The sequence below is a fragment of the Macaca nemestrina genome, chromosome 14, assembly GCF_043159975.1.
Source record: "Macaca nemestrina isolate mMacNem1 chromosome 14, mMacNem.hap1, whole genome shotgun sequence".
In the NCBI taxonomy this organism is placed as follows: Eukaryota; Metazoa; Chordata; class Mammalia; order Primates; family Cercopithecidae; genus Macaca; species Macaca nemestrina.
Genome location: NC_092138.1, coordinates 44,875,097 through 45,163,454, shown reverse-complemented (window position 1 = coordinate 45,163,454; position 288,358 = coordinate 44,875,097). Strand labels below are relative to the sequence as shown.

Sequence of the window (288,358 nt, the reverse complement as noted above, 5' to 3'; positions counted from 1 at the left end):
GCCACTGCGGCCGGCCTCATTTGTTTTTTTCTAAAAAATTGTCTCCAAATGCATTTTTGAAAAGTAGTTTTATTTAAAAATATGAAAACAATACATATTCAAGTAGATAGTATAAACACAGTATAGATAATATAAAGTGCAAATTAAGTCTTCTAACTGATTTACAACTCTATTATTCAATCTCATCCCAGTCAGCAGAATGAATTGTGGGGTGTGTGTGTATGTGTGTGTGTGTGTGTGTGTGTGTATTCTTCTGGTGTTTCTGAATTGTAATATAGTGTTAGAATTTTATACAAATTAATTCAAGCATAATATAGTATTTTTGACGCAAATGATCTTTAGAAATATAAATTCTTTTTTTTTTTTTTTTTTTTTTTTGAGACAGAGTCTCGCTCTGTCGCCCAGGCTGGAGTGCAGTGGCACGATCTCGGCTCACTGCAAGCTCCGCCTCCCAGGTTCACACCATTCTTCTGCCTCAGCCTCCTGAGTAGCTGGGACTACAGGCGCCCGCCACCGCGCCCGGCTAATTTTTTGTATTTTTAGTAGAGACGGGGTTTCACTGTGGTCTCGATCTCCTGACCTTGTGATCCGCCTGCCTCGGCCTCCCAAAGTGCTGGGATTACAGGCGTGAGCCACCACGCCCGGCCTAGAAATATAAATTCTTAATATCCTGTCATTTCAAGAACTAACATATTTAATAATATAATTTTTTGTTATATCTTTTTTTTTTTTTTTAAATTTTTGAGACAGAGTCTTGCTGTGTCGCCCAGGCTGGAGTACAGAGGCCTGATCTCAGCTTACTGCAATCTCCATCTCCCAGGTTCAGGCGATTCTCCTGCCTCAGCCTCCCAAGTAGCTGATATTTCAGGCATGCACCACCACGCCCAGCTACTTTTTGTATTTTTAGTAGAGACAGGGTTTCATCATGTTGGTCAGGATGGTCTTGAGCTCCAGACCTCGTGATCCGCCCGCGTGGGCCTCCCAAAGTGCTGGGATTATAGGCATGAGCCACTGCGCCGAGCCTTCTTCTTCTTCTTTTTCTTTTAGATGGAGTTTCGCTTTTGTTGCCCAGGCTAGAGTGCAATGGCACGATCTCGGCTCACCGCAACCTCTGCCTCCCGGGTTCAAGTGATTCTCCTGCCTCAGCCTCCCAAGTAGCTGAGATTACAGGCATGCGACACCACACCCGGCTAATTTTGTATTTTTAGTAGAGACAGGGTTTCTCCATGTTGGTCAGGCTGGTCTCGAACTCCCGACCTCAGATGATTCGCCCACCTCGGCCTCCCAAAGTGCTGGGATTGCAGGCGTGAGCCGCCCCACCTAGCCTGTTATATCTTTTAAATTTTGTTTTATGTATTTTGAAGAAAGGCAAATAAAGTGAGAACATTTTCCAAGAGTGCTCTATAGTTTTTTCATTAATAAACTAATAATATGTGTTCATCTTACAAATTAAAGAAGGCTGGGTGTGGTGACACATGCCTGTTGTCCCAGCAACTGTAATAATCCAACTGGGTTCTTCTTGCCCACTGCCTAGAAAAGCCAAGACACTGAGAAAAGTAGAGTTGCAGTGGAGAAAGGGTTTAATAATTGCAAGGCTAGCCAAGCTAGGAGAACAGGAGATATTTTTCTTTTTTTTTTTTTTTTTTTTTTTTTTTTTTTTTTTTTTTGAGACGGAGTCTCGCTCTGTCGCCCAGGCTGGAGTGCAGTGGCGCTATCTCGGCTCACTGCAAGCTCCGCCTCCCAGGTTTACGCCATTCTCCTGCCTCAGCCTCCCGAGTAGCTGGGACTACAGGCGCCCGCCACCTCGCCCGGCTAATTTTTTTGTATTTTTTTTAGTAGAGACGGGGTTTCATTGTGTTAGCCAGGATGGTCTCGATCTCCTGACCTCGTGATCCGCCCGTCTCGGCCTCCCAAAGTGCTGGGATTACAGGCTTGAGCCACCGCGCCTGGCCAGGAGATATTTTTCAAGTCTGCCTCCCTAAGAGTTCGGAGGCTAAGGTTTTTCAAGGATAGTTTGGTAGACAGGGGACTAGGGAATGGAGAATGCTGACTGACTGTTTGGGTTAGGGATGAAATCACAGGGGTTCGAAACTGTCTTCATGCCCTGAGTCAGTTTCTGAGTGGGGAGCCAGTTAAGTCATTTCCTTTGTGTGGGTCATGAGTCCAGGTGTGTTAGCCCACCAGAATGCAAAGTCTGAAAAATATTGCAAACACCAGTCTGAGGTTTAACAACAGTGATGTTATCTATAGGGGAAATTAGAGAAGTTGCAAATCTTGTGACCTCTGGCTACATGACTTCTAGCTACATAAGTTAGGAGACAATGACTAGTAATTATTTTACCATGCCTAGGGTTTAGCAGAATTTAGCAGGCCTCTACCATAATTCTAACCTTATAGCCTTTCATTAGCTTTACAAAGGGCAATTTCAGTCTCTGAACAAGGAGCAGGGTAGTTTTAGGAAGGGCTATCATCATCCTTGCTCTAAGGTTAAGCTATAAATTAAATTCTTCCCATAATTAGCTTGGCCCATGCTCGGGAATGAGCAAACACAGTTAGCTTGTGAAGTTAGAAGCAAGATGGAGTCAGTTATGTTAGATTTCTCTCACTGCTATCATCTTTGCAAGAGTGGCTTCCATTCTTGGGAGGCTGGGGTGGGAGGATCACTTAATCCCAGAAGTTCCAGACCAGCCTGGGCAACATAGTGAGAACTTGGCTCAAAAAAAAAAAAAAAAGAAAGAAAGAAAAAAATATATATATGTGTATATATTTATATATAGAGAGAGAAATAAAAAGAAGGAAATAAAAATTATTTTGAATCCTACCATCTAGAGATGACTTTGAGCACTGTAGCTACTTAGTAATTCTTTTACCAATTAAATTAGCAGAAAACATCCTTACCCCTAATAAAATTATATGACATAGTGCATAGGATTGTTTCACGTGTATGTAATAGTACCTAGTAAGCATTTGTTCTCTCTTTTTCTCTCTTGCTCTCTTGTGCCCCCTTGTTTTCACTCTCCTTAGTTATTGTTCTCCTGATGATATGATTTGGATCTGTGTGTCTTTGCCAAATCTCATGTCGAAATATAATCTCAGGGCCGGGCGCGGTGGCTCATGCCTGTAATCCCAGCACTTTGGGAGGCCGAGGCGGGCGGATCACAAGGTCAGGAGATCGAGACCACGGTGAAACCCCGTCTCTACTAAAAATACAAAAAATTAGCCGGGCGCGGTTGTGGGCGCCTGTAGTCCCAGCTACTCGGGAGGCTGAGGCAGGAGAATGGCGTGAACCCGGGAGGCGGAGCTTGCAGTGAGCCGAGATCGCGCCACTGCACTCCAGCCTGGGCGACAGAGCCAGACTCCGTCTCAAAAAAAAAAAAAAAAAAAAAAAAAAAGAAATATAATCTCAGGCTGGTCACAGTGATTCATGCCTGTAATCCCAGCACTTTGGGAGGCCGAGGTGGGTGGGATCACCTGAGGTCAGGAGTTCGAGACCATCCTGTGGCTGGGTTTAGTAGAGATGGAGAAACCCCATCTCTACTAAAAATACAAAAAATTAGTCTGGTGCGGTGGCAGGCGCCTGTAATCCCAGCTACTCAGGAGACTGAGGAGAATTGCTTGAACCCAGGAAGAAGAGGTTGTGGTGAGCCGAGATGACGCCATTGCACTCCAGCCTGGGCAAAAAGAGCTAAACTCCTTCGCAAAAAAAAAAAGGAAGGTCTGTTGTTGGAGGTGGGGCCTGGTGGAGATGTTTGTTTCATGAGGTTGTGTCCTTCATGAATGGCTTACTGCCATCCACTTGGTGTTGAGTGAGTTCACGTGAGATCTGGTTGTTTAAAAGTGTGTGGCACCTCTCACTTGCCCTCTCTTCCTCCTACTCTGACTGTGTGATGTGCCTGCTCCCTCTTTGCCTTCCACCATGATTGGCAGCTCCCTGGGGCCTCCCCAGAAGCTAAGCAGATGCTAGCACTATGCTTCCGGTAAAGCCTGCAGAACTGTGAGCCAATTAAAACTTTTGTCTTTATAACTTACCCAGTCTCAGGTATTCCTTTGGTTTTTTTGTTTTCTTTTTTGTTTTGCGACAGAGTCTCACTCCGTTGCCCAGGCTGGAGTGTAGTGGTGTGATCATGGCTCACTGTAGCTTCAAACTCTCCAGCTTAAGCAATCCTCCCACCTCAGTCTCCTGAGTAGCTGGGACTACAGACATGTGCCACCAAGTCCAGTTAATTTGTAAATGTTTTATAGAGACAGAGTCTCACTATGGCTGGTCTCAAACTTCCGGGCTCAAGTGATTCTCCTGCCTTGGTCTCCCAAAGTGTTGAGATTACAGGCCTGAGCCACCACACCTGTCTAGAATGGCCTAATATACTTGATAAGGTATATATAATGGTCAGTAAACACATATTGATGAACTAATTAAGTAGGACAGTTGATTCCATTTGTTGGGCAAAACAAATTCAAATACATTTGTTGGGCAAAACAGATACAGTCCCTGCACTGATGAAGCTTTTACAGTCTCAGGAGAAACTACTACTAATCAAATAACCATACAAATAAGCATAACCCACAAGCTATGCTAAATACTATGAAGCTATGCTAAATATTATGAAACTATGATAAATACTTGGACCTGACCAAGCTAGAAGGGCCAGGAGCATTTTCCTGGAAAAGCAATTTGTCAGTTGAAAGAGTCATCCTGACGAAGGAGCAGGGCAAGAGTGTGTGGGCATCGCACACACAAAGGCTCCAAGGTGGATTTCAGGTGATGCTGAGGGAATCAAGAAAGTGCACGTGCAGATGCACAGAGTGGGGCTTAGCAGGCTTAAGACGCAGAGCGGGGCCACATCACACTGAGGCTTGTAGGCCACATTAAAGATGTGAGCCTTTAACCTAGGAGTGGCATGAAGACATTGAAGGATTTTAAGAAAAGAAGCATCAAAATTGGATTTGTGTTTTGAAAATACCCTTGACTGTGTGGAGAATGGCTAGAGGCAAGCAAAACTTAATGCAGGGGGAACAGTTAGGAGGCTGTTGAAGTAGAACAGGTGAATGGTGGTAGAGGCTTTGACTAGAAGGGTAATGGGGGTAAAAGTCATGGCAATGGCAATGTTTGGGAGAGGGAGAAGGAGAGGGAAATGTTCAGGATGACACATAAGTTTCTCAATTTTAAAGGTACGTGGACCAACAGTGTATAAGAAGAATTGTTCACCACAACCAAGTAGGATTTAGTCCAGTCATATAAGCCCAGCTCAACGTTAGAAATCAATTAATGTAATTAATCTACCATTATCAACAAGCTAAAGATGAAAAGTCACATAACGATATCACAAAGAAAGCATTTCACAGAATCTAATATCTATTCATGATTTTTAAAAAGGTGTCAGCAAGTTAGAAATGCAGAGATTTATCTCAAATTGATCAGGAGCATCTACAAAAACCTACAGCAAGGCTGGGCAACAAAGTAAGACCCTGTTTCTACAAAACATAAACAAAATTGTACAGGTGTGGTGATACACACCTGTAGTACCAGCTTTTTGGGAGGCTGAGGTAGCAGTGAGCCATGATTACGGCACTGTACTCCAACCTCAGCAACAGAGCATGACCCTGTCTCAAAAAAAACAAAAAAAATCCTACAGCTAGGATCGCATTTCATCGTGAAAGACTGAATGCTTTTGCTCAAAGATTAGGAAGAAGGCAATGATGTCAGCTCTCATCACTCTCATTCAACATAGTACTGGAAGTTCTAGCCACTGCAATAAGCGGGAAAAAAAAGAGGGAGAGAGAGAGAAAGAAAGAAAGAAAGAAGAAACAGAGAGAGAGAAAGAAGAAAGAAAGAAAGAAAGAAAAAAAGAAAGAAAGAAGAAAGAAAGAAAGGAAAGAAAGAAAGAAAGAGAGAGAGAAAGAAAGAAAGAAAGAAGAAAGAAAGAAAGAAAGAGAAAGGGCATACATATTGGAACGGAAGAAGAGGCCGGGCGCGGTGGCTCACGCCTGTAATCCCAGCACTTTGGGAGGCTAGGGCTGGCGAATCATGAGGTCAGGAGATGGAGACCATCCTGGCTAACATGGTGAAACTCGTCTCTACTAAAACATACAAAAAAAAAATTAGCTGGGCGTGGTGGCGGGCACCTGTGATCCCAACTACTCGGAAGGCTGAGGCAGGAGAATGGAGTGAACCCGCGAGGTGGAGCTTGCAGTGAGCTGAGATCGCATCACCGCACTCCAGCCTGGGCGACAGCGTGAGACTCCATCTAAAAAAGAAAAAAAGAAAGAAACTGAGTTTTAAAATGCAATACCTTCTTAGGCTGGCATTGCTGTAATAAAAATAAAATAAAATGCAATACCATTTGATTGCTCTAAAGAAAACAAAATACTTAGGTATACACTCAACAAAACATGCACAAGATCTGTGTGCTGAAAACTACAAAATACTGGTTAAAAAAATAAAAGACAACCTAAATAAACGGAAAGACGTACTATATTATATTTTGAAAGAGTCAACATAACAGAAATGTTGATTCTTCCCAAATTGATCTATGGGTTTAATGCAATTTCTGTCAAAATCCTGGGAAACTTTCTGAAGATGGAGAGAAGGTTATTCCAAAATTTATATGGAAAGGCATGGGCCTCCCAAATACCTAAAACAATATTGACAAAGAAGAATAGAGTGGAGGAATTGCTCTGCCTGATGCTAAGACTTGATAACTGAAGTAATCAGGATAGCGTGGTATATTGATGAGGAGTTAGACACACAGATCAATGGAACAAGATAGAGAACCCAGAAACAGATCCATAAGAATCCACTCAATTGGTTTTTGACAAAGGTACAAAAGCAATTCAATGCAGGAAGGATAGCCTTTCCAACAAATGGGCTGGAACAATGAGACATTCATGATCAGACAATAAAACTTGACTTAAACAAAACTCAACTTAATACAAAAATTAACACAAAATGAGCCATGAACTTGCATGAAAAATGTAAAAAGGAAACTCTTGGCTGGGTGTGGTGGTTCATACCTGTAATCTCAGCACTTTGGGAGGCTGAGGTGGGTGGATCATCTGAGGTCAGGAGTTCGACACTAGCGCCAAAACCCTGTCTCTACTAAAAAATACAAAAATTAGCTGGGCATGGTGGCTCGCACCTGTAATCCCAGCTACTTGGGAGGCTGAGGTACAGAATCGCTTGAATCCGGGAGGTGGAAGTTGCAGTGAGCCGAGATTGCACCATGGCACTCTAGCCTGGGCAACAGAGTGAGAACCTGTCTCAAAAATAAATAAAATAAAATAAACAATTGAGAAAAAATTATAGGAAAAAATATCTTTGGTATCTAGATCTAGGCAATAATTTCATACATGATCCATGAAAGCACTATTCATGGAAACAAAATTTGATCAATTTGAGATCATCAAAATTAAAAACTGTGTTTGGTAAAAGCCCATGAGAAGAGGGTGAAAATGCAAAGTACAGAGTGGAAAAGAATATTTGTAAAGGACATATACAACAAAGGACAAGTATCTAGAATACTCTCAAAGCCCAAAAGTAAAAATACAAACAAACCAATTAGAAAGGGGCAAAGACATGAACAGATGTTTCATCAAATAGGATCTATGGAGGCAAATAAGCACATGGAAAGCTGTCCAGCAGCATTACCCACAGAGGAAGGCAAATTAAAAGTATAGTGAATTATGACTACACACCTCTCAAAATGGCTAAAGTAAAAAATGGTGAAAATGGTAAATGCTGGTGAGGATTTTAAAACAGTACAGATACTTGGGCGAACAGTTTGGCTCTTTCTTATAAATTGACATGCAATGACTATGTGACCCAGCAATGACACTCTTGGGCATTTAACCCAGAGAAATTATAACTTACACAAAAACCTGTATACAGGTTTATTTGCAATTGTCAAAAATTGAAAATAACTCAGATATCCTTCTCCTTTTTTCTTATTTTGGGGTAATTGATAAAGCAGACATCTTTCAACAGGTAAATGGTTAAACAACCAAGGTAGATATATTCCCCCTAATACTACTTAGCAACAATGGAACGATCTATTGATACATGCAAGAATTTGGATGAATCACAAGGAAGTTGTTCTGAATGAAAACAGTCAATACCCTAAAATAACGTATGTATAATTCTTATATAACATTTTTGAAATGATAAAACTTTTTAAATTTGCAGCCCCTTCCCAACTCCTTGCCATTCCTCCAAATGCTTAGTATATTCCATTGTGACATAGGAGGGTATATGTCCCCAAATCTAGCTACGCATGAGCCCCTTTCTTGTATTACCCAGTACAGTGCAGGGATCATGGCTTTGCTTAGGCCCATGTTCATGAATTTAAAGTTCTCACCCTAAATTCTAGTAGCTCACCAAAATATTTTTCCAAACAAAGAATGTCCTCTCCTATTCTGGTACTAGTGATTAAGCTGAAAATGTCACCTTTTTGTTTTCTTTTACTACTGGTTCCTCTGCCTGGCACTTCCTGCCCCCAGCTCTGCCCATCCCTCCCTTACCTCTGTTAAAGCTACCTCCTTGTTAAAGATTGCTTATCCATTCAGCTGTAATCACTTTCTTCTTTGAAATCCGAAAACTCTTTGCCCGTGCTTCAAGTATCAGTTCATATTCTCCATCTTATATTATGGTCACTCCTATGCCAGTTTAATACTTCTACTAGACTATGAACAACCTGGGGCAGAGTCCATCACTTCTTTGTCCCTCATAGTACTGGGGGCTATGGAGACAGATGTCAAAAAGACACATGCTAAGTCCTTGAAGAGCTCAAAACCTTGAGTGGGCAGATGGTTTTATCCATAAATTCCTTCATCTTGCACAAGTTGTGGACAAGCCAAAGAGTAGTGTCCCATTTCAATTTCTCCTGATGTTCGTTTCTCCGCTTAAGACCCAACTCCCTGAAAGAGGCAGATTAACTCGACAGAGAGTGATTCTCTTCATATACAACTTTGTGCCTGTTACTGCATCAGCTGAGCTGCTGAAGCCAGAAACTCTCAAGAGGAACACCCGCTTGGGAGAGAGATGTAGAGGCTGGAATGGCTGATGTGGGAGTTTCACCCATGAGGCCAAAAACAAAACAAAAGAAAATGCAAACATGCACAACAACAGAAAAGAAAACCAGATGTATTGCTGCACTTCTTTCCTTTCAAGTTTCACTCACATTTGAGAACATAAGTAATGTAAAAGTGATCTAAAATCACAATAGCTTCGACTAAGAAGTCTATTCTATGCCATGATCCTTAAAATTATTTTCCAGTACAATTTTTTTTTTTTTTTTGAGACGGAGTCTTGCTCTGTCGCCCAGGCTGGGGTGCAGTGGCCAGATCTCAGCTCACTGCAAGCTCCACCTCCTGGGTTTATGCCATTCTCCTGCCTCAGCCTCCCGAGTAGCTGGGACTACAGGCGCCCGCCACCTCACCCGGCTAGTTTTTTGTATTTTTTAGTAGAGATGGGGTTTCACCGTGTTAGCCAGGATGGTCTCGATCTCCTGACCTCGTGATCCACCCGTCTCGGCCTCCCAAAGTGCTGGGATTACAGGCTTGAGCCACCGCGCCTGGCCTCCAGTACAATTTTAGACATCTACTAAGGTGGGGATGGGGGTAATGAGAGTGGTATATAGCTGAAAGCATGCTATTTTTCTTCCCTTCCTTCTCTCTCTCTCTTTCTTTCTCCCTAGGGTCTGGCTCAGTCGCCCAGACTGGTGTGCAGTGGCACAATCTTGGCTCATTGCAACCTCCGGCTCTTGGGCTTAAGCGATCCTCCCACATCAGCCTCCCAAGTAGCTGAGACCATAGTCACCCGCCACCAGACCCAGCAAATTTTTTTTTTTTTTTTTGGTATTTTTTGTAGAGATGGGGGTTTTACCATGTTGTTCATACTGGTCTCAAACTCCTGAGCTCAAGTGATCTGCCAGCCTCAGACTCCCAAAGTGCTGGGATTACAGGCGTGAGCCACTGTGACCAGCCAGTAGAGTATTTTGAACCTTACAATGTATTTCTTTGGTGCAAAAACGCATTAACTTTTGCGTCAACCTAATACTTGGAAGGAAGATGGTCCTTTGAAGGTCAGACAGGAATGGTAGGTTTTAAGCTTATAATCAGGACTTCATAAAATTTCTTAATTGATTACATAGTTCACCAACATCACCAGGTGCATTGTATTAATGTCTGTAGTGAACATGTATCATTTTACCTACCCTGTGTCAATTCTGTCTTCTTTGGTAGTAGTTCCTTGATTTTCCTGGGGAACCTCCAATCCTCTGTTTCAGTCCACATGGCTTCACTGTGAATTGCCCTACCCTGTGAGTCAGGGCTAGACACATGGTGTAGAGTGGCCAGTCAGAATATCTTATTTCTCTGGTCATATTTACTGGTTTTGCACTGGGTATATGACTGACTTTGGTCCAATTAGATTGTGTCCCAGGACTTTTTACCAGGATGGTTGGGAGAAAGAATCACTCTTTGTGCTGTAGTTAGAAAACTTGTAAGAGCTAATAGAAAACAATGTAATCTTGGAACTGCTGGCAATCATCTTTCCAATAAAAGAGAAGACTTGGTCTGCAAATGTGGCTATCACAGAAGAAAAGAGACCTGAGCTATGAAAAGGGCAAGACTGAATCCTTGATATCTACCTTAAGCCCCTGGATCCAGCATGCCCAATACTTGTCTGCTCTTGGACTTCTAATTTACGTAGGTTAATCAATTTCCTATTTTGCTTATGCCAGCCTCATTTGGTTTTTAAAATCACTTACAAGTAAATATATACAGATGTAATAACTTTGAAAAATAAATGAGAACTGCTGACATTACTTTGTCCCCAAATAACTAGGACTTTCGGTGTCTGCTAGTTCATTTGTTTTAGGAAATCTTACACGTGTTAGGGCCTATCCCCAGGATTGAGCAGTAGGAAATGAGATGTTCTGTATTAGTTGGGATACCACCTGCTAAGCTTCGCTGTGATAATAACAGCTTCCCAGTCTGAGTTGCTCATACTTAGTGTCTATTGCAACTTGAGACCCAAGCTGAGGAGCCTCCACCATCTCATAGAAGTGCCACCTGGAACACATGGCCTTCTTGGTCATCAAATGAGAGAAAAAAACTCATCAAAATCTCATACCCAATCTACATTTTGGCTCATTTGCTAGAATTAGTCACATGGTCCCACTTAACTGGAAGGTGGTTAGGAAGTGAAGTATTCCATGTGCCCCAAAGGCGAGAAGCCCTAGTGTGCACCAGTGATGTCTAGCGCATGGTGAAGCTTGTATTTATATAAACTTATATAAATACAGGCTTCATGATGTGTTAGACATTAATAGTTATGCTATAACAGGTAAAATAAAGCCAGGCACGGTGGCTCATGGCTGTAATCCCAGCACTTTGGGAGGTTGAGGTGAGCAGATCACAAGGTAAGGAGTTCGAGACCAGCCTGGCCAGCATGGTGAAACCCCGTGTCTACTAAATAGACAAAAAATTAGCTGGGTGTGATGGCACATGCCTATAGTCCCAGCTACTTGGGAGGCTGAGGTAGGAGAATTGCTTGAACCTGGGAGTCAGAGGTTGCAGTGAGCCGAGATTGTGTCATTGCACTCCAGTCTGGGCAACAGAGCAAGCCTCCATCTGAAAAAAAAAAAAACAACAGGTAAAATACATTAACTACTTGTATGTACTAGACATTTTGCATAGATTATTTTATGTACTCCTTACCACATCTTTATGAGTTATTGCCCCATTTTCTACATAAAGCAGTTGTGTTTTAGCTGAATGAGATGACTTGCTAGGAGGCACAAAGCAGGGGAGCGGAGATTCTATTTGACCCAGGTTGGAACCTGGCCACTTTGTGCCATCTTGCCTCCCTAATGAGAAGCATCCATTGGTGAGGCAAGGAATTGGAGTTGGCAAGATCCCTGAAAAGTCAGGTGAGAAGTGATTGGGGCTTGCTTGCCCATATTCTGGGCAGATGAAGAGAATAGACACTGCAAAGATGAAATGATAGAACTCAGTGACTGATCAAATATGGGGGTGAGGAAGAGGAGTGAGTCAACAATGACTGAGTTTTCTCACAGTCTACTGGGAGAGGTTTGATACACCAGGAGAAGTGTGAGAGGAGATGTCAGGGTGGCTGATGGAAATAATAGACTTGGAGCTGGGATGGAGGTCTGGCTGGAGCAGTTGACTTAAAAATTCTGTACTTAAAGATAACAGTTTACAAGGGTAGTGGATAAGATTATCCAGAGAGATAACACATGGAATGAGAAAAGGGTCAAGTTAGAAAAACTTTAGGAGTTAGGTCAGAGGAGACGTATATGGAATCTTGTAGTGTAGAGAAGAAAAGAGAATGAAGAGTAAAGAATCAGAATCAAAAGGAACGAGAACATCTATCAGAGGAGGCCTTACCTCTGTCTCCATGACAATATGGACCTCAGCAATGACAAATTCCCTTTTTTTTTTTTTTTTTGAGATGGAGTCTTGCTGTGTCACACCCAGGCTGGAATGCAGTGGCACGGTCTCTGCTCACTGCAACCTCCGCCTCCTGGGTTCAAGCAATTCTCCTGCCTCAGCCTCCCAAGTAGCTGGGATTCCAGGCGCCTGCCACTACACCTGGCTACTTCTTTGTATTTTTAGTAGAGACAGGGTTTCGCCATGTTGGTCAGGCTGGTCTCAAACTCCTGACCTCAGGTGATCCGCCTACCTTGGCCTCCTAACAAATTCCCTTTTATGAGTGTTTGTGTCTATAGGTAAGAGCATGAGGTAACTAGGACTTTACCTTTAGAAATGCACATATTAATATATATTTTTGACCTGGATGCTAATGAACACTGGTGTTCAATTTTAATCTCTTGGTCTTTAAGAATGGGCATTATACTGAAAAGATTAAAAAACAGATGGAAAAAGTGAATCTAAAACATAAAATAAAGAAACTATTTTGACAATTAAATGAAAGAAAAGAAAAAAAAGAAAATGTGTCCTCTTTATCATCATAGAGAAGACTTCTGTCTTTCCAGGAGGAAGATGATAATTGAGTAAGTGTTTCAATGGTGTTTTGTAAATGCCAAAATTCCCAATTGGGCAGAAATCCTAGTTCCTCTTCCGTTTTTCACCCATTTCTTTGTTGGTTTCTGTTAAGCATTAACTTTTCTAGGAAATCTTCCCTGACTGAAGCAAAGCCATGTCCTCCTCAAGTGCCCTTGGTACTTTGAACCTTTTTCTGAGAATATTTACAAGGTGTGTCTGCTCAGAGGCAGATTAACATTAACTGCACGATGGACTTTACTGAGGTTTATACTTCCTGGTCTTTCACTTGCCCAGGTTGTGTGGGTGCTGGGACTTACAGAGAGTTAAAGGGTGACCTAAGCGGAAGGGGAAACCAGGTTGTAACTAGGATGCGTCCATATAAAAGCATTTATGATAAATAGCCAAAAGAGATGCCACAAGAAAGGGACCTGAATCTCCAAGCCTCTGGTAGTTGGTAGTTTGTAGTGATTTATTTTCTCACTGCAAATGATCTTTTAATAACTACTCTATTTCTGAAGCTTCTTGCTGGTACTGGTGCCTCTGCCTGTCCTGGCATCCAGGTCATGTTTGTGGATCCTTTTACCTGTCTCTAGATCCAGCAGGCAGTTGGCATCTGGTATCCATGACATGGTACAGTGCAGCAAAAAGAGCTCTGTACACATTTATACAGCACTTGTTGCAATGCAAATTGACATAATCTTTCTGCAGGCAATTTAGCCAGATATATTATAAGTCTTGTAAAATTTATACTTGTGCAGGAGATAGGATTGGGTTCAGCTTCAAATAACTGAAACCCCAAATAACAATGGTTTAAAAAAGATGGTTATATCACTGTCAGGCAAAATTCCAAGAGTGGTCCAGAGTTGTGATGTGTGTGAACTCCAAAAAGGACTTGAGTTTCTTCCAGTTCAATCATGAACCAAGATGAAAGAACTAATTTCCAGGGAGCAGGATGGTGTGTATTCAATGAAGGATGTGTACAATGGAGAAACAAAGGCCACATAATACCTCTCTGTAAGGAAGGGACCTGGAAGCTGCCACATAATAGTTTTACTCATATCTCAATGAGGAGACTTCAATCACATAGCCACTCTTAGCTGCAAGGGACACTAGAAAATGCAGTCTGGCCCGGTGCGGTGGCTCAAGCCTGTAATCCCAGCACTTTGGGAGGCTGAGGCGGGCGGATCACGAGGTCAGGAGATGGAGACCATCCTGGCTAACACAGTGAAACCCCGTCTCTACTAAAAATACAAAAAAATTAGCCGGGCGTTGTGGCGGGCGCCTGTAGTCCCAGCTACTCGGGAGACTGAGGGTAGAGAATGGCGTGAACCCGGGAGGCGGAGCTTGCAGTGAGCTGAGATCGCGCCACGCGCCACTGTACTCCAGCCTGGGGGACAGAGCAAGACTCCGTCTCAAAAAAAAAAAAAAAAAAAAAAAAAAAGGAAATGCAGTCTACTCCTGATGGTCATATGTCTAGCTAAAACTTTTGGGAGAAGGGAGAAAGAGTAACAGGGAACAGTTAATACTCTTCTGTGCCTTGCCTATTTTACTTTATATATCTTGGCGATGATTCAATGTTAGTACTTAAAGAGAATCTTTATTTTTATTTTTTTAAATTTATTTTTTTTTTTTTTGAGATGGAGTCTTGCTCTGTCCCCCAGGCTGCAGTGCACTGGTGCCAACTCAGCTCTCTGCAGTGTCCACTGCCTAGGTTCAAGCGATTCTCATGCCTCAGCCTCCCAAGTAGCTGGGACTGCAGGCATGTGCCACCATACCTGGCTAATTTTTTTTGTATTTTTTTGTAGAGACGTTGGTCTCACTATGTTGCTCAGGCTGTCTCAAACTCCAGAGCTCAAGAGATTTGCCCACCTTAGCCTCCCAAAGTGCTGGTATTACAGACACAAGCTACTACATCTGGCCACCAATCCTTCATTGATGGATGGTTTCAGTAGTTCCCAAATTTGCATTGTTACAAATATGACTGCAATGAGTAACCTTGCACATAGGTAGTTTCACATATATGTCAGTATATCCGTAGGATAAGTTCCTAGATCTGGAATTGCAGGAAATTTGTAATTCTGGTTGATTATTCCTAAACTGCCCTCATTAGAGTTGTTGCAATGAAAAGCTCAGTATCGGTCAGGCAGAGTGGCTCACACCTGTAATCCCAGCACTTGGGGAGGCTGAGGTGAGAGGATTGCTTGAGTCTAGGGGTTCAACACTGGTGTGGGCAAGACGGCATCTCTAGAAAAAATTTAAAAAGTTAGCCAGGTGTGACAGCGCATGTCTGTTGTCCAGCTACATGGGAGGCTGAGGTGGAATGATCACTTGAGCCCAGGAGGTTGAGGCTGCACTGAGCTGTGTTCGTGCTACTGCACTCCAGTCTGGTTGACAGAGTGAGACCATGTTTCAAAAACAACAACAACAACAACAACAAACAGACAACTCAATATCAACAATAAGCCTTTCCAATATGGCATTTTATGAAACTTTTAAATCTTTCCCTATCTCATAGGTAATATGCAATTTTACACATTAAAAACAGTGCTATGATAAAAAATTTGAAGAGTAGCAGAATATGCAACGCCAAAATATGCCACTTTGACTTGAAGATTATTTCGAGCTGAAAGCAATTGAGAGGAAGCAGATACAAAAAAAGTTCTCTGCCCTTCCTTTATTTACCCAAATGCAAGACGTAAATTTGTAAAGGTGTCCCTTTGTCCCAGGAAGGATAAAAGTTAATCACTGGAGGCTGAGTGAGGAGGATGACCCATGCCTGTAATCCCAGCACTTTGGAAGGCTGAGGTGGGAGCATCACTCGGGCCCAGGAGTTCGAGGGTGCAGTGCATTGAGCTACAATTGTGCCACTGCGCTCCAAACTGGGTGAAAGAGCAAGATCCTGTCTCTAAAAAAGAATTAAAAAGTTAATCACTGTAGGCTCTAATCAGCCCAGAGGTGGCATCGAGGAATCATAACAACTTTTACTAACTACCCTTTAACTTCCATTATTTTCCCCATGTATTTACCTTTCCACAGTTTCTCACCCCTAGAAGTCCAAAGTCCTTTTCTTTTGTCTGGTCACTTATATAAAAATCTTTTGCTGTTTTGTTAAGATATAAGCCCAAGTTCTAACCACCCATTGGTTAGAATTTATCACTGAATGCTCACATATATATGTTCCAATGCACATGTTGATAAACTCGTTTTTCTCTTGTTCATTTGTCTTTTGTCAGTCTAATTTTATATGGCCCCAGCCAATTTTTTTACATTCTTGCCAATACTTATTTTCCATTTTTATTTTTTTGAGATGGAGCCTCACTCTGTCACTGGAGTGCAGTGGCACGATCTCGGCTCACTGCAACCTCCACCTCACAGGTTCAAGCAATTCTCCTGCCTCAGTCTCCCGAATAACTTGGATTACAGGCGTGCACCAACATGCCTGACTAATTTTTGTATTTTGTATTTTTAGTAGAGACGTGGTTTCACCATGTTGGCCAGGCTGTTCTCAAACTCCTGGCCTCAAGTGATCCTTCTGCCTTGACCTCCCAAAATGCTGGAATTATAGGCATGAGGACCCATGCCCGGTCTCATTTTCCATTTTTAAAAATCATTGCCATTCTCATGGTTGTGAAATGCTGTTTCATTATGGCAGAACCTAGGATATGTAGAAAGGAAAAGGAAAATATTCCCACTCTACATTTTTTACATTTCTCTTCCCATACTTGTCTGCTTATCTCTCAAAGATAAGATCCTAGAGAGGAATTATAAGATCAAAAGGTACAATGTTAAACTCTTACTACTTTTTGCTAGAGTGTTTTCCAGAAAGATGTGCTAATTTTCTCATTCCCACCTAACAAAGCTTAAAAAGAGATTACTTAAATAGATTGTAAAGAGGTAAGTTGCAGTAGGTAGGAAGATAGCTTTTTTTTTCTTTTTTTGAGATGGAGTCTTGCTCTGTTGCCCAGGCTGGAGTTCAGTGGCGTGATCTCGGCTCACTGTAAGCTCCGCCTCCTGTGTTCACGCCATTCTCCTGCCTCAGCCTCCTGGCTAGCTGGGACTACAGGCGCCCACCACCACGGCTGGATAATTTTTTGTATTTTTGGTAGAGACAGGGTTTCACCCTATTAGCCAGGATGGCCTTAATCTCCTGACCTCGTGATCTGCCCGCCTTGGCCTCCCAAAGTGCTGAGATTACAGGTGTGAGCCACCACTCCCGGCCTAGGAAGACAGCTTTTAACACACCAGAGTTTAAGTTGGATTCCTTTTTTTTTTTTTTTTTTTTTTTTAGACGGAGTCTCGCTCTGTCACCCAGGGTGGAGGATCTCAGCTCACTGCAAGCTCCGCCTCCTGGGTTCACGCCATTCTCCTGCCTCAGCCTCCCAAGGAGCTGGGACTACAGGCGCCCGCCACCTCGCCCGGCTAATTTTTTGTATTTTTTTAGGAGAGACGGGGTTTCACCGTGTTAGCCAGCATGGTCTCAATCTCCTGACCTCGTGATCCGCCCGTCTCGGTCTCCCAAAGTGCTGGGATTACAGGCTTGAGCCACCGCGCCCGGCCTTGAGTTGGATTCTTTTAGATCCTCTGAATAGTATTGTTTTTTATTTTTATTTTTTAAGTCAGTTGGTTGCCTTGGCTGAACACAACAGTAAACACTGTTTTCCTTGCAGTGAGTGGCGGAATTTTAGTTCAGCTATTTTAATTTAGCTGGGCAGCTTGGAGTTGGCATATGTGCCTGGTTCAGACGTCAGCCAGGTTCAGTGAAGGGCTAATACCCAGAGAAGTTGGAACTTCTCCCTACCTCTCCCTTTTCCTGGATTTCTCTTCTCACTTTCCAGCTGCTATGGTTTCTCTGAACTCTCTCCTTGGATTCTTTGAACTAATAAACTGCACCTGGTCTATGCCTTGGTGCAAACCTGGGGCTGCCCTCAGGCTAAAGCTCTCAAACCCCTCAGAATCTGCCTTTTTTGGTCTCTCTCCAGTCAGGTTGCTTTTGGTTTTTTGTTTGTTTGTTTGTTTGTTTGTTTGATACGGAGTCTCGCTCTGTCGCCTGGGCTGGAGCGCCGTGGCCGGATCTCAGTTCACTGCAAGCTCCGCCTCCCGGGTTCACGCCATTCTCCTGCCTCAGCCTCCCGAGTAGCTGGGACTACAGGCGCCCGCCACCTCGCCCGGCTAGTTTTTTGTATTTTTTTTAGTAGAGACGGGGTTTCACCGTGTTAGCCAGGATGGTCTCGATCTCTTGACCTCGTGATCTGCCCATCTCAGCCTCCCAAAGTGCTGGGATTACAGGCTTGAGCCACTGCGCCCGGCCTGTTTTGTTTTTGGTCCAGAGTTTACAGTTGTTACCAGCAGCAGGATTGGTCTCATAGGCGCTCCTCTGCCATGACTGGGAACATCATTTCTAACAGTTCTTATCCCCTTTTCTATTTTGTTTTTCTCCTTAGAACTTATCTATAGCTAACATGCTGCAATTACTTTTTCATTGTTTCTTTTCTCTCATCCCCCACTGGCATGTAAACTTCAGGAGGGCTGGAAGTTTTGTCTGATTTGTTCATTAGGGTAACCTCAGTGCTCAGAGCAGAGCCTGCCACAGAGTGACCAGGCTGATGTCAAGTATTTAACCCCAGTATAGCACAGGCATCAAAAAAATGCTCAGTCAGTCAGAAATATCCCTGCATTTCAGCACCAGTGTAATCCATAATAGTGGTTTGAGCTGAATATCAGTTCCACAGAGTGGTTGCTAAATGAATGAAGTTATTTTTTATATATGTAGGGAAGTGTTTTTTTTCGAGATGGAGTTTCGCTCTTGTTGCCCAGGTTGGGGTGCAGTGGCACCATCTCGGCTCATTGCAAGCTCCACCTCCCGGGTTCAAGCGATTCTCCTATCTGAGCCTCTCCAGTAGCTGGGATTACAGGCATGTGCCACCATGCTGGGCTAATTTTGTGTTTTTAGTAGAGACGGGGTTTCTCCATGTTGGTCAGGCTGGTCGCGAACTCCCGACCTCAGGTGATGCGCCTGCCTCAGCCTCCCAAAGTGCTGAGATTACAGGTGTGAGCCATCGTGCCCAGCCGCAGGTGTGTTTTGAAAGCACGGAGGTTCCATGTAGGCTTGTATCTTGTTACTGGATCTGGGAAGAGAAGACAGTTGCCTTTCTGAAAATATAGAAGCAAGTCCAGTTTGTCTTTTTTTTTAATTTAGGGGAAATTAATGTAACATAAAATTAACCATTTAAAATTATATAGTTCTGAGGCATTTAGTACATTTACAATGTTGTGTAACCATTGCTTTTTATCTATTAAAAGTTCTAAAACATTTTCATCACCCTCAAAAGAGACTCTATACTAATTAAATAGTCACTCCTCATTCGCACTCTCCCCCAGCCCAAGCAACCGCTAATCTTCTTTCTGCCTTTATGAATTTACCTATTCTGGATATTTCATATAAATGAAATCATGCAAGATGTGATCTTTTGCTTTACATAATGTTTTTGAAGTTCATTCAAAACATGTTTGTAGCATGTTATCAGTTTTATTTTATGGCTGAATAAGATTCCATTGTATGAATATGCCACGTTTGTTTATCCAATCATCTGTTGAAGAATATTTGTTTTTTTCCCCCTTTTGGCTTTTGTGAATAGTGCTGCTATTAACATTCCTGTATGAGTATTTGTTTGAATATCTGATTTCAATTCTTTTGGATATATACCTAGGAGCAGAATTGCTGAGTCATATCGTAATTCTATGTTTAAGTAACTGAAGAACCACCAGAGTATTATCCACAGTGGCCACACCATCTACATTCCCAGCAGCAACATATGATGAATCCAATTTCTCTACATTATTGCCAACACTTATTTTTCATTAAAAAGAAAAAATTATAGCCATTCTCATGGGTATGAAATGCTATCTTATTGTGGCTTTAGTTTGCATTTCTCTAAAGACTATAATCTAGAACATCTTTTCTTTTTTTTTTTTTCTCTTTTTCCTACCAACTTTTATTTAGCAGCCAGGAGGAGGGCTGTACCCTGCGAACCCACAGGACGGAGGTGTCCGAGACCATGGGAACCTACTTCTTGCATCAGCGTGATCTGGATGTGAGACATGGAGTGAAAGGAGATCATTTTGGAGCTTTAAGATTTGAGTGTCCCGCTAAGTCTCAGACTTGCATGGGGCTTGTAGCCCCTTTGTTTTGGCCAATTCCTCCCATTTGGAATGGCTGTGTTTACCCAATGCCTGTACCCCATTGTATCTCGAAAGTAACTAACTTGCTTTTGATTTTTTTTTTTTTTTTTTTTTTTGAGACGGAGTTTTGCTCTTGTTGCCCAGGCTGGAGTGCAATGGCATGATCTTGGCTCACTGCAACCTCCGCCTCCTGGGTTCAAGTGATTCTCTGGCCTCAGCCTCCCCAGTAGCTGGGATTACAGGCTTGCACCACCACACCCAGCTAATTTTGTAGTTTTAGTAGGGATGGGGTTTCTCCATGTTGGTCAGGCTGCTCTCAAACTCCTGACCTCAGGTGATCCGCCTGCCTTGGCCTCCCAAAGTGCTGGGATTACAGACATAAGCCACCACACGTGGCCCCTTCCTTTTGATTTCACAGGCTCATACGAGGAAGGGACTTGCCTTGTCTCGGATGAGACACTGTACTGTGGACTTTTGAGTTAATCCTGAAATGAGTTAAGACTTTGGGGGACTGTTGTGAAGCCACGATTGATTTTGGAATGTGAGAACATGAGATTTGGGAGGGGCCAGGGGCAGAATAATATCATTTGGCTATGTCCCCACCCAAATCTCATCTTGAATTGTAACTCTCACAATTCCAACGTGTTATGGGAGGAACCCAGTGGGAGGTGATTGAATAATGGGGGCAGGTCTTTCCTACACTGTTTTCGTGACAGTGAATGAGTCTTATGAGATCTGATGGTTTTAAAAATGGGAGTTTCTCTGCACAAGCTCTCTGTTTGCCTGCTGCCATCCACGTAAGACATGACTTGCTCCTCCTTGCCTTGTGCCATGAATGTGAGGCCTCCCCAGCCACATGGAAGTGTGAGTCCAGTTAAACCTCTTTCTTTTGGAAATTGCCCAGTCTCTGGTATGTCTTTATTAGCTGCATGAAAAGGACTAATACAATGGGTAAATTTTGTGTCATGGGTGTTTTGTATACGGATTAGTCATCCAGGTAATAAGCATAGTAGCTGATAGGTAGATTTTCAATCCTTACCATCCTCCCACCCTCCACCCCCAAGTAGGCCCTGGTGTCTATTTTTCTTGTCTTTGTGTCCATGTATACTGAATGTTTAGCTTACATTTATAAGTGAGAACATGCAGTTTTGGTTTTCTATTCCTGCATTAATTTGTGTAGGACCACAGCCTCCAGTGCCACCCATGTTGTGAGGGACATAACTTCATAGAACACTTTTTCATGTGCTTGTTAGCCATGTATAGCTTCTTTGGAGAAATGTCTATTCATGTTCTATCTTGTTTTTGAATTGAGTTGTCTATTTGTTGTCCAGTTGTAAAAGCTAAAAAAAAAAAAGTCAGATATTAGACCTTTATCAGATGTATGGTTTGTAAATAGCTTAAACAAATTTTTATGTTATCATATTTATTTTAGAGCCAGGAATCTCACTATATTGCCCAGGCTGGACTCAAACTTTGGGGCTCAAGCAATTCTCTCAACTTAGCCTCATGAGTAGCTGGGACTATTGGTGTGAGCCACTGCACTGGCTTGGAAGTTATTTTTGCCATTTGATAGTCTTTCTGTTCACTTTCTAGGTAGTGTTCTTTGATGTACTAAAGTTTTAAAACTTTAATTTCTTTTTCTTTTTTGAGACAGGGTCTTGTTCTGTCACCTATCCTGTAGTGCAGTGGCACAATCATAGCTCACCGTAACCTTGAAAACCTGGGCTCATATGTTCCTCCCAAGTAGCTGGGACTATAGGCACTTACCACCATGAATGATTACTTTTTATTTTGTTTTTGAGATGGAGTCTCTCTCTGTCACCCAGGCTGGAGTGCAGTGGCGCGATCTTGGCTCACTGCAAGCTCCATCTCCTAGGTTCACGCCATTCTCCTGCCTCAGCCTACTGAGTAGCTGGGACTACAGGCACCCGCCACCATGCCTGGCTAATTTTTTGTATTTTTTTTAGTAGAGACGGGATTTCACCATGTTAGCCAGGGTGGTCTCCACACCTGACCTGACCTCGTGATCCACCCACCTCGGCCTCCCAAAGTGTTGGGATTACAGATGTGAGCCACTGTGCCATGAATAATTAATTTTTAAAACTTTTTTGTAGAGACAGTATCTTGCTATATTGTTCAGACTGGTCTGAAACTCTTCTGCTCAGTCATCCTGCCTCAGCCTCCCAAAGTGTTGGGATTATAGGTGTCAGCCATTATGTCCAGTTTTAAATTTTGATTAGGTCCAATTTTTTGTTTTTGTTGCTTGTGCTTTTGGTTTCATACCTAAGAAGTTGTTGTGAAATCCAAGGTCCTGAAGATATACCCCTGTGTTTTCTTCTTAGCGTATTATAATTTAAGCTTTTACTTTTAGATCTTTGATCCATTTTGAGTTAATTTTTATGTATGTTGTTGTTAGTGGTCCAGCTTCATTCTTTTGATGTAAATGTCCAATTATCCCTGTACGATTTGTTCAAAAGACTATTCTTTCTCCATTAAATGGTGTTGGCATGCTTGTCAAAAATCAATTGGACCCTCAATTCTATGTCATTGGTCTGTATGTCAATCTCTATGCGAACACCACAGTGTTTTGATGACTACAGCTTTGTAGTATGTTTTGAAATCAGAAAATATGAGTCTTCCAACTTTGTTTTTCTTTTTCATGATTATTGTATTTGTCCATTCTCACACTGCTATAAGGACATACCTGAGACTGGGTAATTTATAAAGGAAAGAGGTTTAATTGACTTACACTTTTGCAGGGCTGGGGAGACCTCAGGAAACTTACAATCATGGTGGAAGGGGAAGCAAACACATCCATCTTCACATGGTGGCAGCAAAGAGAAGAAGAATGAGTGCCCAGTGAAAGGGGAGGCCCCTTATAAAGTCATCAGATCTTGTGAGAACTCACTATCATGAGAACAGGATGGGGGAAATTGCCCCAGCATTCAATTTTCTCCACCTAGTCCCACTCCTGACACATGGGGATTATGGGAATTATAATTCAATATAAGATTTGAGTGGGGACACAGCCAAATCATATCATTCCATCCCTGGCCCCTTCCAAATCTCATGTCCTCACATTTCAAAACACAATAGTGCCTTTCCAACAGTCCCCTAAAATCTTAAGTCATTCCAGCATTAACTCAAAAGTTCAAGCCAAAAGTCTCATCTGAGACAAGGAAAGTCCCTTCTGCCTATGAGCTTGTAATATCAAAAACAAATTAATCACTTCCCAGATACAATGGGAGTACAGGCATTGGGTAAATACACCTATTTCAAATGGGAGAAAATGGCCAAAACAAAGGGGCTACAAGCCCCATGCAAGTCCAAAATTCAATAGGGCAGTCATTAAATCTTACAGTTCCAAAATGATCTCCTTTTACTCCATGTCTTACATCCAGGGCAGACTGATGCCAGAGGTAGGCGCTCATGGCCTTGGGCAACTCTGCCCCTATAACTTTGCAGGGTACAGTCTCCCTCCTGGCTGCTTTCACAGGCTGCCATTGAATGTCTGTGGCTTTTTCAGGCTCATGGCGCAAGCTGTCAGTGGATCTACCATTCTAGATTCTGGAGGATGGTGCCCCTCTTCTCACAGCTCTACTAGCCAGTGCCCCAGTGGGGACTCTGTGTGAGGGTTCTGACCCCACATTTCCCTTGTGGACTACTCAGCAGAGGCTCTCCATGAGGGCTCCAGCCTTGCAGCAAACTTCTGTCTTGACATTCAGGCATTTTCATACATCCTCTGAAATCTAGGCAGAAGCTTCCAAACCTCAGTTCTTGTCTTCTGTGCACCTGCAGGCCCAACATCATGTGGAAGCTGCCAAGGCTTGGGGCTTGCACCCTCTGAAGCCATGGCCTGAGCTGTACCTTGGCTCCTTGTAGCCATGACTGGAATGGCTGGAAGTGCACCAAGTTAGGCACACAGCAGTGGGGCCCTGGATCTGACCCAGGAGACCATTTTTCCCTCCTTGGTCTCTGGGCCTGTGATGAGAAGGGCTGCTGCGAAGGGCTCTGACATGCCCTGGAGACATTTTTCCCATTGCCTTGGTGATTAGCATTTGGCTCCTCATTGCTTATGCAAATTTCTGTGGCTGGATTGAATTTCTCCCCAGAAAATGGGTTTTTCTTTTCTGCTGTATTGTCAGGCTTCAACTTTTTCAAATTTTTATGCTCTGCTTCCTCTTGGACTCTGCTGCTTAAAAATTTCTTCTGCCACATATTCTAAATTATCTCTCCCAAGTTCAAAGTTGCACAGATCTCTAGGGTAGGGGCAAAATGCCACCTGTCTCTTTGCATAGCAAGAGTGATCTTTACTCCAGTTCCCAAGAAGTTCCCTATCTCCATCTGAGACCACCTCTACGTGGACTTTATTATCTGTATCACTATCAGCATTTCAGTCAAAGCCATTCAACAAAGCTCTAGGAAGTTCCAAACTTTTCCACATTTTCCTGTCTTCTGAGCCATCCAAACTGTTCCAACCTCTGCCTGTTACCCAATTCCAAAGTTGCTTCCACATTTTCAGATATCTTTACAGCAGCACCCCACTACCTGGTACAAATTTACTGTATTAGTCTGTTCTCATGCTGCTATAAGGACATACCCAAGTCTGGGTAATTTATAAAGGAAAGAGGTTTAATTGACTCACAGTTTTGCAGGGCCAGGGAGGCCTCAGCAAACGTACAATCATGGTAGAAGGGAAAATAAACATGTCCTTCTTCACATGGCGGCAGCAAGAAGAATGATGCGCAGCAAAGGGGGAAGCCCCTCATAAAACAATCAGGTTGACCAGGAGCGGTGGCTCACACCTGTAATCCCAGCACTTTGGGAGGCCAAGGCAGGCGGATCACAAGGTCAGGAGTTCGAGACTAGCCTGGCCAACATAGTGAAACCCTGTCTCTACTAAACATAAAAAAAAAAAAACTAGCCAGGCGTGGTGGCGGGTGCCTATAATCCCATAATCCTAGCTACTTGGGAGGCTGAGGCAGGAGAATCACTTGAACCCAGAAGGCGGAGGTTGCAGTGAGCTGAGATTGCACCACTGCACACCAGCCCAGATGACAGTGTGAGATTCCGTGTCAAAACAAACTAACAGTCAGCTCTTGTGAGAACTAACTCACTATCATGAGAACAGGATGGGGAAAACTACACCCACGATTCAATTATCTCTACCTGGTCCCTCCCACAACATGTGGGGATTATGTGAACTACAGTTCAAGATGAGATTTGGGTGGGGACATAGGCAAACCATATCATTTGTTTTGGCTATTCAAGGCCCTTTGCAATTCCATCAAGGCCCTTTGCAATTCCATATGAATTTTGTTATTAGCTTAATATTAAGTCTTCCAGTTCATGAACATAGGATGTCTTTCCATTTGTTTAGGTCTTCTTTCATTTTTTTCAGCAATGTTTTATAGCTTTCTTTCTTTTTTTTTTTTTTTTGAGACGGAGTCTGGCTCTATTGCCCAGGCTGGAGTGCAGTGGCCGGATCTCAGCTCACTGCAAGCCCCGCCTCCCGGGTTCACGCCATTCTCCTGCCTCAGCCTCCCGAGTAGCTGGGAGTACAGGCGCCCGCCACCTTGCCCGGCTAATTTTTTTTGTATTTTAGTAGAGACGGGGTTTCACCGTGTTAGCCAGGATGGTCTTGATCTCCTGAACTCGTGATCCGCCCGTCTCGGCCTCCCAAAGTGCTGGGATTACAGGCTTGAGCCACCGCGCCCGGCCGTTTTATAGCTTTCTATGTACAAAACACTGACCTAGATTTTCTAATTTGTTGATATGCCATTGTTCATAGTATCCTTTTATAATTGTATTTCTGTGGGGTCATTAGTAATGTTCCCACTTTCATTTCTGATTTTAATAATTTGAGTTGTTTCTCTTTTTCATCTTAGACTAGAGATTTGTCACTTTTGTTGATCTTTTCAAATAACCAACTCTTGGTTTGATTGATTTTCTTTATATTTTATTCATGATTTTATTTCTCTCTACACTTATCTTTATCATTTCCTTCCTTCTGCTAGCTTTGGTTTAGTTCAGTCTTCTTTTTATAGCTCCTTAAGGCAGAATGTTAAGTTATTTATTTAAGATCTTTCTTCTCTTTAATATAGGTTTTCTATCCTTTTTGCACAGACTAAACACTTTTTATCTTTTCTTCCAAAGAACGCTTTGGTATTTGATGAACTTTTCTGGAATTATTTCAAGTTTCTTCACGGTGCAAAATCCATGACTTTTATAGATTCTCTGTGTGTGAGCAGTGCCAAAAAAAGACATTTTCAGTTCACAAAAAGTTTATGGCTTCAAAGATCTTAGAACTGCCTTGGCCGGGCGTGGTGGCTCATGCCTATAGTCCCAGCACTTTGGGAGGCCAGGTGGGAGGATCACCTGAGGTCAGGGATTTGAGACCAGCCTGGCCAACATGGCGAAACCCTGTCTCTACTAAAAATACAAAATTAGCCGAGTGTGGTGGGGCATGCCTGTAATCCCAGCTACTTGGGAGGCTGAGGCAGGAGAATCGCTTGAACCTGGGAGGCAGAGGTTGCAGGGAGCTGAGATCGTGCCATTGCACTCCAGCCTGGGCAGCAAGAGTGAAACTGTCTCAAAAAAAAAAAGAACTGCCTCATAATGACAAAACAAACTATGTTACGGTGGGAGGTGAGTGGTAGAGAAGTTCACAAGCTTCTGGGATATATCTGTTGTACTAGACAGCTTTGGGGGCATCTATATTTTTCCTAGTCTCTCCAAAAAAAAAAAAAAATCTCCAGTCTGGACATAATGACTGACGTCTGTAATACCAGCACTTTGGGAAGCCGAGGAGGGAGGATCACTTGAGCACAGGCGTTTGAGACCAGCCTGGGCAACATAGTGAGACCCTTTATCTGAAAAGAAAAAAAAAAAAAAGGCTGGGTGTAGTGGCTCACGCCTGTGATCCCAGCATTTTGGGAGGCTGAAGCAGGTGGAACACAAGGTCAGGAATTCAAGACCAGCCTGGCCAGTATGGTGAAACTGTGTCTCTACTAAAAATACAAAAAAATTAGCCAAGTGCTGTGGTGGGTGCCTGTAGTCCCAGCTGCTTGGGAGGCTGAGGAAGGAGAATCGCTTGAGCTCAGGAGGCAAATGTTTTATGAGCCGAGTTTGCACCCCTGCACTCCAGCCTGGGCGACAGAGCGAGACTCTGTCTAAAAAAAAAAAAAAAAAGGAAAAAAAAAATAGCTGAGTGTGGTCATGCATGCCTGTAGTCCCAGTTACTCAGGAGGCTGAGGCAGGAGGGTCATTTGAGCCTGGAGTTCTAGGTTAGAGTGAGCTAGAGTTGTGCCAGTGCACTCTAGCCTAGGCAACAAAGCAAGACCCTATCTTTAAAATAAAATAAAATAAAATAAAATAAAATAAAATAAAAATGATATCCAGATCAAGGTTATATCCTTTATAAAATATCCTTCATAGAAGGGGCTTAACACATTTATTCTCATCAGTAATGACTTTGGGCAGTCACGTAACATCTTGCGTCCTCAGTTTCCTCTTCTGTGAGATGTAAACCCTGCCTATGTCACAGGATTGTTGTAAAAGTGCTAAGAAAATAATAAAACAGATCATCCATTCAGAAATGACACTGTGCTTTTTCTGGGCCCAGCAGTGACTGCTGTGCCAGATCACAGACTCTCAGGCTACATGTGAGGCCCATCAACCTGGTGTCTACTTTCCAAGTTTTAAATGTGTTTCCAGATATATCTCTTTCTGGGAAACTAATAGGGAAATTCGAGTTAGCCAGAAACTTAAAAAAGACATTAATGTATGTACATGGTATAAAGTATATAGAATATCATAAATTGTTCCACTTTAACTGGGCACAGTGGCTCATGCCTGTAATCCCAGCACTATGGGAGGCCGTGGTGGGCAGATCACTTGAGGTCAGGAGTTCGAGATCAGCCTGGCCAACATGGTGAAACCCCATCTCAAGTATATATACAAAAAATAGCCAGGTATCGTGGCACATGCCTGTAATCCCAGCTACTGGGGAGGCTGAGGCAGGAGAATTGCTTGAACTGCAGTGAGCTGAGATTGCGCCACTGTACTCCAGCCTGGGTGACAGAGCAAGACTCTATCTAAAAATAAATAAATAAATAAGTTTCACCTTAAGTCTTCCCAATCAAGTGCATGGCTCATGCCTGTAATCCCAGCGCTTTGGGAGGCTGAGGCAGGTGGATTGCTTGAGCCCGTTGAAACCGCCTTTGCAAAATTATGACTGAGACAGTGAAAGAGATCTAACTTAGCTGACTCTATATCTTGCTTCTAACCTCCAAGCTGTCCTTGTTCATTTCCGGGAGTAGGTTGAACTAACTTTGGGAGAAACTTAATTTATAATTTGAAACAAAGATGACAACAGCCCTTTCCCAAAGCTGACCTCCTTCTTGCCTGGGGACTAGGTTGCCTTTGTAGGACTAACATTAGCCACAAGATTAGAAATTATGGTTTAGGAGTCATACAGCTGGAGGCTACGAGATTCTGACCCTCCCTAAACTGCTCCTAAGATCAGTGCTTGAGATATTTTGCAGACCTTGCACTTGATGAATCAGCTCGTACCACCCAGATCGATAAACTGGCTCATCTGATCTTGTGGCCCCACCCAGAAACTGACTCAGTGCAGGAAGACAGCTATGATTACATGTGATTATGGGCCTCTGTGTAGCCTGAAGACTCCCTACGATTTCATTTCTGACCAATCAGCACTCCCAGCTTACTGGCTTACCCCCACCTACCAAGTTGTCCTTAAAAACTCTGCTCCCTGAACGCTCTGGGAGACTGATTTGAGGAATAATAAAACTCTGGCCTCCCACACAGCTGGCTCTGTGTGGATAACTCTTTCTCAATCTCAGTTCCCTTGTCTTTTTTTTTTTTTTTTTTTTTTTTTTTTGAGACGGAGTCTTGCTCTGTCTCCCAGGCTGGAGTGCAGTGGCCGGATCTCAGCTCACTGCAAGCTCCGCCTCCCGGGTTCACGCCATTCTCCTTCCTCAGCCTCCCGAGTAGCTGGGACTACAGGCGCCCGTCACCTCGCCCGGCTAGTTTTTTGTATTTTTTAGTAGAGATGGGGTTTCACCATGTTAGCCAGAATGGTCTCGATCTCCTGACCTTGTGATCCACCCGTCTCAGCCTCCCAAAGTGCTGGGATTACAGGTTTGAGCCACCGCGCCCGGCCCCCCTTGTCTTGATAAATTGGCTCTGTCCAGGCAGTGGGCAAGGTGAACCCCTTGGCACTTACATCAGGAGTTTGAGACCAGCCTGATCAACATGCCACGATCTCATCTTTACAAAAAATACAAAAATTAGCAGGCTGTGGTGGCACATGCCTATGTAGTGGTACAGCCTCCCAGCTGCTTGGGAGTCTGAGGTGGGAGGATCACTTGAGCCCGGGAGGTGGAGCCTGTAGTGAGCAGAGGTTGTGCCACTGCACTCCAACCTGGGCGACAGAGTGAGACTCTGTCTCAAAAAAAAAAAAAAAAAAAAAAAAAAAAGTCTTCCTTTCCCAACACATTAGCTAGCATGACATTTTGGGGAAATTACTTAAGGTATCTGGCATTTTGGGAACATGTTAAATCATCTTCTTGGCTACTTCCAGTCACCACATCCCAGTTTCCATCATAACTGTGGATCAAGAAGATCTTCCTTCAGTTTAATCTCTAGAATCCGAGAACCATAGTTTTTAAGATATGGAAGGTTACATATGTTAACTCCTCATTCTATATTTCACACACACACACACACACACACACACACACACACACACACGACATGAAAAGAATTGAAGTAAACTGTTCAAGGTCAGAAACCTGGTCTCAAGGACTAGGAGATGTGGCTTTATTACTGATGGTCTGTTACCTGTGTGGAGTTAGGCTGTGGCTTGGGGCAGTCAGAACCAAGCTTTATATATATAAATATATATATATATATATATCAGTCAATCAGACAAAATAAAATTTTATGAAAATAAAGTGGTTTTATTGAGTCACATTAAAAAAAAAGTCATATAAATTGTTTTACTTTAACTGGGCATAGTGGCCTATGCCTGTAATCCCAGCACTTTGGAATTTAGGTTGAACTAACTTTGGGAGAAACTTAATTTATAGTTTAAAACAAAGATGACAACAGCCCTTTCCCAAAGCTGACCTTCTTCTTGTCTGGGGACTAGGTTGCCTTTGTAGGATTAACATTAGCCACAAAATTAGAAATTACGGTTTAGGAGTCATGTAGCTTGAGGCTACAAGATTCTGACCCTCCCTAAACTGCTCCTAAAATCAGTGCTTAGATTGTTTTCCTTATTGCTGGAAAAATACCAAGGGAAAAATTGTCACAGCTTTTCATTTAGGTTAGACCATATGTTGTAAGTAGCAACATGTCTCAGTCTGTGAAGGCTGCTATAACAAAATACCATAGAGTAGGTAATTTATAAATAATAGAAATTATTTCTCACAGTTCTGGAAGCTGGGAAGGCCAAGGTCAAAGAGCTAACAGATTCAGTGTCTGGTAAAGGCCCACCATTTGCTTTAGAGATGGCTTCTTTTGTGTCCTCAGATGGTAGAAGGGGCAAGGCAGCTCCCTTCAACCTTTTATTTTTAATTTATTTTTATTTTTTATTTTTGAGATGGAGTTTCACTCTTGTTGCCCAGGCTGGAGTGCAATGGCGTGATCTTGTTATGCCCAGACTGTTTGTTCCCCAAAGAAGACCACCAGAGTCCAGAGTCAAAGCCAAGCGGCAAGGATCTTTACTACAAGTTCGAACTTGGTCCCTCCTTTACACAGTATACAAGAGGGCCCTGAACAATGCGAGCATTTGCTTTTTATAGCCCGAAAGTTGTAGGGGAACAAAGAAATTCTTTTGGCTCCTGCGCTTTCAGTAACCTTGAACGGCTGTCCCCTTATCGGAGACTTTCCAGGTGGTGTTTATACTGGGCTCAGGGAGTTTGAGAGATATATGGTGGTGGGATGGGAGGATGGGATGTGTTTGTGCTAGGCTCAGGGAGTTTTGAGCCCAGGGCTGAGGAATGTGCCCAGCTCCTTTCATTCCCCCTTTCTCTTCAGGTATCTTTAGAGCCAATCTTGGGTCTTATAAGTCTGATTCTGTTTCAGCGTTTACAGGTTGGTATTGGGCTCTGAGGACCATGAGTTGTACAGTGTCAAATCTTTCCTTAACAAATTGTAAAATTCTGTTAACAACACAAGGTCCTACGGTAAGCAGAAATAGTAGACTTAGCAGGGGTCCAAGGAAGGGGGCTAACAGAGAAAACATAGAGGAATTCCACCATTGGTCTGCAGCTGAAGCAAACTGCCGTGTTTTTACTTCAGTGCTTAACTTGCATAACTGTTGGACCCGGTCCTCTACAAGTCCTGATTCATTTATGTAGAAACAACAGTCTTCTTTTAGAAATATACATGTACTACCTTTTTCTGCAGTGAGTAGGTCTAGGGCTCTCCGGTTCTGCAAGGTTACCTGAGCTAGGGACGTGAGCTGCCGCTGAAGGGAGGCAAGGGACTCAGCCGACTCCTCCATAGCAACGGCAAATTGTTGGTACAACTTGTTACTTTCTATGAGGGTGTGACCTAGGGCTCCCCCCGCCAGTCCGGCCGCAATGAAGGATGTGGTGAGGGAGATTCCTGCAATGAGGGGGAGAAATATGGCTCGTGCAGGTCTTGGTCTAGGGTCTCTTGTCGGTGTCGCTTGACCAGGACCCAGTCTCCCGGCTGGTACGGATGGGGTGTCGGCGGGGGACCGGTCTCATATAGTTCCTTGAGCTTGGGCCAGATTTCTTGATGAATTTTCTGCAACGCTTGTAGGGAAAATAAGAGTTCAGAGACATTTTCTGTTTCGGACTTGAGCAGATCATTTTTTAGGCCGGGAACTAAGGGTGGGGGTTTGCCATACAAAATTTTATAAGGAGTAAGGCCCAGTCTGTAAGGGGTATTACGGGCCCGGAACAGAGCGTAGGGGAGAAGGACCACCCAATTAGTGCCAGTCTCTATAGTCAATTTAGTTAAGGTGTCTTTTAAGGTCCGATTCATTTTCTTTACCTGTCCTGAACTCTGGGGCCTGTAAGCGCAATGTAGTTTCCAATTTGCCCCAAGGATGGAAGCCAAATCCTGACTTACCTTAGCGACGAAGGCCAGCCTATTATCTGACCTTATCTGGACGGGGAAGCCATACCTGGGGAGGATATCTTCCAGGATTTTCTTTGCTACAACTTGAGCAGTTTCTTTCTTGGTGGGGAATGCTTCAGTCCACTCTGAAAAAGTATCTACAAAGACAAGTAAGTACCGATACCCGTATTTTCCTGGCTTTATCTCAGTAAAATCTACTTCCCAGTAGATACCGGGCCTGGTTCCCCTGAGCCTTGTTCCCGTTGCAGCCTGGGATTGGGGATAGGCGTTGTTAAGCTGGCAGACTTTGCAACTTGTCATGATGTTGCTGGCCATCTCGGCTGTATGTCTGAATTTGAGCTTAGAGCGTTTGATCAGGTCTATCATCCGCCGAGCACCCAGGTGGGTGGTTCGGTGGATGTGTTCTAACACTTGTTGTTTTAATTTTTCTGGTAGGATGGTTTGGTCATTAGTATCAGTCCACCACCCATTCTGGATCTGTTTCAGGGGAAGCTTGTCAATCCACTGGAGATCTTGTTCTGAATAATCAGGGAAATATGGCAAGTCCCGGGGGCCTGGGTCAGGGAGCTGGAGTGCAAGGAGTTGGCTGGGAGCCTTCGCCACCTTTCTTGCAGTTTGGTCCGCCAGAAAGTTGCCTTGAGCAGTTGGAGTAGTTAGTTTTTGATGCCCTGGGCAATGCACAATGGTTAACTTTTCTGGCCTCCATAGGGCTGTTAGCAGGGCTAGGATTTCTTGCTTGTTTTTTATCTCTTTTCCTTCAGCTGTCAGCAACCCCTGCTCCCTGTAAATGGCCCCATGTATATGCGCTGTTGCAAAAGCATATCGGCTGTCTGTATATACCGTCAGCTTTTTCCCCGCCCCTAAGGTAAGAGCTTGGGTGAGCGCTATCAATTCGGCCTTCTGGGCCGATGTCCCTGGGGGCAGGGGTTCCGCCCAGATTACCTCAGTCTCTGAAGTCACTGCCGCTCCAGCGTACCTCTGGCCCTGATGCATGAAGCTGCTCCTATCAGTGAACCAGACGAGGTCGGCGTCAGGAAGTGGGCGATTCTGCAGGTCTTCTTGAACTCCGTGCACCTGAGCTAGTATCTCGGTGTAGTCGTGGAGTGGGCGTCTAGGTCCGGGTTGGGCAGCAGCGAGGCAGGGTTTAAGGTCGTTGGGGGCAGGAAAGTTATCCTAGGTCTTCATGGAGGGCTTCATCGAACAGGGTAGGAGAGTTTTTGAATCCTTGCGGCAGTCTGGTCCATGTCAGTTGGCCACTTATGCCCTTATCAGGGTCATTCCACTCGAAGGCGAAGAGCTTTTGGCTCTGAGGGGCTAAAGGCAAACTGAAGAAAGCATCTTTTAAATCTAAAACAGTGTACCATGATGTTTAGGGTTTAGGGTACTTAGGCACAGTTGGATGTATGTCCACAACCCTTTTATTGATTTTTTTAAGTCTTGTACAGGTCTGTATTTTCCACTATTAGGTTTTCGTACTGGCAACAATGGAGTATTCCAGGGTGAGTGACATGAGCGGAGGACCCCTTGGTCAAGGAGCCGGCGGATATGCGGGGCAATTCCTTTCTTGGCCTCTAGGGGCATCGGGTATTGGCGTACCCGCACGGGGTCTGCCCCAGGTTTAAGTTCAACAAATAAAGCAGGACGGTGTTTTGCTAGTCCTAAGCCCCCCGTTTCCGCCCAAGCTTCTGGATATTGCTGGAGCCAGGTTGCTATGTCCTGGTCAGGGGCCGTTTGCTCCTGGTGGAGCCGGTACTCATCTTCTAGGGTTATAGTTAGAACGGACACGGGTTGATTGTGGGAGTTGGTCACGATGGGCCCCTCAGGGAGGAAATGGATCTGTGCTCCCATTTTAGTTAGCAGGTCTCTCCCTAATAGGGGACAGGGGCTTTCAGGGATAACCAGGAAAGAATGGGTTACATTCTTGGCTCCGAGGTTTACTGTTCTTTGTGTTGTCCATGGGTATTTCTTAACTCCTGTGGCCCCTTGTACCCATGAGGACTTGGAGGATAATTTTCCATTAGTTTTAACTAAGACTGAGTGCTGTGCTCCCGTATCGACCAAGTACTGGACCGGGGACCCCTCCACTTGCAAAGTTACCCTAGGTTCGGGGAGGGGATCCGAACCCCATCTTCCCTAGTCTTCATCTTGAGTGACTAGTACGGGTGTAGACCTAGGGGGTCCCTGTCCTCGTTGTTTCTTTTTGGGGCAGTCTCTTACCCAGTGGCCAGCCTCCTTGCAGTAGGCACATTGGTCTTTTTTCAGATTATCATGCCTGGGGGGCCACCTGGGTTGGGTGTACTCTGGCTGTAAATGCTCTTTCTGTACTACTGCTGCCAGGACCTTGGTCATTTTTTCAGTGGCCTTAAATTGCCTTTCTTGTGGAGTATCTCTGTTATTGTAAACCCGCTGGGCTATCTGAAGGAGGTCCTGAATCCGCTTTCCTTCCAAGTCTTCTAATTTCTGGAGTTTTCTTTTAATATCTGGGGCTGCCTGATTTACAAATGACATTACAACAGCTGCCTGACTTCCTGGAGCCTCTGGATCTATGGGGGTGTACTGTCTAAAAGCTTCCATTAATCTTTCTAAGTAGGTGGCTGGGCTCTCTGTCTTTTCTTGCAGAATAGAATATACTTTAGCCAAATTAGTGGGCTTGTGAGCAGCTGCCCGGAGACCTGCCATTAGAGTCTGGCGATAAAGGCGTAGCCGTCCCCTACCTTCTGCCGTGTTGTAGTCCCATGCCGGCCTGGTCAGAGGAAAGGTCGCGTTTATGAGGTCGGGGTTGGCAGTCGGTTGACCGTCATCCCCCGGGACCAGCTTTCTAGCTTCTACCTGTATTTTCTCTCGCTCCTCCGTGGTAAACAAGATTCGGAGGAGCTGCTGACAATCGTCCCAAGTGGGCTGGTGGGTGAACATGACACTATCCAGTAAAGCCAGTAGATCTTTGGGGTTGTCTGAAAACCGAGCACTCTGAGTTTTCCAGTTATACAGATTACTGGTGGAGAATGGCCAGTACTGGAGCCTGGGGATTCCTGTGTCATCTGGGGGTCCTATTTCCCGGAGGGGTAAAGCCACCGTGGAGTCAGGCGGCTGGGGGGGGGGGCTAGTCTGCAAAGTACGCCTTTGCGTCCGCCCCGCCGGCCCCTCAAAGTTACTTTCCCTTTCAGCAGGCCCGTGAGTGCCGGCTGCCTCCCCTCTGCCTGCTCTCTCCTGCTCTTTCATTCGCGCGCGCTCTCTTTCTCTCTGTCATCCCGTGTCCTTTCTCCTTCACACTCAGTCCTTTTTTCTTTTTGTCTCTCCCTCTGACTCTCCACGTCTGCCGTTTCCTCCCCTTTCTCTTTCCGATTTCCCTTCTCACTTTTTCCCTCTCCCGTCTCTTATGGTCTTTCTCTCACTCATTCTCTCCCTCTCCCCAGTCTCACTTTCTGTGTCTCTTTTTGTAAAGGAATGTGGGTTAGAATCCCTGTAAAGGAAATCTGCGCCGGAAGCCGGGAACCCGGGGACCGGGGCCGCAGGTGCGGCGCCGGAAGCCGGGAGCCCGGGGACCGGGGCGGGAATGCGGCGCCGGAAGCCGGGAGCCCGGGGACCGGGGCCGGGAGTGCGGCGCCGGAAGCCGGGAGCCCCGGGACCGGGGCCGCGAGGGCGGCGCCGGAAGCCGGGAGCCCGGGGACGGGGCAATTCAGACCGCGAGCGCGCACCCGGGGACCGGGGCAATTCAGACCGCGAGCGCGCACCCGGGGACCGGGGCAATTCAGACCGCGAGCGCGCACCCGGGGACCGGGGCAATTCAGACCGCGAGCGCGCACCCGGGGACCGGGGCAATTCAGTCCGTGAGCGCGCACCCGGGGACCGGGGCAATTCAGACAGCGAGCGCGCACCCGGGGACCGGGGTCAGATTCAGCTGTTGCCCGGATCGCGAACACGCTCCGGCAACTCAGATCGCAATTTAAATCAGAAGAGAGCCAGGGGACGTCTCCCACCGGTCTCCACTGGCTGTCCTATAGCGCGTCCGCCAGGACTGTGCCAGCTTCAGTTTCAGACCTCGCGAGTCACAGATTCAGATTCAGAACAGACACTCAGACACAGACAGACAAACGGAGACGAGCCAGCTCACCTATCAGTAGATCGATCTTAGCAGATCCGTTGACCAGGGGTCTGGTGGGCTTGGGGAATCCCGGACGGGCCCCCAGATGTTATGCCCAGACTGTTTGTTCCCCAAAGAAGACCACCAGAGTCCAGAGTCAAAGCCAAGCGGCAAGGATCTTTACTACAAGTTCGAACTTGGTCCCTCCTTTACACAGTATACAAGAGGGCCCTGAACAATGCGAGCGTTTGCTTTTTATAGCCCGAAAGTTGTAGGGGAACAAAGAAATTCTTTTGGCTCCTGCGCTTTCAGTAACCTTGAACGGCTGTCCCCTTATCGGAGACTTTCCAGGTGGTGTTTATACTGGGCTCAGGGAGTTTGAGAGATATATGGTGGTGGGATGGGAGGATGGGATGTGTTTGTGCTAGGCTCAGGGAGTTTTGAGCCCGGGGCTGAGGAATGTGCCCAGCTCCTTTCAATCTCGGTTCACTGCAACCTCTGCCTCCCAGGTTCAAGCAGTTCTCCTGCCTCAACCTCCAGAGTAGCTGGGATTACATGCATGCACCACCACGCCCAGCTAATTTTGTATTTTTAGTACTGACAGGGTTACTCCATGTTGATACTGGGCTCGAACTCCTGACCTCAGGTGATCTGCCCACCTCGGCCTCCCAAAGTGCTGGGATTACAGGCGTGAGCCACCGCGCCCGGTTCAACCTCTTTTATAAGGGCACTACTCTCATTCATAAGAATGGAGCCTTCATAATTTATGACTTAATCATTTCCCCAAAGGCCCCACTTCTTTTTTTTTTTTTTTTTTTTTTTTTTTTTTTTTTTTTTGAGACGTAGTCTTGCTCTGTAGCCCGGGCTGGAGTGCAGTGGCCGGATCTCAGCTTATTGCAAGCTCCGCCTCCCGGGTTTAGGCCATTCTCCTGCCTCAGCCTCCCAAGTAGCTGGGACTACAGGCGCCCGCCACCTCGCCCGGCTAGTTTTTTGTGTTTTTAGTAGAGACGGGGTTTCACGGTGTTAGCCAGGATGGTCTCGATCTCCTGACCTCGTGATCCGCCCGTCTCGGCCTCCCAAAGTGCTGGGATTACAGGCTTGAGCCACCGCGCCCGGCCAGGCCCCACTTCTTAATCCTTTCACATCAAGCATTAGGTTCCAACGTGTGAATTTAAGGGGACACAAACATTCAAACCATAGCACAACACAGAAGTACTTTTCTAGTCTTTCCTCCTGAACTTGTAGTTGGTGGGTACATCTGGAAGCCAGGTAGGCTGCTTATGCTTGAAAGGGTGCAAACTGCTTGCCATGATTTAGAGCAGTGGTTCTCAAAGCGTGGTTGTTGAAGCAGCAGTGGCAGCAGACGCAGTGGCAGCAGCAGCAGCAGCAGCAGCAACTGGGGCCTATCTCAGACTGACCTAATTGGAGACCCTGGGGATTGGAGCCAAAAATCTGTGTTTTAATGAGTTCCAGGTGTATGCTCAAGCTTGCAAACCATTTTTTTAGAGACACTTAGAACTAATCATTGTAGTGCTGAGTCATAACTGATTTTCTTTTTCTTTCTTTCTTTTCTTCTTTTTTTTGAGACAGGGTCTCACTCTGTCACCCAGGCTGGAGGGCAGTCATGTGACCACAGCTCACTGCAGCCCTTCAAATCCTAGGCTCAAGCAAGCCTCATGCCTCAGCCCCCAAGGTGGCTAGGACTACAGGCATGTGCCATCACACCCAGCTAATGATTTTAGAATATAAACATTACTATGTGTAACTCTTACAAAGGTTTGTATCTGTGACTCTTTCTATGGGTAGGTGAATTTAGGAGCTGCCTAATATAAACCCAAAGTGCCCAATCAGAAGTGTTATAAATGCTAGGCCTGAAAGAGGCAATGAGAGTAGAATTGCTGAAGATGGTCAGAATAATTATTGGTTTATTAAACTATGCAGGAAATACAATGAGAATATCATTTTTATTTTTATTTTTTTAATTTTTTTTTTATTTTTGAGACGGAGTCTCGCTCTGTCACCCAGGCTGGAGTGCAGTGGCCGGATCTCAGCTCACTGCAAGCTCTGCCTCCCGGGTTTACGCCATTCTCCTGCCTCAGCCTCCCAAGTAGCTGGGACTACAGGCGCCTGCCACCTCGCCCAGCTAAGTTTTTGTATTTTTAGTAGAGACGGGCTTTCACTGTGTTAGCCAGGATGGTCTCGATCTCCTGACCTCGTGATCCGCCCGTCTCGGCCTCCCAAAGTGCTGGGATTACAGGCTTGAGCCACCACGCCCGGCCATACTAGCATCTTTTGAAAATGATATTCTCAGGCCGGGCGCGGTGGCTCAAGCCTGTAATCCCAGCACTTTGGGAAGCTGAGACGGGCGGATCACGAGGTCAAGAGATCGAGACGATCCTGGCTGACACGGTGAAACCCTGTCTCTACTAAAAAAAAATACAAAAAACTAGCCGGGCGAGGTGGTGGGCGCCTGTAGTCCCAGTTACTTGGGAGGCTGAGGCAGGAGAATGGTATAAACCCGGGAGGCGGAGCTTGCAGTGAGCTGAGATCCGGCCACTGCACTCCAGCCTGGGCGACAGAGGGAGAGTCTCAAAAAAAAAAAAAAAAAAAGATGCTAGTATCCTCCAACATGTAGAGAATATTTGGATTTGTGGGACAATAAAAGATCCTAGCAATGTGAGAAGACAGATGCCAGAATAAAAGGCACAGCAGAATCAGAGACCTGGGGAGGTCTCCTCAGGATAGAGGCGGTACATACAGGCATGTCTTGGAGATAACGCAGGTTTGGTTCCAGACCACTGTAATAAAGTACATATTTCAATAAAACAAGTAGCAGAAAGTTGTTGATTGACCAGCGCATATAGAAGATAATTTTATACTACATTGTAGTCTACTAAATATGCAATAGCATTATGTCTTAAAAATGTATGTACCTTCATTGAAAAATACTTTATTGTTAAACAGTGCTAACAATCATCTGAGCCTTCAGTGACTTGTAATCTTTTTGCTTGTGGAAGAACTTTCCCTGTTGTTGATGGCTGTTGACTAGTCAGGATGGTCATTGCTGAAGGCTGGGGAGGCTACAGCAACTTAGTAAAATAAGACAACAATGAAATCTGCTATACCAGTTAACTTTTTTTTTTATTTTGAGATGGAGTTTTGCTCTTGTTGCCCAGGCTGGAGTGCAATGGTGCAATCTTGGCTCATTGCAACCTCCGCCTGCTGAGTTCAAGTGATTTTCCTGCCTCAGCCTCCCAAGTAGCTGGGATTGGGATTACAGGCACGCATCATCACGCCTGGCTAATTTTTTTGTATTTTTAGTAGAGACAGGGTTTCATCATGTTGGCCAGGCTGGTCTTGAACTCCTGACCTCATGTGATCTGCTCACCTCAGCCTCCCAAATTGCTGGGATTACAGGTGTGAGCCACCAAGCCTGGCATCAGTTAACTCTTTCAGAAAGATTTCTCTGTAGCATACCATGCTGTTTGATAGCATTTTACCCACAGAACTTCTTTCAAAATGGCAGGCAATCCTCCTAAACCCTGTTGCCTTATCAACTAAGTTGATGTAATATTCTAAATTCTTTGATGTCATTTCAAAGTATACTGAGTATATTCATCTCAAGAAAACACTGTCTTTGCTCATCCATAAGAAACAATTCCAGGTTAGGCATGGTGGCTCACACCTGTAATCCCAGTGCTTTGGGTGGCTGACAAAGGATGATATGGTTTGGCTCTGTGTCCCTACCCAAATCTCATCTCAAATTGTAATCCCCATAATCCCCACATGTTGAGGGAGGGACCTGGTGGGACATGACTGGATCATGAGGGAGGTTTCCTCATGCTGTTCTTGTGACAGTGAGTGAGTTCTCACAAGATCTGATGGTTTTATAAGTGTTTGACTGTTCCTCTTCCTACACACACTCACTGTCTTGCCTGCTGCCGTGTAAGATGTGCTTACTTCCCCTTCTGCCATGATTGTAAGTTTCCTGAGGCCTTCCCAACCACGCAGAACTGTGAGTCAAACCTCTTTCCTTCATAAATTACCTAGTCTCTGGCGTGTCATTACAGCAGTGTGAAAGTGGACTAAAACAAAGGAGAACTGCTTAAAGTCAGGAGTTTAAGATTGGTCTGGGCAACATAGTGAGATCTCACCTCTACAGGAAAAAATTACTTGGGTGTGATGGTGGTGCTTGCTGGTTGTCCTAGCTACCTTGGGAAGGGAGGATTGTTAGAGCCCAGGAATTTGAGCCTGTAGTGAGCTATGATTATGCTGCTGTACTCCAGCCTAGGTGACTGAGACCCTATCTCTAAAACAAAACAACACAATCAACCAAAAAAAAAAAAAAAAACAAAACACCTCCTCATCCATTCAATTTTCATCATGAAAGTGTAGAAATTTACTCACATCTTCAGGTTCTACCTCTGATTCTACTTCTCTTGCCTCTCCCACATCTGCAGTGACTTCCTCCACTGAAATCTTGAACCCCTCAAAGTCATCTATGAGGACTGGAGTCAACTTCTTCTAAACTCCTGTTAATGTTGATATTTTGACCTCCTCCCATGAATCACAAATGTTCTTAATGGCATCTAGGATAGTGAATCCTTTATGGGTTTTCAATATACCTTTACCAGATCCATCAGAGGAATTACTATATATGGCACCTATAGCCTTATGAAATGTATTTCTTAAATACTAAGTGTTGAAAGTCAAAATTACACCTTGATTCATGGACCGCAGAATGGATTTTTTTTGTTAGTGGGCATGAAAACAACATTAATTTCCTTGTACATCTCCATCAGAATTCTTGGGTAACTAGGTGCATTGTCAATGAGCAATGTTTTGAAATGAATCTTTTTTTTTTTTTTTCTGAGCAGTAGGTCTCAACAGTGATCTTTTTTTTTTTTTTTTTTTTTTTTTTGAGACGGAGTCTGGCTCTGTCACCCAGGCTGGAGTGCAGTGGCGCGATCTCGGCTCACTGCAAGCTCCGCCTCCCGGGTTTACGCCATTCTCCTGCCTCAGCCTCCGGAGTAGCTGGGACTACAGGCGCCCGCCACCTCGCCCGGCTAGTTTTTTGTATTTTTTAGTAGAGACGGGGTTTCACGGTGTTAGCCAGGATGGTCTCGATCTCCTGACCTCGTGATCCGCCCGTCTCGGCCTCCCAAAGTGCTGGGATTACAGGCTTGAGCCACCGCGCCCGGCCAACAGTGATCTTAAAATATTCAGTAAACAATTCTGTAAACATATGTGCCATCATCCAAGTTTTGTTGTTTCATTTATAGAGCACTAGAAGAATAGATTTAACATAATTCTTAAGGGCCCTGGGTTTTTTTTTTTTTTGTTGTTGTTGTTGTTGTTGTTTTTGAGATGGAGTCTCACTCTGTCTGTCGCCAGGGTGGAGTGCAGTGGCATGATCTCGGCTCACTGTAACTGCCACCTCCTGGGTTCAAGCAATTCTCCTGTCTCAGCCTCCTGAGTAGCTGGGACTATGGGCACGTGCCACCACCCTCAGCTAATTTTTGTATTTTTAGTAGAAACAGGAATTCACCATGTTGGCTAGGATGGTCTCAATCTCTTGACCTCATGATCCACCTGCCTTGGCCTCCCGAAGTGCTGGGATTACAGGCATGAGCCACTGTGCCCGGCCGGGACTTGGTATTTTTTGAATGGTAAATGAGCATTGGCTTCAATTTAAAGTCATCAGTTGCATTAGCCTCTAATGAGAGAGTCAACCTGTTCTTTGAAGCTTTGAAACCAGGCATTGACTTCTCTCTAGCCATGAAAATTCTATATGGCATCTTCTTCCAATAGAAGGCTGTTTTGTCTACACTGAAAATCTTTTGTTTAGTGTAGCCACCTTCATCAATGATCTGAGCTAGATCTTTTGTATAACTTGCTGCAGCTTCCTCATCAGTACTCACTGCCTCACCTTGTACTTTTATGTTTGAGAGATGGCTTCTTTCCTTAAACATCATGAACCAACTTCTGCTAGCTTGCAACTTTTCTGCTACAGCCTTCTCACCTCTCTCAGCCTTTATAGAATTGAAGAGTTAAGGCTTTGCTCTGGATTAGGCTTTGGGTTAAGAGAATGTTGTGGCTGGTTAGATCAGAGCACTGCAACTTTCTTAATGTCAGCAATAAAGCTGTTTTGCTTTCTTATTATTCATATATTCACTGGAATAATGGCAAAATGGCACATGCCCTAGTTGAGTCATTTTCCTTCAAATGCCTTCCTGGATGTCAAATGAATTTCATTGGCCAGAATTTAGTTACACTGGCCATTCCTAATTGCAAAGAAGTCCTTAGAAATGTGGTCTTTTAGCTAGGCAGGTGCTCCTATGGATGGAGCTATGGGAGAATGAGCAGCAGGTGGCAACAAGCTGCCAATTACCTGTTTATTCTTATTGATGTTGCTTTTCTTTTGTCTCTCTCTCTTTCTCTCTTCTTTCTTTTCTCTATCTCCTCTTTCTGTCTCTTTCTTCCTCCCCTTCTCTCTGTCTTTTTTTCTTTCAATTTTTCATTCTTCCTTTCAGATGAGTGTCTTGATATGTTGCCCAGGCTGGACTCAAACTCTTGGACTCAAGTTATCCTCCTCATGCCTTAGCCTCCAGAGTAGCTGGGACTACTGGTGTACCTCCATACCTGCTTGGTCTTGTTTTTAAAATCTTTGACACTCTGCCCTGAGATTGCATATTGTCAAAGTTACTCTTCATGTTGTTGCTGTCTTCTTTGGGTTTTACTTTCTTTGTCTGAAGAAATGATATTAATCAAATTTAAAGATGATATGAAAATCAACAGGAAGGCAATTGGAAAGATTATATATATAAAATATATATTTTGATGTGTGTGTGTGTGTTTATATATATGTGTGTGTGTGTGTATATATATCTCTCTCTCTCTCTCTCAAAAAAGTTAACAAACAACTAACAAGTGGGTCAAAATAAATGTTTACCCAGCCTCAAGTGCCTGGGAAAAGGATATTCTGAAGGGAAGATTTCAGCTTCCACTAAATTATGAGGTTTTTCTCCTTAGCATTGAAACCTCTCCCAGGGAGGTGAATTATTCCTCTTTAGGTCACTGAGGGACCTCTAAGTGCTTAGCTCTTATGTAATTTTGAAAAACCAAGGAGGCTTTAAAGATAATCCTCATGCCTGGTACATTACTCTAGGAAACAATTTACATTTTAAACTACACATGATTTGCATTCTTTAAATCTTCCTCATTATTACTGGATTATGCTAAAACATAGACTGTTAGGTCTAAACAATAATGCTTAATGTACTATGAACTTTTTCTACTTTCATTCATTCACTCAATAGCCATTTATTAAGTAGTCATTATGTGTTGGGCATTGGGGTTTTTGCTGTAGACACAAAACACAAGGTTCCTTCCCTCATGGAGCTTATATTATAGTGTGTGTGGGGTGCTGTTGTTGAGGGACATACACATAAACCAGTAAACAAACGAACAAGAGAGTTCCAAGTAGTGAACAGTGCTATACATACAGCAGGAGGATGTGGTAGAGTGTGACTGAGAGAGAGGGGCTGTTTTAGAAGGGGAAGTTTTCCTTGAAGAGCTAAGACATGAATGTGAGACAAAGCCATTGACAAACACATGATTTACAATGAGCACTTATTTCATGGATTTGAGCTTCTCCTACCATGCAAATCATGAAGATTCAATTTTCATTTAAATCAAGTACCAGCAAAAAACTATTAGCTAAAGGTAATAATCTAATACTAAAGATTAGATTGTTTACAATATTAGATTTATTTTGAAACCCAAACAGCTCCCGGTAGGTGTGGCTTCAAAATGAAATGATTCAGATACCCTCTTGCTTGATCTTTATGCTAATTACTTTTGTGATATGGAATATCTGAGTAATCTCACCTGACTGCTAGAGTATAACATTATCAGCAAACTCGCAAGGGGAATTCTGTGTAAAAACAAATCCATTCTAATTGTTCTTTAAAGAAAAAGTGTTTTATATTTGTGATTCATAATAAAATCACACATGTATGGGCAAAGAAAGTTGACAGCTGCCCTGAGCAAAGCAAATTTGATTAGACATTCCAGTGGCCAGAACACATTTATTCATTCAGTGTTTGAATTGAAACATGAACGTTGCTCATCTCCTGCCATGAATTTAAAACATACAGGACTTCAGATTTGATCCCTGATATCTAAAAAATTCAACAACAAAAACACCAGTCAAGCTTCAATTATAAGTATAGATTTTTGAAAAATTACACTTGATTCTCATTATAACATAATTCTGTCACTAATTCGAGCCAAGTTTGTTTGGATCTCTTCAGAATTTGAAGAGTTGAAATTCCAAAGGTAGAATAACAGCATATGGGAGAATAAACTACCAACGAGATGGCTTCATGTCAAAAAGATGTGCTATCAATTTAGGAACAAATGAACTTTGAAAAACAGAACCATGCATGAGTAATACAGAGTAGAATCTGGACCTGGATAGGAATTCTAACCTCAGAAAGTGAAACATAGGAGGAGGTAGGAGTGGGTTGGGGGGTCTGGGAAGGACTGGAAACTTTCAAGGGTATTGGAATTAAACTCTTATGTCTCTTCTAGCTCATCTGATTCTAAGTGTTCAGAGCATGTGTTCTAAATGATAAAAGTATTATTATTATTTTAGACGTAGTTTCACTCTTTTCGCCAGGTTGGAGTGCAATGGTGCGATCTCGGCTCACTGCAACCTCCGCCTTCCGGGTTCAAGCAATTCTCTTGCCTCAGTCTCCTCAGTAGCTAGGATTACAGGAACATACCACCATGCCCAGCTAATTTTTGTATTTTTAGTAGAGACGGGGATTCACCATGTTGGTAAAGCTGGTCTCGATCTCCTGACCTCGTGATCCGCTTGCCTCGGCCTCCCAAAGTGTTGGGATTACAGGCATAAGTCACTGCGCCCGGAGCTTTTTTACTGAGTATCTGCACTGATGAATAAGATAGTGCCTACTTCTAAGCAATTTACAGATTCGTAGGAACCAGGGAGTCGGAGGTTGCAGTGAGCCAAGATCGAGCCATTGCACTCCAGCCTGGGCGATGAAAGTGAAACTCTGTCTCTCAAAAAAAAAAAAAAAAAGTATTATTATTTAGAAATGGGGTCTTGCTATGTTGCTGTGTTGCTCAGACTAGTCTTGAACTCCTAAATTCAAGCTAGCCTCCTTCCTCAGTCTCCCAGTACTGTAATCCCATACAGGTGTGAGCCACCACACATAGCCTGTGTCAACTAGTTTTTTAAAAACAGTTTTACTAAGATATAATTTACATAATCACAAGTTTCACCCATTGTAAGTATACAATTGGAGGATTTTTAGACAATTCAGAGAGTTGAGCAACCACCACATGATCTAACCCATTTTTTCAATGTTTCTGGTGTAGAAACCATTTTATTATTCTAGTATAAAAGTACATGCCAAGCCATTAAAATTGTACAGCAAGTATTAGGATGCAAAGTGACTCACTGAAAATGTATGTAATGGACTTGTACAGGCAACTGCTTTACTGACACAGAAAGAAAGAGAAGGAGGGTGACTAGAGCCAGTACAGTACAAAGCAATGGTTATCAGTTAGGCCCTAGAGTCAGACTGCTGGGGTTCAGATTCTGGCATCCCTACTTACTTAACTGCTGTCTGGCCCCAGGCATATTACTTGAACTCTCTGAGCCTCAGTTTACTCATCTGAAAGAGAACAGCAGCCTACTTTATGGGGTTATGAAGAATAAATGAAATACTATATGCAAGAGGTTCAGTAGAGTCCTGGCACATAGTAAGGACTCAATAACTATTAGCTGTTTTTACAGTTATCACTGGATGACTATTAAATAGCCTTTCATGAGCCAGACATGAAAGACCACATGCTCTAATTAAATTTATATGAAATTCTAGAAAAGGCAAATCAATGTTGATAGCAGATCAGTGACTGACAGAGGCTAGGGAGTGGAGGTAGGAAGTTGACAGCAAAGGGTCACAGAAAACTTTTCAGGATGTTCTATATTATGATTGGGATGTTTTGTAAACACTTGTCATTGAATTACACATTTAACTTGGTGCATTTTTCCGTATGTAAAGTAAATCTGACCTCTCTCTTCCAAATTCTTAAAGATCTAGCTTTTAATTTTCCAGTTATTTTACATGTCAGAAGCAAGGTTCAATTTTTAAACTCAGCCAACAAATATGTTGAGCACCTACTATGTGCAAGACACTGTTCTAGGTGTTGGGGATACAGTCTTGAAGAGCACAGATAGCATCCTACCTTCATGGATTTTATAGTTCAAGCACGAATTACACAACTATGTTTGGAGTTACAAACTACAGGATGCTATGGAGAGAATACACGGTCCGGGTAGGGGGAGGTAGAGGAGTTCCAAGATGTATAAATCTCTGTCCCGCGTTTTTTAAATTTTTTGAACACAGAAGCAAACAGAGTCCTTCCACCTACTGTACAGGCGGGTGGTGTGTCAGAAGTCTCTCAGGGACCAGTGACCGTGACCCAAGGCTGCCCTCAGGCCACACCATCTGCGAGATGCGGTGGCCACCTGGAGAGGAAAAAGGACTGGAACCGGACCAAGGGCCAGGTGGATGCTTCCACGGACCCCGGGTGGGGCGCTGCTTTGACCTTGGCTTCGTCATCCCCGCGCTCTCTAGCTTCTTTCCAGGTGTGCCCAGCCACCTCAGAGCACAAGCGGCAGGTAACCCTTGGGAAACCCTCCCGGAGGGCGTGCCAGACCGGGAAACTTTATCTGGGAGGTGACTCCGCCCACGTGGGCGGGCGGGGCGAGCCTGCGGGGGGCCGGGCAAGTGGCCCGGCCAGCGGCGCGGCGTCCAGGGAGGAAATGGATGCGGTGTGGGCCTGCCGGCTCCGGGGGCGGGGAAATCGAGTAGCTGCACTCAGGCCCCGCCCGAGACGGGGAGGGAGCGCCGGGCAGTCCCCTTTCTCCCTCCCTTGCGCTGGGCTGAGCCCAGAGACGAGAGCAGGAGTCGGCTCTGAGTTCCCTGCTTGGTTTTTGGGTGGCAGCAGCCGGAGGAGGAACATGGCGCTCGTAGGCAGCCGAGCGGAGCTGGAAGCGGACGAGGTACGAGCCGATGGGGATTGCGGGCCCGGCCCCTGAAACCCTGGACAGGAGTCCAGGAGAGAAGAGTGAGCCCGGCTGGGACGGCCGAGGCCCCGCCCCCTTGGTCCCCTTTCTGGGGCGGGCGGGCTCCGGGTGGGGGCGCCCGGCCTTGGAGGTCTGTCCCGGCTGGAGCTAGGAGGGTCCCTGCGGCGCGCCGAGCGGACGCACTGCCGAGGTTCGGGGCGCCGGCCGGTGGGTCGTGGGGATGGAGGACCCACCTCCTGCCGGCACTTGGATGGGCGTGAGGGCGCGGGAGCGTAGGACCCGCAGCTCTGAGTTGTTCCGAGCCGGCTCAGCGACGCCTGTGCTTTACTTAGTCTGACCCTGAAGTCCCGGCACTAGACCTCTGGCTGTTCGTGGAATCATCCCTCGACCTGGGAATCTCACCTTCTATGGAAGTTTCCTGGTGGCAGAACCGAAAGGCTTACGATTGATGGAAAGAGCGGGCAGCCGGAGGAAGAATGAGTAGAGGGGTACCTGCCGCGACAGCAGGGCAGGGCTGCCAGGGGCTGGGGCTGGCGGGCCGAAGCCGCAGCCCAGGCTGTGGTGCTGCTTCTGTCTCGCTCCACTGGGCCCGGACATTTCCCGTAGCAGGTTCTCAGAGGGAAACCGCTTTGAGAACCGGCTCCGGCCTCCTTTGGTTTCAACTGTGAGTAATTAGCCACTTCCTCCAGTCGTGGCGCATCCGGGCCTGAGCACCCCGGGGCCAGCGCACCGGACCTGTTGATTTATTATTGACTGTTCCTTTCAGCACCTGGCAACTCCAGAGACAGCGCTCTCCCTGCTCTTGAAGTTGAGACCGAGGCTCCAGCAGCAGCCAGCACTCACAGCTGCTGTTGCTGCCATCTTACCTGACTTGAATTGTACAAGTCGCTGCCTTTAGAAGGCTTTGGTTTCAAATGATGCAATAGTGGATGATCTGGAGGAGGCGGTTAAGATTCCCGTCCATCTCTTTAATGCCAGGAATCTCCTGACAAGGAATACTATACTTTAAATGTGGGCCTTAAAATAAACAAAACAAAAACTGAACTACAGCTCCTTTACATGACAGAGAGACAAGAGAGCAAGCTGGGCTGTCCAAACCCTTGCTTACAGCCTGTCCCTTGCATTGAGGGTCCCAAGACTGTAGAGTGAAATATTTGAATCCTCATCTGTTTGTGGGAGAAGATTTGCTGTGCTTAGGGCCATGTAATTCTGTAGATCAGGGCATTGTTGAGCAGTGCTATTATTAATTAACACTGGGATAATAGGTGTAAACTGGGACTGTTTCGGACATACTTTGACAAATGGTCACCCCAGCTATGCGGACTGCCTACTAGATGAACGGTTGCGTTGAGATGCATTAGCTGGTGCGGAGGGAAGTTAGGTTTCTGTGAGTGAAACTCTGTGGAAGTTTCAGAGTAGCAGAGAACCTAGCACACAGATACTTGGTAAATAAATATTTGTTGAATGAATGAAAGACTTCAGAAAAGATGTTGCTTAATAACATCTCAGTTTTTGCCATATCATTCATTTATTTTTCTTCATTCATTATTAGGCTTCTGTTACATGCTAGGTACTATACTAGTCCTAGTTGATGAGCAAAATACAAATAGAATTCTTTGTTCATGCCAAATGTACTTTTGTCCCTCACAGTGTACCACTTCCATTGCTATAAACTGAGCAAGCATTTATTGAGCCTTTACTTTGTGCTCAAACTTGGTAGGTGCCTTAAAGAAGACATAGTTTTGCCTCTTTACGGTTCTCAGTCTGATTAGGAAGATACGACCTGTGTACAAGAACTCTAAAAAGGAGCTCTAATAAGTGTAAGCAAGTAGGAAGTAGTGTGTTGTAGACTGGATACCCTTGACTTATTTGTAGAATGTCCCTTACTGTAAATGGGCTTGAAGAACTCTAACCTCGAGTTCATAAGACCCTGTTCTTCAATTTTACTGGGTGTGCAAATAGCTTATTTCAGCTAGGAAGCTTTTCACGTATTTAAGAAGAGTTTGATAGTCTCTGTGGCCATATTTGATATTGATAGTTTTTATGGCCATTATTTGATATTCTGGGGAAGTTAAGAGGGACAAAGTACTTTGGAAGACTGAGGCGGGCGGATCATGAGGTCAGGAGATCGAGACCATCCTGGCTAACACGATAAAACCCCGTCTCTACTAAAAATACAAAAAAATTAGCCAGGCATGGTGGCGGGCACCTGTAGTCCCAGCTACTGGGGAGGCTGAGGCAGGAGAATGGCGTGAACCCGGGAGGCGGAGCTTGCAGTGAGCTGAGATTGTGCCACTGCACTCTAGCCTGGGTGACAGAGCAAGACTATGTCGCAAAAAAAAAAAAAAAAGGGACAAAGTGATATAGTTGGAAAAGTACCAGGCTAGGTTTTAGGTAACCTGGTTCTTCCCTTTGTTCATCACTTACATGTGTAAACAGCTGACTAGGTGCCAAGCCCTATAATAGCCTGGAGGTACAACAGTGAACAAGACAGACAAGGTCCTTCCCATGACTGTTGACCTTGATTGATCAAGTCTGTCAACTTCAGAGGGCTCTTTCAGTTCCCTTATCTCCTAATCTGAAGAAGGAGGGGCTGGATTAGCCCTAAGTGTTCTTCTAGCTCTAAAGATCTAGGCTTTTCTTGAGATGGGGGGGAGGGGGATGAGGGGGAGGTTGGGGGAGAGGAAGTTTCTTTTGGGGGAAGGGCTAATTATATGGAAATCTTTTTCTTTAAAAGTACCCAGTGAATGAATGATGATGGTAGAGAAGCTCTCATGGTAGCTGTAGGATGGAGGTGTTCTTGGGTAAACTGATTTTTAAATTTGTGTTTTTTTAGGTGCTAGTATGATAAATTTGGGAGCATAAAAGTTAGGACTTGCTTCCTCGTTGGAGGCAAAAACTGGTTACTGGGGAGCACAAGCATCTTAGATATTATGATGGTGTGTGGCCCTTTAAAGCTCAATCAGCAAAAGCTTATTTCTTAATATTTGAATTTCTCTCATTGGGTTTTCTTGCGTATTGCACTAGCAACATTGATAATGAGTTCATGGAAGATGTACAAAATATATTCAAGGTCAATCCAACAAATTTATTACATAGAGATGGCTGTGATTGGAGGACTTTCTGTCTTGTCAGTTGCTTGATCTTGAAGTCATCTTGGTTGGTTACTTTCACATACTTATGGGCTACTATTGGGTGCCTTGTGGCTTGCTTATATTTGGCCCTCAAATATAAGGATTTAAGAATTGAATGAAAATCATTTATGTTTTATTATTTAATTCAATTAAGGTTATTCAACTCACCAATAATGAATATCTAGCAGCTAATTAAGTTAAAAATTTTCTCATATGAGGCCTGGCGCAGTGGCTCATGCCTGTAATCCCAGCACTTTGGGAGGCCAAGGCGGGTGTATCTCCTGAGGTCAGGAGTTCGAGACCAGCCTGGCCAACATGGTGAAACCCCGTCTCTACTAAAAATAACGAAATATTAGCTGGGTGTAGTGGCGGGCGCCTGTAATCTCAGCTACTTGGGAGGCTGAGGAAGGAGAATCGCTTGAACCCAAGAGGCAGAGGTTGCATGAGCTGAGATCGCGCCATCGTACTCCAGCCGGGGCAAGAAGAGTGAAACTCCGTCTGAGAAAAAAGAAAATGTTTTTTCTCATATGAAATAAAGGTTTACTAAAAATCACTTTTCAGCCCGTGAGACCTTGTCTCTACAAAAATAAAAATATGAATAGTTAGCTGGGCATGGTGGTGCCTGCCTGTAGTCCCAAGTTATTCTGGAGGCTGAGGTGGGAGGATCACTTGAGCCCAGGAGGTTGAGGCTTCAGTGAGCTCTGATCATGCCACTGCACTCCAGCCTGGGTGACAGACCCTGTTTCCAAAGAAAACAAGAAAAATCACTTTTCAGAAAATAATTTTTTCAATAGTTTTACTTTTGCTGGAAAATAACAGTTTTGAATGTTTTTTGAAAAGTTGATTACATTGCTATTATGTAGTTATAGAAATTGGTAACTTGCATATATAATTTGATGCATTATATTTAACGTTATATTAAAAGTCACTCAGCAAATACAGTTATAAGGTTAAATGTTCATAGCTTTTTTTTTTTTTTTGAGATGGAGTCTCACTCTGTTGCCCAGGCTGGAGTGCAGCGGTGCGATCTTGGCTCACTGCAACCTCTGCCTCCCAGGTTGAAGCAATTCTCCTGTCTCAGCCTCCCGAGTAGCTGGGATTACAGGCGCATGCCACCATGTCCAGCTAATTTTTGTATTTTTAGCAGAGATGGAGTTTCCCCATGTTGGCCAGGATGGTCTCGATCTCTTGACTTCTTGATCTGGCCGCCTTGGCCTCCCAAAGTGCTGGGATTACAGGCATGAGCCACTGCACCCAGCCAAATGTTCATAACTTTTTAAACTTTTTTTTTTTTTTTTTTTAATAGGGGGGGATGGAGTTTTGCTCTTGTCATCTAGGCTGGAGTGCAATGATGTGATCTCGGCTTACTGCAGTTTCTGCCTCCTGGATTCCAGCAATTTTCCTGCCTCCGCCTCCCGAGTAGCTGGGATTACAGGCATGTACCACCACGCCCATCCAATTTTTTTTATTTTTCGTAGAGATGGGGTTTCTCCATGTTGGTCAGGCTGGTCTCAAACTCCTGACCTCAGGTGATCCCTCCTCTTGGGCCTTCCAGAGTGCTGGGATTATACGCGTGCGCCACTGTTCCCAGCTGAGATTTATTCTTTCTTTCCACCAATGTTCATTGAACCCCTGTCAGGTGCTAACAGTCTTTAAATGCTGGATATACACACTAAAGACAGTTATTACCCTTGAGGAGCACAACGTCAAGCAAAACACTGAACACAAGTCACTGTACTATTTCTGTCTTTGGGTCAGGGTAGGTTTTAGGTCGGAAGGTCATATAATTTATCATTGAAAGCAGGGCACTCTGAGTAAATGTGTGCTTTCAGTAATTGCACCAAGACAACAGGTACAAACAGGGATGATTGGCTTCCCGTGTTTAGGGGCCAGCAAAGACTTGAAAGGAGAGATGGTATTTGAACTAGGTTTCAAAGGGCAAGCGGGATTGTGTTGGGCCCCCCAGTGGGAAGGCCTTGGGGGAAGTTGAGATGGGCGGGAATAGAGAGCACTTGGTCCAGTGGGAAGGAGAGTGTCGAAGGGCAGAAACCAAAAAGGCTAGGTTGGATCGTGAATCATTGTATCCTGAGTGTCACGCTAAGGAGTTTGGGTTGTATCTCCTAAAAAATGGGAACCTGGAAGGGTTTTTTTTTCTTTTTTTTTCTTTTCTTGAGACGGAGTTTTACTCTTTCGCCCAGGCTGGAGTGAAGTGGTGGGATCTCAGCTCACTGCAAACCTCTGCCCCCATGGCCCAGGTTCAACCGATTCTCCCACCTCAGCCTCCTGAGTAGCTGGGATTACAGGCGCCTGCTACCATGCCCAGCTAATTTTTGTATTTTTAGTAGCGACGGGGTTTCGCCATGTTGGCCAGGCTGCCCTCAAACTCCTGACCTCAGCGTGATCCACCTGCCTTGGCCTCCCAAAGTGCTGGGATTACAGGCGTGAGCCACTGCAAACGGCCACATGGAAGGTTTTTGACGAGGCAATTGTGGTAAGATTGCTCATTTTAGGAAGATAAATCTGGTGAAGTGGATGCAGCCAGGATGTGGAGGTAGCAGGAGGACAAAAGGCTGTTGCAACAGTGAGTGTGGAAGATGATGAGTAAGGAAGTAGAGTAGACGCTGTGGCACTGGACAGAAGAGGCCAGAGTTGACGGATTTCTCAAAACATGAAAGAGGAATTGACTTGGTGGCCTGTCCCCCAGTTTGATGGTCAGTGGTGCAGTGAGGGAGGAGCCATTGAGTAATAATTCTGGGTTCCTTGTGTGGCTGGGTGGGGGTGCTGTCGCCTAAGGAGGAGGAGTAGAGTTCATTCCTGTCTCCTTTCAGGTGGGTAGAAGATGGGGAAGGACAACAAGCAGATGAAACTAATCCCTATGGCTCACTGAATTTTCTGATTGCGGAGCGTGGGCCATTTGTTAATGAGGGTAAGCATTTGGGCAGAGTTAAGAAAGGGTGTTTGTAAATTAGTTATGCTGGTTAGTGGAAGGAAGCAGCATCACTTTTCCGTCAGTCCCAACTCCAGCTCAGGTTAACAGACAGACATTTTCCTGAAATGTTTCCTGAAATGTTCAATCTTGAGTCTCTTTTGAAACCCTATCTGATTTTTGACAGCTGTTTTTCTTTTTTTTTTTTTTTTTTTTTTTTTTTTTTTGAGACGGAGTCTCGCTCTGCCGCCCAGGTTGGAGTACAGTGGCCCGATCTCAGCTCACTGCAAGCTCCGCCTCCCGGGTTCACGCCATTCTCCTGCCTCAGTCTCCCGAGTAGCTGGGACTACAGGCGCCCGCCACCTCGCCCGGCTAGTTTTTTGTATTTTTAGTAGAGACGGAGTTTCACCGTGTTAGCCAGGATGGTCTCGATCTCCTGACCTCGTGATCCACCCGTCTCGGCCTCCCAAAGTGCTGGGATTACAGGCTTGAGCCACCGCGCCTGGCCATGACAGCTGTTTTTCTAGTGAAACTTTTCCTCATTTTCTCCTGTCCCCCCTCTTTACCTGGATACCCACTTCCTTCCCTTCAAGTCTGGGTAACACGTATGCTTCTGCAGGCTAGTATCAGTTCTTCCTGTGCTAGCTGCTTGCCTTCTTATCTCAGTTCCCTGCCCATGGGTGCTGTTTCTAATCATCCAGTGTGAATCTGATACTGTGAGTTCAGTGAGGCTCAGAGTTTCCATCTAGCCATCTGTTGACAGCCCACCAATCTCCAGTCTTGGGTGCCCCAGTAGCATCTCAGGCAGAGTCTCCTGAAGTTACTTTGTATTCACCTCCCAAAGATAAGTACCTGGGGACTCCTGTGGGTGCTTTTGAGGCTTCCTGGGGGGAGGGATTTTCCTTTTTCCAGCCTCCTGTTGGCCACCACCTTAGTCAGCACTCTCCTCTTCTCCCCCTGTACTTCGTGGATCTGTGCTCCCTCCTGATGCACCAAGTCCGTGTATACCCAGAGCCACCATGGCCAGCTGCCATATTGTTGATGTCATCACACCTCTCTAACGGGACTCCTGAAGTGGGGAGTGCCTGGCAGTTCCTAATGCCATCATGCATCTTAAGCTCTTTATTTAAAGACTAGGTGTGTAGTAAAGCTTTTCACTGTGATCTGTGGACGTGTCCCCTTGGTATTGCTGATATTATGCCGTCATATTCATAGGGTCTACATATTTTAAAATATTTTGGTGAAATGATACACTGTATGTTTGTTGGATCTGAAGGTAACTAGTGAGTGACAATTTTTCAGTCTGACTTAATGTGTTGAGTATTGTGTTAGGTGCTGGAGAAGCAAATGCAGCTCCTGCCTCAGGCTATGGTCTAGTGGAGAGTGGGGCATGTGTGTGCTGAGAACCGCCTGGTGGAGGAGGGATGCCGGGGTACTTTGGGAGCACAGAGGAGGGCACCTCACCTGGGAGAGAGGGTAGTCAGGAATGGTTTCCTGGAGGAGGTCATTTCTTAGACATTCTGAGTCATGAAGAATGTGTAGGGGTTAGCCATGGAGAAGTGATGTGGGGAAAGGGAGCTCTTGAAGTGTCTTCCTGGAGAGGGAATAGTGGGATCAGTTGCAGAGGTGAGGGAGAGCCTGTGGTGCTCTGGACAGGTGGAGTGTCAGGAAACAAGGCTGGAGGGGTACTTGGTTAGAGTTCTCCAGAGAAATGGAGATAAACTACCCAGACTTGGGTATTTCTTCATACAGCAGTATGAAAATGCACTTATAGAATTATGGAGCCTGAGAAGCCCTACCATATGCTGTCTGCAAGCTGGAGAGCTGCGGAGGCTGGTAGTGTGGCTCAGTCCAAGCCCAGAGGCCTCAAAACCATGGAAGCTGATGGTATAACTCAGTCTGAGGATGGTAGCTTGAGAACATGGGGGACTGCAGGTGCAAGTTCTGGAGACCGAATGCTGGAGAACCTTGAGTTCTAATGTCCAAGAGAAGGAGAAAAAGGACTTCGCAGCTCCAGAAGAGGGAACAAGCAAATTTGACTTTCCTTTGTTTTCTTGTTCTATCTGGGTCCTCAGCTGAGTGGATGGTGCCCAACACTTTGGGTATGGGTAGGTCTTCCTTACTCTGTTCATGGATTCAAATGCCAGTCTCTTCTGGAAACACTCTCCCAGACATACCCAGAAATAAAAACTACCTGTTCTCTCTATCTGGTTATCCCTTCATCCAGTCAACTTGACACCTAAAATTAACTATCACAGGTAAGAAGGGCCGTTCAGAGACTTTCGTGTCAGATTGTGGAGATCATGGTGTGTGTCTGTGGGTTTCAGTGAGGAGTGGTGGGGAGTGAGCAGTACTTTAGGTGGCTCCCTGGCAAGGCGTGGAGGCTTATTGGAGGTAGACAAGCCCAGAGTGGTGGAGGCTGGTGTTTTGTCTGTTGAATGACTATTGGGACTCACTGAAGGCCCAAGGGTACCTAAGTATTAAGGTAACATGATGGGTAAGATATGGTTTGGACCTCTCTGAAAAAGACAGTCAGAAATGTGGACACAGACAGCTGTAACCTGGAATGCAGGGTAGAGTCTGGAGAGGGTTCAAGTGGCCTGTGCGAAGAGGAGAAGAGGGCTCTCACAGGGCGGTCAACCTGGACATTCTCCTGCCTGCTGCCCACCCCACCTGCTGACTTCTTTCCAGACCAAGTCTTTACTGACTAGCTGTGTGACTTAGAGCAAGTCCCTTAACGTTCTTGCGCCTTGTTTTCCTCAGAGGCAACATGAAGGAGTTGAAACTGATGATCTGTCTGTAAAAGTTCCTTTGAGTTTTTGACGTGTGTCTTCTAGAAGGTGACATTCGACCTGGGCTTCATGAGGTGGAGTTTCAGCAGGCAGCAAGGGAGCAGATCACCCCTCATTCCTTCAGGCAGAGGGAACAGCAGGGGACCTGCGCTCCTCAGGCGTGGTGAAGCAGGATGGAGGCCATGTGGTTGGAGCACAGTTTATGCCCACTTGAAGTGATTAAGGCAGGAGAGCTGCTGTGAGTGTGTTCCAGCCATATTGATCAGAATCTGGCCTTGAATGCTTAGCTACGGAGTTTGGCTTTTCTTTTTTCTTTTCTTTTTTTCCTTAAAGAGACAGGGTCTCGCTCTGTCAAACGCAGGCTAGATTAGAGTGGTGTGATCATGGTTTACTGCAGACTTGACCCCCTGGGCTCAAGAGATCTCTTGCCTTAACGCCCCGCCCCCCTCACCTACTCCCTCCTCCCCCAGGAGCTGGGGGGACTACAGCACATGACACCATGCCCAACCAGTGTTTTTCCATAGAGATGGGATCTCGCTGTGTTCCCCAAGCTGATCTAAAGCCCGTGGGCTCACGTGATCCCCCAGCCTTGGCCTCCCAAAGTGCTGAGACTACAGGTATGAGCCACCATGCCTGGCCCTGCCTTTTAAAAAAATTAGCTTTTGGCCAGGCGCAGTGGCTCATGCCTGCAATCCCAGTACTTTGGGAGGCCGACGCGGTGGTGGTATCACCTGAGATCAGAAGTTTGAGACCAGCATGGTGAAACCTAGTCTCTACTAAAAATACAAAAATGTTCTGGGCATGGTGGCACATGCCTGTAATCCCAGCTACTCAGGAGGCTGAGGTAGGAGAATTGCTTGAACCTGGGAGGCAGAGATTGCAGTGAGTTGAGGTTGAGCCATTGCACTCCAGCCTAGACAAAAAGAGTGAAATTTCTTCTCAAAAAAAAAAAAAAAAAAAATTTGCTTTTGACAGTGGAGACACACATGCACCCTTCTGTATTTGGGGAATATTTTTGCTTTTCTTCTTTTTTTGGGGTAAAGGAAGCAACGATAATGATTTCCATTTGTTTGGTTTCACTTTCCCTTTCCCAACCCCATTTCTAAGGTACAGTTTTAAACGGATGCCTATAAACTGAATTGCAGTGGGTGGTTAAAGAGACAGACAAGGTCAGAGGCACTTGGGTCATTTCACAGGTTTATGTTTCATCACATAGACTTTTACCTTAGGACTAAGTTCTGAGATACGAAACCAACTTGACCCACAGTGCTGGTGTGGGCAGCAGGACCAGTCACAGCTTCTTTGAGAAAGTGCTTGGTCCTCCTTTTCTCCCTCCCTGCTTTCTCAGACCACTTTGACCTGGCATTCTGGACAACCATGAGTCACAGTCCTTCCACTCAGAACCAAAGGAAACAAACCTCAGATTCTCACATTGTTTTTCAGACCAAACGGAGTATGATCTTTTTGAGAGGAGGTGGACAAGACAGATGAGGACAGAGAGGGAGAGTCCTTCAGAGGGGGAAGTGAGGCCTGACTCCAAAATCCTCCCCAAAAAGTACTCGTATGTCACCCGTTTGCAGAATCATCAGTCGAGGGCTCATTGACCTAGACCAGGTCCTCGATGTGCAGAGCAGCACTGAGCTTCTGAGGGAGTGGCCAGCTGGGCTTAGATTCTGGTTTCCCATTTGCTCTCTGACTTTGAACCTGTGATTTCACTTCTGACATTCTTCATTTATGAAGGATGCAGTCAGATTGTATTTTATAAAGCACCTGACACATAGAAGGTACTACTAAAATGCAAATTCACTTTCTGTTTATGCTTTTAAAGTATTGCTGCCACTGGTTCATTATCTATGGATTTAATGTAGAATCTGCAGCTAACATTTTGGTGTGTTAAAATATATTTTAACCTTTATTTTTGCAGTCAATTGAAAAGAGAATTCTACAGAAGAAACAGAAGGGAAGTGATTGGCCCAAAGTCACTCAGCTGGCTTAGGCAAGAATCAGGATTAGAAACTAGGTTCCCTAACTCTAAACTCATTGCCCTTTCCACTAGGTCAGGCGGCCCCAAACTTCTCTACAGTGGTACACATGTGTGGCTTACACAGCCTAAATATTTAAATGCCTTTTATGGAGGAAGTTTGCTGCAGACTCCTGTACTAGGTGGTCAGCAAACTTCTGACCTTCTAGGGGTGTTGTAAGTTTGTTTGTAATGTGTTGTAAGCCTTATGAATTAAATGTGCTTATTTCCTTCAGGTGCATGAAAGCGTCAAAAAAATAGGAAAAATAGAAATTTACTTGACACATCCCATTAATTAGTTTGGTTGTAAGTTCTGGAGTCAGTTGGATGTGGGTTTGAATCCCTGCTCCTCCATGTATAACCTGGGATAAGTTACTCAATCTATCTATTCCATATTCACCAGATAAATGGCAATAATATAACCTGTTGTGAGGGTTAAAGGAGACCTATGCAACGCTTAGCATGGCGGACCCAAAAGTTGGCTTGTGGCATTGTCAAGGCTGCAGTCTGTGGCTGCTCACAGGCATTGTATACATAAGGATTGGCCCAGCCAGGGTCTTGCAGAAAAACCTTCCTCTGTGATGGAGTCCTGTAGGATAAATAAATCACCTTTCAGGCTAATACCCAGGACTCCAGCTGGGTAAATTCTTTGAGTTTACATCCTCCCACCTTTCCTTTCCTGAGTGGGAGGGGAATCACTTCACAAGAAAGAGAGTAGTAAACAGGGGCTCAAAGGGCCATCTGTTCCAGCTCTATCTAAAACTGAAAAGTGTTAATATTTGTCAGCAAGGGAGGTGATAGTGCCAGTAATATTTTGGAAACAGCATTTGGTTGCTGACACATAAATGGTGTTGTTACCTTTGTTTTTTCCAAACATTTTGGTGAATGTCATAAAGTTCTTACAGGGTTTTCATGTAGTACCCAGATGTTGGTAGGAGACTATGACCTGTAAAAGGTATGTTTGTGTTCAGTTGCTGAATATAAGAGGCTAAAAGGTAAAGGAAGTAAGAGTGTGTAAGCATTCCTGAGTCCTGAAGGGACTCTAGGGTTCTTGCTGTGCCCTAAAGCAGTGTACTGTGCTAGACTGCTTTTTTTTTTCCAGCCGCTAGCAGCTGACAATAGACTGCTCTTTCTAAAATGCAAGTCCATTTTCACCTTGCCTCTTAAAATCTGTCCACAGCTTCTCATTGCCTTTAAAGTAACATGCAAACACCTTAGCATGACATATGATAAAACAAAAACTTCAGCAGAATTAAATTTAAAGGAGTTTAACTGAGCAATGAAAAGATTCGTGAATCAGTCTCTGGAGCCAGAGCAGGCTCGGAGACTGCAGCGCAGCCATGTGGTGGAAGAAGATTTATGGACAGAGAAAGGAAAGTGACGTGCAGAAAACGGAAGTGACGTGCAGATACAGCTGGATTGGTTACAGCCCAGAGTTTGCTTTATTTGAACACGGTTCCAACCGTTATCTACATTCGATGGGCCCAAACTCGGTGATTGGCACAAGAGTAGGTAAGGTCTGTTTACACCTCCACTTGTAGCTCATGATGTACCGAGAAACCTTTAGGCCAAACTTAAAATACGTAAGGAGGCAGCTTTAGGCTAAACTTGATGTAACACATGTAAGGCCTTTCTTACTCTCTTGGTAAGTGGTTCTCATATTTTAGTGTGTGTAGAAATCACCTGGCTGGGGTACAGGCGGCCTGTTACAATGCATATCCCTGTGTCTCACTGCCAGTGATTCTTGCTCAGTAGGTCTGGGGTGGGTCCTAGGATCTCGCATTCCTAACCTGGACTTTTAACCTCGGCCATTCTGATGTGCTTGTGGTTTCTTTTCTCATGCCCAGCTTCCCAAAAAGTGGTCACTTCTTCCCAACTTTTCCATACACTGTTCCCTCACCTGGACAATTCTTTTTAATCATTCAGTCCTCCTCAGGTACCACTCCACCTCCAGGTGCTCAGTAACTAGTCATGCGTCATTACATGAGGAGATGCTCTCTGAGAAATGTGTTGTGAGTCAATGTCGTCATTGTGCCAGCATCATAGTGTATTTACACAATCCTAGATGGTACAGCCTACTACACACCTAGGCTCTCAGGCATAGCCTATTGCTCCCAGGTTACAAGCCTGTACAACATGTTACTGTACTGAATACTGTAGGCCAGTATAACACAATGATATTTGTGTATCTAAACATAGAAAAAGTACAGTAAAATGTGGTATACAATATAAAAAGCAGTACACCTGCATAGGGCACTTACCATGAATGGAGCTTGCAGGACTGGAAGTTGCTCTGGGTGTCAGTGAGTGAGTGGTGAGTGAATGTGAAGTCCTAGGACATTATTACACGCTAGACTTTATGAACACTGTACACTTAGGCGGCAGCACATTTATATTTTTTAATAATAAACCTTTGATTAATGGAACTTTTTTGCTTTATAAACTTTTAAAATTTTTAAAACTTTTTGGCACTTTCCTTTTTTTTTTTTTTTTTTTTGAGACGGAGTCTCGCTCTGTCACCCAGGCTGGAGTGCAGTGGCGCGATCTCGGCTCACTGCAAGCTCCACCTCCCGGGTTCACGCCATTCTCCTGCCTCATCCTCCCGAGTAGCTGGGACTACAGGCACCCGCCACCACGCCCAGCTAATTTTTTTTGTATTTTAGTAGAGACGGGGTTTCACCGTGTTAGCCAGGATGGTCTCGATCTCCTGACCTCGTGATCCGCCCGTCTCGGCCTCCCAAAGTGCTGGGATTACAGGCATGAGCCACCGCGCCCGGCCGATTTTTAAAACTTTTTGGCACTTTCACAATAACACTTAGCTTAAAACACACACTGTACAGCTATACAAAATATTTTCTTTATATCCTTATTCAAACTTTTTTCTATTTTAAAAGTTTTTTACTTTTACTTTGTAAACTTTTTTAAAGAACTAAGATATAAACACACACATTAGCCTAGGCCTACACAGGGTAAGGATCACCAATGTCACTGTCTTCAGGGGCAGTAAGATGCCTGGAGTTGTCATCTCCTATGACAATGCTTTCTTCTGATATACCTCCTGAAGGACCTGCCTGAGGCTGTTTTAGAGTTAACTCTTCTTTTTTTAATAGCTAGAAGGAGAACTGTACACTCTAAAATCACGATTAAAAATACAGTATAATACATAAACGAGTAACAGTTGTTTTTATTATTCTGTACTATACATAATCGTATGTGCTATACTTTTATATAACCGGCAGTGCAGTAGGTTTGTTTATACTAGCATCACCACAAACATGTAGGTAACTCATTGCACTATGTGTTATAATGGCTATGACTAGGCGATAGGAACTTTTCAGCTCCACTCCAATCTTATGGGACCACCGTGGTGTATGTGGTCCCTCACTGACCGTGTTGTAGTTGCACAGCTTTTGTCTGTATTTAGCATTCCTGGCTGCCTTGAGAAGAACTATTCCTTCTTTGGCATACATGCTGCGGCATCCAACAGGAATGGGATGTAGGCGTTAACTATGATTCTTTCCTGCTCTGTAAAATTCTAGCCTTATGAATGTACTTACAAAAAGTAAACTTTATACATAACTGCTAATTAAGTTAATAGCTACAAATAAGGATTTAAAGTGTGCCAGGCACTGAGGCATCAGGCTGCACTCAGCAACTGTGAAGCAGGCATTAGAATCCCCATTTGATTGATTAGGAGACTGAAGCTCACAGAGAGGTTAAGTTACTTGATGAATGGCACATTGCCAGCAAGTGGAAGGACTCCACTGTGTCTGGTGCCTTGCAAGCTTGCCCATGTTCTTTTCTCTTTCCTACATGCCTTGCTAGGAACAGATACCACAAATCTGAAATTCAGGTGTGTCAGAAAAGAGGCTGATTTTTTTTTTTTTTGAGGCGGAGTCTCGCTCTGTTGCCCAGGCTGGAGTGCAGTGGCGCGATCTCGGCTCACTGCAAGCTCCGCCTCCCGGGTTCCCGCCATTCTCCTGCCTCAGCCTCCCGAGTAGCTGGGACTATAGGCGCCGCCACCACGCCCGGATAATTTTTTTGTATTTTTAGTGGAGACGGGGTTTCATTGTGTTAGCCAGGATGGTCTCGATCTCCTGACCTCGTGATCCGCCCGTCTCGGCCTCCCAAAGTGCTGGGATTACAGGCTTGAGCCACCGCGCCCGGCCTTTTTTTTTTTTTTTTTTAAATTCTTTGTCCTACTTGAGACTTTGGATCCAGTGACAATCCCTTTTGTTCAGTTGTTAATGGCTTAAAAGTGCAACCGTTTGTGCATCCTTCTAACAGGAACCTAAACATATTGGATAAATAGCAACTGTCTTAAGGAATGAATAGAAAATCAGGAAAAGTCATCATCCATATGAACTCTACATATCATCTGCTTTCTTGCAAATTGTACTAATCCGTTCTCATGCTGCTGATAAAGATATACCTGAGACTGGGCAATTTACAAAAGGAAGAGGTTTAATGGACTTACAGTTCCCCATGGCTAGGGAGGCCTCACAATCATGGTAGAAGGCAAGGAGGAGCAAGTCACGTCTTACGTGTATGGCAGCAGGCAAAGAGAGAGCTTGTGCAGGGAAACTCCCATTTTTAAAACCATCAGATCTCTTGAGACTTATCCACCATCACGAGAATGCACAGGAAAGACTTTCCCTGGTGATTCAATTACCTTCCACTGGGTCCCTCCCACAATGCATGGGAATTGTGGGAGATACAATTCAAGTTGAGATTTGGGTGGGGACACAGCCAAACCATGTCACAAATGGAACAAATTATTCATGTGGGCAATGTGTTTCCACAAAAGATGGTGGCCCTTCTTCACCACAGAAAGCAGCAAAGGAATTCCTTTAATGCTGTCTAACAATGTGAGAGTTTTATCCTCTCAGTCAGGAGGGAGACTTTACCTCCGTAATCCATTAGCATTATCTCAGTACACTTAAACACTCCCAGCTTTATTGAGGTGTGCTTTGCATTACTCCTTTTAAGTATAACCCAAAAAATGTCCAAGACAGATCTCAATTTAGTGGCTTATTTTGCCAAGGTTGAGGATGTGCCTGGGAAGGAGACACAGTTACAGTAGGATCTGTGCCCTGTGCATTTTCCAAAGACGATTTTGAGAAGTTCAACATTTAAAGGGGAGAGTGGCAGAAGGGGAATGGAGGAAGGGAAAGAAAGAGGTAAATAAGTAGTGAGGTAAGGGGTCACATTCTTGTGAGGCTTTGATTAGCGTTCACTGAATCCACATGTTACATGCTAAAGGAGGGAGTAGAGGAACAGTCAGTTATGCATTCTGCATTTTAAATCTGCATTTTTTGTAAGACAAAGTAAACGTATGCATTTGTCTCTGGGTGGGTGGTAGGACGATTTCTAGTCTTGTCTTTGCCCCATACCTGTGAAGATAAGCTGTTAAGTTATATTTTCAGGGTGAGATTCAACAGAACTCTGTTTTATGGTAAAGGTTCTGGGGCCCACAAGGCATTTTCTTGTGAGCAATTTGTGAAGGATCCCACCTGGGGAGATAGGTGGCCTTCTATCATTGCAGCTATCTGTTTAGGAACAGAAAGGAGGCAGTTTTTTTTTTTTTTTTTTTTTTTTTTTTTGAGACGGAGTCTCGCTCTGTCGCCCAGGCTGGAGTGCAGTGGCCGGATCTCAGCTCACTGCAAGCTCCGCCTCCCAGGTTTATGCCATTCTCCTGCCTCAGCCTCCCGAGTAGCTGGGACTACAGGCGCCCGCCACCTCGCCCGGCTAGTTTTTTGTATTTTTTAGTAGAGATGGGGTTTCACCGTGCTAGCCAGGATGGTCTCGATCTCCTGACCTCGTGATCTGCCCATCTCGGCCTCCCAAAGTGCTGGGATTACAGGCTTGAGCCACCGCGCCCGGCCAGGAGGCAGTTTTTGCGTGACTCAGTTGCGAAGCTTAAATTTTCCCTTTGTCATGATTAGTTTAGGTCCCGAGATTTTATTTTCCTTTAACGTAAGTGTTTAAGTCAGTTAATTTTTAGTAAATTTACAGAGTTGTATAGTTGTCACCACGATCCAATTTAAGAACATTTCTATCACACTGTAAGGGTTTCTGTAACCATTTTTTTCTCACTTTAGTACACTTGTAATTCTTAAAATAATTAAAAAATTAAAAATCACCAGGAGAAAGTAAAATTTCCCAGACAGAAATAAAAATGAGCAGTCATTATATATGATGAGGATAAAGCACAAGTGTTAGGCGTCACACATCAAGACGGGGAGAGCACGGGTGCTTTTGGGTCAGTGTTTGGCTTTGACTGTCACACTGGACATCATCGGGGGGTCAAGGGCTGTGTGAATTTCTCCTGCCCACATGAATAGTTTGTTCCATTTGCAAGAAAGCAGATGATACGTAGTTCATATGGATGATGACTTTTCCTGATTTTCTATTCATTCCTTAAGGCGGCTGCTATTTATCCAACATGTTTAGGTTCCTGCTGGAAGGATGCACAAACAGTTGCATTTCTAAGCCATTACCAGTTGAACAAAAGGGAATATCACTGGATCCAAAGTCTCAAGTAGGACAAAGAATAAAAAAAAATCAGCCTCTTTCCTGACACACCTGAATTTCAGATTTGTGGTATCTGTTCCTAGCAAGACGTGGGAGAGAGAAAAGAATATAGGTAGGCTTCCAAGGTAGCAGAAATGTGGAGTTCTGCCACTTGCTGACATTGTGCCTTTGAGCAAGTAACTTAACCTCTCTGTAAGCTTCAGTCTCCTGATCAATCAAATGGGGATTCTAATGTCTGCCTCACATAGTGGTTGTGTGCAGCTCTTTTACCTCAGTGTCTGGCACACTTTAAATACTTATTTGCATCCATTAATTTAATTAGCATTTGTGTATAAAGTTTACTTTTTGTGAGTACATTCATATGACTAAGTTTTAGAGAGCAGGAAAGAACCATAATAAGATTATTTAAAATACTGCAACTAGCCATAATGAACATTTTGGTATTAAATATTCATTTACCTTTACTGATAGTAATTTTATTTTTGTGAGGAAAGGTTTTGTTTTTATTTAAAAATACCAACACTGGTAAATGTCCTTTTGGAGGACTGGCTCAAGCCAGGTAACCAAGGGCAAAGCACTTCAAGCCACAGTTTCCTCACTTATACAGTGGGGCTAAATGATATAATATATGCAACTTGCTACCTGGGGTAGATAAGGAACATTCACAAAAATAAGGATAATTATAGTTTAAAAGCAGGTAATTAAGTGCTCCTAGAGGTCTGGGGTGTTCACATTTCTAACAACTTGCTTATTTAGTAATAATAGCCTATGAGAGTTCCCTGACTCCCCTCACAGGATGTGTGATTGGGTGTGGCTTATATTTATGGGAGGGGGAGTACACAGATTGGCAGGTGCAAATGCTGGGGTAAGCGCCCCTGGGCTCCGGCCCCATGGCGGCGTCCAGGGGTGGGTGTCTGTGACTCCCAAAGCCCAAGTAGCATGAGTTACAGTGCGCTTTTTTAACCTTGCTGTCCATGAATGGCTTAAGTGTTAACCAGCTCAGTGTCCTCTCCAGCATCCAGGAAGAATCAGGTCACACATGGACTTGAAGGATGAATGTGGGGGCTTTATTGAGTGGTGGAGGTGGCTCTCAGTGGGATGAATGGGGAAGTGGAAGGGGGATGGAATGGGAAGATGATCTTCCCCTGGAGTTTGGTTGTCCAGCAGCCGATTTCCTCTTCGACCATCCCCAACTGAACTCCTCTGGACGTTCAGACACTCCTCCAGACGTTCAGACACTCCTCCTCTTCTCTTTGCCATGCCTTTCTGCCATTCTTCTGCTCTTCTGTTCATTTCCTTGTGGAGTTGGGGTTTTGGTGTTTATATGGGTACAGGATAGGGGATGTGGTGGGCAAAAAGGCAAATTTTGGGTGCAAAAACAGGAATGCCTATTCTCGTTTAGGGCCGTGGGTTTCCAGGCCTGAGAATGGGGCCTTTGCCGGGGAGCCACTCTCTTCTATCCAGTGGTTCCCTGTCTCCTGTCCATATCATATGGATATATTGGTATTTCTCACAGCTTTGATAGAAAACATTGAGATTCTTGGTATCCTTTTTCATCTGGCAATCTATCAAAATGTAGTTTGATTTCACAAATGGTAGAAATGACTTTATTAAGGTATGGGGTTTCACAAGCTTAATCGTATAGCTAATTATATTTGAAATTTAAAAAGTAAAGCTACTAGCTTAGAATCTTTTTTTTATGTTTTTATTATTATTATTATTTTTTGAGATGGAGTCTCGCTGTCTCCCAGGCTGGAGTGCAGTGGCGCCATCTCAGGTCACTGCAAGCTCCGCCTCCGGGGTTCACACCATTCTCCTGCCTCAGCCTCCCGAGTAGCTGGGACTACAGGCACCCGCTACCACACCCGGCTAATTTTTTGTATTTTTTAGTAGAGACGGGGTTTCACCGTGTTAGTCAGGATGATCTCGATCTCCTGACCTCGTGATCCACCCGCCTTGGCCTCCCAAAGTGCTGGGTTTACAGGCATGAGTGACCGCACCCGGCCAGAAAGAATCATTTTGTTTCCCTAAAGGTTTTCTTGTCTTTACCTCCCTTTATAGTTTATGGCAGAGCAGCTTACATTTTAACTTAAATGAAGGTGCCTCTGTTTGATATATGCAAACCCAGTCCAAGAGGGTACTTTAGGTCTGTAAGCTTCGGGAAGCGGGTACCACATGGCAATAGATTAGGCTCTGACATTTTAAGACAGAGGGACATGTGACATGCCTAATGAACTCTTGTCTCTTTGTTAAAGACCACAAAGCATTCCATTTCAACTGTGGCAATTGGGGACAATTACCTCTTCCGTATTATTACGATTGACCTGTTCTGTTTTCTCTAGCCATTTCTCAGCTTTCTTAATTTTGGCAGTTCTTTATTTTCAGATTGACCATGCAGCTTTGTCAGATGTCACTATAGATTTCTCTCCCTCTCCCTTAATGAGAAATGATCTTAAGAGATTGTGTTTTAGCCATCTACACTATTATTCTCATACAAATGCTGATGGCCTTTCGGGCTCCCCTCCAAGCATTTAGAGCAAAAAGTAAACAGATCAGTTAAGATTTAGTAATGAAACTCAACTTCAGACAATGGCAAATCAAGCAGACCCCAATATCCTCATTTTAATAAAGTCTATTTTGGAATGAACAAGAATTAGAAAAACAATTTAGTCTTATTGCTGAAGTTTAGCTATGCCTTAGCCTTGTAAGATTCCTTGACAAAACAATTCTCATAATAAGCTAGTTCTAGGTATTAGAGTTTTCTGAGAGGGGATAAATTGTGAGAAATTTAAAGTTCCCCAGGCCAAATTTGGGACAATTTGAGCAACAAAATAATTAAGAACAGTAGAGTATTATAGGCCATAGAAAGTAATACGAAATTTTTTTTTTTTTTTTTTTTTTTTTTGAGACAAAGTCTCGCTTTGTCACCCAGGCTTGAATTCAGTGGCACAATCTTGGGTCACTGCAACCTCTGCCTCCCGGGTTCACACGATTCTCCTGCCTCAGCCTCCTGAGTAGCTGGGATTGCAGGCACCCGCCACCATGCCCGACTAATTTTTTGTATGTTTAGTAGAGACAGGGTTTCACCATGTTAGCCAGGATGGTGGCGATCTCCTGACTTTGTGATCCGCCTGCCTCGGCCTTCCAAAGTGCTGGGATTACAGGCATGAGCCACCACGCCCGACCAAAAGTAATAGGAATTCTTGAGTGCATATGGATGATAAAGAAGTAACTAGATAGCTAAATGAGGGAGATGGAAGACTCTTGCTTTGGTAGAATGCCAGAGACAGATTGGCAGAAATGGAAGGAGTGCTGACATTGGAAGCTCAGTTTCGGCGGCGTTGTAAAGATTAAGTTAGGCAACATCACCCTAGGTGCTAAATTTAGGGGTACTTTGGGTAAGGAGCATGATGTTTACCTGATCTTGCGCCATCTCACTGGAGACTCTTATTAATTGCAAGACAAGTATAGTAACTATGCAGTGGAGAAATAGGACAACACCTTGACCAGGTGACCAAAATTAACATCACAGGTAGAAGCAGATGAACATCTGTGCCTCTGGATATAAATGCCCTTAGCAGGAAACTGTCTATTCCAAAGTAGTAGTCGTCATCTAACTTGACTCTAATCACAAGGAAACAACAGAGAAACTTTAAATGAGGAACAGGAAGATACTACTTTTAAAAGAGAGAAAGGCTATAGTCTCCAAGACTGTTGATATCATACAACATAAGGGCTGTGAAAACGTTTCAGATTAAAGGAGGCTAAAGAGTTGTGACCGCCAGGTGCAAAAGCTGAGCCTAGACTGATTCCTGTTCTGTAGGGGAGAAAATACTGTGAAGGACATTGCTGGGTCAGTTGACAAAATTGGACTGTGGGCAATAGTGTAAAGTAGTTTAATTTATGGAAGTAGAGAACTCCACTGTGGCGATGTAAGAGGATATTCTTATTTTTAGGAAACATGCACTGAAGTATTTAGAGGTAGAGGATCACAGAGTTTACAATTCACTCTCAAATGGTTCAGGAAAAAAAATACTGTTTGGTTAGATTTGTTTTGTTGTTGTTTTTTTTTTTTTAGACGGAGTTTCGCTCTTGTTGCCCAGGCTGGAGTGCAATGGCATGATCTTGGCTCACCGCAACCTCCACCTCCTGGGTTCAAGCGATTCTCCTGCCTCAGTCTCTCAAGTAGCTGGGACTACAGGCGTGTGCCGCCATGCCTGGCTAATTTTTGTATTTTTAGTAGGGTTTCACCATCTTAGCCAGGCTGGTCTTGAACTCCTGACCTCATGATCTGCCCGCCTTGGCCTCCCAAAGTGCTGGGATTACAGGCGTGAGCCACCGCGCCCAGCCCTGTTTGGCTAGATTGATTGATTGATAGGAAGGAAAAGGTAGGTGGAGAGGGTGACAGCAGATTATAAGCAGATGGGGCAAAACGTTCACAGTAGATGAATTTGGTAAATGGCATACAGGTGTCCTTTGTATATTCTTTTAAAAATTAAAACATTTCTTAATTATGGGTACATAATAGGCGTATATATTTATATGGAACATGTGATATTTTGCTACAGGCATACAATGTGTAGTAATCATATCAGGGTAATTGGGGTGTCTATTACTTCAAGCATTTATCATTTTGTGTCTATATTCTTATTCTGGCAAGTTTTCGGTAAGTTTGAACTGACTTCTAAATAAAAAGTTTTTAAAAAGTTGTCTAGAGATGGAAAGTAAATAAATCCACCGAGCATGAAAGGAGTTTTGTTTTTTTTTTTTTTTTGGAGTCTCGCTCTGTCGTCCAGGCTGGAGTGCAGTGGCCCAGTCTCGGCTCACTGCAAGCTCTGCCTCCCGGGTTCACGCCATTCTCCTGCCTCACCTCCCGAGTAGCTGGGACTACAGGCGCCTGCCACCACGCCCGGCTAATTTTGTTTTTGTATTTTTAGTGGAGACGGGGTTTCACCGTGTTAGCCAGGATGGTCTCCATCTCCTGACCTCATGATCCGCCTGCCTCTGCCTCCCGAAGTGCTGGGATTACAGACGCAAGCCAGCACGCCCCACGGAGAGGATCTTAGTTATAAAACAAATTTAGCGGAAATGTTGTTTTACCTTAATGGGCTTGAACTTTTCTCTAGGTACGTCCGATTAGCTTATCTCGAAGTAATACTTTAACCTTTTTAATATTATTTGAATTGTTCATTTTTTTACATATATAGTAATACATAAAATTATTCTCACTGTAAGATATTTAAATCCTTCAGAAGCCAAACATGATTTTTCCCTTTACTATATTCTCTCCCTTCCTCTCCTCAGAAGAAACTAGCATTAAGTAAGAATCTGGTTGTGACTTTCTAGTCATAGAAATCTGCAAATCTGGCTTTTATTAAATAAATGCAAATCCGACTTTTATTAACATAAATGGGATTTTGTACCATACACCTTTACCAGGATTACGTTTTTCACTTAATGTATCTTAGAGATATATTTTCACTGTTTACTTTATTCTTTATATAATGTCTGAACAGAGTTGGATAATTGTACCATAATTTATTTAATTACTTGTCTATTGAAGATCATTTGGGTCTAATTCTAGTTTCTTTCACAACAGAGTGTGTATCATAATCTTGGTACATGAAGCCGTGGTACATGAAAATTTTACTAATGCATCCTGGAAGTAGTATTGCTGTGTCAGTGTCTGTGTGTTTAAATTTTTTAATAGGTCCTGCAAAACTGACTTCTACACAGGCTGTAACAATAGTATATGCTCATTTTCCAGCATCTCTGCCAACTGTGGATATTATCAACCTTGTAAATTTTTGCCAATCACAGGGACAAAAATAATATGACTTTTTAAGTGCACATTTCCCCATTTATTGGCTAGTGGATTTCTTCTTCAGTGCACCGTGAAGAGTGCATGTCACACCCTTTATCTGTTGTCCTTTTTGGTTGTCTCTTTCTTATGACCTGTAGGAGTGTTCTTTATTTATTCTAAATAGTAAGTTTTTACCTGTTAAAGTGCCTTAATTATTTTATCCTAGCCAGTTGCTTGTCTTAAAAGTTTTAAATTTTTATGTAGCCAAATCTTTCACTCTTTTCTTTAAGGCTTCTGGTCTTTGTGTTTTGCTTAGAAAGACTGTCCCTGTTTTAAGATTATTTAAAAAAATACCCGTACATTCTATATATTTTTAATTTTTATATTTATCTCTTTATATGGAAACTTGTATATGGGTTTAATTTCATTTTTGTCTTAGTAGATAACCAATATCCTTCGCATCAATTATTAAATATTTTCTCTCTAATATAAAATCTTAACCGAATAATAAAATTCTGATATGCACAGGAATCCCTGTCTGTATTCTTTGTTATGTTCTATTGATTTCTATATATGTTCCTGTGCCGATTCCATAGTTTCAATTTGTCAGGGTAAATCCCACAAATTTTCTTCCTTCTTGATAACTAGAACTACTTGTCAGGTTCCACTGAGAGTTCTGCTGCGAATTTTATTGACTGAGTTCCCTGTATGTAAAAAGTTCTCCTGGCATGAAAAGGAACTCAGGCTGTGGAGTCAAATAGGCCTGTGTATAAAACCACTTGTTAGCTGTGGGATGATAATTGCCCTTATTTTAGAGAAATGCCAGGTTTAAATGAGACAACGCATAAAAGTGCAAAAGTTAATGCTTCTTGTATAGATGTGCTTAAAAAATGTTATGTATATCCCCATAGTGACAGAGAAATGATATGTTCTGTGACAGTGTAATAGCTTATTAATCAGAATAGCCTTGCATTCATTTAAGAAATAGCATACTCCTATCCACATGTGAATAAAATTTGTCTTTAGTGATATTACACTTGATCTATAAATAAACACATTAGTGTATTCCTGTACCCATTCGTTTATTTCTTTATTGATTCCTTCCAGTAGTATCTTGGTGCTGTTGCTGTGGATAGGCACTGTGCTTGGTGCTTGTGGACAGAACTTATAGATATGCCTTATGGTAAATGCCGCCTGGAGGGAGGGCATACATGAAACAAATAATTGTACCTGATTTTGTAATTATGATTGAGAAATACGGTGTGAAGATAAGTTACAGTGTCTGTACGGCTCTGGCTCAGTTTGATGAAGTTCACTTTGCCGAATAGCTCAGTTTGCTGAATTTACAAAATTTTAAAAGCTTTAATGAGAATGAGTGGGCCGGGCGCGGTGGCTCAAGCCTGTAATCCCAGCACTTTGGGAGGCCAAGACGGGCGGAACACGAGGTCAGGAGATCCAGACTATCCTGGCTAACACGGTGAAACCCCGTCTTTAGTAAAAAAAATACAAAAAAAAAACTAGCCGGGCGAGGTGGTGGGCGCATGTAGTCCCAGCTACTCAGGAGGGTGAGGCAGGAGAATGGCGTAAACCCGGGAGGCGGAGCTTGCAGTGAGCTGAGATCCGGCCACTGTGCTCCAGCCTGGGCGGCAGAGCGAGACTCCGTCCCCAAAAAAAAAAAAAAAAAAAAAAAAAAAAAAAAAAAAAAAAAGAGAGAATGAGTGTAGATCAGATTCTCAAGCTGGACTCCGTGGGTTTAAATCCTGATTCTGCCACTTAGATGCTTTGTGACCTTGGGCGAGTTACTTAACCTCTCTGTGCTCCAGTTTCATCTACTTAGTAAACTGAGTAGAATATGAAGCCACTTCCGAGGGTTTTTATGAAGAGCAAATCAGTTGTTATATGTAAAAGTGTGTGGAGCAGTGCCTGGCTCATAAAGAGTGTTATAGAGGGTGTGTTAGCCATTATTGTGACTTCATTAGCATCCAAATTTTTAATACCTTATATGGAATTTTAGAATTATTTATTTTTCCCAAGTTCTTTTAAAAACCAGCTTTCTCATGGTATAACTTATATGCATTAAAACTCATGTTAAGAGTATGTGCTAAGAGTAGCACCATGTTAAGTTTTATAAATGTATGCAACCATTTAATCGCTAGTACAACTAAAAGCAGAACATTTCCATGAGCCCCCAAGATTCCCTGGTATCTATCCCTCTGCAGTCATTTCCGATTCCTTTTACTGCATTTGTTTTACCAGAGTGTTAGTCTTTGTCTTTTAGCATATTTAGGATTTTTAATTCATTTTTTGATGGATAATGTATATGAAATTTGAGATACTAGTTACATGGTCTGTTATACTAATGATCACTTCTAGCAGTCTCTATTTTTTGTGAGTTTTGAGTAAGTTTCTATGTTTAATTGCTTTTTGTTAGAAAACAAAATGTCAGCATTTTACTTATAATAGTATTGGTTCACTAAGCAATTTGGTGAACAAATAAACTTATAGTTAAATTTCTTCTAACTGTAAAACAAGTTAATTGGTTTTACAGTATAATTCAAAGTTTGTTTTTCTACAAAATAAAATGTGTAGGTAAGTCTGGGTGTAGTGGCTCATGCCTGTAATCCCAACACTTTGGGAGGCTGAGGCGAGTGGATCACTTGAGGTCAGAAGTTTGAGACCCGCCCGGCCAACATAGTGAAACCCCACCTCTACCAAAAAATACAAAAACTAACCGGGCTAGATGGCGTGTGCCTGTAGTCTCAGCTGCTCAGGGAATCTGAAGTGGGAGAATTGCTTGAACCTGGGTGCGGAGATTGCAGTGAGCCAAGATTGTGCCACTGCACTCCAGCGTGAGTGACAGTGAGACCCTGTCTCAAAAAGGAAAAAAAAAAAAATGCGGAAGAGGCATTTAGCTTCTTGCCTTTTTTTTTTTTTTGCTGTTGCAGGGGGAATGTTGGTAGGAGTGGAGGAGAATTTAGTCTTAGCAGAAATGAATGTGTGGAAGTCTTAAGCTTTTCTCCTTTAAATTGCCCCAAAAGAACAGATTTAACTTCTCAGCATCTCTGCTTTGCTAATACCAAAATTACCTGAGGATAGATACCAAGAGAGGGAGGGAACTGTATGAATGGTGGAGTATTTGGACACACAACTTTTCCCTGCAGTAATCATAATGAAAGTAATAACTTGATGGGAGCTGACATTGTTTTGTACTTACTGTGGATAGGCATCATGTTAAACCCTACTTACATTTCATTTAATTCTTCAACCCCGTGAGTTTGATGGCACTGTTATTCCCATTTTACAGATGATGAATAAGAATCTTAGAGAAGTTAAGTACCTTGCCCAAGACCATACACTTGGGTGTTTTGTTTTTTGTTTTTGTTTTTTAGTTTTTTGTTCCTTTTAGTTCAGAAAGAGAAAAGGAAGGAAATTTAAAAAGTTTGTTAAAATAACTATTGCATAAAAGGACATCTGGGCTAGATGCTGGGATGTACCTCTTCCAGAATGGGGACTAATGATTTAAACAAAACAAAATATGAAAAAAAAGAAATAAATTATTCTACTCAATACTGTTTGGGATAATTGCGTTGTTTTTCATCTTTTCAACACACAAAACAGTCTCTTTGGGAAGCACTGTGATGAGACTGGCAAAAATGGCTGGTGCGTCGACGCTCTAAAATGGTAGGGGAGCCCTGAGAGAGGCATTCTACTAAATCCCACCGCAAGCTCTGTCGCCCAAGCTGGAGTGCAGTGGCGCGATCCTGGCTCACTGAAAGCTCCGCCTCCTGGGTTCACGCCATTCTCCTGCCTCAGCCTCCCGAGTAGCTGGGACTACAGGCGCCCGCCACCGCGCCCGGCTCATTTTTTGTATTTTTAGTAGAGACGGGGTTTCACCGTGGTCTTGATCTCCTGACCTTGTGATCCGCCCGCCTCGGCCTCCCAAAGTGCTGGGATTACAGGCTTGAGCCACCGCGCCCAGCCGCATTCTCATTCTCTGCTCCTCCTACTTTTGGAATTGGGAAGGACCAGACTCAAGCTAAGTTCTCAATATGTTAACTTTTAGGAATGCCCACTGCCCGTCCTGACCCTCTTCTAGCAAACTCCCCTGCTGGCCACTGTTCCGCCAGCTAGCTGCAGCAACCATACCAAGGGCCAGGAGGCTGCTTGGTGGTGTCAGCTAAGCAAAAGCGGGGTATCATCACTGTTGGGGCCACACATAGTTGGTAAGTGATGGAGCTGATAGCGAGACTCTGTAGTCTTTGTTCTTAGTGTTATTTTTCCCTTGAATCTAAATCTTGAAGTCAGTGAGTTTTTTGGGCTAAATAATTTCTCATATTTGCCAATGCTTTAAACTTTATAGATTTTTGACATTTGTTTCTCACTGTGTCCTCAAAGCATCCAGTGCGGTAGGGAAGGAAACCTGATGTTTCATCCATTGTGCAGAGGTAGGCAAACTTTTTCTGTAAAGGGACAGAGTAAATATTTTCAGCTTTGAGGACCCTATGATCTCAGTTGCAGCTATGCAGTTTGTGATTGTTACAGGAAAGCAACCTTAGACAGTACGTCAATTGATAGAGTTGTGGCTGTGTTTCAGTAGCACTTTATTTACAGGTCAGGCACGGTGGCTCACACCTGTAATCCCAGCACTTTGGGAGGCCAAGGCAGGCTGATTACTCGAGGCCAAGAGTTCGAGATCAGCCTGGCCAACACGGCAAAACCCTGTCTCTATTAAAAACACAAAAAAATTAGCCAGGTGTGGTGGCATGTACCTGTAGTCCCAGCTATTCGGGAGGCTGAGGCAGGAGAATCGCTTGAACCCAGGAGGTAGAGGTTGCAGTGAGCCAAGATCATGGCACTGTACCCTAGCCTGGGCGACAGAGTGAGACTCCATCTCAAAAAAAAAAAAAAAAGAAAAAAGAACTTCATTTACAAAAAAAAGAAAAGGCAGCAGGTGGAATTTGGCCCTGTTTGTGGTTTCCTGACACCAATAGTAATAGACTGATCTATTTGGGGACATCAGGACATGTCAGCCACAGAGAAGGTGACTGAGGATTCTTAGTGCCAAGCATTGTGCCTGGTCTACTTCCCAACCTTTCCCAGGTTGCAGCACATAGTGCCACTCACCAGTACCTTTAGGAGATTCAAGGCACAACAATAATAGTGATAATAAGTCATCTTTCTACTGGATGTATTGCTCTAAGTGCTTTTCACATCTGACATTAATCTATGGACAGCTGAGTGACATGGGAAATTGAGGTCCTAAGGAAAATAGCTTGCTCAAGGTCACAGAGCTAGTGGGTGGTGAAACTGGGATTTGAACCCAGGTAGAGTGGTGCTAAGCTTGTGAGCACAAGTCCCTTTACCTTTTCTCTCCCATATTACAGGATTTCTCAGTTTGAGATCATCTTTGAAGCCTTACTCTTTGGGAATTGCCTCTTTATATTGAGTGATAAGGTTCTGTGTTCTCTTTTTGAGACATTTACTTTGGAGCAGAACTGCAAGTGAGAGATTGCTAACTCTGCCAATTTTCTGTTATAGCTGGATAGTTCAAGGGTGGAGCAAGATCATGCAAGAGGTTTCTTTTTGCTATCCCTGGGCTACACAGGAGACTTTCAACTGCAGAAGCACTTTAATAACAGAAGAGATGATTTATTAAGTGTCTGTTTTGTCGATACTGTGCTGAGTGCATTAAATATATTATATTGGTTAAAATCTCACAGTGCTGTAAGTTAAGTGGTATTATTCCCATTGCACAGATGGAAAAATTGAGGCTCAGTTATGGATAAGTTAATTAAATATCTGAGCCTTAGTTTCCTCATTTGGACATTATGATCGTCCTATCTTTTAGGGTCAATATGAAGATTAAATGAGTTAACACATGTTATGGATTTAGAGCAATGTTTGGCACTCAATAGTGTTACCTGTTACTGTTGCTGTTATTATTAGAACATAGTAATTGTAGACGTGAAATGCTCACTTTTTATGAGTATTTGTGAATTAGAAATAAGCATGTGAATATTCAACATAGTGCCTAGGTGTTAATAGATGGAATTTATGATTATTTATAGGAAGAAAGTGTGTAAAGCCCTGTTCCTTTTAATTTAAAAATACCTCCACTGATGATGGTTTCAAAATTAAACATTAAAATGTTAAAACTCAGTCTCTTCGTTTTGTTTGTTGTTGTTTGTTTTGCATAAATTTGCTCCCCGCAAAAACAGCCCCAGATATTCCTGTTTACTGTAAATTGGGTAGATTGGATAGGGTTGGCACTAGAGGATAGGTATGCTTGACATAGTAAATGATTTACATGGTGCATTTTACAGCCATAAAAGCAGTAACTTAGAAATATGTACAGGGGAGTAAAATAATTTGCTCATTTATGTTAGATTTCACTGATAACCTAATTGTAAAAAAGCTGTATTTTACATATGCACTCTATTATATACCCTACATCACTATGCATATTTTTTGTACATACTTATTTCTCTGTGGGGTTATGTCCAGAACTGTGAGTATTCTGTGATAATGGCAATTTAAGGTATTTGTTCAGTGTTAAGATTGACTATATATACATGATTTTTCTTTTACGTACTGACCTTAGGACTTAACCCCTGCCTTAAGCTGGAACTCAACTCTATAATGAAATGCAGAAAATGAACATTTTTCCCCTCCATAAATTAAATAACTGATAATTAGCCTTTTCATTTCTTTTTTAGCTTGCTAATCTCTGTGTTAGTAGAAACTAAAGCAATGCTATACAATTCAAATTTTTTTTGTGACAGTGACATCTGGTGGTTCCTTTTTAATTCTCATGATTTCTCTGTGCTTGGCTGGTTGTTGGAAATTCCAAAGAATCGTTGTGTGAACTGCTTTGCTTGGAATTTAACACTAGCTAGCTATTGAGAATCAAGTTAGTCCCATGGATGTGGTTTAAACTTTGAAAACCTCAGTGCTCCATTTGGATGCAGCCCTTCTGTGAAGGGAATACCACCCTTCCATGGATGAATGAACATTTTAGCATTTGTGATGGGCAAACACAGTCTTGGGAAGGATTTCTCTTTAATTCAGAGAACTTAGGATTTTGAATAAGGGATGGTATCTGTGCCAACCTTTTTGCTTTACTCATGAGGAAGCTGGAGCCCTGAGAAGTGGAGTGTGTTGGCCAAGGTCTCACTGTGTCGACCAAGGTCTTACTGTGTCGCCCAATGTCTCACCGTGTTGGCCAGTGTCTCACTGTGTTGGCCAAGGTCACTTGCTCCTTGGTGAGCAGAGGTTCCATAACTTATGGGTTTTGTGCTACCAGGGAGCAGTGTGGCATTGGGCTCTGTGCTCAGAAATTACGTTGTTGTTGTTGTTGTTGTTGTTTTTGGATGGAGTTTTGCCCTTGTTGCCCAGGCTAGAGTGCAATGGCGCTATCTTGGCTCACTACAACCACCGCCTCCTGGGTTCAAGCGATTCTCCTGCCTCAGCCTCCCAAGTAGCTGGGATTACAGACTTGCACCACCACACCCAACTAATTTTGTATTTTTAGTAGAGATGGGGTTTCTCCATGTTGGTCAGGCTGGTCTTGAACTCCCGACCTCAAGTGATCCACCTGCCTCTGCCTCCCAGAGTGCTGGGATTACGGGCATGAGCCACTGCACCCAGTCCATAAATTATGTTTTTTATGCTGGGCAACCGACTAGTAAGAAAGGTCTGGGAGTGAAAGGCTAGAGGGCAAAGGCAGTTAACATTTTTCACTACCTATTTGCTATAAATATTCCCACGCTCGGCTTTTCTTCATCCAAAAGAGGCTCAGCATCTTTGATGTGAAAAAGAGTTGTTGAGGAAGTATAGTTAGGGATCCCAGCCCCGTCTCCTGAGTGTACTGGTTGGTCCCATATCTGAGAATTTAGTATCCTGTGAAGTTGTATTTATTGAGCCTGTTTTAAGTCGGACCTGTTCTATGCATTGTCTCACATCCTTACAATCCCAGTGGGCAGTTGGAATCTTTATGGTACACAACAGGAAGTAGAGGATTGAAAGGGCTAGAGTCACCTAGGGTCAGAGGTGGAGCCAGGATTCAGTCCCAGACAGGTCTAACCTGCAAGCCTAAATTTATGCTTTCCGCTCTACTACACAGGCTGTGTAATTAAAATCACACGTGTATTTATTTATAGTGGGTAGTACTTGGGGAGTAGAGGCAAATTTGCTTCCTAGACACTTGAGCACATGACATGGACTTTGTATTGTGACTATGTGGACACATCCAGGAGTATTTTGTGCTTGGAGCGGAAGGAGGGCTCATGCCATCAAGTCATGACTACATTGATGGGCACTGGCTCTGTGCCAGGCACTTACCCCTCTGATCTCCTTTGATCCTCGCAACAGCTTCCTAGGGTAGATACTATGGGCATCTCCAATTTACAGAAGAGAACACCAGAGTGGAAGGGGGAAAGGGTTTTCTATAGGGATACTAGGGAAGAAAAAGGAGGGGAGAATGGGTGAACAGCAGGCCTGAAGCACGCTCATGTTGTATCTGGCCCTCCCATGCTGAACTTGATAAACCAAATGGTGAGCCAGGCAGGTGCACTTAACCCACTCCTTTCTTCAAGTTCATTATAACCCTGCTGCCAAATCCAAAGGACCTTCATAGACTAAGTAAGATGTCCTACTAATAACCTCTTACATTTCTTAAATTTTTCCACATAGTAGCAGTTGAAATCAAGGCATAGGGCCCTTTATACCAGCAAACTACTACCTACTCCCAGAGGGGACTTTAGTTAGTCAGTCATGATTCCATGGTATTTATATATCAGCATTTGTTTCTTACAAATGTGACATTGAAAACGCTCCTGTATTCCTGAGGTCTTGTTGAATTTTTTCAAAAAACGATCTTAAAGGCATTGCATGTAGATCACTTTTAGGCTGCTGTATTACTAGCACAGAACTGGCTACGTGCAGTGGCTCATGCCTGTAATCCCAGCACTTTGGGAGGCCGAGGCCGGTAGATCACCTGAGGTCAGGAGTTCAAGACCAGCCTAACCAACCTGGAGAAACCCCATCTCTACTAAAAATACAAAATTAGCCAGGTGTAGTGGTGCATGCCTGTAATCCCAGTTACTTGGGAGGCTGAGGCAGGAGAATTGCTTGAACCCGGGAGGCGGAGCTTGCAGTAAGCTGAGATCCGGCCACTGCACTCCAGCCTGGGCGATAGAGTGAGACTCTGTTTCAAAAAAAAAAAAAAGAACACAGAATTTACGTGGGATTATATGAGAGCACTTACCTGGCACAAGAGCAACTAGGGAACAATATTAATCTTACACCTGGAGAATGTGGAAAATTATTATTATTATTATTATTATTTTTTGAGACGGAGTCTCGCTCTGTCGCCCAGGCTGTAGTGCAGTGGCGCAATCTCGGCTCACTGCAAGCTCCTCCTTCCGCTTCACGCCATTCTCCTGCCTCAGCCTCCCGAGTAGCTGGGACTACAGGCGCCCGCCACCACGCCCGGCTAATTTTTTGTATTTTTTTTTCTTTTTTTAAAAAAATTATTATTATAGTTTAAGTTCTAGGGTACATGTGCATAACGTGCAGGTTTGTTACATATGTATACTTGTGCCATGTTGGTGTGCTGTACCCATCAACTCGTCAACACCCATCAACTCGTCATTTACATCAGGTATAACTACCAATGCAGTCCCTCCCATTTTTTGTATTTTTAGTAGAGACGGGGTTTCACCGTGTTAGCCATGATGATCTCGATCTCCTGACCTCGTGATCCACCCGCCTTGGCCTCCTAAAGTGCTGGGATTACAGGCGTGAGCCACTGCGCCCGGCCGGAAAATTATTTTTAATCTCAAGTGATGAATGTTTAAAAATTTCTAAAGCATGAGCTTTATGTTTTGGCAGATGATTTGACTGTTTTTTTTTTTTTTTTTAAATCCCTATTTCTGAAAAAATGTTTGAAAACCTCCAGTTTTTTCTAAGTCTATAAAAGAAAATCTAAACAAATTATTGCCTGAAATTTAACAAACCTGGACAAATTAAGAAGATAAACTTAGTGTTAGTTGTTTTTTTTTTTTCTTCTTCATGTTTTGGTCTGCCATATTTGAGAATTATTGTCATAGTGTGGTATTTGAAATTTGAGAACGTCATGCTTTGTTCCCTGCAAGTACCAATAACAGTCGTTACAGGTGGGGACTTTGAACGTGAGTGCGTCTAATGTGCGGGGGCCCCTATTGCTTTCTTTCCCTTTGATAAGAGTTCTGTAGGTCAGTTAAGGTTTCACAAAGGACTTGCTTTGATGCTAATTCTTTAAGGAGGGTATGAGGGGTGCTTGTCCCCTGCAAACCCAGTTATAGGGGAGCTGAAGCTGATGATTACATTTGCCATCAAAGAACACTGATGCTCTTTCATGCAATATGAAACTTAAAAATTGTGGCACTGCAGATTAGATGCAACTGGTTGGTAGCCCTTGGGATTTAGTTGGAGATTTTAAATGCTGTAGAAGGCCATGGGCTACTTTTTGAGCTTGACAAATAGATTACAGAGAATTGGATGATAAATGTGAGCAGAATGAAAAATTATTCGTGACAGATCAGCTCAGGGTACATATATATTTTTTAAATGAGTTTTGCACAATAATAAAGGTGTATTTTAAATTAATTCTGACTTAGAAAAATCAATACTTTATTCAAGTTTTAATAGGGAGTGATGTGACTTAAGTTTATGTGTTTGTCATGTGATTCCTTTAACTAGCAATGTGCTGTTTCTCTTTATGAGAGAAATTCAGTATTTGAGGACTTCTCCAGGTGTGTCAGTCACTATGATAATGCTTCTCATGTCAGTCTGGTTTCCCATTTTGGATATCTTGATTTACAGGAGTGAATGCCATGCAGACACGTGTTTGTATTCCTTAGAACCTAATACCCATGGCCCTTAATCCCTGCCTCAGTCCTGGGGGGAAATTGGGGCATCCTCTTCATGTCTCTTCTCCATGGGAAAGGTCCAGATGTGGCCCCAAAAGAATTCATGACTGGCCAGAGTTCTCAACAGTTATAGCGTTCTTTGAGTCTGTGATACCAAACACACAGCTTCATTGGTCAGTGGAATGGAATGTTGGGTGGGAAAGCTCCAGTGAGGAGGGGCCTGGTTGTGTGGGGGTGGGCAGGTGGTCTTCATTGAGGAGGAAGGTATCTGCAAGCCCTCTCAAACCTTGTCATCTTTGCTAAAGTGCAGTGGTTAAATGAGAGCATGGTAGCATCTGTTCTTAGGCCTGTGAAGTCATCCCTATGAGAAAGAGGGTAAAATAGAGGACAGGGCTGAGGCTGAGGAGGAGGAACGTGGAGGAGGAGGGAGGAATAGGGAGTTCTAGAGAAGCAGTTCAGTTTTGTGGATTTACAGTACCTGGCGTTATTTTTTGTCATGTTACTTCCTACTTCCTTTTCCTTCTTGCAGTGATATTTGTCACATATTCTTTTGCAAACCACAAAGTGAATTAAAAATCAGATAGGGAGGCCTGAAAAATTTGTAAATCTATTTGGTCTCTTTGGCAATTAATGCAGAGTATTGAAATTACTACTGTTAATAGCATATTTGTCATCTTTACTCTTTGTCTCTAGAGATAAAAATAATGTAAACACTTTTGTCATTAATATCTTCATTAGGATTCTTAAATGAACATTAAGAACCTGCCCTTTCACTCATATGTACTTGCTTACATTTTTACTACTCAGAATATGACAAAGTTAGCAAATTAAGATGGAAATTGTTTGGAAAAGCCTTAGTAGGTGATGCAGCACCCATCAGCTTTCCTCACTCTGTGTCAGTTCTATGATCAGGATGGCAGTTTCTATGATCTGGAGGCAGAGGTAGGTTTCAGGCTGATCTCCTAGGAGGGAGCAGACCCTGGGCGCTGGCTTTACATCTGTCAGCTTACCTAGGGAATCCTTCAACTCACAGGTGAGCCCGTTTTTTAATGTGCAAAGTGAGACAGCTCAAGATGAGGACCTTCCACCTCAAGACATGGGTCCTCAGCCAGCCAGTTAGTGAACCATGATTTGCTAAGAGTCTACGAAGTACAGAGGACTGTGCTGGGCTAGAAAGTAGATTCACAAAGAGTAGAATGGCCCTTGACTCCAACTAGAGAGTCAAGATAGGCTCTTGGAAAAGTTAGATACCGTTTGGAGGCGGTGTATGATTAGGAGCCAGGCGTAGTTCAATGAAAGCATCTGTTACACCAGGCCCTACAGTAGCAGCACTTCAAGGTTGGCCGTGGCATAGGAGTGGGGCAGGCAAATGCAGCTGCCTTTAAAGACGGAACTAAACACCGAGGCTTTCCTGTGAACACATGGTATTTGTCGGCAGTGTGAGCTCTCCTGTCTTACTTTACTTACATTGGAAGGAGTCTGGATGCTTCTCTGTGCGTGTTGTAACTGGAGGGCACACGGTGAGCCTACCAGTACTGGGGCGCTAAGGGAAACCAACACTGGAGGAGCACTAGGAAATTGATGGTGAGTATGGAAAAGCAAAGAGACTTTGGTGGAAACATCTAGTTCTGCTACATGAAGAACACATGCATGTCTACCGAGGGCCAGGTGGGAGACTGTGGAATAGCAGTCAGTGCCAAACCTAAGGGCCCTTATGGGAATCTCACACAAGGAAAAGCAGCTTCCTTAGGCAGCAGCAGAAAAGGGATAGAATTGGAGCTACGCATGGGGACCTAGAGAGACAGGAGAAAAAGGAAGCACTGGTCCATAGGGATATGGAACGGAGGAATGAGCAGTCTCTGCCTTTTAGTGTTTCATCTTCCACGTGGACCCCACATCCGTTTCCCAAGGATGCAGGAAACTGTATTTGCAGGTGCCCAGGGAGAGAGTGGTTGGCGATCTCCGTGTCCAAGTATAATTTTCCAGAATTGGAAATAAGATTCTCATAAAGATATAAAATGAACATGTCAAAATTGTATTTCATCCACCAGTTAGGAAACCAGTGAAATAGTAAATTGATCCAAACAGTATTTGAGGAACTAGTATTTATAGGCTTAAGGAAGAATGTTAGATTAAGATTGCTAGGTTATACATAAAACTGGGTAATACCTTAAAGCAGGGGTCCCCAGTGCCTGGGCCATGGACTGGTACTGGTCAGTGGCCTGTTAGGAACCAGGCTGCACAGCAGGAGGTGAGTGGTGGGCGGGCGAGCATGACCACCTGAGCTCCACCCGCTGTCAGATCAGCGGTGGCATGAGATTCTCAGGAGTGTGAACCCTATTGTGAAATGTGCATGCGAGGAATCTAGGTCGCACACTCCTTATGAGAATCTAATGTCTGATGATCTGAGGTGGAACAGTTTCATCCTGAAACCATCTCCTCACTGTCCCCCACCATCTGTGGAAAAATTGTCTGCCACGAAACCAGTCCCTGGTGCCAAAAAGGTTGGTAACTGCTGTCTCACAGAGCAGCAAAATCATACATAATCTTTGAGGTAATGTTTTTCACCCCTAAAAAACCTGTAAGTTAACATGTAACTTCACAGTGTGCGGACTCCAATCAGACAGCAGATGGCAAAATTAAACACAAGTACACTCTTCTAGAGAGTTAAAAAATCCTTGCGAGGCTTGTAAAGCAATACTATCATATTACATTGAGAGGATATGGCACCCCTTCATCTCCCACCCCTTCCCCATCCTGCCCAACTATCTAATTTCCAAGTTTTAGATAGTTTGTATTAATATTAATAAAATGCTTTGGAGTTAAACCTGAGATTGAACCCCAGTTTCTTCACTTACCAGCTGTGTAATGTTGGGCAAGTAATTAAACTACAACTGGATTAACTTGCTGTATGTTGGGAGGAACACATGAGATAGCTTTTGTAAGATTGTAAGGTGCCTGGCACATGGTAGGTACTCGGTAAATCTTAGTTCTTCTCTTCACCTTTCCTCTTTTTAAAATTAAGACACTTCCACCTTTTGTCTGGCCTTTATAGACCATATATGCTTTATTTAGAGAACTCTCTGCATGTGATTACTGTTTCAACAAAATGGAGAGTTTTCATATTCTTAAAAAATTTTTAAAAATAAGTTATTAGATACAGGGTCTTGCTATATTGTCCAGGCTGAACTCAAGCCATTCTTTTACCTCAGCCTCCCGAGTAGCTGGGACTACAAGTGTGCACCACCTGACTTGATATTCTTTCTTTCTTTCTTTCTTTCTTTTTTTTTTTTATGGAGGGGTGGGAATACTTCTTGTTTAGATGAAAATATTAGTCTTGTCTTCTTTACACGGAGGATTGGCTTCCCAAGTGATCCTTTGTGGCGCTCACTCAGTGAGTATTTTAGTGTCCATGTTGAGGTTTGTGAGGAGGAGGAGAAGGCACAGAAGCCCTCTAGGAGTGGGCTGTCCATGTACCCTATCATTGTTAAAGGTAAGTGCAGAGGGAGTCACCAGAGCTGCCAGAGGGACTGTGAGCTGGGCTTATAGTGAGATCTGGGTTCCTGGAGAATACGTTTTCCTCCCTTCTCTGTAACTGCTCACATGATAACCTGTGTGCTGGCCCTTGATTTTATCTCCCTTATGGAGTATGATATTAATGTAGATTAATAGGTCAGGTCCCAAATTCAAACTCATTTCTGCCACTGTTTACAACTTTTTTTTTTCCCCTTGAGACGGAGTCTCGCTCTGTTGCCCAGGCTGGAGTGCAGTGGTGCAGTCTTGACTCACTGCAACCTCTGCCTCCTGAGTTCAAGTGATTCTTGTGCCTCAGCCTCCCGAGTAGCTGGGATTACAGGCATGCACCACCACGCCTGGCTAATTTTTGTATTTTTAGTAGGAATGGGGTTTCACCATGTTGGCCAGGCTGGTCTCAAACTCCTGACCTCAGGAGATCCACTGGCCTTGGCCTCCGAAAATGTTGGGATTACAGGCGTGAGCCACCAGGCCCAGTCGGTTCTTCTTTTTAGTATCGATACTTGTGTTTTTTCTGCCTCACTGCAGAATCCAGTATGGTCTAAACCTTGTTCAGTATTAATGGCCACGCAAGGGAAAAGATCCCTAGCCCCCTTTCCTCATTTCTGTGCGTAACTCTAAATGAGGTGTGATATGGTAAGTCCCTTGGCAGTCCAGGTTCCAGTCATTCATTCATTCATTCATTCATTAGGCAACAAGTATTTATTGAGCAAACCCTGGTGCGAAGCCCTGGTGTTTTTTTTTTTTTTTTTTTTTGTTTTTTTTTTTTGAGACGGAGTCTCGCTGTGTCGCCCAGGCTGGAGTGCAGTGGCCGGATCTCAGCTCACTGCAAGCTCTGCCTCCCGGGTTTTTACGCCATTCTCCTGCCTCAGCCTCCCGAGTAGCCGGGACTACAGGCGCCCGCCACCTCGCCCGGCTAGTTTTTTGTATTTTTTAGTAGAGACGGGGTTTCACCGTGTTAGCCAGGATGGTCTCGAACTCCTGACCTCGTGATCCGCCCGTCTCGGCCTCCCAAAGTGCTGGGATTACAGGCTTGAGCCACCGCGCCCGGCCAGCCCTGGTGTTTTTTCTGTGTATGTAAGAGCCTGCTCTGATGGAGACAGAGGGTAATCAAGTCAACAAGGAAGATCAGTAGAGATTATGATAAGTGCTGTGAATGGAACAAATGAGATGAAGAGGAACTGTAAGTAAGCTGCTATTCCTAGTAATTTTAATTAGGGTGATCAGAGATGTTCTTCTTGAGGAGGTGGCTTTCTAAGCTGCAAATCAAAGGATGAGAATGAGTCAGCCATGGGAATAATTGAGCAAAGGACATTATAAAAAAGGGGACAGTGCAGAGAGCTGTGGGATGTTTGGCTTGTCCAAAGAACTGAAAGAAAGACCTGTGGCTAGAGTCGAGTGAGTAAGGGGATGTGGTCAGAGGCTGGCGGGGCTGTTTTAGGGCTCTGTAGATAGGGAGAATGAGTTTGGGATTTTTCTAAGTGCAATGGAAAGCTCTCGAAGAGGTCTAGAAAACTGGAATGGTGTATGCTTATTCAAAAACATGAAGTAAAAGAATGATATGGTTGTCATGTGAAGAATTGAATGGAGGGTGTCAAGCACAGGAGCGGGGAGACCAGTAAGGCAGCCCTTCTGGAGGTCTCATGGCTTGGGCTATGCTGAGAGTGGTGGGGATGTCAGAGAAGGATCTTGGAAGATTAGGCTGGGTTGTGGTGGACCCCAGATACCTGGATGAGGAGCTTAGGTTTGGTTTTTGCAGCTGTGAGGGAGCTGTTGTGTATGTGTGAGTTTTTGAGTGAGGGCATGTGTGTTTGTGTATGTGACTGTGAGATTGTGTGTGAGTCACTGTGTCTGAGTGCAGAGTGCGTGTGTGGACTTCTGAGTGCATATGAGTGTGTGCGTTTCTCATCCTGTTGCACTGTGATCAGGCCAGTGGCATGAAGCAAAGGGCTATCCTGTGTGGCACAGAGTAAACTGGGGGAAAGGCTGGTGGCAGGGAGACGAGCTGAGAGGGTGGTGCAATGAGATGTGAAATGAAGGCCCAGAGGATGCTCACTTAGCTAGCCACGGAGAAAGAAAAGACTACATGGAGCAAGTCCTGTTATTTATTTTACTCTACAATTGGGATGATTGAGATTTAGGAGTGAAAGGCAACTTCCTAAAAGATGTCATAGTCTCTTTAAGTTAGACCAGTTTGATCACTTGCTGAGTATTTTAACAGCCTTATTTAAAAAAAATAAATAAATCTCACTGAAATTCATGTGCTTGATTTCTGTGAACAGAGTTCCGTGAGCGTTAAGTTGATTGATTTTACTACCTGCTATATCTTCCTGCCAGGACCACTCTCCCCAATGCATGTATTCATTTTCTCTTTTAGAATTCTTGAGAAACTAATTTAGAATTCTTGAGAAACTCATTGTATTTTTTATTTCCCCCAGGACATTTTTGAAGATGCCTTGGAAACCATCTCAATGTAAGTAATAACATAATAAAAAGTATGTAGTCAAGAAAAATTGATGGTTGTCTTACATAAAAAGTAAATGTTTCATTCTCATATTTTTGGAGAGTACTGCAGTGGCTATTTTCAGAAAAAAGTCACTTTTCTATAATTAAAGAAGTTGTGATTATATTTAAGAAAGGACCTATCTAATAATACTCTCAGATACATTTCTGAGTATTATTTTGTGTAACAAAATAAAATATTTCTCAACAAATTATTTGTTTATAACTAACTCTTTTAATAGTTGTTCATATTTATTTATATCATTAGTCTCATTTTGTAGATTTTTGTGTTTGGTTTGCACTTAATTTTATTAAAAGCATTCACTCTGGCCGGGCGCGGTGGCTCAAGCCTGTAATCCCAGCACTTTGGGAGGCCGAGACGGGCGGATCATGAGGTCAGGAGATCGAGACCATCCTGGCTAACACAATGAAACCCCGTCTCCACTAAAAATACAAAAAAATTAGCCGGGTGTGGTGGCGGCGCCTGTAGTCCCAGCTACTCGGGAGGCTGAGGCAGGAGAATGGCGGGAACCCGGGAGGCGGAGCTTGCAGTGAGCCGAGATCGTGCCACTGCACTCCAGCCTGGGCGACAGAGCGAGACTCCGCCTCAAAAAAAAAAAAAAAAAAAAATAAATAAATAAATAAAAGCATTCACTGTAAGCCTATATAGTTTTTGTAATAATTCTAAATGACTAAATCATATTAGATCAAGTGGAATATTACAACTTACTTAACTGCTTCTCCATTGTTAGACATTTAGGTTATCACTGGCTTAAAAATGTAAAACTAAGTTTTACATGTGTATAGCTTTGTCATATTTTGAATTGCTTCTAAAGGTTAACATTACAAATGTAGAATTGCTGAATTAAAAGGGATGAATATGTTCAGTGTTCTTTGTATATCTCTAATTGCCTTTCTGTATTAATTAACTTCAGCTGCTATAACAAAACACAATAGCCTGGGTGACTTAACCAACAATAATTTATTTTCTCACAATTTTGGAGGCTAGAGGTCTGAGTTAAGGGTGCTAGCATGGTTGGGGTTCTGGTGGGGGCTCTCCTCTTGGCTTGCAGACTGCCTCCTTCTTGTTGTGTTCTTACATGGCCAAGAGAGTGACAGCAAAAGCTCTCTGATGTCCTTTCTTATAAGGGTGTTAATCCTATCCTGAGGACCCCACTCTCCTGACCTCATTTAAATCTGATTGTCTCCCAAAGGCCCCATATTTAAATTCCATCATGTTGAGGGTTTGGGCTTTAACATGCACATGTTTAGGTGGGGGTAGAGGGGCATAGTGTGTTTTACAGTACTTCCACAAGAGTATTATCAATTTAGTTGGCTACCAATACTATATAAGTAAAGTGGTTTAAATTGTCACATTATCATCACTGGGTATTATTTGAAAAACAGTTTTGCAACTTAAATGATACCTACTTTAGTATTTTTTTTTTTTTTTTTTTTGAGACGGAGTCTCGCTCTGTCGCCCAGGCTGGAGTGCAGTGGCGCAATCTCGGCTCACTGCAAGCTCCGCCTCCCGGGTTCACGCTATTCTCCGGCCTCAGCCTCCCGAGTAGCTGGGACTACAGGCGCCCGCCACTGCGCCCGGCTAATTTTTTCTATTTTTAGTAGAGACGGGGTTTCACCATGGTCTCGATTTCCTGACCTTGTGATCCGCCCGCCTCGGCCTCCCAAAGTGCTGGGATTACAGGCGTGAGCCACCGCGCCCGGCCTACTTTAGTATTTTTAAAAATTATTTAAAAAATACATTGTGTCTTTTGTATGACTTCTAGTTTTCTTTTGTCTCTTAGCTTTTGGACTTTAAATTATATATACCCTAATCTTTTGTCATATTTGCTATAGATATTTGCTCCAGATTGCAATTTTTCTTTATTTTAGAACGACACATTTTTATTTTGTCCAAAAGTTTAATGTTTGTATTTTTTTTGTTTGTTTGTTTGTTTGAGACGAGTCTTGCTCTGTCACCCAGGCTGGAGTGCCGTGGCGCTATCTCGGCTCACTGCAAGCTCTGTCTCTCGGGTTCACGCCATTCTCCTGCCTCAGTCTCCCGAGTAGCTGGGACTACAGACAGCCACCACCACACCCGGCTAATTTTTTTGTATTTTTAGTAGAGACTGGGTTTCACTGTGTCAGCCAGGATGGTCTTGATCTCCTGACCTCGTGATCCGCCTGCCTTGGACTCACTTAAGTGTTGGGATTATAGGCGTGAGCCACCAACGCCTGGCTTATAGTTTTGTTTTGTTTTGTTTTTTTAAACTTAATTGTGATTGGAATTAACCTATTAATTAGGAGCAGTTTCAGATTTACAGTATTATTGAGGAGGTAGTACAGAGTGTTCCTGTGTAACCAGCCCTGGTTTTCTCTATTATTAATTTCTTAAGTTAGCGTGGTACATTTGTCACAATTAATGATCAATATGGATATATTATTGTTAACTAAAGTTCATACGTTATCCAGATACAGTTTTTACCTAGTGTCCTTTTTCTCTCAGGATTCCACCCATGATACCACTTTACATTTAGTCGTCATGTCCCCTTAGGCTCCTCTTGGCTGTGACAGTCTCTCAAACTCTCGTTGTTTTTGGTGACCTTGACAGTTTTGAGGAGTACTGTCAGTTATTTTGTAGAACGTCCCTCAATTGAGATTGGTCTGTTTTTTTTTCCCCTCATGATTTGACTGTGGTCATGTGTTTTTGGGAGGAAGACCCCAGATGGAAAGGGCCATTCTTGTCACATCGTAGCAAAGGTCCATGATATCAATGTGACTTAGCACTACCGATGTTGAACTTGGTCACATGGCACGGGTAGTGTTTGTCACGTTTTTCCACTGTAAAGTTACCCTTTTACCCCTCCTCCCTTTTTGTACAGTACTCTTTGGAAGATAATCTGTTTATGTGATTTTTAAGAAATCACTTCTATGGTGGGCAAGTGATCACCAGTCAGAAATCTTACAATTATTCAACCCTGCTCCTCCCTGGGTGTTGGCGGGAACTGAGCTTGGGCTGTAGTAGGCGATCGCAGTCCAGGGGATGGAAAAGGATGAGGCCGTGGGGCTGCTGATTGGAGTTTACCGGAGGAGACACTGCTTTTTCCAGCAGGAGCTAGCATGCCACACACACCAGAGAGGGGTGCAGGCCTCACAGAGGAGGACGGGTCTCACTGACCAATGGGACCGCTGTGACCTGTGAGCAGTGCACATTGATGCTTGTGCTTCTCTGAGCTCCTACTGGCTTCAGTAGGCTGGTAGTGGCTTTACCTTTGGGACGTCAGGAAGGCATTGCAAGTAGTTTTTAACATCTATCAGTTTTTAAAAAAATCAAACCATAGAAATAAACAAAAGTCCTGAATTCAACCCAGCTGAAGTTAATTCCTATCTCATACCAGCCCTAAAATTGCTAGTCCACTACTACTCTTCCAACACCGTTTGTCAGGTCCGTGAGGGAAATAATTGATATTTGATATCTCCTTTATCAAATAAGTTCATTAAAATAACAACACACTGTTTTGGGGCTTTCCATTCAGTTCCTTTGATCTAGATGCCTCTGTTTGCACAAAAACAACTCTTTTGTTCAACCGCGTTAGATGGTTTAATATTAGCATTGTCTGGTTCTCAGAACATCATCCAAAATGACTCCTGTGGTGGAGATGCTTTCGATTTGTGACTATCAGAAACCCCTTTGTGTACTTTTTGTTTTTGCTTTGAAATAAATTTTATTGTGTATATGAGGTATATAACATGATGTTATAAGATACATATTTAGTACAATTTTACTATAGAAGAACAAATGAAGATATCTATCGTCTCACATAGTTACCCTTTTTTTTTTTTTTGAGACAGAGTCTCGCTCTGTCACCCAGGCTGGAGTGTAATGGTGTGATCTCAGCTCACTGCAACCTCTGCCTCCTGGGTTCAAGCAATTCTCCTGCCTCAACCTCCCAAGTAGCTGGGATTACAGGCGCCTGCCACAACATCCAGCTAATTTTTGTATTTTTAGTAGAGACAAGGTTTCAACATGTTGGCCAGGCTGGTCTTGAACTCCTGACCTCAGGCGATCCACCTGCTTTGGCCTCCCCCATAGTGCTGGGATTACAGGTGTGAGCCACTGCGCCTGGCCTAGTTACCCATTTTTTTTTCCTCCTGTGGCAAGGAGGAAAAATTTAATTTAATTTAGCAAAAATCCTGAATACAGTGTTCTATTTATTATTAACTATAGTCCTCATGTTATACATTAGATTTTTTAGCTTGTTCATCCTTCATATTTGCTAGAGAAACCCCTTCATGTACTTTTAAAGTGGGGAATTCGAGAAGCATTGTGTGTCTTGGTGTCTTTTATTCTACAGTCATTTCTCATCCTGAAGACTGTAGCTTCTTAACACTGCCTCAGTTTCTAATGACCACACATTTTCCCTTCATTGCCTCCGGAACTTCTCTGTGACTGTATTTATCTGCCAGCAGTTTCTTTCTCTTGTCTAATTTTAACTTCCCTGTCCTGCTCAGTTTAACAAATCCAAAGGTTTCCCCATTTTAGAATTTACCTTGCCCTTTTAGGTTTCTGGTGTGCATTGTTTCTCGTGTCCTTTAGACTGTCGCTTAAACGTTTGTGTGTCCTTTTCAGTGTTGCTGAATTGTTCCATTCCTCTCACCTTGGTTATAGCAACACATTATAGGAACCCTTCTCCTAATGGAGAGAAATAGAGCCCAAAGCCAGAAGATGTAGCCAGATTAGATGCTGGAGTCCATACTCGAAGAATCTTGTAGCAGAGGCCTCCATTCAGAGTCTGTAATTGATTTCAATCTGATTTTAATAAACTTTGCCTTTTGGTCTTGTGCATACTTTTGCCTTACAGCGTTCTGAGAGGTATTGTAAGGGGGTAGTTTCCAAAGCAGAGCTTGTTGGTAATGACAAAAAATGGCAGTGAGAGAACAAAGGAAATATTACACACAGCCATAAAACTCCAAAGCACAGCAGTGTGGTTTCATTTTGCCTTCGTGCACACAACTACATGTACCTTCCTGGGGAGATGGGACTGACCACAGACTTGACAGTCAGACTTGAACTCTAGTCCCAGTTTGCCATTTACTAGCTGGGAGGCCTGGGACCAGTTTCTCTGAGCTTGTTTTCTCCTTTCATAGATTTATTGAGAGGATTACATGAAATTTAAGTTAAATGTGATAACGGGAGTAAAACACATAGTTGGTGCTCAGTGAATATCGGTACTTTTCTGCTTTCCCTGGTAGGAGTGTGGGTTCTCCAGAAACATAGAACCAATAGGAGACATAAAATGTCTATATATGAAGAGATTTGCTGTAAGGAATTGACTCATGTGATTATGGAGGCTGAGAAGTCCCTAGTTCTGCAGTTGGCAAGCTGGAGACACCGGAGAAGTGATGGACTTCCAGTCCAAGTCAGAGGCCTCTGATTATAAATACATGTTAATTGTAAAAATTTTCTTCACTTGTTTTTATGTGAACTTTTTGTTTGTCCTCATTTCAGGGTTTGTCAATATTTCGCACATTTCCTCTTAAATTGGTGATACTATAACATTCCCTTTGTGAATTCTGCAAAACTGAGTAGAGTTCTTTTTCCTTACACTTACTGAAGCATACATTTTGATCTTATGTTTCTAGTGCAGAGAGCAAATGCTTCAATCTCTCTGTATCAAGATGCAGTGCTCTTGCCAACCTGATGATTAATTTCTTCCAGTGAATATTTTCTTTTTTTTTTTTTTTGAGACGGAGTCTTGCTCTGTCACCCAGGCTGGAGTGCAGTGGCCGTATCTCAGCTCACTGCAAGCTCCGCCTCCCGGGTTCACGCCATTCTCCTGCCTCAGCCTCCCGAGTAGCTGGGACTACAGGCACCCGCCACTTCGCCTGGCTAGTTTTTTGTATTTTTTAGTAGAGACGGGGTTTCACAGTGCTAGCCAGGATGGTCTCGATCTCCTGACCTCGTGATCCGCCCGTCTCGGCCTCCCAAAGTGCTGGGATTACAGGCTTGAGCCACCGCGCCCGGCGAATATTTTCTCTTGAATGCCTAATGAAAGGATTCACGCTAACAGATGAAGGAGGCCTTAAATTGTTTCCACAAAGGAAGTCATTTCTTATTTTTCTTTTTCTGCCTAATGAATTTACCACTCTCAACATAGATTTTTCCTACCTCTGGATCTTTGTGGTAATGATTGTGTTATTTTAACTATTTTGAGAAATTGCTAGTTTTGTTAACTGGTAGATCATACAAAAATCTCCACCATTTAGAACTGGAGGAAAAATTAGAGATGTAAAAAAATGTTAGTGGTACATTGACCATGTTCTTTTTAAAAATTAAAATAGGCCAAGTGCGATGGCTCACGCCTGTAATTCCAGCAGCCTGAGGTGGGTGGGTCACCTGATGTGGGTGGATCACCTGAGGTTAGGAGTTCAAGACCAGCCTGGCCAACATAGCAAAAACACATTTCTGCTAAAAATACAAAAATTAGCTGGGCTTTATGGTGCATGCCTGTAATCCCAGCTACTCGGGAGGCTGAGGCGGGAGAATCGCTTGAACCTGGGAGGCGGAGGTTGCAGTGAGCTGAGATTGTGCCACTGCACTCCAACCTGGGCGGCAGAGCAAGACTCTATCTCAAAAAAAAAAAAAAATTAAAATTAAAATTAAAATAGTTTGTGAACTTTATGACCTGTTTGGCATAAGGAGGTGACCTCTTAAGGAGCAATTGTAAATTAGACCCATCGCGTGATATATAGAAATTTGTCACAATAATATGCAGTTCTATATTAGCTATAGTCTCTTGCTTCCTGATTTAACAGTTCCATGCTGGTTTGCACTTCCAGTGCTCTGATGATGGAGTGTCCTCTTTTCTCAGTGTTAGTACCCGGTTGCCATCTCTGACAATGTAGTGGTGGATGTAATAAATCTCTTGATAAATTAACTGTGACATGGCATGTGAAGAGTAAATATAGTGTTTTGGGAATTCCAAAAGAAAGCTATCTTTTGGTTGGGAGATGGGGGTGCTGGCATTTGCTTTGGGTTTTGAGGGGTGGGTGGCATTTCAGTTGGTGGAGCCAGTGCAGAGGGTCAGAGGTGGCGACATGCTGGGTGAACAGCTTTGAGGACAGTGGCCAGAGCACAGAGCAGTGAGTTTGAAACACCAGTGGGGCCCTGGACACAAACGAAGTTGGGTCATGGAGGATTCCTGGTCTTGTCTAGTGGGGAGAATGGACTAACCATTTATAGTCATCGTGATTTGGTGTTTTGTTTTTGTTTTGTTTTTTTGACAGGATCTCACTCTGTCTCCCAGGCTAGAGTGCAGTAGCGTGTTCTTAACTCACTGCAGCCCCAAACTCCTGGGTTCAAGCACTCCTCCCACTTCAGCCTCCTAAGTGGCTGGGACTACAGGCAGGTGCCATCACGCCTGGCTAATTTTATTTTTTGTGGAGACACAGTTACCCTATCTTGCCCAGGCTGGTCTTGAACTCCTGGACTCAGGTGATCCTCCCACCTTTGCCTCCCAGAGTGTTGGGATTACAGGCATGAGCCACTGTACCTGGCTGGTGGTATTTTTGATTAACCTCTTTCTCATAAAAACCACTGTGGGCAGTGGGACAGAAATCTAACTGGAAGGCCTGGTTGGGCACTGATTAATTTTTTCTTTTCATGGTAGGTTAGAGAAGTCAGGGGAGACAGATCAAACTTATGTTCAAAGACTGTTAGAGCAGATACAGGTTTAATATATTCTCAGCGGTGGTCTTTCATATTCCAGAGCATCTTATGAGAATTTTGAATTTATCCTCACACAGAAATCCATATGTGTTCACGAGAGTCCTGAGGTGGTATGAATACAGTGGAGATGAATGTGTCTGTTTGCAAGAACTGCTTTGAATTTGTACTTATCTGTAGAAGGTGAAATTGGCAGATATTTTTAGTCAGGTAATTAGAAGCTTACAATGGAAATAAAAATATTTTGATTCCTTCTTGGCCTTTTGTCTAAGATCAACTGTAGTATAAAAATACTTTGTATGATAACATTTCTCACAAACTTTTTCCTTCTCCACACCTTCTCTTTTGAACCATAAGTTGTAGATTAGAGTGAGGTAAGGCCTTTAGGGCCATTTTCTTTTCCTCATTAGGTTAGATCAATTGGTGTTGATCAACTACAATAGTTCTGTCTGTTTTAATTAAGGGTGAATATTGGTGAATGATAGTTGGAAAACATCTGTTATTTTTCTTCAGAGTGGTTAAGTTATAAATAGTGACTCCAGGCAGAGTTAGATTTGTTTTCATTTTTCTCTGCTGTTTTTTTTGGCTCCAGTTTTTCCCTGCAGGTAATATAAATGTTACTCAAGTCTGGAAAGGGAGTTTTGTCCTCTCTTAATTTGATTTTCTTAACCAAGTCGATAGTTATTTTATTAGATCTAAGATGCCATTGATATTGTTATCTTATATATTCTTAAGGAAGGAAAAAAACACAATGAGGAATTTTAAGGAGACCTTGCATAAAGGAAAGGAAAAATAAAATCATCATGCAGGAAGGCACAGCAAGGAAATGTGTATATTTCAACCTTGTTATTAGGTAGGGAGGGGAAAAAAAACCCTCTAATGAGATTCTCCACCCAGATAATTTTTTTAAACAGCTCTATTGGAATATTAATTTATATCTCATATAGATTCCTATTTTAAGTATACAATTTAATGCATTTTAATGTATTTACAGAATTATAGAACCATCACGACAATCTAACTTCAAAACATTTTTATCATCTGAAAAAGAAAGCTGTGCCTTTTTATAGTCATTCTCTATTCCCACCCTTAGCTGGGGCATTAACTAATCTAATTTCTGTCACCCTTAGCTGGGGCAACCACTAATTTAATTTTTGTATATATTTTATATAAATAGAATAATCTAATTTGTATTATTTTGTGTCTACACATGTCATAGAATGTGTTAGTACAGATAGATGCTCCTTGACTCATGATGGGGTTACATCCTGATAACTTCATCATAATAAAAAATATAGTAAGTGAAAATGCATTGGATGCCCTGACAAACCCATTATAATGCTGAAAAATTGTAAGTTGAACCATACCAAGTTGGGGACCGTCTGCACTTCATTGCTTTTTATGGCTGAATAATTTTCATTGTTATGAATATATCATATTTTATTTATCCATTCATCAGTTGATGGGCATTTGAGTCATTTCCAGTTTTTGGCTATTGTGAATAATGCTGCTGTAAACAATTGTGTACAGTCTTTGTATGAACATGTTTTAAATTATCTGTCATACAGACACAGAAGTGGAATTGGTGAGTTGTATGGTGAACCTATGTTTGACTTTTTAACGCTCTTTAGAATTTGAATTGTAAGCTGGTTTGGAGTCTGAGTACATATAAATGGTGTCACCCCCCCCAACAACTTCAGGCAGGTTATTTAACTTTAAGTGGATCAGGTTAGTGGTGTCTTCAGGTAATTGGCAGAAGCAAATGCAGATCCTCTCCCTAAGAACATAACTGATTTAGGGCAGTCAAAGTTGCTGTCAATTTTAAGATGTATCTTGGGGTTAGGGATATTCCATGATGAAAATTTGTATGTCATGGAGTCAATGATATAGTAAATGGAAATAAAAGTTCTTTAAAAAGCTCAAGGGAAACAGCATTCCTGGTGTTTTTTCCTTGTTTTTGTTACCACTTGGCTTGCTTCTCTTTGTGTTTTCTTTTGTCCTATTAGATCTACTCTAATGGTCTGCTATTGTATTTAGACCTGCCACTGTGAAGTTCTTCATATAAGTTCATAGGGGGAATGAGAATGTGTGTTGTACATGTTTTAAGATATAGATCCTATAAATGCTTCTTTTCACTACAAGAAGTGACAAGATTTCATAACTTGAAGGAAAGCCTCTGAAGGAAAGCTCCTTAGCAACACTTTGGTCCAATGATCTCATCTTACCAAGGAGGTCCCAGCAGAGACGGAAGACTGAGTCGTGGTTGGGGTGGTGTTGGTGCAAAGTAAATGACCAGTGAACTCCTATGAGCAGGACCTTTGTGATTGTGGTTGCCTTGCTGCAGGCTCAGTATCCTCTCTGACCCTCTCACCCTGGTAGCAATGCTTAGCTTGTGTCTGAAAGCCAGGACTTTGCTCTTACACTGAGTTCCTTGCCTCCTCCATAAGTAACCTTCTTGATATGGCTGCTGCTCCCTGCTGCTGTCTTTGGCTGTTTTGATAGTTGTAATGGGAAAGAGGTCCAATCATTGCTTCTTTGATCACTCACTAGGATGTTTCACAAACACATTAATTTTTATGTCCCAAACTGAACTCTTGGTATCCACCTCCTTTGTTTATCTGAAAACTTTGCCTTTTCTGTAAGTGTCTCCACCCACCATCCACCCATTTGTTCAAGTCAGAAGCTTGGGAGAGACATCTTTGATTGCTTTCTTTTCTTTTAATTTCCACATTACCAAGTCTGATGATTTCTACCTCCAAAATATATTTCCCATCTGTTCACTTTCCTCTCTCTCCACTGTATTACATTAGCTTAAGTGACTATACGATTTTGCTTGGACTACTTTAAGAGCTGGCTAGTGGTTAATGTGTGTTCCTGCTTCTTTTGTTCTCTCCCTCCACTTTTCCAACTGCACTCCACTTCTTCTTCATACAGCAGCCCAAGTTATCTTACTTTATGTTTTCTGAGACGGAGTTTTGCTCATGTTGCCCAGGCTGGAGTACGGTGGTACGATCTGGGCTCACCGCAAACTCCACCTCCGGTTCGAGCGATTCTCCTGCCTCAGCCTTCCTGAGTAGCTGGGATTACAGGCACCTGCCACCACACCCGGCTAATTTTGTATTTTTAGTAGAGACGGGGTTTCTCCATTTTAGTCAGACTGGTCTGGAACTCCTGATCTCAGATGATCTGCCTGCCTTGGCCTCCTAAAGTGCTGGGATTATAGGCATGAGCCACCATGCTCAGCCTAAAATTATTTTTAAAAATAAGATAATTTGGGCTGGGTGCAGTGACTCATGCCTGTAATCCCAGCACTTTGGGAGGTCACAGCAGGTGGATTGTTTGAGCCCAAGAGTTTGAGACCAGCCTGACCAACATGGTAAAACCCCTTTTCTACAAAAAATGCAAAAAATTAGCCAGGTGTGGTGACACATGCCTGTAGTTCCAGCTACTTCGGAGGCTGAGGTGAGAGGATCATCTGAGCCACAGAAATCGAGGCTGTGTTGAGCTGTGATCGCGCCACTGCACTCCAGCCTGGGCGATAGAGGATGACTCTGTCTCAAAAAAAAAAAAAAGAATTTTAATATGACCAATTTTGAACATCTACAGAAAGTAAAGAAGATAGTAAACCGAACCTTATATACTAATCACTTAGCTTGTATAGTTGTCAACTCAAGGCCAATCTTATTTCATCCATATCCTACCCCCAGATTATTTGGAATCAAACCCTAGACATGATAATTTATTTCTACCTGTAAAGATATTAAAATATATTTCCTGAAAACAAAGACAATCTTTTTCATAATTACCATTCAGATACCAAGATCAGGAAATTAACGTTGATATAGAGCTATAGTTTATATGCTTTATATGACATCATTTTATCTGTGTTTTAGCTTGCAAAGGTTGCTTTTTAAAAATATCACAAGACTGTTATCACACCTAAAATGTAATAATATCCATCCAGTAACTTATCAGTGCTCAAATTTTTCCAACTGTCTCATTTATTTTTTAACAGTATGTTTGTGTGAATCAGGACGAGTGATCCTTTCAGAAATTAAATGGGATGATTTCACTTCCTTGCTTAAAAATCCATCCATGAGTTTTCATGTCTAAAGTTGAAGCCCCGGCCCGGCTCGGTGGCTGACGCCTGTAATCCCAGCACTTTGGGAGGCCGAGATGGGCGGATCACGAGGTCAGGAGATGGAGACCATCCTGGCTAACACGGTGAAACCCTGTCTCTACTAAAAATACAAAAAAACTAGCTGGGCGAGGTGGCGGGCGCCTGTAGTCCCAGCTACTCGGGAGGCTGAGGCAGGAGAATGGCGTGAACCCGGGAGGCGGAGCTTGCAGTGAGCTGAGATCTGGCCACTGCACTCCAGCCTGGGTGACAGAGCGAGACTCCATCCCAAAAAAAAAAAAAAAAAAAAAAAAAAAAAAAAAAAAAAAAAGTTGAAGCCCCAATCTACCTTTGTTCATAAGGCTTGAGGTGGTTGGGCTCCCACATACTGCTTCTGCCTCATCGAGGGCAACTCTTGCCCTCATGCATGACCCTCCAGCCACAAGCCTTATCCAATTTTTTGTCGTGCTGCTCTGGATTAGAGCGTATTTGCCCTAACTCTTTTCCGGGCTTTTTGCTGGCCATCCTCCACTCTCAGCTGGTGTGTCCTCCCACTTTCTCAGTGACTCCACCAACGTAGTTACTCTTCCCCCATTTTTCTGTCTTGGCATCTTGTTTGTGTTTGTCACTCCATTTCTTATTTTGCAGTTTATTGTTATTTGTTTTTTGATCATCTGTTTTTTTAAGGTTTAAGTTCTGTAATAATGGGTCTGCTCTACTTTGCTTGTCATGGTGTACTTGGCACCTATGCACCATGCTTGCCACATAGTAGGTGCTCAGTATATATATGTTGGAAAAATGAATGTGTGAAATTAATATACTGTCTTAGTCCATTTGGGCTGCTGTAACAAAATCCATTAGACTGGGTAATTTATAAACAATGGAAATTTATTTCCTCACAGTTTGGTAGGCTGCAAGGTCCAAGAGTAAAGTGGCAGCAGATTGAGTGTCTGGTGAGGGCCCGTTCCTCCTAGATGGTGCCTTCTTTTTGTTCTCATGTGGCAGAAGGAAGCCAAAAATAGTGGAGGGAGGGGAAAGAAAAAAAAAAGGAAGAAGCAAAAAGGGACAAAGAGACTCCCTCAAGCTTTTTTGTTAGGGCACTAATCCCATTTACAAGGGTGGAATCCTATCACTTCCCAAAGGCCCCACCTCTTAATACCATCACCTTGGGGGTTAGGTTTCAACATATGGATTTTGGAGGGACACAAACATTAAACCATAGCATATACTATTAAGAAAATATAGATGGATCCTCAGAGTAGACTGCTAGGATTTGCAGTACATTAAAGAAAAAAAATCTAGCCATCATTGAGTTCTTAATGAGTATAGGGCACAATGATAATTGCTGTGATTATTCAAATAGTTAGTTAAGGGATCTTCTGGAATACACATTTTAAAAAGATGATTGTGGCTGATTGTGTTCGTAAACTGAAATGCACACATAATTAAATAAAGTCCAAATGTTTGGGCATAGTAAACACTATCCATAATTGTTGGTGTCTCCATTGCCATTTTTATCTGATGGGCTGACTCACTTTTCACTTGAAGTTTGTATAAACGAGCTGTCAGAATCTTAAAGGATACAGTGAGCTCATTGCCTTTTGTTAACTTTTTACCCTCTTTTACCTGACATCCTTTTTTTCTTTCTGACGCCTTCATCCATTCCCTTTTCATCTACCTCATGATAAAAATAGGAACCTAAGATGACTAATAAAACACCCAAAAGCAGATACTTGTGAGCTTTGTCTTTTGAAATGTGCCAAACTTCTTCATTGCTTGTGTTCTGAAAATTCATCAGTCTTTCTGGTCCCCTTTCTGTTTCCTTCTTCCCTCTTTCCCCCTTTTGTCTCTGGTTGTAGAACATTATTCTATGACCAGAGAATAGAATTCCTCAAAGGCATAGTGATATTTGGTTTAGGTACATTTTTGAGTAATATATAGTTCAGTACCATGCATGCTATATGTCTGAAGACTTAATAGCCACCAACAAATTGGAAGAACCCTGATATTGCCTAAAACTGAAGTGATATTTGGGGATTTACATATAACTTTTATTACTGTATAAAGTAATTTCTATGTTATTTATTTTTATTGTCTAGAATGAAAATATTCATACCAGCAAGGGTCTTTTAAAATTACCTTGTAAGCAGAATGTTATAGTTAGAATGAAAAATGTTAAAACTCCATATAGCTCTGATGAATTAACCTTTTCAAAGGTGTGGGCATAGTTTTTGGTCTCCCCTGTAGGCAATACAGCTATAAGCTTTTGATTTTTATTTATTTTAGTAGTTAGGAAAGTTTTCTGCAAGAGTAACTTGACTTTTATGGAGGAAAAAAAAAATGTGTGTGTGTGTGTGTGTGTGTGTGTGTGTGTGTGTGTATAAAGTTCTGTGTGTCAGATCTCCCATTGGCTTAAGGGATTCTTTGCCATTTAAAAATTTCAGCCTATTTTGAAAGAAATTATACCTGTAATGTGTAGCTTGCTTATATTAAAATAATTTTATGTAATCACTGTAAGAAAATTAAGCCTGTGATTGGCTATGTAAAACGTATATTTTAAACAATACATTCTCTTTGTCTCAGTACAGTAGATGGGTCCTATATTTTCAGCAGAACTTAGTTATGTAACTTATATAAGGATACCTTTTCAGAGAATCCCATATAAGTAAAAATTATTTGGTAATATGTATTTAACCTACAAAATAATTTATTTGAAAGCATTTTGTAAAACTGCAAAGTGTAAAGCAAACGTAACATAGTATATACGTATAATATATTGAAGAGCACTGCTGTTTTTGTAAAAGCATTATTTTTTTCAAGATACAACACATTTTGATATAGCTATTTCATACAGTCTCACAATGGCTCCCTTAAACTATAAAAATACTTTATAAAGAGTTAAAAAAAGAATACATTTATTAAAAAACCTAACAAATATCTAAGAAATAAAAGTGAGTGTTATCCTTGCTCATTTTCCAGTTCTGAGACCTGCCGCATCAAAACAGGGAAAAGGAAGGAAAGGATGCCTGCATTGCATTTTTTTTTTTTAATGCTAGTTTTATGAATTTATAGACACTCCAGGTTTAAAAAGCCTTTACTGAACACATCCTTTACATCAGGCATTAAGCTATTTTAGGGGGACAGACTTGACATAGGGGGTATGGGTATGGAATGGGAGTGTCCAAGAAGTCTGGAGTCCACATTTTTTCTCCAGTCAAGTCTCAATGTTGACAGTGGCCAGGGGCCAGGGGCCGGGTCCAGGGGCAAAGGGGAGAGGGACACATGTGCAGGGATGTGTTGCTTTGTACGGTTCTTAGTAATAAAGGACAATAGTTGGAGATGTTATTGTTTAAATATTAAGACAAATTTAAGGCAAATAATTCTATCTTTTTTGGGTAGAGAAGTATGTTTCAAACATGGCACCAACAGGAAAAAAGAGTGATAGTTTTGATTGTTATGACAAAACGCTTATAAACCCATTTCAAAGATAATGAACTGAGATTTTGAACATATATGAAAGAAGATTACACTGCAAACGGATCCAGAAAGAAAACACTTTGATGAAAATATTGGCAAAGGGACATAAGCAGACAATTAAAAAAAAAATACAGGTCATTCAGGCCGTTATATTAATTTCCTATGGCTGCTATAACAGATTAAAGCTTGGTGTTTTCACATAATACAGGTTTATTCTCTTACAGTTCTGGAGGTCAGATGTCTGAAATGGGTTTCACTAGGTCAAAACCAAGGTGTCCCCTGGCCATGCTCCCTTGAGAGGCTCTAGAGGAGAATCCATTTCCTTGCCTTTTCCAGCATCTAGAGCTACATTCCTTGCATTCATTGGCTCATGGCCACATCCTGCATCGTCAAAGCCAGCAGCATAGCATCTTCAAATCACTCTCCTTCCATGGTCCCACCACCTTCTGTTTTGCGGTGTCTCTCTACCTCCCTCTTGTAAGGAGATTTGATTTGTGATTGCCTTTAGGGCACACTCAAATAACCCACAATAATGAGTCTGTTCAGGATCCCTAATATCTATAAAGTCTCTTTTGTCATATAAGGTACCATTCATAGGTTCTAGGTATTAAGGCCTGGATAACCTTGGGTGCCGTTATTCAGACTACCGCACCTATCGAATAGCATGTGGGGTGGAACAATGCATGTATGTTTATCTGTGTATGTATGCATGAAGCCTGTGCAAGGACATACATATGGTATGTTTGGGATTGATTATTTCATGTGTTGAGATTACAGGGTATTTATAATTTTCGAAAAGTTCCTTTTATATACTTTTTTTGTATTTTCAGAATTTTTATGGAATATATATTAGTGATCAGAAAAAGCTAAGTAACTCTTGGAAAGTTGGTTTTTTAATAGACAATTTTGTAAGAACAGTTTTAGATTTACAGAAAAGTAGAAAATATACTGGAGTTCCCACAGACCCTATACCTAGTTTCCCCTGTGATTAGTATCTTACATTAGTATGGTACATTTGTTACAGTTTATGAACCATTTTGGATGCACATCACTAACTAAAGTCCATACTTTGTTCAGATTTCCTTAGTTTTTACCTAATATCCTTTTTTTTTTTTGAGATGGAGTTTCACTCTTGTTGCCCAGGCTGGAGTGCAATGGCGTCATCTCGGCTCATTGCAACCTCCGCCTCCCAGGTTCAAGCCATTCTCCTGCCTCAGCCTCCCGAGTAGCTGGGATTATAGGCATGAGCCACCATGGCTGGCTAATTTTGTATTATTAGTAGAGATGGGGTTTCTCCATGTTGGTCAGGCTGGTCTTGAAGTCCCGACCTCAGGTGATCTGCCTGCCGCAGCCTCCCAAAGTGCTGGGATTACAGGTGTGAGCCATCGTGCCTGTCTTGTGTGTGTGACAGAGAGAGAGAGATGGAGTTTCGCTCTTATTACCCAGGCTGGAGTGCAATGGTACGATCTCGGCTCACTACAACCTCTGCCTCCTGGGTTCAAGTGGCTGCCTCACCCTCCCAAATAGCTGGGATTACAGGTGCCTGCCACCATGCCTGGCTAATTTTTTTGTATTTTTAGTAGAGACGGGGTTTCACCATGTTGGCCAGGCTGGTCTCAGGTGATCCATCCGCCTTGGCCTCCCAAAGTGCTGGGATTACAGGCATGAGCCACGGCGCCTGGCCAGTATCCTTCTTCTTCTGTTACAGGATCTGTCTCATCCAGGAGATCACTGGATGTTTAGTTGTCAGGTCTCCTAAGGCTCCTCTTGGCTGTGACAGTTGTCAGACTTTCCTTGTTTTTGATGACCTTGACAGATTTGAAGAGTACTGATTAGGTGTTATGTAGGAATTTTGTACGTGTTGGAATTCGTCTGGTATTTTTCTCATGGTTAGACTGGGGTTATGTATGGGTTTGAAGGAGGAGGCCCAAAGAGGTAAAGTGTCATTTTCATCATATCCTATCAAGAATACATACTATCAACATGATTTATCACTGTTATTGCCCTTGATTGCCTGGCTGGGATATTGTTTGTAAGGTTTTTTCCACTGCGAAGTCACGGCTTACCCCTCACCTCTATCCCCTTTCCATGTTGCAGTCTTAGGAGGTCACTATGTGCAACCCACAATGAAAGAGTCTGGGGAGTTACGCTCTTTAAGGCAGAGTTTATCCACAAATGATTTGGACTTTTTTCCCCCCTTAGACTGTACCAAAAGGGTCATGTAAAAAAATCCTCATCAAAGTGTCATAAGAGATATTGACAATATCTCAGAGGATAAGAGTCCAGTATTCTCAAAAGAATCTTGTAAGGCTTCATGAGATTCTGAGCATGTTTCATTTTAGGTTGGAGATTACTAAGAAACCTGCAGTAACTGACCATTTAAGGGATATCTAACATCATATGGGTGGCCCACCTTTTGTAATTTCTAAAAGGATATGTTGTAATTGATTAAATACTTAAGATCTGTACACATTAGATCAATTATTCTCTTACATGTTACATATTATTCACAAAAATGTAGTTGGAAGCTGGACTTAATTTTGAAAGGAAAAAAGAAAAATTAGATGAGAGATATTTATACTGATGGAAAAATGAATGTGTGGAATGCACTTTACGAATAATTTTGCAGTTGGGCTTGCAGTTCTCTTTTCCTTCCTTGAAAAAGCCTGACCTTCACAACACCAGGTCTTTTCATGTTTCTAAAGAATCTGTAGTTTTGTAGTACAGCACACATGATATTTGCTGTCATTTGGTGAATATCTGTCTCCCCAACTGGACTGAGAGCAGGAGGGGAGCAGGGACCATGTGTGCTCCGCTCACTGCCGTGTCCCCTGTGCCTGGCACATAGTAGGCATACAGATATAAATGGACTGTCATTGCATATGCTCTTTTGAACTTTTAGAAATATGGGTGGTTAACTATAGGGTACATTTTTGGGTAAATAATCATAACATAATTCTGTGTGAAAAGGGTAGTTTAAAATAGTAGTATCAAAGATACATTTAGCTGTCTTGTCCCCTCCACATGAGGTGTGTGTATATATATATATATATGGAGGGGTGTGTGTGTATGTGTACATGTATATACAGAGGGGAAGAACACTAGAAGTACATTATTGCAAAACATTAAGAGTGATTATCTCTGCGTTATAAGATTATGGCTGGCTTTAATTTTCTTCTTTGTTTTTTAGCCCTTTCCAAGGAATGTACTATTTTATAATTTGGAAATACCACAATATTTTACCTGATATTACTTTTTTTTTTTTTTTTTTTTTTTAGATAGAGTCTTGCTCTGTCATCCAGGCTGGAGTGCAGTGGCATGATCTTGGCTCACTGCAATCTCTGCCTCCCATTTTCAAGAGATTCTTCTACCTCAGCCTCCCAAGTAGCTGGGACTACAGTTGTGTGCCACCACACCTGGCTAATTTTTGTGTTTTTAATAGAGATGGGGTTTCTGTGCCTCAGCCTCCCGAGTAGCTGGGACTACAGGTGTATGCCACCACACCTGGCTAATTTTTGTGTTTTTAGTAGAGATGGGGTTTCTGCATATTGGACAGGCTGATCTGGAACTCCTGACCTTGTGATCTGCCTGCCTCAGCCTCCCAAAGTGCTGGGATTACAGGCATGAGCCACCACGCCTGGCCCCGGTATTACTTTTATAATCAGAAAAATTAGTGAGTCCTATACTAAGAAGTTTCAGTTCTAGCGTGTGCAAGAGCCCTTGAGGCAAGATAAGAAATTTGTGAAGTCAGCGACCACCTTATTCCCCAGGAGAGCTTTTATCTATTTAAACCAGAAAAGTACAGCTGAACTTTAGAACTGTGTTCTATCTTAGAGTCTTTGAACTAGTATTTCCTCTGCCTATTATCTTCAAGTTTCATCAAAACCACTTCAAATATTGTTGATCAATTATTAATTTAAAAGTGGAGTTTTCCAACTATGTTAGTATGACTGTCATGTCATATATGTGTTTAATCCCCTTTGCTAATTTAACTTTTGTGCATTAATCTAAAAACTTTGGGGAAAAATTAATTTTCTCTTATTTAGTATTTTTTTAAAAGTCCATGATATAAAATCTACGTCTAAGTTGGCAATAACAGCCTACATTTTTCCTTAAGACAAAAGAGATCATTCATTTTTTTTTTCTTAATTGACCTTTTTTAGATAGGAGATGAATCCCTGGATTAGATGAAAAATCATGAAAATATTCTGTGGTTTTTATAAATCCAGGCCATTTGTATTTTCCTTGCCTGTTTCTCTAGATAATTAAACAGTGATGGATTAGAATTAGGCTGCAGCAGAGACTGGGGGAAAAAAATCTCCCGGCATCCCTTCCTGCAGAAGCATCCGCTACAGCAGTGAGTGTAGCTGCCACTTTAACTGACATGTCTTAAATTCTGCCCTGGAAAGCCCTGGGATGCTGTCAGCTGCCTCGGCAACTACTTTGCTTGTGCCTGAGAATTGAGAGTCTCATTGGAGACCAAGGAATAAAATAGAAATTGAGGATTTTTGTTGGCTTTAAAATTGAGGATTTTCTCTTCTTTTTGTTGGCTTAAAAAAAAAAAATCTGATAGAAGAGAGGGAAAGACATCTTCATAGTGGGACTGTATTCATTCCTCCAAAGTTACAGCTGCTCTAAATCTGTGAGTATGTTGTATCTGTTTAGCAGTTCCTGGGGGTATGATTCAAATGTTCTCTTTAAATCTATGAGGTTTTAATTTAAGGAAGACTATGTAAATTTTTTAAACCCCAGTTAAATTTCACTGGAGCCTGCAGTTTTTGTTAGATGACATTGTCTTCCTTAAGAGCTTCATGTCAAGCCTGCTTGACTTGCCCTCTAACCTTCCCCCTACCTTTTTAAAACTTCCTAAGGTGAGTGCTGAAATTGGAGAAAATAGTGTGACTTGCTGCTGCAGAGGATCTGGTCTTCCCGGGATGCCATGGCTGGTTTATTGCTGCTGCAAGGTGTGCGTCTGGGTGGCTGAGACTCCTGCTGCAGAACAATGGCAGGATGATGCTGGTTCACTTTGTATTTACTGTTTGTCTTATGTCCTCTGCTGGTTTCATTATAGGATTTTGCTTTGTTTTGTTAGGGTGATTAGAACCTTAGAGATTAGTAAAGTGGCTTGTCCTCAGAAATAGCATGTGTTGATTGTCCTAGACCCTCACCTCTGACTTTGCTATGCTGGCTTTAGTGGTCTCTTTGTAGCAGATTACAGTAAATGTGAGCCACCAAAAAGTGACCTTTGTATGGCCACCTTTTAAAATTGTGCATCAGAATCAATGCTGGTTTTTTTTTTTTTTTTGTGACGCAGACCCTGAAGTCTAAACATCTGTCCTTAGTCATCGTGTCCCATTTTCCCCCTTTGGAATTTCCTGGACGCTACAGTTGTATCCTTGCTGAATTAGGGAGTGAGTTTTGAGCATTCTCTAAAGACAGGTTAATTTTCGATTCTCACTATAACCCCCATATGTTCCTGATTTGTCTTTGTTGAATAAAAGTCATATTATTTTAGTGAACGGATTCATATAATTTGGCTACTGATTTTGTTCCTTTATCTTAAAATTACATTAGCTGAAATGATTTTTAAAAGTTGATATGTTCAGAGATCAGTAGTCAAAATACTTTTAAACACCAACTGGTACCAGTCATCTTTGTAGATGCAGAATATGTTTGACTTAGGCTGACATATTATATGAGCTTTTTGGGTGCCAGTATTTTGGTTGACTTCCTGCAGGGTAAAATAAATCAAGGATTTAAAAAAAGAAATTTTCTCTACCACCCAGAGATCAAACATCTGCTGTTTTTATTTTTAAACATTTTGTCATACCTAAATGCAGCAACTTTGAATTTAATTAGGAAGGATTGCTAAAATTAGGAAATTCTGCCTTACTTAGACTTGCAAAGATCTTATATTTGTTCATTCATTTCATTCATTCATTCATTCACTCATTCATTCATTCATTCATTCAAAAATGTTTACATCTGTTACGAAGCTCTTGCCAGGCTCTGGGGATATGATGCTGAACAAAATATTGTATCTGCCCTCATGGAGCAGATATTTTTAGCAGATGAAGAAGATATTAAAGAACTGATTACCTTATTTCATTAAAATTGTGTTAATTTTTCACCTCTAGAAGTGTAAGCACTTTGTGGCCAAACATATAGGACATATAAATACTTGCAACTAGTTCTGCCCCCGATCTGAAGCTACAGATCCCTAGAATGCTTAAGCTGGAAAGATGTTGGAAATGAGTTAATTGGTTCAGCAAGCTTGTGGTCAGTGCTATAGTAAGTGTCGAGTGCAGGTCAGTAAGAAATGGTTCTGCTTTGGAGGAGCTCAGAGTCTTAGTGGGAAAGGAAGGGAAATTGGCTATGTTAGAATGTCCTGTCATCAATTTCCTATTTTACCAGAGAAGAAACAAACTAGATTATTTTTAAAATGTCTTCTATGCCAGGCCCAGTACCCATGGTAAATCTGTTTTTGACTTTTAAAAAAATCTTCAACAGCAACCATGTCGATTGACCTTAATGCTTGCATTTTCCAAATGAGGAAAACGAGGTGCACAAAGGCTAACTCAGTTGCCTAGGGTCACTCAGAATGCTGACTGTAACTCCATCATGCTAAAAGTTGGCAAGTCTGTGCTCCTTGAAGTTGTTGGATTATGTCCCTTAGTCATAGCTTGGTTGAGGGAGCCTCTCCCCCCCCCCCCTTTTTTTTCCTTTTTCTTCTTTTTTCTCCTAAAGTCACAGTATACTCCTAAATATCATGCTGTCATGAAACAGGAAAATGCTTAGTTTTTTTGCCTCACGCCCAGAGGTCTTCCTAACATTTTGCACTTGCTTTCTACTTGTTAACAGCACATATACACTTGTCTTTGGTTCACTTTAGAAAGTTCAGGACTGCGCTTATGGGCAGATTATGCTTCAGTGGCAGGCCAGTTAAGGAACATGGAAAACATACATCCTAGAAGAGGAATGCTAATGGAAAAATCAAGGGTTTCTTGAATTTTAGGTCCAGAATGCTGTTCACCCACATGAGCAATTCCCTATAGGGTTGGCATGTTCAGAGTTGTACACAGCACTTGTCTCCTGTAATGAGTTGGAATTCTTGCAGATTTGAAAACTGAGGGTAGGGAGTAACTTTTCAGGAGAGAGATTATAGCACATCTTGTTCTAAAGACCATTTGTCCATTTCCTTTCTGAAAGACTGTTAGAATGTTCTTCCTTAGAATGAAGTCTTCCTTATCGAAGATGAACTTTGCCTCTCTACAGCCTCCTACCCACTGATCTTAAGATAAAACCACTCTTGTGTGTTTACAAAGTAGTCTTTCAAATACGTAAAATGTTCTCCCTACCAGTCCCTGGTGGGTCTTTGTATATCCAAGACATGTCCTCAGTTATGTCACTTCTTCCTCCTGTGACATATTTCATGCTTCTCTCCATTCTGATCTCTTTGCATTTGACCTGTCATAGTTTCTAGATGGTTACAACCAAAACTGGACACTATTTCTAATTTAGTCTGGTCAGCCAAAAGTGCAAATGGGTCATTTTTTTCTCATGATGCAGTAATGTTCTTCTTCTGTTAATGTTTCCTGTGTTACATATCAATAGCTGTGTAACAAATCACCACAGAGCTTAGTAGACTTAAAACAATAACAATCGGCCGGGCGCGGTGGCTCAAGCCTGTAATCCCAGCACTTTGGGAGGCCGAGACGGGCGGATCACGAGGTCAGGAGATCGAGACCATCCTGGCTAACACGGTGAAACCCCGTCTCTACTAAAAAATACAAAAAACTAGCCGGGCGCGGTGGCGGGCGCCTGTAGTCCCAACTACTTGGGAGGCTGAGGCAGGAGAATGGCGTGAACCCGGGAGGTGGAGCTTGCAGTGAGCTGAGATCCGGCCACTGCACTCCAGCCTGGGCGGCAGAGCGAGACTCCGTCTCAAAAAAAAAAAAAAAAACAATAACAATCATTTATTTGCTTATGAATGTGCTGTTTATGCAGGTCTCAGAGGAAATGACTCATTTCTGCCAACTTGGAATCACCTGGAGTGGCTCAGCTGGAGCTGAAGGAGCCATTGCTATGATGGCTCACTTACCTGGCTGGCCAGTTAGTATTGGTTGTCAGCTGGGAATTTAGCTAGAACTGTTGGTCAGGGGCTTTGTTCTCCTCCATGTTGTTGCTTGAGCTTCCTCACAGCATGGCAATGTGGTTCTAAGCTTTAGTATTCCAAATGACAAGGAGTAGCAACTGCTAGTCTTTAAGATTTGGACCCCAAACTAACACAGTATTGTATTGGTCAAGTAGTCACAGAGACTACCTTGATTCAAGGAGTGGTGCTGTAGACCTCACTTCTTGACAGAAAGAGTGACAAAGAATTTGTGGCCATTTATAATCTATCACATTTGCCGAATTACTGGTCTCTGTCCTTCTCTCTATTTCCAGCTAAGTCACACACCTTAAACTTCTCAACTAAAACCCCAAGAGTTAGATTTGAATTTTTGTTAAGGTAAATCTCCTCATCTTGTACTTGGATTATTGTTATTTTGCTTGTAACAGTTTTATTCTCCTTGAGTTCTTCTTAGAATTACAGTCAGCCTTTTATGTTGTGGGCTCCGCATCTGAGAATTCAACTGACTGTGGATGGAAAATATTTGAAAAAATAACAATACAACAATTAAAAATAATACATATAAAAACAATATAATCCAATAAAACATAGCATTTACATTGTGTTAGATATTATAAGTAATCTAAAGATGATTTAAAGTATATGGGAGGATGTGCATAGGTTATATGCAAATACTATGCCATTTTATATAAAGGACTTGTGCATCTGGATTTTGGTATCCTCAGGGGTCCTGGAACCAATCTCTTGTGTAGACCAAGGGATGACTGTATTCTTTTCAAGATTATTTGAATCTTGACTCTGGTGACCATGATATGAACTATTTATCCTGGGGCTGTGTCATCAACATATATAGTTAGAATATTTACTGTGTCCTCACTGAAGACATGATAAACAAGTTAGACAAGACAGGCCTGTGAGTATTAGAGACCCCTCTGCAGACTAACATCAAGACGTTAACCAAAATGTTACGTGACTCTGGTGATTTATTTATTTATTTGTTTTTTTATTTTCGAAATGGAGTTTTGCTCTTGTTGCCCAGGCTGGAGTACAATGGCGTGATCTTGGCTCACCGCAACCTCCGCCTCCCAGGTTCAAGCGATTCTCCTGCCTCAGCCTCCCTAGTAGCTGGGATTACAGGCATGCACCACCACACCCAGCTAATTTTGTATTTTTAGTAGACACGGGGTTTCTCCATATTGGTCAGGCTGGTCTCAAACTCCTGACCTCAGGTGATCTTGCCCGCCTTGGCCTCCCAAAGTGCTGGGATTATAGGTGTGAGCCACCGCGCCTGGCCTGGTGATTTATTTCGGTAAGAAATGACTTAACAGTGCCATTCTACCCAAGTTCTCTGACTTTGCCAGAGAGTCTTAGGTGGTAATTGCAGAAGACCAAACAACACGAGTTTCATGTGAATTTCATGCATGGTTTACTTTTCTTTTGATGTTTTATCAGTCTACAGGTGTGGAAAGTCTTTAGTGACCAAGTGGTATGAATGGATTTCTTTGGTGATCATTTTAGATTAATGGGTTATAGAATATTTTATTTCGAGTCATTATAGGTGGCTGTAATTTAGAAAGCAGGAAAGTATGAAACCAAGACTTGAACTTCTCTTGTAGTTTGGGGCTGTAGTCATTGCTTTCTTAGTTAGTAGTTGGGACAGAATTTGAGCCCTTCAATCCAGCAAACCAGGACCCAATATATAGCGTTTATTTACCATCACCCCTCCTTAACATTAGCTTAAGTGTTTTTGTTTTTATTTTTTAAAGTAATAGCATCCCTGTATAGCAAAACCATTTCATATGCCTGCTTGATACCACAGGCTGAATAAATACAGCATATCAACTATGGAAACAGCCACATATTGAAGAACTAAAGAAAAACTCTAGAGTTTAATTACTTGAGTATTTATATGCTCCTTCTTCAGTTTTGTTTGTTTTTCCTACTAATAGATGTTTGTGGGGAGAGCCCTTATATTTACTGAAAGCTGCTTGTTTGTGAATGAAGGTTTCTGTGATGAAATATTCATGGGTACTTTTCATGATCTACATATGTGACATAAAATGCCAAGTAGGAAGACTGTATTTGATGCAAGGGGCTAATTGTATCAGGAAGAATGTCATTCATTCATCAAGCAGTCATTGAACATCTCTGGATTAAGAAACAGTTCCTGTCCTTAAGAAGCTCATAAGCTACTCACTGTAATTGAAAAGTAGACCAATAATTATACTATGAGTTGTAAACTCCAACCAAAGAACCCAGAGAAGAAACATACTATTTAGCCTGAGAAAATGACTTTTCGGAAGCCTTTATTTTTTTTCTTCCTCTCATGGGTCATGAGGCAAATAAAAGGAAAACTTGTTAGAATTACCTTTAGAAAAACTTTGTTACTCTTTGTTTTAGGTGGTGATCTTTTAAAAGAAAAGGCAATGTCCGCCCCATTCAGTGTCCCACTGAAAACCTGTATATGCTCTACATCTGAAAATATCTCATTCCAACGTGGAGGGATGCAATGCAAATGGCACATGCTGCCTCAGTGGCGTCTGCCCCATGACTGCAGGAAGCATTAAGCAGAACTGCTGAATAGCAGGAATATAATGGTCTGTCTAATGGGAAGTTCTTGGCTCCCATAACTCCTCTAATAACATCAGCACCACTATACTCCTGTATAACTCCTCTAATAACATCAGCACCACTATACTCCTGTATAACTCCTCTAATAACATCAGCACCACTATACTCCTGTATAACTCCTCTAATAACATCAGCACCACTATACTCCTGTATAACTCCTCTAATAACATCAGCAACTTCATTCCCTTACATTGATGTGATGTTTCAGTTTAAAAAGTGATTTTACAAAATGGAGCACGTTCTTTCCTTGTGGTATCCCTGGGAGGGAGATAGGGCAGGTGTTGTTATTGCTGCTTTGCTTTTGCGGATGGGGACACTGAGGCCCATGGAAGTGAGGGAGTGGCGCAAAGCCACACTGCCTGCCAGGGACTGGCATACCTAGGACAGGAACACAGTGGTCTGCTGTGTGTCCCAGCATGTCTTCTCCTAAATCACCCTCCAGTCATGTGGTGAGAAAGGATAATTCATAGATTAGGTAAGAAGTTTTCGGTCAGAAATAAGAGAATCCTCCAACCGGAAAAGGATTTTTGTTTGTTTTTAATTTAAAAAACCAGCAAAGAAAACTAGCAAAATGAAACAGGAGCGGTGCCTCTCTCTTGTCAGTCCAACATTCCATTGCTGTTTGTTTTAAATAATGTGAAGGAGTGTGATTTGCTTGCCTAAGGAAAGAATTTGAAAAGATACAGGCTCTGGTTCTGAGTTTCCAACTTGGTCAGTAATTTGCTATGACTGTGGGCCAGGAAAACAACAGCTGTTGGAGTAGTTTCTTTTGCTGAAAGAGATAGCAAGCACTACCTTCCATTTTCTTTATAAAAATTTTTTTAAATGGAAAAAAAAAATGTTTTTAGAGACTCCAGCCTGGGCGACAGCGCACTGCACAGTGCTGCTCACTGCAGCTTTGAACTCCTGGGCTCAGGCTGTCCTCTCAGCCTCCCAAGTAGCTAAGGCTGTAGGTGTATGCCACTACATACATCTAATTTTTTATTTTTTTTTGTAGAGATGGGGTATTGCTATGTTGCCCAGGCTGGTCTGGAAGTCCTGGGCTCAAGTGATCCTCCTGTCTCAGCCTCCCAAAACCCTGGGGATTACAGGTGTGAGGCACCGTACCCAGCCTGACTTCCATTTTCTTAGTGAGTAGCGTCTTCGATATGAAGTTAAAGCCAGGTACTACGAGTGCTCACCTGATTTTTGGTTCTTACGAAAGTGCTTTCATCTGTAGACAGTTGTTAAATTGGTCTCCTTGCAGGGGCGATGATCAGTGGAGCCTTATATTCTGCCATCTTGTTCTGCCCCTCAATGAGTAGGGTCTGAATCATGCTTTGTATTTTATATGAAAATGTACTTTTATTTTTTTCAGCTGTTCTTCTTTGCTCTGGAACTTTCATCCCCATTGAGGACAGAAAAGCACATTAAGTGGTCAGTTAAAAATTACATCATCTGTTCAAATTTCCAGCAGTCTCTTTTGGAGTGACTCAGGTTTTCTGAGAGATGTGGGAGGGGTAAATGCCTAGTTAAGTAAAAACTTAAACTATGTATCGGTCTTATATCTTCCTTCTTAAAAGGTTTCCCCCATCTCTCCTCCTTCTGACATGACATTGGGTGCAGGAAGAGGTGGTGTAGGGATGGCTTCTGTCTGGGGACTGTTACCTGGTAGAGGGCCCCATCCTGTTGTCTCTGCATTGGCCTCTCTCCTTGCTGCGTCTGCCACCAAAGGATTTCTGGATTGTTGGTGTGCCTATGGCCCAAGGACTTGGCATTCTCCACTGGCGTTGGTTGGCCCACAGGTTGCTGAGATCCACTTGCCACTCACATTTAATCCCTGTCTCTGCCCTTTGTTAGAGGATCATCATGCCAATAAGCTGTCTTTTAAAAAAACTTTTAATTTTGTGATAATTCCAAACTTACAGAAAAAGGGCAAGAGTAACAGAGAACTTCTGAATGCCCTTAATTCAGTTTTAACATTTTGCCATATTTGTTTTATTACTCTATGTATACATATTATTATGTATTTTCTGAGTCATTTGAGAGTAGGATTTTGCTCCAGAGAAGGTGGTCTAGAAGGTGAACCAAATCTTTCTAGTGAATGAAGCTTTCATATTCCTTTCTTTTTCTCTGCTGTCTTCCAATTCTTCTTTCTTTCTTTCTTTTTTTTTTTTTTTGAGATAGGGTCTTCCTCTGTCACCCAGGTTGGAGTGTAGTGATGTGATCATAGCTCACTGCAGCCTCAGTCAACCTCCCTGTCTCAAGCAATCCTCCTGCTTCAGCTGCCGGAGTAGCTGGGACTATAGGCATGCACTACCATGCCTGGCTAATTTTTCGTATTTTTTGTAGAGATGGGGTCTCCCTATGTTGCCCAGGCTGGTCTCAAACTCCTGGATTCAAGTGATCTGCCTGCCTTGGCCTCCCAAAGTGCTGGGATTACAGACATGAGCCACCGTGCCTGGCCTGCATTTCCTGTTGTTGATATTCTTAAAAGAGTATGTCTAGAATATCAGGTAGGCCAGGTGTGACTGGTCTGACTAGAGGAGAATGATGTTATCCTTCATTTGCTCCTTTATTTATTCAGTCAACCAGCACAGTGTTATTGAAGATCATTACCTGGAAGACACTGTACTAGGTGCTGCGATACAATCCTGCCTTTATGAAGTTTGTACTCTTGATTAAGAGATAATTATATTTTTAAGTCAGAGTTAATTAGGCTGGGTGCGGTGGCTCATGCCTGTAATCCCAGCACTTTGGGAGGTCGAGGCAGGTGGATCACCTGAGGTCACGAGTTCGAGACCAGCCTGACCAGTGTCATGAAACCCTGTTTCTACTAAAAATACAAAAATTAGCCAGGCATGGTGGTGGCGTGTGCCTGTAGTCCCAGGTACTTGGGAGGCTGAGACAGGAGAATTGCTTGAACCTATGAGGCAGAGGTCACAGTGTGCTGAGGTCCCACTACTGCGCCCCAGCCTGGGCAACAGAACTAGACTCTGTCTCCAAAAAAAAAAAAAAGAGTTAATTAAAAGAAACTTAGGAAAGATGCTATTTTCCTCATTCTAGATGCTATAGTTTTCTTAATACAACTTAAGTTGTATCAGTATTCATGTTCTGTTGTGTTCATAAATTCATTTAAAATAATTCGCAACTTTTTACCATGTTGTTAAGTCACATCTCTTTTATCCTGTTTTTATTCAGTTAGATTTTTTGGATTCAGATTCAGGAATTTATAATTTATTCTCACTCAGGTATCATCTTTGAGAGCAGGCATGCTATTATTTTGTGTGTTTCAACATCTGATACCATGCCTGGAATATGGCATTCCTAAATGTTTATGGATAAAAATTAAATTTTAGTTTACTAAATATAAGTTGTCCACTTAGAGCGTTATCTTTTTAAATTATGGTCCATTCACTGCTCTCTTTCCCAGTTTCATTGTTTTGCAGAGATTTTTTTTTTTGCCTTGCATTCTCTATTTTAATCCCAGTTTCTGATACAAATGTAGAACACATGATAAAGGGAAGTACCTTTTGAGAGAAGCTGTTCAAACAGTTATGAATCCATCTGTTTGAATGAGCTTGTCATTCTCCATTTCCCATATAGAGCTAAGGGACACTTGGCAAATATCACATTTACATGGCCCTCGTGTGCTGCTTTTTCCTCATCTGCCAAAGATGGGAAACAAGGCTGATATTAGAGAACTCGTGAGAGCGCCATTTCTTAGCTTCCTGTGAGGGCTGATTCCTTCAATAAGGCATGAATCATAGTTCATTTTTAGCAAAGGTAGCTGCATTAAGGACCAAATTGAGATGGTAAATGTGCATAAAGTAATAAGTTTGAAAGCAATTCAGGAATATAATAGTAGACCTATTGAAGCATGTTATCAAATGCAGGAAATAGAAAAGATAAAATTAGAAAAACCACATTCAAGAACTGACTTTTTTAAAGTAGTGAAAGCTTGGAAGACTTCTAAAAGGTCTAAAATAACATGAGAAACATATTGAGTAGTGATGTATTCTGAGTTCTTCATGTGGAGAGGGCTAAAAATAATAAATTATACTGTTCTTGCATATTTCTTAGGAGAACTATTTTGAGTTTTGTGTGATATAAAAGGGATGATCAGAGGGTGCTTCCTTAAATTAATATTTGAATATTCCCTTCATGAATATAGACTTAAATTACTCAAAATATGTACTTAACTTTTTTCATGATTGTTAAAATAGTGCATTATCATTTTTGAAAAAAAAAAAAAAACCATAGAAAACTACAAAGATTCTAAAGATTACCCACACCCTACAGATAATACTAAGGGTTACAGTTTTGATTGAGGAAGGCTTTGTAAGAAGTCTAAGCGTAGATTATTTAGGGAGAAGATTATCTAGTTTATCAGTTCGCCAGTTTCTCGTTTCATAGAACAGTTATATCCTTGTTGGCACTTGCCCTTTGGCCTTTTTCAGCTGTTTAGTTTTTCCTTCTTAAGGAACAGGGCCAGAGTGGAGAGAAAAAATTGAAAGTATATTCCTTTGATTCTGAAAGCGCTGGTGACAGGCCTGACAAAATGGGATTGGAGTTGGCAGTAAAATGATACTTGGGGAGTATCTTTTTATTTTTGGGCTCTTCTTGCTTTCTCATTGTCAGCAGCAGCACCTCCTCTTTCCTCTGATCATTGGCCATGAGAACAGCTCTTTGAGGAATCATTGTTGTGTAGAATTTGGTCTGGCAAGCAGTTTTTTTTTTAGTAAGAAAGACAAATGTTTTTTATGTAGCCAATAATATTAGGCAATAGATTTCCAGTGGTGTGTCAGAGTCCTGCATTTCATAATTCTAGTGGATACCATTTTTTATTTTTAAAGTTTTAGATTTGAAGGTACATGTGCATGTCTGTTACATGGGTATATTGCATGATGGTGGGGATTGAGCTTCTAGTGTACTCACCACCCAAATATTGAACATTGTATCTAAAAGGTAATTTTTCAAACTTTACCTCCATCCTCCCTCCCCTTTTTTGGAGTGCCAAGTGTCTGTTATTTCCATCTTTATTTGCATGTGTACCTATTGTTTAGCTTTCAGAAGTGAGAACCGGTGGTATTTGATTTTCTGCTTCTGACTTAGTTCACCTAGGATAATGGCTTCTAGCGCCATTCAAGTTGCTGCAAAGATGATTTCATTCCTTTTTGTGGCTACATAGTATTCTATTGTGTATATATTCCACATTTTCTTTATCCATTCAACCATTAATGGACACCTAGGTTTATTCCATGGCTTTGCTGTTGTGAATAGTGCTGTGATAAATGTATGAGTGCAGGTGTCTTTTTTATATAAAGATTTCTTTTCCTTTGGGTAGATACCACGTAGTGGGATTGCTGTCTTGAATGGTAGTGCTATTTTTAGCTTCTTGAGATATCTTCATACTGTTTTCCATAGAGGTTGAAGCAACGTCTGTTCCCACCAACAGTGTACAAGTGTTCCCCTTTCTCCACAGGTAATCCAACATCTGTTGTGTTTTGATTTTTTAACAATAGCCATTCTGACTGGTATAAGATGATATCTCATTGTGGTTATAATTTGTGTTTCTCTGATGATTAGTGATGTTGAGCATTTTTTTTTTTACGTGTTTGTTGGCCTCTTGTATTACTTTATTTGATAAATATCTGTTCAGGCCTTTTTGCCCAGTTTTTAATGGGGTTGGTTGTTTCTTTCCTATTGAGTTGTTTGAGTTCCTTATAGATTCTGGATGTTAGTCTTTTGTCGGAGGCAGAGTCTGCAAATACTTTCTTATTTTTGAGACAGGGTCTCACTCTGTCACCTGGGCTGAGTGCAGTGGTGTGATCTTGGCTCACTGCAACCTATGCCTCCCAGACTCAAGTGATCCTTCCACTTAAGCCTCCTTAGTTGCTAGGACTGTAGGCATGTGATACCATGCTCAGATAATTTTCGTATTTTTTGTAGAGACAGAGTTTTGGCCGTGTTGCCCAGGCTGGTCTTAAACTTCTGAGCTCAAGTAATCAGCCTGTCTCGGCCTCCCAAAGTGCTGGGATTACAGGTATGAGCCACCATGCCCAGCCAATATGGTCATTTTAATGATACTGATTCTTCCAGTCCATGTGCATGGGACGTTTTTCCATTTGTTTGTATGATCTGTGATTTCTTTCATCAGTGTTTTGTCATTCTCCTTGTAGAGATCTTTTACCTCCTTGGTTAAATGTATTCCTAGGATTTTTGTTGTGGCTAACATAAATGGGATTCAGTTCTTGATTTGGTTCTCAGTTTGATAAAATTGGTATATAGAAATGCTACTGATTTTTGTGCGTTGATTTTGTATCTTGACTTTACTGAAATTGTTTATCAAGTCTAGGAGTCTTTTGGAGGAGTCTTCGGGGTTTTCTGTCTTTTGGGAGGAGTCTTTGGGGCTTTCTAGGTGTATGATTATGTCATCAATGAAAAAAGATAATTTGACTTCTTTTTTTCCAATTTGGATGCCTTTTATATCTTTCTCTTGTCTCATTCCTTTGGCTTGGACTTCCAGTATTATGTTGAATAAAAGTGGTGAAAGTGGGTGTCCTCATTTTTTTCCATCCTTAGGGGAAATGCTTTCAACATTTCCCAATTCAATATGATGTTGGCTGTGGGTTTGTCACATATGGCATATGTTGAACCATCCTTGCATACCTGGAATAAAGCTCACTTGATTGTGGTGAATTATATTTTTGATGTATGTTGGATTCAGTTTTCTAGTATTTTGTGGAGGATTTTTGCATCTGTGTTCATCAGGGATATTGGTTGGTAGTTTTCTGTTTTTGTTGTGTCGTCTGATTTTAGTATCAGGGTGATACTGGATTCATAGAAGGTGTTATGGAGTGACTGCACCTCCTCAAATTTTTTGTAATAGTTTCAGTAAGATTGGTAGTAGCTTGTCTTTATATGTCTGGTAAGATTTGGATGTGAATGCATCTGGTCCTGAGCTGCTTTTTTTTTTTTTTTTTCCCAGTAGATTTTTTATTACTGGTTTAATTTCATTACTTATTATTGGTCTGCTTGGGATTTCTTTTTCCTTCTGTTTCAATCTTGGGAGTTTGTATGTTTTCAGGAATTTATCCATTTCCTCTAGGTTTTCTAGTTTGTGTACGTGAAGGAGTTCATAGGACTCTCTTATGATTATTTGTATTTCTGTGGTATTGGTTGTAATATCACCTTTATCATTTCTGATTATGCTTATTTGAATCTTCTCTTTCATTTTCTTGGTTAGTCTAGCTAATGGTCTGCCAATTGGTTTATCCTTTTGAAGAACTGACTTTTCAGTTTGTTGATTCTTTTCTTTTTTGAGATGGAGTCTTGCTTTGTTGCCCAGGCTAGAATACAGTGGCATGATCTTAGCTCACTGCAACCTCTGCCCCCTGGGTTCAAGTAATTCTTCTGCCTCAGCCTCCCAAGTACCTGGGACTACAGGCATGCACCACCATGCCCCACTGATTTTTGTATTTTTAGTGGAGATGGCGTTTCATCATGTTGGCCAGGCTGGCCTCAAACTCCTAACATCAGGTGATCCACCCGCTTGGGCCACCCAAAGTGCTGGGATTACAGGCAGGAGCCGCTGTGCCCGGCCAGTTTGTTGATTTCTTGCCTTTTTTTTTTTTTTTTTTTTTAAATCTCATTTAGTTTTGCTCTGATCTTTGTTAGTTCTTTTCTTCTGCTAGCTTTGGGTTGGTTTGTTCTTGTTTTTCTAGTTCCTTGAGTTGTGATGTTAGGTTGTTAATTTGAGGTCTTTCTGTCTTTTTGATGTAGGTGTTTAATGCTATAAACTTTCCTCTTAGCACTGCTTTTGCTGTGTACCAGAGGTTTTAGTATGTTGTGTCTTTGTTTTCATTCATTTAAAAGAATTTTTTAATTTCTGCCTTAATTTCATTGTTTACCCAAGAGTTGCTCAGGAGCAAGTTGTTTAGGTTCCATGTACTTGTATAGTTTTGAGAGTTCTTCTTGGAATTGATTTCTAATTTCATCCCACTCTGATATGAGAAGATACTCGATATGATTTTTATTTATTTGATTTTATTGAGACTTGCTTTATGGCTGAGTATATGGTTGATTCTGGAGAATGTTCCACGCACAAATGAAAAGAGTGTTTATTCTGTGGTTGTTTGGTAGAATGTTCTGTAAATGTCTCTTAGGTCCATTTGGTCTGTAACCCAGTTTAAGTCCCGAGTTTTTTTGTTGATTTTCTGCCTCGATGATCTGTCTAGTGATGTCAGTGGAGGTGTTGAAGTCTCTTACTATAATTGTGTTAATATCAGTCTATTCTCTTAGGTCTAATAGGATTTGTTTGATAAATCTGGGTGCCCCAGTATTGGTTGCATATATATTTAGAATAGTTAAATCTTCTCGTTATATTGAATCCTTTATCATTATAGGTAAAATGTCCTTCTTTGTCTTTTTTTACTGTTAGTTGGTTTGAAGTCTGTTTTATTTGATATGAGAATAGTGACTTGTGCTCACTTTTATTTTCCATTCTCATTTTATGTCTTTTTTCTCCCTTTTACTTTGAGTCTAAAGGTATCTTTAGCCAGTAGGTGGGTCACTTGTAGGCAGCAGATGGTTAGGTCTTGTATTTAAAAAAAAAAAAACTAGTTTGCTACTCCGTATCTTTTAAGTGGGGCATTTAGGTCATTTACATTTAGGTTAGTATTGATATGTGAGGTTTTATTCCTGTCATAGTGTTGTTAGCTAGTTGTTTTGGAGTTTCAATTGTGTAATTGTTTTATAAGATCTGTGAACTTTGCACTTATGTGTTCTTTTATGATGGTGAGTATTATCCTTTCATTTCCATGTTTAGAATTCTCTTCAGCATTTCTTGTAGGATAGGTCTTGTGGTGACAGATGCCCTTAGTATTTGCTTGTCTAGAAAATATTTTATTTCTTCTTCATTGATGAAGCTTAGTTTGGCAGGATGTGAAATTCTTGGCTGGCATTTTTTTTTCTTTAAGGATGCTAAAAATAGACCCCAATCTCTTCTGGTTTGTAGGGTTTCTGCTGAGAAGTTTGCTCTTAGTCAGATGGGTTTTCCTTTGTAGGTGATTTGACCTTTCTCTCTCGTTGCCTTTAACATTTTTTCTTTAGTGTTGACCTTGGATAGTCTGATGACTATATGCCTTGGTGAAGTTCATCTTGCATAGTATCTTGCAGGTGTTCTCTGAATGTCTTGTATCTGGATGTTCACCTCTCTAGAAAGATTAGGGATTTTCCTGAATTATTCCCTCAAATATATTTTCCAGGTTGCTTACTTTTTCTTCTTCCTTCTCAGAAATGCCTATAGGCCATAGGTTTGGTTGCTTTACACAATCCTGTATGTCTGAAGTGCTTTGTTCATTTTCAAAAATTCTTTTTTCTTTATTTTTGTTTGGGTTAATTTGAAAGGTTGGTCTTCAAGCTATTTTTTAAAAAAATTATTAGTTGGTGATATGAATTGGAGGTCTTTAAGCTCTGAAATTCTTTCTTCTGCCTATCCAGTCTATTGTTCCAATCAACAGTATTTTGAAATTTCTTAAGTGAATTTTTCATTTCCAGAAGTTCTGGGGTTTTTTGTTTTTGTTTTGTTTTGTTTTGTTTTTGTTTTTTAAAGGATATTAGTCTCTTCCTTCATTTCTTGGATTACTTTCATGGTTTCATTGTGTTGGTTTTTCAACCTTCTCTTGGATCTCATTGAGCTTGCTTGCAGCCCATACTCTGAATTATTTATCTGCCATTTCTGAGTTTTTATTTGGTTAGGGTCTGTTGCTAGAGAGCTAGTGTGACCCTTTGGTGATGTCACAACATTTAGATTTTTCATGGTGCCAGAATTTTTATGTTGGTTTCTTCTCATCTAGAGAGGCTACTAGTTTTTGTTTTTGAATTTATTTTCATTGAGATTGGTTTTCCCCCCTGCACCCCCCACCCCGTTTCGACCTCTTCTAAGGGTGTAACTATAGAGTAAGTATGTTGGATAGGGTCTTTTGGGTTCGCTTCTATAGCCCTGCGCAATTCTGTCCGCAGGTTTTATATTGGACTGTGCAGTTTGACTTGGAAGCCAGTAGGTGGCACTTATGGGTAAGAGCCCGTTGCCGCACAAGCAGGTGGGTATGTACTTGACTTTTATTTACTGTGACGTGCCCTCTGTGTTTCAGGTGATGAGTTGGACAGAGGAGTGCCTGGTGCCTTGAGGTTCCTGTTCAGGTTTGGAAGGGGGGACATAGCTGGGCAGAACTGGATTCCCTAGCTTGCCCATGAGTATCCCAGTGATGAGCTCAAGCACCAACCCTGGTAGGGGTGACTAGGGGGAGCTCCTGATGAGATGTGCCAAGGTCTCTGCAGGAGTTGAGAGGGCTGCACTGGCTTGGTGGATACCATTTCTACTCTAGATTACAAACATGGTGGCTTCCAGAGCATATCAGTTGGCCTATCCACACTCATTCCTTTTCTCCCCTAAGGGGAAATTTTAATGTTGATGGAAAAACTTGAAGGACATATTTTTATTCATTTTTGAAATTTTATTTTATTTTTAAATGTGGGCTAGCTTTTATCTCATTGTGCAGGAACATAGCATGTTGTGTTGGATTTATTGGGGAAGTTAAATTTGAATTGGCTCTGCTATCTATGATTTGATTGAGAGAAAAAGTATAAACAAAGATAACTGTAAGCTTTACACTCGCAAATAGTTCTACCTAGTGATTAAAATTAGAGCAGTATTCAAGGGAAAATAAAAAGATAAGTAACTCAATTAAATATGGGAAAATAATCTGAACAGACATTACTCCAAAGAAGATATACAGTTGGCCATTAAGTGCCTAAAAAGATTCTCAACGTTATTAGTCAATAAGCAAATGCACACCAAAAACTACAATGAGATACCACCATATCTCATGGACAAAAACAAATACTGGCCAAACTGTTGAGAAATTGGGACTCTAGTACATTATTGGTGGGAATATAAAATCATATAGCCGTCTGGGCATGGTGGCTCATGCTGGTAATCCAAGCACTCTGGGAAGCTGGGGTGGGAGGATTGCTTGAGCCTAGGAGTTCAAGGCCAGCCTGGGTAAGATGGCAAGGCACCATTTCTACAAAAAAAAAAAAAAAACAGAAAAATCACACAACCACTTTGGAAAACAGTCTAGTAGTTCTTCAAAATGTCAAACATAGAGTTACCACATAATGTAGCAATTCCACATACCATATATTTAGCATTCCATAGCAATGCTAGATGTATAATTAAGAGAAATGAAAATACATGTCCACACAATAACTTGTTTTTTTTTTTTTTTTTTTTTTTTTTTTGTGAGATGGAGTCTCACTCTGTCACCCAGGCTAGAGTGCAGTGGCACGATTTCGGCTCACTGCAATCTCCGTCTCCCGGGTTCAAGCAATTCTCCTGCCTCAGCCTCCCAAGTAGCTGGGATTACAGGTGCACACCACCATGCCCAGCTAATTTTTGTATTTTTAGTAGAGATGGAGTTTTGCCATGTTGGCCAGGCAGGTCTTGAACTCCTGACCTCAAGTGATCTGCCCGCCTCGGCCTCCCAAAGTCCTGCTGGGATTACAGGAGTGAGCCACCGTGCCTGACCAAGAACTTGTACATGAATGTTCATAACAGCATTATTCATTATGGCCACAAATAATTAATATATTATCAACAAATGATTAACAAAATGTGATATATCTATGCAATGGGATAATATTAGGCAATGAAAAGGAGTGAAGTACTGTTGCATGCTACCACATGAATGAATCTTGAAAACATGCTAACTGAAAAAGCCAAGCATAAAGACCACACGTTTTATGATTCCATTGATATGAAATGTCCAGAATAGTCAAATCTGTAGACAGAGAAAGTAGATTAGTGGTTGTTTAGGACTAGAGGAGGTGGAATGGAGAATGAGGAGTGACTGCTAATAGATGGATACATTTGGGTGACAAAATGTTATAAAATTAGATTGTGGTGATAGTCTCTGAATATACTAAAAACCATTGATTATAAACATTAATTGGGTGAATTCTATGATCTGTGAATTATGTCTCAATAAAGCTGTTTAAAAACTTAAAAGTTAGAGCCGTTAAAACAAGACAAAATAAGGGCATATATTCCAATGTACTAATAGGTGTAATTGAAGTTCAGTGTGTTACTTTTCGTAGCCTCCAGTATAAAGATTTAGCATGGCTCTTTGGCAAAGGTACATGCATATCAGTACAGTGTTCAGATATTAAAAGCCTTTATTGAAGGAAATAAGAGAAGACCTGAATAAATGTGTAAAGATGTGAAGATGCAATATTATAAAGACAACAATTCTTTGTAGATTTCCTAATAACGTAATGAATTCTCAGTCAAAACTCCAGCAAGACTTGCTTGTAATGTTATAATGACTAACTCTGAAATTCATAAACAAGAATGTAGGTGTGATAATAGCAATCCAACAAAAAGAGTATTTAATAAAGTAGAGAACTTGCCCCAATTGGCTTACAGGTCTCAGAAAGCCATGATAATAAAAATGGTGTGACTAGTGCAGAGAGAGGCAAATATGTGATGGAACAAAAGAATGCCCAAAAACAGACCTGCGCACATATGGAAAATTGCTGCGTGTAAGAGTCAGCAGAATAATCCAGTATGTCAAAGTATCATAATTATGGAATCAACACATGTCAATGAGGAAATCAAGCAAGATGGTAAAACTGGTAACAGCATTTGGAGAACTGAGGAAAGAATAAGTGTTGAAATAAGGTTTGTTATGTACTAAACTGGTTAACCTCCAGCAAAGTAATAAAACTATAATCTTACCACACAGAAATTATTTGCATATCTACCAGATTAAAAAATCTACAAGTTAACATAATTTTACAGAGTGTAGGTTTTAATAGTAAATAGCAAGCCAAACAAAATATATACCCCCTAGGGAATTAAATGTTCCTTGGGTGGGCCTGTTGGACAGTGCTCCAAGATGACCTTGAGAGGACACGCAGTCTTCCTTTTGCCTAGTTTCCAAGCTGTTATAACAAGTAGATGAGTTATTTCTTGCTTATCCATGCAGGAAAGAATTAAATGTAGCTCAGACTGTACACAAAATGGATTCTAGATTATACTTGTGTGTTTGCAGTATTATTTTCTCTACTTTATGTATTTGAAGCATTTCTTATTAACAAAATGAGAAAATGCGTTCTTAAAACACTAGACAGTACTTTCAATAAATGAGTTAGGTCTATATCTAAAAAAATCCTGTTTAATAAAAAATTAGTTTGTGGCATGATATGCTTATTGTGATATTAACATAAATCTAGAAATACTATAGAATTTCTGTGACTTCATGTACATGTGTATACAAACATAAAGGACTAGAAGAATCTAAACCTTTATACCTTAGAAAAGAGGAATAAAATGTAACATTATTTTATTAATAATTATTATATTCTGGTAAATTCAAGTCTGTTGTGTCAGGTAAAGATACAATAATTTTAGCTTTTGTTAACGGATTAATTTAGGCACAGTAATATTTTAGCTAGTTGGTTTGAGCACTGAGTGATTCCTGAACTGAGTATCATTAGAACACAAGCAGTTCAGTGTTCTTCCTAAGAAGTGGGAAGTATTTAAAGAAGCAAGACAAATAAAATATTTCACTGGAACAAGTGGGAGGTTCCTAGTTAGAGGTGAGTTGGTGGTGTCTGATTGGCTTAGCTTAAGTTTCGTTTTCAATGTTGACATTGAGTTGAGTTTCCATTTGCTTGTATAGGAACCATCTTTGCTGAATGGCCTCCCAATTCATTATTACTATTTTTATTTTTTGAGATAGAGTTTCACTCTTGTCACCCAGGCTGGAGTGCAGTAGCACAATCTTGGCTTACTGCATCCTCTGCCTCTCAGGTTCAAGTGATTCTCCTGTCTCAGCCTCCTGAGTAGCTGGGATTACAGGCACCCGCCACCATGTCTGGCTAAGTTTTGTATTTTTATTAGAGATAGGGTTTCACCATGTTGGCCAGGCTGTTCTCAAACTCCTGACCTCAAGTAATCTGCCTGCCTCAACCTCTCAAAGTGTTGCGATTATAGGCGTGGGCCACCGTTCCCAGTCCCAATTATTTTAGCACTTTGAAACATATAATATTTACCTGGCACAACAAATTTATGTTTATATCTAGTGTGTTATGGCATGTCAAATCATTGGGGTAAAAGATGTGGTTTTTTTAAAAACAATCTTGGGAAACATGGCAAAAGGTTAGGGAAAAAAATTACACAGCACTATCTTGTACCATCTATTTAAATTATAAACGAATAAATAAATTACATATTGAAAAGTAAAACACAGGTAAAAGTATGTTATATAATCTTTGTAGAGGGAAGGTTTTTCTAAGTATGCCCTCAAAATCAGAGATGTTAAAGAAAAGAGTGACAGTTATGACTAAGCAAAAATTTCAATATTGGGGAGACTTTTATTAAAGCTAAAGGCAAATGTGAAAAGGGGATATTTTAACAGTACAGTTCAGAGACTGTGTGTTTCTAGTCCTTGAAAATGAGTCTGTAAGTGAACAAATGGGCAAGCACTCTTGCCAAATGGATAGATAGCCTTTTCAGTCAGTCACTTCCTCTTTCCCTGCTTGTAAACGGAGCTGATGGTCACTGCCCAGAGTATTATTTATGGAAGTGGTACCTGTATTCTCATAATAACAAGTTTTTGTGATGGAAATAACTTGTCTTCTAGTGACATTTCCCCTTACCTGTGGAGTTTTCTTCCCTCCCACCACCCACACCTAACCAGCCTTATAAGAATAACTTCAATCTTCCCCTACATGATGTGTAAAATTTAGGGAACTTGATATGTCCAAGATAAAAATGAATGTCTAGTCTAAAATATTAGAGTACATTGGAAAGTCTGAACTTCCAAATGGGGGGTGGGGGGAACTCCACTTAATTGAGGGCACTGTACTTATTTATTTATTTATTTATTTATTTATTTATTTTTGAGATGGAGTTTCACTCTTGTCGCCCAGGCTGGAGTACAATGGTGTGATTTTGGCTCACCGCAACCTCCGCCTCCTAGGTTCAAGCGATTCTCCTGTCTCAGCCTCCCGAGTAGCTGAGATTACAGGCATGCGCCCCCAGACCTGGCTAATTTTTGTATGTTTAGTGGAGACAGAGTTTCACCATGTTGGTCAGGCTGGTCTCGAACTCCTGACCTCAGGTGATACACCCGCCTTGGCCTCCCAAAATGCTGAGATTACAGGTGTGAGCCATTGCACCCATTGTACATCTTAGAATTGAAAACAAAACAACACACACACACACACACACACACACACACACACAACTTCTCTTTTTTAATGACTCTGCCTTTTTTTTAAATGACTCTGGCTCTTCTCTGTGAGATGTGTACTGTTAAGGTGAGTGGAACTGGAAGGAGATTGGCAATTCTATTGTAATACAGGGCAGGACTTACTCTTAAATTCTTTCTGGAAGTTTCCTTCTCTGAGTGGTCCTGCCCCCATGGTGTGTTTGTGAGATATCTTTGGGTCAATAAACTGGCCTAAGATTCTGCAAGGCAGATTGGTCTTCACCTTCTTTATGTTACTTCAGCTTTCTGTGGTATGTATTTAATGGGAAATTAGACAGTTTATTAAAAATAAAGTACCTTACAAAATAAGCACCCTTGCCTTCAGGAATGTATTTTTAGGAAATAATTAGGCAAGTGAGTAAAGGGGCTTATTACAGTAGTTTGTAATGCCAAAACTTTGGGAGTAACCTACATGCCTGAAAATGAGATACAGGTAACAAATTATCGTATTTCCAGTCAGCAGAATGTTGCAGATGCTATGATAAAGCAACTCTGGATTTATTGAGAAGAAAAAATTCAGAATAATTCCTGTATGTAATCCATGATAACTGTATATGATAACCCATTGTAATACATAGCTTTAATAAAGTTTTATTAAAATATGTATAGATTTACTTGGGAAAAAAACCTGGAAGGACATATATAAGATACAATCCTATCTTTGGGTGGAGAGCTATGGAGTAATTTCAGTTAACTTATTTTTTGTGTACTAGAATGAAAAAATAAGGTTATTAGGGCTGTATTTCAGGAATGTTTGACACATACAGTAGATTTTTGTTACTTGATTTTTAAAATTGATGAATATATAAAAATAATTGGAAGACTTGTGTAATTGCACTGATGTAGATTTTTCTCACAGGACAAAGAAATAAAAAACCTCACTCTGCCTTTTTAATTAACAGATCTTCTCACTCAGATATGGCAACAAGCAGCCTTCACTTTGCATCATGTGATACACAACAGGCACCCAGACAACGCGGAGCATCTACTGTGAACAGGTCAGGAAGGGTCGTGGGCATTCCTGGGGGAAGAGGGGGGAACAGTCCAACCCTTGAAGGAATAGAATACTGATATTTGCATAGTGCATTGTGTTTGACAAACCTGTGAGGTCAGGAGACGCCTAGGCAAGTAGAGTGCCCATTTTATAAATCAGGGAAGGAGAAACGGTGGCTGCTCAGGGACTCAGTGAATAGGTGACACTGTTACATGAAAGCAAAACAAAATTCAACTTTGGGGCACAACTCCGTTTCCAGTCTTTTTTGTCTTTAAATATTTTTGGCAGTTATTTTTATTATAAAATAGTAAATCACACTGCCAGACATTGGGGAAAATGGAGGAAAGGACAAACATCAACCATAATGGTGGCCACTTGAACACAGAATTTTGGTGTATTTCCTTCCAGTCTTTTTCCTAGGCATGTGCTTCTTGATACAGTTGTAACCATAATAGACTTTTCATCAAATATTGTATTATGATTGTTTCTTTCTTACACTTTTTGCATAATCTTGGTTTAAAAATACATTTTAAGAAGTGTTCATTGTAGAAAATTCAGAGCTATAGAAAGCACAAAGAGAATGAAATATGTATTACTATAATCCTAATTATTTTTGTGTGCATTCTTTTTCTCTTCATATGTAGAGATATTAAATTTTTTTCTTAATTGGGATCATATTAAATATACTGTTCAGTAATCTACTTTTTAAAACTTAATATATCATGATATTTTCCTCTTCCATTAGATATTTTTCTGTGATATCATACTTGGTTAATTTTTGTTCCTTTCCAGATCATTTAGAATTAACAGATTCTCTCTTTGAACATGAAGGTTGTTTTTTGTGAGTTATTAAGGCAGCTCTGTTAAAGCTGTTTTAGTACATGAGAAAGCACTTTTCATCCATCCTTAGAGGTTTATTAAACTTTTAAGATTATACAGCAGATCCTTAGCAGTTTGGATTTTGCATTTGAAATTTCAGCTCTGCATGTGTTCTTTATACTCATGGGTTTGGTAGTTTGTCTTAGGATTCTACTCATGGAATATACAGAAGAGGTTGCAGAATGGAGATGAAGTTGAAAATAACTTCTAAGTATCTTAAGGCATTTGTTTTCCATATCCTTTTTTACTGTGTATGTCCCTGCTCATGGAATTTTGTGTTTTCTTCAAAAAGTGCTCTTCCTTCATAGTTATCCTCTAACTCATCCCATGGTTTCCTAAGTAATGACTTTATAATGCTGAGTTTGAAAGCTATAATAAAATAAAAATTACTGAAAGCGATAATAAATAAGGGCATGATATGCATAGTCAGCAACAAGCTGCATCTGTAGACTGGAAGTCTTTAGCATGCACGTAGTCGTTGAAGTGATAAACCACACCTGTATTTCCCAGAGAGCCATACCGAAAGAGAAGAGAATGGAGGAAGGAACCTTTGGGAACACAGAACATTGAAGGATGGCTGAGACAATGACGGTTCAAACAAGAGCTACATAGATGTGTGAGAGAGGAAGACTCTATGAGTTGGTGGCCACAGGACAGGCAAGGGACTTGGGGGAGGGGCAGATTCTGGAATGCAGTCAGCAGAGCCAGGTGTGGCAAAGAGGTCTTCATGGATACGGGTGAAAAAGTATCCTTTGCATTTCATAGTTAGGTCATTGGACACCTTTAGCTCGTAAGATTTCAGGGAAGTTGAGGCAGGAGTCAGGCTGCAGGGCTAAAGATCAATGGGAGGTGGGGAAGTAGGGAGAGTGAGCATCAGTTCTTTTTTGAAGCTCTTGCCTATGAAAAGAAGGAGTGGGAGAAGGGTGCGTTAGGAGAGAAAGCAAGATTGAGGGAGTTACCTTTCTTGCTGGTTTTACTTTAAATAGAAATGAATGAGGTTTGTGTATATTTCTGAGTTGGGAAGGAGTTAGAGAGGAAGAGGTTAAAGCTACATAAAAGGAAGTGGAGGTCAAATATAAGAAATAATTGAGAAGTGTTTTCATGATAGCACAGGGTGGGCATCCCTAATCCAAAGATCCAAAATACTCCAGTGAACATTTCTTTTTTTTTTTTTTTTTTTTGAGTGTCACGTGGGTGCTCAAAAAGTTTCAGATTTTGGAGCATTTCAGTTTTGGATTTTCACATTAGGGATGCTCAACCTGTATTCACATTTGCAGTTTTCATAGTCTTTTTCTTTCTTTTTTTTTTTTTTTTTTTTGAGACGGAGTCTCACTCTGTCGCCCAGGCTGGAGTGCAGTGGCGCTATCTCGGCTCACTGCAAGCTCCGCCTCCCGGGTTTACGCCATTCTCCTGCCTCAGCCTCCCGAGTAGCTGGGACTACAGGCGCCCGCCACCTCGCCCGGCTAATTTTTTTGTATTTTTAGTAGAGACGGGGTTTCATTGTGTTAGCCAGGATGGTCTCGATCTCCTGACCTCGTGATCCGCCCGTCTCGGCCTCCCAAAGTGCTGGGATTACAGGCTTGAGCCACCGTGCCCGGCCATCTTTTTCTTTTTAAAAACTAAATAATAGACATTCTCACTCTGTCTTTTGATTAATAGGTCTTCTAATGCATGTATCAAAGCAAGCCCTTATAAATGTAATGTGGAGCAGCCTAAAAGGACACTTGCAAAGTGGAGGAAGCTTGGATGTAGACAAGAAATGTGGCTCTTATGGAGTTAGTCTGAACAGAAAATGATAATGCCATACCTCATATGTTACTCCTTCTGGTACTCCTCACTCCACAAATAGCTATTTGCTTCTTAACACAAAGTTGTGAGGCAGCCAAGGAGGGAGTTTGAGTCACCATTTAACAAGTGAGACACCCTGGGTGTCAAGTGACATAGCCAAGTGCCACGGCCAGGCAGTGGTGGCATTACATCTTGATGCTCCACCTTCTCATTTCTGGGCCGGTGCACGTTTAAGAACCTCATTTGCCTCCTTGCTTATAATCCCTTTCACTTGTTTAGTCTTACAAAGTGTTTTGAAAACCATGGTTTCTTTTGATTCTCCCTCCAACCTTGAAAGAGCCAAGAGAGAATCTTCCCACAAATGGATCCTCATATCCAGAGAAGTACATGATCAGCTAAAATGCCTTGTCACTCTGAAATTCTTGGAGTTAGAATTTCCTGCCAGTGTCCTTTCAGGTCACCAAAGTGACAAACTTTAAGACATTTGACAGTTTTGTGTTCATCACTTCAAATCTGTTTAGAAACTCGTTGTTGAAACAACTGTGTTAAGGTCACTTTGGAAAAGTGAGGAAAGACTCGGCACACTGGCCAGAGCTTTGTCATCACTTTACTTTCTCCTCTTACCACATCTCTTCATTGGAGGTGGGAGACATATTGTTGGCTCATCAAATATGTATTTTTCCATAGGAAACAGACTGAACACAAGGTTGCTCAATTTACAGTCTCTAAGTTAAAGTGTGTCTTTTTTATTTACTTGAGAAAGTCATCAAAACAGAACAGGGGTCTACGGCCTCAGAATTAAAGGAACGGAGAGAAAACCTTTCATAGACTTCTTTATACTTCACTTACCAAGCCTAGATATGTCAGCCCAGTGTGGATACAGAGTGTTGGTAGCTTTAGTTACCAAATCAAGGTTGGCATTGGGATATCCCAGAATTACATAGGGAGTTCTGGCTGCTCAGGAGACTGAGTTCCAGAGACTGGTTTAGTGGGATGAGGTGTCCACATGGCTCAATCATGAAGGTTATGGCAAAATGTTGGCCAAGGGCTTATAAGAGAAGAGGGTGACTCTCCCTTGGATTGGTTAGTAAAGAATTCAGGATAGAGGGAGTTGTTTAATGAGTATGGAGTTTCAGTTTTGCAAGACGAAAAAGTTCTAAAGATTGAAGTGATGAACCACACCTGTTTGGTTCACACAGTGTGAATATACTTAACACCACTGAGCTGTGTGCTTTAAAATGGTTAAGATGATAATTAATTTTATGCTGTATATATTTTACCACTATTAAAAAAAAGAATGCAGGACAGATTGCCCAGCTGTTATTACATAGAGTTAAGTCTAGCTTTTACCTCCTTTGTGTTAGAAGAGTGCCAGGTGTATTTTCCATGCCATTACCACATGTGTACCATTCCCTCTCGGAACAATCCCTTTTAGTTTAACAACTGCAACAACAAAAACCCTTGACTGAGCTTGAGAAAGCCGAGGCAAGTTTTTGGGAATGCATCCCACCTTCTCACTATACTTATGTTACCCTGTCTTGCTTCTTCCTAATTCATTTAGCCTTCGTCTAATGATCTGGCTTAGTTGCTTAACCAGAGTAGTCACCAGTGTTTGCCGAGAAGTCATTTCAAAATAAGTTATTTTTGTTAGAGACATATTGGGCAATGTAAAAGTATTACCATATGTAACAATGCAATACTAAAAAGCAGCTTATTATAATTGTGCTTATTAACAAAAAAAATCAGGATAGGAAGGAGGGGCATTAAGGTATAATAATTTAAATGAATTTATATATCATGCTTTGGTTATATAGACTAAGTGCTTTTTTTAAAAAAAGAACAAAACCCAACTCTTTCTGTTAATTAACAGATCTGCTAAAGTAGACATAACTTGAAGCACTGTGGCACCACAGGGGTGCCTCTGGGTCAGAACTCTGCTATTCTGGGGCCTAGACGCAGAGACCCCTGGCACCCAAGGCCTCAGTTCCGATGCCATTCTCTGACAAAAGAAACCAAGGCTCCTGGCTGATTCCAGCACCAGGGCCAGGAAAGTACGAGATGAACCTAGAAGATCTTGTGCCAGAAAGTAAAGAATTGCTGGAAAAAAGGACAGGGCTTGTCGAAAGAACACGGGAGCAACATAAAGGAGCTTCCAATTGCCAAATCTGGGACAATTTGAGAAAGAAAATAAATAATGACTGTAATGAGTTATATAGTCCACAGAATGAATTAATAGCGATGTGTTTATAGTATATAAATAATTGGGTAAACATGTCAGTGGTAGGAGGGAGAGCTCTTCCCTATTCATTCTGACTGATGTGGAAGAAATGACGGGAACAGAAAATTGCTGTTTGACAAACCACAATGGTAATGGGTACAGACAAGAACACTCAGTGGACACTAAAGTTAGGGGGCAATGTGTGTTGTGAAATGGGGTATCTGCAGAGTGTTGAGAACCTCCCCTGAAAATGCTTAGTGACTCCCAAGGGAACAGTAGTAACCTCACATTAGAGACCACCCTAGCTATGCGGTCGTCACCAGAAACAAGCTGTGCATGCAGCTCATAGCCCTGATACCATGCACTGAGAACACGGCATCACTGCTGTGGTTTTCTTGCCCATAATGTCTCTTGTCCAAGTACTAACCAGACGCGACCCTGCTTAGCTTCCAAAATCAGACAAGATCGAGTGTGTTCAGGGTGATATGGCCGTAGACTCTTGCCCAAAATGTGTAGCCTGAATCTGATCATGAGGAAACATCAGACAGACTGAAGGACAATGCTACAAAATCATTGCCAGCACCCTTCAAAAGTGTTATGTAAGATGTTATCTAGGGGAACTGGGTATACAAACTCTGTCCTATTTTTCCAACTTTTTGGAAGCCTGAAATTATTTGGAAATGAAAAGAAAAAAAAAACCTCTGCTTCCCCATTTGAGTCTGAAGGATGAGCACACTATTCACACGAGGAGAGAGCAGGCACTTTTATTCTTTCATAGATGATAATATTTACATCATTCCTTTTAGTGCATTACGTAGTTGCATTTTTACCTTTTACATATGCATTTTTATCTTTTCTGATGCTCATAACAGCAATGTTAATAATACCTGTTGGGTGGATATTGTCGTGTCCTCATCCTTTTCATAGCGGAGGAAACAAAGACTTGGAGAGGTTAAGGACTTTCTTGGAAGTCTTGCCATCTAACACAGCCCACTGTAGATTATGAGCTTATGGGGTCCCTCCTCTCCCTTGGATAACTAATGAGAAATGGTAACAGGAGTTTCTGTAGTCTGGCTGTCCAGTCACAGTTGCTTCTGAGCTTCTGAACACCACACAGCTGAATTGTAGTAATGCCTGAGACTTCTTGCCCTGGAGCTCTTGAGGGCGGGGAGATCTGGAGTCCACAGGTACAGGGGACTTGGATTTGGATTTGCTTGCAAAAGAACCCTGGATACTTCCACACAAATTAGTAAAAGCCTCTGAAGAGTAAACTTGTCCGCCCATCATTCTGTGCATACAGATTCTAAGTGTTTAGTTCTATCTTTGGAGAAAAGGTTCCTTTTTGGCCTAAGTTGAAATACTGATGCAAGAGTCAGGCCTGTGGAGATCAAATTCACAGCTTCGTTATTCACAAAGACTATGTTGGAGGTTGTATTACAGCTTAGATGCATGGAAAAATGGGCTTCTTTTTGACATAGCTGTGTGTGGAATTTCAGCCCTAAATCACAGGCCTCCCTTGTGAGGGTCATGGTTGGGCGGTGGGGGGCAGTAGAGCCTGCCCTACTAGCTCACTGCATTGCTGAGAGAATAGACTTTTCTGCACCCTCTTTCCATGTAAGAAAGGGGCTGGGCCATTTATGCCCCGTGTTTCTTTCCAGCTCACCGATCAGATAATTCATCTGAATAATGAAGAGGGGAGGAGGGAGAGGAAAATCCAGGAGCGTTCATCTAGTGAAGTCCCTGCTCAGGGAAGTCCGAGGCGTTGGAGATAAGGATGTTCCTTTCCTCAGGGTCCAGGGAGGGCACCTCTTAGATGAGGGTCTTGTGACCTGCTTCAGGGGAGAAGTGTGAGGGGATATGATGATTATATATTGGTTTTGTAGACTTTTATTGATTGTAATACAAATAATAAAATCCCTTCTTTACCTTTTAATCAATAGATCTCATGAATCAGATATGTTAATAGTAGAAGGTCATCAGATTATGAGCAAAGTACAGAGAAACTTTGCTAGGTCACCATGTATGTGTGCGTATGTGGTTCTTAGCAGGGGAGGTGGTGCAGGTTGACACTTCTGGAGAACTGTAGTAATGCCTCAATATATATAAATGCTTATACTCTTAATTCCAGGCTTCCTCTATCTTTGCAACTACTTTGTATAGTAGTAACTGCAGACTTAACGATCCCCATCTTACAGATAAGGAAGCTGAGACTTACAGAGGTAAAGTGAGTTCAAGGTTACAGAACTGGGAAGTGGTGGAGAAAAGACTTTTCCTTTGCTGTTATTTAAAATACTGCTTTTATGTTTCTAAATTTTTATAAATTAGTTTTTCATTATAAAAGTAATGTGAGCAGAGTTCAGATAATTTGGAAGGAGGAGAAAAAAGTCACCAGTTTTTTCCCTGTCCAACATAAGTGAGTAAAAATTATGATTTCTAGAGGAAAGAGACAAAACCTCCAGATAAGTAATAGAAAATGGCCTTGGGAGGCTGCAGCCTAGTTCTCTAGGATCACAGTTGCAGTGGAACCAATATATTGTGGGAAATCTTTGACTTCTCTTGAGGCAAAAGGGAGTCAGGAAATGAATAAAAGGATCCAATTCCAGAGCCCAGATGCTCATTTACTATGAAGTTTTTTGTAACCAAGCTTACAAAGTAATTCCTAAAGTAAGAATTGGAATGTAAGTGATAATGATATAGTATAGTTCCAAATTTTTATTAAGTTATGTATTCATTTTATATATATATATATATTTTAAAATAGACTAAAAATCTCATCCTGCCTTAAATTAACTTATCTTTTAAATTAGAAACATGAGGAGTCGTCACCTCACTGAAGATGTATATTATGAAAGGCGCTCGGGCGTGTCTCCAGCAGGGCAGGAGTATGAATATGTGGACTGAGCACCATAGTTTTTGGAGAATTAGACATGGTTATTAACTTGCACAGGGCTTGAAAGTCCACAAAACACACTCATAATAACCATTGCCTTTGCTTCTCCTGCAGACGTTGTGAAATGAGAGCACTTCAAAGATAAGACTAGGGACTCAGGGAAGTTAAGGGGCACTGTGAAGGTCACAAGGCTGGAGAATGGCTTGGCTGACTTCTAATTTCCAGTGCAGGAATCTTTTCATTAATTACATCATGCTGTACTTGAGGGGATGCTATGCTGATGAGCCTCTTGCAGAATACCGGAGTGCTGTTTTTTTTTTTTGAGACAGAGTCTTACTCTGTCGCCAGACTGGAGTGCAGTGGCACGATCTCAGCTCACTGCAGCCTCTGCAGTGGTTGGGATTACAGGTGTGGGCCATCATGCCCAGCTAAGTTTTGTATTTTGAGTGGAGTCAGGGTTTCACCATGTTGGCCAGGCTGATCTGGAGCTCCTGACCTCATGATCCACCCACCTCAGCCTCCCAAAGTGCTGGGATTACAGGCATGAGCCACCGCACCTGACTATACTGGCCTGTTTTTAAATAGCCTTGCTCATCATTCCAGTCTGGTTGGACAGGTGTGGTGAGCCTATTTCTAGTGCACGTGGTAGGTGTGGGTAGCTACTTTAGGTTCTTAATCTAAGGAGGTAGAATGGTGAGCATCTGTTTTAGGAAGAGGAGAGTAGCCTGAGAGTGGTATCCCAGTGTGTCTGATGTGTGCTAGAGTTTGAGAACCATGGAGTCAAAGCAGTCATAGGAATGCATTCTTGGAGAGTATTTCAGAATTCAGATCTGAAGTGATAAGAGTCTCAGTTAATGTGATGGCAGTGGAAATGAAGAAGAACGTGTGTGTCTGAGAGATAACTTGACAGAAGTCTTGACCATGGGGAAAGTTGCTGTCCTAGTCATTCCTTACAGAACACATGGTAGCCCTAGTGTTCTGCAGAGGAGTGTTAATTCCAGGTGAACATCATCGTAAACCACTCGGAAGAGCTGAGTATACGGTGTTCAGAGGTGCTGAGCTCCCACTTTGTGTATCTAAGTGGGGGTGTGTATAGTGTATCCTCCCAGGTGACAGTGTGGCCAGCTGAGATGCAGAGGTGGATGTTTGGCAAGAGGACTAGTATCTGTTCACAGTCTGTTTCCTGGTGATGAAGGATGAGCTGTAACCTTAGAGAGAATTGGTGGGAGGTAAAATGGGAACAGCTAATATTTGAAGGGAAGGGATGCTGAGAAAAGAGTGAGGATTTCTGAGCCAGTGTATTTCCTTTTGTTCAAAGAATAAAATTCACCCTCTCCGCCACTATGGTTTCTGGCTTTTGCCTGTTTTCTGTCCTCATTTTCTTTCATTCTCTGCCTTGCTCATCACGTTCCCAGTTTAGAATGCCCCCTCTGCCCTCAACCTAGATATTCCCATGGCTGGCTCCATTATACAGCGATTGGATGTCACCTTTTTGGAGAGCTTTTCCTGACCATCCTCATTAATGTTGGGCCTTCTCCCCACCCCTGCCTCCCCCAAAACCTAAGTTCTGTTCCAAACCACTTATCCCAATCAGGGATGACCCTGGTCAGTTCTTGGTCTGCTTGTGCAAATCTGCCCTCCCTTCTCCAGTAGAACGAAAGCTCTTTGAGAGCCTGGGATCCTGTGTCTCTTGTTCATTGCTGTATTGCCAGCACCTAGAAGAGTACCTGGCACATATTAGCATAAATATTAGTTGAAAGGACTCTAGGTAAAGATTTGATGAGGGGGAGCAGAGGTAGGCAATGGGGAAAGATGGGTCTATAGACCCCAGGCAACCCCTGATGACTAACCTGTGCTGGACGGTAGAGATGAGACAGGATAAATTCAAGAGACGTTCAGGAGGTAACGCTGACAAAATTTGGTTATGGACTGGTACAGGAGGTATCAGGCAACTTTCTTGTGAAAAATCTTGCTGTGAGAGGTTTGTGAACTCCTAGCATTTTTGTTTGATCTCTTCGTTCACTGGAAACTTAAGGGCAAAGCAATTCTTAGCCCTCCGTTAAGAGCTTGTCTTGGTTCTACTCCATCCTAGAGGAGGTGTCTCAAACTCTAGGCATGAAGAAGTCTCCGTTTCTCCTCAGAACAGTTGTATCCACCCATTCACCACTCAGCAATATTTTTTGAGCATGTAATATGTTCTAGGTATTGTCCAAGGCACTGGTGCACAGGAATGACTAAAACAACCTCCTTGCATTTATGTTCTAGAGAGGGAAGACAGACAAGCATGTCTACAAATGCGACACACACAAAATACTTTTGGATGGTAATAATGGTGGAAGGAAAAACAGTGAGACAGGATGGGAGGGGGTCAGCCAGGCTGCTCTGCATTAGCTGAGATCTGAATAACAAGGAGGAGCCATGAGAAGACCTGCAAGGGGAAGGCGTTCTGGCATTGCCCTCAGAACCTACTCCTGCTAGAGGAGTCACTGAAGGGGCACTTTGCTTTCATGTCTTAAAGAATGAAATTAAAGAGGTTGGTGGGATGGAAACTCAACTTCAAATACTTATCAAGTTTATGTATTTATTTTTATTTCTTTTCATTTATTTATTTAGTTAATTTTTGAGACAGCGTCTTGCTGTGTTGCCCAGCTGGAGTGCAGCGGCATGGTCTCGGCTCACTGCAACCTCTACCTTCCAGGTTCAAGCAGTTCTCCTGCCTCAGCCTCCTGAGTAGCTGGGATTATAGGAGTGCAACACCATGCCCAGCCCAGCTAATTTTTGTATTTTTAGTTGAGATGGGGTTTCACCATGTTGGCCAGGCTGGTCTCAAACTCCTGACCTCAAATGATCCGCCTGCTTTGGCCTCTCAAAGTGCTGGGATTAGAGGTGTGAGCCACCGCACCTGGCCCATTTTATTTATTTATTTTTTTGAGATAGAGTTTCGCTCCCGTTGCCCAGGCTGGAGTGCAATGGTGCAATCTCGGCTCACTGCTCCTCTGACTCCTGGGTTCACGTGATTCTCCTGCCTCAGCCTCCTGAGTAGCTGGGATTACAGGCATGTGCCACCACACTCTGCTAGTTTTGTATTTTTAATAGAGATGGGGTTTCACCATGCTGGTCAGGCTGGTCTCAAACTCCTGACCTCAAGTGATTCACCTGCCTCAGCCCCCAAAGTGCTGTAATCAGTCACCATGCCCGGCCCCATTTTATTTTTTTGAGACAAGGTCTCTATCGCTCAGACTAGAGTACAGTGGCATGATCATGGCTCACTACACCACAAACCCCTGAGCTCAAGCGACCCTCCCACCGCAATACCTGTAGCTGGGATTACAGGCACACACCACATGCCTGGCTTTTGAAAAAAACTTTCTTTTTTTTTTTTTTTTTTTTTTTTTGAGACGGAGTCTCGCTCTGTAGCCCGGGCTGGAGTGCAGTGGCCAGATCTCAGCTCACTGCAAGCTCCGCCTCCCGGGTTTAGGCCATTCTCCTGCCTCAGCCTCCGGAGTAGCTGGGACTACAGGCGCCCGCCACCTCGCCTGGCTAGTTTTTTGTATTTTTAGTAGAGACGGGGTTTCACGGTGTTAGCCAGGATGGTCTCGATCTCCTGACCTCGTGATCCGCCCGTCTCGGCCTCCCAAAGTGCTGGGATTACAGGCTTGAGCCACCGTGCCCGGCCGAAAAAAACTTTCTTATGGAGACGAGTGCTCGCTCTGTGGCCCAGGCTGGTCTTGAACTCCAGGCCTCAAGTATTCCTCCTGTCTCCGTCTCCTGAAGTGCTGGGCATGAGCCAAACATGCCTGCTGGTTTATTTCTTATCAGCATTTTTGTTTACCAAATCATCCTACTGCTCATTTACTTACTGAAATATTGCCCTTTTACAGGTCGTTACACAAAACATTTTAGAGATGGCTTTAAAGAACAAAATTTCTCTCAATCATAAGTGATTAATATAATTTTGAAAAAAGGATAAAATCATGACTCATATAGATACAAAAATGAACATGTTAAGGATTTTATTTAATCACTGATTAATTATTAATTATAGATGAGGACATTTGGCAGATGTTATAACAAATTCAAAGGAGAAATCAGAACAAATTTCTGTGAAGTAAAGTATTGTTGAAATTAATGTGCAAATCCAGGAAAACTAAGTTATTCCACAGCTGGGGAGGGAAGTTAGTTGAGCCTCTACTGGCCAGGCAAAATTAACACGCCTATAGACAACAGTTATTTTGCACTGCTATTAGTTATCTACAATTTACAGAGTTGTAAGCTTCCTGGGAATCAGAATCTAATTACCTGTAGAGATCTCCTCCGGTGTCTCGGCAGTGCATGGTTTTCCAGTGAAGCACGTTTTTTTCCCCCATGTATAACCAGACTAAAATAAAATAGTCTCCCTCTCCTCCATGTACAAAAGTGTGGAATTCCTACCCTTACGGTCTTTGAAGCAGTGGGGAAGGGAACTATCATTTATTTAGCGCCTGCTGTGAGCAGCATTTGTCAGTTTACCTCATCTTCACAGCAGCCCCACAAAGTAGGTGTTGGTCTTCACGTTTTATAGATAAGAAAATTGAGACTCAGGGATCTTATAGACAGTAAGCAGCAAAGTTAGAATTCCAGCCTGTCCTGTCTCCAGAATCCACATACACACACTCCCTGGGGACAACTTGTTGATGGTAAAACTACAGAAATTCTCTGTGTTTTTTTCTTGATCTTTAGTTCATCATCAACCAAGGTGGATCTCAAGAGTGGCCTCGAAGAATGTGCTGTGGCATTGAACTTATTTCTAAGCAACAAATTTACAGATGCCTTAGAATTGCTTCGCCCCTGGTAATTTACTTTGTGTCTTTTAGATAAAATATCTTTCAGATGTTTCTGATGATTCTTTGATGTCATGCTTGTAAATTAATTTATCTGTTCCCATCTGAATATTGATAAGCTAATTTAGTTCAGACCTCCTTACTTTGGTCACTTTTAAAATTCAGTTTAGAAATCTGAGTTTTCAAATATAATCAGTAGAAAATTCCTGATTGTTTTGCATATTTTAATCTCTCTTGTTCAGATATTGTCATCTTATAAGTAGTTTTATAAGGCTTCAATTTAGCTTTCTTCAGTGAAATATTTTTATGTTTGTTCCTTTTAAATATTGAAAAAAATTTCCTTTGAAATGGGGAGGGGAAGAACCAGAATATGCTGATCTCAATGCTAAAAAGAAATTTAAGATAATAAGAATATTACTGGGGTTCTCTATTTGTTCAACAAACAAGTTAAACAATTTAATTTCAATTAATAGTACCTGTTAAGTTTTCAGATGTGGCAATAAAACCTGTACTTGCCTGTTTACTCGGTCTTTATCTTGACAATAGTCTTACATTGTGCCCTCAAACACTTGTTTAGATGAAGCTTAGACCTCATATAATAATTTCCTAGAAGTTTACTTTGGCACAAAAGTGGGCAATCTCATTCCTTACTTTGAGTGGTTACTAAGGTGACTGGATTCTGGTCATCTGAATCTTAGAGATTAATTGACCTGCTGAGGAGCTGCTATGGAAATTCTGTTAAGATTTAGAATAGCTGTAGTCAAGGTGGGTCAGCTGTCATTCCACAGGTTAAGAACAAATGATGAAATCGATGGTGAAGCCCTGTAGTCTAAGTGTTGTCTTCAATATTTGCCTCACAATCTCCACCTTGCCTGTCCCATGCTTTTTTCCCTCTGTCCTTCTCAGTCCCTCAGACTTCTCTGTCTTCTGTCTCTACCTCCTTTTGTCTGCTTGTCTTTCCCTCTCTCTTGGTCTCTCCTGTGTCTTTTCTCAGCCTGCTTGCCTGTCTTCTTTGGGTTTTTGAATGTTTTTATTGATGAGCCATAGTTGTACCTATTTTTGGAGTACATGTGATAATTCCTTACCTGTATACAATGTTCAATGATCATCAGGGTAATTGGGTTATCCATCACCTCAAACATTTATCTTTTCTTAGTGTCAGGAACATTTATAATTATTCTCTTCTAGCTGTTTTGAAATAACAATAAATTATTGTTAATTATAATTTATTATGAAATACTAGAAGTTATTTCTTCCATTTAACTGTATTTTTGTACCCATTATCTCCTTTGATTTTTATTCAAACAAGTCTTTCTCTGCCACTGACACACAGCTGATCATGACATGGGATGAAAATAAACGATTTAGTGTTGTATTCAGTCAGGTTCATCTCTGAGTTTTATACATGTTTCACTGTTTAAATGGCTTAGGCCTGTAATCCCAGCACTTTGGGAGGCTGAGGCAGGCGGTTCACCTGAGGTCGGGAGTTCGAGACCAGCCTGACCAACAGGGAGAAACCCTGACTCTACTAAAAATACAAAAAATTAGCCGGGCATGGTGGCACATGCCTGTAATCCCAGCTACTCGAGAGGCTGAGGCAGGAGAACCACTTGAACCCACGAGGCAGAGGTTGCGGTGAGCCAAGATCGTGCCATTGCACTTCAGCCTGGGCAACAAGAGCAAAACTCTGTCTCAAAAATAAATAAATAAATAACTAATGCTTTTCCCTCATTTGAAATAATTTTTTTTTTTCTTCTTGAAAGAGCTTTCAGTTAAAAATGTGAGGTTTGAAACCACAATTAATGATTAACTTTGAGCTGCTCTGATTCCTTGTGGTTCTTTTGAACAGATAGTGAGTGCCCTCAATGTTCAGGACAAGCTGCAAATTACCAAAGGATGTTTAGACTATTTCCGTGGGGGCAAAAAATAATGTGGCTTGTATTTGTTTCGCATGATAGCAGGCTGTTATGCATTAATATTTAAATTAAAAACAAAACCATGCATTAGCATTTTAAACCTTATAAATAATTAATATAGCTTAAGAAGTTTTGAGAAAATAAATGATGTTCTCACAGCCCGAGAATCTGGATGTCTGCCATCCGTTAGGAGTCATTAACATCCTTAAGAATCCTGAAGCAGTTCTCACTGTAACTTGATGATTTGAACTATCAAGAGCTTTAATCAGGAATTTCAGATAATGGGATTAGACTAGATATAAGGTCTGACATCTACTTTGGTCATGGCTCTTGTGACCAGCCTAACTTGTTCCAAAATCTTGTTTGCTCTTGGCCTTTGGCTGGAGAGGAGAGGAATTACTTTAAATGAGCCTTTATTTTTGAAAAAACATATCGGAATCTCTCTGTCAAAAAATGCATTTCCAGCGGCCTTTATTTTAGCACTTATTTCAGAGCCAAAGGTGGTAGCATGCTGCCCTCTTTTCAACTGAAGACAGTTGGTTTGCTTGGAATCTGCCGGCAGGCTGCCCTCTTGTGTTGAAATAGGGAAATGCATATTGTCCCCTTCAACCTGGAACATTTTTTTCTGCCTGTGTGGGTTTACATTGGAAAGTCCTTGGTACTTGAGTTTTTAAGAGGTTACTTTTCACCACCCATATAATTTTGGTGATTATGGTGAAGGAATAAAGGTTACTGTGCAAGTCAGAACATGCATTTCCTAGGATTTCTTATGATCAGTATTTCCATTGAATTAAAATGTCTGAATTCCCTGTTTTCTCCCCAGGGCTAAGGAGAGTATGTACCATGCTCTGGGCTACAGTACCATTGTGGTGTTGCAGGCTGTCCTGACCTTCGAGCAACAGGACATCCAAAATGGCATTTCTGCCATGAAGGACGCTTTACAAACCTGCCAAAAGTATGACGAGTCATTCAATACTTGAGATGTGACTGCAAACTTTTATGCCTGTGTGACAAAAATAATGTCATTTGCCTGACCAAGAGCTCTGTGTTTGAAATTGGCCACAGTTACAGAAAAGAAATTCAGCCTCGAAGCTGAAGGATTCCCATTTGGCATCTATATATTCCACTTTTCTTTTTGATAATCTGGGGTCTGAGCTACAGAGATCTGGGGGGGATTTCTGTGGGATTAGCAGCAAGCATCTCTCAAGGTAGATGACATTAGGTACTGCACGCCAAACCAAGCCACGCAAGGAATGTTTTTGTTTTAAGTGGGAGATGCAAATTCATGAGGAAATGTTTTATTTGTTTAAGAAGGACCTCTTTTTGAACACTTTTGTTTGGTGAAAATGAGATAGAGTTTTAGTTTTATTTTAAGCTTTACCCTGTGTGTATAGGAAGACCCTATCAAAATTTTTTTGCAAGGCAAAAGTAATTTTGATATCTTTTAAAAAATGATAAATGTTTCACAGTATGGGAGATGCTTGGTTTGTAGACATTTGGGAATATTCAAGAATCCAGGAATGGCTGGCTGCGGCACCCTGAGCAAATGGATGGGAGGAAATGACTGCTGTTGCTGTCAATTGCTTGATGTGCCGCTGGGACTAGGGCAGAAGGTTCATGATCAGAAGGTTAACATGGGTGAAATTGCATCCTGATATAATGGTGTTGTAAGCTCCTCAAATGAAGAGAGCTTCCAAATATTGCACTTTAACTTCATTTTTCACCTGTGGAGAATTTTACACAAATCCTGGTTTTAGTTATCAGGATAAGGGAAGGTACTTTGGAGGTTAGTTTTCACTGGCGTGTGTGGGTTTCCCCACTTGGTGTTCAGTAACACAGACTGAGTTCCCGCAAGTGGCTAGCCAGTGCTGAGTGTAGAGTGTTGGAAAAGGATGATCTGTGTCCTACAGACTTCAGGGTTTAGAGTTTCAGCTTTTTGACTCTTTGGTGTGATAGTGACTGAAATGAATGGCAAATGAAAATGAGCTTAGCCTGATTTTTTTTTTTCTGTTTTCTATCTCCCTTTTTATTTACTCGATGTAGATACAGGAAAAAATACACAGTTGTAGAATCTTTCTCAAGTCTTCTTTCTAGAGGATCTCTGGAGCAACTGAGTGAAGGTAAAAGTCATTTAAAAGATCACTTTTTTCCTTGATTTTAAAAGTTAAAAAATGATCATCTCATAAAATTCCATACTGAAGTGTATAAAGTCAATGGAATGTCTTTTTCTCTTCCCTATCATACTGATCTTCTAAAAGTAACCATTGTTAATAGTTCATTGTAAAGCCTTTTCTGCGTACGTACTCAAATACATAAATAAGGTACACATAGGGTTTTTGTTGTCGCTCATGGATTGTTCTTTTTTTTTTTTGGCAAGCATAAAAATCACATAATAGGTGTAAATTTGACATTGACACTTTCCCAGGTCATTACATGTGAGTGTTTAACAGCTGTGTGATATTCCACAGGATTGATGTATTGTGCACCAAAATTGGATTTTCTCTATTGTTTTTATTTTTTCACTGTTACAAATAATGGTGTCCTAGAATCCTTATACATACAGATTCATGCATCTTGAAAAGTTATTTCATAAGATAGATTTGTAAAAGTGGAATAACCGGGACTGGCAGTTTGAAAAGTTACAATATTTATAGGTATTCCCAGTTTTTTCCTCCAAAGGTGTAGGTCAGTTTATATTCTTACCATTCATCTGTGAGAATTTCAGTTTTCCACAAGCTATTAAAAATTTTTTTCAAGGTGAAAGTAATTTTGATATCTTTTAAAAAGTGATGTTTCACGGTATGGAAGATGTGTGGTTTGTGTACATTTAGGAATATTCAGGAATCCAGGAAAGGTTGGCTGCGGCACCCTGATCAGATGGATGGGAGGAAATGACGGCTGTTGCTGTAAATTGCTTGATGTGCCCCCTGGGACTAGGGCAGAAGTTTCATGATCAGTTCTGTCTTTACAGTGTTACACTCTAGTCCAGGATAGTTTACAAGAAAGAAGCATTTAGATATTCCTGTAGAAGGAAAAAAAAATGTCCTTCAAATGTGATCATTGTAGAATAAAGCTTTTGCCATCCCAGGAGAATCTGTGCCTGTATTGTCATTGTCAAATGTGTTATCTGAAGAGGTGACACAAAATACTAGAATATACCATATTAGAAAACACAAAATACAAAGCTACTAGAAGTAGCTTTGGTTGATTAGAGCAAGAGCAGTTCTGGATACTGCTGTCAGAGTAGTTTCTAATGGTCAAGTATATGTCAGACGTATTTTTGAGGGTGTTTTATTAGGAAGTTTTGTTTATTTTGTTAGATGAGTATTATCAACTTGTTTTGGACTTCGGAGAACTTGGGAACATGTGCACGATGTGAAGCTAGAGTATTGATTGTAGGAGAGGAATTATGAGACATTTCACATCTTTGGGACTTATTTCAAAGGGGCATGATGTTGACCCCAAAACCATGGTCAAACAGAATGGCATTTCATTGGTCACACTAGGCAGCTGAAACTTACATCTTTTTCTCCGGAAACTGACCCCCAACTATTTGTAAGAATTTATTTATCCCCTTGACTTTGGATAGAATGTGTCTACATATCTTCCCTCTTTGGGCTACTTATGTAAATTAGTTCCATTAGATCTAAAGTTCACTAAAGTGGGTTAATAAGAAATCAGATAGGCCCAAAAGAAATTGAACTATTTTGTTGTATTCTCCTTTCTGTTACCCTCTCTATGGCTTCCCTCTAGTGGCTACTCAGGAGGCCGAGTGAGGCGGGAGAGTTGCTTGAACCCAGGAGGCGGAGGTTGCAGTGAGCCAAGATCGCACCACCTTACTCCAGCCTGGACGACAGAGTGATACTCTGTCTCAAAAATAATAATAATAATTTGAAAAATAAGATGCTCCTTTTTTTTTTTTGAGACAGAATCTCGCTCTGTCACCCAGGCTGGAGGACAGTGGCACAATCTCAGCTCACTGCAAGCAAGCTCCGCCTCCCGGGTTCACGCCATTCTCCTGCCTCAGCCTCCTGAGTAGCTGGGATTACAGGTGCCTGCCACCACGCCCGGCTAATTTTTTGTATTTTTAGTAGAGACAGGGTTTCACCATGTTAGCCAGGATGGTCTCAATCTCCTGACCTCGTGATCCTCCTGCCTCGGGCCTCCCAAAGTCCTGGGATTACAGGCATGAGCCACCGCACCCAGCCGATGATCCTCCACTTTTAAAAAGCGTTCTGTATGTGCTATATACTGTCCTTGTTGCTTTTCTTAACATTAACCTGTCTAACCTCCTCGTTATAGACTTGGAACTGATCAGAGTTATAAACAAATGACCAGGATTCCCCACCTAGCAGAGTAGGGTTAACTGATCATTTGCCTTTCCCTAAGCCACAACTCTTTCCACCGTAACCCACACTTTCTCCTTTAGGCAAGTAGAGAAGGGCACGAGATGTGTCATATATGGATAAAGGAAATATTGAATTATTTCTGTGTTAGTCATCTTGAAAATAGATGATACTGTGTTGTTATGTTTTTATAATGTCTTTGAACAATGGCACTTTAGGAAATCTGCAATAAAGTAGAAAATTACTTTTTACTAATTATAAAAAATAGTCTGGGCATGGTGGCTTGTGCCTATAATCCCAGCTACTCAGGAGGCTAAGGTGGGAGGATCCCTTGAGCCCAGGAGGCAGAGTGTATTAGTCCATTTTCATACTATTATAAAGAACTGCCCAGGACCGGGTAGTTTATAAAGGAAAGAGGTTTAATTGACTCATAGTTCTGCATGGCTGGGGAGACCTCAGGAAACTTAAAATCATGGCATAAGGTGAAGAGGAAGCAAGGCACCTTCTTCACAAGGCAGCAGGAAGGAGAAGGGCATGTAGGAGGAACTGTCAAACACTTACAAAACCACCTGATCTTATGAGAACTCACTCACTGTCATGAGAACAGCACGGAAGAAACCAGCGCCATGATCCAAACATCTCCCACCAGGTCCCACCCTTGATACGTAGGGATTATGGGGATTACAATTCAAGATGAGATTTGGGTGGGGATGCAAAGCCTAACCATATCACAGAGGTTGCAGTAAGCACAGATCATGCCACTGTACTCTCCTCTGGGTGACAGAGCAAGTCCCTGTTTCTACATAAATAAAAATAAAGTAAAGTAATGTGAACTAAAATAAAATAAACTAATACACTTGTGAGTATAGCCTATTATGAAATACAGGTTTATTTAGACTTTCATATCTAAAGGCAATGCTTAGCTAACATTATTTCACTGCATCATGAAGATATTTACTCCTGTGGACTATGGAATTTACAATTAAGAGATATTCTGGTAGTTACCCACTCATAAGTACCTAATGGCTAATTTTGAGAACTAAAGAACTATGCAGTGTAAATCAAACACAGTGAAAGAGTAAGACTTTTATAAATTAAGCTGTATTTTATTCTTAGTGAGTTTGGCTGTCAACTGCAACCCAAACAGACTTTGTGTTCAAGGGAGCATGTCAAAACATTGTAGCTTTAGTGTGTGATTTGTTTTTCGTCTTGGTAATTTTCATTTACATCCTTGAGTGTCTGGTTGTCTACAGGAGTGAGTATATTTCATTAAACTTTTCATGGGTTTAACATGGAACATACTAGTTTTTTTCTCTTGTGGCTGGCGGATTGCCCCAAATGGGTTTCAAATGGCCTTTACAGATATTTATATGCAGTGAGTGCCTAGGATGTGAAAGGGATTTAATATGACAGATATTTATTTGCGGAATGCAAAGTTCAAACTCTCATGCCTTTTCTGTTTGCCTTGTCACATCCCTGTGCTGCTCTTAAATGTGTTCATCTTTCACTTAACCCTGATCTGCCCACCTGTCTGCTCAGATCTCTGAAAGGACTGACTCACTGTTGCCTCCTCAATCAACTGTAGACTCTAACATTCAAGGCCATTTATAATTGAGCCTTGACTTAACCCTTCCAGCCTCATTGCTGTCTCCTCCCTTGACTGGCTTTTCCTGAAGGTGCTCTGGGCTTTCCTTGCTCCTGTTACCGGCCCACTCCCCTCTGCCCCCCACCCACCGCCACCGTCACCACCACAGACTTCATCCCCTCTGCATGTACCCCAAGCCAGCAATCTGTATTCCTGAGCAGACTTTCATAGCTAATAATTCCTGATTCTCACTCTGTCACAGAATTACCTAGGAAGAGGATATTCAGGTGACTCTGTAAAAGTAAGTTACCAGTGGGTATCCCACTGAACACAGCTAGAAAATCACCAGGCACACTTTGAGGAGAGGTGTTTTGAAGGACTGAGACCCTGGCTGTGTGCATGCAGGCTGTAACTCCTCAAGTTTGGTCTGTCGTGACTTTGGCCCCATCTCTCTGTGCGCTGTTGAAGACCTTAGCTGCAGAGGGGCTTCTTTGTAAATTAAACATTTGGAATATGAGCATGGCAGGAACTTGAACCAATTTGTGAGAACCAGTGGGTTGTATGTGTGTATAGGGTGGGGGTGGGGTCTATAAGTGCAAGAAAGTACTTGTTGTCATCTAAGTCTATTAGCAGTAATCCCAATAATACAGAAATACTCTATTTTCAGTCACATTCCACATAAAAATGCTTTCTGAGCTTTTATCAAAAAGCAGTGACATGGATCAAGGGCAGTAATCTCAGTGCACGTAGCTAGCATTGATCCAGTGCTAACTCTGTATCATGAGCTCTGTGTGTAGTACCTCATTTGATCCTTCAGCTGTGAACCAGAGGTGGTGTTAGTGGCCTTTATAAATGAGGAAACCAGCAGAGAGGGGATGAGGTCCTATAGCCAGTACATGGCAGAGCGTTTTTAGCAGCCCAGGCTCTTAAATACCCCAGGCTCATTTACTTAAATATCATGCCAATTTGCATCTCATGGATAGAGCAAGAATCTGCTGCCTCGTATATGGAAAAAAGTAAAGATTTGTCTCTCCATTCTCTGCAAGTATAATGGGTTGTTGGGAAGCTAGGGTATGTGTTTTGGGGTACTCCACAGGCCCCTGGGATGCACAGAGCCCCACCTAACCCCTTTTTGAGAGTACCTTATTCTTGTGCTAGACATCTACATGATCAAGTTAGCCTAAAACTGGGATAGTGCTGTCTCTTTTTATATCAGATCTTCACATATGAGGAGTCTTAACATGGCCATGCAGGACGTTTCTTTTTCACTGAGCTCTAGAGAATTGCTGCTTTCTTTTCAGGTAGTTAATGTGTCTGGTTAGTGTCATGGTTACCATATCTTTATATTTTAGAAGCTAGCATTCATACATTTAATTTAGTTTTTTTCAACTTTTAAAACTATGTTAAAGTTGTTTTGTTGTTTTTTTTTTTTTTGAGACAGACTTTTGCTCTTGTTGCACAGGCTGGAGTACAATGGCGCAACCCACCTTGCAGGTTCAAGCGATTCTTCTGCCTCAGCCTCCCAAATAGCTGGGATTACAGGCATGCACCACCACACCTGGCTAATTTTTGTATTTTTGGTGGAGACGGGGTTTCTCCCTGTTGGTCAGGCTGGTCTCTGTCTCCTGACCTCAGGTGATCCACCCACCTTGGCCTCCCAAAGTGCTGGGATTACAGGCATGAACCACCGCGCACAGCCAAAGTTTTATGTTACTAATTAACTTAAAAAATAAGTGGTTTCCTTTTTTTTTTTTAAAGTGCTTTTAAATGTTAATTTCCACTTGTGAGCTGAGTTTGGGTCTCTGATACGAAGTGACTGACTCTTCGCAGTTATGTTTGAATGGGGATGACCTCCCTGAACACTTCACACATTCCAGGAAAATCTTCCTGACAAAGTGAGAACTGGGGTTATCATTCTGCTTTTGTGGAAGCACAAGGGCCATCTAAGTTTTGGGGTCTCTTTTGGGTTAATTTATCTGCCAGTCTTTCCTGAGCATCACAGAGCAATCACTTTGGATGTGGGATTTTACTTAATATAATTTTATTTGTTTTTCGTAGAGGAAATGCATGCTGAAATCTGTTATGCCGAGTGTCTCCTACAGAAAGCTGCACTCACGTTTGTGCAGGTAATGAATATTTGGCTTAGAATTTATATTGGCTGGGAAGACAGCCAGTGCTGCATAGAAAAATGTGGTGCATTCTATGTCAAAGCTTCAGTTCTTTTGACTTAGAGTTGTAATGGCAAATATTTGTTATTCTGATAAACTTTGGCTGAAAAAAGATGCTAGAGAGCTTTGTTCCTCCTCTACTGCACTTAAGAATCTATTTCAAATTGCACTCCATTGGGAATCATTGCCCTTTAAAGACTGTGCCTTTAAAGAAACTTTAGGCTAGGCGCGGTGGCTCATGTCTGTAATCCCAGCACTTTAGGAGGCTGAGGTGGGCGGATCACCTGAGGTCTGGGGTTCGAGACGAGCCTGGCCAACATGGTGAAACCCCGTCTCTACTAAAAATACAAAAAAAAAAAAATTAGCCGGGCGTGGTGGCACATGCCTGTAATCCCAGCTACCCAGGAGGCTGAGGCAGGAAAATCAGTTGAACCTGGGAGGTGGAGATTTCAGCGAGCTGAGGTCGCATCACTGCATTCCAGCTTGGGTGACAGAGCAAGACTCCGCCTCAAAAACAAAAAAACTTTAAAGAAACTGCTTTGCAACTGCCACATCTAATTTTAAGATGCATCTGTGTGGAAACCGGGAGAATATTCCGCTTTGTACTTTCTACTGGTAGAGGCCGCACATGGGAGTGGCCTGGGCAGAGGAAGTGCCCCGTTTTACACCACTTGCCTCAGTGAAGTTCAGTTAGGCATACATGGAAAGTTCATGTACACTTCAAATTTTATTTTTCCCCTTCTTTCTGTATTCTAATCCCCCTTTCTTTTATTTCTTCCTTTGGAAAAACAGTTTTTTAAAAGTCATTAAACAATTAATCCTTTTCTTATGAGGCATTTTAATTTCACCTCTGGGAATTGGTACAGTCAGTACCTTGCCTATTTCTGTATCTTCCAATGCTTCTCTAAAACATAAATCTTCACATAATGGCTTCATGGGTGGCAGTGATGGCTACAGTGAGAGTGAGGTGGAGTAGAGAGTGTAAGAAATCAGAAAGAAATTCAACTGTAAAATGGAAAATCTTCCTCAATCACAATCTTTTTTTGTTGTTGTTGTGGAGGGGTGTGGGGTGGTTAGAGCCTCATTCTGTCACCCAGGCTGGGGTGCAGTGGCGCGATCTTGGCTCACTGCAACGTCTGCCTCCCGGGTTCAAGCAGTTCTTCTGTCTCAGTCCCCCGAGTAGCTGGGATTACAGGTGTGCGCCACCACACCTGGCTAATTTTTGTATTTTCAGTAGAGACAGGTTTTCACCATATTGGTCAGGCTGGTCTCGAATTCCTGACCTCAGGTGTTCCACCCATTTCAGCCTCCTGAAGTGCTGGGATTATAGACGTGAGCCACCATGCCTGGCCACAGTCTTAAATTATTTGGCAGTTGCTTCTTTCTTTTCATGGAGGTTTACCTCTTAGGTTGGATTCTGGTTTAATAAAACGGAATCACTGTAGCCCATGACCCTGTTTCCTAAAACATAGACGTTACAAAGGCTGGTTGATAACAACGGTCTTATTGCCTCAGTAAGCATCATAATGATAGTCATGGAGGCCCAAGTTTTTTTCTGTTTTCCAAACAGGGATTTGGCAATCAAATCTGGGATTTGGAGGCTTATTTTATGTTTGCGGACTTGAAATTAAAGAGATATCCATATTTGTGCCCTCTTCCTCATGCCTCCCACCCAATCATTTTTATATTCATGCTGCTTTAGCCTTTTAAAGATTGTGCAACTCCATCTCTTTCTGTCATTGTTCTAGAAGAGGTGCTTATCCACTCTTTGCTGAACTGTACAGCAACCTAGTGACTCTCCCTCTCTAATTTCTTTTACCTTCAGCTCATTCCCTATTCTGCAGTTGAGGGTTGAGTACCCTCTTAGAAACGAGTCTCTGACTTGGTCAATTCTCTGCTTCAGCATTCAGTAGCTCTTACTGACTGTGGCAGTATTCTGTATCAGAATATCAGAAATGAAGGGGGTGCTTTTTCCAACAAAACTGGTACCTCCTCTCTATGTTCCCTTACCGCCCCCGCCCCTACCAACACACACACACCTTACAGGTGTCGTTGGTTGCCACTGACAGGGTTGCATATTGAGTAGCATGGCTGGAGGTAGCTTTCTTAACTCCTTGGTCATTCTCTTTGCAATAGATTCTTCAGCAGTGTGGAATTACATATGCACACGTGGCCAAACCCATCATGATCCTGAATGCCGCCCCGTCTTTCCACTTGAGTTTTACTTTGCTTACAAAGTTCACATCTGCTTTGCCTTTCTATACCTGGCCAGTTTCTAATTATTTTTGTGCTTAAAGCACCAATGCTTCCAGGAGGGATTTCTGGCCCTCTCCATGCTACTACTTTGTGTTCTCATGACATCTGTGCATGATCCCATCCCCGTGCATGACTCCGTCCCTATGCCTGGCTCCTTCTCCACACATGACGCCTTCCCTTAACATACTGTATTACTTTCATCTGTTTTTGCATTTGGGTGCCTGGTATAAAATAGGCATTAAATTTAAGTTTGATGAATCCTGAAATGAAATATGGTTTTTTTTTTTCGAGGCATATTTCAAGCTAATTTAAGAAATTCTTTTCTGGTTGGTATTGGATCTTATGTAATCATAAGATTCCTTAAATTAAGAAGATAAACATTGAATTTCATATCTATTGATTCTTATAATAATTAGAACAATAAATATTGAAGCAATTAATGAAATTAGTAAATGAAAGTCAGTTTTTCTTTTGCTACAGGAGGATGCTTAAGTATACAAGAAATACATATCAGAGCATTTACTTTTTACTTTTTTTTTTTTTTGAGATGGAGTCTCGCTGTGTCATCAGGCTGGAGTTCAGTGGTGCGATCTCGGCTCACTGCAGCCTCCGCCTCCCAGATTCAAGTGATTCTCCTGCCTCAGCCTCCTGAGTAGCTGGGACTACAGGCACCCGCCACCATGCCTGGCTAATTTTTGTATTTTTAGTAGAGATGGGGTTTCACCATGTTGGCCAAGATGGTCTCGATCTCTTGACCTCGTGATCCACCCGCCTCGGCCTCCCAAAGGGATTACAGGTGTGAGCCACTGCGCCCGGCCAGAGCATCTTTCTGATATCAATAGACTAGAAAAACTTTCTCTCTGGAAATGCAGAACATAGGACTGTCTCCACTAGCACCATCTATTAGAGTAACTTCCTTCAAGTAGTTATTTGATGTAATTTATTGAGAGATTGTCTTAGAATCTTAGAATGCTGACCCCGAAAACGCCATTCATCCAGGCCAACTGCCTCAATTTTATTGTCGATGACCATCAGATAAACAGAACTGAAGTGGTTTTGTTTTCCTAAAACAAAATTGCATAGTAGTGACAGCCACTTCAGAAACCAGACCAGTTATTTTGGGCCTGGAAATGTGTATGAGTAAAATTCACAACATTAAATAGACTCTGACTGCTAAAGTACTCTGTGAAAGAAGGACCATTGTCCCCTTTACTGGGTGTAATGTACTGGAAGGTTTGGCCTTAGAGCAGATTGCAAAGTCATCCAGTTTAGATTCTGTTAAACCCACAAGAAAATAGCTCGGTAGATGTCGATGTTTATTAAAATAATTTGGATCACATATGGGCCCTAATTGGTGAGGATTACCTCCTTAGTAATATAAAATAATTGAAGGATTTTACAAGTATTTTCTTTTTGTTGTCTTCTAATGTGGAAGAAAAAGTACCCCAAAGACTTTTAAATGTAAAGCAAGAGTATGTGTTAATTTCAAAATTATGTCTTCAAAATACTTTTTTTGTTTGTTTTTGTTTTTCTAATCGCACAAACACACAACTGTGGGGACAATTTAAACTTGTTTGCTAAATAATCTAATTTTTTAACTGAATTATTTTCAGGATGAAAATATGATCAACTTCATCAAAGGTGGACTCAAAATTAGAACAAGTTACCAAATATATAAGTAAGTTAAAAAGTGAGATGTGATTTGTAAATAATTCTGTGCTGTATACTCCTTTGTTCTTCACAGTTCTCCTAAATTAAGTTTGACTAGGAGTTTTTATTTCGTGTTGGTAAAAATGAACTTGATTTTTTGCTCAGTGTGTATTCAGTGTTATAGGACAACAGAATTTAAGTTTAAATACAATTTTAAGAGCAAATTAGTTGAAAATAAAGCTACTGACATATTTTCTGATTACATAATTTGAGTTTCTCCTTTGAACAATTTATAAATTTAAAATTATAGTAATATCTTTGGTTCAGATTCCAGAGCAGCACTGCCCACTAGAACTTTCTGCAGTAAATGGAAATGTTCACCTGAGGTGACCATAGTGTTGTTTGTATCCTTATTGATTTTTTTTTTTTTTTTTTTTTTTTTGTGGTATGGAGGCTCGCTCTGTCACCCAGGCTAGAGTGCAGTGGTGCAATCTCGGCTCACTGCCGGCTCCATCTCCCGGGTTCATGCCGTTCTCCTGCCTCAGCCTCCCTAGTAGCTGGGACTACAGGCGCCTGCCACCACGCTCGGCCAATTTTTTGTAATTTTAGTAGAGACAGGGTTTCACTGTGTTAACCAGGATGGTCTCGATCTCCTGACCTCGTGATCTGCCTGCCTCGGCCTCCCAGAGTGCTGGGATTACAGGCATGAGCCACTCACCCGGCTATCCTTATTGATTTTTATCCAGTTGTCTTTTATTTACTCAGTGTTAAAGTCTCTAAGTTTGAATCTGGAGTCATCTCTTTCTTCCTTTAGTTCTGTCAGTGTTTGCCTCATATATTTACGAGCTCTGTTGTCAGGCTCATATAATATGTCTTTATAATTGTTCTGTCTTCCTAATGAATTAACCTTTTCTTCATCTTGAAATGTCTCTATTTAACTCTGGTAATGTTCTTTGTCTTGAAATCTGTATGTCTAATATTCATATAGGCACTCATGCTTTTTATAATTAGTCTTTGCATGGTATATATTCTTTTACTTTAAACCTATTTTTGTTTTCATATTTAAATTATATTTTTAAATATTTAAATTGTATTTCTTATAGATGCACATAGTTGTTGGGCAGTTGATATGTTTGCACTTGTTACTACCATTTTGCTTTTTCTCTTTGCCTCATCTGTTCTCTCACCCTTTTTCCCTGTCTTCTTTTGCTTTAATAACATTTTTAAAACTGTTGTTCTCTTAGCTGTACTCTCTAATTTTTTTTGTGGTTGCTCTAGTGTTTATAATATTCTTTTTAACTTATTACAGTCAACTTAGAGTTAATATTGTAGCACTGGACATAAATTGTAAGAACTTTGCAAAAGTGTAATTTCATTTACCACATTTTGTCCTTTATGCTTTTTTTTTTTTTTTTTTTGAGACCGAGTCTTGCTTTGTTGCCCAGGCTGGAGTGCAGTGGTGCGATCGCAGCTCACTGCAACCTCTGCCTCCTGGGTTCAAGCAATTCTCCTGTCTTAGCCTCCTGAGCAGCTGGGACTACAGGCATGTACCATCACGGCCAGTTATTTTTGTATTTTTAGTAGAGATGGAGCTTCACCATATTGGCCAGGCTGGTCTCGAACTCCTGACCTTGTGATCCACCCGCCTCGGCCTCCCAAAGTGCTGGGATTACAGGTGTGAGCCACTGCTCCTAACCCTTTATGCTATTTTTATGATGTATAGCACACTTACATATATTATAAACCCTACAATACAGCGTCAGACTTTCCCTTTAATCAGTTATATGTTGTAGTCTTCTCTCTTTACCCATATTCTTACCATATTTCATATTCTTATTCAAAATGGTAAATATATTTCCTGTTTACTTTCAGACTGAGGAACTTCTTTTAGCATTTCTTATGGGTGTCAGCTTTTAACAAATTCTATTTTCATTTATGTTAAAATATATTTACTTTTTACTTTTTCTTTTCAAGGTTATTTTTGCTAACTACAGTATTCTGAGTCGATGGGTTTTTCCTTCTTTCAGCTCATTAAAACTGGCTTCCCATTGTGTTAAAGCCTCTGTTATTCAGTTCTCATTTGTATTGTTGTTCCCCTATATGTAATGTGTCTTCTCTTCTGGCTTTTTTGAAGACTGACTCGTTTGTATCTTTGGGTCTCAGTAGTTTGGCTAGGATGTGCCTAAGTGTGGTTTTGAGAAATTTGTGGTCATAATTTTTCAAACTTTTTTTCTGCCCCATTCTTACTTTCTTCTCTCCTGAGACTCCTACTTTTTTCCCTTCATTTTCCAGTGTATGAAAATATGTTTTAAATGTATATTTTATATTTTTCCAGAATTTATGATAGTTATTTGTGGGAAAGTTAATCCGACATAAGCTACCCTGCCATTACTGGTAGCAGAACCAAAATTTAGTATTTTAAGAGGTGCTTCCATTGAAAATCCTTTCACAAAACTGCGTTTCATTCAAAATCCTGGAAAGGGGTGGTAGATCTTGGGTACTTGACATGCTGTTCTATAGATTTCTTTGTGAAGTATTTTTAGAAAATATAAACAAATGTTAAATTCAATGCTAATTGCCGTTTTAGTCATCAAAACTTAAAAATACTAAAGGAATTAAAATAAGCCTGTAGAGGCAAAGACATACAGGTATACCTCAGAGATATTTTGGGTTCCAGACCACTACAATAAAGTGAATATTGCAATAAAGTGAGTCACAAACTTTTTGGTTTCCTTGTGCATATAAAAGTTATGGGCCGGGCGCGGTGGTTGACGCCTATAATCCCAGCACTTTGGGAGGCCGAGGCAGGCAGATCCACGAGGTCAGGAGATTGAGACCATGGTGAAACCCTGTCTCTACTAAAAATACAAAAAATTAGCTGGGCGCGGTGGCCGGTGCCTGTATTCCCAGCTGCTTGGGAGGCTGAGGCAGGAGAATGGTGTGAACCTGGGAGGCGGAGCTTGCGCTCCAGCCAGGGCGACAGAGCGAGACTCCGTCTCAAAAAAAGAAAAAAAATGTTGATAGTGTACTGTATTCTATTAAGTCTGCCAATACCATTATGTCTACAAAATATACATACCCTAATTGACAAACACTGTTTGCTAAAAAAAAATGCTAACAATTATCTGAGCCTTCAGCAAGTGATAATATTTTTGTTGGTGGAGGTCTTGCCTCCATGTTGATGGGTGCTGACATTCAGGGTAGTGGTTGCTGAAGGTTGGGGTGGCTATAGCAATTTTTTAAAAAAGGACAACAGTGAAGTTTGCCATACCTATTAACTTTTCCTTTCGTAAAAGATTTTTCTGTAGGATGTAATACTGCTCGATGGCATTTTACCCACAGGAGAACTTCTTTCAGAATTAGAGTCCATGCTCTCAAATCTTGCTGCTGCTTTATCAGCGAAGTTTATTTAATATTACAAATCCTTTGTTGTCATTTCAACAATGTTTATGGCATCTTTACCGGGAGTAGATTTTATCTCAAGAAACTACTTTCTTGCTCATCCATAAGAGGCAACTCCTCATCCATTAAAGTTTCATCATGAGATGGCAGCAGTCAGTCACATCTTCAGGCTCCACTTCTAATTCTAGCTCTCTTGCTGTTTCTAACACCTCTGAAGTTACTTTCTCCACCAAAGTCTTGAACCCCTCAAAATGATCATGAGAGTTGAAATCTGCTTCTTCCAAACTCCTGTTAATGTGGACATTTTGACTTCCTTCCATGAGTCATGAATGTTCTCTATGACATGTAGAATGATGAATCCTTTTCAGAAGGCTTTCTATTTCCTTTCCCTGGATCCATTAGAGGAATCACTGTGGCAGCAATAGCCTTATAAAGTGTGATTCTTAAATAATAAGACTTGAAAGTCAAAATTACTCCTTGATCCTTGGGCTGCAGAATGGATGTTGTGTTAGTAGGCATGAAAACAAAAGAATCCTTGCATACATCTCCTTCAGAACTCGTAGGTGACTAGGTGCATTTTCAGTGAGTAATAATACTTTGAGAAAAAAATTTTTTTTTTTTTCCTGAGCAGTGGATCTCAACAGTAGACTGAAAATATTTAGTAAACCATGCTATAAACAGATGTGCTATCATCCAGGCTTTGTTGTTTTAGTTATAGAGCATTGGCAGAGTAGATTTAGGACAATTGTTAAGGGCCTTTGGATATTTGGAATAGTAAATGAACACTGGCTTCCATTTAAAGTCACCGGTTCCATTAGCCCCTAACAAGAGTCAGCCTGACCTTTGAAGTTTTGAAGCCAGGCATTGACTTCTCCTCTCTAGATATGAAAGTTCTAGATAGCCTCTTCTTCCAATAGAAGACCATTTTGTCTACATTGAAAATTTGTTGTTTAGTGCAGCCACCTTTATCAGTGATCTTAGCTAGATATTCTAGATAACTTGCTACTGCTTCTACGTAAGCACTTGCTGCTTCACTTTGTATTTTTTTTTTTTTTTTGAGATGGAGTCTCGCTCTCTTGCCCAGGCAGGAGTGCAGTGGCATGATCTCAGCTCACTGCAACCTCTGCCTCCCAGGTTCAAGTGATTCTCCTGCCTCAGCCTCCCAAGTAGCTGAGACTACAGGCGTGCACCACCATGCCAGGCTAATTTTTGTATTTTTAGTAGAGACAGTGTTTCACCATGCTTGGCTAGGCTGGTCTCGAACTCCTGACCTCATGATCCAGCCACCCTGGCCACCCAAAGTGCTGGGATTACAGGTGTGAGCCACCGTGCCTGGCTGCACTTTTATGTTATAGAGATGGTGTCTTTCCTTAAATTCATGAACCAACCTCTGTTAGCTTCCAAGTTTTTTTTCTTCAGCTTCCTCACCTCTCTCAGCCTTTATGGAGTTAAAGAGTTAGGGTCTTGTTCTGGATTAGGCTTTGGCTTAAGGGAGTGTTGTGGGCTGTTTGTTCTATCCAGACCACTACAGCTTTCTCCATATCAGCAATAGGGCTGTTTTGTTTTCTTATCACTTGTGCATTCACTGAAGTAGCACTTTTAATTTTCTTCAAGAACTTTTCTTTTGCACTTACAAGGTGACTGTTTGGCACAAGAGGCCTAGCTTTCAGCCTGTCTTGGCTTTTGACATGCCTTCCTCACTAAGCTTAATTATTTCTAGGTTTTGATTTCAAGTGAGAGAGGGGCGACTCTTCCTTTCACTTGAACACTGAGAGGCCACTGCAGAGTTACCAATTGGCCTAATTTCAATATTGTTTTGTCTCAGGGGACAGGGAGGCCTGAGGAGAGAGATGGGGGAGCAATCTGTCAGAAGAGCAGTCAGAACACACACAACATTTATTGAGAACTTCCTCTGTCTCATATGGCTGTGGTTCATGGCCCCCTCAAACAGTTACAGTAGCAGTAACATTTAAGGTTTCCCATCACAGATCACCATTAACAGATGCAATAATAATTTAAAAGTTTGGAAATTTTATGGGAATTACTAAAATGTGACTCTGAAACACAAAGTGAGCACGTATTGTTGGAATGTGCTCGAATACGCTTGCTCAACACAGAGTTGCTGCAGATCTTCAATTTGTAAAAAATGCAGTACCCACAAAGTGCAATACAGTGAAGTGCAATAAAACAAGGTATGCCTTTCCATATCAGTGAAATGAACCCCAGGGTTTTTGAAAGAGACAGCATGTGTGTGTGCATACATGGATTTACACACACACACACACACACACACTCTTACCTGGGAATTCAAAATATACTAAATTCCTTTATATACATAGGCCCTTTCAAAACAGTGAAGAAAGATAGGTACTTTAGGAAGTGTTTTTGGGGGCCGGGCGCGGTGGCTCAAGCCTGTAATCCCAGCACTTTGGGAGGCCGAGGCGGGTGGATCACGAGGTCAGGAGATCGAGACTATCCTGGCTAACATGGTGAAACCCCGTCTCTACTAAAAATACAAAAAAAAAAAAAAAACTAGCCGGGCGTGGTAGCGGGCGCCTGTAGTCCCAGCTACTTGGGAGGCTGAGGCGGGAGAATGGCGTGAACCCGGGGGGCGGAGCTTGCAGTGAGCCGAGATCGCGCCACTGCACTCCAGCCTGGGAGACACAGCGAGACTCCGTCTCAAAAAAAAAAAAAAAAGGAAGTATTTTTGGGAAAATTGTTCATTTTATGGAAAAATCATTAAGACGAAAAAAGTCCATATAAGTTTAATATTAAAAGATTTAAAAACAATTCTAGCAGGAAACATTAAGAAAGTGTTTTTATAATTCTTAAATATAAAGGCTTTAAACTTTTTTATTTTTTGTTTTTTAACTTTGAAATAATTTGAAAATTTTTACAAAATATTTCCATATAGCCTTCACTCAGATTTACAAATGTTAGTATTCTGCGGAAGCACATTACAATGATTAAAATCAGGACCCTGACATGGATACAGTATTAATATTTACTCCATGGCCTTTACTTAAATTTCTCCGGTTGTCTCATCAATGCCCTTTTTCTGGCTCAGGATCCAACCTGGGATCCTGGATATTGAGTTTAGCTGTCATGTCTCCTGAGTCTCTTCTCATCCGGAATAGTTCCTCAGTCTTTGTCTTTAATGATGTTGACACTTTAAAAGAATAAACTGGCCAGTTATTTAGTAAAACAACCATCAATGTGGACTTTCCTAATGTTTCTTCACGATTAAATTCAGATTATGAATCTATGGCAAAAATACCATAGAAATGATATCATTAGGTACATGATGTCAGTTTCAAAGGCCTTTTAGCCATGGCATAAAATCAGAAATCAGAGGAAATTCATTGAACTGACCAAAAAACATGCATCATTTTATTTGGCAAAATACACCATAATAAAAAATAAATGACTCAGGGGAAATGACAGCAGGGGATACTTGTAGGCTGGTGGGCATCTGAATTGACTCTCTAAACCCTTAAATTTTTTGTAAACTGGAAGTTAGGTCTATAGGCTTGCTAGATTCAGATTAAAAATATTTGGCTAGACTGGATCACAGGTGTAGTTGCACATTTTATAATTGCATCACACCAGGTGATACATGATATCTCAATATTCCTTATTATTAAAAAAATTTGTCAATTTGATAAGCAATTCCCAGTTATTATCAATTTTTATATTTTTCTCATTGTTTTAGTTTGTATTTCTCTGGTAAAGATTTGCCTTTTGAAGATAATGTGAATAGGCAAGAGAGAAATACGTAGAAAATATAGTGAGAAGTTGGAAAGATGTGCGTGGATGGAGCAGGAAGAAAGCAGAGGACAGATGGGGCCATTGTGATGGCCTTTGCTTTGTTGTTTTCAGTCTGTCCTGGTCCCAAGCCCTAATTTATTTGGTCTATTTGAGACAATGGCAGTCACACTGAAGTTCAGATCTTCTTGCTAGTAGCATTTCATTTCCTTGGGCTGCAGTGTGTGCAGTGGTTGAGGAGCTGAGCCCTCTCAAGCAGTCCGCTGTAAGACGCTGCTGGAAGCTGTGGGATGGCAGCCTGTGGTCCTGTGGCTCCTGGCTGGTGCTTGCCAATGGATGAACCCTCTCTTTAAGCCCAGAAACACTGGTTCTGCTAGACACTGTAAAAATGAGTGTCTCCTTTTTCCTTGATGATTATTACCTAGTATCCTTAAGAGTAAACTCAGCACAGCATCATCCATTTAAAATTTTGACGGTATTTTAATTAATGACATTTATTTTACAGTATGTAATTGTAAAATGTGATTTAATATTTATTTTCAGAGTCATGGTCAACTTACGCTATCACTTTTTTTCTTCAATCCAGAGAATGTCTTTCTATTCTGCATGAAATTCAGAAGAACAAACTTCAGCAGGAATTCTTCTATGAGTTTGAAGGGGGTGTCAAGCTTGGCACTGGGGCCTTTAATTTGGTAAGGAAAGCACTATATAGAAACCAGAACTTTTGCAGAAGAACCTAAGGTTATCTGTGCCTTCTCCGCTGCATTTGAACCTTATCCTGAACCTCTCCCTGGGTTGGTTGACAAACAGCTAGAGTGGGATCAGTTTTCCGGCACTGTGACCCAGTGTGTTATGAAGTTCCACACATGCTCAGAGTAGCTTTGGATTGTAAAATGTAAGGGAAGCCTGTGGCACTCTGAATAGACTAGTAAGATTTTGGTGACGGGCGGATCACAAGGTCAGGAGATCGAGACCATCCTGGCTAACACAGTGAAACCCGTCTCTACTAAAAAATACAAAAAACTAGCCGGGCGAGGTGGTGGGCGCTTGTAGTCCCAGCTACTCAGGAGGCTGAGGCAGGAGAATGGCGCAAACCCGGGAGGCGGAGCTTGCAGTGAGCTGAGATCCGGCCACTGCACTCCAGCATGGGCGACAGAGCGAGACTCCGTCTTAAAAAAATATATATTTAAAAAAAAAAAAAAAGATTTTGGTAACAAGGAACAGTGGAATCCATTTCCACATTGGAAATATTGTTGCAATGACAGTGACGGTTCTGGAATTGAAAATGTGTGAGGGACCAGTATAACTTGAGGAATGATTTTTGATGATCCCTGAGGAGATGAAGTCTGAGTAGTAATCTGTCAAATTCCAATATGTTATTAAGAGATTTTTAAATTTTGTTGATGGTTCACTGGAATTAGTGAAAAAACAAAGTGGTCAAGAGAAGTATACACATGAGTGTATGTGCCGCTTTGGCCACTTTGCTTACGAACCCGTGGGTGATGATTGGGAAAGAGGCTGACTGGTACCCACAGAATGAACCATCCTATCCAGTTGGTTGTTAAAATCCTCTTTTGATAAGGTCATCTTTTGATGTGTATCCACATGGGAACATTTTCTGCCCGTTCAGGAAGATCTGTCCACATACTTCTTCCCCAGACCTCTTTGTCACCAATTTTCCAATCATGTTCTTTCCAAGCCTGTGCCCATCCAACCAAACCATTGTCTACATCCCCTGAATCAGCATATATAATTGCACATCTGGCCATTTTTCCTTTCAAGCATAGTGCATAACCAGGTGCACTGCCCAAGGTTCTGCCCACTGGAAGAATATTCCCTCACCACTGTCCTTTAGGAATATCCCGGAGAGAAGTGGTAGTGCTGCAGCTGTCCACTTCTGGGTGGTGTCTACACATCTCACAGACTATGACTGATTTTTGCTTCTGGGAAAGGAAACTAAGAAACCTTGCCTGGACATGGGCTTTGAGGGGTTGCCTTCTTGTCACTTCTTCACACCACATCAAAGTTCCCACTATTCTATAGAGAACACTGGAAAGACCAGCCTTAAAACAAAACTTTTTAAAGGTTCATTGTTATAGCTAAATAAAATTTATTCATAAATGATTGTTACAATATGTGGTCACAGAAATATCTGGTGGTTAAAAGTTGTTTTCAATTTTTCACATAATTGAAGCATTAAAACTGTAAGTTAAATTTGTTTGTAGTTAGAAACGCTAACACGTAAGTACACTGTATTTTTTTTTCTTACAGATGCTGTCCCTTTTACCAGCAAGGATTATCAGACTACTGGAATTTATTGGATTTTCTGGAAATAGGGTACAAATTTAATTTTATCTTAATTTTGACAGGGAAGATTAAATATTATTTATTGAATATGAGGGCAATGCAACATGTCTGCATAACTGGCTTGATAATTATTGGCAATTTGTTTGTGGGACAGAAAATAAGCCTTTGATTCTTGATCACATTTTTCAGGAGTTAGATGTAGTTTTTCTGTTGAAAGTTAAAAATGTTCACCCTTGTTATCCAAATTCTTGGATGAAAAATTATGTGTTGCTAATATTGCTTCTTGCTAGATCTTATTACTCTCACATGCTTTCCTATGCTTTCTTAATAGTTAAGCAGCCCCAGAGTTGCCCTCCTTAAGATGAAGAAATTAGCTGGATTTCCCTGTCTAATATTTTATGATTTTCATGGATCAGATACGATGCAGAATTTTGGATTTCCATGTGTTTCCACAAGTTTCTTTATAAAACTAAATGACGAAATATGTTTTTCATGAGTTTTATTTATTAAATGTCTGCGCGTTTATGGTTTGGTAGTGAATATATCACTTTTATTAACCATGACACTCAATATGCTATTATAAGAGTTGCCTCATGGCAAAAAGTGTCGATTAAAAGAGCAGGTTTTGAGAAATGTGTGAGAGCAAGTATAAGCAGCTATCGCTTTTTTTCCTGTCTTTTCTACTGTCCATGTTCTTCATGAGCTATGGTGTATTTATGGTGATTCCTTCATAATGTTGTCCATTCTGACTCTGTGTTTCATGGTCACCCTTCTCCTTAACTGTTCACCTTCTACCTGATTCCTTCAGAGGCTCTGAATTGCCTCTCGAATAAAGTTCAAACTATTAATGGCTTCAGGGACCCCATGGTCTGATTCTAGCCAGTGTTTCCAGCCATGCTACCCATATTCTTCACATTCCCAGTACTCCTGTTAAACTGGGCAATCTGTTGTTCCCCAGCAAGTCCTGTGCTTTTGTTTCCATGCTTTTGCTTTTCTCTGTTTTGGATATCCTCCCCAACTGGCTTCCTCCCAGATAATTGTCTCTCAAGAGCTCTTCAATCCACTAGGGTTGAGATAAATGCCACCTATCTCACAAAGCTGTCCCTCATACTCCCTTAATGAGGCTCAAGCATTCCTGACTTTCAGAATTGTCTATTTATCCTTCTTACAATCTCTCTCCATATTCTAATAAGGTCATTGTGTTCACATACTGTCTTCTCTATTTAATAGAAAGATCTTTGAAGACATAGACCATGTTTGTTCATACCCGCCATAGTGCCTTGCACTTAAATCCTCAATATGTTTTAGTGAATATTTCTATCAGAGAAATAGAGTATCTCCATGAAATGAACACAGCCCGTTTCTCTCTTTAGAATCACATGATATAAAAGGATTTATGAGAGTGTCTTATGCAAGTTTAATAAGGTTCATTTCTAGTTAGGCATTACCACCATTCTAGTTCCTTTAAAAAGAAACCCCACCTTCATGGAGGATAAGGATATATGAACTAGCATATTTTTTTTTTTTTTTTTTTTTTGAGACAGAGTCTCGCTTATTCGCCCAGGCTGGAGTGCAATGGCGCGATCTCGGCTCACTGCAAGCTCCGCCTCCCGGGTTCACGCCATTCTCCCGCCTCAGCCTCCCGAGTAGCTGGGACTACAGGCGCCCGCTGCCTCGCCCGGCTAATTTTTTTTGCATTTTTAGTAGAGACGGGGTTTCACCGTGTTAGCCAGGATGGTCTCGATCTCCTGACCTCGTGATCCGCCCGCCTCGGCCTCCCAAAGTGCTGGGATTACAGGCGTGAGCCACCGCGCCCGGCCTGAACTAGCATTTTTAAGTTTCTGAATAGGCCAGGCATGGTTGCTCATGCCTGTAATCCCAGCACTTTGGGAGGCTGAGGTGGGTGGATCGCTTGAGCCCACGAGTTCGAGAGCAGCCTGGGTAACATGTTAAAATCCTGTCTCTACAAAAAATACAAAAATTAACTGGCTGTGGTGGTACACACCTGTAGTCACAGCTACTTGGGAGGCTGTGGTGGGAGGATCACCTGAGTCTAGAGAGGTGGGGGATGCAGTGAGCCATGATTGTGCCACTGTACTCCAACCTGGGTGACAGAATGAGACTCTGTCTCAAAATTAAAGAGTTTCTAAATAGAAAGTCAAATACCACGTTTTCACTTATAAATGGGAGCTAGACAATGGTACATATGGACCTACAAAGTGGAATAATAGACATTGGAGGCCATCAAAGGTGGGAGGGGTGGGGAAGAGAGGGTTGAAAAATTACCTGTTGGGTATGATGTTCATTCGTGGGGTGATGGGTACACGAAAAGCCCAGACTTCACCACAGCATAATATGTGAAATCTGTACTTGTTAACCCCTCGATATATAAAATTGTTTAAAAAGTTTCTGAATATGATTTTCTAGCCGTGTTCTCTTTCTAAAATGCATTTAATTCCCATAGGAGTTGGGCCTCCTGCAGTTACGCGAAGGTGCCTCAGGAAAAAGCATGAGGTCTGCACTGTGCTGCTTAACCATCTTAGCTTTTCATACTTACATCTCCCTAATACTTGGTAAGATCTGGATTAGGTTGTTTCATTGAACATTGATTATCTTGGCCAGACATGGTGGGTTACACCTGTAATCCCAGCTACTTGGGAGGCTGAGGTGGGAGGATCGGTCGAACCCAGGAGTTTGAGGCTGCAGTGAGGTATGATCACGTCACTGCACTGGATCCAGCCTGGGCAACAGAGTGAGATCCTGTCTCCAAATTAAAAAACAAAACAAAAAGTTGATTATTTTTAATCTGAGTAAGTAAAAGTTTAGAAAGATCAACAAAAGCTAGTAGTTCATATCTGCTTACTTATTTTTTTTTTTTTGAATAAAGGTAGAAAATAGTGTCCTTTGTCATAGTGACATTTAGCAGAGGGAGTAGGGTAGTTTCTTTCATTAAATAATTTTCATCTGTTCTCAGCTAAAATTTCTATATTAAGGTGATCTATTTTATTCTATATTAGATTTCTTTGCAGAAAATGAAATTTTGGGCTAAATAAGTTAATATTGCTATTAAAACCAGAAATTCCAATTAGGAATCTGAGACAGCCACCTGCATTCTTAAGAATTAGTGTGTCCTAGAGTTTCTTAAACTAAAGTTATAGGTGAGACTGGTCTTTATTTTATTCCCCAGTTATAAAAATGATGAAATAATAGTTTTCATCTTTTCCATGAGTAGGTCTTTACTGTATGTTAATGAAGTTTGGAGAGTTAGTTATAAATATCCCCATGCCTTATGAAGACTGAGGTTTTTCCTGTTAAATTTCTAGGTACAGGAGAAGTGAATGTTGCCGAAGCAGAGCGTCTCCTGGCACCCTTCCTCCAGCAGTTTCCAAATGTACGCTTAGTATTTCAAAGTGTATGTTTCAACCATAATTAATCAGCCAGTGTTGACTGTTGAACAGTGTGTTTTCTTCCTTGCTCTGCAGGGCTCACTCGTGTTGTTTTATCATGCCCGAATAGAGTTGCTGAAAGGGAATCTTGAAGAGGTAATTTATTAGGTGGGAGTTATTTGGGGGAGTTGTCTGTATGGTGGAGCTGTGACCTACTCATTCAACAAAAGTAAACTTAGCTATATGGACTAGACAAAAATAAAGAAAAAAACAATATAAGTAAAAAGCCAAAACTTTAACTTGTATATACATTCTATTGTATAAAATCTATGCAGTGGATTACTGAATGTAGTCTACATTTATACACAGAGTACATTAAGCACTTTAGGGTAGTATATACCAAATAATAAGCTCAGGGATTTTCAAGAAACTGTGACTGTTACCAATTTCTGCATTATACACTGACTTTGGAATCTAGCCCCTGCATGACATGCAAGTCTACTACATGTAGGCTCCTTATCAAAGGAAATTATTCACCAATTCCCTCAAAAAAGGAAGTGTCGGGGTCAGAAGTAGAAAAGTAAGGAGCCATTTATGGATATACATTCACAAACCATTTTTTCCACACAAATGGGATCAAACATGTATTTTTCTGTGATTGGAACCTCCCCACTCCCACATTACAAAGTGTCAAGGCTCCTCACAAAATTAAAGAAAGAGGCAGAACTTAACTGTATCATTGCCTGTAAGGAAAAGAACATAACATCATATTGAGAGGTTGAATGAGTGATAATTTTGTCCTTTTTGTACTAAGTGTTTTATGTATTTTCCCATTAGGTTATTATCTCCTTGTCTAATATCTGGATGATCAACTTCATGCAATTGATTTACAGGCACAAGAAGTATTTCGAAAATGTGTTTCAGTTCAAGAAGAATGGAAACAGTTTCACCATCTCTGCTACTGGGAGCTAATGTGGATTAATGTTTTCCAACAAAACTGGATGCAGGCATATTACTATTCAGATCTGCTTTGCAAAGAGAGTAAATGGTCCAAGGTAAAGTGCAATACTTTCATTAATGTCATCTGTTTGCTAATATGTGGCCAGGAAGATTTTCATTTAGGACTGTTTGCTCGGTAGTATGGTACCACAGTGTTTTCTCAACTTAGAGATTCACAAAAGGAGGAAATGTGCCTTAAGTACCCACTGTTTATAGGTACTGTCCTCAGCATTACATGCTTTAAAAGCCATCCACAGTTCTTTTCAGGGCCAAATACGATGGCCCATACCTATAATCCCAGCCCTTTGGGAGGCTAAGGCAGGAAGATGGCTTGAGGCCAGGAGTTTGATACTAGCCAGGGCAACATAGTGTGATTTTTATCTCTGCAAAAAATAAAAACCTTAGCCAGGCATGGTGGTACATGTCTAGAGTCCCTTCTACGTGGGAGGCTGAGGCAGGAGGATAGCTTGAGTCGAAGAGTTTGAGGCTACAGTGAGCTATGATCACACCACTGCACTCCAGCCTGGTGACAGAGTGAGACCCTGTCCCAAACAATAACAAAGTTATTTGAAACGTGAGGTTTTATCTCTGAAAATGAGCTGAACTTATGAAGTTATGAAACCTTAATCATCTTGATAATTTTTGTAGACTTCCCAGTGCCCTGATGCCCAGGCTTTTCGGGATAATGAAAATTAATTCTGATCCACTTATGAGAAGTTGGGGGGCAATGAGATAATTTTTTATTGTTCATTCTGTCCGCTTTCTCACCTATGAATGCTGTAGTTGTATAATAGAAAAATCGTCTAAATTATTGATAATTGAAAAGAGTTGTTCTCATTTTGAACAGGGATTATAAGATTTCATTTCTTCTGATTTCTTTAATGCCTGTTAATATTATATCTGGAAGGCTTGTAGGTCATTTCTGATTTGAAAGGTAGAAATGTTATGTACCTAGGGATGTTCTGTAATAAGCTCCTTCTTTTTCTCAAGGCAACTTATGTGTTCTTGAAAGCGGCAATTTTGAGTATGCTTCCAGAGGAGGATGTAGTAGCAACTAATGAGAATGTGGTAACTTTATTCAGGTATGTGAGACACTATTTCTATAACAAAGGCCCTGAGGGTATAAAGGGGCAAAATCTCATCTCTACTAAAAATACAAAAAATTAGCTGGGCATGGTGGCATGTGCTTGTAGTCCCAGCTACTTGGGAAGCTTAGGTGGGAGGATTGCTTGAGCCTGGGAGGTAGAGTTTGCAGTGAGCTGAAATAACGCCACTGCACTGCAGCCTGGGCGACAGGCAGAGTGAGACCCTGTCTCCAAAAAAAAAAAAAACTGACCATGTATATTAACTGTAGCATCAACATCAACATTAGTAAAAGCCATGGCATGATAAATGTCACCTTTTACTGTAAAGTTCATTTCCTCATTTTACAGAAACAACAATTTATGGAAGGGAGTATTAAGATACATTAAAATCTTTTAAATCTCCTTCTCTTTCTTCCAATGCAGATTAAGTTTTCTCCGTATCAAAACAATTTATGTGAAAGATGTAATCATTTTTATTTTCAGAAGAAAGCTTTGAGATCTTGCTCTGTCGTAGCTTCTATGTCGTCGGGATAATGAGAGTTCTAACAATGAATGGTCTCTTCATAAAAATGCTGTTACCTTTCAACTATAAGGGTTCCTGTCTGAGACATACTTCTGACCCCTTCCTCTGACTCCCACCTCACATTTCCACTGTCTTTTCCACTGATGGTAATGAACATAGTGATGGTACACTAGTTTAAAATCCATAGCTCCATATTGTGCCCACAAGTAACCTAACACAAGCTTACCTCATATTGGAGGCATGTTATTTCATGTTAATTTTTCTTTCAGTGAAGTAATTATTTCCTTGAATTCTTTCTCAGCAATTTGTTTGATGCATTCATAGAATTTTGCATAAGAAAGTGCTCGCAGGAACATGTAGTTTCCCCATCTTACTCTCATTTTTACCTGCTTATGAATTTCATAATTGGAATTCTGTAGAATTTTTAAAAGGAAGTTTGTAAACAGGGTACATGTCCTAAGCTGATTATTTCCTAAACAACCTGTACCTGGGAAACATTTTCTTAAATTATGTATTAACTGATTGCTATCTTTTGGGCCATATTATTTTATAGATCTGTGTAATACTTGCAAGTAAGAATAGGCGATATACCAGTGTACCATCTTCTCTCTCCCTGAGTATCCACAACATAAGTAAATACTTTGGACTCTTTCCTGCTTACTCGTAGAAATCGCCAATTGTATACCTAGATTTCCTGGACTGTGTTTGATAGATTTAAGACATTAGCTAAGTTGACTGGAAAGAAATATGTGTCAGTCAGTGGTTCTCAATCTTGAGTGTGCCTCAGAATCACCTGGAGGGCTTATCAAAATCTAGATTACTCTGCCCCAGCCCTGGAGTTGCTGATTCAGTAGGTCTAGAGTAGGGCCTGAAAATTGGCATTTCAAATAGGTTCCCAGGTGATGCTGCTGCTGGTGGTCTGTGAAGTTCACTGTGAAAACTACAGGTATAAATAACGTATGTGTTGCCATGACCTTTCTCTGGGGTGGGCTGGGGCTCTTCACAGACAGGTGGACAGCTTGAAGCAGAGAATTGCCGGGAAATCTCTCCCTACTGAGAAGTTTGCTGTGAGGAAGGCTCGGCGTTACTCCGCCTCCTTGCCTGCACCTGTGAAGCTCATCTTACCTGCCCTGGTATCTGCTTTTATTTTATTTACTTTTCATGTACTAGAAGTAAATTATCTAGTTACAGCAGCAGGGAGCATATCTAAATTTGGTTATGAAGTTTAGCTCACTTAAAAACCATTTTAAGTTTTGTTGTAAGTTGAACATTTCTAAATAACATTTCTAAATAAGTAATTAATAAATAAAAACTGTAGCTAATGGTTTTTGACTAGTTAGTATGCTCCAGGCATTAGGATAAAGGCTACTAAAAACATATCATTTAATTCTTACAACTTTTTGAGTATAGTTAACTCTTAACCACATTTTTTAGATAAAGAAATTTAGATAGAAGTTGATTCCATTGAAGTTGAATTGAATTCTGATGCAAGCCACATTATGTCATTTTACCTTTTCTAATAGCCACATTAAAAAAGTAAGAGGAAATAGAAATGAATTTCAAGAATATATTTTGTTTAACCCAGTATATGCAAAATTTTGTCATTTCAACATGTAATTGGTAGAAGCTTATCCATGAGATACATACATACTTTCATATTGAACCAAGTCTTAAAAATTTAGTGTGTCTTTTACACTTAGAGGACATCTTAGTCTGGGCTAGCCGTATTTCCAGTGCTCAAGAGCCATAACTGGCTGCTGGCTGTTGTATTCTAGCTCCAGCTCACATTCTAAAACTTTATGCCATTTAGGCAAGGCTTCTGTGAAAAACACAATTTCAACTTAAATTTTCTTAATGAAGTCTTCTTCAAAAAATACTGAATATATCAAGTTACTATGACTCTTCTGGTGCTTTAGTGTTTGTATAGATCGTCAGCACAGGAAAGCTGTTCATTGTAAGCCGATGTCTGTGGTCCTCCACTGTAGGGTTTTCTGAGTTTTTTGTTTTTTGTTTTTTTTTAATTCAAAGTTTATTTCATTATTCCTCTTTGACAGTTATTTAGATTTTTCCAGTTTTTGTAATTATACACTACAATGAATATCCTTTTTGTATGTGTGCACATAATTATCTGTGAAGGATTTTTTTAAAATGGAATTCCTGGCTCAAGGGAATATATACATTTAATGTTTTGGTAGATAGTGTTAAATTTCCCTCAAAAAAAGCTCTACCAATTTAAATAAGTACTGACAGTATTTTGCCATTTTAATTTGCATTTCCTTGTGTATGTGGTGGAGCATCTTTTCATGTGTTTCTTCATTTTTATTTTTTCTTTTGTGAATTGTTGTTCATATTCTTCCCTAATTTTTCATTGGGTTGTTGATTGTTTTCTTAGTGACTTATGGGAGCCCTTTATACATCCTATGAGAAAGAACAATGCAGCCTCGCCCTGACGGGTCAGACAGGAGTTACCCGGCGCCTAGCACCTAGGTCCAGGTGTTTCCTACCTAACACAAACTCAGAGAACTTCAGCATCACACAGGGACATTCTGTGATTGTGATGGAGCAAGACAAAAATATGACCACTCCGTAATCATGTCTGAGCACAAATAAAAACCAGAACACTGCGTAAATCCCACAAATAACCAAACATCTCCCTCTCCCAGCTCACATGAGAGCCTTCTGCTGCTTAACCAGTTAGAGCCTTAGCTCCATGCCTGATTCATTTTTATTAGGTGATTTGCACTGGGAAGGTTTTTCTGTCTCACAGAACTCTACTGAAAATTTTCTAGACTGTCGTCATTCTTTGCCTTAGTACTTAGATACCAGTGTGTATGTAATTGTATCCTGCTTTGACTGTTAAGAACCATAGGGAAGATTAACTCACTGCACTTCTTTCTCTGGGTCTATGGATGTAGAATGTATAGGAAATTGGCTTGAAATGTTAGTACTGGGATTTTTATTTTTATTTTTTTTGTACCTAGGAATTTTACCAAAAGCCTGTTTTTCATAAAGTCTCAGATATGAGCTTGCCTCCTTCCGATAAAAAGATTTCATCCATAAAAGGAATTTTTAAAAGATCATCATCAATTTAAAAAATACTCTGTTATTGAATTGACCTCTTACTTTATTAGCAACAAGAAGTTGTTACATGTAAAACTGAATGAAGGTAGAGTGTCATGATCTTAGTTTTGGGTGCCATAAGGTAAAGATACCTTTGCCGCCCTTCTACTTGAATGTGTTGTTCTCATTTCCACTACTTCCTGCTAAGAGGCTTTTCAAGCAGTGTTTTTATCATATCTTAAAATTTATTTCCAAGAAGATACTAATTACCCTGCTTACTTCATACCCTTAAAAATATTAACTGCACTATCAGGAACATTAGAAAAATATTTTCAAGCAAAAGTACATTTGCTTTTGATCCAAAAAAATTCTCATCTGGTAGCCCATTAAATATAATATGTAATGAGAAATCATTAGTTTACATTTTAGGAGCTGTCATTCAGCCATATGGCTTTTAAATGAATACGTTTTCTGCATATTGGATTACATTACTGGACCATGTTTCTAATGGTATAAAAGATCCTAAGCCCAGTAAAATATTCCAATGTTTATATCCAGTGATATTCTTGGAAACATTTTATGTAAACAACTGGCAGACACTTAAAAATATTTTTCTTTACTTAAAAGTAACAACAAAAGTTTACATTAAACAGAATTATTCATGGTATCGGTTTAAAATATTTATTTCTGTATCTGTATTCTATTACCTTCCAAAAGAATTAAATGCTTATAGATATTTAATAAATATTTGTTATATGAATGAGTAAATTAAATTTTTGGTAAAAACATATATACTGAATTACTTCACAGTATAAAAGGCAAAAACAAAGGAAAATTATCTGTAAATATTGTCTTGAGGTTCCTAGAAACCAAGGCAAAACACATGAACATTGTTTGGGGATCATAAAGGACATTGAATAACCTCATATAACTGCAAATGGTTTTCATTTTTCCTCATTAGGAAATGATGTATGTCTGGAATGGTTTTTCAATAGTGAGCAAAAGAAAAGACCTTTCTGAAAATCTGTTGGTAACTGTTGAAAAAGCTGAGGCAGCTTTACAAAGTCAAAGTAAGTATACACAGTAAGCACCGAGGAGCCTTTGTCTCTGCTCAGACAGACCCCTGTCCTGTGTTTTCCCTGTGCACATCTGCCTACATTAATTTGTATACATCACAAGGACAAAGAGCTTGAGTTGCAGGGGTCTGGGTGAGGAATGACATACACTGCAACTGCATGAACCTTGGAAACATCTTGCTAAGGGAAAAAGGCCAGCTGTAAAAGACCACACATTATATGATTCCCTTTACACGATAGTCAGAATAGACAAATCTATAAAGACAGACCGCAGATGAGTGGTTGCCTAGGGATGGAGGATGGAAGGATGGAGGATGGAAGGGGTTATGATAGCTTTTTGGGGAGGGAGGTGACAGTGTTCTACAGTCGACTGTGGTGATGGCTGTACAACTCTTGTAAATATGCTAAAAACCGTTGAGTGGTATACTCTTAATAGGTGAATTGTATGGTATGTGAACTATATCTTAAAACTGTGACAAAAAAGATGAAGGGAGGAAGCCCAGCATTGGAATTTTAGAGCAGCACAAGGAAACATGCACTTCTCTCTGGGTTGAGTTTGCTGCGACTCTTTCTATTCCTCCTTATTGCTGTCTAACCGTTAGTGTGTTTCTGCAGACACAGGGAATAGTTTTGAAGGTGAAATATTATCACAATTTATTTTACCTATTACATTTGGTTGTGCTAGAGGCCACACTTCAGTTTACTGGAAGCAGCTGATGTGGTAAAAGGAGAATCAGAATCAGGCAGTCTGGGCTTATAGTCCAGCTCTGCAGCCATCGGACTTTGGGTAACACCTCTGTTTTCTTGTGAAGTGGGAGGAGTGTTGGACCAGATGCTATCCAAAGTTGTTTCCTTGCCCTGACATTTTTTGATTCTGTATTTTTAAGAGGGGTAAACAATGCCATAAGTGATAGCCTGTGTTATATTTCTTTTCAATGCCAAGTCACTTAGGTATTATCCCAAGAGAAATGGTCTTTTGTAATATTCTAACCACATAAGTAAAATGAGAACTTCTGTGATGATAAACATGATAAAGGGCATAGAAATTCAGGAATGGTGGGGAAAAATTTTAACAGTTACCTCATTTTTCTTAACTGGAAAAAGATGGGCACTCCAGGAGCCCAGCTCCTGTCTATTTGAGCAAGCTCTTCATCACCCCCAAGCCCCCATTTGTTGGGGGCAAAATTCGAGGGGAAATATATTTTATCAGACTATGCCAGTAAAATGCAGTGGAAATGTAGAAAACCGAGTCACTCCCCTCCACCCATTCCTTTTTCTCTTAATGACATGCTGAGATGATAGGCTTTAGAGATATTTAAGCAGGGCAGGAGGGAGCTGAGACAGACAGACAGACATGCCATACTTACCCACAGTTTTGGCTTTGTGTGTCTCTCTCTGGGTGAAATAATTAGTTCGTTTTCTGAAGATCACCTTTGCCAGATATTGCATGTGAAACTTATGACCTCTTCTAGGAGTCGTTTTATGCAAGAAGATTATCTCCTGCTCTCCTTGCCACCTTGAACTGTTAGGACAGTTTAGTAATTAAGCTCCTATCCTTCAGAGCAGGGAAGAAAAAGTCCATAATTGGAAAATGGAGAGAAGTTGGAAAATGGAGAGAAGTTGTCAACCCAAGGTTACATCATCTTCCACCCCATCCCCCACCCCCATTATTAGAAACTGGCTGTGTATTGGCTTCTCCTAGCTTTGCAAGTGTGTCTGAAGTAAAAGATGGTAGAGGATACAACTGATCTTCTACTCTGCAATGCTCTGGCCGTAGTTATTAAATGCTGGCTGCTGATCCAAAAGATAGAACTTTGAAGACAGAACAGAATTTGGTGACGTCCCTGGAGTCGGCATTTGGTATTAATTCCAATAGTATTTCATTTGAAATCTTAACTACATTCAGCATGTAACCAGAGGTTCCACTTTGACTAATTTGCTTAATGAAATTATATAGCAAACATTATGAGAGTTATGTAAAAGGGAAAGTGATACTGACTTTATGATTTTTTACTTTCTAAATCTTTTTTCAGATTTTTCTCTTGGGGGCATTTCAGCTAGCTTCTAAAAATTTCAGCATAGATACTTTTTGTAGTTTGGGGTTCAAACTTCCCTATTTCTCAGCCTATCTACCATAAAAGTTCAGCAGATCTTTTGTGATAAAATTGTGCTCTAGTAGCTTTATCATGTAATTTTCTTTGAATGTTAAACGGAAACATATTACATGTGTGTTATGTGTTGAAATGTTCATCTATGAACACATTCATGAGGTTGAAAATCATGACAAAGCATTTATACTTCAAGGGAAAATAATCATCTGCTAGATAATGGTTTGTAGTCAGAGGAAATAATGATTTTGCCATCTGAGATTTTTGGAGGAATATGGTATTTTTGAACCCACCTGCCATATGCCTAACTCAAGTTCATCATAGAAGTTACAGGTGGCTTTACTGGTATTTTAACTTCCCATGATGTTATGTCTGTTCCTCAACAAAATCATCATTCACAGAGCACCAGAATGTTGTCATAACACAAACTGTCGATACAATGCTACAGGAAACTCAGTAGAATGCACAAAAATGATACTACAAGCTAGCATCCAATATGGACCCTTTGGTTTTGGTTCTAGGTCCTAAAGGATATTACTTCTTGAATGTCTATTTTAACATCCATGATTAAAAGCAATGGATAGAATTTTATTTTGGTAGAAAAATGATTCTAATTAATAATAGAAAAGGTAATGTGTTATTGATACCTGTATTTTCTGGGTGAATGACCTATCAGAGCTTGAAAGTTAGAGGTGAATATTCAGTTTTCAGCACCTAGAAGTAACCCCCTCTGGTTGGTTAAGTAGCATCGTTAATCTCCATAGACAAGTGGTTTACCATCTAAACTGCCAGCATGTGTTAATAATGATTTCTGAGGTTTGTTCTGAAAGCAGGAGGATTTCAATAGGAGCGACTCCCAAGGCCTCGTGTGTTCCCTTTACTGCCGTCCTCTCTACTGTCACAGCCTGAAATGTGTAAATTGTCAGTCTGTCTTGGAATAATGTTGTACTTGCCTGTAACTTGCAAGAAAATTTCAAAAGTGTAAGTGTGGAATGGCTACCTTTGTCAGATAGATGTCACACATAATATGGTTCCTTCTGTTTAACAGACATTTGCCTTGGGCTGTAGAATGCAGAGAGCATTTTCAAAAGGGAAAAAGTGGTGAAAAAATCCTTGACATTTTCCTCAAGCAGTTAGAAGTTTGTGGAGATTTTAGGTGTCTTTCATGTACTTCAGAACCATTTTGTTTAATCTTATGGCATAATTTCCCCCAAAAAGAACACAACCTGGGAGAATTGATAAGTAGTAAACATAATGATCTGGAGAGGGTATTCTACTTCCTGAATTTTTAGTGGGGATATGGCCATCTGCTTCTCCATATGGAAGTGTTATCCACTGCTGTATTGAAGCCAACACAGAAGCCAAACAACAGGAGGAGGCAGCCTTCTTGTTCCTCAAGGCTTTACCTTTGATAGGATTAATAAAACTCTTACTTTATTTAGAGTTCAGATTTCTGGTTGTGGTATCTAAGGTCACAAAGCTCAGAGTGTGACCACCTGAAGAATATTTTAAAGTGGATAGAGTGAACTCCTTAATAAAGTGGTATTCTTTTATAGTAAATTCAGCATTGTAGGAATGTATGTATATATCAGATGGGGTCTTGCTCTTTCACCCAGACTGCAGTGCAGTGATGCCATCATAGCTCACTGCAGCCTCGAACTGCTGGGCTCAAGTGATCTTCCTGCCTCAGTCTCTGAGTAGCTGGGACTACAGGCGCATGCCATCATGCCCAGTAATTAAAAAAACTTTTTTTGTACAGATGGGGTCTCATTGTATTGCCCAGGCTGATCCTGAACTCCTGGGCTCAAGTGAGCCTCCCACCTTGACCTCCCAAAGCATTGGGACTACAGATGTGAACCACTGTGCCCAGCTCTTTTCATTTAAAATAATTTCATTGTATTTTATTTAGTGAGGCATAACAAATGCTAAAAAATATTTTCCTTGTTTTTAAATGATCCTTCTGAAACTTTATTCTTTCTCTTAAGATCTTAAAAAGTATTTTTATTTGTGTGTTTCCTTTGTTTTTTGTTTTAAGATTTTAACAGCTTCTCTGTGGATGACGAGTGCTTAGTGAAGTTACTTAAAGGATGTTGCCTCAAGAACTTACAGCGGCCCTTGCAAGCTGAACTATGTTACAATCATGTTGTGGAAAGGTAAGACCAAACAATAAAACCAACCCAAGTGCAAATTGTGGTTTTTGGGGAATTGCTGTGAGAAAGTGATACAAAATGCTTTTATCTCTTACTGCTAAACTCTTACTTGGTGTTACCAGAAAGAAAATCCAGTAGTGTTTTGTTGTTGCTTTTGTTCCTCATGAACAAAATTATGGTCTAGGTGGAACATGGCTTTATGTATTTCTACTTGGTGTTTAAAGATGACTCACAAAAACTGTATTTATAGCTCAACTAACAGGTGTCTAGCCAAGCTCTGGCAGCATCATACCGAACCTCTGCTACTCATTAATTTTTTTATTTTTTACATACTTCTTTAGTTTTTTTTTTTCCTTTTCTTTTCCTTTTTTTTTCTTTTTTTTAAAAGAGATGGGGGACTTTCCTTGCTGCCCAGACTGGAGTACAAGTAGTACAATCATGGCTCACTGCAGCCTGGAACTCCTGGGCTTAAGAGATACTCCCAGCTTAGCCTTTTGAGTAGCTGGGACTGCAAGTGTGTGCTACTATGCCTGGCTTCCGGTACTAATTTAATTCATGCATTTGTTTGCCCATTCATTTATTCCACGGATATTTGAGCACCCACTGTGTACCAAAGACTGTGCTGGATTCTAGGGATTCAGAGCTGAGTAAACAGACTTGCCATCACCGTGATAATAATGTGGCAGGAAAGAGAGGCATGTGATGAGCACTCTGTCTCTCTTTTGGCAAGGGGCAGTTCTTCTGTATATAATTGAGTTTTGTTCTGGTTTTATTCCACCCCAGTAGCATTGATGATGATGTCCTATTCCATTACTAACCGTAGAGTTGAATCAAGGTTCTGATCCCTGGCCCTTTTCTCTGTATCACAAAGGCAGTATCTACAGGGGCCAGACATGTAACCTGACTTTATCAGGCCAGCCGAGTGGCAGCAGGAATAGGATTGGTAGGCTCTGTAGGTTAGGGTGTTTTCTCTGAAGGGTGTAGCCACACTCCTCAGCTCTATTTGATTATTGCTCTGCACAGTGTGGGCCCAATAGCAATAATCCCTACCATTTTTCATGAAAAGCCTGGAATCTGGATTTTATGTAAAATCACCTGATTTTAAAATATTGCCTCAAATTTTTTGAAAATATTCTGCAAGCCAGAGCAACCTCAGCCATAGACTGCTGGTCTATGTGCTCTGTGTCACGTGCCTTTCCGTCCATGGCCACCTGATCCCCTTATTCCTGACAGTATTGATGTGAATATAGGAGGACTGGTGCCCCTATAAGAATAAAGACAAAATACTTCCCAAATGTACCTTCTTTAGTAATATTCTGTAATTAGTAAACATGTTAAAGAAGTATCCGTGGAATTCTATTTTATTAGTGTTTCTATAAGGATTAAAAGGATGATCAAAAGGATGACCTATTGTGCTGTTTTTTTGTCTGTGAATCTCATAGTGAATTGTTTGCTTATGTGCTTTATCATTTTGGATTGTGAACTCACCTTCATTGGAGTTTTTTTTTTTTTGAGACGGAGTCTTGTTCTGTCGCCTAGGCTGGAGTGCAGTGGCCAGATCTCGGCTCACTGCAAGCTCTGCCTCCTGGGTTTATGCCATTCTCCTGCCTCAGCCTCCCGAGTAGCTGGGACTACAGGCGCCCCCCACCTCGCCTGGCTAGTTTTTTGTATTTTTTAGTAGAGACGGGGTTTCACCGGGTTAGCCAGGATGGTCTCGATCTCCTGACCTCGTGATCCGCCCATCTCGGCCTCCCAAAGTGCTGGGATTACAGGCTTGAGCCACCGCGCCCGGCCTTCATTGGAGTTTTATCTTGAGATTACTATGAGGCTATATTGAGGAAGAGTTGCTCTACAGTGATTTTGCATTTTATTTCTGTCAGGTACCCTAAAGGTTTTTTCTGCCCAGGGCCTCTTTCATGTTAATTTCATTGCTTACTTCTTGGATCATTTAGACAATATAAATTTGAATTGCACATTCAATGTGAGCATGCCTATTGGTTATTAATTTCCTAAAGAATTGTTTTTTCTTCTCATCAAAAGTGCTGGCCAAGGAGACAACTGTCTTTGTCTTTCTCGTTTGCCAGTGAGTGGGTTTGTTCTAACCTGCCTTTCTCTTAAGGAGTAGTCCTGTAAGGATCCCAGCTTTAAACAGAGGTCTCAGTTTCAGCTCCCTGCTTTCTGAGGGCCTAAGGCCTCATCTCCTGCATGGACATTAGGATACAAAGCCCTTGACTCAGATGGAGGCAGACCACAGGGCTTATTCAGCATCATCCCACATATGAAGAGTCTCACTTTTTCAATTCTAGCTGTTTTCGACACTTGAGGGTTTTTTCTTATGTTCTGGTGAGCTAAGCTATGCATTTGAAATGGTGTTAGTCATATTTTTTTTTCAGTGCTTCTAGATGTTTTATAATCAGAGAGTTCTCATAATGGTGTTGAAAACAGAAGTGTTGACCATTTCTTTATTGGCCTTTTAAAGCATTATAAGGCTTTAAAATACAAAGGGAGTTGAACCTTAGTTTAAAAATAATACAACTTTCTTATTTCTAAATGGAGTCATTTTCTGAACACATGCATATTCAGAAAGATGATCTTGCCATATCTAGGGTTAATCTTTAAAGATCTGTATGCACTGATTTACCTAAGAGACAGCAATCAACCATCAGTGCTGGGTTTACATTAAGGAATAAAAGATTAATATATGAAAAGAACATTATTTATTGCCATAGTTTAATGAATTCTATAACTATACAATGGCGGCTTTTCTATGATAATAGACTTAGTGCTGCACATATTTTCTGAGGAATGGGAATAATATATATTTAGAAAAATAAGTATTTCTTGTTCTGTTAAGATTTACTTGCTTTTCCTCTGCTCTTTCAGTGAAAAGCTACTGAAGTATGACCACTACCTAGTGCCGTTCACTTTGTTTGAATTGGCATCTTTGTATAAAAGCCAGGGGGAAATTGACAAGGCCATAAAGTTCCTAGAAACTGCAAGGTAAGTGTTGAAGGCAGCTTTTCCTTGATCGTTATGGAGTCAGAGATATCAATATTGCTATAACAACAGCAGTAACATTATATACTTAAAAATTAATAATGTCAAATTAGTAATAATGCTACTTTTGCTAACATTTATGCTTATGGCTTTTGCTGTAATTGTGCTGTTTCCAACCCCCTTACTGCCTCACCCTGTGACTATTTACAGATATGATTATGGGCATCTATTTGAAAGATTTCTAACTTATTTTATTCTGTATCAGGGGTTGGCCAGCTTTTTGTGTAAATGGCTGGAGAGTAAATATTTTTAGATTTATAGCATAAAGTCTCCATTGCAACTAGTCCATTATATCAAAAGAAGTCATAGAAGGTAAAATGTAAATAAATAAATAGGTGTGTTTCGATTTGGCCCTTGGGTCCTTGTTTGCCAGCCTTCAGTGTATTCAGCCATACCTATTATTTCCTTGAAGAGCCATTGATCTTGTGAAGCTTGCACATCTTACCCAGACTCTCTCTTTTTTCTGTTTATCATGGCAGTTTCAAAGTATTTTTATCATTCTGGTAGGCAATAGCTCTTAGACCTGTGGTCATGGATCACATAGGTAAGGCAAAAACCCTGTGGCCTGTTTGCCTTGAACACTTCCTGCAGTAGAGAAAGAATGCCAGACTAGCTCTAGGTCATAAACAGTGATTTGTCCTCAAATTCAGCAATTATTCACTGAGCACCTATTATGTGTCAGACACTAGTAAAGGCTTTAGAGAGACAACTATAAACCAACCAGGCATTGTTTCTGCTCTGTTAGCTAGAGGGAGATATTAAATAGACAAGAAAAATATCAGGGCCCGGTGCGGTGGCTCACGCCTTTAATCCCAGCACTTTGAGAGGCCGAGGTGGGCAGATCACAAGGTCAGGAGATCGAGACCATCCTGGCTAACATGGTGAAACCCTGTCTCTACTAAAAATACAAAAAATTAGCCGGGCGTAGTGGCGGGCGCCTGTTGTCCCAGCTACTCAGGAGGCAGAGGCAGGAGAATGGCGTGAACCTGGGAGGCGGAGCTTGCAGTGAGTCAATGGAGCCATTGCACTCCAGCCTGGGCGACAGAGCAAGACTCCACCTCAAAAAGAAAAAGAAATCAGTGGTATATGTTTGCTGAGATTTGTAATATGATACATGGTGCTTGGGTGTTACTTCAGGATAGATTGATTCTGAAATATTTCCTTGAGGAAATGATATTGTAGCTGAGAGTTGCATCATTAAAGTCAGTCTTGAGATCAGTCATTAGAAATCAACCAAGTAGGTAGGGAGCACTCCTGACAGAAGTCACAGTTAATGAACATCACGTTGAGGAGGTTGAGCCACTGGGTCAGTGATGATGCTTTTTGCTGTGCTGGGGAATACTTAGAAGAGTATATTTGGGGAGAGAACAAAACATGCTTCTGTTCAGACCATGATTCTTTAAGATGGCTATTAGGTACTCATATTAGGTAGATAGCAAGTTGGCATTCATACTTAGCATGGAGTTCAGTGGTAAGGTCAGGGCTGAATGTAGAGATTTCAGTCAACAGCACAGAGATAGTGGTATTTAAAGTGATAGCACATGATGAAGTCATTTTGTGAATGTTATATAGCTAGAGAAAGAGGTCTGGGATATACCATCTTCTTAGACATTAAATGATAAGATTAAGAAGATTAAGAGAGTTAGGAAGACATCTAGGAAAACCAACCAAATAGTGTTTCAAAAAGAGGATGGTCAGTTATGAGGGCAGCAACTAAGAGCTCAAACAAGGTAAGACCAGAGAAGTGGCTGCTGAATTTGGCAGCATGAGGATCGTTGGTGACTTTGACAAGTGAGGTGACAAACAAAATGGAGTCAGCTACTTTAGGCAACTCTGTTAGGATGTTTGCTGTGAATAGAACATCGTAATGGGGCAAAAGCTTTAGGGGCATGGTAGAGCCAAGAAGGGCTTCCTTAAAATATGTATATATAGGTGATAGGAGAGCAAGTTGCTTTTAAAGTTAATTTGTTGGGCGTATGACCAATATTTCAGGTGTTAGATATAGATATCTTCAAATCCAGCTATTGGAAAATTATGGATTATAAATCCTGCTCTTCCAAATATTCATTATTTGAATATACAATGTACAATAAGGCAACTTCATAATGATAAAAATAAAAGACTAGTAACTCACTGCTATTTTATTTTATTTTATTTTATTTTTGAGACGGAGTCTTGCTCTGTTGCCCAGGCTGGAGTGCAGTGGCCGGATCTCGGCTCACTGCAAGCTCCGCCTCCCGGGTTCACACCATTCTCCTGCCTCAGCCTCCCGAGTAGCTGGGACTACAGGCGCCCGCCACCTCGCCCTGCTAGTTTTTTTTGTATTTTTTAGTAGAGACGGGGTTTCTTTCTTTTTTTTTTTTTTTTTTTCCTTTTTTTTTTCTGGAGACGGAGTCTCGCTCTGTCGCCCAGGCTGGAGTGCAGTGGCCGGATCTCAGCTCACTGCAAGCTCCGTCTCCCGGGTTCACGCCATTCTCCTGCCTCAGCCTCCCTAGTAGCTGGGACTACAGGCGCCCGCCACCTCGCCCGGCTAGTTTTTTGTATTTTTTTAGTAGAGACGGGGTTTCACCGTGTTAGCCAGGATGGTCTCGATCTCCTGACCTCGTGATCCGCCCGTCTCGGCCTCCCAAAGTGCTGGGATTACAGGCTTGAGCCACCGCGCCCGGCGAGACGGGGTTTCACCGTGTTAGCCAGGATGGTCTCGATCTCCTGACCTCGTGATCCACCCGTCTCGGCCTCCGAAAGTGCTGGGATTACAGGCTTGAGCCACTGCGCCCGGCTGTAACTCACTGCTAAAAAGCAATGAAAAGCCTCCACTAACTCAAGACAATACTGATGATTCAAACATAAAGATACTTGCCAGTAATTCCAAGACTGTCGTCTGTACTTTCCCTTTATGTATTAGGAGCTTTGCAAAGTTGCCCACATTGGTGGCCAGACATTTAGGAAAATACTCAATTCCATCCTTTGTAAACTCCAGTAAGATATTGATTTTAGTTTATGAATAATACATTTACTAACCCTCATCAAGATTACCAGTGAGTAACCCTTACACCTGTTCAAAATGAAGGGCTATAGAAATAAGTGCCACTGTGAAGAAAGCAGTTATAGCTCATCCATGGGCCAAGGCAGTATGTAAAAGGATTTCATTTTTCTGATTCTTAACAATTCTGGTAAAAGGAAGTCAACATAAATGCTCTTAGGCAGGTTTTAAATAATCTTTGGATTTCTATGTCCCCCTTTAAAGACATTGGCCTAATTATTATGTAATTATTGGCCAAACTATTGATATTTACATTTGAGAATTGGAATAAGTAATTTTGATGTCATTAAGTAATTCTGCTGCCTTTGTTGCAGTTGTTTCATTTCAGTTTCTTGAGTGATTGATCATGTGATCATGCTAACCATGTTTATATGCATCTACCTTAAAATTTTCCAATTTAGGCTGGGCGCGGCGGCTCACGCCTGTAATCCCAGCACTTTGGGAGGCTGAGGCAGGCAGATCACGAGGTCAGGAGATCGAGACCATCGTGCCTAACACAGTGAAACCCTGTCTCTACTAAAAATACAAAAAAAATTAGCTGGGCATGGTGGCGGGCACCTGTAGTCCCAGCTACTCGGGAGGCTGGGGCAGGAGAATGGTGTGAACCCAGGAGGCGGAGCTTGCAGTGAGCCCAGATCGCGCCACTGCACTCCAGCCTGGGCGACAGAGCGATACTCCGTCTCAAAAAAAAAGAAAGAAAAGAAAAAAAACTTTTCCAATTTAAAAAAGGAAGTCTAATTATTTAGGACTAGTTCACAAAATTCATTCAGCCCTTCTCACAACCTTCTTGCTATGTTTATGAATGGTTTGGTAATTAAGCAGAACCTTGCTACTCAAAGTATGACCTTTAGATGACCACCAGGAAGCTTCTAGAAATGCAGATTATTGCAGTTCCCCCAAAACCCCCCAACAGAACCAGAATCTGTTACGCATATTAGAGTTTGAAAGTAAATAAGCAGATCACAGAGAGGAATGGGACAGTGGTGGTACCCTGGTATATAAATAAATTTTGACTATGCAATTTTATTGTTATTGTCTTCAGGAACAACTACAAAGATTACTCCTTGGAGTCCAGACTACACTTCAGAATTCAGGCAGCTCTTCACCTCTGGAGAAAACCTTCCTCAGATTGATCAGAACTTGAAGGATGGAATTTTCCCTCAATTAGCATCGGCAGTCTGCTATAGATTCAACCTTATGTTAAAGTGGAAAAGTGATATTGTGAATAAGAGACAAAAAACTAATTTTATTGTCAATATTTTCTATCATCTGAGAGATTTGCTGTTGGTCTACATAATTTTTTTTCCTATGGAATGGCATTCTATATTATCTAGACAATTCTTATATTTTGCCTCCCCCAAAAGAATTTCATATTAGATTTGAATTGGGGGGTGAAGAAGTCTTTTGAAAGACTTGCAGATGCAATAGTCTAATTAGATTATTTATTTTTTTAATGTGGAAATTGATATTGTTTAGCAAATAGCTTACAAGTTGAGCCAATTTTAGATTTGTGGGTAGTTAAACTTTTGAGATATTTTGTTGCCTAGTATTTAAATTTCAGAAGATAAATAAATATCACTTACATTTAAAATAACTTAGCAGTGACCTTCAGAAGACGTCTGAAAAAGACAGTCTGAGAACATGAACACGGATGGGATGTAATGTACTTCGTGGGTTGAAGAGACCCGTATCTATAAAGGATGATCCAGTATTCAGTTAATGGTTTTTTACTCTTCATTTGATTAAAGGTGGTGACATTTTGGAGAGACTGATTTTGAATGTACTTAAGTCTATTATAATAACAAAATTCAAAAACCCCTGTGTATCTAATGGGAAGAAAGTGTCATATTTTAGGAATTTTTCTTAACCTTAGCAATGAGAGCCTGAAATACATACATAGATTATTTTTCTTCTAGGAAGTAAAGTTCCTGCTGCTTTAAATGATATGTAAAATATCAATAATTTTTACACTTAAGATGTTGGTAAGACCTAGTTTTCTAACCTCTCCAGCACTGTGATGTTTCCTTGTAGATATCTGGACCTTGCTTAGTCCCTTAGTTGGGAAACAGAATCAGGGCATGGAGCAGAAAAGAACTGGACACCCCGTATGGTCCTGGTTCTGCTACCCGTTAGCGGTTAGTGAGGGGACCTTTAGGGAGTCTGCCGTGCCCTGTGTGTCACCATATTTTCTTCTTCTGTGAAATCTGTATTAAAGAACAGATGACTTTTCAAGGTCTCTTTCAGTTTTGTAACTGTGAGTCTATGTATTAGGTATTTATTTTCAACAAATGACTTTAAAATGTTGCATGCAAACCATTCCCACTTGGAGTGTTTTATTTTTCAGTCATCACCATTGTCCCCCACTCCCCACACGTATGTGTTGTGGCATCCAGAGTGAGGAAAGACAGTTCATGAGTCGATGAATCTGGGCCTTATTTCTGTTTCCATTTTGAGGAGTAACTTGTCACAGAAGCCTCTGCAGTTGAACAGAAGGAGCCACATATTGGGAGTCAGGAGTTCATCTCTGTGGGTTAATAGTTCCATGACACGGAGTAAGTAGCTCAGCTTTTCGTGGTTCAGTTGCCGCAGTGTGGATAGCGGCATAGTGTTTGGTACTTGTGAGGGCTTAATTAGATAAAACATGTGATAGCTTTTTGTTAACTGTAAAAGGCTATACAAAAGTATGAGTTATTATAATAATTATGGTTTTTTATGCCCGGATTACAGTATCGGCACAAAAGTATTGGCTGATACTGTGGTCTGTGTTGTAAAATGAAAGAGGCGTAGAAATTCAAATACTTTTCTGTGTATTCATGTGTTTGATGTTGACAGTAGGCTACCCAGGTTAGATGAACTTGCTCCTGCGATTCCCTGCCACATGGACCTGTATCAAGTAGTTTCCCGGCCACATGGACATGTATCAAGCAGTGTATGGCTTGTTTTCTTCAAGGTACCAATTCTTGACTGACACTGAGGATGTGTATCCAATGAAAGATGATTAATAGAACTCAAGTCAGAGTACCACCCCTTCAGATACTATGGTGGTAGATATCAATGTGTTATTAATAATATAACTTTAGGTACAGACAAAATAGAAAATAAAATTGACTGTCATTATAATTAGTAGTGGAAAATACATTAAAAATTATTTGTGTATAGCTTTGGAAAAAGTTTATAAAGTTCTTAGAAGAGCTTTGGTAACATTATTTTTGAAAGCATACACCTACATTGTGACTGTGGGTATACTGAGCATATATTCTTACATTGTTACTGGGAGAAGCTGCAAGTCAGTGCTGCAAGTCAGTAAAAAAAATTCTCTTGGGTATAAAATGAAAGAATTTTAAGCTTAGAGTGGCCATTTTTATTTTAACTCTGCATTACTAAAAAATATAAAAGAAATTCATCTCCATATAAAAATCTTTTTTGTTATTTATATTTTGTTTTATTTTTATTTCCTATTCTTTATGGAGAGTATATCCAGTGGATCTTTTAGTACTGTAATATCAAAATGCTACAAATATTTGTGTTTCCTGCTATGTTCAAGATATTGTAGTGACACCAACTTCTTGTGGCATCAGCTAATACTGCATTTTGGAGTTATTAGGGTGTTCTGTGAAGAATGAATACTGAAGTGACAGTTTTATCTAGTTTTTTCAGGGGCATTTATGATGGGGTTGGGTTGCCCATTGTGTCTGACAGTGCAGTTCCTGTACTTCCTGGCATAATTGCCTTTTTTTTTCCCTTAATGGAGAGGCAGGGTTCTGATTGGTGCTGTATAAATTTAAGTAACATTGTGCTTTGTAGGAATGGTGATGAGGAAGGCATGATTTCCCCTTGACAATGAATGAAAGGTGAACTGCATCAGCTCTTATCTGGACATATATGTTCATGTTTTCTGTGCTCCTTGATACAAGAAGTTTCCAAGTTATATAGGAAAATTAAGTCCATTGATCCTGTCTTTGTCCTCAGAAGGCAGAGATGAGACAAGTGGATAAAAGCTGTAGGAAGCTGAATTCCAGATTAATCAGTGCCAAGGAAGATTTTTCATTATCGGAAAACCCAACAGTCTAAAATCAATGACCAGTTCTTCTGCAAAGGGGTGAGTTTAAGCAGGGCTAATGTGACTGCCATTTCTGCCTGTCCTAGAAGCTTAGACTAGTTGAACTTTGAGGTCATTCTATGATTCTTCTATTAGGGCTTCAAATCAGTATCGAGTGTGTGAAGAAAAAGTGCTCCCCCCACCATTTCAAATAAAAGTGAATGTTTTCTCTTTCAAAGCTACTATTAGAGGTAGTTGTGATAGATACTAACAATCCCTGGTGTTAATACTTATGATTCCACTCCTTTATTTTATTTTATTTTATTTTACTTTAATTTTAATTTTAATTTTATTTTATTTTGATGGAGTCTTGCTCTGTCACCCAGGCTGGAGTGCAGTGGCACAATCTCAGCTCACTGCAAACTCTGCCTCCCGAGTTCAGGCCATTCTCCTGCCCAGCCTGTAGCTTAGCTTAGCCAGGATGGCCTCGATCTCCTGACTTCATGATCCACTCCTTTTTAAAGTGAGTCTAGTCTGTCGATCTTCATAAATAGAAGGGTTTTTCCCCCTGCTTGGACATTAAAAATAATTTTTAAAAAGGTCTTTGTGGCCAACTGGAAAATCTTCTGGAATTATCTAATGCTTCATTCATTTTCCCCCCCTGTATTTCTGCTTTTTTTTTTTTCTTCCTATTTATACTCTCCATATTTAGAAATCTGAAATTCAAATACATTTAGTTAAAACGAGTTAATGAAGACTCCAGTGATGTTTTAATACCCTAAGATTTTGTGATTCCTCGGGCCTGGAATGTATCTTAGAAAATTACCTTGTCCTCATGAGCCTGTAAGCCGTATTGTTTTCCCTCAGCCTTGCTCTGCCCAGTACAGTAGCCCCTTGCCACCCATGGCTGCGGAGCACCCGGAATGGCTTACAGCCCATGTGGGAATGGTGCTGAATGCTAACAGAGCATTCACTCATACGTGCTGCACTTCTTAAAGGCCTCCCAATAGCCTGCTTTCGGGAATTCTGGCTTTTACTTGCTGTCTACTATGATCACCTGATTTGTGCTTCACATACAAATCTGTGAAGTTTGCTTTTTCTATTTAAGTGCCCTTATACTTTCGTTTCATCATGTTTATCTGCAGATAATCAGTGTCATTGGCATATTTGAACATTATTCTGCCCTCCCTCCGCCAAACTCCTTATGTACTAGAATAAGAAATTTTATTTTTGAGATTATGATTTTAATTTGATTTTACAGACATTCTTTACTTTTTTACAAAGTACAGTTGTTAGAGTCATAGAAGAGTGATTCACAACTTTGAGAAGATAGATTTCATGATTAATATTTTTTTTTGGAGACAGAGTTTCGCTCTTGTTGCCCAGGCTGGAGTGCAATTGTGCGATCTCGGCTCACTGCAACCTCCGCCTTCTGGGTTCAAGCAATTCTCCTGCCCCAGCCTCCCAAGTAGCTGGGATTACAGGCATGTGCCACCATGCCCAGCTAATTTTGTATATTTAGTAGAGATGGCGTTTCTCCATGTTGGTCAGTCTGGTCTCGAATTCCCAACTTCAGGTGATCTGCCCGCCTCGGCCTCCCAAAGTGCTGGGATTACAGGTGTGAGCCATCGTGCCTGGCCCAATATTTTCTAAGATAAAATTATTCTGAGAAATCTAGTGAAACCTTTTCAATTGCTTTATTATTAATGTTTCAACATTGACTCTGTCAACTAGGCGAATATTACTATTTAAAGGTTTTTAGAGGCTGGCCATGGTGACTCATGCCTGTAATCCCAACACTTGGGAAGCCAAAGTGGGAGGATCACTTGGGACCAGGGGTTTGACGCCAACCTGGGCAATATAGTGAGACCCTGTCTTTACCAAAAGAAAAAAAAATTAGCTGTGCATGATGGAGTACACTAGTAGTACTACCTACTGGGGAAACTTAGGTGGGATAATCACTTGAGCCCAGGAGTTTGAGGCTACAGTGAGCTAAGATCATGCCACTGCACTCCACCCCAGGTGACAGAGTGAGACCCTATCTCAAAAAGAAGAAAAAAGGAAAAAAAAAAAAAATATATATATATATATATAATAAAGGTTTGTAGATACATGTTACCCACTTAGAGAATAATTTATTTTTGAATGTGTATGATACCTAAGTGATATGCATATATATAATTAAGACATTTTTAATCTCTTTAGATATTTCTTCATAAGATACATGTATCTATAGATAGCTATATACAGAACAACTTACAAATAATAAATAGACATTGTTTTATACAGTTCTTTCCAAAGAAATGCAGGATTTTTCTCCAAATCCTCCCTCCCCGAGTCCAGTTACTTACATATTTTTGTCTTTAAGTGTTAGATTACTTGTTTCTGCTGCCTACTGTTGGTAGTTTTGTCTTTTATACATTTGCTGTTAGATTTAGTTACTTTGAAATGTTGAACTTGAAATGTAATGAAAAGGGCACATGAGAATTCATCATCAGGGAAGATATCTTTTATGTTGAGCAGTTACTATCTGATCTTGACACACTCTCCTCTTAGAGGACTGTTGAAGTCCATTCTAGTCATTTTGTAACTTAATAACTGCAGAAAGAAATGATGCAAGGACTGTTTAGTGGACTGAGATGGCTGAGCAGGTTCTTGGCCTGAATTATTGAGAGGAGATAGGTGGATCTAGCTTCAGAGGAAGTCTATGCCCCATTCCCTTCTGCATACAATGTACCCATGACATGTGTGTAGCATAGTAATACTGTAACAGGACATTGCATGGAGAAATCAAAGCAGCTGGCTTACTGTATTTAACTAAAAAGAATGCCTACAGATTGGATATTTAATAGGGAAAATCAGGGCACTTTAATAACAAATTTCATTATGTAAAACTTGTTGAATATTAACATACGATACACCTTGTATGTTAATGCCATAGTTTTTAGAAACACTAATTTAAACAACGAATTTAAGAGATGCTGGCATATCCCAGTGACACCTTCAGTTTTATTGCTGATTAATATTTTCTAGTAAATTAGTTTTAATTATTGGTAGTCTGTTGGGCACCATTTGGGAAAGAAATAAATTGGTCTCAGTGTAGCAGACTTATAGCCAAAAAATTTGAAAAAAGAATGAGTATAAGAAAGAATATTACTTATTTCATTTTTAAAGGAATTGTATTATTGTGAAGTGCTGCATGGTTGATATAGTTTGGTTGTGTGTCTACTCAAATCTCTTATTGAATTGTAGTTCCCATAATCCCCATGTGTCCTGGGAGGGACCCGGTGGGAGGTGACTGAATCATGGGAGCAGTTTCCCCCATGCTGTTCTCATGATAGTGAGTTCTCACAAGATTTGATGGTTTTATAAGGGGCTTTACCCCCTTTGCTCAGCACTTCTCTTTCCTACCACCCTGTGAAGAAGAAGGTGCCTTTCTTCTCCTTTGCCTTCCATCATTATTGTAAGTTTCCTGAGGCCTTCCCAGCCATGCAGAATTGTGAGTCAGTTATACCTCTTTTTTAAATAAACTATCCAGTCTCAGATATTTCTTCATAACAGTGTGAGAATGGACGAATACAATGGTCTTACTCAATTTGAAGGTATGACACTCTTTGCCTTGGAAATCATGTAGACATTTTAAGTCATTCCTATTTTTAATGTAGACAAATGTCCAGGTAGCAATTTTGGGGATAATAAATGAGTTCAGCTTTTTTTTTTCCCTTGAGACAGAGTTCACTCTTGTTACCAAGGCTGGAGTTTAATGGCATGATCTTGGCTCACTGCAACCTCTGCTTCCTGGGTTCAAGCAATTCTCCTGTCTCAGCCTCCCAAGTAGCTGGGATTACAGGCATGTGCCACCACACCTGGCTAATTTTTGTATTTTTAGTAGAGACAGGGTTTCTCCATGTTGGTCAGGCTGGTCTCGAATTCCTGACCTCAGGTGATCCACCTGCCTCAGCCTCCCAAAGTGCTGGGATTACAGGCGTGAGCCATCACGCCTGGCCAAGTTCAGCTTTTATTCACATTTTTTCCCCAAAGTGATGTATTCTTGAAAGTAGACAGTTACTTTCTATAGAGTGATTTGTTTTTTCTTTAAGAAAATAATTTACATAAACAGAGATTATGGTAAACATTTTGAATCTTAGGCTGTTGGTTAAATTTAATGGCTTATGCACTCTTGAGTTCTCTTTATTAATATTTGCAGAAGGAGAACATATGTGTTTCACTGATATGTATGGTCCAGAAAAATTACTTAATTCTCAAAAATATGTTACATTCTCATATTGTGTTAGGGAATATTCCATAAGTAGTCTGTTTCTTTTTTTTTTCTTTTGCTGACTGTTGACATCCAAACACCTGAATGAAAACTGACTCATTTATGTATTGGTGTCTAAAAATATTGATTTGCAGATGTTCATAGAACACTTGCATTTTTTGATTCAAGTTGCTAAATCAAATGTAAAGGCAAATATGTATATTTAATAAGTGAGAAGTATTTTCTTATTACTGAAATTTATTCTCAAAGCAAATGTATTTTGTAGATGTTTCATTTGGGAGATTTTGCTTTGCCTTAAAACATACAAAATAAACCTGTCTTGTGGTCTGCCCACCTAAAAACCTCTGTTAACTTCACATGTAGAAGGAGTTCAGAATTCTTTGATAATATGTGGATTTCACTTTCATTTGTATTAAACAAAAATAAAATTAGAGGCCATAGCACTTTGTAAACGAATGTGAAGTTTCTCGTTGAATCATCAAAGCTACCTGTATGTACTTTATAATTTAATGTTCTGTTAGTAAAAATTGTCAGCATTTTATCTTTTTCTCTTCTCATTACATTTTAGTCTCCTATCTTTCCCATTCTCAGCGGTCACAGTTTTGCAGAGCAAAACATTTTTAGAAACTGAAGATGTGCGAGTTCTATATAAAATGAATGTGTTAGTAACATCCATCTGCTGATCAAGTAGGCATTGGATCTGGTACTAGAAAGTGAAATTGATTGTAGCTATCAAAGCATTTTATCAATGTAAGTCAAGAAAAAAGAAGAAAACTGTGAACCTCTGATATTTTTAACATAAGAACTGTTCCCAATGAGTATTCTCTTGCTGATTTTGTGTTAATGTTATCATCTTTGATTTTTAAGCTAATGCTAATATAAAATCTAAAATTTCAACATGATGACAACAGTTCCTGTAGCCCAGTTTTACCATTGGGACGTTTTTGAAAACAGATGTCTTCTTAGAAATTGTATTTTTAAGTGCAAATAAATCATCCCGACTTGAAAGTCAACACATTTTATTTTTCATTTCGTAGTATTACAGAATACGCTGCATTTAGATACAGGTTTAATTTGCCAGATTTCCTCAGAATTCTATATTTTCATATTGCTACAACTGGTTTACTTAACATGCAATGGAATTGTTATTTAAATAAATTACACTTGATGGAATTGCAGTCTTGTTCTGGTTGGTCTTCATGTGGAAGCAGTACACGACATCTGTTTTGCTGGTCTTTAATTGTCAATGTGATATGAACTTGAATTTTTGTTTCTTGGTAAGACTTTTTTTTTTTTTTTTTTAAATCATAACATACAGGTATGAAGGCCCTTCTCTGCACCGAGTTCTTGGCCAAGTCCTGGGCATGAAGAGATAAATGGGATGGTACAGTTGTCTCAAGGAAGGATTGCCTTTTCTGTCATCTTTTTGTAATTTATTTAATAGCTCAAAGATTAGCTGCTGACATGTTCAGTTTAAGGAGGAATCTTCAGCATTCAAGGTATAGCGCAGTGGAAGAAGTAGTAGCCTCTGGGAATCAGGAGATCTATATTTGAGGCTGGCTTTGGCTAGATTGTGGCCTATGTTCCCCCTCCCTAGCCATTAACTTCTCTGAACTTTGCCTAATCCAGCTGTAAAATGGGGACCATTCCACTACCTAATTCAGCTCTAAGGAGGATCAGAGGAGGGAGTATGCAAGACCACAAAGGGCTAATCCAACATTAAATTCTTCCCCTCCTCCCCTATGTGAGTTCGGGCGATGTCCGTCACAAACCAGTTGTTTCTGTCAGTGGTTGGGTTTTCATGACGTGATTCAATAATCGAGGTTCTTTCAGTCTTGTGGCTCTGCTGTCTTCACACATCTGCTAAGGTCACTGTGGTCTTTTGCATCAAGCTATTGAAGGAGACAAAGCATGGAGGGGTGTGTGAGGAAGGTGGTACATATCTGTTTAAGTTCCATTAGCTAGAAGTCAGTCACTGCTTTACCTCATGACAAAATAGGCAGAGAAATGTAGTCTAGCCATGGGCTCAGAAAAAAGAGGCAATGCGTATGGTGAACAGGTAGCTTGTCTCTGCCACATTCCCACTTGGGCTGGGTCCACTATGATTCTCCCAGTGTGTCCCATGCTTTCCTGCTTGTCTTTCCTTTGTTCTTTGGCATGAGGAGCTTGATAGATTTATGAATGCATCAGTTACAACTTGGTGTAATCAACTTGAGCTTGTTTAAAAACAAAAACTTGAACAGCCATCTAGTAATGGATAAAGGGTGCCTGTGGAATTCAAGGGCAAGAATGTGGGAAATAGGAAGTATTTAAATTCAGAATAGAAAAGCTTTGGAGACTTGAAGAGTATTTCTTCTGTCTCTCCTGTGCTTCCTGAAGAGACTTGATGGGAGGAATATATCCACAACAGCAAAGGCTTATCTTCCTCTCATGCTCCATCATCTATTTCAGGCCAGTGAGAGACCAGCTCCACATTATCCTCACACAGGGCCCTGGATTGCCAGAGACTCCACTATCTGGAATGGAAAGAGGAAGGAGGCATGGTGTATATAAAATGGTCTTGTTGTAGGACTTTCTCCTTAGTTCTGTTAAAAGCTGGGTTCTTGTTACACTACCCTGAAAGATTAGGCTCGCAGACACTTTGAAGGGTGAGATGGCAGGGTTTATTAGGTGAAAAGGTTAAAAAAAAAAATGGGAAACAGGTACTCTAAGCAAAGCAAGAGTCCTGCTAGTAGGCTTCCCTCCTCTCAGATTGAATCCCACATTCTACCCTGGAACAGGAGAGGCCAGGCTCCTCCCCACTGCAAATGGCCTGAACTTCCTGAGGCTTCACCCCAGTGCATACTCCTCCCAGTGCCCAGGCTGGTTAGAGGTTCTCCAGTGACCCCTTTTTACTGGCTGTCTTAGTCTTACAGCTTCCACCTAGAAGTGACACATATTTCATGTCCAAAGCAAATCACACAGCTTTACCTAACTTCAACTGTGCAGGAAAGTACAATCCTAATGTGTCTGGAAGAATAACCAGAAGTAGATGGTGAATAGCACAAATGACTATCTTTCTGGTTGCCAGATATCTGATTCACTCTTTTTCCTGCAAACAAAATACACTCACTTCTGCACCAAGGAATATAACAACAACAACAAAAAATTCCTTCTGGGGCTGTGCGCAGTGGCTCACGCCCGTAATCCCAGTGCTTTGGGAGGCTGAGGTGGGCAGATTGCCTGAGGTCAGCAGTTCGAGACCAGCCTGGCCAACGTGGTGAAATGCTGTCTCTACTAAAAATACAAAAATTCGCTGGGCACCTGGTTTCAGGCACCTGTAATCCTAGCTACTTGGGAAGCTGAGGCAGGAGAATCGCTTGAACCCAGGAGGCAGAGGTTGCAGTGAGCCAAGATCGCACCATTGCACTCCAGCCTGGGCGACAGTGAGACTCCGTCTCGGGGGGGAAACAAAATCCCTTCTGGTTGTGACATCTCTGTGACATGCCCTCTTGTCTTATTTTGAATCCAAATGTGGCTGCAATTGATCTGGACACCGTGAACTAATCAGTTATTTGCCCTCAACACACAATGTACTGGTTTCTGTGGTTTGAATGTGCCCCCCAAAACTCACTGAAATTTCATTGCCATAGTGATGGTATTAAAAGGTAGGAGTGTGAAGAGGGCCCATCCTCATGAATGGATTAATGTTATCTTGGGAGAGGCTTTGGTATTACAGGAGTGGGTTTTTGTGAAAGCAAGTCTGGCCCTCTCTTGCTCTCTTACTTTCTTGCTTTCTTGTACTCTCTTGCCCTTTTGCCTTCCACTTTGGGATGACACAGCATGAAGGCTCTTGCCAGATGTGGGCCCCTTGACCTTGGACTTCCCAGCCTCCAGGACTAAGAAATAAATTTGTAAATTACCCAGTCGGTGGCATTCCATTATGGCAACACAGAATGAACACTGGTTGAACAGAAGTGGGATAACCACAATGAACACTCCCACTTAGAAGGTGAAAAGTGAAGCCTGGGAAGCCACAGTGAGCACTGGTCTGTAGCGATTCTGAAATCTCATGTTTTGAGCTTCCATAGCTTGAGAATAGAGAATGTTCTTTGATTGGGCCTTGAGCCCATTTCCTGGAGTAGTGCTCTTGTTCATTAGTCTCTGTGGCATCTGGGTTCACCTTCTGAGAGATTTTTTTTCTTCTGTAATTTTTCTTGGCCGTATCTGAAGAGACTGTCAAAGAAATTGCCCTCCCCAGGAGCGGAACAATTTTTCTCAACTTTTCCTGCCTCACACAGGGGCCAAAGGATCATTTTAAGTTTCAAAAAGTCAGCATTTTTCAGTGCAGGTGGTTCTCCAGTAGTACAATTCTCTAAAAAATTTATTCTATTTGATACAGTGTCATACGCCAAATAACCACACCACAGTATGTCTAAGACATTACTCATTCCTGTTGCCTTAATTAATGAAACTTAATATTAACTTGAGCCAATACCATGTCTGGACTGATTTCTGTATTAATTAGAATGGGCTAGGATATGCCACAGTAACAAACAGCCCCACACGTCTCAGTGGCTTAAAATAAGTTTTTTTCTTGCTCACACTACATGTGCATTTTTGGTCAGTAGAGAACCTTGTTCTGCACTGTGGAGGCCATTGGATCCTCACCATGTAGAATTAAACTCATTGCCATGGCAAAGAGAAGTTTGGCAAAATAATTCCTTTATTGAGGTGTAATTTAAATACCATTACATTTACTCCTTTTAAAATACAGGTCTACATAAAATGTGTACTTTTGTGCAGCCATCACCATAATCCAGTTTTAGAACGCACCTATCACCTCAAAAAGTTCCCTCTTTTTGTCAATCCCTAAACTCAACCTCCTAGGCTCAGGCAAACACTGACCTATTTACAGCTATAATTTTGCCTTTAATACAAAATTTACTTTGTATTAAAATACAAAATAATGAGTGTTATCTCATTGTGGTTTTTGATTTGTATTTTTCTTTTTTCTTTTCTTTCTTTCTTTTTTTTTTTTGAGATGGAGTCTCACTCTGTCACCCAGGCTGGAATGCAGTGATGTGATCTCGGCTCACTGCAACCTCTGCCTCCTGGGTTCAAGCAATTCTCCTGCCTCAGCCTTCCAAGTAGCTGGAATTCAGGCATGTGCCACCATGCCCAGCTAATTTTTGTATTTTTAGTAGAGACAGGGTTTCATCATGTTGGCCAGGCTGGTATCAAACTCCTCACCTCAGGTGACCCACCCATCTCAGCCTCCCAAAGTGCTGGGATTACAGGCATGAGCCATCACTCTGGCCTGATTTGTATTTTTCTAATGACTAATGATATTGAGCATTTTTCACATACTTTTTGACCATTTATATATTTTATTTGGAGAGAAAAAGCTATTCAAAGCTTTTGTCCATTTTAAAATTTGGTTTTCTTACTAGATCTTTATCAGATATGTGATTTGCAAATATTTTGCTCTGTGATTTGTCTTTTCATTTTTTTGATAGTGTCCTTTGACAAAAGTTTTAAATTTTTGTGAGGTCCAATTTATCTGCTTTTGTTTTTGTTTTTGTTTTTTTGGTTGCTCGTGATTTTAGTATCATACCTAAAAATCCATTGCCTAATCCAAGGTCATACAGATTATACTTAGTTTTCTTCTAAGAGTTGTATAGTTTAACTCTTAAGTTTGGGTTCTTGATCCAGTTTGAGGTAATTTGAGTATATGATATGAGGTAGAGGTTCAACTTCATTCTTTTGCATGTGGATATACTGTTGTCCCATCACCATTTGTTGAAAATCATATTGACTTTTAAACTTCCGTCCATAATTTTCACATGGATCATTTCCATTCATATTTCATTGGTCTAAGCAAGTCATGTGGTTATGCCCAGATTCAAGGGGACAGGAGGTACAATTCTACCATACCTATCCATGGTTCTGAGTTCACATATGTGACTCTCTTTCTCAGTACAGGTTCCAAGTCCTCATAGGGGGAGTTTTTATTGGCCTAGCTTGGGAGAGGTGTGGTGACCCTCCCTTCAAACAATTGTGACTAAGAGAACAGGGTCATTTGGAACAAACATGGCTGCTGGAAGTTTACCCTATGGCTGGTGAGTGAGACAGTTAAGGGTAAGTGGTCATTATAACCCAGATAAGTTACCCCTGGGTAATATCATCTATGATTTGGAATCTAACTCTGGTTTAGATTACTTAAAAGTGATCCACAGCTGTATGTTCCCTGATTACACTTTTGTTTAGCAAATATTTATTGAGTTCCTACTATTTCCTGTCAGACGGCCCCAGGCACTTGGAAAATAGTAGTGAATAAACAGATTGCATCCTTTATGGAGCTTATATTCTAATGGGATGGGTCAGGCATTACACAATAAACAGGATGAGTAAATTATATAATGCAGGAGTTGGCAATTTAAGGCCCTCAGGCAGACTGCCTACTATTTTATTTTTATTTTATTTTATTTTATTATTTTATGTTATTTTATTTTATTTTATTTTATTTTATTGAGACAGAGTTTCGCTCTTGTTGCCCAGGCTGGAGTGCAATGGCGTGATCTTGGCTCACTGCAACCTCCGCCTCCCTGGTTCAAGCGATTCTTCTGCCTCAGCCTCCTGAGTAGCTGGGATTCCAGGTGCCTGCAACCACGTCCAGCTAGTTTTTGTATTTTTGGTAGAGGCAGGGTCTTGCCATGTTGGCCAGGCTGGTCTTGAACTCCAGACCTTGGGTGATTCACCCACCTCGGCCTCCCACAGTGCTGGGGACTACAGGCGTGAGCCACCGTGCCCGGCCAAGATTGGCTACTTTATAAGTAGTGTTCTAGAACACAGTCATGCCCATTTATTTACATATTATCTACAGCTGCTTTCTCAATGCACCAGCAGAGTTGGATAGTTGGAACAGAGATCTAAGGCAAACAAACTTAAAATATTTACTATCTGACTTGTTAAGAAAACATTCGCTGACCCCTAAATAATCTGTAGAAGGTGATAGGTGCATTTGAAAATAGAAAAAGTATCCAAGTAAGGGGACCTGGGGATGCTGAGGTAGGGGAGAATATCAGTCGTAGTTTTAAAAAAGATGGTTACAGTTGGCTTCATCAAGAAGGTCAAGTTAGAGCAAAGACTTGACAGAGGGGAGGGAGCTAAATTGGTATCTGGGGGAAGAGCATTTCAGGAAGAAAACAAAAGCCCATACAAAGGCTTTAAGAAAGGGTGTGCCAGGGGCCGGGCACGGTGGCTCATGCCTGTAATCCCAACACTTTGGGAGGCCGAGGCTGGTGGATCACGAAGTCAGGAGATCGAGACCATCCTGGCTAACATGGTGAAACCGTGTCTCTACTGAAAATACAAAAAAATTAGCTGGTCATGGTGGTGGGCACCTGTAGCCAGTAGTCCCAGATACTGGGGAGGCTGAGGCAGAAGAATGGCGTGAACCCAGGAGGCGGAGCTTGCAGTGAGCCGAGATCACACCACTGCACTCCAGCCTGGGCGACTGAGCAAGACTCCGTCTCAAAAAAAAAAAAAAAAAAATGGTGTGCCAAATTTGTTTTGAGGGCATCAAGGAGATCATGTGACTGGCATGAGGGACTGAGGGGACAGTAGCAGGAGATGAGTCACATAGGTGGTAAGTACTGACTAGAGTCAGATTTTACTCTCCTTGCAAGCTAACAAGGTTAGCCTGCACAGTTTTGTGGATTCTGGCAGAAGACATGAGAATCCTGGGTCAGAGACAAAAATGCTTTATTACTCATGGCACAAGAAGAAGCATGAACACTGGCATATTTGTGCCAGTTCCCCTTGCCTGCGAAGTCCCACAAGGGTGATGTGGAGGGGCTCAGGTGGCTGCTGCACCCTCAATGGGTTTGTGTCACAGCAGAGGAGCCCCAAGCTCAGGGAACCTGAATCTTTTTTTTTTTTGAGATGGAGTTTCACTCTTTCTCCCAGGCTGGAGTGCAGTGGTGTGATCTGGGCTCACTGCAACCTCTGCCTTCCGGTTTCAAGTGATTTGCCTGCCTCAGCCTCCTGAGTAGCTGGGATTACAGGCACCTGCCACCACGCCTGGCTAATTTTTGTATTTTTAGTAGAGACAGGGTTTCACCATGTTGACCAGGTGGTCTCGAACTCCTGACCTTGTGATCCATCCTCCTCGACTTCCCAAAGTGCTGGGATTACAGGCATGAGCCACCACGCCTGGCCAAACCAGAATCTTTTATAACAGACTGCAAGCAAACTTTCTTGCCCTTTCCTCGGAAGATAGACATTCTCTTTGCCTCACACTAAACAGTAAGCAAACCTGCCTTCTTCTTTGGAGGGAGACACTACATCTTCCAAAGCTGCTCATTCTAAACAGTTTTGAAGAGCTAGTCTGGAACAAAGCCAGTCAGTGCCTTTTCCTTTGAGACATGCAGAAAAGCAAGAGACCTATAATATTGTCTCCTAATGGCAGGTTTAAATGTTATCTTCAGAAGGTAATGGGGCCATTTAAAAAACTTTGACTTTTACCCTGACTGAAATGAGGAACCATTGCAGGTTTCAGCAAAGGAGTGGCATGGGCTAACGTGTTTTGAAAAGACTGGATGTTGAGGGTAGGGTGAGGTGGATGAGGTAGAAGCAGGAGACGAGGCCATCACAGTGACCCAGACACTAGTATGATGTCTGGGGTTTGGGCCTGAATGACCAGAAGGGTGGAGTTGCATCAGCTGAGATGGGCAAATTGGCAGACTGAGCAGGTTTTGGAGGAATGCTCAGAAGTCATTATGGACATAATGAGTTTAAAATCCTTATTAAGGATCGTATAAGACATCTTGATGTTGAGAGGACAGTTAGATAAATGACACTGGAATTTGGAAGAGAGGCTTGGGTAGAGATAAAAAATTGTGAGTCTTTGGTATACAGATGGCACTGAAAAGCCACGTGACTGAAGACTTACGAGAAAACCTCAGGAAATGCCTCTGATATTTCAACAGTAATTACGATTTTGGGTGAAATACATGTTCTGTTCACCCTCAAAGCTGAATTAAGCCTGCTAAGATTCAGATTGGATAAAATGTAATATGGATGAAAAATACTAAGCACAAACTTAAAAATGAGGTCTTCTGATAAAACAATTAGGGCCTTTGTCTGACTTTTTGTAGACTTCCATATAGCTAAAAAAGGCAAAGTGTCATTTGAGCTTTAGAGGAAGGGGAGAGGAAGCCAAGCGTAAGATCTCAAATTTTAATTAAGAAAATTTGACAATGTTAAACAAGAAGCAGCTGCGAGTGGGGAGATTTGTGTGCATTTTTAGCCTTGCTTTGAAAGCCTCAGATTGATTGTCTTTGGAGCAGAATGGAGCAAATTGTCACAAATCTTGTTTTCTGAGAAACCAGTTATGTCAACATTACAGCATGCCGCAGCCAGCATGCCAAAAATAACACGAAAAGGAATGGCTGCAAATCTATTTAGGATTAAGCCGGTAATTATTGCGTTTGTGATCATTTCCAAGAATTGTTCCTACCCAAATATTAAATGGAAAATAAGAGCTCATTCTAGCCCTGAAAGTTTTCCATCCTATTTTTTTCTTCACGTACTAAAGATTTATGTTAATAAACTATTAATAGTTTTAAACAGAGCACTTCTATGTTGAAATTAAAAGCAAAGCCATTTTAATAATATGTTGGAGGCTTTATGTTTTTCTTTATTAAAAGAGAAAAACATTTCTCTTTTTTTCTTTTTATTTCTGTGTCTGAAGTTACTTATAACACTAAAACTTCTTAAAACCCAGATTGAAGGCATGTGTTGATTTAAAGTCTTGAGACACCAACTATTTTCTGATCTCCTCTACATTATTAAATAAACAAATCTTAATTCATCCAAAATTCTAGTTGGCAAACTCTGGGTGACCATGGAGATTAGAGTGGTGATAATGGGACTGGTGTAGTGAAGGAGCTAACCTCTCTTTAATTTGGCTATTAAATGGCTTCTCCAAAAAGAGATGGAATCCCTTATTTCAGGAAAATATATTTTAAAAGAATGATTACAGCATAATTATTTTAAAAATACCCTTTAATATTTATCTGGCTGCTTCTTCCCCTGTTCCCATATTACCCCTACAAGTTAGGTATGTCAGCAGATGGTATAAATATTTATAGTACTCATTAATCTATTAAGAAATGTATATTCTGACATTTTAGTGCCATGGGGATTCTTTTTTTTTCTCTCTATTTTTTGTCTGAGATTTACGCATAACTTTTATCCAGTAGGAAGAAGAACACATTCTTCTCCTACTCTTTCTCACCCAGGTGAACTTCCTAAGACCAAATCACGCAAGTTTGACCACAAAAGATAACTTACTGACTAGCTGTCAGAAAGATGAATGCTTCCTTTAAAAATAGCAGCGTGGTGTTCCTTGTCAACAAAATTGTGGCTCTTAGAAAGGTTGCTATAGGCCTTATGGTTAGGACCGTCTGGGTAGGTTCAGCTCATTTGTAGAACAAAGATTTCTGTTGCAACGCTCTTTTAGCCATCCAGCTTCATTCGTTTTAAGGGCCAGACCTTGTTCTTCAGCCATTTGGCAATCTGTGTATGGAGTACTGGATACAATATGGTTTAGTGCAGTGGTTCCCAACTGTTCACATCTTAAATTCTATGAATCTTTTTTCAGGGAATGGGGAGGACGGGGTGGAGATGCAGCACCAAAGCTATTTTTACCTGTTATTGCTGTCTGAGCAGAAAGTGAGTGGCGTGAGGGTGCAGGGAGGGACGGTATTTCAGATTGGAGCAACACCCTGTGCCTTTAGTATGCTCTCCCCCTCATCTTCCTAGATGAGCTCTGTGTCCCTAGACTTAGTTTACAAAAACTCATAAAAAATAGCAAGTGTCCGTGATTTTGATTATCAAAATAATCCTTGGTTGGATAATCATTCTTGGGTGATATTGTTGGGTCGAATGAGGGGACTGAGGGAGCACAAAACCTCAATAACTGATACTAAAACCCTGTGTCCCCCATTTGGTCATGGAGCAACAAGTTAATGCCAGGTCAACAGAATCTTCTATACTTAAAATCCATTTTCGTGGCTCTTATACAAGCCACTGGGAAGCCCACACATTCAACATTTGTTCCATTTTTCCTTCCAGATTTTCTTTTCCCACATCCCCCATAGTGATTTTTCCATTAACATTTGATGCTCAATTTTCATTTTCCCTAACATCGGTCCCTGGAAGTCTTCCAAAATCTTAGGAAGCATAATAGATTTGATTTCATCTTGTTCCTTTCTCACCTGTTTTTTTAAAATAAAACTAGTTTCTTTATTTGAGCAATTTTCCGCCCTCAAAAGGAAGACTCTTTAAAGCTTAGTCCAAAGGAAAAAGACTCCTATTCCAAGGCCAGCAGATTTCTTCCTCCACTTGGCCTCTAGCAGCCAGCCAGCCACCAACTGGCCTCTTGTTACAGCCTTTTGTTGACTCTTTTGGATGCTGCTAACAGTCTTCAGCTTTCCAGCCACTTTTAGCTCTTCTGACAGTAGCCCCTTTTTGGGAAGGACCTGGAGATGATGCTAAGGCTGCTTTGTTCCCTATCTCTGTTGGATGTGTTGCAATAAAACAACACAGGTAATTCACATTTGAGCTGGCGATTAAACTCAGGTTGGGCTTCCAAGCTGTCACTTGGGACAGTCATTGAGGTTGTGCTTCTTTATCCTGGGTTGTGACTTGGACATTTGTTTAGCCTTAAAACAGGATTTAAAATGACCAAAGTAGATTCTGTTGGACTTAGCCTTGGCAAACTTAGGAAGGTATGTCTAGCTTTCAGTCTTCACTGGCTGAGAATGATAGATAGAAGGAAAACTGGGAACTTCTTAGGCCTTTCATCCCATCCTGAAGTCTCTGGGTTCAGACCTCAGTTCGTGTGTAATGTGGACAATTGATGATTGCAATGGATGTCATTTTGTTGTGTTATTCCAAGCAAATGTACACTTTTTTCTTCTCTATGGTATATTTTATTTGTTTTGTTATACCAAAATGTTCAAATAATGTTGAGTATGAATGACCAGGCACCTACTAAAATAGGAAGGGTTTTAAATGGTAGGCAATTATACAAAATTAAAAGGATGAAAATGGCAATTAATGGAAGAAAACACAGATACCAAAAATGAAATATTAAGAGTAGAAAGTCTGCTAATAGGACATTCCATTCTTTAGTTTGGGGAAAGGCCCTCATGCAACATTTTCTGTACATTTCCAGTGGGCATAGATCTAAAACTTCTTTTCTGAGTAGGCCTAATTCAGAGAACCCAGCTTATTAGATACAAGTTCAATAAAACAAGCTTCATAGCCATTTACCTCCACCCCTTGACTGAGTACGGAAAGGGAAAAAGGAAGGAATTAAGGTCCCAGCACTCATGCTTCAAGGCCAAGAACTGCATTGTGGAGATCTGTCTGGGGAGGGTGGCTGTCATGCTGCAAACCTCAGAGGTGGGCACTGTCAGCCCCATCTGCTCAGGAGGCACAACAGTGCTGCTTGTGGGATTTTGGGCAGATCATGTAACAGCATGGACCAGAGTCTGTTATTTCCAGATGCCCCAGGGGAAGGCCAGAGAAGGGGTCCTTTTCTGAGTGAGGATGACTGAGGGTAGGCAGGGCACTTATGTAGAGTGGCTAGGCTTTATTGGAGCAGAACAATACAAAAAAAGTACCAAAAAACCCAGTTTCACTAATAATTCAATGACATTCCACTCATTGCACTTTAATCAATAAAGTATCTTTGATATTTTTTGTGAATACTAAACCCTACGTAGACTTGAGCCAATTCAGAAGATAGTCTGTTGGTCAAAGGGCAAAATCCACAGCACCAGGTAGTATTTGCTTGAAGTTCCAAGGCGCCACAAGAGATTGCTTTCCCCCAAGACTACCAATGCAGTGTATATATGTGTGTGTGTTCTTGTATGCACACATAGCACACAGAGGACGAGTTTCTTTGCCTTATGCAGAAATATTCTGATTGTTTCAAGATCGAATGAGCTTTCCCACTTTCCCACCTTGTCTTCCACCTGTGTGAAGTTCATCCATGGGAAGGGGCTGCTCCACTGAAAGTCTGCCGTTTGGTTTTGGAGCTGCAGGAGCAGCAGGCTCAGGCAGGTGCCTCAATCCACTTTGCTAAGCTTTCTGTCTCCAGACAACTTGGCATGCTGCAGCAGGGGCAAAACACTGACGTCCTCTTTCCATTTTTTTTTTTTTTTTTTTTTGAGATGGGGTCTTGCTCTTGTAACCCAGGCTGGAGTGCAATGGCACGATCTCAGTTCACTGCAACCTCCGCCTCCTGGGTTCAAGTGATTCTCCTGCCTCAGCCTCCTGAGTAGCTGGGATTACAGGCACCCACCACCATGCCCAGCTAATTTTTGTATCCCTAGTAAAGACGGGGTTTTGCCATGTTGGCCAGGCTTGTCTCGAACTCCTAACCTCATGATCTGCCCACCTTGACCTCCCAAAGTGCTGGGATTACAGGTATGAGCCACTGTGCCCAGCCCTCTTTTCCTTTTTCAAATGTCAATGGAAAGTTGATTGGAAAGGACAATTTGGCTACCTTTTGGTACCCTACAGGATTACCTTTATATCAGTCATTTGCTGATTCAGGGACTTTCAGAACTTTTGTGGTCTCTTGCAGACAGCCTTGGCAAAACATGGACCTTCAGTATGTGTTGAATGAACCCACGGATTGCTGGTGTCAGAAGACCATTTCTGGACTTGCCTCTGCTGGGGGACCTCAGGCTGTGTTGCCTTCTGGGAGGGTCACATAGAATAGACAGAAGAGAGAAATCTAAAAGATTCTTATGGGTTTAACACGGGACTAAACCTTAGCATAGAGAGGGGAAGGTTGCAAGTGGAGGCAGTTTCCTCAGCAGGACAGTGGCTGGGCAGAATGGTTTCACAGAGCAAGGTGAATAGACTGAGTGGAAGATGATGGAGATTGCTGAGGACATGAACTCATGCCGCATCTCTCATGGCAGAGTGTTGGTGCTGCTATTTGAATATTAGTCAGTGTTCAACAGAAATCACTCTAGGTACTTTAAGAAGAAAAGAATTTAATACAGGAAATTAGGAGCTTACAAAATCATTAGAAGTGTTGGTCAAGTAGGTTCCAGGTGTGGCCTCCAGGAATGTTCCTGGGCAGGGGTGCCTGAAGTAGTCCACCAGGGCAGACGTATTTGGGCAACCTGAACATCTGGCACGATGGCAGGGGTAGAGGGGGAGGCAATTCCTACCAGGAAAATAGCAGCTTCCAGCTGGGTGACTAAGAGGCCATGACAATCCCCTTAAGATTTGTGGGTGGTTTGGTGACTCTTGGCACCTTCCTTGGTATCGGAAATCCCTGTCCCACAACACTTTCTGGTAGCAGCGTTGAGGGAGAAGGGTGGGCAGGCTGGTGGGAGGAAGGTATTTGCCTGCTACTTTCTCTCCAGAAGTGTTCATGGCTATAGTCATCACGTGGGCTTTTTTGTAGGCATGTGAAGGTAGATGGGGAATTAAGGGTTGCCTTTCCCTGGGACCTCCAGTTCCCTTTGGTGGTGCTGGTGAGTTCAGGACCAGCCTCTAGCACAATGAGTGTGTGGCTTGTGGGGGTAGCGATCCTGGTGAGCCACTCAGAGGTATTTATGGACTGACTTCTTCTAACTCTCTCAAGTTCCTGTCTGTCTGTTAGGTCTTGGCACTGGCCACAGGTCAGGAAGCCAAATGATCACATTAAGAGGGCAACTTCCTAGCTAGACCAGGGGTAGTTGCCCTGAAGCAAGACCATGTCAGTGCCTGCTTTAAACTCTCCCATAGGTTTCAATCTGCATAAGACAAAAATCTAAGCTCCTTATATGGCCTCTAAGGCTCTATTTGATCTGGGCCTGCCTAAGTCCAACTTCAACTTCTTCTATTCTTCCTTGATCACTTTGTCCCAACCACACTCCCTTCTCCCTATTCCTGCCAACTGAGCTCACCTCATAGTCTTTGCACTCATCCTTTGCTGTGCCTGGAGTTGACTTCCTTCAAGTCTTTGCTTGGTTCACTTCTTCTCATCAGTTGAGTCCAGCTGTCACCCCCTCAGAGGTTAGAGTATCTAGTTATTCCTTAACAAAAAACGGGTGAGTCTTATATGAGGAAGGTCACAAAATTTAGTGGGAGGCATAGTAGAAGATTTGAATAAAACAAGAGAGACCATATCTGTGGATAGAAAGCCAAAATATTGCAAATATATCAATTTTTTCCAAATCAATTTCCCATCTTCAATCAAAATACCAGCAGCATGACAAGTAGATTCTAAAGTTGAGAGTGAAGAATAAGCAGCAATAAGAGAGTTTAAGAAAGGAAAGTTAGAGGTGTCATTGCTTTTTGGCCTTTTGGCTAAGATCAAGTGTAGGAAAGTTAGAGGTGTCTTGCCCTATGAGCAAATAAAACATACATCTACTAAAATTGGAAAGGTCTTGTATTTGCAAAAGAAGTGACAGGACAGCAGAACAGATGGGAAAGCCCTGAAACCAGGAATTTACTGTATGATAAAGAAGAAATCATAAATCACTGGGAAAGGCATTATTAAACAAAAAGTATTGGAGTTTCACTCCTAGGTAGATGCCCAAGAGAGTTAAAGATGTACATCCACACAGAAACTTGTACATGAATGTTTAAATGTCCATCAACTGATACATGGATAATAAAATACAGTGTACTAACATATTGGGATATTAGCCAAAAAAAGTCAGGAGGTTCTGATTCATGCTGCTACATGGATGAATTTTGACAACATGCTAAATGAAAGAAGCCAGATATGAAAGACCACATAAATTATTCCATTAATAGGAAATTCCCAGAATAGATGGAAGTAGCTTAGTGGTTGCCAGGAGATGAGGGGAGAGTGGAGTGGGGAGTGACTCCTAATAGATATAGGGTTTCTTTTGGGGATGACGAAAAATATTCTGGAATTTGATAGTGGTGATAGTTGCACAACTTTGTGTTAATCTACAACAAGTCATTAAATGGTAACACTTGAAAATTTGATGAGCTGGGCACAGTGGCTCACACCTGTAATCTCAGCACATTGGGAGGCTGAGGCAGGTAGCTCACTTGAGGTCAGGATTTCAAGACCAGCCTGGCCAATATGACGACACCCTGTCTATATTAAAAATACAAAAAATTAGCCAGGCGTGGTGGTGGGCGCCTGTAATCTTAGGTACTTGGGAGGCTGAGAGAGGAGACTCGCTTGAACCCAGGAGGTGGAGGTTGCAGTGAGCTAAGATCGTGCCACCGCACTCCAGCCTGGATGACAGAGTGGACTTCGTCTCAAAAAAAAAAAAAAAAAAATTATGGTAAATTTTACGTTGTGCCTATTTATAGCTCAATAAAAAAGTATTGGGCTGGGCTCAGTGACTCACGCCTGTAATCCTAGTGCTTTGGGAGGCCAAGGCAGGCAGATCATGAGGTCAGGAGATCAAGACCAGACTAGCCAACATGGTGAAACCTTGTCTCTTCCAAAAATACAAAAATTAGCTAGGTGTCGTGGCATGCACCTATAATCCCAGATACTCGGGAGGCTGAGGCAGGAGAACCACTTAAACCTGGGAGGTGCAGTGAGCCTAGATTATGCCACTGCACTCCAGCCTGATGACAGAGTGAGATACAGTCTCAAAAAAAAAAAAAAAAAGTATTGGAAAAATTGATTATGCAGATAATCATGTCAAGTTAGAGCCATAAATCTTTACATTAAATGTACATGAATATTGAGCTGCTCTGAGGATGGTGAAATTTCTTTGTTTTCTCTTTCTTTCTCTCTCAGTCTTTCTTTCTTTCTTTTTTTTTTTTTTTTTAGACAAGGTCTCGCTCTTTCACCCAGGCTGGAGTGCAATGGCAAGATCTCGGCTCACTGCAACCTCTGCCTCCCAGGCTCTAGTAATCCTCTCACCTTAGCTTCTTGAATAGCTGGGACTACAGGTGTGCACCACCATGCCCAGCTAACTTATTTTGTTGTTGTTTTGTTGTTGTTTTTATAGAGATGGGGTTTCACCATGTTGTTCAGGCTGGTCTCCAACTCCTGGGTCCAAGTGATCCACCCACATCGGCCTCCCATAGTGTTGGGATTATAGGCATGAGCCACTGCACCTGGCCAGACTGTGAAGTTTCTAAGGATAAAAGTAATAGGTAAAACCTCAAAGGAAAATGTTAGCATATTTTACTACAAAAAAAAAAAAAAAAAAGAAAGAAAACTTTTGCATGCTAAAACATCGTAAAATTTAGAAGTAACAATATAGGATGGTATTTTTCATAAATATGGCAAGAATAATGTTAATAGTTTTTCTGTTTCAAAATCTCAGTAGTGTAAGAAAAATTCTAAAACTCTAGCAGGAAAAATGGACATAGGCAATTCATGAAGGAAGAAATATGCATCATCATTAACTTTTTTATTTTTATTTTTTATTTTTATTTATTTATTTATTTATTTATTTATTTTTTTGAGACAGAGTCTCGCTCTGCCACCCAGGCTGGAGTGCAGTGGCCGGATCTCAGCTCACTGCAAGCTCCTCCTCTCGGGTTCACACCATTCTCCTGCCTCAGCCTCCCGAGTAGCTGGGACTACAGGTGCCCGCCATCTCGCCCGGCTAGTTTTTTTTTGTATTTTTTAGTGGAGACGGGGTTTCACCGTGTCAGCCAGGATGGTCTCGATCTCCTGACCTCGTGATCCGCCCGTCTCGGCCTCCCAAAGTGCTGGGATTACAGGCTTGAGCCACCGCGCCCGGCCAACTTTTTAATTTTTATATTTTTGAGATGAGTCTTGCTCTTTTGCCCAAGCTGGAGTACAGTATCATGATCTTGGCTCACTGCAATCTCTGTCTTCTGGGTTCAAGTGATTCTCGTGTCTCAGCCTCCTGAGTAGCTGGAATTACAGGTGCCCACCACCACGCCCAGCTAATTTTTGTATTTTTATTAGAGATGGGGTTTCACCATGTTGGCCAGGCTGGTCTTGAACTCCTGACCTCAAGTGATTCGCTGGCCTTGGCCTCCCAAAGTGCTGGGATTGCAGGCTTGAGTCACTGCACCCAGCCCATCATCACTAGCATTTGAAAAGTAAAAGACAAAGTTTAAATGATGAGATACTCTTCTGTTGGACTGTCAGTGCTCCTATTTATAGTCAGGCTCATTTGTTTTCATCCCCAGCTCCGGAGGCAAAATATGAGTCAAAATTTACAACAAAGTTGTGAAACAGGAGATATTCCTATGTAGATGTGAGTGTCTATTTATATTTTTAAAAAAATTCCAAGGTGCATGTTTTTGCCTTTTAGATTGATTTATTAAAATTTAGCTTGATGGAAACTGGTTTTATTTTTTTACACCACCAATGTATTATTCGTTTTTTACAAAATTTAGCATCTGTTAACAAGGGTTTGTTGTAAATTAATTTCTCCTTATAATACTTACTTTTTTTTCTAATAAAACCAGCAAGAAACACCTATACAAAATGCTAAAACTGGCAATGCTCTTGATATTGTTAGGGTTTCTATTTTTTCCCTCCCATTTGTGTTGATAGTAGAATATAAATAACTAGATATATTTTTATCAGAAACAATCAAGAGGCAGTCCAATAAAAGTCTCCATTTCCTTCCACCTTCAGGCTTTGTAGAAGGTGAGGGAGCGGTGTAGGAATTGGTTATGGATGACATGCTAAGAAAGATGAACCCCTCTGCTGTTCCTCCCACCTCCTTTCTGTTAGAGTTACTTTATTCATGCCCATTGCAACCCAGACAAACCCATCTCAGACCCAGGAAAATATGAAGATAGTTCTCCATTGACTTAAGAGAGACTCCGGAAAATTCAATTCCCTTGGTTACATGGAGGACGTTAAATTGTGCATAAATAAATTTTTTGTTATTTGATTTTAACATTGTTTTATCGTGAACGGCCTGGTTGTTTCATTCTAACAACAATTATTCTCTGCTACAAACAAAAGTCCAGAATCCAGCCTGGCCTGCCAAATTATCAGAAAGGGGTTCCTAGAATATGCTGGGAACTTGGTGTGTGTGAACAGCAACACTAAGTTTGGGAAAAGCAAGAGGTAGCCTTTTGTCTAATCCTTGTCCGTGCTGTTTAGTTAAAGCGCAATCAGGATAATAAGGCTGTTCTGTCAGAAAACCGCGCTAATGAGTTGCAATTTCTCAACATCTTTGGGCTGCTTCTGAATACTAATTACTGGGAACTGGAGAGCGTAAGAGGATGCGCGCCCTGCGGATATGTAGTTAATTCGCGCTTGTCTCACAGGCGCTGAGGGGACAGGCTACTTCATTCCCCCAAAGAGGATCCGCTGGCTTTTCCCCTTCCCATCTTTCAAGTTTTTCTTTTTGAACAGCTTCGTTAATTGAGGTTAAGTGGTTTGGTTGTCATAGAAACCAGTATTCCTCACAGGCTGATTGTGTCAAAGGCATCGTTAATCTGTTTTCTCAACTCTCTCTTCCTCATCCATCTAATTGCAGTCCCCGTCCCTGCCTTTTTAATGACATCATTTTGGACACTTTTAGGACATCATACGTGAGATTCTGCACAATTTATTTTCTATTCAAATTCCATATTACTATGTGAGTCGCCATCTTCCCACTCCAAAGGAGTAAGATCTCCAAAGGTGGGAGAGAAAGTCACAATTGAGTATGCCTCAGGTGCAATTTAGTATTCCAAATAAGGGAGGATTTTGAGGCCTTGCCTCTCCTTACCTCCTGAGTTTTCTTTTAGAAAGAAGACAGATTTTAAATTAGTGCTTTTGATGTTGTTCTGGAAACTGCGATCTTGGAACAGGTAAAGAACCCGCCATGTTGGGCCTGTTGGAAGAGGAAGGAGGGAGCCACCCTCCTACCGAGGTGCCCTTGAGCCTGGCGAGAGAATGTGGAGGTCAGTAAGTTGTCTGTTCCTCTCAGAAAACACTCCTGGTGCAAAACACTGTGTTCTTTGTATCCTTTTGCCTTGCTGTCCATTTTCTTTTTCTTTTTTTTTTTGAGACGGAGTCTCGCTCTGTCGCCCAGGCTGGAGTGCAGTGGCGTGATCTCAGCTCACTGCAAGCTCCGCCTCCCGGGTTCACGCCATTCTCCTGCCTCAGCCTCCCGAGCAGCTGGGACCACAGGCGCCCGCCACCACGCCTGGCTAGTTTTTTTGTATTTTTTAATAGAGACGGGGTTTCACCAGGTTAGCCAGGATGGTCTCGATCTTCTGACCTCGTGATCCGCCCATCTCGGCCTCCCAAAGTGCTGGGATTACAGGCTTGAGCCACTGCGCCCGGCCTTGCTGTCCATTTTCCCACAAAACTGTCCAACAAGGAAAATATGGCTTAGCAGTGGCAATTTGTCCCCTGTGGTTCTAATCCATGAGAAGATTCTCAAGTGATGTGTTTTACCTTTGTCAGTGGATAAGGTTTTTCTTGTACACCTCCATCCTTATGCAAGGTTGCTAAATTCTCTGTTCATTATTATGATGGGCATATGAACATCTGAAACAGTTTGGCATGAGACCAGGCTAGGGTGAGGGTGGGGTGGGGGTAGGGGTAGGGGTATATCACCTGAGGCCAGCTCAGCACATGCTCCATCCATTCTGCCTCCTGTCCTGGTGATGGAAGAATTTTGAGAATTTTTTTATTGGCCTTACCACCGTACTTTAATGGCCATACCACCTTACTCCTGGGAAAGCCAGATCTCATCTTGTTCCTGTTTTGCTCCTGTTTTTATGAGGTGGCACGAAAAAAGCTTGGAAGTGATGTTTACTTGAATGTAGTCACATATTAGTTGTACGTAAATTGTGTATTATGATTTTTTCCTTATTTCTTAACAGTTGGCACAATTATATTCCTTACATTTTGTTTTGTGATATTTATTTGACTAGGTTCATATCGTTTTCACATCTGTATTCCTTGGGTAAGACTCCCTATTTTTTCCTCTGTTACCTGATATTTTCCATCTGTGTATTACAGTATGCATATCGTTTATTTACAGTTAATTTGAAAGCATGTGTTTTCAAAACATGAGTTATTTAAGTTAATCACATTTCTATCCTGTCCAGCAGAGTGCCCAACACACATTATTTAGTCAAAGTATTTGTTGGATAAGTAAGTGTTGACTCAGGACTAAAACAATTTTGACTTATAGCCAAACCAGTTTACAATAGGAAAAAACACCCATTGGTGTTGACTGTCAACAATGGTAACAGAGTTGATTAGATTTAATGTGTTTACTCTTTAAGATGCATTTCTAAGTTAGACCAAAGGAATGAAGCAATGCATAAGGAAATTACACAAAGCAAGTTGATGGCTAAGATTATGCCTCTGCAATTTTAAGTTAAACAAATTTAGTGACACCAAATTTGATCTGGAGTGTGAGAGAGGGCCTAGAATGACTCCCAGTTTTCTGGCACAGGTTCCTGGAAGAAAGTTGGCAATACAGGGGGTGAGTGGGTTGGCAGGATGAGTGGGGATGATGGGTAAGCTGAGTTGAACACGTCAAGTTTGACTCTAAGCTAGCACTGTGCAGAACTGAATTGGGCACCTGTGCAGAGCTGAAGAGTAAAAGACAAAGGAGTCCACAGGTTATGTTTTTCTCAGGTGGCCAAGCCTGTAATGCATAAATGTGGAAGCAACATGTCTAATATAGTTTCAAGTAAGAAGCCCCCTCTGTCGGGGCTGTTGGGCACTGACAATAAATAGAGAAAGCAGGCAATGAGTACTTAGGAATTAGTGCAGTATGAAAAGTGAAATTCAGATTTGTGACAAAACTTCATCTTTTAATTAGGAGTAGTCAAGGCTCTTTTTATGTCTAGGAAATCACTCAAGTGTCCTCTGGGACATTTTTTTTTTTAATTAAAGAGCAATTAAGCCCAAGAAAGGGCAGCAACCAAGGTAGCCCCAGGATCAAGCCCCACTGCGTCACTGTCTGCCTCCCTCTCCATTGATTTCCCTATTTTTCCTTCATGCTTCGTGGCCTGTCTTTGCACGTTTATTCCATTCTTCTCTTGTCTGGTCAGCTTTGTGTCTTCATAGATTCTTGCTTCTTCAAAACTTTATCTTGTACAGGGTCCATTTTTGTTACTCCACTACCTCATGGGATACTTCCACCTTCAATTCCCTAGATAAATGACAATATCTTTGATTCTCCCAATTTCAGAATTCTTAAAAGAGAATATTGTTCATTTCATGTTTAAAATCATGGTGCAGGGGATACAGGGTGGGGTTACCTGGCTCATCACTCGTTTATCAGGTGTGTGGATGAGGGACACCACAGAGCAGACGTGGAAAACCAACTCAAAACCCCACTCAGAGACATGCAAGACCCTTTGCAATCCAAATAATTCAATATTTCTCTAACTGCTTCTCCTTTAGAAACAAGGATTCATATCATAATAGTTCTTTCATCATAATTTTTTCTTTTTATCTTTTCTAAAAATAATTACATAAGCCAGGTGTGGTGGTTCACACCTGTAATCCCAGCACTTTGGGAGGCCAAGGCAGGAGGATTGCTTGAGCCCAGGAGTTTGAGACCAGCCTGGGCAACATAGTGGGACCCTGTCCCTACCAAAAAATACAAAAATTAGCCAGGCGTGGTGGCACACACCTGTAGTCCCAGTTACTCGGGAGGCTGAGGCACGAGAATTGCTTGAACACAGGAAGTTGAGGCTGCAGTGAGCCATGATCGCACCACTACACTCCAGCCTGGGCGACAGAAGTGAGACCCTGTCTCAAAAAAATGTACAAATATAGGCCGGGTGCGGTGGCTCAAGCCTGTAATCCCAGCACTTTGGGAGGCCGAGACGGGCGGATCACGAGGTCAGGAGATCGAGACCATCCTGGCTAACACTGTGAAACCCCGTCTCTACCAAAAAAATACAAAAAACTAGCCGAGCGAGGTGGCAGGCACCTGTAGCTACTTCGGAGGCTGAGGCAGGAGAATGGCCTAAACCTGGGAGGCGGAGCTTGCAGTGAGCTCAGATCTGGCCACTGCGCTCCAGCCTGGGCGACAGAGCAAGACTCCGTCTCAAAAAATAAATAAATAAATAAATAAAAAATGTACAAATATAAATTTTAAAATATGAAACATTTCACAAATTTGTATGTCATCCTTGCACATGCTAATCTCTGTAGTTTTCAAAATTTTAGTATGTGTGCTGCTGAAACACCATAATTTTTAATATAGTGAGCAACATAAGCATTCAAGTGGAGATTGTTAAATGATACCATTTCTGAAGTCCTTTTCCAGAACTCATGTAATTTTTTAACGTTTTCACAAATACTGCTTAAAAGCCAGACTTGCTTTCCTGCCTTAAGGAGGTGCAGCAGAACGTAGAAGCCACCAGATGTCACTATTGCAGATAGCATTCCAAATTCCCCAGCTTGCATCTGATACTGTTAGTGCAGTAAGAGTTGACAGGCTCCAAGAAGTTATCTAAATGGTCCCTCCTGACAGGAAGCCACAGTGAACAGGTGACTTGGGTGGTTTACCTTTAATGAACTTCTGAAAAAGAGCAAGGTTTATAGAAACACATATCTCTGTGGGCTACTTGCAAGACAGTCACCAAAACAACCTTGCCTCTAAAGTCTCTAAGTCTCTGAACATCTGTGAATCTGTGATTCTAAGCCAAATAGAGATGGTCTCTGCCCACCACTCAACATTTGTGTGCTTTTGTTTTTGTTAAGATCAAAGAATTTTAGTAGACAGTATATTATGCATTCAAAATTGCAGAAACCCTAATGGTGAGAAACATTAAGAGTACATCAGAGTGATGGCAAAGATTTGCTGTGTGCTTGGATAACTTCCCTTGGCTAACGAGGGTAAGAGGCTGAGGACACAGAAAAAGGCTGCTCTTCAGATCACTGGTCCGCTGCTCCTGCAGGAATACTACCTCCTTGATGGTTGGAATTTGACTCATCTCTGAGGTTTTCATGTTAAAATGGAAGGTGGAGTGTTAATTGTGGTTTTGCATCCCTCTGACCACGTATTTCTTCTTGTATTGTCTTTTTATTTTTTTCTCTGCCTTCCTCTTCTCTTGTATCCCCCTGCCTTCTTTTTTCTTTGCCTTAATTATCCTTTCACCTTTACCCATAGTTCCAAGTAGCTTTGAAGGCATTTCTTAGCTCCACCAGGAGCAACTGGTGATCTAGAAGTTATGATTCTGGAACCTGGTTTCTTGCCTCTTCTCCTAATGTTCTAGACCACAGACAGAAGAAGAGTCTCACCTACTAAAAATTGATGGCAAGGAGGAAAAGCAGAACCAAAAGAAAACCACTGAAGACATGGGTAGGCAGGAGGGTTCAGTAAATGGTTGCTTCTGAAGACATATCATGAAGAAGCAGTTCCATGCAAAAGTGGACTTGAGAAATGCCACAGCCCATATGCACTTTGAGGGAGGTTTACAAGGTATGTAGTGCAGTCAGGGTTCTAATATGTGTTCCTGCAAAAAAACTGGTTTACCCTTTCTTAGTCCAGCATCCCCTACTTTGGTTTGACCACAGATCCACTTTAATGCCGTTGCTGATTATGCACATGACCTAGTGGCCTGCAGAACTGATGCTCTGTGGATTACTTTGGGAACTGTTTCTGCTCTGGGAGAGTTTTGTAAATCCACTCTCACCAAGGAGGCAAACCTCTTCTAGAACAGGCCCAGGCTTGGGTTTTTGTATTCTGAAATGTCATACTTAAAGCAAACAGAATCATATACAGGGGATATAACTTTTGGGGGGTATAATTACATCACTAAAAATAAATGCTAACTTACTGAAAAAATTGAAACGCTTTCTTCTCTTTGGAAAATTTCTCACTGCTTGAGATAGTTATAGCTTTAGATTGTTTAATATTGTGGCGTGCCCATTGTGTGCCCAGTGCTCGCCCAAGGATGCAAGGACATATAAGACATAGTTCTTGTTGAAAAGGAAATATAGATGCAAATCCTACAGTCTTTTGCTACTTAATTCTTATACTCTGTTACTTCCGCTGTTTAGTAAGTGAGTGTGTTACCTGTGATATGCTTAGCACCGTTTCTAGAATCAGGTAATCCTTAAGTAAGTAATAGCAGGCACTATTAGGTACTTAGTTAAATGCTTTGAGTTGAAGAGAACATCATAGATTATTTAGACCCTTCAAACTTCTTTTCCATGTCTCCTAAGAAGACTAAAAACAAACCTCAAGTAGATGGTTTTCAATCTTGCGGTCAAGGTTCACTGTAGAAAGTGCAGCTTTGTACCCCAGAGCTATGGGAAGCACCCCACCACACCCTCCTCTTTCCTAAACTTGGGGAACTCATCTGCTTTTAAAGGGAGATCATTATGATCATCACTATGATCTTTGGCATCAAGGCCAATTGGTGATTTGGTTTTATTGTTGGAGATGTGACAATGGCGTGACTTGTGCAGGTCACAGACTTTCCTTACTCTCACTTGGACCCAGCACCTCTCCAAGGACACCAGTGCATTTTTCTCAGGGTTTGCCTGAGTTCAGTATCCAGGTTATGCCATTTCACAAGCATCCTGCCTTTTTACATTCACAGTGGGTATGGGGTTCCTCTCATTTGGACTTACTAATACAAAGGACATTAAAAATAATCCCCTCCCATTGCCTCTGTCTTGGTTGTGCCCTGAAGTCTCAGATGCAGTGGAGTATGGGAGTGAGGGCCCTCAAAGTCTCCAGATACTCACCCTGGACAAAAGGCACTCACCGGGCTGCACTCTAATGATTAACCACAGCATACACCTTGGTAGCTCTGGCTCAGGATTCCCAGTCTTCTCAGGAGATAGCCCTCCATATTAGTTTTGTTGGGATCCAACAAATGCAACCATTATTTCCTTATTACTATCAGGTCTAAAGTCAGAGAAGGCCTACCAAATGCCTGTTTAATTGACTGATCCAGATTGCTCTTTGAGATATTATGAGTAACTCCCTAGAAATGGTCTCTTCTTTGAAAAGAAATTCTGTAGGACATTGGCAACTTCTTCGTAGGTAGGTCTGTGATTCTAAAAGGACATGTACTGATGAGATGAAAGCTGATTTTCAATATTATTTAAAGTTTGTCTCATGGACGAGATAAGCAAATTCTAAATAGACTTTAAGAAAATTCCTTTTTGAAGCTTCTTATTGATTTATGAGCCTTACAAGTATAACCCCTGGAAAATAACATGTAGGATTATGGGATTTATTTTGTGTATTTGCTATGGGGATGAAATAGAGTTTTGGAATTATTGAGGCCAGACGCAAAGGGAAATTAAATATGGTCTGTGGATGAAAAGAAATGTTTAAAAAGTGCCCTACAAGACATATCAGGTAATAAAGCACCAGGGCCAGATGGATACACAGCTGTATTACACAGAACATTTACTCATAAATTACTTCTAATTTTAGAAGAGGTTTATAAACATGCTTCGGCAACTGAGGAAACTTCTTGTCTCCATTTCACTGGCAAGAAAAAAGAAATGTATAGGCTATAAATTCATTTTATTCTTTAACCAAAAAACCATGACTGTTAGATTTATAAAGCAGTATACTTACCATGATCAAGTGGATTTATTTTATGGAAAATTTCTCAAAAATAATAATTACTATGTATTTTACATTATAAATACTAGATCATTGAAAAATAGATATGGATAAGGTTTCCACCTAGTGAACTGAAGAGCTAAAAATAGCTCATCTCAAAGAAATAGTCACAGAAGGTTTTTGTAGAAATTTCAAAATTAGTCTGAATCTAAGCAGAATATATATGACTTTTTCATTTCTGTGAACATATCTTTGAAATAATCATAGATATATTAAATTATTTGACATCTTACACATACTTATTTTCTTTCTGTTTTTTTTTTTTTCTCTTAAGGTCTCACTGTGTCACCCAGGCTGGAGTGCAGTGGTACTATCATAGATCACTGCTGCCTAAACCACCTTCACAAAGATAGTAATGGTGAGAAAATTATGGCACTGAAGGAGATCTGATTTAACCAATTCCCGTCTTGCCTTTGGCCTTCAAGCTGCCTTTAATTATTCCTGTGCTTTGGCCAGGCTAACTTTAGCAGACATTTAGTTTATAACTTAAATGATAATAGCCCTTTCCCCAAACTCAACTGCCTTTGTAAAGCTAATGAGAGACCACCAGGCTAGGAGGGTAGAGGAGCCTGAATTCTGCTAAGGGGTAGACATAAACAATTACCAGCTATTATTCTGGAGGTCACAAGACAGCAACTTCCCCAATTACTCCTGCAGATAACATCACTACTGTAGAACCTCAGGTTGGCCTTTGGAGATACCTTTTCAAGATTTTTGCATGTCTGACACTGATGGCTTAACCTGGACCTGCAACCACTCCTGTGGCCCCACCCGGAAGCAACTCAGCATGCAGGACGACAACTTCCCATACCCCTAGGACTGCACCCCCAACCAATCAACAGCAGATACCTATTCCCTAGCCACCCCACCTCTTCCCCCAAACTACCTTTGAAAATGCTCCTAGCCCCCAAATGCTCAGGGAGATTGATTCGAATAATCACTCTATCTCCCACATGGTGTGACTGGCCCTGTGTCAGTCAAACTCTTTCTTTACTGCAGTGCCATAGTCTCTGTGAATTGATTTGGTTTGTGCAGCAATCAGGAAGAAACTGGTGGGTGTTTATACCATCTTGAATTCCTGGGCTCAAGCAATCCTCCAGCCTCAGCTTCCTGAGTAGCTTGGACTACAGGTGTATGCCACTGTGCCCAGCTAATTTTTAAATTTTGTGTGCAGACAGGATCTTGCTGTCCTGCCCAGGCTGGTCTCAAACTCAAGTGATCAATCCTCTTGCCTCAGCCTCCCAAAGTGCTGGAATGATAGGCATGAGCCACGGAGCTCAGTTGTATTTCTTTCTTTTTTATAGACGGCATCGTGCTGTGTCACCCAGGTCGGTTTCAAACTCCTGAGCTCGAGCTCGCCTCCCACCTTGGCCTCCCAAAGTGCTGGAATTATGGGCATGAGCCACCACACCCAGCCCATATTTCTTAAAGTGTGGTTTGAAATTAAAAAAAAAAAAGGAAAAAAAGCCTTTATGTTCAGTTTTAGTAAATTATATATTCATAATAGATATTATGCAATTATTATAAATGATATAGAATATTTAACAGCAGAAAGATGGCCATAATATTTTAAGTGATAAAAGTGACTCCAAATCAGACTTTATGGGATGATTCACTTTCTGTAAAGATAGATAAAAGTGTGTTTATGTATCTGCAATGCCTATAAGGGGGACTTTTTAGAATCAATTAAACACTGAGACCCAAGACTATCAGAGGATGCATTTGGCCCAGGCTGCTGTGGAAGGTGTCAGACAGGAACCACAGTGCATCTACAGGGCAGCATCAGGCATTCCTTTTCAGTGTGAGTTCTTGTGCCAGTACAGATGTGGTACAAGGGAAGGCAAAACACATTAGGCAGGCAACTGCCGTGGCTTGGAGGCCTCAAACTTCACAGTGGCTAAACACTTCTTTTAACAACTCAATAGTGTAACCCCTCAGTGGGTTCACCTTGTCAGCTGCCTAGACAGAGCTGATTTATCCAGACGGGGAATTACAATAGAGAAAGAGTAATTCACACAGAGACACACAGTGCGGGAGACTGGACTTTTATTATTACTCAAATCAGTCTCTTTATTATTACTCAAATCAGACATTTGGGGATCAGAGTTTTTAAGGACAACTTGGTGGGTGGGGACAAGCCAGTGCCCCGGGAGTGCTGACTGGTCAGGTCAGAGGTGGAATGATAGGGGGTCAAGCTGTCTTCTTGTGCTAAGTCAGTTTCTGGGTGGGGGCCACAAGATCAAATGAGCCAGTTTATTGATCCAGGTGGTGTCAGCTGACCCTTCAAGTGCAGGGTTTGCAAAATCTCTCAAGCACTGATCTTAGGAGCAGTTTAGGGAGGGTCAGAATCTTGTGGCCTCCAGCTGCATGACTCCCAAACCGTAATTTCTAATCTTGTGGCTAATTTGTTAGTCTTGCAAAGGCAGTCTAGTCCCCAGGCAAGGAGGAGATTTTTCCCTGGGAAAAGCCTGTTATCTTTGTTTTAAACTATAAACAACTTCCTCTGAAAGTTAGTTCAGCCTCTGCCCAGGAATGAGCAGGAACAGCTTGGTGGTTAGGGAAACCCACAGCTTTGTTGTCTGATCAGGTATTTAGAGTTCATTTATAGTCTATCCTAGTCCAGATGCAATTTACCAACAAGGGTCATCTTTATCATTAATCAATGCTGCTTAGTATCATAGTTGATGTTCTACTTGTTAAGCAATGAAGTACTGAGGTACTCTGTAGGCTTTGGTGTCTTGGGGGACAGGATTGGGGCTCCAATACTGACAGATCTTGGGGTAGCCATGGCTGTTGTAGCTCTGAGTGCTGGATGGAGGGTGGTCACCCAGGGTGCAGGTTTCCTGTAAAGTTCTCATCTCAATCTTTACTCTGAAGTTTCCTTTGAGACAATTTCCAAAGAGTCAAGAGGTATGCAATCCATGCAGTAATTTCTAATGAAGCTGTTTCCCTGTTCCGTTGGTTCTGAATTGAGGGTCGTTTACCAAGGCCTTAATAGATTAAGTCCTAATTCATCAATCGAAGGCCCTCAGTATCTAATCGCATTTCCCATGCGTTCCAGTGCGGGCGATCTTCTATAGCCAGTGACATCTGCTCTCTGGACCCTGTCATTATGGTGGCTTTTCTCTCTGTTATGTCTGAGCCCCAAATGCTTCCACTCTGCATACAACCCTCACTCCTTTGCCAAACCCTAAGACTCCTTAAGGCACAGTTAAGTACCTGCTCTACACAAAGCCTTCCAGACTCACCCTTCCTGTACCCATAGCTGTGCCCTGCCAGGTCGGTGCATAACTCCTTTCTGACTTCCTTTGGCGTGGAAACTCTCCGTGCTCCCAGAATTACCAACTGCTTTTTCCTTACTCCCCCAGCATTCTTTCCCCATAAAGCCAGCTGTAGTACTGCATGTTCTTCAGTAGGTGGCAACCTTCACAAACAGAATTCAGGCGATTTTTTTGCTTTGCTTGTCAACAGGATAGAGCCCCTAGTGAGAGGCGCTGATACCCAGAGCAGCTACCGCTGCTGAGCTTATTCACTAATGAGAAACATTTGCTTTCTTGGAGTCGCAGAAACGTTCCTACTATTATTCTGTTTTGTGAGGGGAAGCAGTCTGAGTTGTTATTTCAGTGACTGCGTTTCCCAGTCACCATGGGTGTAGAAGATGGGAAGATACCAAAGCAACGCTCCTCTTTGTATTTTTCCCCTCAAAGAATTGGGAGAAATCAAGATTAAAAAAAAAAAAAATTGAGTATGTGGTTTTTTTCTTTTTACAAGATGATAATAATGTAAACTTTTTGTATGGAGTTTGTTATTGTTGTTGTTGTTGTTTTGAGACAGGGTCTCACTCTGTTATGCAGGCTAGAGTGTAGTGGCATGATCTCAGCTCACTGCAACCTCTGCCTCCCAGGCTCAGCCATCCTCCCACCTCAGCCTCCTGAGTACCTGGGATTACAGGCAGGTGCCACCACACCCGGCTAATTTTTGTATTTTTAGTAGAGACAGGGTTTCACCATGTTGCCCAGGCTGGTCTTGAACTCCTTGCCTCAAGTGATCCACCTACTTTGGTCTCCCAAAGTGCCGTGATTACAGGCTTGAGCTATTGTGCCCAGCCTTGTATGTGGTTTTTATCATTAACAGTAGTGGGAAGCAGAGAATTTAAAAAACAAACCCAAAAAACAAAAAACACAAAGCTAGACTGCTAATTGAAAACAAAGATATTTGAAAAATTAGGTATATTATTCAGAATTCTGTCTCTCTTACAAAAATATTTGAGAATCGGCTGTGTTCTGACATGGAGAAGTTGGCACATAACGTGGGTACATTTGGCACACGGACGTTTCTGGAATACATTTTCTGGAATGATGACACAGGCCTTACTGTACTTGAGATCAATCTTTCTCTGTGAAAAAAAAGTTCACATCTTTTTTTTTTTTCTTTTGAGTCAGAGTTTTGCTCTTGTTGCCCAGGCTGGAGTGGAATGGTGCGACATTGGCTCCCTGCAACCTCCGCCTCCCAGGTTCAAGTGATTCTCCTGCTTCAGCCTCCTGAGTAGCTGGGATTACAGGCATCTGCCACCACGCCCGGCTAATTTTGTATTTTTAGTAGAGACGGGGTTTCTCCTGGTCTAGAACTCCCGACCTCAGGTGATCTGCCCGCCTCAGCCTCCCAAAGTGCTGGGATTACAGGCGTGAGCCACTGCGCCTGGCCCCGAGTTCACATCTTAATTTTTTGTTGCCACTTCCTAAGGCATCTTGCTTGAAAAATTAGTGCACTCCTTTTCTTGTGTCCTCTTCCAGAACTTTGGGTCACCAGTGTACATTTTACTTGTTGTGGGAAATTTTCCTTGGATCATGCAACCCTTAATACATATTACTTTTCCCTTAAATCATCTTCAAGTATAATATTAAAAAAAAGAGACTGAATTTTAGCAAGCAAATAGAAATATCTACTTCTAAATAGACATTGTGCTCTTCAAAGAAATCTCTATGGGGAACCAGGCATTTCTTTTAATGATGATTTGGTGACTCAAAACATTTCCAAACTCCTCTTCTGGTCTTATTTCAGTGCTTGTTGCAATGGGACAAGGTCCATTCTGGGGTCATTCCATGAATCCTCACTTCTGTGTATGCCTTTTGCATTCTTGTGCTCTTCAGGTGGCATTTATCATATGAGCTTTGTGTCATCCCAGGAGTAACAAATGCCTAATATCCTCTTGTTTACCCTCTCTCAGGATGGTTTTCTAGTATTCTCTCATTTGTACCTTCTATATAGAAGACTGTTTTCCCTAAAGCGTTGGTGTCTTACTTGAAAATGAATAATTCCTGTTGGACTCACCTACCTCCAAGGCCAGACATCTTCAGGACTAGAAACATAGTTTCTAATTTACATAACAAAATAATGTTTTTCATCACTGTAATCTCTCCCTATTCTTAATTTTGCCATCCTTTCTAATGGAAATGTCATATATTATTAGAGTGTTTATTAGAGAGTATTTTGTCTCAAATCTCACTTATTGTACACTTTTTAGGTTAATTCTAATTTTTTCACAATATCCCCAGTTCGGAGACTATTATAGTTATTTTAGTCACCCCCAACACCACTTCCATTAAATTTCATCCATACCTATTGCTTAGGGCAGATCAATTCAGTTAAATGTTCTATTTGAATGTCAGTTTGTAAGGAATGGTATGCCTTCACAGAAATATATCCTTTGCAAGTATAGTCACTTATTTATTAATCAATAATTGGTTAATAGGTATATTCATGCGTTCATACAACCACTATTAACTGAGCACATACTCACTGCAATCATTTATTTACTGCACTACTGATAACAGCAGGTAACAAGGCCCATGGTCTGATTCAGTCTCAGTGGAGCTTACTGAACAGTAGGTCGCCACTTTAAGGATATGAAAAGTAAAATGCTGTTCAGGAAGCACATGGTACTTGTCAGCTACTAAGTGAAATATTGATGGTATTCACTTAACTCTCATGATTTTTCAGGTTGAGTGTAACTCAAGTAATTTATATTCTCAACAATGTTAAGAATTGCTCCCAGTGCAAAGATGGAGGAGTTGGGATATGAACCTACAGCTGCAGTTTACCTGGGCACCCTAACCCAGACACAACTGTCTTGGCCTCAAAGTTGCATTGCATCCACCAGATTCAGTTCCCTTTTATTGAGAATCTTTCTGTGGGTTCTTTAACTTAGACTTTATGATGACAAATGCAGATCTCAAGAATAGTAGTCAGTCCTTAATATAGCACTTCTTCTGTACCAGGCATTGTTCTATGTGTTGTATGTTAATTCACTCATTTAATCTTCACAAAACTCTATAAAAGAGATGTCATCATTCTCATTTTATAGAGAAGGAAACAGAAGCACAGAAAGGTCAAGTATGTGGCTGGGTTGGATTTGACTCCAGGTTGACTAAGTGCTAGGGCATATGGCTTGAACCATAATTCCATGCTCTCACTAAAGAGTTGAACCCATGCTCTGAAACCAACTACATAATAGCCATCTCATTCCATGGTAACTAGCCAGATACGGTTGAGCAATTCATGTGTGTGTGAAGACATACATGTGCACACCCACAAAGCAGCCCCTCCTGAGGCACAGGCTTCACTAGGTTGCTTTGGTGTTACCCATCAATATCTCTTCACAGGCTACTGGCCAGAAATGACTGAAATGGTATTTCAGGGCCACAGCAATGTTGAAGTTGCCTGGGACTCTTCTTCATGGTGGACAGGCTCTGATTATACCTATTGCAAAATGCTTTTCGTGCAACTCTGAAAGGAAAAGTTTTAGAAACCTCCCAGATTTTAGATTAAAAAAAAACAAAAACAAAAAACCTGGGAACTTCCTAGAAGTCTCCCGTTTTATTTAGAAGTACCTCCATTTGTGTTTAATAGTTTACCACCTATTTTCTTCCTAGCTCGGTTATTCTGGGTATTTGGTGTAAGCTCAGAGGCTAGGTTTGCCATTTAATTATTTAGTCCCCACTATCTCTGGGTTACACAAACAACTCTTTGAATGTAATTTGAGTTTTTAAAAAAGTACTTGTGCATTGTTTTGAAACAAAGGGGTTTTTATTTGTTTTGGTCAAAGGTTATTTGTTGACTATAGGCAACCCTCAAGCCTGGCGGCCTTATAAACAATGAAAATATGTTAGATTTTGCTATATATCAATAAACTACATAGCCTTAGCATTAAGAAGTCTCTAACACAGCAAGATCTTTTCAAATGAGAGTAATTTTCAGATATGTTTGAGATTACATTGGAACAATTTTCAGTTAGATTTTTTTTTGAGATGGGATCTTCCTCTGTTGCCCAGGCTGGAGTGCAGTGGCATTATCATAGCTCACTGCAGCCTCAAACTCCTGGGCTCAAGTGATCCTCCCGCCTCAGCCTGCTGAGTAGCCGGGACTGCAGGTGCATGCCACCGTATCTGGATAATTAGTTTGGCCTGGTCTTGTCCAGTTTGGTCCGGTCTTGTCCAGTCCTGTCTGGTCTTATCCAGTTTGGTCTGGTCTGGTCTGGTTCGGTCCAGTCCTGACTGGTCTTATCCAGTTCGGCCTGGTCTGGCCCGGTCTTGTCTGTTTTGGTCTGGTCCTGACCAGTCTTATCTGGTTTGGCCCGGTCTTGTCCAGTTTGGTCTGGTTTTGTCCTGTCCAGTTCTGTCTGGTCTTGTTTGGTTTCGTCCAGTCTTGTCTGGTCTGGCTCAGTCTTGTCTGGTGTGGTCCTGTCCTGACCAGTCTTCTCCGGTTCAGTCTGGTCTTGTCTGGTTTGGTCCAGTCTTGTCTGAATTAGGAGTCAATCCTAATTTTTTAGTCTTCTATAGTATTATCTTTAGCTCTTTCATTCTACTTTTCCAACCCGTATGTTGCATTTTAAAAAAACTTTAGCAAAGATACTAATTTCAAAGACCTCTTTGTATTAATTTTTAATACTAATTATTTCATTCCTGTTTCACGGATGCAAAAGTAGATATTAAGGATAGTTTTATATTGATCTTCTGTTTTCTGCAGTCATTTATTTGTTTGGCAAATGATTGTTGAATTCCTACTTTGGCATTATTTTATGCTTAGAGATACAGCAGTGCATAAAACAAAGTCCCTTGCCTTATAGAATGTGTATCTAGAAGTTTTTTGGCCTGAGCCATCTACTGAGAATGAGAATGGTACGGGGATTTGGAGGCAAGAGATTGGAGTTCACGTCAGGACGTGGTATCAGTTTCCTACTGCTCCTGTAGCACATTACCACAAACTTAGTGACTTAAAACAACACAGCTGGCCGGGCGCAGTGGCTCACGCCTGTAATCCCAGCACTTTGGGAGGCCGAGGCAGGCAGATCACGAGGTCAGGAGATCAAGACCATCCTGGCTAACACGGTGAAACCCCTTCTCTACTAAAAAGTACAAAAAATTAGCCGGGTGTGGTGGTGGGCGCCTGTAGTCCCAGCTACTCGGGAGGCTGAGGCAGAAGAATGGTATGAACCTGGGAGGCGGAGCTTGCAGTGAGCCAAGATCACGCCACTGCGCTCCAGCCTGGGCAACAGAGCGAGACTCTGTCTCAAAACAGAACAAAACAAACAAACAACAAAAAACAACACAGCTGTATTCCCTTACAATTCTAGAGGTCAGAAGTCAGAACAGTTTTACTGGGCCAAAATCAAGGTGTCAGCAGGGCCACACTCCCTCCAGAGACTCTAAGGAAGAATCTGTTTCCTTCGCTTTTCCAGCTTTTGGAACTGCATTCCTTGCATTCATTCTTTAGCTTGTGGCCCTTTCCTCCATCTTCAAAGTCAGCTTTTTATGTTAGAGAACTCTAGTCAGTACGTCATTGCCTTCATCTGCAGTCCTTTCCCTTCTATAAGAAGGCTTGAGATGATAATTAGGGTCAATTTGGCTACTTCAGGATAATTTTCCCATCTCAAGAACCTTAAGTTAATCACATCTGCAAAGTTTCTTTTGCCACAGAAGGTAACATTTACTAGAGCCAGAGATTAAGACCTGAACAGCTGTGCAGGCCGTTATTCAGCATACTGTAGATGTTTTGAGTTTGACATACCTCTTAGACATTCAAGTGGAATATCATGTGGCAGCTGGTATGTGAGTCTAGAGTTCAGGAAGAGGTCTGAGATAAAGACACAGCTTTGGGAGCCATTCGTTTAGATATAACATTTAAAGCCATAGGCTGCATGGGATCACCTAGCAAATGAATGTAGAGAAAGAATAGAGGATTGCTAAGCATGGAGAAACTCCAAGCAGAGGCTGGGAAGATGACAAGTAACCAATAAAGCAGACTAACAGGGAACAGGCAGTGAGGTAGGAGGGGAACCAAAAAAGAGAGATAGGTGTGTCTCTAAGCATATCAAGAAGAAGGAGTGAGAAGCTGTATAAAATTGCTAATTGGGTTAGGAAATTTGAAGTCATTAGTGATTCTAACAAGAACGGTTTTGGTGCATGGTGTGATTCTAAGCATGACTTGTGACTCCTAAGAATAAGAGGAGAAAAAATAAGAGTTAGCAGTTGTAGACAAATCTTTCTGAGAGTATACCTGTAACAGGAGCAGAGAAATAGAGCAGAAGTTGGAAGAAGAGGTGATACCAAGGGATTTAAAAAACATCAACTACTATATACTGAGCTATAATTTCCATACAATAAAATATACCCATTATAAATTGACAGTTTGATGAGTTTTGGTAAATGTTTACATCAGAGCAACCGTCATTACAATCCCCCTTTAAAACATTTCCATCACCCCCAAAATTACTTCATGCCCCTTTGCAATGAATCCCTTCACCCCCATCCCCAGTGCCATACAACCATTGATTTTCTTTATGTATTTGATTTGTCTGTTGTAGAACTTCATATAAATGGAATCATACACTTACAGTCTTTTATGTCTGACTTGTTTGTTCATTGTAATGTTTTTGAGATTCATCTATGTTATTGTGTCCCTCCTCCTCCTCCTCCACCTACTCCCCACCTGCCCCCATCCCCCTATTCCCTAGCCACCCCACCTCTTCCCCTAAACTACCTTTGAAAATGCTCCTAGCCCCCAAATGCTCAGGGAGATTGATTTGAGGAATGACTTCATCTCTCACATGGTGTGGCTGGCCCTGTGTCAGTCAAACTCTTTGTTTGCTGCAGTGCCATAATCTCTGTGAATTAATTTGGTTTGTGCAGTGATCGGAAAAAACCTAATGGGTGTTCATACCATCTTGAATTCTTGGTCTTCTCCTTCTCCTTTTCCTTCTTCTTCTTTTTTTTCCACAGGGTTTTTGTATTAGTCTGTTTTCACACTGCTATAAATATGAACTACCTGAGACTGGGTAATTTATAAAGAAAAGAGGTTATGGCTGGGCACAATGGCTCACGCCTGTAATCTCAGCACTTTGGGAGGCCGAGGCAGGCGGATCACCTGAGGTCAGGAGTTCGAGACCAGCCTGGCCAACATGGCAAAATCCTGTCTCTACTAAAAATATAAAAATTAGCTGGACTACAGGTGGGTGCCTGTAATCCCAGCTACTCAGGAGGCTGAGATAGGAGAATTGCTTGAACCCAGGAGGTGGAGGTTGCAGTGAGCTGAGATCGAGCCACTGCACTCCAGCCTGGGCCACAGAGCAAGAGTCCGTCTTAAAAAAAAAGAAAAGAGGTTTAATTGACTGACACTTCTACATGGCTGGGAAGGCCTCAGGAAACTTATAATCATGGCAGGTGAAGGGGAGGCTGGTACATCTTATGTGATCAGAGCAGGAGGAGGACAGAGAGAGTGAAGGGGGAAGTGCCACACTTTTAAACCATCAGATGTCTTGAGAACTCACTCACTATCACAAAAACAGCAAAGGGAAATCTGTATCCATGATCAATTCTCCTCCCACCAGGCCCCTCCTCTGACATGTGGGGATTACAATTCAAGATGAGATGTGGGTGGGGACACAGAGTCAAACCATATAAGTCTCGCTCTGTCGCTCAGGCTGGAGTACAGTTGTGATCATAGCTCACTGCAGTCTTGAACTCCTGGGCTCAGGTGATCTTCCCACCTCAACCTCCTGAGTAGCTGAGACTGCAGACATGTGCTACCATACCTGGCTAATTAAAACAAATTTTTTTTAGTAGAGATGGGGGTCTCACTTTGTTGTCTGACTGGTCTTGAACTCCTGGCCTCAAGCAATCCTCCCACCTCCGCCTCCTGAGCAGCTGGGACCAGAGGCTTGTGCTATCATGCCTGGCTAATTTTTTTGAAACTTTTTTTGTAGAGATGGGGTCTCGGTTTGTTGCCTCACTGGTCTCAAACTCTGGCCTCAGGCAATCCTTTCATCTCAGCCTCCCAAAGCTCTGAGATTCCAGGGGGGAGCCACCTCACTCAGCATGTCCGTTCTTACTTCTTTTTACTGTCGAGTAGTATTCTATTGTATAGATATATTACCTTGTTTATTCATTACCTATTAATGGACATTTTATACAGAAAAAGTTTAAACTTTTTAACAAAATATATTATTAATATTCTTTATGCGTCAAAGAGCAAAATTTCAACAAATTGAGTTTAAAGGGCCGGGCGCGGTGGCTCAAGCCTGTAATCCCAGCACTTTGGGAGGCCGAGGCGGGCGGATCACAAGGTCAGGAGATCGAGACCACAGTGAAACCCCGTCTCTACTAAAAATACAAAAAGTTAGCCGGGCGCGGTGGCGGGCGCCTGTAGTCCTAGCTACTCCGGAGGCTGAGGCAGGAGAATGGCGTGAACCCAGGAGGCGGAGCTTGCAGTGAGCCGAGATCGCGCCACTGCACTCCAGCCTGGGCAACAGCGTGAGACTCCGTCTCAAAAAAAAAAAAAAAAAAAAAAAAAAAAAAATTTGAGTTTAAAGATCGAATTGGCTTTTGTCAGCAATTTATGAACCGGCAGCATTCAGTCTATAAATAAACAAGAGTTCCTCCAATTGTGGCAAAACAGTTGGTTTTTAAAGGTGGCTTAAGCAGGAACAAGGAAACAGCATAGTCGAAAAAGTAGATTGATTAATACCAGGTTACTTCCCTTCTATGAATTACAGCTGAGGGGGCTTCCTTATGCCAGCTCAGGTTCATTGGGCCCCTTTTGATGGATTATGGTGAGTCTTCTCTTTTGTTTTGGTTTTCAGACAGTGTCTCACCCTGTTGTCCAGGCTGGAGTGTGGTGGTGTGATCATAGTGCACTGTAACCTTCAACTCCTGGGCTCAAGCAATCCCCTGGGCTCGGCCTTCCAAAATGTCAGGTTTACAGGTGTGAGCCACTGTGCCTGGAGCCTGTTTTTGGAAACAGGCCTGTTTTAAAGTTTGGCATGATTGTGGTTTGGTCTGATCTGTTGGCGCCCAGTGCGGGTGCTCATTGCCTAACAACAGCTTCCCATAAATTTTACTTAACATCTCTTAATAGTTGGTATTTTTTATGTTTTTATGAGAAAAGTCATTGCTGTTTCAAAATGGTAGATACTTTTTTTTTCTAGAGTATTATGGTTTTAGCTTTTATGTGTTAATTTTGTGCATAGTGTGAGGTTAGTTTTTTTTATATAAATATCCTGTTGTTCTAGCACTATTTGCTGAGAAGATAGTTATTTCCTCAGAGAATTACCTTGTCATGTTTGTTAAAAGTCAACTGACCGTATATGTGCAGTCTATTTCCATTTCATTGTTTCATATATCTATCTTTATAGCAACATTACCACAGCTTATGAAAAGTCTTGAAGTCAGGTAGTGTAAGGCTACCAACTTGGTCAGATATTTGGGGATATTTTCTGTCTTCTCATTAAAACAATAATATTTGGCCAGGCGTGGTGGCTCACGCCTGTAATCCCAGCATTTCGGGAGGCTGAGGTGGGCGAATCACTTGAGGACAGGAGATCGAGACCATTCTGGCTAACATGGTGAAATCTCGTCTCCACTAAAAATACAAAAAAAAAAAAAAAATTAGCCAGGCGTGGTGGCACGTGCCTGTAGTCCCAGCTACTCAGGAGGCTGAGGCAGGAGAATCGCTTAAACCCAGGAGGCAGAGGTTGCAGTGAGCCGAGATCATGTTGCTGCACTCCAGCCTGGGTGACAGAGTGAGACTCCGTCTCAAAACAAACAACCCCAATAATACTTAAAGCATATTGGTAGCTAATAGGAAAGTATGTGGGCTTTGGTTTATGATTTGACTTTTTCATTAAGAAATCCTCTAATATCAATATCTTTAGAGTTTCTTCCCTCTCTCATACTGTTCACTTTCTTTAGACAAGAATACTTTAACATATTTCCTAGAGAGAATATACTTTCCAGCTGCAGGGTAAGAAGATGTAGTCCCAACATTTACTATTGAAGGCGTTCTTAGTCCCACTCTTTTGAGCTCCATGCTTCAGACCAACTCTGTACTCCTAGATACTTTTGAGTCTCTCTGGCCCATATTTTTCCAGAGACCACATTTCCATTCTCCTAAGCAATGGGGAGAAAGCCAGTAGCCTGGCTGCAAGGAACTGAGGAAAGTAAAAGGGTCTATAGTATTTGATCACTCTCTACTTTGTATACAGATTTTCCTTCCTAGTCTCATCCTGCCTTCTGGTTCCTGGTACTTCCATTCCTGAGCCTTTCCTGGTGCTGCAGGTGCTATGGCCCCATTCGTTACTATTTTCCATTGTGCTCAGATGCTACATCCCCTTTGCTAGAGTTGCTAATACTCCCTTGTCTGTTTTCCATCTTTGAAGATTTGTTGACATCATTCATTGGCAGGTGTCTCTTCTCCTTTTTTTTCTTTGTCCTTGTGGGTCTGTGCATTTTAAAGTCCTTTAATTTATTTTAGTGGTCTTTCAGAAGGTGATGGACAACTACATCTCTTCATTTCACTCTGGTATACCAGATGTACTCTTTTACACTGCTTTAAACAATAAATATTTCCAAAATGCTATTTCTAAACAGGTTTGCTATCCAAAGTATGCTTTGTAAAATGCCTATCACTGATTACCCATGTCAAAAAAAGAAAATTACAACAAATTTTGTTATAGATCAAATTGCTTTTGTTTATGATTCATGAATTGGGACAACCTCCATTGTGCAAAATAGAATGAGAGCTCTGACTGGGCAATGGCAGAACAGTGGGTTTTGTAAGGTGGGAACAAGGAAACAGAACAATATTTAAGAAACTGATTTCTTAACATCAGATTACTTCAGGTTACTTTATTTTGGTAAAGATTACAGCAGATGGGCCGTATTTATTTATTTATTTATTTAATTTTTGAGCCAGTCACCCTGTCACCCAGGCTGCAGTGCAGTGGCACAGTCTTGGCTCACTGCAATCTCTGCCTCCTGGGTTCAAGCGATTCTCCTGCCTCAGCCTCCCGAGTAGCTGGGATTACAGGCGTGAGCCACCACGCCCGGCTAATTTTTGTATTTTTAGTAGAGACAGAGTTTTGCCATGTTGGCCAGGCTGTCTCAAACTCCTGACCTCAGGGTGATCCACCTGCCTCAGCCTCCCGGAGTGCTGGGATTACAGGTGTGAGCCACCGCACCCGGCCCAATGGGACATGTTTATTATGCTGACTCAGGTAGACGGGAATCTCCTGTTTTCAGGAAAAACTGGTCTGTTAGGGGATCTATCTGCTTCCTTAAAGTTTCAGTTTGATGATGGGGCATTTAGCATCTGTGACTCCATTGTCTTTTGTTTTGCCCTGTTGGACCTGTAATCTCAGCTACTCAGGCAGCTGAGGCAGGAGATTTGCTTGAACCCAGGAGGTAGAGGTGGCAGTGAGCTGAGATTGTACCACTGCACTCCAGCCTGGGCAACAGAGCAAGACTCTGTCTCAAAAAAAAAAAAAAAAAAAAAAAAAAGAAGAAGTTTCAGTTTGATGATGGGGCAGTTAGCATGTGTGACCCCATTTTGTTTTGTTTTGGCCTGTTGGGGTCTAGTGCAGGAGCTCGGTTCAAAACAATGGCTTCCCATGATTTTTGTTTAACACCTGCTACCTGATAATGCCTTCCTTTTCTACTGGCTCAGCGCCATAGTTCTGCTCTCTAACCCATGCATTCTGGGCTGAGTACCTTCAGTCCAGAAAAAATTTTCCTACTTTCATATAGTCTACATATGCATATTCAAAGCTTTAAACAATGTCTGCAACTTACATCAGTTGGGAGCCTTTGTTCTGATGTCTAGATAAAGTTTAAGATAAAGTGGCTTGAAACCACAGCCTGTGGAAATATCTGCAAGATTTCTGCAAATTCACAGGAAACTCGTTCTAATAATGGTATTCTCAGACAACTGCATTCATGTTTTTCTTCAGTCTATGCTGCTATAGCCTAGATGTAAGATGCAGACTTCTTCAAATTCTTCCAAAAACTACACCCACACAAAGCATCTGTAAGCACAGTGAAATTTAGTTTAGGGAACCCAGTTGAATAGAGTTTACTTAAGTAGAGTTTGAATTAGGTTGAGTTGGAGCTGATTCAAGTATTGCATTGAAAAGGGTTTTAACTGAGTAGAGAAGAATTTGATTTGAGTGGAGACTGATTTGGGTAGAGAATGAGTTACATAGAAGATGACTTGAGTAGAGTTTGAGTTACGGAGAGATTGTGTTGAGAAGGTGCTGAGTTATGTAGAGACTGAGTTTTACAAGGACAGAGTTCTGCAGAGAAAGTGTTGAGGAGTTTGGTAGGAGATTTGGATGGCACAAGGAACAGAGGTCTCCATTTACATAGAATAAAAAATTAAAAGTCTATATTAAGCTCTCCAAAACCCTTTTAGGCCCTTCCATTTAGGGTCGTCCCGTGGCTCTTTCCAGATGGAAAAGGGAGAAAGGGCTTCTTCATAGGGTCTTTTGCTTGTTCTGCTCTCTTTTCCCACCTTTCTCTCCTCTCCTAGACTCATTTAAATAACAAAGAAATTCCTTTCCTTGTCCTCAGAGCAGTTTCAAATGCTTCTCTGATGGCCAGATGCTCAACGTCTCAATTTATACAAGTACTCATCAAAGCGTTTTTCAGAAACTATTCCATCCCTAGGAGGGCATGGTGCAACTGTTAAATAATACACTTTTTCCTTCCTCATCTTAAGTTGGACCAGTGATAAATTACAAAATGTATATTCTCTGTCTTCTTTCTTTTTGGTATACATTGACTGGAATGCTAGAAGTACATTAGTGGATATTGACATGAAGAACAAAAAGGAAAACTCAATGTTCACTCATTGGAAAATGCTAAGATATACATACAGGTCAGCCCATATATTAACAGAGTCCTTTATGGCTCCAACAAATGAACTTGTCAAAGTGGCAATGGTAATTTGTTTAAAGGGAGCCATGTCAAATCATCTATGATGAAAAGATGCCACTATACCATAGTGTCATCCAAATCTTTCCATATATATTTGTGAAATTATAAAATCCCATTTGGTGACCATACAAGTAACTGAAATGACAGTTCCCACATTAGATCTAAAAGTTCAAAGCAAATTAAGATTGTAGGCACCACATGTTTACCAGGTGCTTAGAACCGTGCTGGGTATAAAAGATGCATGAGTCACAGTCCTTTGCTTCGGGGAAGTTGCAAATCATGTTAGTGAAATAAGATATAAGTAGAAACAATTTTTAGATCATATGAGAAAGCATATTTAAGGACTAAGTTGTGGGGTCAAGCTCTGCGTTGTAGGATTTTGGAGAAGAGAAGGATGTTATGATTTGGTCAGATTAAAAGCTTTTGAGAGGGAACTAGAACTTCACCTGTGCCTGAGCAAGAGCGGTTGGAAACACAGGTGAGGAGAAGGGTTTGGATAAAGCTAGAGTTGTGGGAATGGGTTGAATGAGAGTGAGGAATAGGAAGGAGATGAGACCGATAGTGGAGGAGTATTTCTTGGGATCAGCTAGGTAAGGCAAGCATAGATTGGATTCCAGGCCGAAGAGAGTAGAGTTTTCCTCACAGACAGATGGACATCTCCCAGATATGAGTGTCCACAAAAAACAAAGAAAGATACAATTGTTTAACTATGAAAACATTTTACAGTGTCACAGAGCTCCTCCTGTGGTTTTACAATACTTATGGTTCTTTCTGAGCAGAAAGAGGGATAACAATTTTTACTTTCGCAATGAGAATGAGGTGAAGAGAACATTTTTTGAAGTACCTCAAATTCATTTGTTTTGTATAATGTGGATTAAAACAAAACTTGCTGTTGGCGCTGTAACATTTTTGCCTGCCTGTGTCTGTTGCATTGCCAGTGTGCCTTGAAATAAAATCCACTTAAAAACTATTTTCTCTTCAAGAGGAGCAGGCTTGTGAAGCTTATTGCATTCAGCTGGTGAAGTCCCAGAGACGCTGCTAGTGCCGTCAAAGACCATCATTCCCCCAGTGTGACGAGACCTCTCCTGCTGGCGGTTGTAACAGAAGGATTGAACGTGTTTCAACATACCTGCTAAATGACAGAGCAGACCTTCAGCATACAGGCATGTTTGTGTTTGGCATCCACCTATCTCTTGCCATTCTTCTTTCCAGACCCTCTTTCATTCTCCAAAATTCCCAGTTCTCCTTGCCGTAAATCCCTTCCCTGGTCTAATAGAGATATCTCCCTCCCTTCCAGCTCCCTAGCCATCTTCCCTTCTTTCCTTCCTTCCTTCCTTCCCTCCCTCCCTCCCTCCCTCCCTCCCTCCCTCCCTCCTTCCTTCCTTCCTTCCTTCCTTCCTTCCTTCCTTCCTTCCTTCCTTCCTTCCTTCCTTCCTTCCTTCCTTCCTTTTCTTTCTTTTCTTTCTTTTCTTTCTTTTCTTTCTTTCTTTGTCTTGCTCTGTCGCCCAGGCTGGAGTGCAGTGGCGCGATCTCAGCTCACTGCAACCCCCGCCTTTTGGGTTCAAGCTATTCTCCTGCCTCAGCCTCCCAAGCAGCTGGGACTACAGGCACCCGCCACCATACTCAGCTAATTTTTGTATTATTATTATTACTTTTTTTTTTTTTTAGTAGAGACAGTTTCACCATGTTGGCTAGGCTGGTCTCCAACTCCTGTCCTCAGGTGATTCGCCCGCTTCAGCCTCCCAAAGTGCTGGGATTACAGACGTGCGTGACAGCACCCAGCCCCATCTTGCTTTTCATTTCTTCTCTTTCAGTCTTACCTATTGGGAGTTTTTGTGGGCTGGAAATTGATGCTGATTTAGATGGTGGGTAAAGTGACCTCTTCCAAACAACAACAGCAGTAACAACACCACCACCAAACTACTTGCATTGACTGACTTACCTGAAGACTAAGGAAGAAGTAAAAATTAGATTATATCCTTACTGGATACTTTATGGTATTAGAAATTATTAATTACAGTGTTTTAGGTGTGATAATACTATTGTATGTAGGTTGAAAAAGGTTTTAAAGATTTTATATATATTTAAAGATGTATATATCTCAAATATTTATGGATGAAATGATACACTATCTGGAATTTGCTGGAGGGAAAGGAGGCACGGATTGGCCATGTGTTCATGAACATTGTAGCTGGGTCTTGGGTGCTGCATACAGGTTGATAGTATTCTTTATAGTCAAACATTTCTATAACAATTCTTTTTGAAGAATTGAAGTGTACCTATAATCGGGTTGCAGTCTTTTTAGACGGGCTTGGCAGAGTTAGGAGGCTGACAGTCAGAGAAACCAGACTGCAGGGAGGAGCGGCCTGTTTTGACTACAGCGGCTGTTAGGAATCTTACTTTTGGAGACACCATCCCATATCATTCTAACAAATGAAAATGCACCCACGTTATGGTGATGAATGTCCTTAATAAGGAAATAGTATTTGAGTTGATGTAATGTTACATTTGATGATCATTTTAGATAAACATTTATTCATTTCAATTATGTTTTTTCAAAAATTTTGGAATAAATACTTTTTATAGCAGGTCTCACTATTTTCATATGCTGTTGACTGAACAGCTGGAAGGCCACAGGCACTGTGTCTAGAGCAGCTAGTGGATGAAACAACCCTGAGGTAGGACCCCTCGAGAGTTTCCTGCTGGGGAAAGAAAGGGGGTGGATACCACCCCAATTCAGACTCAGCAGGAGGGCTTGAGGATTCTGGCACTTGCTCCCACTCTAACTCTGCTTTTCTGGATACCCACGGGCACCCAGTGGGGAAGGAGAGAAATGGCTGCTGTGTGTGTTACCTGAAAATCCCATTTCAGCTATCTGATGATTCAGCCAGCTCCCACCCTCAGCTGCAATCCATTTCCTGAGTTTCGTGCTAGATAGAGCACGTACCTTTCCTTTCTAATTTCTCATGGGACAGTCCAGCTGTTGATGCACAGCCAGAAAAGAGAGCCTGTGCCTGGGCGACTACGCAGGGATCTGGGCCTGGGCAGAGGTTCTGCTCCCAATGCCACGGTACAGCTGCTGAGGCAGAGGTGTCACGAGGGAAGGAGTGGGTTCAGAGTTCCCAAGACAAATGAGAAGTGGTAGGCAGAACTGACTCGTGAGCACCTGAGAAACACTTTCTGGAGAACCTCAGAAAACACTCAGGGGAATTTTGAAAAGGATTGGGTTCCTGTGTGAGGAATATGAGTAGGTTTGTTGCTCTCACACTGAGGTTTAATGTTGCTGAGGCTTCATATGTATCTGGAGATTGGTGAGGTTGGGGCATATTCAGGTTTTCCCACTGGCCTGTTTTCCGCCTTCTTTCCTTCCAGCACTCAGCGCTCATTCATTCTTCAAGCATGCTTCAAAGTAGATATGAGGTTCATGGATATGTAGTTTTGGGGTCTTTTAAGTTCTTCCTGGATCTCTAGGGGGACTGTGTATATAAGACTGCATTGGGAGCACTGACAAAGGGGCTCCTAACACTGCCTGGGGAGGGGAGCTGGGGCCAAGGAAGCTTCAGAGAGGAGTTTTGATTTGAGTCTTAAAGGAAGGATAGAAGTTCAGCAAGTTCACGGGAGGTGCAGCATAACCTGGGGCATAGTTTTTTCTTAACAGCAACTGCAGCCATGAGCGTTTGTTGAAAGTTCAGTAGGTGCTTGGCATTTTCCTAAACAATTTACAGGCATTCTCATTTGATCTATCAGAATCTATAGACTAGAAGGTGCTTTGCAAGTAAATGTAGATTTTGGCATTTGCCCTGATTTTATTTTTTTGACCCTTTGCACGGCTTAACTGAGGCATTACTTTTCTGTCACCTGTCTATATTATGGCATTTTATGCCTCTTGGCCCTGACATGCTTACACATCTGTGTTTTATCAATTATCACCTAGCCCACTTTTTTTTTTTTTTTGGCAATTAACCACACTCTGTTGGCATATCTCTTAGATAATGGAATTTTTCAAGTATGTGTGTTTTTCCTCCAGTAAGACTGTAGGCTCCTTTCTTTTTTTTTTCTTTTTTCTTTTCTTTCTTTTTTTTTTTTTTTTAGGATTTCTTACCATTTTGTAAAATTTTATCTAAAAACTATGGAGCAAAAGAGTGATTTTCTGAGGCACAGAACAAAAACTTCACGTCTTACGCGGCGGCCATGTGGTGTACATCAAGTGCCCAGTTTACAAACTCTAATATAGAACATATTTGAAAAGACTCCCAGCTAATCCACACTGAGAATATCTGTGCACTTTTGGGGAGATTTTGGCATGGGCGTTTCTTTTCCGGAACAGGTGGTGAAGCTAAATTTGTTTGGTGTGCTTGACATACTTGGAGCCTTATGTTAAGACTTCAGTGACTGTAATAAACAGTTCCTCCCTTCTTTGTTTACAGGGAATTGGGACTTTCTCTGGGGCGCTGGATTTCTGTTTCTGCCACTGGGCAGGCTGGAAACCATTCCTGGACTACATTCTTCCAAAGTTACAAAAAGCTGGGGCTGTTTTGGCTTGGAAGCCTTGTTGCTTGGCTGTGAGATGTGGCCCCTAGCTCTGTCATTTGGGTCAGAATGGATTTTAGTAATGTCTTCAGAAACAAAAGAAATAGGCACCGTTTCTTCACAATCCTGTTTCTATTAAAGTGTTTCTCACAGTGTTTGTGTCACAAGATGGCAGGGAGGAGGTGGTGAGGGTGTCGGCAGAGGCGTAGATAGAAAAACACGTAAGGAGTGCTTACTTGCTGGATTTGACAATCTTTCACGTCTAAGAGCAGATGATTTAGGTTTTGTTTGTCCATTTCAACTAAATCAAATGAATGTTCCCAGAGCAGCTTTGGGATGGAAAGGGAGGCTCTCCTGCTGAGGGGGAAATGCCTGCTTAGCTTCTCGGAGTGGGCTAGCCTGTAGGACCAGACCTGATTCATTCACAGTGTAGATCCCGAAGTGACTGCTCTCCGATTTCAGGCTCTAGGGTGCTACTGGGAACTGGGCTTTAGAAACACCTTAGGTGAGTGGGGTGAGAGGTGACCACAACCAAAGAACCACGGTGCTGCCACAGTGGACTTCAACGGGGAAGTGTCCCTGATACGGTGTTATCACCGTGGGTGGTTTACAATTGTTGCTTCCCACAGTAGGCCTGAATCCAGCCCTTATCTGCCACTGTCAGAATTGTACTTGTGGAGTTCGGTTTTGCGGCATGCTCCTCCATTCTTCCCGATGTTTATTAGTGTTTTTATTCACAATTGGGACACCTGAGGTTTTAACGTGAGTGGCACAGGCTTGTTTCAGACCTCAAAGAGCTAAAATTATTTTGCATTTAGCACCTTCTCTGGGTGTCAGCTTGACCTCCTTTTGTTATACTTTAACCTTTCGGTTTTTGCAGGCAGTACTGTATAGTCAGTAAGAGACTGGGCTTTAGATTTACACAGATTTGAGTTCAAATAACAGCCTCCATTATTTATCAGTGATGTGACCTAGATAATGAATAAGTTATGATGCAGATTCAGCTGTTGTAGCAAAGGCCAAAGTGGCTCCAATAGGATATAGGTTTGTATCACCCTATACACATTAGGGTTTACGTGACAACCTCAACAGTATCTAGTTTCTTATTGCTTTCTCACCTTCAACCCACACCATCTGTTTTGCAGTCCAAAACAGAGCTCCAGCTCCCATCACCAAATCTGCATCTCAGCCACTGGGAAGGAAAGAAGAGAAGTAGAGGGCATGTCCCTTTACAAGACAAGTCAATGGCTCATTTTCAGTCGCAGCCCATTGCCTAAGACTTAACTTGATGGCTGTTATGAACTGAATGTTGGTGTCTACCATCCAAATTCATATGCTGAAGCCCTAACCCCTAAAGTGATGGCATTAGGAGGTGGAACCTTGGGAGGTACTTAGGTTTACATGAGATCATTAGAGTGGGGTCATTATTGATGGGATTAGCTCCTTTCTAGGAAGAAACCGTCTTCTCTGCCTCCATCTCTGCCTTGTGAGAGGACACAGCAAGAAGACTACCATTTGCAAGCCAGGAAGAGAGCCCTCACTAGGAACCAAACTGGCCAACACCTTGATCTTGGACTTACCAGCTTCCAGAACTGTGAGAGATAAATTTCTGTTGCTTAAGGCACTCAATCTATGGTATTTTGTTATGGCAGCTCAAGCTAAGACAGTGGTCCTGCAAAGGAGTTGAGAAATGTTGTCTTTATTCTGGTGGCTATGTGCCCAGCTAAAACTCAGAGGATTATTATTAAAATAAGAAGAGGATACTAGATGTTAGGAGACAACTGCCCTCTTGCACAGATGAATTATTTACATCTTCTGTGTCTCATCTCCTCCATCTGGAAAATGAGATTGATCTGATAGAATTATGAGACTTAAATGAGATAATTCTTGTAAGACTTTTAATACGGTACTTAGGACATAACTATCCAATTAACTATATTAACTATGAGTAAAATGGTGGGTTTACTTGGATGCTTGTCTTTTGTTAGGGTAGTTTTTATTAAACAATTGTTTTTAGCTAGTAGATTTGTTGTATAGCCCTATCCCCAGGAGATGATTCACTGTATCACAATGGCAAAGTGATTCACATTCTACATCAACCAAGAGTTTTCTCTGCTGGCATGAAGAGCTGGACTTGAAGGGTTTGTGAGGGTGTTGGAGACATTGCACATTGTGAGTCGTTGCTATTTCCCCCTTCATCTTATCAAGAATTGCCTCATTTGTAGCCTTCATTAGAAATGCCATGATTTGGGACTCTAGTTTCTGGAAATTGGTAGAGGTGTTGATTGCTTGTGAATCTCAGGGTCAGAAAATGGTTGCTAGAGATTCTAAGAAGTAAAAAGGCAACTTCTTAAACCCTGGGAAAAGTATTGTGGCCTTCAGCAACCTTTGATGAAAACTCACATTTGGAATTTGAAAAAGCTGAAGTCATACTTCTGAGTTGCTCTGATTTATAGAGAAAATCAGTTGAATCTGAGGACTAAATATGAAATCTATTCCTCCTTCCTAAGTGTTTTCATCCAGTTAAGTTGATTATAATATTGCCATCTGTTTTCATTATGCAAGTTCTGCATTTAACAATTAAAGATTTATTCACATTGAACTTCCTTGAGACACAGGCCAATGTGCAACACTAGTGTAGGTTTACCAACTGTTGCCTGGAGCTGTAGTCTAAGAAAACAAGGGCACACTGATGGGATCTTATGGGGTCAAGGCAGCCTCTGTAGACTTGCCTGTGCAGGAAAGAACAGATGAAAGCCAAGGAAGGTCTCCCCAACCTCTGATGGGTATGGAAGCAGCTGGCCTATAAGGCTGCCAGAGGACTGGTGGTCAATTATGATCTTGCTTAAATGAGTTGTTTTCCAAACCATCTATTGTGAAATAATTTGGTTATTCACATAAGCTGTGAATGGTCCTACAAAGGAGTAGGGAAATGTTGTCTTTAGTCCTTAAAAATTCCTTAAAAGTTGAACATTCCTTAAACATTGAAATAGAAAAGGAAACACTAGACTATATCACAGGTAGCATAGAGAATAAACTATTTATTTTAATTATAGATCTTTATATATGTATGTGTGCTGAGTCATGATGTAAATGTTGTTCTTACTCTGGGTAAGGGCCAAAAATTTGAAAGATCTTGGTCTAGCATAAGGTTTGCCAGTGTTGTCACTGCCAGAATGGTTTTCTGTGGTTTGTTTTTATTTTTCCCTGATCTTAACAAAACCACGGTGACTAGAAGATAGGCATCTGTCTATTGAAATCTATATCTCACCCTTTCCCAAGATTGGCTGAAATATTCCTAAAGGTTAGATAGCATAATCATTTCTGCTCCACGAATAATTGTTGAACATGAACTGTGTACAAGACACTGTTCTAGGTGGTGTGGGAGGTACATAATATCCCTTGCTGCTTTCCAGAGGCTGGTAAACCAGTGGTGGTGGCAACAGATGAAGGAATACACAACCAATTCAACCACAATACTGACCATAATAGAGATTATATAATAATTAACTTTGAGTTATCATAAATTAATTTTCAAATTTTAACCAAGAAGTAGACAAAATAACCTTGCTGTCAAGATATCAATTATTTTGTATGAAGTACACTTTTCCATTTTAGGAGTTATGAGATTTGGTGCTGGCAAACATTTGGTAAGATGAGTAATTCATGCATTGCTGATAAAAATGTAAGCGGATATCATCTTACATTTTACATCATCTTACATCTTTTTGGAAAGCAATTGGTTGGCATTAATTGGCTTAAAATATAGTCTTTGTAATAATTCCACTTCTAGGAATCTAAAAAAATAAGCAAAGATTTGGAGCAAGTTTAATGAGCAAAGATGTTTACTGCAGCTTTATTTATTTATTTACTTATTTTTTTGAGACAGAGTCTCACTCTGTCACCCAGGCTGGAGTGCAGTGGCACAATCTCGGCACACTGCAAGCTCCGCCTCCCGGGTTCACGCCATTCTCCTGCCTCAGCCTCTCCTGTAGCTGGGACTACAGGCGCCCAGCACCATGCCCGGCTAATTTTTTTGTATTTTTAGTAGAGATGAAGTTTCATCGTGTTAGCCAGGATGGTCTCAATCTCCTGACCTCGTGATCTGCCCACCTTGGCCTCCTAAAGTGCTAGGATTACAGGCTTGAGCCACTGTGCCTGGCCTACTGCAGCTTTATTTTTTAAAGTAAAAAGTTAAAAATCACTAATGATTCATGGAAGAAATCTATATAAGAGGATATTACACTTTGCTAAAAATCACATTTTCAAAAACTATGACACTGGAAAGTGTTTACTTGTAAACAGTAAATCTTAAATGAAAAGAGTAGGGTCAAACATTGAACAGATAGTATGATTATAATTCTGAAAAAAGAAAACCCAACCTATTTGTGCATAGGAATAAACTAGAAGGAAACTCATTAATATTATGTGTTTAATCTCTGCGTTGTAGTATTTGGTTGATTTTTGTTATCTTCTTCAGAAGTTTAATGTAGTTTATATATCTTCTATAATACAACATTTTCTGTTTTATGAACAGAAATAACAAATACTGTCTTATAAAAAATATACAAATTAATTCTAGCATGCTAAATTGAACACATTATTTTTAGGAGAGCCTTTCAAAGATTATAACTATGTCCTTTTGGATTTACTGGGTAGTCCTAATATTTACCTCTTTCCTTCACTTTGCCAGTGGGAGAGATGTTTACTATGGCAACAGAAATGACTAGAACAGTCATTTATTTCCTTTTCTAAATTTAACTTTTAAGAAGAATTAGAATGTGAAATGTTTTCCAAGTAGTTGACTCCATCTGTATCTTCATTTACATTTCCTAGAGTCCATTGGACCTAGCTTGCTAGTCTAGGGCTAAGTCCAAGACCTTCACACTCTGTCATGGAATAAAAATGAGCACTTCGACTGAACTATGGATGTATTTAATTACTTCATCCATATTATCTTTAGTTACTCTCTATGCAGGGCAATTCTGACCCAAGAGAGACTAAACTGCCTTTGAAAGAATAATTTATTTTTTGGGAAATAACTGTGAGTGTTCATTGAGTGCTTTAGTGTTATGCCTAACAGTTTAGTGTAATTTCCTTCTATTAGCTCATTTAATTCTCACAATAACCCCATTATATGGTTCCTATTATTATCTCTGTTTTGTATACAAAGTACCTGATATCTAAAGAGGTTAGGTTACTTGTCCAGTGTCATATCAATCATAAGTGCCAGACATGAGCTCTAAGGCCATGGGAGACAGAGACCAAGTTCTTAACTTCTAAGCTATTTAGCATTCCTGTGTGTTCCCTCTTATGCCCACTGAGACCCACTGTGACATTTGAGTACAGGCTAGGTAATCATTTTTAAGAACTCCAGTGTCAGAAGAGACTTTCTATCATGAGACTATTGCTATAATGACTAAATTATTCTGAATTGATTAGGAATGCCAGATGCCTGAAGGTTCATTCTATTAAAATTTGCTTTGCATATTTCTGCCCTAAACTCAGTGAAACTCATATTTTAATCTCCTTGCAATTTCAGGGGGAAAAAAAAGCAAAATCATTTTATTGCCAGTAAAAATCTTCTAGGTTTAGTCAAAGCAAATTATAATTTCTGGTGCTCCTTGACTCATTAGTTCTTCCAGATGGTGCATGTAAACATGGCAGGAGCTGCAAATTGTGTGAAGGCCGAAATATAAATCAAGAAATAAGCATTCATTATAATTTGTGTGACAAATGGAAAGGCTATAAAGCGAAACAGTGCGTTGCTCGATCAGTTTCATCCCATTACTCTTGGGATCCCCCAGAGACTATCTTCAGAAATAGAGTCCCCAATTTTGTCAAGGTCAATTGTCATTACAGTGTTTAGAGGAGTCCTTAGTCCCTTGCAGATAAGCTTGAGGCATCATAGCTGCATTCTTTCTACTCTTGGTAATCTATGGGTTGACCTTAGTTCTTCAAGAAGTGTGAAGAAAGGAGAGGAAAATATGACTTTAAAATGTTGAGGTTGTTTGAAAAGGAAGAGAAGGCTTGTTGCAAGTGTTCCCACACCGATTGTATGGGAAGTAATCCTGCCTTGCCCAAATTCCCCCTTCCCCAGGATCCAGATATTTATCCCACTGTCCTGCTGGGAGTATTGATGGCTGACGGATCTCACCTGAGGTCCTGAAGAGCTCTTCCTGGCCCAAGGTCACATTGCCTTCTGAGCAGCTGCATCTATTGACTGGTTAATGGGTAAGAATGAGGAACCAGGCTCCTGATCCCACTCTCTAGCCCCTCTCCAACTTAAGACAACTATGATTGGCCTTCTCAGCTCCACAGCTCCTCGTAGGGTCAGCTGAGGCCTCTGTTGCAAATGAATTGCAGTTCCACTTTTTGCCCAATTTTTATAGCCCCCAATATAAGAAGCAACATGCAGTGGTAGAAAAGGCACCAGATCATGAATCAGAATACCCAGGGTCTACAGCAAGCTTTGTTATTGTTGAGCACTGAGGTCTTGGAGAAAATAATTTGCCTTCTCTGTTCCTTATTTTTCTTATCTTTCAAATAAAGCTTAGCCTAGTCCAGCAGCTCTTACCTATGCATCTCTCCCAGTGGATGTCCTTTGACTCCCTGAAATTATATACAATGTCTGTGTTTTTCCGTCAAGGTTAGGGGCATAACTTTCATTAGGTTCTTGAAGGTCTCCACATAATTTTTTTCTATTGTGGTAAAAAGCACATAACATACACTTTACCATCTTAACTATTTAAACAATGTTCAATTCAGTAGTGTTATATACATTCACATTATTGTGAAACAGATCTCCAGAACTGTTTTATCTTACAAATCTGAACTCTATACCCGTTAAACAACTCTTTTTCCTCCTCCTCTTAGCTTCTGTTAACCACCATTCTACTTTCTGCTTCTATATATTTGACTACTGTAAGTACCTTATGTAAGTAAAATCATATACTATTTGTCTTTTTGTTGTTCACTTATTTCACTTAGCATAATGTCCACAAGTTTTATTCATGTTGTAGCATGTGACACTGCTTCCCTTTTTAAAGACTGAATAATATTTCATTGTAGGTATATACTATGTTTTGTTTATTCATTCATCAGTTGATGGGCATTTGTGTTGCTTCCACTTCTTGGCTGTTATGAATGGTACTGCTGTGGATATGGGCATCCAAATATCTCATTAAGACTCTTTCCTTCCCTTCCCTTCCCTTGTCTCTCCCGCTATCCTTCCCTCCCTTCCTTCCTTTCTTTTCTTGATATGGGGTCTTGCTCTGTCGCCCAGGCTGGAGTGTGGTGGAATGATTATATCTCATTGCAACCTCAACCTCCCAGGCTCAATGAGTTCTCCAGCCTCAGCCTCCTCAGTAGTTGGGACTACAGGTATGCACCACTATACCTGGCTAATGTTAAAATTTTTGTAGTGGCGAGGTCTCACTGTGTTGCCCAGGATGGTCTTGAACTCCTGAGCTCAAGTGATCCTCCTGCCTCAGCCTTCCAAAGTGCTAGGATTATAGGTGTGAGTCATTGCACCTGGCCAACCCTACTTTCAATTCTTTTGCATATAAACCCAGAAGTGGGATTGCTGGCTCATATAGTAGTTCTATCTTAACATTTTTTAGGAATCTCCATATAGTTTTCTATAGAGGTTGCATCATTGTACAATTCTATCAGCAATGTGCAAGGGTTCCAATTCCTCCACGTTTTGCTATCTTAGTCTGATTTCTGTTGTTTATAAAACTGCACAGATAAAAGAAATTTCTTTTTCCTTTTTTTTTTCCCCCTGGAAGCAGAGTCTCGCTCCTTCACCCAGGCTGGAAGGAATTTATTTCTTAAAGTTATGGAGGCTGAGATGTCCAAGGTCAAAAGGCTGCATCTGGTGAGAACCTTCTTGCTGATGACGATTCTCTGTAGTCCCAAGATGGCACAAGGTATCACCTGGCAAGGAAGCTGAGTATGCTAGTTCAAGTCTTTCCTCCTCTTATAAAGCCACTAGTCTCATCCCCATGATAACCCATTAATCCATTAACCCATTAATCCATGAATTCATGAGTTGGTTAATCCACTAATGAAGGCAGAGCCTTCATGACCCAATAACCTCTTAAAGGCTCCGCCTCTCAATACTACCACATTGGGGATTAAGTTACAATATGGGTTTTGGAGGACAAATATTCAAACCGCAGTACTTGTCAGCACTTACTATTTTTTTTACATAGTAGTCATTCTAATGGGTGTGAGGTGGTATCTCATTGAAGTTTTGATTTTCATTTCCCTGATGCTGAGCATCTTTTCACATGCTTGTTGACCATCTGTATGTCATCTTATGACAAATGTCTATTCAAATCCTTTACCGCCACCCACCTTTTTTTTTCAGGCAGAGTTCCACTCTGTTGCCCAGGCTGGAGTGCAGTGGTGTGATCTCGGCCCACGGCAGCCTCAACCTCCTATGCTCAAGTGATTCTCCTACTTTAGCTTCCTGAGTAGCTGGGACTACAGGCGTGCACCATCACACCCAGCTAATTTTTATATGTTTTGTAGAGACAGGGTTTTGCCATGTCACCTGGGCTGGTCTCAAACTCCCTAGCTCAAGCAACCCGCCTGCCTCAGCCTCCCAAAGTGTTGAGATTATAGGCATGAACCACTGCACCTGGCCTGTCCATTTTTTAATTGGGTTATTTGTATTTTTGTTGTTGTTGCTGAGTTGTGGGAATTCTTTATATATTCTGGATATTAACCCCTTATTAGATCAATTATTTCCAATTATTTTCTCCCATTCTGTGGGTTGCCTTTTCACTCTGTTGATTGTGTCCTTTGATAAAAGTTTTAAACTTTGGTATATTCCAATTTGCCTATTTTGCTCTTGTTGGCTATGCTTTTGGTGTCATAGCTAAGAAATTATCGACAAGTCCTAGCATGAAGATTTTCCCTATTTTTTTTTCTAGGAATTGTTTAATTTTTGGTCTTACATTTAGGTCTTCAATCTATTTTGAGTTAAGTTTTGTATATTGTTTAAGATAAGGGCCCATATTCATTCTTTTGCATGTGGATGTTCAATTTTTTCAACACCATTTGTTGAGGAGACTGTCCTTCCTCCATTGAGTGGTCTTGGCACCCTTGTTGAAGATTATTTGACTGTATATATGAGCGTTTATTTCTGGGTTCTCTATGCTATTCTTTTGGTCTATTGTCTGTCTTTATGCCAGTATCACACTGTTTTGATTACTGTAGCTTTGTAATATGTTTTGAAATCAAGAAGTATGAGTCCTCCAAGTACCTCCTTTTTCAAAGTTGTGTTGGCTTTTTGGGATCCCCTGAGATTCCATACTGATTTTAGCATGAATTTTTTTGTTGCTACAAAAAATGCTGTTGGGATTTTGATAAGAATTGCTTTGAATCTGTAGATTGCTTTGGGTAGTATGTCCATCTTAACAATATTAAATCTTCCAATCCCTGAACACTGAGTTCCTTTCCATTTATTTGTGTCAACTTTAATTTCATTTAGTAATATTTTCTGGTTTTCAATGTATAATCTTCTCACTTCCTTGGTTAGGTTATTCCTAAGCATTTTATTCTTTTTGGTGTTATTGTAAATGGAATTGTTTTCTTAATTTCCTTTTCAGATTGTATATTGTTAGTATATAGAAATACAATGGTTTTTTTTTTGTGTGTGTGTCAATTTTGTATTCTGCAACTTATGCTGAATTTATTAATTCTAACAAGGTTTCTTTTAGTGTGAAATCTTTAGAGTTTTTTACATATAAAATCATGTCGTCTGTGAACAGTGATCATTTTAATACCTTTCCAATTTGTATTTCTTTATTTATTTTTGAGATGGAATCTTGCTCTGTCACCCAGGCTGGAGTACAGTGGCGCGATCTCGGTTCACTGCCACCTCCGCCTCCTGGGTTCAAGCAGTTCTCTGGCTTCAGTCTCCTGAGTAGCTGGGCTTACAGACATATGCCACCATGCCTGGCTAATTTTTGTATTTTTAGTAGAGATGGGGTTTCACCATGTTGGTCAGGCTGGTCTTGAACTCCTGACCTTGTGATCCGCCTGCCTCAGCCTCCCAAAGTGCTAGGATTACAGGCGTAAGCCACTGTGCCTGGCTGTATTTCTTTTTCTTTCCTAATTGTTCTGTTCTTGTTTAATTGTTCTGGCTAGGAGTTCCAATACTATGTTGAACAGAAGTGGTGAGAGCAGGTATTATGCCTTTTTTCTTACCTTAGAAGAAGAGCTTTCAGTCTTTCACCACTGAGTATAATGTTAGCTGTAGGCTTTTCATCATAAGTGGCTTTTATTATTTTATTTTATTTTTTTTGAGACAGAGTCTTGCTTTGTTGACCAGGCTGGAGTGCAGTGGCAGGACCTCAGCTCACTGCAACATCTATCTCCCAGGTTCAAGTGACTGTCCTGCTTCAGCCCCCTGAGTAGCTGGGACTATAGGTGTGCACCACCACACTTGCTAATTTTTGTATTTTTAGTAGAGATGGGATTTCACCATGTTGGCCAGGCTGGTCTCAGATTCCTGACCTCAAGTGATCCACACGCTTCGGCTTCCCAAAGTGTTGGAATTAGAGACATGAGCCATTGTGCCTGGCCTCATAAATGGCTTTTCTTATTTTGAGGTAGTTTCCTTCCTGTCCAGGTTTATTGAGTGATTTTATCATGAAAGGGTATTGAACCTTGTCAAATGCTTTTTCTCTATCAATTGGGATGGTCATGTCATTTTTGTCTTTCATTCTGTTATTGTGGTATATTACATTGATTAAATTTTGTATGCAAAACTCTCTTTGCTTTTCATGAATAAGTCCTACTTGGTCATGGTGTGTAATCGTTTTAATGTGCTGTTGAGTAGTTTGCTAGTATTTTGTTGAGGATTTTTGCATCAATATTTATTGGGGATATTGGTTTGTAGTTTTCTTTTCTTGTAATTTCTTTGTCTGGTTTTGGTATCAGGGCCTAATAGAATGAGCTTATAAGTGTTCCTCTTTAATTTTTTGGAAGAGTTTCAGAATTGATGTGAATTCTCTTGAAATTGACTTGAGTTCTTCTTTAAATATTTGATTGAATTCTCCAGTGAAGTCATCTGGTCCTGGGCTTTTCTTTGTGGAGAGATTTTTGATTACTGTTTCAATAATTTACACGTTTCTGATCTCTTCAGATTTTGTATGTCTTCATGATTCAGTCTAGGTAGGGTGTGTGTTTCTAGGAATTTATCCATTTCTTTAGGTTATCCAATTTGTTGACATACAACTGCAGAATTTTTGTTTTGTTCTTTGTATAGCTTCTCTGTTTGATATTCACATTTTGTTCATATGTTGTTTTCCTGATTTCATTTAGTTGTCTGTCTGTTCTGTTTTAGTTTATTGAGTATCTTTATGATAGTTATTTTAAACTGTTGGTCAAACAGCTCATAAATCTGCATTTCTTTAGGGTCGGTTTATGTAATTTTAGTTTGCTCCTTTGGTTGGGTTATGTTTCCGTGTTTCTTTGTACACCTTGTAAATTTTTTTTTTTTTTTTTTGCCTATGTTTTGGGCATTTGAAAAAGCACGCACCTCTAACAGCCTGCATACTGGATTTGTACAGGTGGAACCTGTCACCAGTCAGTCTAGGTATCTGTTCAAGAACCTCTCAAACCTTTTCTGATCTCTTGCTCCCCCTGGCATCTGCCTGTAGAACTACACATCTAATGTGCTGCTAGACTTTGTTTTCAGCAGCGTCTGATCCTGCCTCTGCTCTAAGTCAGGCAAAACCAGACTCTGAGACAGCTCCCCGGCATGCCAGAACTTTGAGTGCAAAGTCTGTTCTTTTGTTTCTGTCCTGAGGAAGGACCCTCAGTATGAAGATTTCCTCCCAATTGCTCCACACTATACAGTGAAGGTGCAGAAGCATGAACAGGTGCACCAACTGCTGTAATGCTTTCTACCCCTTTTCTGGAATCCTGTCTTCATTTTACAATGGCCTGGGTGCTATAGCATCTCACCTGGTCTCTAGAGTTCTCACAGGGGCATTCTGGTCCATATACTGTTGTTAACTTGGTGTCTCTGTAGGTGAAAGAAGGGCCTGTAGCTTCCTAGTCCGTCAGCTTGCTAACATCACTCTGACACCTATTTCTTCCGCAGACATTTAGGAACCAAAACACTAGGTGATTATCAAGTCATATTGGCTACAGCAAAAACAATGCCTCTATGACTACTACATGAATTAAGATAAAAAATATTGAGCATCAGTGTTTCTCCATGGAATCTATAGTGAAGAGGCTTTGGCTTCTAGAGAGTAGAGTAGAACCAAGTAAGTAGAAAATCATTTTTAATCCAGGGAGAATGAGAAAAGCTAGAGAAGTAGGCAATTTTTCTAGCAGTCCGTAGGGGGAGCTTCTAGAAAAAGCTGCAGAGAACTCTGGTTCATTTGATATCCAGGAAGTGGGGATTCTGAAGGATCTGCTTCAGTGGATCTGAGAATATATCAGGCTGCCTATAGCTCTATCCAGGTGATCACAAGGTCAAGGTGACCTCTGTGCTAAGGGAGATTTGAAGAGCACCCTTTAGTCAGCAGCTTATTGGAGGAAATGAATGTCTCCTAAAAGGAAATATCTAAGGAGATAGACCTTGTTCTATCAAAAAGCAAAATGTCAATGTTATCATCAGAATATAATATAGTTGGGAGAGATTCCTATCTTTGGAAGTATTTAAGCTAAGACAGAGAAATCAGCTGATAGAGATGTGGAAGAATTCGTTCTCTAGATGGAAGTACACCTATTAAGCTGTCTTAAAATTATCTGAATCTGAATTTTTATGAACTTGGTGAAGGATTCTGATTCATGATCATTTTGTGTGGAAGCTAAAATCGGTGGAAGGGCTATTAACATTTAGAACACCATGCAGTGTTGAAAAAGAGGTAATGAAACACATCAAGAACAAATATTCCGTTTCCCCAGGTAGAAATATCTATCTGCATGGCACAGCCCTGATGGATTCAGCTAAAACTCAAAAGTTTTGTTTTTTGCCTCTGTCCTTCTTTCTGTGTATGTGTGTATATAACACATGAATACACTGTGGACACATTTTCACACACTATAAAGGCTTTCTGTCCATGTGCAGGAAGTGGCTGACAATATCTTACTGAATAACAGGATATGTGGGGCTAAATAGATGAAAAGGATAACTTCTCTTGTACTCCCCTACGCAGATCACATTTACGATACTGCAGATCATCAAGCAGCATGATGGAGATGGCTTGGCATACATTAAAGCAAGCAAATATTTCCTGTCAATATGTACCACATTGTAGTATATCATTAATGCTGTCAGCCTCAGAATAACTTCACTTATCTAGAATGATGCGTAGCTTATTACACTTGTAGAAACTTGTTACTTAAAACTGGAGACTTGGTTTTTGGGACTCCATCACTGATGTTATGTCCTTGGTGAATAATCTTAGTTCGCTTGGGGTCTCTTTTAGTCATTGTATTAGGTTTTGTAATCTATCATATGTAATTGCCTGTGTTTCACTGAAATAGGCTTCTTTGAATACCTCAAAATTTTAATAGCCTATTCCCATATCAAGTTGGCCTTTTGATTTTGATACATTTCCAATATTTCTGTCCATTAATTTTATGCTAGTGAATTCATCTATGGACAGGCATGAATGGTCTTTCCCTTCATATTTTAAAAATGAGATCTGCGAGAATCACTAGAAACACATAATTTGTGCTGAGCTTGGTTGTTTTAACCTGGGGTGTTACTTTAAGGTAACTTAAGTTAATAAAACTTTGTTTTAAAAAGTATTAATATAAGATTTCTTCCAAATTATAAAATCATTATTAATATCTTACTGGCAATATATAATGATATGATCTTGTTGATGGATTTGGAATAGACAATGACTGGAAATGTAGACTCAAAGATACCAACAAAATATCTATGATAGCAAGCTGTCTTTTGTATATACCCTGATTTACAATGTCTACCAAGGCATGCTCTTTTTTTTTTGAGTCAGAGTCTCCTTCTTCACCAGGCTGGAGTGCAGTGGCGCGATCTCGGCTCACTGCAGCCTCCGCCTCCTGGGTTCAAGTAATTCTCCTGCCTCAGTCTCCAGAGTAGCTGGGACTACAGGCGCGCCACCACCCCCAGCTAAGTTTTGTATTTTTAGTAGAAACAGGGTTTCCTCATCTTGGCCAGGATAGTCTCGATCTCTTGACCTTGTGATCCGCCCACCTCGGCCTCCCAAAGTGCTGGGATTGCAGGTGTGAACCACTGCACCCAGCCGGCATGTTCTTAATATGCATGGACTCTTTAAATCCTCAAACTTCCTCATGAAGTATTATTTCCATTTTACACAGTAAGCATTAAATAAACATCTGTCAAATGAATGCATACATCTATCATTTTGTTGTTGTTGTTGTTGTTGTTTATTCGCTTTTTTGAGACAGAGTCTTGCTCTGTTGCCCAGGCTGGAGTGCAGTGGTGTGATCTCGGCTCACTGCAACCTTCACTTTCCAGGTTCAAGCGATTCTCGTGCCTCAGCCTGGCGAGTAGCTGGCATTACAGGCACGCGCAACCATGCCTGGCTAATTTTTATATTTTTAGTAGAGACAGGGTTTTGCCATGTTGGCTAGGTTAGTCTCAAACTCCTGACCTCAAGTGATCTACCTGCCTTAGCCTCCCAAAGTGCTGGGATTACAGGTGTGAGCAACTGCACTCAGCCAAGTCTATCATTTCTTTTTTTGATTATTATGTATCATCTTCCAAACATCATGGTCAGGCAGTTTCTCTCTCTCTTTCCCTCTTTCTCCACTTCCTCACCACCCCCATTGCTCATGCCTAGGTCAGACCTGCATTACTTTTCCCCTCCATTACTGTGGTAGCCTCTGAAATGGTATGTCATTCTCTTCCAGTGAACATAGCTTTTCTAAAATAAAATAGTGTTTCTGTATTAGGCTTTTTTGTTTACAAGTGAATGAAATCCAGCTCAAACTATATTAAGCAAATCAGGGGATTTATTTGACCCACAGCTCTGAGAAATCCAAGAGATAGGTTTGACTTCAGGCCCACCTTGACACAGAGTTTCAAAAATATGCATTGCTGGGTATGGTGGCCACTGACAGATCGGGACAGAGACCCTGCCAGCTGCAAGATCCAGCAAAAAGAGCACCTCTGCCCATGTGATTTTGGCAGAAAGGTCCCACTGAGGATCACTGGTCCATTCCTGAATCATTTGCTAATGCTTAAGGCTTCTCTTTGGCCAGACTGGGTTATACACCCATCCCCTGTAGCTTGGAGAACAGAATCAGCCCCACCGAAACCTCATGCATTGGTTCTGTTATCAGCCGAAGGGGGAAGGGAGCCTTGGCAGGGAAACACAGCAGATGTACATGACATTCCATGTACAAAGTCTTGCAACAGTTCCTAAATGTCTTTGGATAATTGCCAAACTCCTTAGCATGCTATATTTACGTTGCTTACTTATTCAGTTTTATCTTTGCCTCTCTTTTCTTTGTCCGATAATTTATCCTTTAAGGTTCAATTTTAGCAGTCCATCAGTTTCCTTCCAGCCTGTCACATGGGGCTAGGGGTTCCTTGTCTGTGATTCCATAGCACCCTGAACCCCTGGTCTCTTAGCCCTGAACATACTTCGTGTGACCAGTGTTTGCTAACCCTGACTTTCCTAGAGAATTCTCCTCTGGGTGCTTAAAAATATACCCATACCCTAGCCCTAGCACAGCTCAAATCCATCAGAGTCTGGAGATGAGTGATTGGGTAGCTGTCTATTTATCTATTTCGTCCTTTCCTAAGTTCCCCCAGTGACAGTTGGGCTTGAAAACCACTGAGTAACATTAAAGTTCTATCCAGCTCTAAAATTCTGTGACGCAACCCAAGAAATGGTAGGATTATCTCCTCATCATTCCCTCTTTCCTCTCTTCCTCTTCCCTCCATTCCCCCTCCCTCCTTCTATTTCTAGCTATTCCATTTACAGATATCAAAGCCATAGCTCTATGTAAAAATAAATGCAAAATATTTTCTCCTCATTTTTATTTTTATTGTCCTCAGGAGTTTGAAACTATCCCAGTGGCACTGAGATTATCTGAGTTATTTAGGGATGAGCTACTTTTTCTGTTGCTTCCTTGGAAGTTTTCAGCCCAGTCTCTCATTGTGTGGGGCTCAGTTCCATAGCTGTGTCTGTGGACCCTTTATTATAATGTCTCAGCAGCACGGCCAGTCAGGCCTACACTGAAAAGGGTCATTTGAGGCACTTCCTGTCATGCTTCATACGGTTGTGTTGTTGACATTCGGTGCATGTGTTTGTCATTGACACACAGGCTCCCATTCCAGCTGGAAAGCCTTTCCTTTCATCTAGAAGCTGTTTTAAAAAAATGTTCCTACTTATCTAAAGCCAGAGAGAGTGGATGGGAGGGATTAGTTTGTTTGCCCACATCTTCAAATGCACTGAGTTTTGTGGAATGCCAACAGGACTGTTTTAATTTGCTTTCTACAAAGGCAGACTTCTGTTGCTTTTCCTGAGATCCTGACGGAACAGTGTTTGTCATTAACGTCATGAAAGGAGATAGTGCAGCTGTGTTGATGGTGGGAGTTACCTGTAATTTATGTTGTAACTTAAACATTTAGGAAGAGTAGCTGTTTCCTTTTAGAGACCTGAATTCTCTTTCTCTTTCTTTCTTTTTAAAAGTTCAATTCCTACAAATTTTGTAAGCACCAGGGAGTCAGTTGGAAAATCAGTTGTCCTGTTCTCTGGTACAGAGATGGAATTATTAAAAAGACAGCATTTTAGAAATGTAAACATATACTTCAATCTAAAACAGCATAAGCAAATGAGGGAAAAACTAACCAAGCTGGTTATCTAAATGAGGAAAGGACATTTCTTAGAAGATTTGTGAGACCCAATCTGATTATATCATGTGCCTGCCTTCTCTCTACTCAGCTCTCTTACTCTTTTGGTATAGTTCAGGTCATGCTAAATTTTATTATTTTGAAAAATTAACTTCCAAGGACATTGGAGGAAATGAGTTGGGTTAGTGGCCATTCAGATTTTGGGACTGAAAAGAAGGGCTCATGGGTACTAGTTGAGGACAAATGGAATTTAATGGGACTCCCAAGTGTTTGTTTTATGAGCACCAACAAATGGATTTCTTTTTCTTTTCTAGGAACTTGAAAGGGAAAATGTATGTGTCTTTGCTCTGCTAAAGAAAACCAGAGCCCTTTGTTCACATTTATCTTTAGGATCTTTTCTTGAAATGCTAACCTTTCATTGAAAAGTTTACTGGAATCTCCAAAGAAAATTGAAGTGTAGCATCATTTAAAAATCAATTCAGCAAACATTTTTGAGTGCCTACTATACATGGGCATTGTGGAAGGGATATAAAGAAAATAATGAGTGCCACATTTATACAAACACATTTAATAAAATATGATAAGTGCTTCAGTGGGTCAATGGACAGAATTGCTACTGGTCACAGATATGTATATTTTAAAAACCCTCCATGTCTCGTTATGGTATTTTCTTATTCTATGAATCTTGAGGCCCTTTGACAAAAGTCAAAGAGAGCAATCTAGTCTAATTTTTGTGAGTCTATATTGTCTCATAATGATGCTATTTTTCCTTCCTTCCTTCCTTCCTTCCTTCCTTCCTTCCTTCCTTCCTTCCTTCCTTCCTTCCTTCCTTTCTTCCTTCCTTCCTTCCTTCCTTCCTTCCTTCTTCTCTCTCTCTCTCTCTCTCTCTCCACCACCGCCCCCCCCCCCGATGCAGTCTTGCTCTGTTGCCCAGGTTGGAGTGCAGTGGCACGGTCTCACCTTGCTGGAAACTCCACTTCCTGGGTTCAGGTGATTCTCCTGTCTCACCCTCCCAAGTAGCTGAGATTATAGGCGCCCGCCACCATGCCTGGCTAATTTTTTGTATTTTTAGTAAAGACAGGATTTCACCACGTTGTCCAGGCTGGTCTTGAACTCCTAATCTCGTGATCTGCCTGCCTCGGCCTCCCAAAGTGCTGGGATTACAGGCATGAGCCACTGTGCCTGGCGATGCTATTTTTTCTAACATTTTCCTCAATTCTGAGTAGTAGTTAATTCTATAATTTTCCTGGGAATTGATCATCAATTTCACTGGTTTATGCTTTTCGAAATTTCTATCCGGGAGTGGGTGGGGTGGCTCACGCCTATAATCCCAGTACATTGGGAGGCCGAGGTGGGCAGATCATTTTAGGTCAGGGGTTCAAGACCAGCCTGGCCACCTTTCAGTAGGGATGGTGAAAATGCAAAAATTAGCTGGGCGTGTTAGTACCCGCCTATAATCCCAGCTACTCAGGAGGCTGAGGCAAAAGAATCACCTGAACTCAGGAGGTAGAGGTTGCAGTGAGCCGAGATCACGCCACTGCACTCTAGCCTAGGCAACAAAGTGAGACTCTGTCTCACAAAAAAAAAAAAAAAAAAAAAAAAAATTCTGTCTGAACATTGTTTGATTGTTTGATTATCTGTGTTCCTCTAGCTTTCCTCTACAGACAGGAGATGGAAACTCAATATTTTGTTGCAGTCAAGCCATCAGCAATGTGGGGGCTTGTAGTCCTACATTAGCTTGCTCAAAGACAGTGTACCCATTGGGATTCTAAGCTTGCACAAAGGGTATCTTACCCACACCCTTCCCGCAAAAAAGTTCCAGAATTGGTGGAGCAGTTCCCCTTGGTCACTTAGAAAGCATGTACTAAAATGTTCTGTGGGTTTAATCTAAATTTGTTCTGAAGTTATTGTAAGAATCACTTACTGATGATAAAGGAATATATTTTTTTTCTTGCCGTTTTCCTTGGACTGTAATTCCCTAAAATATTTTTCTGTTTCCACAGAAAAGCACAGGTTTCTCCAAGTTGGGGGAGTATGTGTGGTGGTGTATGTGAGTCATATCTAGACTTTAGGAAGGGTTTGGTTTGCCTGTATCCCTACTCCGTATTAAAGTATGACTATATTTCACCATTCTTCCCTATGAGGTCATGGTCCTCCCTGCATCTGTACTGTGGGCATATTTTGCTTTAGAATAATCTTCAGTATTCAAAAGGTGGGGATGTGTGTGAGTGTATTTGATGAAAAATTTTAAGGTAAATCTTTGCTTCTCTTCTGCTTCTCAGGTAGAATCATGTAAACAGAAGCCTATCCAGTCTCTTATGATTGGAAAGTGAGTACACATAATTATGCAAGTTTATGTGGAATTTCCCTGAAGGGTTGATCAGTGATCCCAATGGAGATTCTGGGTATTAGTGTTAATACTTTATGTCTCTCTGATGCCTTTAAATGTAATACCTGAAAACCATCAGCTTAGACTGTGAACCGCATGTTTAATGGCTCAGTAAAACATCCAAAGCCAGCTGAAAAGTCAGAACAAAGATTGTGAGGTATAGTCAGTTTACTTACTGTATGAAATAAGTTGAAATCATAACTAATGATTCAAAAATAAGTGGGGCAAGTAGAGCGACATGTTGAAGGTTAACAGATGTGGAATAGCTGCCAAAACAGGAATTTGTGGGTCAACCTGTGCAGAACTAATCATTGTAGAGGGAACTTCGCTGGAATGCAGAACTTCCTGTAATCTGCTGAGGAAGTCAGTCTGGGTAGATGTGGGGGAAGCCCAGTTCCCAGGTAGCAATGGGAAGGAGTGGAGGATTGGCTAGGTGAAGGGGAAGAGGATTACCTGGAAGGGTTAGAGACCAGGAATTAAATTAAAAGACCACAATGCGGTGCTGTGGTAGGAAGTTCTGGGAATAATTTGGCAATGTATCTTAAAAATGGTAATAGTGATTTTTCTCTGACCCAGTAACTGCATTTCCAAGGAAATTTATTAAGAAAATAACCAGAAGTGTGTATATGGATTTATATACAAAATTTTAATCATATTTTTACTTATATTAGGGAAAGATTAGAAATAACCTGAATATTCAATAGCAGAGTATTAGTAAAATAATGATATATAGCCATTTAATGAAATATTATGCAAGTAATTAAATCATGACTTTTGAAGAAAAATGACATGTTTAATGCTCATTGGGTGTGTTTCTTGGCTTGCTTTTTAAACATAATGTTTTGTGAATATATTATTTTTTCATCAATATTCATCTACAAGATTTTGTGTGGCTATGTAGTATCCCCTTGAAATGATGTGTTACTGTTGGGAATACATAATGGTACAATCATTATGAAAAACAGTTTGATAATTTCTTATGCAGTAAATGTAGACTTACCATATGAACCAACAATCCCACTCTTAGATATTTACCAAAAAGGAATGAAAACTTATGTTCACACAAAGATCTGTGTGCAAATTGTAAACGTTTATAGTAACTTTATTTATTTATTTTTCTGAGATAGGCTCTCGCTCTGTTGCCCAGACTGGAGTGCAGTGGCATGATTATAGCTCACTGTAGCCTTGACTTCCTGGGCTCAGGCAGTCCTCCCACCTCATCCCCCAAAGTAGCTGGGACTACAGGTGTGCATCACCAGTCTCAGCTTATTTTTGTATTTTTTGTGGAGTCTCGCCGTTGCCCAGGCTGATCTCAAGCTCTTGGGCTCAAGCAATCCACTCACCTTAGCCTCACAAAATTCTGGGATTACAGGCATGAGCCACAGTGCCCGACCTGTAGCTTTATTTATACTTGACAGAAATTGGCAAGAACCCAGATGCCCTTCAGTTGGTAAATGGATAAACTGTGAAACCTCACACAAGGAAGTACTACTCAGCAATAAAGAAGAAATTATTGTTTCACAAAACAATATAGGTAAGTCTTAAATGCATTTTACTAATTGGCAGAAGCCAGACCCAAAAGGCTACCATTGTCTAATTCCATTCATGTGACATTTTGAAAAAGGCAAAACTGGAAGGATAAAAAGTAAAAGTCATTGCCAAGAGTAGGGAATAGGTGAGGATTGACTAGAGGGGGCAGGATGAAGGAAGTTTTAGAGCGATAGAACTTCCCTGTAGCAGGACTGTGATGGTGGATACAGGAGTATGCATTTGTCAAAATCAGTAGGACTGTGTGTCACAGAAAATGAAGTTTTCTGTAGATAAAATATTTTTAAAAATCAGTCACAATATGGGGGATAAAATATTTTAAAAAATCAGTCAGAATATGGGGGAATCCAAATGGAATGCGGTAATAAATGAACCTAACTGTATTACAAATAACACTGAAGGCAGTCATGAAGAAAATAATGAACTGAAGTTCTTTAATAGTATTCTGGCTAGACACTGTAGGGCTAAAGACAAAAAGAACTGTATAGTAATACTGTAATTAGTGAATTTAATACTGTAATTAGTGAATTTAATACTGTAATTAGTGAATTTATTTCCTAGAGGGTTATGGATTGGCAATTCTGAGATGACTTTGATGTATACTAAGACTGAACAAATAAACAGATACATAGTAGAAAACAAAAACCAGATTTCTCACTGTCAAAGAAAGAAAGATAGTTACCTAAAAAAGTAAGAGAAAGGCTAGAATAAACCATTGATGTAGAATTAGAAATCGGAGGTATCAGTTTAAATCTACACACACAGACACACACACACACACACACACACACAGAAAGGTAAAAAAAAGGGTATAAGAATGGGTTAATATACCTATATATATTTCCAAACTCTGTCTATTGAGAAGGCCTAGAAGTAATGTCTTCTCAAAAACTATGAGCTCGTATAACACCCAGATCTTGATGTCTAAGTACTGTTTTGCTGTGAGAGGAATCAGAGCTCTATGGAGAAGCGATTAATTCCAGGGTTGATGTGAAGAAAACACAAGATGAGCCCAGAGCATCTTGTTGTGCCAGAGAGTAAAGAAGTGCTTAAAAAAAAAGGAAGAAAGAAAAAGATGGGAGGCTGTCAAAAAGACACAGTAGCCAACCTGAAAGAGGTCCCAGTGGCCAAAGTGGGAACAAGTTAAACAACAAAACAAATAATAATATTATTGGATTATAACCAATAGAATAGGATAAATATCTGTGAGTCCAAATTGATGTAAATAAGTAATAGAGTAAATAAAATACAGAAGGGACAGCTATTCTTTACAGAATAATTTCGATTAACAAATGAATCCAGAAGAAATGAGGATCTAGGAAATCAGCAGTAGAATGCAGAGACAGTTGATTCAAACAAGATCTTCCAAGGAATGCTAAAATTAGTACGTGAAAGTTTGAGAAGAAAGAGGATATTGGCTTGGTTTTGAAGTATCTCCCATAATATACTTATTAGATATTAATATTTATCATTTATTAGATATTTTTCCTACAAAGGGAAAAATAGTGACTTTGCAGTGGGAAAACCCAACAGATACCACTGTAACCAAATAATCAGAGGTAACATCTCTAGTAATAAAACATATCAACATCATATATTTCCTAATGTGATATTCTGCGAATGGCACATCACTTCTGTGGTATTATTGCCCAAAATGAATAATACCCTCAGTCTAATCATGCCAAGACATCAGATTCAAGCAATCCTCCTGCCTTAGCCTCCCAAGTAGCTGGAACTGTAGGCATGCACTATCATGCCCAGCTAATTTTTGTATTTTGTAGAGATGGAGTTTCACTATGTTGCCCAAATGAACAACATTTTACAAAATAACTGACCAGCACTTTTCTTTAACAACAAGCACATAGTGAGGAATTGTCACAGATTGGAGGAGACCAAGGAGAGAGGACAATCAATGCAGTGTAGGATCCTGGATTGGATTTTAGAACAGAAGACGGTCATTAATGGAAAAACTGGTAAAATGTTAGTAAAATTGGTATTTCAATTACTAGTGTTGTACTAAAGTTAATTTGTTGGCTTTAATAATTATATTTCGCAAGATGTTATCATTAGCAGAAGCTGAGTGAAGGGTTGTAGTAGGCATAGTGATCTGATCCTCCCTCCCCGTCCAGAGATGTCCATGTCCTAATCCCTGGAACCTGTGGAATGTTACACTTAATGCCAAAAGGAACACTGCAGATGGAATTAAGGTTCTGGACCTTAAATTGAAAAGAGGTTATCTGGATTATCCATGTAATGACACGAGTCCTTAAAAGTGGAAGAGGAAGGCAGAAGAGCTGGTCGGAGAGATGTGATGAAAAAAGAGGCAGCAGAGATTCTCAGTGTGGGGGTGACTTAGCCTATGGTTGCTGGCTTTGAGGAAGGAGGGAGGGGTCCATAAGCCAAAAAATGTAGGAGGCCTCTAGAAGCTGGGAATGACCTGTAGCTGACAGCCAGCAAGAAAATGGGGATCTCATGGGACCTGTGGCTACAACCACAAGAGACTGAATTCTGCCAACGACTTGGGTGAACAAGGAAATGGATTGTGCTTCTATGCCTCCAGGAAGGAACACAGCCCTTGACTTTAGTGCGGTGAGATCCATGTTTGACTTCTGACCCACAGTGCTGATAGTTAATAAGTTTGTGGTATTTTAAGACACCAAATTTGTGTTAATTGGTTACAGCAACAATAGAAAACAAACACAAAGATATATGGGGGTTTTCTGTACTTTTATTTTTTGAGATGAGTGTCAGTCTGTTGCCCAGGCTGGAGTGCAGCGGTATGATCTCAGCTCCCAGCAACCTCCACCTCCCTGGTTCAAGCAGTTTCCCTGCCTCAGCTTCCTGAGTAGCTGAGATTACAGGCATATACCACCATGCCAGGCTGATTTTTTTGTATTTTTAGTAGAGATGGAGTTCTACCATGTTAGCCAGACTGGTCTCGAACTCCTGACCTCAGGCAATCCATCTGCCTCGGCCTCCCAGAGTGCTGGGATTACAGGCGTAAGCCACCATGCCCGGCTGGTTTTCTGTAGTATTAAACAACTTTTCAGTAAGTGTAACATGATTTCAAAATAAAAAGTTAAAAATGACATAATTTATTTAACTAATCACTGATTGTTGAACATTTTGATTGTTTCCAAATTGTTTTTTGAACAAATTTAGTTAATTAATAATTAATTTTGAGACAGAGTTTTGCTCTGTTGCCCAGACTAGAGTGCAGTGGACCCATCTCAGCTCTCCATCCCCTGCCCCAGGTTCCAGCAATCCTCCTGCCCCAGCCTCACAAGTAGCTGGGACTATAGGCATGTGTTACCATGCCCAGCTAATTTTTGTATTTTTTGTGGAGATGGAGTTTCACCATGTTGCCCAGGCTGGTCTCAAACTCCTGGGCTCAAGTGATCCACCTGCCTCGGCCTCCCAAAGTGCTGGGATTCCAGCCATGAGCCACCATGCCTTGCCTGAACCATTTTGTCGTGAATATGTTTGCCACATTTTTTTGTGCATATCCTTACTATTTCCTTAAAATTCATTTCTAGAATTGCAAGTCCTAGTGTTGGGTTAAAGTATGTGCATATTATCAAACAGTTCTGAAAGTTCCTCTAAACAATAATACTATTAGCTTTTCATTCTAAAAGTATTTTTCAATTTGACAAAAAACAATTATACTTGTTTTAATTAGAATTTCTTCTATTATTGAGAAGAACAGCCATCTTTGTATGTGTATTTGTCGTTTGCCCTTGTTTTTGTGTATAAATTACTTGACCATGACTTTTACACATTTCACTTTTGGGCATTGTCTTAGCTTGTTCAGGCTTCTATAACAAAATACTGTAAACTGGATGGCTTATAAATAATGGAAATATATTTCTCACAGTTCAGGAGACTGGGAAGTCCTAGATGAAGATGCCAATGGATTTTGGTGGCTGATAAGGGCCTGCTTTGTGGCTCATAGGCTGCCATCTTCTTACTATGTCCTCCCTTCGTGGAAGGGGCAAGGGAGTACGCTGGGGCCTCTTTTATAAGGGCATCCTCCATTCATGAGGGCTCCCAACCTCATAACCTAACCCCTAAAGGCCCCACCTACTAATACCGTCACACTGGAGATTAGGTTTCAATATATGAATTTAGGGGATGCAAACATTCAGTTTATAGGGAGGGTATTCTCATTTGTCTTAATGATTTGTATCAGGCCTTTAATGTAGTTCCAACTCTTGTGCATATGTTGAGATTCTTTGTCAGTTGGCAACTTTGAAGGTTTTATGTTTAATTTATTAAGAGAGTATAAAAGCTTTGTCTGATTTTTAAAAATAAATAGCCTGTCTCCAGGAATTGGAAGAATGGCAATTTATGAGCAGCAGCATCCAAGTAACATGCCAAATTGACTTTCCCCGTTGGTAATCAAATGTTATCCCTGGACTTAGCTGAAGCACTGCAACTCTTTCAGATCAGGTGAGTTTCAGGTTTACTGGTCTCTTGCAGAGTGGTTAGTGTACGAAATAAGACAAGGAATCCATATTTTACAGGCTCATGTCTCCATCAGTGCAAAATTCAGTGCAGGCTCCACTGTCCTACCAAGTCTTCCTTTCTCTCACTGTTGTTTTCTGGGAATTTGAGTAGGTCCTGTCGCCTCACTTCCTACCAGTTTTCCTCCTGCGTGGATACCTGTCATGGGGTGAGCTTCTCCTTTTTCCTCCAAAACTTTCCTCTAACAACTCCCTGCCATTACTTCTACCCTAACTTACTTTGATCAGAAAAGTCTCCTCTGCTCTCCACTTGGAGATTTCCTACTCATTCTCAGGACTCAGGACGTTAGACTTACCTGTGAGCATGACGGGAGGTGACTTGGTTGCTGGGGATCACATAGATCCTTAGATGTGGTACTTGTACATTTTAGTCCCATATAAACAGAAATGTGGCTTCTGGCTCATAGTTTATGCAGCTGATTTAGATACTGCTGACATTTCTAACATATTATAGTAATAATTAGTTTTTCTCTCTGAGAAGTTGGAGGACACATCTCCTGATGCCATGAGGACTCATACTCCCTTCCCCTTCAGTGCAAAGCCTTCTCTTGCTTCCTGGAGAGCTTTCCAGCCCCTTCCGGGCTTATATAACACAGTGCACATGCCTCTCTTGAAATATTACCTTGCTGTCTTGAAAGCTCTCCCTTTACGGGTCTTTTTTGCCTGCTGTACTGCAAACTGTGTCAGAGTTTATTCCATGTCTTACTGATTTTTGTGTTTTTTAAGCCAAGATGATGCCTGATATACAATATGTGCTTGGTGAAAGTCCAGCATTGTGACTCCTCCCTCTATAGATATTATTTTATTTCTAGCATGCAACAATTAAGAAATGCGAATTTTACTTTATATCCAATAGTTTTGTTAAACACATAACATATATTTATTATAGAAAAAGTAGGCTAGGTGTGGTGACTCACACGTGGAATCTCAGCAATTTTGTGGGGCTGAGGCAGGTGGATCGCTGAGCCCAGGAGTTCAAGAACAGCCTGGACAACATGGCAAAATCCTGTTTCTACTAAAAATGTAAAAATTAGCCAGGCATGGTGGCACGTACCTATAGTCCCAGCTACTCAGGAGGCTGAGGTGGGAGAATCGCTTGAGCCCAGGAGGTGGAGATTCCAGTGAGCTGAGATTGTGTCATTGCACTCCAGCCTAGGCAACAGAGTGAGACCATGTCTCAAAAAAATAAAAAAGAAAAGAAAAAGTAGAACACGCTGTTAAGTCAAAATAGGAAAGTTTTCTGTAATTATATTTCCTAGAGATTACCACTGTTACTATTTAGGCATATGGACATGGGTTGCTTAACAACGGGGATGCATTCTGAGAAATGTGTCCCGAGGGGACTTTATCATCCTGCAAACGTTATAGAGTGTACTTACACTAAGCTAGATGGGATAGCCTACTACACACCTAGGTTACATGGCATAGCTTATCTCTCCTAGGCTACAAACATGTACAGCATGTACTGAATACTGTAAGCAACTGTAACTCAATGGTAACAATTTGTGTGTCTAAACATATCTAAACATAGAAAAGGTACAGTAAAAACAGCATAAAAGATAAAAAATGGTACACATATGTAAGGCATTTGTGAATGGAGCTTGCAGGACTAGAAGTTTCTCTGGGTGGACCAGCGAGTGAGTGGTGAGTAAATATGAATGTCTAGGACTTTACACTACTGTAGATGTTGTAAACACTATACACTCAAACTATACTACATTTATATAAAATTTTTATTTCTTCAGTTATAAGTTAACCCTAACTTACTGTAACTTTTTAACTTTATAAACCTTTTAATTCAAGAAAAATTTGACTCTTAATAACACTTAGCTTAAAACACAGACATTGCACAGCTGTACAAAAACATGTTTTTTCTTTATATTCCTATTTTATACATATTTTTCTAGTTTTTTTTTTTTTAATGTTTAAAACTTTTTTGTTAGAAACGAAGGCACAAACACACACATTAGCCAAGGCCTATACAGGGTCAGGATCATCAATATCACTGTCTTTCACTTCATCTTGTCCCACTGGACAGTTTTTTTTTTTTTTTAAGACAGAGTCTTGCTCCGTCACCCAGGCTGGAGTGCAGTGGTGCCATCTCGGCTCACTGCAGCCTCTGCCTCCTGGGTTCAAGTGATTCTTCTGCCTCAGCCTCCAGAGTAGCTGGGACTACAGGCATGTGCCACCACCCCTGGCTAATATTTGTAGTTTTAGTAGAGACAGGGTTTCACCATGTTGGCCAGAATGGTCTCGAACTCCTGACCTCAGGCAATCCGCCTGCCTCAACCTCCCAAAGTGCTGGGATTACAGGAGTGAGCCACCGCATCCAGCCCCCACTGGACAGTTTTTGGGAGTAGTAACACTTATAGAGCTGTCATCTATGATAACAATACCTTCTGGAATATTTCTTGAAGGACCTGCTTTAGTCTGTTTCACAGTTAACTTTTTTTCTTTTTAAATAAGTAGAAAAAGTGACTCTAAGATAACAATAAAAAGAATAGTACAGTAAATTCATAAACGAGGAACATAGTTTATTATCATTATCAAGTATTATTTACTGTTACATAATTGTACATGCTAGACTCTTATATAACTGGCAGTGCAGTAAATTTGTTTACACCTGCAAACTCATGAGGAATGTGTTGTGCTATGACATTATGACAGCTGTGACATCACTAGGTACTAAGTCTTTTTTAGCTCCATTATAATCTTACAATCTTACAGGGCCATTGTCAAATATGTGGTTCATCATTAACCAAAATGTTGTTATGTGGTGCCTGACTGTATATTCTTTCAGAATTTGAAGATGATGATGATGAACATTTATTGAATCCTTACTGTGTGCCAGGCATTGTGCTAAACACTTTAAATGGATTTTCTCACTTTATCTACATGTCAACACCATGTTATAAGTCAGCTATTGTTTTCTCCATTTCATAATGGAAGACACTGAGGCTTAGGGAGGTTAGATAACTTGCTTGAGATCACATGACTGGCAATTAGCATAGCCTGGATTTGAACCCATGAAGTCTGAGCCCAGCGCTCCCGAGTCAGAACAACATGTTGATCAAGTCATCCCTAGAGCCAAACTAACTGTGTTTAAATTCAGTTACAAGTTGAGTGACTTTAAGCAAAATAATTAATATCGTGCCTCAATTCCCATTCTCTCACATACATTACAGTGTATCCTCATTACAATGTATCCTTATTACAATTTGGTACAGATCTTGTACTGGCTCACTGCAACCTCTGCCTCCTGGGTTCAAGCGATTCTTGATTCGGTACACAGCTTGTACCGAATTGTAATGAAGATAAAATGAAATAATCAATGCGAAATACTTAGAACAATTCCTACTTGTAGTGAATCCTCAATAATAGTTAATTCTTATATTTCTGTTACATTTTAAATAAAAATTATACTCTAACCCTCTTTGTAACCTGTGTTCTTACTGCACTGTGAGCATTGTTTTTGTTAATAAATATACTTGTAAATTCCTTTTACTTCTAGTAAGTTTTGAAGCTTTAAATTTTCCTGCACAGTAATACATAACCTTCTAGTTATTGCTCGACACCAAAATATAATGTATACACTGATGTAAAAACACGTTGTATCTATGAACACCCATTTGGTAAAAAAATAAATAAATAAAAAATAAAATAATAAAATACAAATGCTGCAGTGAAAGCAAAGATGCATGGATATGTTTAAAATAATAACTTTAAAAAGTCTCCTTCATGAAATTGTTTTCAAAGAGTGTTTTACCATGTGGGTAATTTTTAATAAAAATTGCTCAAATTAACTCCAAGTACAATGACATGCATAATGTTTTGATTACACATATGAAATTCATTTAGTCAAAAGAGACTTTGAGTAGAAAAAATGCAACTTTGTGAGGAAAAGAATCCATTACTATAATGATAGAGTAGTTCCGCAAGATTTAATCACATGCACATTTAGAAGAAAGCATTTCATATGCCCTGTAACCGCAACATCTGGTGACTTTCTGATTATTCCAAACAGTTTCACTCTGCTTTCAAAATTCCATTTTGTGTTATACAAATCTGTAAAGTTGTCTGTGGAGACTTAGGGAACTTGGAAAACTTTCAACTTAACTTGAAAAATGTGCTACTATTCCTGATTTCTTGAGCTAGGGTAGAACATAGTAATGAATGGAAAGCCAAGATGAATGAGGCTAGAGGAGCCACTCCACGCATTGTTATGATACAGGAAACACCTCAGAGAGTTTCTTTGAGGAGGTGATGAGACTGGCCGACAGAACTTATAGACTAGAAGGAAGATTCATTGACTAGCTTAAAGAACAGATGTAGCAAGGGATTGCTCCATAGAGAGAGGAGATCTAGAGCCCAGCCAGGGATAGACTTTTTCCATTGAGAATGCTGCTCACAGTGTTCTGTTTATAGATAGATTTTATTTTATTTTTTGGCATTGAACTGAAATATAAACGATGTAGTCCAATCAATTTTCTCAGAGAATATTAAAGTGACTTCTGACTTAAGGATCAATTTGTTTTTCATTTTGATATTGTTCAGTGTGAAAAGCAACAGTCCCTGGCTCTCTGCAGGGTGACCTCGGTGGTAACTTTTCCCGATAGCTACTGGTATTACCCCAGTTCGTGCCAAGAGTTTGAAAACTTGATAAGAGACATTGAAAACCTGTGAACAATGGTTAAACAGTTAACTAGGCATTGAAAAAGGAAAGAACTGTTAAAGCCAACTAAATATGGCCTGAGAAGGACTCCATACTTCTATGTGTAAGTCCTTGTGGGCAAACAGTAACCTAGCTTAATAGGCAGACAAGATTGAAAACCTAACTTAGTAGTATGCAACCGTAACAATAGCTGAGTGCTGGCCAATCCCAGTGGCCATACCTCAGCCACTCATACACTGCTAAATGTTCAGACTGTGTACAAATAAGGCAAACCCCAACTGTCACCAATCCCACTGTTCCGGTACCTCACTTCTGATTTTGATTCCTGTATGTCAGTTTACTTTTTTGTCTATAAATTTGTTCTGACCCCGAGGCACCCCTGGAGTCTCTCTTAATCTTCTGTGATTCTGGAGGCTGCCTGATTCACCAATCGTTTTTTATTTTTTTTGCTCAGTTAAACTCCATCAAATTTAACTTGTCTGAAGTTTTCTTCTAACAGAACCCATTGACAGTTTGGCCTAAAGTCCACTTATGACCTCAATGAATAGCAGAGTGTGATGCAAAAATAGTCGTATAAAGCTTTCCTCTCCTTCAGCTGTTCCACTTTTTATCTTTACTTTTCAGTTTCTCTCCTGTCCTTTCCTTCTGATTCTTTCTCATCTCCCCTTCCCCACCTTTAAATGTGTTTCCTTCATATTCCCTTTACTTCCTCCTCACTGCTACCCAACTTTGCTTTGCTTATTATTTTCTCTTTTTTTTCTCCCCGATCTCTACCTCACCATTTTTTTTTTTTTTTACTGCCCTTGGAGCTGAAATACTATTTTGATGGTATTTGTGAAATGGAACTTTGTTGTTTGTAATTTTAAAAATAGTTTGAAGAGACTTTATTTTTCAGAGGAAGAAACTGTTTCACTTTTTCTGATCTCAGTTCCATTATCTAATATAAAGCACTTGAATAGAGTCTGACACAGAAAAAGCACCACATTAAATCTTAGCTATGAGAATTCCTTTAATTAAAATTTCCTCTTTGAGTAACTCAACCCTGAAAGAAAAGAGTTTATGTTTCCCTAACCACCAAAGACAGGCAATTACTGTTGCTTTTATAGGCCTTTCTTTTCTTTCTTTTTTTCTTTTTCTTTCTTTTTTTTTTTTTGAGATGGATCTCTCTCTGTTGTCCAGGCTGGAGTACAGTGGCATGATCTCAGTTCACTGCAACCTCCGCCTCCTGGGTTCAAGTGATTCTATGAGTATCGTTGGGGAACGTCAAAATCAGAGAGATCAAAGAGCATTAGATATTAAGATAGAGAAAGAACAGAGACAGAGAACATAACAACTCTTTGATAGCTGAGTGACTAAACTTGGGAGCTTCCCAGTATAGAGCTAGGAGAAATAGTGGGCCTATCATTTGTTGAATTAACTATTTTCTAAAGGTTTTGTAAGAAGGCCTGACTCTGGGATTGCCCCTGTCCCCCCACCATGGGTATTGTACAAGTAACTGGTTGGTGGTGAAGCCAAGCAGATGCTGTAAACTCTCTTGTCAAGCGTAAGGTTACACAGGACAGTATCGTGTGTGTGTGTGTGTGTGTGTGTGTGTTTGTCGTAAGCTAATGGAATGAAACCCTTCTCTGAACAAAAATTGAAATGCCCCACATCTTTAAAAAGCTCAGTTATATTTTCTTAATAATTCTTTAGGTTAATTTCTCCAAATTAACTTAAAAATGCTGAGGCCAAAACAGATCCCATCAGGAAATAGGTTTTAAGAAAATTTGTATTAGCTACACTCTGAAGATTTCAATAGTTCTTAATCGTTGATGAGCGTTCACCCCAGTGCTGTGAGCTGGGTTGTCAGCTGTGAGCTGGGTCACCAGCAATTTAATAGTAACATCAGGGTAAAGTAGTCAAGCTTGCAAATGGTTTACTTTCTAACCAAATAGGTGAGGATGTATTCTAAACTTTCTCTATAATGGTATCACTTTTACTCGCTGTCATTATGACTTCCTGGGTGAAGAAAAGAAAGGTGGCCCTATTGCTGGCAGGTGAGAATTTTACCTGACCCAAGAAGTGAATATCAGTGGTCATGGCTGTTGGGAACTTTCTATAAAGTTAAACCTGGAAGAAAATGGGATGTATTGGGCCAGTGTTGATTCTAAGGTAGAGCCAGAATTACCTATTCCCTGAGGCAGAGGGAGATTAGTAAAATAAAAGACCCTTGTACTTCCAAATGCCCTGTTATTAAATAATTGCAGTTTTTAAAGCATACTTTTAAAGACCCTAATTTGAAGTGAAGCATAGACAAACCAGAAGGTCCTGCATGCTTGCCTTCTCTTTCTGAGAAGTGAATGTCTTCTGCTGGCTTCTTGTTCAATTTAGAAGGAAGGTGGTAGAGGCAGAGAGAGGTGTGCAAGTGTTGGTACCTTCCTCAGCACCCTTTATCAGGCAGTCTGGAGAGGAATGAGGCAGGTGACTAGCAGCTATTAAGAATCTCTGGTAAGTTAGACACTGCCAGAAGGTTTCAATGCATTAGCACATTGCATCCCTACCACAATCTGAGGTGGGTATTGATATAGTTTGGCTGTGTCCCCACCCAAATCTCATCTTGAATTGTAGCTCCCACAATTCCCCCATGTCATGGGAGGGACCCAGTGGGAGATAATTGAATCATGGGGGTGAGTCTTTCCTGTACTGTTCTCATGAGAGTGAATAAGTTTCAGGAGATTCGATGGTTTTGTAAGGGGGAGTTTCCCTGCATGAATTCTGACTTGTCTACTGCCATGTAAGACATGCCTTTTGCCTTTTGCCGTGATCGTGAGGCCTTCCCAGCCACATGGAACTGTAAGCCCATTAAACCTCTTTTTCTTTATAAATTACCCAGTCTCAGGTATATCTTTATTAGTAGCATGAAAACAGACTAATACAGGTATCCTCCAGGAAACTGAGGCTCAGAGAAAATTATTGTTGATAAATAAATGTTGATTAAGTACCTAATATATACTTGGCATTTATGAGTACAGATGTAGTCTATGTCCTTATGGGGCTTACATGCAAGAGAGAGTGCATTGTTTGCTCAAGGTCATAGAATAGGTCTAGGCTTTAAAATCCATTGATTTAAAAATCTGTGTACTTTCTATTATATCCCCAGAAGACACCAACAGTGATGGAACTAAGACAGAAGCTGGGTAAGGGTTGGTCAGCAAACTTGAGTCTTATAGGGAGCTCTGAACTTCTCTGCCTTAGTTCAGCAGAAGTTTCCAAATGACCCTCAGGCTGCTTTGTTCATAGATTACTCCTGACCATGAAACTGTTGTAAGCTCTAGGGAAACGTGGCTCTGTTTCTGGACTGAATGCTGCAGGTAGCTTCATGGTGATCAACCCAGATGCCTGACCTTGTCCTCATTTTGTTTTTATTTTTTAACTTCCTGTGACCTAGACCAGAGACCTTGGAAACCACATACTCCTTAGGCCCTTAGGTGACTCCACAGCCACCTCTCACTGTCACATAGCAGAGAGCACATAGCATAGATGAGGGGAAAAAAAAAAAAGAGCAAATGGTTAACAAAAATGTGTAATTATTTTGGATCCAAAATTCTGATTCAAGAGATGAGTGTGTGTGTGTGTGTGTGTGTGTGGTAAGAGGGCAAAATATCTTCCTTTGGGCAAATGGTCAGTTTGCCTTGGCATTCATATATCATAACACAGCTCAGAGCAATGAAGAATACTTGCAAGTCACTTGTGTGACTTGTGGAAGCCCTTTGGTATGACTGAGCAAATGTACTGTAGTACAGTAGGCCACGTGGATCTCTGTTTACATCTTGCTGATTCTTCCCAGCAGCTCTGTGGTGTTGGTAGGATAACTGCTTTACTGAGTCTATTTTCTTATGTGAAAAAAATAATAATTCCTACCTTATGCATTGTGAATATTAAGTGAGATACCATAGGTGAAATTGCCTTGTACAGTATCTAGTCGTACCTAGTAAACGCTCAGTAAATGTTAATTCTTTTTCTCTTACCAAACACTTACTTCAGTGTTTTCTCAGAAATGACTATGGATATAGTTCCTCAATGAGGGACAACTAAGGAAACAGAACTTTTTCCTGGCTAACACGGTGAAACCCCGTCTCTACTAAAAATACAAAAAATCAGCCAGGCGTGGTGACACACTCCTGTAGTCCCAGCTACTCGGGAGGCTGAGGCAGGAGAATCATTTGAACCTGGGAGGCAGAGCTTGCAGTGAGCAGAGATCGCGCTACTACACTCCAGCCTGGGGGACAGAGCTAGAAAAGAAAAAAAGGAAAACTGAATTTTTGGGATCTGTATATGGAGTATGGTAAGATGTTTTGAGTGTTGTTGAGACAATAAACAGAGATGAAAGTTAGACACCAAGGGGGAAGAGATGAAAACTGCGGGCAGTGAGGCATAAAGGAAGCCAAGAGAAGCAGGAACAGCCCACTTACTTCCTGGGTGCTCATAGAAGAGATTACGGCGATGATGACATTTATTTCTCAGAATCTGAAATGGTATAAGAATTCCTGAGTGGGGGGCATTCTTCTCAGGCCACAGACCTCAAAGGTGTGATGAGCTGAGCCCACATACTAGAATTTCCGTCTCCCCATGGTTTCAGGAAGGGGAGGAGGGTTAGGCAAGAGAATGAGATAATAAGAGAAAATAATGGGAGGGCCATTGTCACATAGGTATCTCACACTCCTACACATTTTGCTGAGTCTGCCAAGAATGCAAGGCCAACGATGCTTTGCACCCAGGCCATTTCCCAAGGTTGTGTTTGCAGTGGGCAACCTTGAGGGATGAAGCAATGTCTTTCTCTGGGACAAAGAGTCACCTTGCTTATTGCTTGCTGTGAAATGTTGAGCCCGCCAAGCTCAGTGTTCTTTCCTATAGAGCAGCCTACTCTGTGCAGGACCTGTGAGAATTGGAGGGCAAGTGGAATTGACACAAACTATTGATGTGTGGGCTGTTTGCTGTACCATGAGCAACCAAGTCTTTTGTCTCTAGACTAGAGGTCCTATGTCTCCTGCCAACATCCATGAAACAACATTGGGCTACCTTATTAACTTGTAGGTAGGTTAAAATCAAATCCCAAACTGAATGGGAAATGAATCCAAAAATTTGCAGAACTGCTTTGAAAAAGCTTCAGTTTTCACCAAAGCATTTTGTTTTCCTCTCTCCTTCATGAAGTTGCTCACTCATCCTAAAAAATCATCAATAATCTCTGAGATTCTTGGCAATGCTGCAGAATTCTTGGACTCCTTAACTTTGACCTCCGTAGTCAATGAACTTCCTGGATTCTTCCTTAGGCACAGGAAATATACTGGAGAGCACCGAGGCAGTGCATTTGATACCACAGGACTGGGGTCTTCAAGAGGTCATCCAGCCATTCTTGTTTTTGGGCTACACTTAACACCTTATTTTCCTCATTCATAAGTGGAATTATCCTGTGTTCCTCTTCTTTTATCTTCTTCTTCTTCTTCTTTTTTTTTTTTTTTTGAGGCAGTCTCGTTCTGTCACCCAGGCTGGCGTGCAGTGGTGTAATCTTGGCTTACTGAAACCTCCACCTCCTGGGTTCAAGCAGTTCTCATGCCTCAGCTGCCTGAGTAGCTGGGATTTACAGTTGTTCGCCACCACACCTGGCTAATTTTTGTATTTTTAGTAGAGACAAGTTTCGCCACCACACCTGGCTAATTTTTGTACTCTTAGTAGAGACAAGTTTCATCATGTTGCCCAGGCTGGTCTTGAACTCCTGACCTCAAGTGATCCGCCCACCTCAGCCTCCTAAAGTGCTGGGATTACAGGCATGAGCCACCATGCCCGACCCTGGGCTACACTTAAATCCGTCCAGTTTTCAAACATCTCCAAAGACTGCGTTTAGCCACATTCCTTCAGAAGCCCACTGTGGCATTTAGCTTTTCCTTTTCAGGACATTTCTGTGCTTTATAATTTAAATAGAATGAAAAAGAGAATGAAATGGTTTATGATTTAAAATGTTTCCTTTTGTGACCCTCGTGGATATTTAGAAAACTGGTCATACCCCGAGAGAAAAACATTATCTTGAAGTTCACTATCATTGTCTTTTCTCAAGGCTAAATGATTTTCTAATTTTCTTTAATCTTTCACCAACCTCATTTTTAGAAACTTTCTCGATTTCCTCAGGGAAAATGGGGGAAAAGTTTTACTCTATACCCTTGAAATCTTCTTTCCACCCTGCTAACTCTTTCATACATTTTTTTTTTTCTGCCAGAGACTTCTATGAATACCAACTGCTAGGCATTGTATTGAGGGGAGTCCCTCAGTTGGGTAGATTGAAAAGATTAAATTCTGAGACCACTTCCAAACATAAGGTTTATGAGTTTGTGTTATTTGAGGATCATGTATGTCTAGTTTATGAATACCTGTGCAGAGTATCATGACCCTTCTTCCAGTCCACTCAAGATTGCTGTAAGTGGCATGGAGAGCTTGCCATATATTGTGCAACAGAGCATGTACTTCCAAGACACACTTGTGTAAGAGACACCAACATTGCCATAAGTTTCCCTTGTAGACATGGCTTATCTTGCCCTTCAATTCTTAGCAAACTCATTACTATTGATACTAATTGTTTTCATGCAGTTAAGAAAAACCAGTATTTGTTTTAAAGATCAAAAAGGAGTGCATACATGTAGCCGCCCATGTACTGACTTTCCACCATGGTCTGAAAGAGAAATACTGAAACAATACTCTTTCTTCTCCTTTTCACTTGAATTTTTCAAGCTGTGCAGCAAAAGCAGGTCATGGTTTTCCTTCTTAACTTCCTCAGCTATTCACTTATCAGTCAAATGTGTGTTTGTTTGGGACTAAGCTTGTGTAAGCAACTGAGATGCAATTATCTGATTGAGTATAATAACAGCATTGTAGCTGTTTGCCATAAATTAAGAAAAATTTTTTTTCCTTAATTCCTTAGTGACACTTCTCTGATACGGGATTTCCTGGGTTGGGGTGGAGTCAATGGGAGTAGGAGAAACTGCAAATGTGGACTTTGCGAAGACCCTAAGAGAAGATCATTAAAACAGCTTAATTTGGTACTGCACAGTAAAGTGTCTTCCTATGAATTTTATTTTTGCTTTTCAAAGCATCTACTTGGCAGATACTATAATCAACAATATACAGTGTTGTAGCTGTCATTCCACTGACTTTTAAAACATTATATTCTACCTGTGAATCATATTTAGGCAAAATTTAATGGCTTAAATGGAGAGCAGAAAATGTTGTAGAATAACTTTTATTGATATAAAAATATATTTACAAGTGGTGATTTTCATTTTCTTCCTTTTGTTCATATGCATCTTCTAATTTTGCCGTTGTTAATGCCTATAAAACTAATTTGGGACCTGCTGCTTAAGGTGATGGGTTTTAATTGCCCAGAGGGCCAACAAAACCAAATAGGGCCTACTGTGGTCATGCCATATTAAAAAAAAACCTCCCTATCATTGAAGTTAATACTGGAATATATTTTTCAAAACCCCACCATTTAGAATATTGACGAATAATAAATATCTGGTCCTTTTTTTATTGTATAAACATACATGTGCTTTGAAGACTCATCTTTAATGTTTTTTTAATGTGGCCTTTGAAACAGCTTCTAGAACTTCTCTTTTAGGGTACTGGAGCACCTAAGGGTCAATGGAGCCTGTTTGACTATCACAGTATTAGAAACTTTTAATAGCCTATGATATCCAATAACCCATGGAAATAGAATGTATCTTGGTCCAAGCCTGACTCAGAAAAACTTTCATCAAATTTGAAAGATTTGTATCCCTTTGATTTTATTGATAATTCAATTCAATTTTAAAGACTGCATACTTACAACTGTATTACTCAACACCCTCTCTTCAATTTCATTGATGGTAATGTCTATTGAAGGTAATGTTTAGAGCTAAAACAATTTTAAGTTTGCATTTGACATAAACTGAACATCCCTGCTCCTTATCCTTAATATGTCTAGGTTGAATTTGATCTTCCAAACTTGGTCTTTTTTTTTTGTTTTTATCTCCACAATATTCCCACTCCCTGAGTTCCCAGCTTGGAATTCTGGTTGTTCTCTGAGGTTTCCTTCTTTCTCACATCTGCTTCCCCAGCTAATTGTTGAAATCTGTCGAGTCTACCTCTTAAATGGCTGTCTCTTTACTGTCTCTCCCCTTATTCCCTGCTCTCCCCTGGTCCAGATTCTCATCATTTCTCACTTTGAGTAGCTCAAGTGCCTTCTACAGGTCCTCCTTGCCTATTGTCCTCTAATCTATCTCCCCAGGTAGGCACCCTCTCTTAAACTAAAATGTGGTTATGTCACTCTGTTTAACAATCGTCTTTAGCAATTCATTGTCTTCAGATAGAAAAATTGCTTTTCAATTTAAAAGTGTTTAATTTTGGTACAACACACATAACATAAAATTTATCATCTTAACAATTTGAAAATATATGGTTCAGTAGTGTTAATTACATCCACACTGTTGTGCAACCAATCTCCAGAACTCATTTAATCTTGCAAAACTGAAATTGTTTATCGATTAAACAACTTCCCATTCCCCTAACCCTCCTTCCCCTGGCAGCCAACATTCTAGTTTCTGTCTCTATGAGTTTAATTGCTCTAGGTTAAATTCATATAAGTGGAATCATACAGTATTTCTCTTTTTGTGACTTGTTTATTTCACTTAGTGTAATGTCCTCAAGGCTCATCCATGTTTTAGTATGTGTCAGAATTTCCTTCCTTTTCATGGCTGAATAATTTAGGAGAGACATTTTTTAGCACACCCACAAGGTCCTGCTTGATCTTATTTCTGCTAATCTCTCCCACTTCGGGTTCTGTTAAACACTCACTGTATCCATTGCTTTAGCTCAGTTAAATTCTTTGCAGTTCTCCAAATAGTCCAACAGCCAGTGCTTCTTTGCCAGTGTTTCCTCTGACCAAAATAGCTCTCTGGTTGTTTTTTTTTCACCTGGCTAATGCTTAGTGTCCTCACTAACAAACGTCCATTTTGTAATCTACCTTTAAAATCTGAAATACGTCACTCAGATATTTCTGCATCATTTTCCCCAATGAAATATAATATTTAATTTTCCTTAGTTTTCCGTGATACAATTATAATTTAACTGCTTTACTACTGGTGGACAATTGCATTATGTCTTGACTTACCTATTATTATTAACACTGTGAGAAGGATGTCCTTCTGCTTCTGACCATGATGGAGTAACTCATACCAGACTTTTCCTCCTATCATAAACAACTGTAAAACTGGACAAATATATGGGGCATCGTCTCTTTGTAAGCTTTGAACAATAGACAGTGCAGGACTGTGATGCTTGAGAGAAGGGAAACACAAGGGGTATGATATGGCTCGGTTCTGTGTCCCCACCCAAATCTCATGTTGAATAGTAATTCTCAGTGTTGGGGGAAGGACCTGGTGGGAGGTAATTGGATCAGGTGGGTGGATTTCCCCTTGCTGTTTGCCTGGTAGTGTGTAAGTTCTCGCAAGATCTGATGGTTTAAAAGTGTGTGGCACTCCCCTTTGCTCACTCTCTCTCCTGTTGCCGTGAGAAGATGTGCTTGCTTCCCCTTTGCCTTGTCGTGATTATAAGTTCCCTGAGGCCTCCTCAGCCATGCATCCTGTACAGCCTGCAGAACTGTGAGTCAGTTAAACTTCTTTTGTTTATAAGCTACTCAGCCCCAGGTAGTTCTTTATAGCAATGTGAGAATGGACTAATACGGGATGGAAACTATGTTTGCCCTCATCTTTCTGCCTGACTCCAGTATAGGCTGATGGGGTCAAGCACATTATGATGATTTTTCTGAGCTGAGCAGGCAGAGGTGAGAGTTCAAGACTGCTCAGGTGCCTGGAATTTATGCAGCAGGGTACTAGACTATGGGGAGATTATGGGGTGCCATTTGGGGATTCCTTCACTGCGGAGGGAGAGGGAGAGACAGAAACAGACACAGAGAGAGAGAAGAGAAGAGAAGAGAAGAGAGAAGAGAAGAGAGGCAGGAACTGGAGTGGAAAAATATCTGAAGAAACAATGGTTGAGATTTTTCAAAATTGGTAACAGATGTAATCTTTACACACCTAAGTTCCACATACTCAAACAAGATAGTTACAAAAATCCCCACTGAGCACATTGCAATCACATTGCTGAAAACCAAAGATAAAGAGAAACATCTTAAAGCAGGTAAAGAAAAAATACTTTTGCACAGAGGGGACCAATGATACAAATTATGGTAATTTCTAAATGGAAGTGATGGAGGGGAGAAGACAATGGAGCTGTACTGGTGAAGTGCTAAACAAACAAACACAAGAACAAACTTCCTCAAAATGCATATCCACCCAGCATTGTATATGTAGAGAAAATGCCCTTCAAAAGCAAAAGTGGAATAAGGATGCATTAGCATAAATGAAAGTTGAGGGCATTCATCACCAGTAAGCTTTAACTGTGAGAAATCCTTTAGGATTTAGTTGAAGTTACAGAGAAATAATATAAGAGGGAAAACCGAATCCATAGAAAAGAGTAAAGAGCACTTTGCAATGGTAATTATGTGAATAAATACAAAATACTACAATTTTTTCCTTAATTTTATTAAAAGACAATTGTTTAAAACAAATGGCAAGATGGTAGACTTAACCACAATCATATTGATTAAATATAAATAGACTGAATACTCCACTTGAAAAGCAGTAATTGTCAGATTTTATAAAAAACAAGGTCCAACTATATGCTCTCTAAGGAGGTACATTTTAAGTATAGTGATACATATATTGCAATTGAAAAAGAGATGGGAAAAGATATACCATACAAATAATAAGGATGAGAAAGCTTGAGTGGCTATATTAACGTCAAAGTAGCCTTAATTATAAGGATTCACCAGAGATAGAGACCATTTGTGATATTTAATAAAAGGGTCAATACATCATAGAGACAAAACAATTATGTGTATGCACCTAATAACAGAGATTCAAAATACATGAAGCAAAACGTGACAGAACTAGAGGGAGAAACAAGCAAATCTACAATCATCTTAGAGATTTTAACACTGCTTTCTTGGTAGTTGATAGAACAAATAGGCAAAAAGACAAGACTTGGATGATCTAATCATCTATCAAATTCCTTGACAAAATTGTCGTTTATAGAACACTCCACCCAACAACTTCAGAACACGTTCTTTGCAAATGTGTGGGGGAACATTTCCCACCAGTATGATAAAATGCTTTGATAAACTTCAAAAGATTGAAATGTTAAAGGATATATTCTCTAACCACAGCAGAATTAAATGAGAAAATGAGAGAGAAGTTCTCTGTTACCCTTCTCATAGGAGAACTTTGTGATCAAGTTCTTGTTCTTTAGCAAAAAGGAAATGCCCTGAGCCTTACTGAATGGAGTTGTGAAGTCATTCCACTAATCAGAAAGACTGGTTTAAGACTCACATTGGAATGTATACATCCAAATGAATTCTCTCTTTCTCTCTCACTCTAGGTCTAGTTAGATAATTAGACAGATAAGATAAATAGTGATACAGATCAACAGCTACTTATATAAACACATACAATGCTAATATATATAATTTAAGCCTTCAGTTTGAAATAATTTTAGATTTACAGAGGAGTTGTAAAGACAATACAGAGTTCCTGCATACCCTTTACCCACTTTCCCTTAATTTGTACATTTTACATAACCATGATAAAGTTACTAAACCTAGGAAATTAACTTTGGTGCAATGCTGTTAGCTAAGTTACACACTTTATTTGGATATCACCAATCATTCTACAACCAATGTCTTTTTTCTCTTCCAGGAATGAGTCCAGGATACTACATTGCCTTTAGTTGCATGTCTCCTTTCTCTCCTGTAATCTATGACAGTTTCATGGTTTTACGTTTTCTTAATGACTTTGACATTTTTGAAGAGTATTAGGTATTTTGCAGAATGTCCCTTAGTTTGGGTTTGCTGATGATATCTCATGATTAGCTTGGAGTTACAGGTTTTGGGCAAAGATACCACTGAGGTGAAGTATTTTTTTCATCACATTATGTCAAAGGCTACCTGACACCAGTGCAACTTTTTACTGGTGCTGTTAAATGTGATCATTTGGATAAGGTGGTGTCTTCCAGGTTTCTCCATAGTGTAGTTATTACGTTACCTTTTCTATAGTTTATTCTTCAGAGGCAAGTCACTAAGTGCAGCCCATTCTCAAGGGGAATTAAGCTCCATCTCTTGGAGGGTGGATTATCAGATAATTTGTGTACCTATTTTAAGAATAATAAATATTTGGTTAAGATACTTTGAGGTTACGTAAATATCCTGTTTCTCTGTAATGTTTTGCCCATAATTTTAGCATTCATCTGTGAATCTTGCCACAGTTATTACTGTGGCGTCCTAAGGGTTATTTTCTATGACCTTCATTCCTTCTGCATTTATTAATGATAATTCTTTTGTAGGGAAGAGCTGTCCCTTTTGTTTCATTTATTTATTTTATTCTATCTTTGATTTGCATTAGCATGGGCTCATAGATGCTTATTTTATTCTTAGAGTTTCTAGTTGAAACTTCTTACTGATTATGTGGCTTCAAGGGGCATCGGCCCCACGTTGGTGAATGCTCCCATCCTATTTCTCCTTCCCAGATTGCAGATGACTTGTCTGACCTGTGATCTCAGTTGATGGATGAGATTAAGAAAATTGTTACTTTCCACTTTGTGCAGTTTTTTTCTTGTTGTAAAGGTGCTAGTGATGCTTTTTTTTCCAGCTCTCTACATCTCTGAGATGAAACCAGAAGTCTATTTAATGTATTTTAATGTAATGTGTACTACATTGTGACATAATATAATAAGATATAATGTAATAAATCAATCGTAAGAAGATATTTTGGGGATAAGGAGGAGATACACTAATATTAACTAGGTATTAGATGATACTAATTTGTTAATTTTGTTAGATGTGGTGGTGGTATTATAAGATAATGACCTTTGTTTTTAGGATGACATGATAAAATATTTAGGGATGAAATACGATCTTGTTGTCTTACTTTGTTTTGTTGTTGCTGGGGTATTTTAATGGGTATTTTAATTGCTGGGGTATTGATCATGGAGTCCTAAAGATTGAAATTGAAAGGGAGTTCACCCAGATTACTGGTATATATGAAAAAAATTGGATCTGATTGACTTCAAGCTTTTGCCTGAATTGATCAATATGTAGAGAATTGTGACCGTTCTTCCAATTTTTAGACTGAGTCACTTCCTAGACCCAAAGTCCTTTGAAAAGGAGGCAGGTATGCTTGAGAAAGAAAATTTCAAAAGCATCACAAATACATATGGAGACTATTTCGCTTAACCTTCCCCAAAGGAACCTGCAGACATTTGCCATGGTCACTACACACAGAAGAGGTAAATAGCTACTGACTTCTAAGGCTTACTTGAGCATTCCATTTGGAAGAAATATCTAAAAGCATAAAGAAGAAAATAATTTCTCATAATCACACAACTGAGAGCTTTTTTTTTTTTAATTCTTAATGTTATGATCGTAAGTTCTTCTATTTCCTATGTTCTCACCATCAGTTTTTTGATAAGAATTTCTTTAAACAGGAAGCAAGGTGAATGGATAGTGACTGTTCAAATGTCACATTATTTGCTAATTAGTAATTAAACTGTAAAACAGGACAGACTATATTTTCCCCATGCTATTACAACATTTGGTTGTTAATGATGATAAACTAGAATACCTGGGCTTCAGAAATGTAAGTTCTTTGTGTGAAGCTTGACAGTCTTTGACAGAACTTACTTATGGACTGTCTCAGTGTAAAATATGCAAATAATAAGAAATAAGCCAAAACTTATGTGAGAGTACGCATGGTTCCTGATATTACCAAAACATAACCTTTTTATTTCCATTATACTTTCATAAATAATCCTTTAAGAATCTTGCTTAGGATCTAAATCACTCCTACTCTTGGCAACACAGATAGGTTCTTTATCCCTTGATGAGACTTAATCTATTAATATAAGCCATTGTTATTTGAAAGTAACATTGTGTGTTTATAGTAGAGATAAGTCAGTTATTAGGCTTGTTTGATGGTACTGTATTACCTCAAATATACTGTAGTATCCTAGTGTCTACGCGTAAGATGTTACTTGTTTTCCATAATTTATGACCCATTGTAACCATGGGTCAACACAAAGGAACTCATGGGGACAGGCAGCTAACAAATTAAAAAAAAAAAGGAATCAGCTTCCCTGTGAGGAAGAACAAGACTATAATGATTACAATTGATCTTCAGGCTGATAGTGAAGAGGCAGTATAAAATTGTGAAGCATATCAGTAAAGTAAACATGGATCTGTGTACTAAATCCCTGAGTGCTATAGCCAGGGATTACCTTTGTTGGGTAAATTGAATTTAATACTACTTTTCAAGGCGAGAGGGTAAATAGTGAAACTTCCTACTTAAGTAAATAATGTCAAGTCTAGAAGTATAAGTAGATTCAAAATAGAATTAGTTTAATATACTATTGATAGATTAGAAATTAAGATGACATTTCACAAATAGCCATCTTTAGGGGTAGATTTCCTATATAGAAACAATGAAGCTCTCTCAAAATGTCTCTTCCTTTTTTATCAGGAAAAAATACTTGACTTATTTGGACTATTAGTTTTGCACTTTGACTTTCTTCTTTTTTATTTGTTCAAGATGTTTAAGTAGTTTTGGAGGTCAAATTTCTTTCTTCTACCAACCCTTTATAATGGATTTGATCTTTTGGGCCTGAGCCTCCATTTACTTCAGGAGGGGCCTTTAAAAATTACTTAAATATTGTTTCATTCAAAGTGAGCATATATATATATGTAGCACTACTAGGTGCTGTGGAGAATTATGATAAAAATAGTAATATTAATAATAACTAAAATTTATTAGAATTTCCGGTTAGCTAGATACTGTTCTAAGTGGTTTTTTTTGTTTTACTGCACTCCAGCCTGGGTGAAAGAGTAGAGTGATCACAGCACATTGCAGCCTTGAACTACTGGGCTTAGATCCTCCTGTCTCACCCTCCCAGGTAAGGGACTGCAGGCATGCAACACCATGCCTGGCTAATTTAAAAGACACAAATTTTTATTTAGAGAGAGTCTCACTATGTTGCCTAGGCTGGTTTCCAGTTCCTGGGCTCAAGTGGCCCTCTTGCCTCAGCCTCCTGATTAGCTGGGATTACAGGTGTGAGCCATTGTGCCTGGCTTGTTTGAAGTGCTTTATGTGTACGAAATCATTTAGATCCTCACCACAAGTTTATGAAGTAGGCACTATTATAATCCCCATTTTCCAGTTGACAGGACTGAGGTGAGGAAATGTTAAGAAAAAGTCAGAATTCCATTCAGATATTTGGTTCATACTCTCATCATGAGGCTAAACTGCTTCTCACTACACGTATCTTCATAATAACTTGTGTTTTAAGTCTTGAACTTGTGTTTTAAGTCTGGTAGAGGCATAAGAAGTTTAAAAACAAAGAAACAAAATCCTGAGGAAGTTAGTAAACTTCTAGTGAATGAGAGAAATGATAGAAATCTCTTCTTCCCCTGAAGTTCCAATGTTCTTTGGGGAAGAGGAGATGAGTCTCCTTTTGACAAGTGTTATAAAAGCAGACTGTTTTCACATACGCAAGGGAACTTGATATGTCATTCCTGATGGATATAATAAAATGAGTAAATGCTATGATGGGAGGAAATGCCTAGTATGTTGTTCTTGGGTTAATTTGATACAACAAAGGCAGTTTTGTTGTGAGTCAGTAGAGGGGGTAGTGTAGAGAGGTGGAAGTTAGAAGAGTGCCAGACCCTAAAGGACTAACGATGGGCTTAAAGCACAAAAAGTGTAGCTTTGCCATTAAAATAAAAGTTTGGGGTCTTATTTTTTTCAAGTTTCTCCCAGAAATTATTTTTTGACATTCATTAGCTCAGCAACATATCTAAATAAAGCTTTTTTTGGTTTCTATTATAATAGATGTTTTTTCCTTTTTCTTCCCTCTGAAAATTATCAGTAGTTAGCATTTTTTGCACATTATTTGAAAGTCTAGATGTTATATGATATTCTTATTGCCAGAGGGACATTCTGTAGGCTCTTTATAAGTG

General features: G+C 41.0%; 1 protein-coding gene, 1 long non-coding RNA gene and 1 pseudogene across 6 annotated transcripts; 1 reads left to right on the top strand and 2 right to left on the bottom strand.

Moving 5' to 3' along the window:
- Positions 1 to 47,282: 47,282 nt before the first annotated feature.
- Positions 47,283 to 196,073, top strand: LOC105489086 (tetratricopeptide repeat domain 39B). 5 transcript variants are annotated; one of them, XM_011753739.3, is made up of 20 exons: positions 47,283 to 47,522; positions 87,638 to 87,672; positions 130,009 to 130,104; positions 142,595 to 142,705; positions 145,435 to 145,566; positions 146,655 to 146,731; positions 152,601 to 152,668; positions 156,580 to 156,644; positions 164,370 to 164,475; positions 166,055 to 166,120; positions 168,555 to 168,663; positions 169,414 to 169,481; positions 169,573 to 169,632; positions 170,370 to 170,531; positions 171,466 to 171,557; positions 173,090 to 173,216; positions 176,105 to 176,213; positions 180,363 to 180,480; positions 183,361 to 183,477; positions 187,620 to 196,073. In XM_011753739.3, exons 1-20 carry the CDS (start codon positions 47,283 to 47,285, stop codon positions 187,708 to 187,710), a joined length of 2,049 nt encoding a protein of 682 aa, XP_011752041.1. In that variant the 3' UTR covers positions 187,711 to 196,073. The 5 variants fall into 5 exon arrangements, with proteins under 5 accessions (XP_011752041.1, XP_011752045.1, XP_011752044.2 ...); XM_011753743.3 differs by lacking the exons at positions 47,283 to 47,522; positions 87,638 to 87,672 and adding an exon at positions 107,354 to 107,663; XM_011753742.3 differs by lacking the exons at positions 47,283 to 47,522; positions 87,638 to 87,672 and adding an exon at positions 123,428 to 123,728.
- Positions 196,074 to 196,690: 617 nt separating this feature from the next.
- On the bottom strand, positions 196,691 to 209,992 carry LOC105489087 (uncharacterized). The gene is made up of 3 exons (XR_011612599.1): positions 209,862 to 209,992; positions 208,483 to 208,656; positions 196,691 to 196,787 (listed from the first exon to the last, which is right to left on the bottom strand). It is a non-coding gene; the product is annotated as an uncharacterized lncRNA (long non-coding RNA).
- Positions 209,993 to 217,955: 7,963 nt separating this feature from the next.
- LOC112427933 (U6 spliceosomal RNA) lies at positions 217,956 to 218,049 on the bottom strand (annotated as a pseudogene).
- Positions 218,050 to 288,358: the final 70,309 nt, after the last annotated feature.

Coding starts and splice junctions, on each gene's coding strand:
- LOC105489086 (XM_011753739.3), top strand. CDS start 47,283: ATGGATGCGGTGTGGGCCTGCCGGCTCCGGGGGCGGGGAAATCGAGTA. Junction 142,706..145,434: donor TTAGAATTGCTTCGCCCCTG/GTAATTTACTTT, acceptor TTTTCTCCCCAG/GGCTAAGGAGAGTATGTACC. Junction 180,481..183,360: donor TACAATCATGTTGTGGAAAG/GTAAGACCAAAC, acceptor CTGCTCTTTCAG/TGAAAAGCTACTGAAGTATG.